A 252500-nucleotide genomic window follows, 5' to 3' on the forward strand; every position below is an offset into this window, starting at 1 on the left:
GAGAAGAAGAGAAAGAGGGGGAGAGAGAGAGCACTAGAAAAGAAGAGAAAGAGGGGGAGAGAGAGAGCACTCGAGAAGAAGAGAAAGGGGGAGTGAGGGGGAGACACAGCAGGGGAAAAAAGAGCAGGGGCGACCAAAAACATGTTGTTGAGTTTCGACTCGCTGTTGGAAAGGCATGAGCTAAGGTGGGAGGGAAGAACTGAGGGGAGGAATGGGGAACAGGAGGGAACAGAGAGAGACAAAAAGAAAGAGAGAGAGGAGACAGAGAGAGAAAGAGAGAGGAAAGAGAATAGGAGGTATTCGCTATCCTGTTAGAAACAAGCTTTTGTGTCGAGCTCACAGTGTAGATGAGAGGAGGTGAGGTGAGGTCTGGATCCTCACAAGACAACACCAATCAAAACACCTCAGTGGCGGAGAGAAAGAGAGAGAGAGAGAGAGAGAGAGAGAGAGAGAGAGAGATGAATCCCATCTAATGCCAGTCACTAGAGCACTTGGAAGGCTATGCTAGATGAGGACATAGACCCCCTAATGCCCGGGGAGTTGAGATGGATTACATGCAGAAGATTTCCAGGAAAGGTTTAAAAACACTGAACAGAAGTTTTCTTTTCAGGTTATTTACTACACGTGCTCTCTCACACATAGAGATTTGTAAAGCAATCCTCTCACTAAAAGCACACACACGCTCACACAGACAGATCTATACAAGCATATTGAAAAACACACAGACAGTCATGACACACAAACATATCTTCATGTTTGTCCTTCTGAGCATGGTGTGTGTGTGTGTGTGAGTCCGTCCGTGTGTGTGTGTGTGTGTGTGTGTGTGTGTGTGTGTGTGTGTGTATGTGTGTGTGTGCGTGTGTGTGCATGTGCGTGTGTACACATGTGTGCGTGTGCCTGTGTGTGTATTTGTGCTTGTGTAGCTGTGCTCCGATCAATGGGCCAGAGGATAGATAACCCCGGTCTTTGATCTCTCCGGTCTGGTTTTTTTCCGGAATCTCATCCTCCATTTCCGCTCCATGTTTTGCGGGCTGGGCAAACGTGGCCCCTTTAACCCCACGCTACCTGGGCTCTCTGGGACACAAACAAGCGATATAAATGGCTGAACTTTGCCCTAGAGTCATGTAAACCAATCGATAAGGCTTCTGGTAAAACCTGTACGATTACTAGAAGCATGCCCCCCCCCCCCCTCCCCTCTCTCTGTGAGGGGGGGAATAGGTACTGTTGACAAAAGACGCTTTTCAATGTTGGAACCGCCCCTGTAGGACCTCTTTCAGGGCCATATTTGGGGGTGAAATAAGTACGTACTCCGGGGAGATACTTCTGTGCGTCCCTGAGACTGCTGGGTGACGCTTGCAGTGATGATTGATGCTTATTGGTTAAATGTGCTGTGAGTGGAAGATAACAACAAACAGCATTTTTAAAACCGGCAAGATTAACCAGAAGTCATACGATGAATACAGCAAAATAAACTATGGTTTACACAGTTAGCTTGTAGAGGTCACTGAATGAACACAAGCAAAATGTCAGCTAAAATATAGGCCTTAATTAGTCAAAGTGGTGCTGCTATGTTCCAGTAGTTGTAGCTGTCATGAAGCAATTAAATGTGTTTGCAACTTTATAGCAAAATTCAACTGTCGACTCCGTTAATTCTTAACGTTACCTAGAAAATATGTGCTTTAACAGTCTAATGTTGAAATATATCAATATTTTGTCGTGCTCAGAATTGAGGTTGCAATCAAAGATCAAAATATTAGGCTATGTAACTTGTAGGTTCATAGTTCCTGCATCGCAATGAAAACAGAGAGTCTGAGGGGCCGATTAGGGGTCTGCTCCTGTTAATGTTAGCGCTGTCTGGGAAGTGCCCTGAGTTCCTGTAGTGGAAAAGCACCTAAAGTTAACCCTGGAAGAGATAGAGAGAGAGAGGGGGGGGGGATAGAAAGAGAGAGAGAGAGAGAGAGAGAGAGAGATAGAGAGAGAAAGGGACAGAGAGCATTTCTCACATGACATATGCTGACACACCCACTCATCCACCCTTTCCATGTGCACACAATTTCCTTTCTTCTTTGTACTCTGTACTCTGCCCATCTCCACACGCGGTGTTTTTTCGACTCCAGACAGAAGCAGTTCACCTTTTCTCTTTCAGTCCTCACAAGGTCTTGTTTATGGCAAGTTGTCTAGTAAACATGTGACGGATCATTATTATTGAGGTTTTCTGCTGATTCATTCTTTCAGGTGCAGATGTTACCAAACCCATGCTTACACAATCACACACAATGTATTGTAATGCTCCCTTTTGCTTTTAAAGGGATAGACAGAGATGATTTCATTGATGACGACGAGTGAAAGAATGAACGAATGGAAAAGAAAACAAAGAAGGAGACGAAGAGGAAATTGTGTCCTTGCTAGATAGTCCTTACTCAGTCAAGTGTCTCTTAAAGAAAAGTTGACGAAGGGAAAGAAAAAGAAAAAAATGAATAAAAAAAAAGGAGTCCAAGCGCCCAACAAAAGCAACATCATGCTGACAAGGTTGCATGTCGGGATGAAGAAATACAGATGTTTTTCTGAGGCAAAGAGCGGAATGGTCAACATCATGTAAACACATGCTCAGCCCAAGGTCACCACACCACCACTGACTAAAGGGCTCAACAATGCCTTTTAACTGTAACTGACTTGTATGAATGGATATGTTAGTTTGCGATGACCTGTGTCAGGGTTGTTAGCATTTTTTTCATCCAGGGAGTCAGGTGTCTTTTTATTGGCCGAAGGGCCTGGATTATTTTTTCTGAATTTTCTCTGATTGATGTGTGTATATGGATGTGTGTGTGTGTGTGTGTGTATATGTGTGTTTGTGTGAGTGTGTGTGTGCGTGTGCGTGTGCGTGTGCGTGTGCGTGTGCGTGTGCGTATATGTGTATGTGTGTTTTTGTGTCTATTTATGCATGTGTTTTAGTTTGCATCTTATGTTTTCAATGCATTAACTGTACTGCTGGAATCTACTCTCCAGCCTTAAGTCAAGAGCCTGCAGCTCTCACTGCAAGCTCCCACACTGACTGCCTGAATCCCATTCATGTCAACCCCTTCCGATGCCCACCTGTATAACCCTCTGAAAAATCTGTAAAATCCATAGAAAAGCCATTACTAGCGTTTGACAATCGTTGAGGCCCAGGGGGTGGGTGTGTGTGGGTGTGTGTGTGTGGGCTGGGGTGGGGGGGTAGGGCGGGATGGGTGCAGAAACAAGCATCCGGCTGTTGTTCTTTATTTACTGTAGTGTGTGTTCATGTGTGATTTTCTCATAGCAACGAATGGCAGGTTTTAAAAAAAAAAATTATGTCATTGTATGTATATGTCCGAAAGCAACTTAAAAGGGGGGAAATATGTGTAATCTATGGGCAATCAATATAAGTTGACATCTATGTATATCCTGTGTTCTACATTAAAGTCACTGGACTGTGGTATGGTACTGCACAGTATAGGACTGTGAGCTTGTGTATAGTAGCACATACACATATAAGGTATAATACAGTTTTGTATGGGATGGTACAGTACTCTATGGTAAATGACTGTAACATAGTCAGTGGTGCAACACATCCCAGAATAGTTTAATATGTCATGGAATGCTGTGGTATAGTAAAGCAATCAGACATATATTATCATATAGTATAGCATAGTATATCATGTGAATTTTGGTATACGCCACTGACCACAGGCCACTGACATCATGCGTGCTGGGGTGTTTTGTGTATTAGGTTAACATCTCTGGCCACCGTTAATGTGTCCGTCAGGGTGAACGATGTCCTTTTCCTCACTACCTTGTCTGTATATGGGAACTGTTGAGGTTGCTTTATAATATAAAGTTTGCCGCCTAAAATAGCTACATCTGTGTCATCACTCTGAGAGGAATCCAGGACACTATTGTAGTTTTCTAAATGCATTTATATTTCAATTGTAAAGTATTGGTAAGTGATATATGAAATGCACTTCTGATACATTCATGTGTGTTGCTTTATAAGTGTAATAAGCTATAAAAAGACAACAAATCCTATACATTTGAGGATAATTTAGTTTCTTAACAAATGTTCCATATCCAGTTTTATAGTTTGTTAGAGGGATGGCTTGATATGCAGGTATGACATTTGAATCATGGGAATACATCTTCAAAACACACTTCATGATCCAATGCGCAGCCCGCTTTCAGAAAGCCAAGTCTGCCCTCTAGTGGTCATGTGCAAGACACTGGATTACACAGTGAGTAGAACAGTCGCCCAGCCAGGACGCACAGGATGTTACCTTTACATGTCTTGGTAGACCATAAGAACATAGACGAAACATAGCCCATTTATACAAATCATTTTATTTATTGACTTACTGACAATATGGAAATGGGAAGTGATAAGAGTGGGAGGGGAAAAAACTGTTTTGGTGTGGTTAGTCAAGGCACTTAAGGGACCAACGTCTGAGAATTGTAATGATCTCTCAAGTGGCTCATCAGAGAGTTCAGCCTGTCATACGATAACAAGCAGGCCAAACGCGCGGACACAGAAATAGTGGCAGTAGCAAAAAACCCTAAATGAGGTCAGCGAGACGTTACGTGACAGAGGGGAAAATACTACAACACAGCCTGGTCATTAGGTTACCACTGACTTCAATATTCTATACTTTTGAAGTGGAATGGATGGGAGGGCAGAGTCAGTGTGTGTGTCAGTGTGTGTGTGTGTCTGTGTCTGTGTGTGTGTGTGTTTGTGTGTGTGTGTGTCTACAGGAGGGTGTCTGTCCACCAGCACATACAGTGGTGCAAATCCTGAGAAAGCTGGAACATACACTGGATGTAAAATGTGCTGCTCTTTCTATTGTATGGCTTTTTTTGTCTTGAATGAGCAGGTTAAGTGAGAGGTGATACAATGCAAATCCGCCTAGGCAGCTATGTGTCTACCTGCACTTACTAGCTAACGAGCTGCAATTACAATTATAAACAAAGGTTTTGTAATTATGTGTTGAGAGCTATAGACTTCCATTAGGCATTCTTCGCATAGTCAAGTATTATCAGTGTAACAACCGGGCGTAGGTTTACATACATGAGTGTGTATCTCTCTTTGGCAGAGTACTTTGGATGACTTCAGAGTCCAACACTGGAAAAACAGGGAGAGTAGGAAGCAATGGGCTGTGGCTATAAACATTTAGCAAGTGACAGTTACTGTTGCAACATTAAACACAGCTGAGACCCTCTGGAGCCGTGTGAGTAACACACACCTATGGCTACCAGCTACACACACAAACACACACTCAGACACACACACACAAGGCCACAGGAGACCAGCAACATGCCCTATCACCCTGCCAAACACGAGCGTGTGTACATTTTGCACAAACAAAAACATGTTTTGTTGGCACCCCTACTCTCTGTTCCCAGCATGGCCCAGCACCAACAGGTGAGGCTGTAGACATGATGGCCGGCAAGCACCGCGCATGCACCCAACAGCACACAGAGCCGAACGCTAGCTGCTGATTCACCACCACCACCAACCAGTCTGTAGACAGTCAGTGAGGGAACGGGGATGGGGACGGGGACGGGGAGGGGGAGGGGGAGGGGGAGGGGGAGGGGAAGTGGGGGACCACAACAAAAAGGGGTAGAAGGGGGACACATTCGGTCCACCATTCACCTATTGCTTATCAATCCCACTTGGTCTCAATATAAGTTCAAGATGTTTTATAAATAAAAATACACACAAATTATTGCAATTACCTGAATAGAATACAGTGGCATGGTGTTAAGTACTAAAGAAGCAGTATATTTACAACAAAGCGTAGACGTTCACTCTGTACTAGTGCTGGCGACCAACAAACTATATCTTATGGTGAAAATGGAAAGAAATTGCTCAACTTCTGTTACCAAAACCGGCTACATATGTTAAAAAATATGACAAAAAAACAGACAATACAAAAGATTGAGAAAAAAGCAACACAATACCTGTTGGTGAAATTTTAAGTGGCATGAGTTTTTTTTTCTTATTTTTATAACAAAAACAAAACTAAAGAATGCACTAGTGAGATAAAGGCTAATTATGCTCATCATCGATTGCACCTGACTCGACTCCGGACTCCTCTGAGTGGCCCGTTTAACATTGGGGGGTGGACTCAGTGCAGACGTAAAGGGGCTCCACTCTAAAGGATGCGACTGTCGTGGGCGGCAATGTTAGTTAGAATGTTCTGTATTGAGCAGAGGAGGCGGGGGGGGGAGAAGGAGACCAGCTGGTTATATATATCTTATCGTTTTTTCTTCTTGTCCTGACGAGGAGAGGAGATGCACTGTGCCGTGCCTCCGTTTCTCTTGTTCTCTTTCCTTTTGATCTGTCCATCCCCCTTGTGAAGGAAGAAAAATAGCACCATCCTGTCTGTGAGTGTACTTGTGTGTGTGTGTCTGTGTGTGTGATGACTCTTATCTTGTAAGAACTAAAATCATATGTCGACCAAAAGGAAATAAAAGCCCAGGGGACGGAGGTGACGGTGGACAGCGTTGTTCACGTCGACGCCAGGAGTTTATGTTCTCTTCATGCACACCTGACACCTGCTGACGTGCGTGCGCAGCTCTCCTGCCTTCAGGGTCGCAGGGTTGGGTTTCCTACAATGACAAACACACACACAAACACACACATCAAAAACACATCATGCCATCTCATTCTACCCATTCAGCATTGATTAATTCTGTAATATTATGTCTGATGATAATTCTGGTTTCTGCCGTGGACAAAGAAATAACAAAGCACATCATTATTGAAGCTAAATGACACGCTATCAATTTTACACCACAACCACACATACAGTACATATACAATATTTTTAATGTAAACTAAGAAAACACGACTACGTTATCATCTAAACCATAGAAAAGCACACCCAATCCCCCATGAGTATTAATGTTCTTCACAGTGGAGTTAATACAGTTTGAACCACTTATGTCGTTTCTGATTCTGATTTCAGGTTCTGATACTATTTGGCTGCAGGCCATGGAAACGGTCACATTTAGAAAGAAAAGTGGAGTTGGTAAAGAGCACCTCCTTGAGATCAGAGCTGGTACTGCATGCAGTGTGGTCGCATAAGCATCTTCATTTGTATGAATGTTGTTCAAAGCAATAGGGTCTAACGTGCAGCTTTCATGCCTAATGCATGCCTAGCAGACCAGTAATTAAAATTGGGACAGTTTAAAAAAGAACACATGTATATATTGGAACAGGTTCAAGCTGGTAACCAATTTCTTTCCCATTTTTGTTTTGGTAAGCTTAGGCTATGTATCATATTTGATAGGGATGCACCCGAATAAGTTATTCAGGAAAGCATGAATTATGCAACGTAAATCAATTTTTCTTCCACCCAAAAATGCTTGTTATTATTTGGAGAAAATAAACTCTGACTGACATCAACCAGCTGTTGAGAACATGCTTAATGCATGCATGCTTAATTCAGTTCAGACTTGTTATTTAGTGTCCGCTATGTGTGAGAGTTGTGAGAGAGGGCGCGAGCGCAGCCCCTTGCATCAACAGATACACGCTGGCAGCAGCGGGTGGGTTGTGTGTGAACTGGTAGAATACAATTAAGTAAGACAAAGCAGTGGTCATTATGTCATTATCTGTAAGAAATGTTCAAAACAGTAACCTGGTAAAGCGTCTGAAGTGAAGGCAATTTTACAAAACATGTTAAAGATGCATACTCTGGCCACGATGAAGGCTAGGATATTTCTCTCATATTAGTAGGCATAGATGATGAATTTGTGGGGGGTTGGATGGACAGAAAGAGTGATAACTCTGAATGTCATATAGAACCCACACAAGGGAAAAACAAGTAACACAAAAACGCAATTGGTGGTAGTAATTAAGTTTACAGTAAGAAAGAAACAATATTGAAACAGATAGAGAGAGAAACAAAGAAAGAAAGAGAGAGAGAGAGGGAGATAGAGAGAGATTATGATTGAGGGAGAGAGAGAGAGAGAGAGAGAGAGAGAAATGTAAAGGGAGCTAGAGCGAGCTGCACAGAGTGAAGAGAATGGGCCTAGACTTACTCAAACATCTCCTCGTCCTCGATGGTGGCGAGCCAGAAGCTGTAGGAGTTGCTGTAGTAGTTGCAGGAGCCGCGGCCGTGGCACTCCATGAAGGTGGCGGAGCGGAACTCCTCTAAACACGAACCAGGAGAGGCCAGAGCCTGACCCGATCCCTCAGCTCCTGAGCTGGTGTGCTGCAGAGAGAAAGAGAGAGAGAGAGAAGGAGAGATGGAGGAAAAGGGAGAGAGAGAGAGAGAGAGAGAGATTTACAATAGCAAAGTGAGTGGGAAGCAGAATAGACAAGCGTATGTGTGTGTGGGTGGAAATGTGTGTATGAGAGAGAGAGGTACACAAATAGATAGAAAAAGAGAAGACAATAGAGAGAGATATTAAGGGAATTATGAACACTACATCACCATGACTACATCACCATGACTATCACAGCAGTGCTCTTTGAAAACACTCTTTTTCAGATTAAAAACACAAACACTCTTTTTCAAAGTTGTTTTTGTCCTTGTTGATCCAGTCTTAGATATGGGTTGTGTGTATCGCGCTTGAGAAGTTTTCCATGTGTGTCATAATTGAGGAGTCTAGCACACATCCTAGCTTGTCCTGCTGTAGTACTTTACCACGCAGTGATAAGACTGAAGCTGACCCCAGGTCAGGACAGGAGATGAGGTGTCTTACCATGACAAAGGAGTAGCCAATCCACAGCGAGTCCCAGCCTGACGGGCAGGAAGGAATCATGATGGTCTGACTGTGCACAGCGATTACCATGGCAGGAGCTTCACACACCGCACATCTGTTAACACACACACACACACACACACACACACACACACAAAGTTATCAAAGAGACTTCACTTCATCCCATAATCAAACAAAATGAAATACAATCTGATTGGAAAGCAGCCAGCAGATCTCCTTTATTTGTATCTAATGGCAAACACTAAAACTACATCTGGTCAAAACTTCCATCGCTGTAAATCCGTTTTTTGCCCCGACCTTGCCCATTCTCTTTGTGTACTAGGACACCTGATGTTCATGAGGCAGACACAGTAAGTGGTCAGACACACACTCAGTCACTCTCTCTCTTACTCTCCCTCTCACACACACACACACACACACACACACACACACACACACACACACACACACACCCACCCACGCACACACACCTGCTAATGAAGGGCTTGATGTTCTGTCCGGTGACCGGGGCCATACTCATGGGCATGGGCTCCGGAGAGGTCAGCCAGAAGGAGTAGTCGTTCCGAGAGGCAAAGTTGCAGACGTTGTTGATGTTGCAAAAGAGGAAAGGCATGGGGCTGAACTTCCTCAGGCAACTCCCAGCAGTACCTGTGGGGGGCAGCATAGAGACCTCAGTCACCAGGAAGAGGCTTGACCTTCAAATACAGTAATGAGACGCTACAAACACACACAGACACACTGGTAGGTGCTAAAGATCAAATGGACTTTTCGGATGAATGTCTGTCTGAAAGAAAAAGTCCTTCTGAAGCTGCAGAGGGCATATACACTAGTACTTTTATCAGACTATTTTATTTTAACTGTTTGAATTTCTAAATGTCTTAAAATCCTAAATTTCACATCCATACTCATATCCTCCTATATCCTATATCACACATCTACAGTCACTTCTTTTGTTCAGTCGCACTCTCCTTCTCCTCTGTTCACATCTGCAGTCAGGTAGACCTACCCAAGTCCTGTCCATGGGATCTCTCATTGCCTTGGATGTAGAGCAGAGAGTAGCCGTCGAAGATCATAGTTGTGCCGTACGGACACTGGGGGATCTCCACCGATTGGCTGTGACGCGTCACCAGGAAGCCGTGGTTCATAGAAGAGGGGCCAGGGGGGCCTACCTGACCAGGTACGCCATCGGGACCAGGGGGTCCGGGTAATCCTCTGGGTCCTAGTGGAAAGAGAGTAAAAATGCAGTCGTCAGAGCTAAAAAAATGTCCCTGTATCAACTCAGTGTATCTGATAGTTCATCTAATTTTTGTGTGGGCAGTGGCTTGGCTTCATAGTCCATCTTAAACCGTTATTCCTTCCCTTTCGCTCTCTCCCTCTCCTCCATTTCTATCCCTCACATCATCTCTCTTCTTCTGTTCTCTTCCTCTTTGTTTACTGGTACTTGGTAATGGTCATTCATTATGCGTCATTATTATACGGCTCCTCAGAATGTTGTAAAAAGTTCCACTGAATTGATTGGGCCATCTCAATGTTCGGAGGTCTGAAATTTCTTTATAATGACCGCAGCAAAAACTGAATGACCGCCGCCATTGGCAGTGGGTTTTGTGCTTCTAATTCACATCTTTCATATCATTCCGCAAGTAGTCCGATCACTTTTCTTGAAGTCAGCAAGTAATATGTTGCTACGCAACAACTGAAACTTTAAAAGTTCTATTTGCATGAAGAACAATTATTTTCTCAGCAGAAGTCACATAACGGCAACTAAATCTTGAAACTTAAAAATATAGATTTTGGGGGAATGTCTTTGACGTTTTGGCAAGTAACCGTATCATAAGCAGGATAATGTAAAGTCCGCTGCAGTGTCCTGTTTGTCCTGTCGGGATTTATTTTCCGATACTGACCTGCGGATTATACATAATGTCTTAGTTATGCTCTGCAGGAGCCATTAAAGGTTGTGCTCTGTGTGCTAACTTACATGAGAGATTCTGTGTGTGTGTGTGTGTGTGTGTGTGTGTGTGTGTGTGTGTGTGTGTGTGTGTGTGTGTGTGTGTGTGTGTGTGTGTGTGTGTGTGTGTGTGTGTGTGTGTGTGTGTGTGTGTGTGTGCGCGTGCGCGTGTGCGTGTGTGTGTGTGCCTCACCTGTGAGTCCATTTTGACCACGCTCTCCTTTGGCTCCTGCATGGCCATTATACCCAGGTGTGCCCTCATCACCTTTAAGACCCTGTTGTCCAGTAACACCTTATGAACACATAAGAATATGGATTTAAAGAGAGCACAGTAGGAAGACAGAAAATCAGATGTAGAACATGAATTATACAGAAATGGACATTTTCACAATTTTTTTTTGTATTCCAGTGACATCCCACTGGGGTTGAGATTAGGATTTTGTTTTTGCTGGCTGAGGCCAGAAGGCAACCTCAAGTTCCACAGTGTATTGTTGTGACTGCTATGAGACCTGGCATAGTGTTGTATTCTGAGTGCGATAATACCCCCAACCCCTTCCCTTACCCTAACGTCTACCCCTGTTTTTAGATTTAAGATATTTTCCTGTGTATGACTGAATAATAATCTGTGTTAATCTTTATGAATGACTCACCGTGTAGTCCCTTTGGTCCTGGGTACCCTTGAGGTCCAGCAGGTCCTTGGGGTCCTGGTTGGCCTATGAGTCCAATGTCTCCTTTAATGAATGTGTGACCGCCAGAAGGTCCCGGGGGTCCATCATTACCTGGAAACAAAGTTGGTAGTGTATTATATGAAATAAAATGCAGAGGATATAAGAGCCTAAAGAGCTTGGTGTTAGTGTGTAGTGTGTAGTGTGTGTGTGTGTGTGTGTGTGTGTGTGTGTGTGTGTGTGTGTGTAGCATGAAGCAAATGTGTGGATATGGTTCCTTGTCCTCTACCTTTAAGACCAGGGAATCCTCTGTCTCCAGTCTCTCCTGACAGACCACCACCACCAGGCTCGCCCTTGAGGCCTGTGGGAAAAGCCAAATGAAAGTCAATCAAACTGTTTGTCCTAACAACCATCTGACCCCCGTTATAAGAAACAGAAGGATGACCCATTCATCCAGTTTCTGGACTGAGGGTGAGCAACTAGGGTATAATCTATGTAAGATGAACTATACACGTGTCTTTTTTGTATTTAAACAATACTACTGGTGAACATATTTGGGAGAGCACCTGCTGGTATGCTTCAAGACTCACCTGAGAAGCCAGGGAAGCCCTGAATGCCCATCTCTCCTTTAATTCCACCGTAACCTGGAAGACCAGGCTCACCCTAAAACACAGCGATTCAAATGAGTAATAAGAATATTCTGAACATGGACATATGTTTCAAAAAATGACAAGGAAAATGTTTAAATCAATTTCAGAGTTCATATGGTGATAACAAGTGGGCTGTCATATAATATCACACACCTGCTATCAAACAGTTTCAGGTTGTATGGTAAAACGTAGTGTTGACAAGATAATTAGGCTGCATTTCAACTACCGGTAAACAGTAGTGAAGTTAGTGCCATTAGTTGCCCATAGGCTCAATTCATTCAAATCAGTTGTATTTATATAGCGCCAAAACAATACAATTTGCTCAGAGTTCAAGTCAAACGTACGGGAATTCCTGGTGGACCTTTGTCTCCCTTGTAGCCCTGGGTTCCTTGTGGTCCTGTGAATCCCTGATCTCCCTTATCTCCCCTGGAACCAACGGTGCCAGGAACACCAGGCAGACCTGGGGCACCAACAGAACCTGCGAGCAAAACAATTTATTAAGTGCAAATAAAACGCTTCTCTTTTCTCTCTGGGGCTTGTGAGGTTTAAATATCCAAGGGAAAACGTTTTTGCCAACAACCAAAAACAAATAGGTATTCCATCTAAAGCACCTTTAGAATCATGATAGCTGTAGCAGTAGAGATCATCAAAGCAGATCATTTTTTTTTTATTCAGCTTGGTTCAGCTCCTAACAATACTACACGTCAAATCCAATTAAATGAGCAGTATTGTTTTAAACAAGGTCAAGGACACCTAAGTCCTGTCATCGAAACATAGAAACAAGGCACCAGAAAGCAACATACATAACAACATAGGAACCGTGACTTTTGACATTCAGCTACTCACCTGATTCTCCTGTCACCCCAGGGGTTCCTTGGTTTCCTTTGGGCCCTTCCATAGAGGATCCAGGTAGGCCCCTGTCTCCTGGCTGTCCTGGTTTCCCTAGGTCACCTGCAAGTCCTTTGTCACCTTTGATACCTGGGACTCCAGACATGCCAGGTGTTCCTGGAAGTCCGGGAATGCCGATGTCACCTGTGGAAAGAGAAAGAGAGAAAGAATGAGGAATGGGGTTAGGATGCAAAGCAGGAACACTAAGGCACATATATAAGACAGGGCTCAACATTAACTTTAGAAAGTGGTTGCCAAGAACCAGCCATTGGCTTTTGGTGGCCAAATCCACCTAAATGGTAATGGTAACCATAATTGCCTTTATTCTGAGTATGCTGGGCTATACCATCCTTTAGTGTATGTCTGTAATCATAGCCCTTGTCATCATCAAGCATGTGTCTTGCGGTTATGGAAATAAGATTTAGCCTTTTACATAAATAGAACTGTAAGTTTTTTGCATTTATATCATGTTTCTATCTTGCAAAATGTAATTGAATTGTGTTTATTTGTGAGTCAAACCATTAATCTTAATTAATGTTAATGACAAAGGGAAAAATGTTCAGGCCTACCTAGTCTGATATGCATGCAGTGTTCATAATCAATTACTTATGAGAACACTACATAGTATTTTAGGTTCATCATTTATTATTGTTTACTATGTGTACCATACGAACTTAAACATTTGATTTAGTTCTATCTGTTGACAGTAACATGGGTATTATTGAGTGTTGCTGCAGTTGGTCATTGGGTAGGCCTACACTGGTGTCACGGCAGTCTCACCTTTGGGGCCAAATTCCCCGGGATGTCCTGGCTGGCCTTTGCCTGCAATACCTGTGAAAAGATTTCAGATTTGATTGTCTCACCAAACCTCACTGGCAGCATTCTCAGAAAGCGTTTCTCAAGACCAGTATTCATTCATGCATTTCAGAGTGATGAAAGTGATTTCAGAGGTTCAAATAATACAAGACGGCACGGGCAATTTCAAGCCATCTGAAGACCATACACATAATACTACTTACCCGGGTCTCCTCTCTCTCCTGATGATCCTGGAAATCCATCCGTACCAGGTTGACCTTTGTCCCCTTTGCCCCCTGGGGGACCTTCCAAACCTGGGTCACCTAGGAGACAAAAGATATGACATTGTTTTGGCACTTCATATTGGAAAGCACTCTAAGGATGCTTTGTTCAGGTTTCTAGTTAATTAAATTCATATTCACATGCATTCAAAAGGCCTATACATTTGTGCAGTTAGGAAAGTTTTTAGGTATGTTTTTTAAGGTACTCCATGATCTTGTTTTTTTTGTTTCCACGTAGCAAAAATGTGTTCCCCATAGAACCACACATGGTTTGACAAGGAAAGCTATTGATAGATAAGGGTTCTTAAAAACAACAATCCTTTCTCAGTAGTGGAATAACATCTGTTGTCTGTGTGAATGACCGTTGTCCTACAGGAAATTAAATGGCAATAAACTGACACTTTATTCACAAAGTCTTGAGAAATGTCATATAAGAATCTTTCTGCAAGAGACAAAACCATGAGCTGAGTCCAGGTACCTGGTCGTCCTGAAAGGCCAGGTTCTCCAGGTGTCCCTGGCAACCCTCCAATACCCTTCTCTCCAGGTCGCCCGGGACTGCCTGCTCAAAGAAAAGGGGAAATCTTCGATTGAAAGGCTAGTCCCTAAAAGTTATTCCAGAGATTACATGATTTGATTAATACTGTAACTAAATGTATAACTAAAGGTGTTACGGTATGAATGGTATATCTGTGAAATCACAGTGAGAGCTTGATATAGAAAGCAAATACAAAAGATAAGGAAGTTGGGGTGAATGACCTGGATAGCCAATTCGTCCTAGGTCTCCCTTTTCTCCAGGTATTCCCGGCATTCCTGGTTGTCCCTCACCACCCTTCTGTCCTTTGCCACCAGAAGGGCCTTCGTGTCCTGGCAAGCCACTTGCACCCTTGAAGAAATGGCATTGGTTGGTTTTCAGTTTGGCAATGAATAGCTAATATCACAGTTGGAATTTTACCAGAAACTTAAAGACTCTGACTACTGAATACATAGGGAAATAGAGGCCGGCAGACTCCTACCTTTTCTCCAGGTTGTCCAGGAATGCCTATGCCTGGCAACCCGGGTTCACCCGAATCACCTTTCACTCCCTCTGTTCCTTTAAAGCCATGGTGCCCAGGGGTACCAGTCACACCTTTGGCACCCTTTGGCCCAGACGAACCTGCACAGTGACACATATGTGCACGCACACACGCACACAGAAACACACACACACACACACACAAACACACACAGACATACACATACACACACACACAAACACACACACACATACACACACCAACAACAACATGTTTAGCTGAAACAAATGGATAGAGGACCCCACAGGTACCTGGCACAATGCAAAGTGAAGCTGATCTTTGTATGAGAGAGGAAATATGAATGGCAAATACCCATACCTGGCAATCCCATAGCTCCCATACCACCCTGTGGTCCAGGTTCTCCAGTTGATCCTGGTTCTCCAGGTACGCCAGAATCACCTTTCTCACCTGGAGTGCGAGAAAGAGTTGAGTCATTGACTGAAAACTCAGAAATGCATGCTATGTGAATGAATAGGCTTGGCTTCAAGGCTACCTTGGTTTCCAGGTAAACCAGGCTCTCCATCCTTTCCTGCAAGTCCAGGGTCCCCGTGCACTCCTCGGTAGCCTTTATCTCCAGATACACCAGGTCTACCTGTATGATACAGGACATGAACACTTGTTACTTAAATGAACTCAGTTCATGAGTCATGAGATACGTGTGTACAGGAGGGAGTGATGTGATGGATGTGTTCTGTGACACATCCAGACAGTGGAGGTACTGATGGAACATATGGTTTAACATAAATTGCCAGTGTGGTTACTTGCTAATGTGTAATGTGGTTCTTTCCTAATCTTTTATTCCCAATTACCTTGGTCTCCGAGATCACCCTTCTCTCCCTTCATATGCTCCATTTCGTTCATGGTAATGTTGCCTGGCGGACCCTCAAGACCTGGTTCTCCTGTCTGTCCCTGAGGCCCAGGCACACCAAATTCTCCCCTGGGCCCAGAGCTCCCAGACTCACCTAACAGGAGAGGAAGACATGGCAATTCTCAGAGAGCACAAGTACTAGTAAAATCTATAACATACCTTCAGTGTTGCTTTGAAGCACATATAAAATGGAGAAATTGAATGCAATGCTATTGCAGTTGTCACACTAACCTCTTGGACCAGGTGTGCCTGGACCGCCAGGTGTTCCCGGCTTCCCAGGTATCCCCGGTGTCCCAATCATTCCCATATCTCCTTTAATACCTGGAGATGACAATCGTTTATTTCAGTATTTTCATTTATGTAGTGGACAATTGAATATGTAAACCATGGTCATTGCCGGCAGAAAGCCACTGAACTATTGCTGAAAAAACATTATAAAATTTTAATCTTGATCTACTCTGCTATGAAAAGATATCTTGTGTGTATCATTCTCCCCGGTCATAAAACGTACCTTGCTGCCCAGGGAAGCCATCTCGTCCAGAGAGACCAGGTCGCCCCGGTAACCCTTTTTGACCTGGCACTCCTGGGAAGCCAGGAGTCCCCTTCTCTCCCTGAGGCCCTGGCATGTCCAGACCAGGGCCACCTGGGTAACCTTTCTCTCCTTTCTCACCGGCTGAGCCTGTTTTAAAAACAAACACATGACTAAGGGCGTCATGACACTTTAAGGGCTTTGCATCTCTGAGAATGTGTTGACAGGTAAAACAGTGGTGTGGTGTGCAGCATGTTGCTCACCATATGTTCCGGGATCCCCAGGAGGTCCCATAGGGCCAGGTGCACCTGATTCTCCGAATCCTGGAGGTCCGGGTGGTCCCTCAGTACCTTGTTGACCTTGGGGTCCAGCATCACCTAAAAATAAAAAATTTAGAACATCAATTATTTTTCAGAGAGGGCGCTGAAATAATCCATGTTAATTGCTGAATTCAATTCATAGTTATCCTTATGTACCTTTGATTCCTTGTGTCCCGGGTAGCCCAGTTCGCCCTTCAGTGCCTGGGATACCTGGTTGGCCCATGCTTCCCTTTAGCCCTGGAAACCCTGCAATTCCTGTTTGACCCATGGATCCTTTAGGCCCTGGAAGACCCCGTCCTGGCTCACCCTGAATTGCAAAGATTCAAGTATTTTTTTTTTCATTATTTAATGTTACAGCCCTGTACAGTGATTTATTTTCTTAATATAATGACTGTTAAGTACGTGTTCTGATTTGAAAGCAGAGCTGGACAGATCTCCACATAGTAACGAAACCTTACATTATTGAAGGGACATACATATACACAAATACATATTAACAGATTTTCATACCTTTGGCCCACCAAACCCTGGTAATCCTGGGTTACCATCCCGTCCTGGACGACCAGATTCTCCTGGAATTCCTGGTGCTCCTGGTGTTCCAGAATATCCTAGGAAAAATGAAATCCAATATATTTGGAATAACATGCAGAAAATAACCTTAACATAAAAGTCTTGAAATCCCCCTGCAAACCCACCACTACTGCCATGTAAGTAAGGTATTACAATTCTAAGGTTTTTAAATTGTATTCTCTGAATTTGAACAGATTTGCTTGATTGCTCTGATGGAATACATTTATCAGTTAGATGATTGATTCAGTTTGATCAGTTAATCTCAATCTACCTTCTAATGGTGTCCCCCATCAATTTGTATAGTATAAGTCTCTTTGAAGTGTAACCTTGGTCCAACATGTAACTGACCTCACTGAAACTCAATTTTGTTAAGAACAAGCTAGTGTCCAACAAGACCAGACTGCTGGAACAAACATAACCTTTGACCTACCTTTAGGTCCAGGTGGACCAGGAAGTCCAATGCCAGGCATGCCTGGTTCACCCTTCAGTCCTTGATATCCTGGTATTCCAGGGGTACCTTGAGCTCCTCTGTCACCTTTTTGAGCACAAATAAAGTAATACATGCATATATTAATACAAAATACTGTATGTATTTCAATCTATTTTAGAATACTTTCCAACCAGTAAATGAGGATCAAATGAACATAATGAATTTAAATCAATTGATTCATTTGCAAAGACACTAAAAGATGAACAACGACACTCAATGCCAGGCTAAATGCCAGGCTGATCTACAAAGATAACTTGAACTTACCTTGAATGCCAGGTCTACCGTCTTCACCTCGTGGTCCAGGTGTACCATGTGGTCCAGGTGAGCTCACACCTTTTCCAGCATCACCTTTAGGTCCTAAATTCGTCCCACATCATTTTACCTTCATTATCTATGCATTTAAAGTCCAATAGTGAAATACGTATAGGTGTGTTGTGTTTCACTCACCTGGTACTCCAGGATTTCCTGGCACACCTGGTGTCCCAGAGCTACCCTTCTCTCCCGCTAAACCTGGACGGCCATACCCTGGGATACCGGGAGGTCCTCGCTCTCCGGGGGGTCCAGACAGACCTTGATCACCATCTCGACCACGATCACCTTTAATTCCCACTTTGGCCTAGACATGGGGGATGGGCGGAAGGAACGTCAGACCTGAGTACTAAATGCATTGCATCATATTATATTTAAAGGGATACTTTGGTATTTGGCCCTTTGCCCTATTTTCAGATATTTTTGGGTCCAATCTTTTACCACGGACAGTTAACGATCAAAATTGGTCCAGTATTCAGTTAGAATGATATAACCGACACCCGCAAAACGGCTATACGATGTAATCCCAAGGTGCAAGCATCTGCGTCAAAGTAAACCCCTTGTTTTTGCTACTGGCTCAGGCTGTTTTTAGAAGTGTCTGACAACATCCATACAGAAAAAGACCTGTGTCCGTTTACCTCAGTAAATGTAAAGAAACTGTAGAAAATCGTTTCTGTTGCTGTTTCTCTACAGTTATTGAGTTAAATAGACACAGATCTATCTCTATAGGGATCATTTCCGTGGAGTCAGACTGCCAGTCATGTAGCCAGGCTGTCTGCAGTCCTATCCCTCATAGGATTAAATTTTATAGCCATTTTGCGGTTGCCATTTATAGCATTCAACACTGCACTGAACACATTCCATTGTTAATTTAAGTAAAATTAAGTAAATGTCTGGCCCCAAAAAGATCTAAGAAATAGGGCCCAAGTTGAAAAATCCTAAAGTTTCCCTTTAGCAAGAAAGAGACTATGAAATATGTCCTCCAGCTGTGGTATAATGCTGTACTCATTTTGTAATTTATTTCATGTAATGTCAGTGCATGCTTTTAATCAAGAACAAATGTTTACTCTTATCTTATACATGCCTTTGTATGAATAAAATTAGTATTCCTGCCATCGCTTACCGGCTCTCCTTTGGGCCCAGGTAAACCTGATATTCCATCTCTTCCTGGATGCCCATCCAGGCCAGGCAAACCTGTGCTGCCCTCATGGCCAGATAAGCCCTTATCTCCCTTCAGCCCAGGGGCCACGTAAATGTCCCCTGGAGAACCGACGGCACCTGGAGAACCCATCAAACCTGGGGAGCCCTCTCGACCCTGCGGAGGAGAAGTCACCGTAGAGCATCAGTGACTTAATCAAACTGACTCAAATATGGCTGGTTAGGGGTAAACATCCAAATATCTCACGTACTGGGTCTCCCTGGCCACCAGGAGTTCCAGATAGACCTTTCTCTCCTTTAGAACCAGCAGGACCAGGATATCCTAAAAGGAACACACTGAGTAAGTCCTGTAGAAACTCAAACTCTTACATCTGTCCTGTTACTGGAGGAAGATATCTGAGCCACCACAACCTGAGCCACTCTGGTGTTCTTTGCTTTAGATTCTTTGAGGGTGACCCTTACTCAGAAATCAGAAATAACCATGGGAAACGTCAATTTTTTAGTACATCAGTCTACCTTGGTTTCCTTTTGGTCCAGCAGGACCCGGCAATCCAGGTCGTTCAATAGCAGAGCACTCAAAACAGGTGTCTCCTTTGTCACCTGATTAACAAAGAGTATATCAGTCAGCATTGGAAGACTAGGAAGAGGCCACAGAACAATAAACAATATTGTTAACAATAAACTAGGGCAGTTTATTATGCTGTATGCAGATCGCACCTTTCTGTCCCACTTCTCCCTGAAGTCCTAGTTTCCCGGGAGGGCCAGGGTTACCACGTGGCACATTACAGGGGCCACCTACAACATCACAAAAGTAAAAATCAATGTCCACACCTTTTAACAAAAAAAAAAGAATGTCTCAGAAGATTAAGAAAGCTCTAATCAACGCTCTAAACTTTATGTACAGATGGGTTTCTGTGTTATAACCTATGTTATTACTTGCTTATTACTTAGAGTCAGAGAGCTGCATGCTGTCACCTAAGGAAAGTCAAGGAAGTTCAACAAAAGGCTGCTCTTACTTAAAGGTCCAGGTGGACCGGGTGGGCCATTAACGCCATCTTGACCCTGTAGCCCAGGAAGTGACAATCCATCAGCGCCTCTATCTCCCTTCTGTCCAATCTCTCCTGGGAGACCCCTCTCCCCTTGAGGGCCCTCGACAGCCCGGCCTGGAATGGGACAAGAGGCAGGGGCATAAAGTATGTTATAATTTCAATATACAGTGAGATTCTGAAGGTTCTTATAATTTCATATTTCAATTGTGACTGACTAGAATTACATACACAATGTTACATATGCACTTTAGTAAATCACAACCTTCATAAATATTTTGTTAAAGCATGTGGTATATGGTATATGTGATCAGTTCATTTTGATCATATGACGAATGGTCATTGTAACAGTGCTCAGTGACTGCTTAGGATAGCTTGCATGCCAGTGGTAATATTTACGTGCTCTCATTTCTTCATGGAATGAATCAAAGCATCATCCTTACCAGGTGGTCCAGCATCTCCTTGTAGACCAGGGAATCCTGTGAGTGGAGCAGAAGAGCAATTCAGGACACCACTAAGCTACTACCATTAAAACAGTTTGCAAACCAGGTTCTATGAGAACTAACAGCCAAGCTTTGTTCTGGAGTTGAAACAAAACAAACAACAAAAAAAACAGTGTTGTTGTGTGTGAGAAGGTGAATTCTCCCCCTCCTCACCGTGGCCAAAAAAAACATGGTGCCCTTTAAGACTTTTGGACTCCACCCCATAATGGTTGGGGCTGGGCTCACCTGATGCCAATGTGGGAGTTAATTAAGCCAACGTGGCTGTGCCCTATTTAAGAGGTGCCTCATTTGCAAGAGGGAGGCAGGCTGAGAGACACACAACAGAGAGGCAGTGGAGAGGAATGATGAGAGGTAGTAGGGTAAAACACTTCCCTGTTTTTAGAAGGTGTATGTGTTTTCTGTCTAGATGTGTGGACAGCGTTGGCCCTGTTTTATGCCTGTTCCTTTGTGCTTGTTCTGTGTGCCTTGTTTCTGTGCCTTGTCTGTGTGCCTTGTGATATGTTAAGTTCATGTGTTTATTTTGGTGGCTAGCTAGGTACTTAGCTTCGGACTTAGTGCCTGGGCCTAGTTTGGGGACCTGGCTTGGGCCTTGAGCAGGTGCCGGTACTTGGGCCTAATCGGCCAAGCAGATGCCCAGGGTGCCACGCACTTGAGTTCCGGGCGGTACGGCCTGAATGGTTTTGTTTGTTTATTTTGAGGGCACTGTTGGGGTTAGTCCCTGTGTAAATAAATATATATATATATATATATATATATATATATTTTTATATGAAAACCATCATCTCCTGCCCTGTTCTTCCGCACTGCACCACCCAGTCCAGTCGCCACATCCCCAAACAACGTGGGGTGACCGTCCGGTCCCTCACATTGTGTAAACAAACACAAACCCACCTCTCTCTCCTTCCGGTCCAGGAATTCCAGGCGGGCCAGTGGGACCAGGTGGGCCATCACCCTTTCCAAAACAAGAACAATCTCATAGTTGAATCATGTGACAACTACACTTACCATTTAGAACTATGATCATGAACTACACATGATTTTGGTCACATTTTATTCTGAGTAGGTTTATAATATATAATCCTAAACCTTACATGAGATAAACTGGAAATACTTCTTACACAGCACCTAACATCACAACATAGATAGCCATGCACCGTGCTAACTAATAAATAATAACTAATATGTGTAATATGTATAGTACCTAAGCTGATGAAGTGTGACACTTTGGTTTCAAGAGCACATTTATTGTGAGGATACTCTTTTTTTCAAACTAACTTTCTAGATTATTTTGTGTGCTAATGGCAGTGAAATGACAAGTTGTGAGAAATTCACAACAGGGTATTCCACAGAGCTAAATGAACAAACTGGAAACCTCAACTCAACAATCAACAGATCATGGTATTCCATTCCATTCCATTCTATTCCAGTATCGATTCCGAAATGGAATGGGTTCAATCAGCACGGGGAAAGGTTCTGTTCAGTGTTAAAGGTAAATTAGTAAGAACAGGACTTGAGTTTACGTCAAGTAAAGCTGTCACCAAGTAGGTAAGCTTCAGAGAGTGTGTTCACATGAAATCTAACAAATACTTATTCTGACAGAGGACCTATCTAAAACTATAATGTTTGTATAATGTATGATGTAAAACTATAATGTTGTATAATATAAAATGTAAATCGTTAATACCCCTGTCTGGAATGCCTGACAGTTCTGATCACCTAGAAGTATTATGTACGGCACCAGGTTTAAGTGACACAGGTGTATCAAACTGTTTGCTAGTTATCAGTGATAAATCAACAGGTCTTACAAATCCTGGGGGTCCTCTCTCTCCTTTCTCGCCCTGTAAACAAAAACACACAGAACGTCATGACAACAGTACAAGAAATAACCAGATAAGCTAAAGTACATACCTCAGTAAACCTCAGTAAACAAGTGTTAACAAAGGTCAAAGGTCAATTACCGTTATGCCATTTGATCCAGGGTTGCCAGAGAAGCCTGACTCTCCCTAAAGAAATCAGATTAAAATAAACAAGAGCACATTTATGTGTTGAAACATTTTTTACAAAACACTGAATTAGAAAATATTAGCAATTAGTGTTTACTAGCATTTATAGTATTTCCTTTAAGGTCATCCCAACTACAACATGTATTGTACCTTCAGTCCAGGGAAACCGTCTTTTCCTGGTTTACCCTAAAAGGGACAAGAGAGAAAAATAAATGTAATCAAAACAAACTAGAAAAAATATATGTTTTAGGCTATCGACTAACCTTCTTTAATCTATTAAAGATTACTTTAACTCTAGCTTACTGCAACATATCTAAATCACAGGAGGAGGATGGAACAAGTCCAAGAATTCACCATCGAAGTTATGGCAATGCTTTGTCAGACCTCAAAGGATAACAGGCAAACAAAGCTGAATGCTATATATACTTCTATGCCGCTTTCAAGGTTTTACTACAATGTCTATGCTAGTACACATAATTATTCATGTAACCCTCACCTTAAACCTAACCTCTAAGTATAATTACATCAGGGCGCAACATATTCTAAAGAGTATTTTAAGTATCCAGCACATGAGGCAAATTTCAGGCAAAATAAAATGGTGAGCAAATGCGGTTTTACTTCTATCCATTTCAATTGGTTTGCATTTTGATATCCCTTGAATTTATGATTTCAAGTGCAACTATTTTAAAAGCTGTGGACAACCAACCATACCACTAAGTACGGTATTTTCGCCATGGCAGCATTACTTCACTGGGTGTGACATTTTGTTGAAGTTTAATTTGGATGTAGTTAATTATGCCACAGGTAATACAGAGTTGCATGGTTATGGCTGTCGAAAACTAAAATCGAAGGAGGGACTTACTATGGGTCCAGGAGGACCTTGTGCTCCTTTAACATCATTGGCATATGGGATACAAAAACCCTGCAGTGGAGAAGAGTTACAGGGTACACCTTTAAAACAGACACAACAAGGCAGAATGCAGGTACAGACCAATGCAGAATGCAGGTACAGACCAATCATCTATCTGTTGTTGTTATGTTAAAATTGACTGCACAATGCTGCCATCTGCTGGCAGGTTAAAAAAGCTAACAGATTGACACCCAACGTGACTCCTTTCCGCACAAAACAAAGAAGACTGCTTACTTTCTCGCCTTTTTCTCCCAGAGCACCTCTGCCTCCCTAAACAAGTACAACACACACATACACACACCAAGAGTGAGAAGATAGAGAGAGCAAAGATATTCCATAACAACTTAACATGAATTACTACCATGAAATGTACTCATCACACTTAGATGTTCATTTTATACCCTTATGAAAGGCTGTGTAGAGTGTAGGTAAATGAGTATGTGTAGCTGTAGTTGATGAACAACACTGGCCGTGAGAGATGTTTGCTCTGATTCACAAACGAGGGACAGATAATTACCGGAGGTCCAGGGATGGTGATGGTAGTGGTGGACGTTTGCTCCTGTCCCGGCCCTGGTGGCCCAGGAGGGCCTCTAAGCCCCTGGTCACCCTGGGGAGAGAGGAAGGACATGAGTATGTGTTCACCAGTCTTTTGTTCTTATAGTGTTCTGTACTGTGCTGTTCTTCTCACTGTACAGTGCACTCTCACTGTAAAGCATCTCCTTTGTAACAAGAGAATAAGCACGAGCTGATATATAAATCCTATTTTAGCAGAGCTCTAAAGTACAGGGCGCATTCATAACTACTAACTAACCGAGAGTGCGGTTAGTTAGTTAGTGATATTTCCCGGCATGACCGAACGATGAGGTTAGTGAGTTGTTTATTATATGACATTTTTCATAAATGAAAAGAAATGGTAATTGCAAATAGAAAAAAGTTTTGTTGAGCTCTCTAGTCTTCTCACGAAACAAATTCGTCGGAGGGCAATACTGAGGCCCCTGAGCGGGCGATACGCGGGAGGCATAACCAGGCATTAGCCAATCAGAACGCTCATACTATCGTTGCAATATAATAATTGCATTTACGGCACACTGTGACTGATTAGTGGACCATGCACCCAGCCCATACACAGGGTATCTTATATGAATACGGAGAACATAATTACCTTCTGTCCCTTCTCACTCTGGAAAGACAGCCTGTCACCCTGCAGCAAGAGCAAAAAGACACAAACATCCCTGTAACAACATTCAGTTTTTTGCAGACACGTGGCAGTGAAAAGTGGACAAGTGGTCCTATTCTGTGTACTTTCATCAATCCCTACCTGATCTCCCTTCGGGCCAGGTAGACCTGGGTTACCCTGCAATAGGATTTGGAAATTGGAGATATTACAGAGGAGAAAAGAGCAATGATTTGAGTTGAACTACCAATTAATGGATATTCTGGAGATAATTCCTTCAAAACGCTCTACACAACATGACTTACTCTCTGTCCTGATGGCCCTTGGGGCCCCTGTTGTCCTGGTATGCCTGGAATTCCTTTGAATCCCTTTTGGAAAAACAATTCAACAAGTTATGTCATTCAGCACTGCCCCGCTATAGAGTACACTTTTAGGTAATCAATATCGCTAATTGACAATGATGCAGTATGATGAATCTAAATGTGATGATGAATCATGATGGTGATGATGACCAAAGCTACCAAATGTTCCCATGAAAGGATACTCACAGGCTGTCCTGAGGGTCCATGTCTTCCTGGTTCACCTTTCTGAGGGATGATCCCACCAATGATACCGCCTGGGTCGCCCTGAGACAGAGAGGGAAATATTGTGTGTAGTTGCCCAACAGATTACAAACAAATGTGTATGTCGTCAGTCTCCCTGTGAAAAACCTGGAATAGGTAAGAGTTCTTACCTTCATGCCGAGTAGTCCTGGTATACCCTATGGAAGGAAAAGGTGCTGGATTATGTATTGTCACACACACACTATAGCAACTCTATGGCTGTGATGTAAATGGATTGTTATATGATCTGAGATCTTACAGGGGGACCTTGGAGGCCTGGAACACCCGGGATTCCATGCAAACCGGGATCTCCCTGAAACCCAAAGTCACAAAAAAGATGTTGTTGTGAAGCCACTAAAAAGATCTATGATCTACAGAGGGTACGGAAAGTATTCAGACCCCTTTACATTTTTCACTCTTTATTTTATTGCAGCCATTTGCTATAATCAAACAAGTTAAAAAATTTTTCGCATTAATGTACACTCAGCAACCCATCTTGACAGAAAAAAACAGAAATGTAGACATTTTTACAAATTTACTAAAAAATAAAAACTGAAATATCACAGTATTCAGACCCTTTGCTGTGACACTCATATTTAAAGGGGTCTGAATACTTTCCGTACCCACTGTATGATACAGAAATGCATGTTTTGGAAAGTACAGCAAAGATGAGTATCTAGAATATCACAGGAAATTATGAAAATTTGTACCTTTGTTCCGTTGCATCCTGGGATACCATGAGGCCCGGGGGGGCCATCCTGCCCTGGAATACCCTGCAGAGAACGAGGAAAACATCAGATAATTTCACCAATATGTACATAAATTAAAACGGCTTACAATTGCTTCACTATCATTATTAAGCAATCTTCAGCGAAATTACAATTTCATACAGTATTCAAAACATTCAATCACTAATACACTATCATACACTATAATATTAAAATATAATATATAATACACTCACACAGTATTATATGAATAATACTTACAGGTAATCCTGGGTTTCCGGGAAAACCTGGCAGCCCTGGAGGTCCCTGTAAGGCCGAACGAATTAAAAAAGATGTCACTCCTCCTAAACTGAATGTGTATGAATATAGGTGCTCCACTCAACCAGATGGTGAAACCAGGTGTGAAAGACTTACACGTGTTCCTTTCGTTCCAGGAGCTCCAGTCCCGCCATTATCGCCCTGTGAATCAAGAGAAGAAGACGCAGGACTGTAAAGAACTGTTCTGTGTGAAAACAGGGTAGAAATCCAATGAGTACTGGACAGGTCAAATGTGTGACTAAGTTGATCTTACATGAGGTCCCATGGGACCAGGAGGGCCTTCATGTCCTTGCATCCCAGGAAATCCCATGTTGCCTTGCAAGCCAGGAAATCCCCTCTCACCCTAGTGAGTAAAGGACAGTGTATGAGGACAGTGAGCTATACTTCAGACTGTGCATTAGGCAATTCAAATGGCCTTGAAACTCATCATTTTAATCACACTAAATTGTTAAATCAAATGGTCTTTCAAAATTGAGTACAATTCTAAATGTTTAAAACTCTCACAAAAATATTTGATCAAATAAATGTAGTTAAAGTAACACAATGCTGCTTTTCTGCATCTATTTAAGGCTACCACTAGGTGGAGTCACTGAACTGTTATATGTAATGCCTCTATCAACTACACGCAAGTCACCACTTGGCAAATATTATAAAGGAAAAAAATCTGCGGTCACATCGACACATTTAACTCTATATATTTAGAATAAAAGAACATACTATGGAGCTAAAACAGAGACTTTAAGTCTGGCATTGAAAAAATAAATAAATCGGCATTGATTTAAATAAAAGAAAGAAAAACCTAAACTGCAAAATAGAACATTGGCATTGAAACACTTATTCACTTACACAAATTAACTTTGGCCACTGAAAAGATGGTTTCATGGTTTTCTGTTTACTCTGATGTGCCTTTTCAATGACAATCTTTTCTTTGTTTCTTCATGTCAGCCTTTTTCAGTGCAAGTCTTTTTTCCATGTCTGTACTTTTCAATGTCAACTTACTGTCTCTATTTTGGTGCGGAAGGGGTAGGGTTAGATGGGAGGGGCAAGAAATATATGTTTTGCAGATGCTGTGGGCGTTGGTGAACAACATACTAAATCATCGAACCATTCTGTTGAACCGTGCTGTATGTATTAACATATTTATATATATAAACGTTGTGTATAAATGTATATATATATAACATGCGTTCCACCACCTGTTTGCCTGTTTACACATAATATAAATCATCCTTTGAAGTACTAATTGTGGTAAATGGTTCAGATGAATGAGCTGTGGGTCCTTTGACAGATGGCATGACAGGATGTTATCACAGGATGGGTGAGGAGAGAGAGCTGTTGGTTGTGGCCCAGAGACACAGGCTTTATGGTCTTTGTGATTGGATGCTCTCACGCCCAAAGCATGTATGTGTTTGTGCTCCTGTGCTTGGCTTGGCACGGCTAAAAGCACCAGCGGGCTGGTCAGCAGGGGTGCTTCTCTTCCTTCCCAGGCCTGCTCTATTGTTTTATCTCTCTTATTCTTTCCCCTTGCATTTCTCAGCTTGTGACTCACCTCCGCCTAAATAATTGCACTACTCAATCAATATCCGTCCTTTCTTATCTCTCTCATCCTTTTGTTCTCTCTCTCACTCTTTCCCTCTCTCTCTCTCTCTCTCTCTCTCTCTGTTTCTGTCTCCGTCGTAAAATTCTCATGACATTCTCGTCTCATCTGAGCTAATCTCTCAAGTCTGATAGAGTCACCTAGAGACATGAATGTCCTATCTAGTGACATGTGTATCAATATGGCAGTGGTATAAAAGCTTAGTGAATAACCCTGAAAACAGAGGAAAGGTAACATAACTTTATATTTAAAAGGAGAAAAAAGACACCATCAAATACACATTCGGCTGAGTGACTCACCTTAAGCCCTTTGACACCATTGCAGTCACACTTTCCACATGATGACCCTGAGCAACCACCCCCCTGCAGAGAGACAGACAGAGAAACAGACAGACAGAGAGAGAGAGAGAACACATGGTGTCAGTTGAACCAGCTTGAAGCTTCATACAACACCACTAGATGACAGCAGCATATCTACACAGACTCACTTGCAGCTGTTAGTTTGCCAAGTGACCTCTCTTTCTTAATGTGACATAAAAAGAGACTAATGGTAGAGGTTAGTCTGGTGACACAATATTGTAATTTCGGTCAAAATGGGAACAACATGAAACAAATGGTTTGTGTTTATGATGGCATTTGGCAATTACAGACAACCATTGAATCTGTCAAGACAACAGTTCAGACAATGTTTTTCTATGTGGTCCTTCATTTTTACATGCAATTTGGTGATTTGGTATAGATGTCTACCACATGATCAGTCTGACAGTGCATGATAATGTGTGGTACAAATAGCCAGACATGCAGAGAGACTTTCAGCTGTTAAACGTATTACTGGTCTGAAGATGTTGAGAGACTGGAGCAAGCCTGTGGGCTGAACCTCAGTCTCTGTTCCCAGCGCACACACACACACACACACACAGAGAACTCCAGTGGGCAGCAGAGCTCCAGCTGTATGCTGGTGTCACCCTCTCCGGCCCACCCAACTCTTACTCACATGGCCTGGGGCTCACTCACTCACTCACTCACACACTCACTCACACACACACACACACACACACACACACACACACACACACACACACACACACACACACACACACACACACACACACACACTCACTCACATGGCCTGGGGCTCACTCACTCACTCACACACTCTCACACACACACACACACACACACACACTCACTCACTCACACACTCACTCAACCGTTCCCCACAGTCAACCACCACCCCAGGAAAAGAGCCTGGGAACCACAAACAAGCCCTCCACCCCACCCTGACATCGTTCCCTTTCCATCTCCTCTCCTCTCATCTCTCTCTCTCTCTCCCTCTCCTGGACCACCTGTTCTCTCGCTCACGTGTGGGGCGTCGTGCCAGACAGACTGTGGCCAGACCCCGCTCTCTCTCTCTCTCTGGAGCCCTTTAGTACTGGGAACATGATGGTCTGGCTACAGAACCGAGCGTAGGAGAGGAGTAGATACTACCCACACACATACAGCACACACACAAACACACATGCACACACACACACACACACACATACACACACTCATGCACACACACAAACACACATGCACACATGCACACACACACACACACACACACACTCATGCACACATACACACACTCATGCACACACACACACACACACACACATACACACACTCATGCACATATACACACAAATATAAACATGCTCACAAGCACACATGCATCAACCACCGACACTACCATCAATGTCTTTCTCAGCCTCCTTTATAAAAGTGTCAGTGTGTGTACATATGTGTGGGTCCATTGGTGTGTGTGTGTGTGTGTGTGTGTGTGTGTGTGTGTGTGTGTGTGTGTGTGTGTGTGTGTGTGTGTGTGTGTGTGTGTGTGTGTGTGTGTGTGTGTGTGTGTATTACGGTGGGGGTAATTGAATCAGTGTGTGGCCTTGCTGAGATGGACCATGGGAAACGAGATTGCTTGGAGTCATTGCAGTTTTATATCCCTCTTCCCCCCTTATACCGCCAGCACTGTTCTGGGACCAGCTTTATGGAGACCCACTCTCGACCCTTAACCATTATAAGCCAAAAGCTGAAACGGATCCCGACCACAACAGCCTTGTGTTATGTCAAGTGAGCACAATTTGTGCTTGTCAAGTGTCTGCTGTTCCATGATCAACAGCGCAGGCGCCAGTCAGCTGTCTCACAGATTGCTCCCGAAACCAGGGTTTTACTCAAAGGGTAGAAGGAGGAGAGCAGAAGTCGAGACATTCAACAAACCAGCTGATCCCATTCATCAGTTTGGATTCCCGGTTCGACTGCTGAACCAGAGTAGCAAGTCCAGGTAGCAAATCCAGGTTCTAGATAGAAAGCCAGACCATTCCCCTCCAAAGGTGAGGGTTCATGGACTACCTGATTTCTCTCCCACCTGTGGGCTACATCCGTGTAGGCCTGACCAGAGCATAAGATAGAACTGAAACCTGTGAGTTGGTGACACATGGTAGTGTTACCCACCTCCATGTGTTTCCATACAGTATTACTAGTGGTGAAAATTTACAATTGTACAAAATCAGCTCTGCACGAGACAGACACCAAAGTGTTGTAGTGCACCACAGCAAAATGCGTTAACGGAAAAGCCTGCATGGCCTGTATCTCTTGTGTTGGGTTCACACTGCTAAGTGTGAATGTGTGCCGAGTGAAACCATCATGATCTGCAACAGACTATATAAACTGTTTATTCCAGAGCCAGCCTGAGGCATAACTCTGGTCTGTGTTGGTGTTCTCTGGCAAGCAAGAGCTCCAACCAACCACACATCATCCTCAGTCAAACACAGAACCGCTGCAACTGGGTAAGTCCACACACATAGCTATGGGATAACACAGCCCGGTGGTGTGTAATGCTATACCGTGAATGCTTGGGTTACAGGAGATCAGATGTGTCATTCATAGTAGCTGATAAGGGCGCAATGAGCACTAAGAAATACACACTGGACAACTTGCCCCGGTCAAAATGGGCAAAATTTTCTGGTGTATAAGGACACGGGGTGTTGGGATGTTTGTCCTGAGAGCAACGCATTCCAGCCATTGCACTGCTTTACAGAGGTCAAAGTGGCTGGTGTGCCACGGTCTTGTCAAGAAACCTCATACAAACACCCGACAGACACACACAGTCCTCTCTCAGGGACATGCAAAAAAATGAGTTAGCACACATGAGTGCCAGCTCCCTAACTGTGTGTGTGTGTGTGTGTGTATGTGTGTGTGTGTGTGTGTGTGTGTGTGTGTGTGTGTGTGTGTGTGTGTGTGTGTGCAACAGTGTGTGTCTCTGTAATCCCTATGATGTCTATCACAGGCCTTATCAAAACCACACCACCCTTATCACGCTCAACACATCAAAGCTGTAGTGGGTATACAGGAGGTTGGGGTGGGGGGGTCATCTTCAGAACATTCCCTCCTCTCCCACCCCTCCCCACTCTGCCGTGCGTGTCTGCAAAATCTAAACACGAGCTGGCACAGGAAAAGACACTGCACAAAAAGCATAGAGTCAAAACCACAGATCAACACATGACTTCTATAGCGCGATAGCTCCTATAGATGGACTATGTCGTGATCCTGAAAACCGGTGTATATAGAGCCGTTATCTCCAGACATGTCGTGCATGCAGGCCAATAATGCGGGCTATCGTGCGTATCCGTGGTAAAGTGTTGAGAGCATAAACTGTGTTGTTCAGCGTCTGACTGGGAACTCCCCAGTGCTGTTCTTTCCTTTAACTCACAGCAAACAAAGCACCAAAAATGGAAAAAGAGAAGAATGAGGAATGAGGACAGAGGGAAGAGGATGAGAGCAGTGGAGGCTTTGTGTATTCTTTGCTCCTTGTGTGTGTGTGTGTGTGTGTGTGTGTGTGTGTGTGTGTGTGTGTGTGTGTGTGTGTGTGTGTGTGTGTGTGTGTGTTTGTGTGTGTGTATGTGAAGGAAAAATCTTTCCCAGAAAAGTGAAGTCTAAACATGGCCTGCAGTGAGGCAGGGGAGCTGCAGGTCTAATGCCAGCTAGTTTGAACTGAGCCACGCTGAGCTGAAGTTGATCATTAAGTTCGTTTTCTCAGCTTTGGGGTTTGACGGGAGAGCCGTCACGTTCTGCATGTCCCGCAAGGTTCTGTTTTTGTTTTCTAAAGGCATGCTGAAAGGGAAAATAAATATCTGTGGCTTGGAGCTTCCCGACTACTTGTGTGCACATATGTGTTTTAGCGGAAGCACGTGTTTGCACAAGGCCAGATTATTATTGGGCGTGTTTCAGCTGTGAAGCCTTTGTTGTGATTGTGCAGTGTATGTGTGATAGTGTGTGTTTGTGCATAATTATAGGCAGTGTTTGTATGTGTGTGTGTGTGTGTGTGTGTGTGTGTGTGTGTGTGTGTGTGTGTGTGTGTGTGTGTGTGTATGTGTGTGTGGGCAAAGCACTGTGCCCTGCACCTCCATGTGCAGATGAGTCATTTGTATGTGTGTATTTGTCTGCCTGTCTGTTTGTTTGGTTATGTCCAAATATTTGGTTGCGGACCTACACTGGACATGCCCTTGGGCTTAAATATGTTTGATTACAAATGAGAAAAGATTTAAACAGAAAAAGAAAGAGAGAGGGAGAGACAGAAACAAAAAGGAGAGGTAGAGAGAAGGAGAGAGAGAGAGAACGGACCAATCATTGATGTTTACCTTGGCTGAAAGAGACAGAAGGCTCGTGCTGGACTGGCTGGGAATGTTTACAGAGATTAAGAGATGTGGAGAGGGAGATCATTAAGAGGTGAACAGAGGATGAGAAACAAAGTGGCGGCCCCTTAAAAAGAAGTTATAGAGATAACAAACGAAACGAAGGGCTGGAGGCAACAGGTCATATGATTTAGAAGAGAAAAAGAGACTCATCGAAATATTGAGAAAGTGCTAGAGAGAGATATTGAAGTCAGCCCACCCAAATCCCCAAAACACCGCAATAGTCCCTTGGTATTTCTGAAGCACGCAGAGAACCAGTGGTACACACCCTCTCTATCTCAGTTCCAGAGTCATTACATAGATTGCTGAATGTCTCTGCCAACTCAAAGAGGTTAGAAAACAAAAACAAAAGTTATATAAGCTGAGTGAAATTGCCCCCCTGTTATGCAAGAGGAAAAGTATCGGTTCAAACTCAATATGGTCTCAACAGGTATTTTGTATTGAACAGGCTGCCTGGGATGAGGAAGAATTGGAGTCAGTATAACAACGTCATAATGTGGAAGGTCAGTCGTCTGTTCGGTTTTCTCTATCTACTCGTGGCTGGAGGAGGATGTTCGCAAACATGGCGCAGAACTTTTAAGAAAGCCACAAGTTGTAAATCAAGAACAAGTAAACATGAGGTACCCAATTAGGTGAGTCATAGTGAACACTTGAATAGAGACAGATTTGGCTCAGAGACAGCGAGTAACCATGTTCACAGAAGCACATGCCGAACTTGATTTAGGGATCTAAAAATGTAAAGGTCCAAATACCTAATGAAGTCAAAATCCTAAAATAGGGAACAGCCTTTCCCCAGAAGGGCCAAATATACTGAGCCCATGAAGACATCCTTTCCTCTCGTCTAACAGGCTACCATGGCAATGGGAGTTCCCCACACACACTGCTCTGTTTGTTTGGGAGCTCAGGGCTTTTGGTGTTGTTGTTGTTGCTGTTTACATTTCCCTGAGTGTCATCTGCAGACGCAGCTGTCTGTTCTAAATGTGGCCAACAAAATGGCCTCCAACTGCTGGTGAGGAACACAAAGATTCCTTTTTTCTGGCCAAGTGGGTGCTTCTGCAAAAGAATCAGTACTTTCTGATGTTACCATTTCATGGCTTGTGCTAGTTCCTAGTGATATATCCTCCATACAACAGGACACAAAGTCCTTATAATAAACACTAGAATCACACAACACTTCTTGCTAATATATGTGGTAAGAAGCCATTAATGTGGATACAGGCTTCTTTCTTACTCCTTGATCAGTTAATTTGCAATAGCTAACCCCTCCCATGCACATATCCACTTGATTTCCCCTTGATATCCCCAGAAATGGGATGAAAAATTAAAACTAAGGGTTTCTGTGTGGCAATAAATCAAACTTACAATAGAGTGCTTACTCAAAAGGGTATAAAGTCATTATACATTCGTGCACAGGCTAGTCAGCTAAAACAGGCTTGTGTTACTTGTTTAATGGTGCAAATTTTGGCCTGTGTTATGTGCGTCTGGCTGACCCTAAGGTCAGAGGTCAAGTACCTGCACATCATGTTAATGTGTGTTCACAACACACCCCTGTTTCCACAGTTGGGTCTGGTTAGCCTCCAACAAGCTAAGCTGGCATTAGCCTAACAGGCCTACTTCTACACTTTCTGACATTTCCTAGAAAACCATGATGTATCACCTGTCTGTGTTTGTGTGTGTGTGCGTGTGTGCGTGTGAATGTATATGGAGAGGTGTACAAGTGCTTGTCTGTGTGCATGAGTATGTTCATGCATGCGGATGTGATCTGTGTATATGCATGTGTGTGCCGTTCTTACTGCTGAGTGTGTTCCCAGAGTGATGTTTGTTATTAAGAGGTATGCACACTTGCTTACTGAGCAGTGCACGAGAGCCATGAATCTTGCCCACGTGTGGAGAGACATTGTTCTGATTGTTTTCCCAGAACCCCGAGGGGCAGTTGTGTCCTCAGAACAGTGCAGGAGGAGAGGCAGCGGCCTCCAGCCAGTCTGTGAGATGACGCAGGCGGTGTGTGCAGCTCTGCTGTCAGCATTGCTATACAGATTTACAGCATAACTTTTCCTGGACCCGAGGAGATGCTACTGTTACTGGTCTCCACCGAGCCAGACGTTGATCGTCATAAGGACACGCCTTTATTTCACAGACACTTTTCCTTGAACAATGTGAAAGGAACCTGATTTCAGTAGATTAAAAATGGTCAGGGTAGTTCTGTAGGTTATCGCGATTATTGATCTCTTATCGTGTCAAGCTGCCGGCTTGTGTTTATGTTTTTCTTTTGGAAAGCTAAAACAAAAACATTCCTGGCTTTGATATCTGCTGCTTTGCTCCCTCTTTATCCTCTCTCTCTCTCTCTCCCTTTTTTCTCTCTCTCCCTCTTTCTCTCTCGCTCTCTCTCTTTCTCATACTCTCCTCTATCTCTGAGGGATGCATACCTGACCTTCCTCCCAGAACAGATAGATACACAGGAAGCGAAAGAAGAACATAATTACATTAACTCTACTCTCAATCTTCCCGTAACTAAGAAAAAACGAATGTTCTTCAATGACGACTTCCCCAAACTATGGTGTGTCCAATAAAATGATCTACTCACGGGAAACATGATACGTTATCATCAATTCCTTTAATAGTGGTGGGATTGGAGACGGCTTAACCTCTCAGCAAATCGTATCTACCGTCCGGAAACGATTAAGGACGTGCAAACAATACGTTTGGCTCTTTAAAGTTAATGGGAAAGTTCACACTCGATCCCATTACATTGTTATAAATTGGTTTCCCACAGAAAGGTTGTCTCACTGGAGACCAGTAGCTGATCCTTCATAATGGGTCTCATGTCGCAACTCAGGGACTTACGGCTTCCATGTGGGGATAATTAAGTCTTATTTTGGAGCTGTAGAAATGGCAGTGCACTAAAAGAGAGTTGACTGACTTAGCCTGCCTGACTGACTGGGGCCCATTAGGTTGCTGATGAGTGTGTGTACAAAGACATGGACTCACTCTGTGAAACACACAGCTGGTCGTTTCCAGGCTGGTGTAAGGACTAAGGGGAAGAGAATGTGAACACTATTATTAAACAGTATTATTAGACTGTGTGCCCTCCTTTCATTGGCGGGCAAGTGGCACAGAGCAAAGCGACATGCAATGAGCAAAGTCTGCCACGCATGAACTAAAGCTAATTCAATAACTTGGCAAAATAATTTTTCTAATGTAGTACCATGAGCAAGATCTTAAGTGCAAACGGACTTTGCTTGTTGCTCGTTGCCGTTAATGAAATTAGGGCCCTGTTTGTGTGTGTGTGTGTGTGTGTGTATGCTCTGGACAGCACAATATGCATTCAAATACCTGTATGCCTGTGGACAAAAAAAATCTGTGAAGTCATTCTTCGGTTCTTTAAACAACTCAGAAAAATTGCACCAAAGTTATTCCTTCCTTTTTCAAGGTGTCCCTTTCTTCTCTGCAGACATATATCCGCTAGGCAGGAAACACAAGCTTCCTATTACAAACTAGACTGGTTTATTGGTATGGTGTTAAGATTGGGTGCCAATGAACAGCCTTTATTCTAAGCACTAAGGTTGAGAGAATTGAGGAAAGCCACTCTTGATTTGGTAGAGAATAGAAGGAAACCCAAAAAGGAACTACCCTGCCTTACATGGTGTGAATCATGACTTTCTCTCTCTCTCTCTCTCTCTCTCTCTCTCTCGCTCTTTCTCTCTTCCTCTCACTCCACTTCACTTTCTCTCTTTCTCTGTTAAGTACCCTGTAACCATCCATTGTGGTGAGTCAGCAGCTGTTGCAAAATTACACGCAACATCTGCACACATCTGCATGCTAATCTGCTTACTGCCGGTATTGGAAGAGGAGGCTTTAGTGATTAGCTCAAATGGCTGACAATGCACTCATTGAGGCTCAGACAAGAGAGAGAGCGAGAGAGAGAGAGAGAGAGAGAGAGAGAGATAGAGAGAGGGAGAGAGAGAGAGAGAGAGAGGGCATCTCAGGCCATCAGGCACCTCTGAGGAGCATGCCCATCCCACACCACATATGGGCCCTAAGAATCCGAAAGCCTCCTACACTATATGGAACACTGCACAGCGTGACTTAGTTCACTCCGAGATGAATGATTTTTATTTCAAAACAGAGACCTTAATTCAGTTCACACACCCACTGTAATACAATTTCATCCATCAAATTGAGACCCTCTTCAAACCCACTCTGAGCTGTTTAAACTGGTCCTGTTGTGCAGTGTGCTCTGTGCAGACCCAAGCCACATGCTGAGATGAGACAGCGGCCTTTTGTCACATCCAGTGTTCGCGATGTGTTTACATTTTTGAGCAGTAATATATAGTGAAAGATTGCCTGGGTGAATATTTAGTGGAACCTGCATCGGTGGTCAGCTGGGTTCAGTGTTTTGCCTGTGGTGTGGTTTGTGGTGCGGTTGCAGAAACAGAAACACTGCGATCTTTCCTGCTCGCGTAGACCAAAAGCCGTGACCACAACCACAACTCTGGTTCCCAATCCCGTCTGAGTCCAACCACGCTCCATCGCCAACCCCACCAACATCTGCGGGTGACTCAGCGACCGAGGAGAGCAACGGGGCTGGCATTAGCGTTAGCATTAGCTTCTTCCCCCTTCGGCTCACAGATGTGCCCGCTCTCCACTCTCGGGGCAGCAGCGGTGGTGGAATTCCTTTGCCTTGTCTGGTGTCGACGGAGCAAGAACTGCGCTCTGCCGTTACTGCCATACTTGGAAGATGCCAGCGTCTCGTTCCCTAAACAATGCTGACAGGCCTTGGCACGGCGCGGCGTAATGGCAGGGCCGACTTGTCTGCCCCGCTAATGATACGCAGAAAAGCGGCGGGGAGTCGCAGTCATGCTTCCTCTGCTTAGATCCCATTCAAATCAACAAACGTGACTCGCTGGGGTTCAGACGTGGGAAAGAACAAATTTACTGGCAGTAACTATAACAGCATTAACGGTCTGATGTGGACACAGGGCTTTGTTGGATAGCAGCTGTCAGTGAGTATGGAGGCTGCAGAGACTCCTGGAAATACCTCCAGGAAGTGAGCTTTGCTATGATGGGTTGATCCATCCCATTACAAGGCATTCTTAATCTTTCAGAATATCTCCTCTTAGAAAACAGAGTGAAACAGCACTGTCTGGTACATATTGCTCATTGAGTCCAACACCATCTCACAGGAAGTATATAATGGCAGTCACAGTGGTGTACATGTACTTCTATGAGACGCTTAAAATGTTGAGTCAAATCACAACAGTAGCTAGGATACTGGACATAAGACATAATCTCTGATATTTCACTTTAGAGTAAATGTCATGTAGTGGTTGGTCACTTTGCCTGATGATCAGCAGGCCCCTTCCGCTCAGTGCAGGCGGTCCTTGGCCAAGTTAAGATACAACCAAATTTATGTACATGCTCAAAATTCTGGCTTGAGACCCTGTGGACTTCACATTGTTTCAGTGGGTTGATGTATTTTCAAGACATTTGGTTTAGTGTGCCTTTGTCCAGGATGTTAGTGTCTAATGTGGGACTCTGTTCTGCAGAAGCTGCTCTGGATTGACGTTTTCCTTCGCAGAGCCACTGTTAACCACGCTACATGTCAAGGTCCATCGCCTCAGAGGACTGTCGGCAGAAGGAATCCATTGGCCAAGGCGAAAATATTTATCATTTTCATAACCTGCTCCAGATGCCCGCCCAGCCGGCCTGTACTACATGCTGAAAACCACTCACGCCCCCATCCAGGGACAAATCAAAACCATACTGCTCCGGTGTAAGAGAAGTGGGGCCGAAGGAAAAAAAAAAGAAGAAAAAAGGGGAAAGTGTTCTTTGTTTTCATTTGCTCAACCTTTGATAAGTCTTTTCCTTTTTCCCACAGTGCGAAGGTGATTGCTTGGCACTCGTGACATTCCTAAGTGCAGAGACACTGAGGGTGGTCAGTAGGGTAATTGTCGGCGAGCGCGTTGGAGAGGCGGAATCCTGTGGGCCGAAGGGTTTAATGAGCCACAGAATAAGAGGCAACAGGCTCTCCTCAAGCGTGACTGCACCTCACTTCCTTCTGCAGGTAGAAGAGAGGCATTGTGGGAGCTCAGGGCTTAAGGTTCGGTGGTGGCTTAAAGGCTCTTTCTGGTTGCTGATCAGATGTCAATTAAGATAAAGCAGAGTTGCCCAGCGTGTACGGCAATTTTCGAGTCTGGAAATCTTAAACATGCACAAATGAATTATGCACATTCCACACAATGGCATTTTTTTTTTTTGAGAAAAAGAGATGGGAAGCTTGAGCTACAGAAATTCCCAGGCTTTTTATTGTGTGTGCATTTGTGTAAATGTGTGTTGGAGAGGATTTGCCTATGTATTTTCCTGTGTGAGTGTGTGTCGGAGGGGTGGTGGATATGCATGCATGTGTATGTCTGCATATCCATTCATGTACCTCTGTGTGTGTGTGTTTGTGTGTGTGTGTGAGAGAGAGAGAGAGAGAGAGAGTGTGTGTGTGTGTATGTGTGTGTGTGTGTCAGTGTGTGTCAGTGTGTGTGTGTGTGTGTCAGTGTGTGTCTGTGATCCTCTTTTGTTAGCCAGACCACCAGGCTGAGCTTAGACACAAACACTTGAGAGTGGGGAGTGGCCCTCCAAGTGGGGCAAATCCCCCCATCAGTGGACCACGTAATAACCCCATTAAGACAGCAACCTGAGACCAAGAGCCTGTCAACGGCATCACCACCACCATCACCAGCGGAAAACAGATGCCATGATACACAAGAGGCCCAGTCCCCTATCAGGGTCCTGATGCTACTTGTTTAAACACTACTGGGCTAAGGGTAACACTACTGGGCTAAGGGAAAGAGCCAAGCCTTGTGCTATCTACACAGGAAGATGGAGAACAATGGAGGCAAAACAAAGCCAAGCTGCCGCTGCCTCCGTTCAGCATTCCAACAGCGCTCATCCTGTAAGAAGATTTGAAGTTTCGTTTCTCTGAAAGGGAGAAAGAACGAGAACCATTATGGCAAGAATCCAGAACTTTCCAGATTTTAGTTTGGTGGGGAGTGGGAGTGGGAGGGGGCTGCAGGTCGAGCAGTCTGCTGTCTGTGCGGCATACCTCGCCGTCTCAGCTGGCTTTAATCTGACTCTTCATCGACCCTTACCAAAGGTCACTCTGGCCTGGAGAGCTTGCAGGAGGCGTAACTTTTCATGACCTTTTCCCCCTGCCTGTGGGTCACTGGTGGGTGTGCGTGAGCATCATATTGGGGGCCTCTCATGCCTGCTGGGGTCCTCGCTGTTTAAGCCATCCTCTCCCAATAACTACCTGACACTCTTGTATATCCCAGACACGCAGGTCGAAGGTCAAACTGATAGTAAATGTGTGGCTGAGAGGTACAAACATATCAACTAATCCTTCCACTCAAGAGGGGCTTTCCCTGTACCCTGACTGACAAACGACACACACACACACACACACACACACACACACACACACACACACACACACACACCCACACACAGACACACACACACACACACACACACACAATACATATATATACAGACAAGCTACACACAGATAGTAGAGACTGTTGTGATTGTCTGCATATGTGGAATGAGCTAAAGGCCAGAGCCAAGACATTCCACTGACATCCTCACCTTACCTCCCAACCATCAGCGTATCACTTTGGCTGGGCACTCCTACAACACAGCTCGTCCTTCATATCATGCAGAGCTGTGTGTGAGTGTTTGTGTGTGTGTGTGTTTGTGTGTGTGTGTGTGTGTGTGTGTGTGTGTGTCTGTGTGTGTGTTTGTGTGTGTGTGTGTTTGTGTGTGTGTGTGTGTGTGTGTGTGTGTGTGTGTGTGTGTGTGTGTGTGTGATGGAAGGGACTGTGTGTGTGTGTGTGTGTGTGAGAGTGTTTGTGTGTTGTGTGAAAGAGTTAGAGACTGCTGCAGACTATAATGACATCTGAGTGTCAGCTGTCACATCCAATGACACACACACTCACACACAGGCTGCCAGAGCCCCACTGTAAAAGATCCCACCCAGTGTGTGGTCAGAGACAGAGGAATTCCACTGTTCTTTGTCAGTGGAGCCCTAAGGCTGTGCCCCACAGGCCCACTGCGCTCTCCTCGCCTGGCCCTAGATTAGGAGCACAAAACATTCATCTCTTTCTCCACCACTCTCTTTCTGTTTGCTTTGAAGCACCTTCCATTCATCCATACTTGTCCAGTCTGTCTATTTTCTTTCTTTCTTTTGTTGTTTGTTTCTTTGTTTTTTTCTGACAGTTTGTCTGCCTGTGTCTTTTCTCCTTTCCTCCACATATTTAATTACATTGTCTATAGTATTATTACTTGGTCATGGGCGATTTTCTTCAGATTCCACAGGATAGCACATAATCCATCAGGGCTTGCTTTACCATGTTCATGTCAACCGGAATCTTCCCACAGGCTTATTTCTGTCCCGTGGTATATACAGTATATATACGTGACATAGACATGAGAATTACATTTTTCCCTATGGACTCCCATTCTTCTAGCCTGGCCTGTATCACATTAAAAACGCATGTGCATTCGATGAGAACATTCTGACAGACTAAATAGGCTAAGCCAGGGCTGGATGAGAACTTCTGCTGTTTGTGTGTGTGTGTGTGTGTGTGTGTGTGTGTGTGTGTGTGTGTGTGTGTGTGTGTGTGTGTGTGCATGTGTACGCCTGTGTGTGTGTGTGCGTGTGTGTGTGTGTGTGTGTGTGTGTGTGCGTGGGTGTGTGTGTGTGTGTGTGTATGTGTGTGTGTTGTGCTGTGGCGTACGCTTGTTACATGCCTCAGTGTCAGCACTTTGGGCGGTCATTTTTGTTAACACTGTAAAAGAAAATAATCAATGACAAGCCCACAGGGACCATACATACAATACACATGCCTGTACAATCTGCTTTGTCTCTCTCTCTCTCTCTCTTTCTGTCTGTCTCTCTCTCTCTCTCACACACACACACACACACACACAAACACACAATTGGGCATTAGTTTTGGCTCTGCATGGTAGTGGGTCATTCTCTGGTACATTTTCAAAGTGCATTTTAATGGATACTCACTGGTGTCGGTGACATATAATAACACCAATTTGTCAGAGCATTGGCAGACATGACATGGCCGCACTACTGGAGATGAATAATGAGGCCAGAAAAAGAAGAAGAATGCATCCATAAAAGAAACTCAGACACTCTCTCCCTCATGCTGGCTTCTCTGCAGGTCCGAAAGTAACTTTTTCATGCAGTAGTATTTTAGCTGGCAATGCACTGTGTGAAGGGCTTCTCAGCACCCTAAAAAGCATCCAAGTTCAGGTGCCTTTTTTGTGTGTGTTGCTGTTGTAGGTCAAAGGTCAAGGCAAGAGGGCAACATCTGCATGTAGGTCACCACTTGAGATCAGGGCACTCGGCGAGGCTCCTGCTGCGGATGTGAGGAGGGACTTAACAAAGGTGAAGCTGGTCCAACACACTCCTTTAAAAGGTCTGTCTGGGGAGCAGAGGCCTGGAGAACCACAGCAGCAAAGTGGATTCACAAAGAAGCGTAGGACTCCTGGCTTTGATGAAGGGGGATAGTGGGAATAAAAAATCAAAAAAAGATAGAACAGAACAGCGGGGGAAGGAGATGAGAAAAGCACATAAAAAGAGTAACAAGCATCTGAGTGTTTGGGCCCACTCAAGTGTGTTCTGTTATCCAGTCTGCCTGTAGGAGCCTGGATTGTGACAGGACTTCGCTTCCCTGCACCCTCCCGTTTTTTTTTTTTCTCACATCAGCCATTTTCTCTCTGAACAAATAGGGTATTGAAAGATTGAGGGAGGGAAATCAGAGCAGTGTGCATTGTTGGTCCCGCAAGGATGCCAAATTTCAAACGTCAACTGTGATTCGGGGGGTGGGGGGGGTGGATGGTGGAGAGAAAGACAGTGAGTTTGAAAAGTGACAGCAATTGTTTGAAACAGTGTGAGTGTGTGTTAGACAGACAGAGAGTGTGTGTGTGTTTTCCTGCTATTCTAGGATGAGAGAGGTGGATGAGGGATTCAGGGGTCTAGCTTTCCTTTGCTTTTATGGTCACAAAGGCGAGAAGGGGCAAGGCCTAGCAGAACTTCCTCGTCTACAACAGGCTAAGGAGAACAGGCTGTGCACGTGAGGGTGCTGCACGCACACTCACAAACACACACACACACACACACATTGCCGGTGCACTTCAAACCCTAACACGAATATCTTCTCAATACAGACAGACCACTCTCACACCATAAGTACCCAAAGGGCGGCTGGTTTCTCTCATGGCCTGGAAAATGTCTGTCAAACTCGAAAACACCCACTGGAAAAATCTCTCTGTTTCTCACTCCCACTCACCAGTGACTGTTTGGAGGCCTCTCATCCTCCACTGAGCTGCCCGCCTGAATGCACCTGCTTCCTATCTCACGAGAATAGCTCTGAGTAGCATTGGAGGTCTCAGAGGTAAATGATTCTGTACGTAAAATGCAGTGGATGATAAGAGTGCAACCCAGCACCCTGACTTTCAGCATCCTGGCAAAGTGTGGTGCAAGCACAGACACATATTCTCCGAACAACTAGATTTGTTCCAGGCATTCATTTTGTTTTATATTCACATTCTAACTAGTGTATCAATGTATCAATGGTGTATGAAATTTGCATCCCATCAGTTCTCTAATGTGAAACATGATTGGTTAAAATAAGACTTCAAAGCATCACCCAGCAGCTCTGGAATGCGTCCCAGGCTCTTCCCATCAGACGCCAGCGAACACTCCATCGCATTAAATGCCCCGCCCCAACCTCTCGACCTGACAAAAAAACTGACACTGGATTGTTTTATCACAGACAGGAAGGAATTTTTTTCCACAGCCCATCCAGACCAGGAAGGACCTGCGCACAGGACGTCAGGTCTCTGGACTTCAGGGAGATTGACGTAAAAGGGCAGCTATAATTAGGGCTTGTTTATCAGTGCAAAGGTTGAACTGAGTGAAAAAGCATCTGTGTCTGGGTTTTTTTAGGCGACAGGGCTTTCCTGATACCAGCTCCTGGCCATAAACAGTGAAAACTGAAGTTGAAGTTGAACTTGACTGAGGGACTTTGGCATAGAAGATACAAGATAACAGTTTATAAATGAAAGATATTAGATGGCATGCTTCATAGAGTTAGGAAATATTAACAATATTATTACTAGTACAGTGCTTGTGCAACACTACACTACAAATATACTGCTTGACTTGTGACCGAGTCATCATCAATCAAGTAGCTCAAACCAATGCCATAGCCTAATTTTTTAGAAATGAGGTTTTGGATTTAGGATGCCAAATAATATATTTCAATGGCCCCAAATGAAGACCTAGAGATGAGGCAGCGACGGGCGAGGGAGTGAATCAGCTGGCTGGGGTGAGTTAGACCGAGCAGCCACCCGTCTAGGACATGCCGTTCTCACGCAGGGCCCCGGATGGTGAGGCCTGACCCGTCTGCTCTGATGATGTGTAGTTTCATTGGCAGGCCGCACCCCAGCAATAATGAATTATGTGTTTACTCCTCCTGCTGCCCCTCCCCCCTTGCATCGCTATGGAAACCACGTGCAAGGCGGGTGTTGGTTCATTATTTCCCTCCACCACCTAACCCCGAGTGACCTAGCGGTCTGGTGAGGCTTTTAAGTGTGCCCCGCGGAGTGAGAAAGTCTGCTTTCCCAAAGTCTTTAACATATCAATATGATCAGCTCTGGCGCTGGGGCTGGAGCTGGCATTTGGCCCCTGCTAAGGAATGACTGCCATCAGGGACAGTTTCAGCGAGGGAAAATGGACCCACTGAGGAGGAAAACAGAAAGACCTGATGATGGAGATGGAGTGTGAGAATGTGAGGCAAACACACACATGCACGCACCGGGCACGGACACACGCACACACACACACACACACACACACTCACACACACACACACACACACACACGTACACCCCCACCCCCACCCCCAGGTCCAGCATCTTTGACTCATTACAACTCTTACAGGGTCTCTTTCTCTCTCTCACACACACACACACACACACAGACACATTGCCGGTGCACTCCAGGACCATTAGCATGCCCCACACTTACGCTGATTGCCCTTGATGCTAATCGGTTGTGGGGCTGAGGCTGTCTGTGCTTTGCATGTTATCTGTTTTTATCTGCAACACCCCTCTCCTCCAGCACATTAGCTTTGATTAGTGTTGACAGGGCTCTGGCCTCGAGCTGCTGCCCGTGAGGAGATGAGAGGTCTGCGGCCCAGAGATGAAGATCTGCCTCTGATCCCAAAGCTCGGTTCCCAATGACAGTGGCAAAGGTTGGATTATGGGCAGAATGACGTCGGAGAAAGACGAATCAGACAGCACAATCATATTACACAGATTAGACCAATGCCCTTTCCTTCTGGGATATAATGAATAGGGCTTTGTTGCATGAAGGAGCAGGCATAAAACCAGACAAAGTCGAACATTGCTTATTACCTGGAATGGAGGTCTTGTGTGGGACCATTGTTGTTGCAATTTAGAGGGGAAAAAAATCTGGATTTGCAAGAAATCTCGGAAGGACAAGAGTGAGATGTTAGAGGCTTTGAAGCTTTGAGGAGGGCCTGTTTTTAGAGGCTGCCTGCCTGGCATGTATCCACATACTCAAAGACAAAAACATACACACTAACCATGTGAGAGGAATCTTCAACAGACTCCCTTTTGATCACTACAGGGACACTTAACATGGTGTAACATTTAAGAGGGATTTAGGCATTTGATCCTTGACATGGCAAGATTCTACAATTCTGCCTATTTAAACATACAAAGCCTTGCTTGTGTGTGTGTGTGTGTGTGTATGAGTGTGTGTGTGTGTGTGTGTGTGTGTGTGTGTGTGTGTGTGTGTGTGTGTGTGTGTGTGTGTGTGTGTGTGTGTGTGTGTGTGTGTGTGTGTGTGTGTGTGTGTGTTTCCACGAGAGTATATTTGTGGGAGAGGACGTGCACTGTAACGGCATACATGAAGAAGTTCAAAAGCTCTGACTAGATTCTGGTATCAACACTACAGCATTCTATGACGCCAATGCTAAATCTGTCGTGGTAAGTTAAAAGTGTGGACCTCAAGTGTATAGCTGTGGAGAAGGCACAAGAGGAGAATTCAAAGCCATAGATCACTGCCACAGACAACAAACTGAATAACGTCCCCTACCTATCAGTCCTGGGTAAGCTTCATAAACATGGTTCTGTAGGCTTGTAGGAGGAAGGAAGACCAATTGGCAGACACATCTGGCCTACGATTGATTGCTAAAGCCATTACTTAGTACTATTAAATATCAGACCGTGCAGGACAAGTTTTCAGAAAAAAATTATCTTCCCAAAATTTGTTATGGGTAAAAGGAAACCATGTATCACCACTGGTGTCGAAAGGGTGTCTAACCCCTTGAACCAGTCATTTTATGACCTATGAGGCCCAGACCGGCCACACCCCTTATTTACAGCATGTTTCGGGTATCATCCGGGCCAGCTGCAAAAACAACAGCACACAAAAGAACACAAACTCCCAGAATACAGCTGTTCAGCGCATGCTGATTTACTGTCTAGATAGCCTGAGGATTCTGGCAAGGCTGAGAGGGAAAATTGGGACGAGGCTTGAGATTTTAGAGAGGGAATTTCCGTTGCCTACCAACAACATGGCTTATCAGGCTACTTTCCAATCCACCTTAACTAATTTTTCTTGCACAAGCCAATACCAAGGGTTTCAAATCATTAGAACAAATGGACAAATGCAAAATGGTTACTCTGCTGGTTATGAAAACAAAAGAGCCTTGAGTGAGTTTCACAAAGTTCATGTCTATTGCATCTGTGCACTGTTCCCAGTGCCTCTGTTTAGTGTTATGCTGAAGGTGTCTGTCACATGAGTAGTAACCATGGGAACCCCAGCAACACTACTGCTAACAGACAACACTAAAGTGCATTTAAACAGAATTTAAACGCTTGAAACCTGATTGGATGGATTATGGACTTTTTAACTGATAGGTCACAGTGTGCAAGTTAACGGTACTCTCCCAAACCGGCTCTACTCGTGTAGCAGTTCCCCTCGAGGTTGCTGTCTCTCCACCTTGTACACTAATGAGTGTCGAAGCAACCATAATAACAGAGACATCTTAAAGGTGATGATTCTGTTATTGTTAGCCTTCTTGAAGGGGAGGATCAGGATCATGGGCCAGGTGATGACTGACTTTGTGGCTTGGTGTGATGGAGTCTTTCCTCCATCTAAATGTGCCAAAAACGAAAGACATGTTCAGTGATTTCAGAACATCACAACCAAGCCCATTGCCTAAAAGGTGTTGCATTGTCGACCTAGTGGATAGTTACAAATATTTGGGTATTGTTATTGATAACAAACTGTGTTTTGAAACCCATGTTGAAGCTACCTCTAAAAAGGTAGAGAAAAAGAGAAAAAGAAAAAAAAACTCTTTTAAAGTTTTTACTGAGACAATGACTCTCTTTTACAGAGTCTCTATCATTGAGTCTGTTGTAACCTTTTGTTTTACTGCTGGGTTCGGAAACCTAAAGCTGTCCCATAAGACTCGGAAGCCTCGCTAATATGGCCAGAAAAGATCTCAAAAGGGAGTCATGCCAAGCTTTTGGACATTTATAACACAGGTCTTTCAGCAGGTCCTTAGAAAGGCTAACACTGTATTGCAGAGCTGCCAACTCACACGGTTTCGCCATGTGACACACGGTTTCGCCATGTGACACACGCTTTTGCATGTTTTCACACGCACTCACGCCACACATCCAATTTCTCACGGCAAAATTTGTTTTGATTTTGGGCCGAGACGCGTTCGTTCCTTTTCAAACTCCCCGAGGGTAGCTGGCGCTAAGGAGCGCATCTGTAACCCTATTCGCTGCATAGACATCTTATTTACCCCAAGAAGTCCCGAAGTTAGCGACAGAAAAAGAGTTACAAAGAGAGACAAACGTGGTAGAAACTCGGGAAGAGAATACATCGCTGAAGAAAATCTTCATCTCCAAACGTCTTAGCTTTCTGTCAAACCCTTCGCCTGTAGTCCTGGCATCTGCATTTAGCAGATAACATTAATGTTGAGTTAATGTTCACCGTGAGGCAGGTTGACCCAAGAACGGTTTAGACTCAAACTGAATTTGTAAGGGCGACTACATTGCATGATCTGATTACATGACAGGGCCATTCGTGAGAAAAAGCAACTGTTGTGCCCATGATAAAAGAAAAAACAACAGGGTTGCCAACTCTCACATTTTTTTGTGTGAGACACAAGCTTTGATTCTGTCTCATGCTAGCATTGACTTTAATTCATGTCACACCCAAAATATAACTTCAAACTTTGTCAACCTCACAGATTCACTTGTCAAGTCAGCCTTGACAGTTGGCAACTCTGAGATGAGTGGCAGGCAAACCCTGCCCAGGCCACACCTAGCTGGTATGCATCAGGCCCATGCAGAGCTGCCAACTCACACGGTTTCGGCGTGTGACACGCGCTTTTGCATGTTTTTACACGCACTCACGCCACACATCCAATGGGCCGAGAAGCGTTCGTTCCTTTTCAAACTCCCCGAGGGTAGCTGGCGCTAAGGAGTGCATCTGTAACCCTATTCGCTGCATAGACATCTTATTTACTCCAAGAAGTCCCGAAGTTAGCGACAGAAGATTACCAGGGCCATCCAATCCAGAGGGAGTTTGAGCTACTGCCCCCAGGTCTGCGTTTCACGGCTACTGCTAATTGTGGTTTCTTGGGTGTTAAAATATAATAATGTTTTGCTTTGCGGGGAACACTGCAATGGTGACACTGATATGCAATGATGCCGACTCACACCGAAGGGGAAACCTAAGATGGACTCTCAGCCAGCACAGACATCCGCCCGTCTGGTCTAAACTCAAACACGAACGCATACACGCTCCAATGCTTGCCACCGTATTTGTCTTTTCGAGACAATTACATTTGTTTCTGTACACCCACATATTCGACTACCATATTGTATACATCTGAGTGCTATCAAAATAAACTTCTCCAAATCCATTATGACTGGATGTTTGGGCTTATCTCAGCTTTCCACTAGAGTCTGTATGAAAACAAAAAAAAAAAATTGAAAGAAACTAGGCCAGCTCTACTCCTTTTGAACTAACTGTATTGTGTGTGTTATAAATAAGGGATGAATCAGACCTCGCCATCCCTCAAGTAGTGATGCCTTCCTCTTGAGTTGAGTAGCCAGCCGAATTCAGAGACCCAAGAAGTGAGACCGAAGGATCAGCGCTTGGGTATCTCTCGGGCACGAGTCTACATTCCACCTCAAGCTGGCTAAGATCCTTCGAGGGCTAGGGATCAGTCCAAAAACCCAAGCATAGACCTCCAGAGAGACTCATAATGATAAACCAGGAAAGGGCATTACACCACTCACCTGTGGCATTACAAGTGGAGGTCTAAGGAGACACAACGCTACACTTAATATGGGACACGTATAATCATTGTGCTGACATGAATTTTAGGTGCCAGGTCCAGTTAACCCTCAAATTTTTCTCAGCGTTCTACTGCATTTCACCCCACGACTCCACATGCAAAACTACCGAGTGTATCCAGTCTGAACAAATTTTTTTACAGTTTCCGTCTTTCATCATGACTTGAGATAGAGTTTGTAATAAGTACCACCCTTCGGGGTAAATCTAATTCCACCTCAGCCCTGCCTTTGTCAGGCCAAGGGCAATGACTCAGGTCTTCAGGGAAAGGAGAATGGGTTATAGCCTAACTAGCGTGAGAGTGACCTTAATGAACTGAATAATCCCCTTCCTTGCTAAGTCTTGCTGATCATCTAGGGTGAGATATATGTGCTCAGTGGGCCAGTGGGCCACAGGCACTGAGCTCAGAGAGCAAGACCTCCTGCAGACCACCCACTACGCCACAGACTTTCACACCTACTCACACACACACACACACACACACACACACACACACACACATGCTTGCGCACACACAAACACACACACATTCACTCACACACGGGCACATTAACACACACACACACACACACACCTTCTCGGGTGCTGGTTTGCTCAGAGATGTATATTTCCAGGGCTAACTTATAACTGATAACCTGAGGCCATTTTGCAGGGATCATTAACACACTGGACAGTTTCTGCTTTTTCCATTCACTAACCAACTCCACTCATCCTTGGAATAGAAAGGCAAAGAAGAGAAGCTAAAGCAAATCTGTCACCTGTCCATACATTGAAAAGCAGAAACTAGGTTTCCCAGACACTCTTTCAATCAGGTTTAAGATGATGTGAGGCATGTGTGTCTGTACATGAGAAAGAAAGACAGTGTGTGTTTGTGTTTGTGTGTGTGTGTGTGTGTGTGTGTGTGTGTGTGTGTGTGTGTGTGTGTGTGTGTGTGTGTGTGTGTGTGTGATTGTGTGTGTGTGGGAGAGAGAGAGAGAGAGACAGAGAGAGAGAGAGAGAGAGAAATACAGAGAGAGGGGGGCTGTTAAAGAATGTTAATGTTAAAGATGTTCGCCCTACAGGCCAAGGTACATCATAAGTGAAATGTACATGCAAGGACAGTTCTTAAATAGCTGTCTATGGGGGATAGTCAATGGCTGTGCTAAAGAATCTTTATGAGGAACAGAACATTTTAGAAGGTTCTGATAAATATCTATGGGTGTCTGTTGACTGACAACGCCAGACCCAACTGCAGTATGCTGAGACACAGCAGTATAACATTGTTTTTTCTAAAAGAGACAGATCGTTGGCAGACAGCTCTTATTGCAGCTGGCCTCTTCTCAACCATCCAGAAATGCAGTCAAAATGTCTATCTCATTTTCACTGATGACTTTTTCATGTTCTCATCTAAATATTGACTGCATTCCACAGGTCAACACCCATGACCCATTGGTCCAGCCCTGCAAAGGAATCGAGTAGCCTTAAGACTATTTTATTCTTTTGGCGCTATAAAAATAAAATGATCATACTATAACAAGTCATACTATTACAAGTACATCATAACAACATTGATGTGACAGACTTGTTTTAGCATGTTTTATAATTAGACCCCCTTCTGATATGCAGGTTAAAGCAAAACAATATCATTGATCACCAGCTCATGCATGAGTGATGGTTTTTGAGTAGGTCAGGCATTTTGGGATGGTGTCTCAAAGTCTGACCACTGGGGTGGCGGTAATGGTAGGCATGACACTGGGATGACCCCCTGATGAGTTAGGTAACAAAAGTTATGGCCCCTCATCCAGCTTAAGTGTCCCATCCCAACTGAGCGAAAATGCCAGGGATTCCACTGATCTGAGAGTTTTCACTAAAAGATGTCTAGTCGGTCATAAAGCTGCTCATAGTAACTATGCCAATTTTCAGGTACATGTAATCCAAAGCCCTCCTGTCTAAGACCATGACCAAATAGAGTTGACAGAGGAGGGGTGCAATCAATGTCTGCCCGGCCTCTGGACTGAAAACCTTCAATTACTTCTGACAATGCTTCTGTAAAGAACCAGCTGAAACCAATGTCTATAAATTAACTACAGACAGATCTTGTGACTGAAAGTAATCCTACATACATTACAGATCAGAGTTAAACATTTTGCAAGCTTGGACTAACTTCACTCTCCATCTTCATCCCACTACAGATGTACACTACCTTGTTTAAAATGTCAAAGGTCAAAGTTCACTTCTGGAACACGTCCAACCCTTCTAAGTCCCGCTCCAGTCATTATGGTTATCCATTGTCAGGGGAGGTTAGGGTCCTGAGCACGTCAGTGTTTTCCCATGACTCCTCCCATTGCTTCTCTGTTAGGACTCTGGATTTTTTGCTCGCTGAGTGCAGACGGTGTTTGGGCCAAGGGTGAATCTAATTTGACCCCCACCTTAACGAGGGGGTAATTAATTGCAGGAAGCAACCACTGAGGACGATCTGATAATCTGATGAATATCAAACTTGAAGCACGTGTTGGGTCATTTATGCCTGTTTCAGGCCACAGTCCTGACCAAGAGGGAGAAAAGAAAAACACTCCTCTCCTCTACTGGACTTTGGCCAGAGATCTGATCAGTATCACCGGATTCCTATTTACTCCCAGGCTGCAATGCTGATATGTCCAAATGCATATACATATATGGGTGAAATTGGCGAAGATGTATTGCACTCTGTCGTGTTTTGGCCCTAGGTCAAGTTATTTCTTGCCAGCTGCAAGATATCTCTGTAAGCTATGGAGACAAGAAGTTGTTTATCTCCCTTTTATTCAGATGTTTTGTTTTTTTCAGCAGCTTGGACATCCGGAGAGAACATCTGCTCTTGCAAACTTCCTTCGATTAAATGTAAATAATGACCCCCCAGAGAGTGAACAAAAAAAATTGCAATTCGCACAGTCCATCCAGATGAGCCATGTTCATGACACTGTGGCTCCCATCACGTCCCCATAGGGGTATTCCAAACAGGAAGAGAACCGATTACTCTGTTTGGGAAATTGATCAGACAACAATCTTATGGCCTTCAATCAAAGCTGTGCAGTCAAAAGTTGCATGTCTCAGTCCCCGCATGATAATACAGTCATGGCTGTCCTTGAGAAGGAACACGTTTCTATATTTCCATGCACATGTGTAGAGGAAATCGAAGTAATGACAAAAGCAGCTTTGCTTTACAGGTTTACACCATATTAGTGATTGACCTTGACCTATCCGTCACTGCAGGCCAGGCCTTAGTCTGTAGGGAGTCAAGCACTGTGCTAAGCTAAGCCTGGCAACCCAAGGTTTCAAACTCATTCTGTATGAAGATAAAATGCATTTTCTTTATGACATGCTGTCCAAAAAACTAAAGTGAGTCAACCAAATCCAGCAAGTCCACCAACACTTTCCAACTAGGAGAAATATGAGGGGAGTGTCTGTGGACATGAGACTGCATTAAGGGATTGGCTGCCACAGGCATTGAAGACAAATTATCCTAGCGGACAGACACTGGTTGAATTTGAAGATAAAGTCAATGAGACATTCCCTGATGATGCCAATTGTTGTCCTTTTAGAGCTAAAACATTTCAAAGTCTATGTCTAAGTCTCTGAGATCCATGTCCATGGAGCATTTCTCTAGGCTATTTACACAAGTTAATGAAAATGGATCAGATGCTGGATGTCAGATATTGTAATGACCTGTGTGCATATTTTGAATTCTGAAGGATCAGTGAATAATCTTGAGATATCACTAAATTCTACATTAGGGATTTGGGCTATAAACTTAGCTTAGTCATGATGGCAGTCATCAAACCACACTAAGTAAACCAGACATAAAGTCAAAACAGAGTATGTTGTTACAAGCTTTATGCAGACAACACAAATAATCTCTCTCCCTCTTACACACGCTCACATATGGAGAAGTACTTCATACAGTATAACTAACCAACCAGTATTGTGAGGCTAGGGGTTGAAGCTCTCCACCTTACAAGTCTAGCTATGGCCACGCCCTGCTAAAAGTGGGAGTGGTTATAGCAGACCCCAGCTGCTTATACACTCCCACCTGTACCGTTATGTCTATTTTACAGCGTCCATGTCTAGCAGTCTCGACTACCTCTGTGTTCTGTGAACGTATGCAAAGCTAACACAAAGTATCAGTACAATACATCTTCCATTTGAACTGACAATCTGTGTCAATTTTAAAGTATTATGGCAAACTAAATGTCCCATCAACAAATTACAGCATTTATTACTATTTTGTAAATTTCTCAACGACCACATAATCTGTGAATAATTTATATCCATTAACTACATTGTAACTAAACTAAATTTAAGGAGAAATCAAGAAACGTGTAATCCATTGATGGCGGCACACATGAAATGTGACCTCCAACATGCAACTGTGGAATTTATAAGATATCTATGTAACGTTACCTATTTAAAAAGTCGTTATGAAGGCTATGTATTGCCTTGATGTTCACACAGACTGAATTATTCCACATTAGGCTGCTTTGCAGAATGCCATTCAGGTGTCACTTTCCTAATTCCTAATTTCCTAATTCTAAGCAAGTTGATTTTGCGCAAACGTTCACATATAGATATATACATACGCTACATTTCCTGAAAATAATATGAAAAGTGTACAAATTAAACCGAACATCCCTTACCTCAGATTTTGCCTCTATACTGAAGGAGAAAACCGCCAGAAGAAACAGAGTGCTGCTGAACAACAGCATCGCGGCAGTGCGCGTGGGACACTGAGGTACTCTGCAGAATTTCCAAAACTGACCAACCGGTTGACCAAAACTTCTTCACTGCCTATAGTGATAACTCTTTACCCGAGACTATTCTCCACGTTAGTCTGCATCTTTCCTCTCACGACGATATGTGCTCTGTTCAAAGTAACTTCTTCAACTTGTTGCCACCACACCCACCCACCTACTTCCACTGCGACCACCCTCGTACCAGGTTCGAACACAAACCCATGTATGAAACCAACAGTTCCTCTTTTAACATTGTTGGGAGAAAGTTTCACCAACGATTTCTAGTTCAGAGATCAGTCAGTTTAACTTTTTAACTCATCAAGTAGGTCATAACGCGCAACTTTTGGAGTAACTGTTATCCTCGCGTGAGTGTCCGGAACCTTCTCTTGGATGCAGTATTCAGCTTGCAAGGCGCAAAGTTAAATCCACCTCGTAAGTTTTTATGTCCTTCAGTTCAAAAACGAATAATATCTGTGTGGTGTTTCCCCATAGTCTATATGCATAACCTCTATACGTTTGTGGATAAATATATTTTAAGTGTTATGTGCGGTTATGATGGCTGTAAGAAGGCTAGGCGATGGTAGTCTACTGTAACGTAGCCTACCTGTTAAACTTTTGTGGTGAACTCTCTTTGAAGTTGATACGATAATGTAATTTTTTGCTCAGTGAATGGAAATGCCCAATAGATGTTTGACAAATAAGTTAATGTTGTCATTGAACTAATGTTGCACTATAGCCACCAACAGGTGCTTTCCGACACTATAACTTTAGTAAATCGTTCTCTTATTTTACACTGAGCTTGGCTTTACGTTAAAACTGGCGTGCTTTGTCTTGTCAGCCAAACAAGAACTTCAACATGGATTTCTGTGCTACCATAAACTTGTCATAGCAGTTGTCGGCAATTATTGTATCTGTGCCTTATGTGTCTTAATGTGTCAGACAAACATGCAGTAGTGCCAAACCAAAACGGTTTAAAAAGGGATGAAATTTGAAGTACGAATGGAGGGGATGATGGTCCACCACCACATCGGGAAACAGAAACTTTTAAGGCAAGTTTATTAGTCTTGGATCAGTAGATATTTTCAAGGCCATGATGACAGAACTCCTCATGATTGTATTTTATTTTGCAGGTTTCTCATATTGTGCCTGACGTTCCTCATCTTAATATCTGAAACGAACGCAGTAAGTTGGAATTTTTTCATCTTGACGTATGTGTATTTTGCTTCTGCAGAGCAACGTTGTCATAACTGGAAAGTGTATTCAAAAATCTTTGAAATTATATTCAATATATACTCAAACGCAGCCTCTCAGCCCAGTAAACATGCGTTGGAAAATCGTGTGTGCAGTCAAGGAGGTGTGTCTTTGTAAAAGTGGGAGTGTAGCTTTACCGGGCCAGGCCCAAGGCAGGGTATTGATGGACCTTAGATTTTAAAGATTTTCACAATGACACTACTGATTCATAAACTGAATATTTTTGACACAAGTACATTTATATTCCTTTTAATGCTTTAAACCACCAACCACAACTCTACAACCATCTCTACCCCTAAGCCTAACCAGTGACCGAGGTCATGACACATATGACAGGCGGGTTAAGCTCTGAGGTGTAGTGTCGTAAACCCTCATTGATTAGCCACGGCTATTTGCAGCTAATAGAATTGGGGCCCCTCCAGCTGAGGGAAACCTGCTCAGATGTTCCAGATAGGTCTTCAGGCTAATGAGAAAAACATGTGGTCAAAGTAGAGACAAAGTTTGGTTGTAGTACTCACTCTGGGCGTCTGAGTATTTGTGTGTGTGTGGGGGGGGGGGAGGGGAGGCTGAGGCTTTCTTTGTGTCAATTACAGCTAAATGTTTTTCAGATACCTTTGAATCACTTAATATTCTTGTGATTATTACCTTCATAGTTTGATAATTGATCATGCAGTTGGAGTTAATGTGGCAACACTGACACTATGTAGCTGCATAATAAAAGGCCATTGTGTCAACTCATCAACCAGGCTAGTTGTTCTTTCCTATATGCCTCAGTTTGCATTAGTTAACAATTATGTGTAGGTTTTTCGAGTTATAAGGTAAGTAACTTCTCCAAAAAGGTTATGAAGAATCTACCCAGGAGCTATCTTCTTTGTAATCAGAATGATCTGTACACCTGTAATAATGCCTCAGATCACCATAGTTAACTGTAACTCTGTTAAGACCATAGATTATTATGGTCCCATATCAGCATGAGTGTGTATGGTCAGGACAGATTCACAGGGGACTAAGTCAGCTGTCTTGTTTTTACTTAAACAGCAGTGGTTTGACCCACATGTGGATCTAGAAGCATTAGGAACAAATATTCAGCCATCAGTTCCCAATTCAGAGAATTTGACTGGGCATTGAATGAACAAAAAACTACTAGACAAACCTCAGGTTGTTGGTTACATTTTGTACTTTTACTAACATTCCAGTATTACCATTGAGAGGTAATCTTTATGAAAAAATCTCACTGGTAGACTGTTTCCAGTCAAGGCTTAAGAGAGGCCTTCCTTTCTTTCTTTCTTTCTTTCTTTCTTTCTCTTTCTTTCTTTTCATCCCTCACTCCCTCCTGCCTTTCTTCCTTCAGCAGTCACATTTGTTTAGTGTACCTTGTTTTGTCTCCTCCAAGCCCCTCACACACGGAGGATCAGTACTGCCCTTGAGCAATTAATATCATACTTTGGCTTTTTAAAGCTAAAGTGATTTGGCTGAGGAGAAGAAGAGAGCTCCTTGTCTTAGGCCTTATCTGATTTTGTGCTGCCCTGATGAAAAGCTTGTGACATGGCTGAAGAGCTCCTCTGTGCATTGTGCTGGGACAAACTCAGCAGTGATTTCAGGTCGCAGGAGAGGCTATTTTTAGTCAGGCACCGCTCTGGTCTACTGGGTGTGCTCTCAGTATGGGTGACTTCATAGGGACAGAAAAGGCTGCAGCCAGACGCAAAAAGACAGCGAGAAGATAACGCCAGGGTGAAAGTCAAAATCCAGCTGGCATGAAGGGAACACATTAAGCATTCAGATTGAACATAGTTTTTTTAATTGAAGATGGAAAGAAGGAAGGATATCCATAGAGGATACGGCCGTCTGTGAGAGAGTGGAAAAGATTGTCAATGGCGACATTTGGTCTCACAGTCCTAAGAGATCCATAACTGTCTTCCATGTCTTGACCCTGTTCCTCAGATAATTGCAGGGTCGTCAAATAATTCCACTTGTGCCTTGTCCATTCCCAGGTCATGAAGTAAAAAGATGCCCCAAAATACCCCCAAACTGTACTGTACTCACAAAGGCTTGATTTAATGACCTCAGCATGCACCCATGATAGCGATCCCCCATGATGCTGTTCTACTGCTGTGTGCCAGAATCTCTGACGATCATTGCTTAATGGAATAATACGGTCTTGTGTGGGCGAATTTGAAAGGTTGTGGGATTGCAATGCCCTAGTTTCTTTTTCTGTCCCATAAAACAGTTTGCATGTTGAAAGAACGAAGAATTTTGTCAAAAAAGAGAGAGGAAGGGACTTTGGGAGGGGGTAGTATCAACAGGAAACTGACCTTCGGTCACTTGAATTGCATTCTGCTGTTGTTTGTGTATGCGAGGGGGTGGAGAGAGAGAGAGAAAGAGAGAGCACATTTCAAGATGTTCCTCTACAGCACAGGACAGATTGGCAGCAGGCGCAGGCCTTTTGTGGGAAAGCAGAGTGAGTGCTTCAGAGAAGAGGGTGGGCGTTGGCCTGCGGGGGACGAAGGCTGGGGATCCTGGCATGAAAACTCTGACATGTTTTTATATCATTATTCCCCCTCACCTGATAAAATATGATATACTGCTATTACCCTCATATAGAGATTTTTTGGACTTTACATCCAAAACAGAAGGCGGTTTCAAAGAAAAAGGAAAAAGTACATGAACATAAAACTGTTCCCCCTCAAACAGGAAAGAAACGATTCATGTCTTCACTGTACAAGTTGTAACTACCTGCAACACACCTGTAAAAATGTTACCTCAAACACTGGCATCTGTATAGGTCATTGCTATCTGCATAGCTGAACGCATGTGATGGTAGCTGAAAGCCTCGTCTCGTGTCAGAGGGGTCAGGCTGCTCCTGGACCTCACCCAGGAGAGCCCTCTGTAAAATAATGGCATCAGAACAGGGAAACCCCCATTCAATGTGGCAGGAAGTTTATGTGTGTGTGTTTATGTGTGCGTGTGGGTTACTTTGTATTGTCTTGGAGGGGAGGAACGGGTGGGGGCTGAGGGATCAGGTGATCTTAGTAGCTGGGGTTGCACATGAGGGAGCCCTCTCCCACACCCACCTGTGCTGGAGGAGTGAGGAGGAGGAAAGGCGGTGACCTATAAAGGAGAAGATGTCTGGCCATGATAAGAATAGGGACAGGAAAGTGGCCGCCACATCCCTTGCCAAAATAATCCCTCTGCGTGAAGAAAAAAAACGATCTCGGAGGAACAATCGGTGGAAGGTTCCATTGGTCTTGATTTGAGGAAGGAGTTTGATGAGGTCAGGAACTGGAAATGTTCAAATGGTGGCCAGTGAGCCATGCTGTGGTATTTGTCACCAGATGCAGCTATTCCCCTCAGTGAGGTGTGTGTGTATTTGTATGTGTGTGTTGCAAATGAGCTTGTGTGCATGGAATATGGGCACACAACAGTATGGATATTGATATGGGCAGTGCAGTAGTAGTGAGGGGTATCCAAGAAAAACCTGCATTCTCACGTCTGAAAAACCTGAAGCATTGGCCCTTGTGACCAGTTGGGTCTTTTAGTATATGAAGCTACAATTTGTGTGTGTGTGTGTGTGTGTGTGTGTGTGTGTGTGTGTGTGTGTGTGTGTGTGTGTGTGTGTGTGTGTGTGTGTGTGTGTGTGTGAACGAGAGGGCGAGAGAGAGAGAGAGAACACATGTTCATGGGTTTGTGTATTGAATGACATTGCGGCCAAGACATGATTAATGCACCTCTCTAGATAGATATATTTTCATTCGCTTATTATTAGTGCTTCATCTTTATTTTTAGCCATTTAAAAATACACATAAAATATTGTTTTGTCTATTAACAGGGACCTTCATGTATTTTAAGCATATGAAGACATAGATGACGAGTTTAGGATGATGTTGACAGAGCTGGAGAAGATATCCACAGCTGTCTGGAAGCCTCAGGGCATGCTCTGATAGCCAAACATAATTTAATCTTACTCTGAATTCACGAGTGACTCATACATGAACATAACCTAAGTCATTGTGTCATCTATCTTCATCTAGGCTAGTTTCTGTAATGCATTCTGGCTGGTCCTTCTAGTTGCAGCTCGTAATCTGGCCTCCAGTCTCCAAGATTTGAGACAGTTTTCTTTACTTCCTGCACACAGTCATGGTGACCCTCTATCTGGGTCAGACATAGTAAACGACACTACAGCGAATCGGACCAGGGTCATCTTCAGAGTTATCCCACTCCCTCGGTCAGAGGCAGGACATTTCTGGAATTTTTTGTGCCAAGGTTGAATATCTCTGGTCTGATCCTCGTGAGAATTCGAAGGGAAACATGTGGTGAATGGATGGGAAAGACTGTGCACTGGCCCCATTTCCAGCTCATTGATCAGGAAGTCTGCAGTGGGCTACGGTGCCTCAGTCTGAGGTCAGGAAGATGAAAAGAGATCTGAGATCTGATGTGACTGAAGTGATAGAGTCAGAGTGGGGAAGAAGCATGATTCATTGTACACAATTGGCTTGTGGGTTCCAGCTACCTTCCGAGCAGCAACATGTCTTGTGTGTGTGTGTGTGTGTGTGTGTGTGTGTGTGTGTGTGTGCGCGTGCGCACGTGTGTGTGTGTGTGTGTGTGTGTGTGTGTGTGTGTGTGTATGTGTGCATGTGTGTGTGTGCATGTGTGCGTGCGGGAATAAATGCATGACTAACGATGGCAAGACATCCACCATATGTTGTGCAAAACACCTGTTTATTGTCACGAACAGATGCAAAAACCAGACACATATTTCGCAACACAGGAACAGGACAGTTAGGCAAACTGTGTCATTGCTCTCTCTCAACCCCCTACACCACCTCTTTGGAATGGCTTTGCTGATGAGTACACATAGCTGATTATACCATGAAATGAAATGTTTGTGGGAAAAGGTTAACAATGATGCAATATCCTTTTAATATAGCCTGATATACTATTGTGGGGAGGTACAGTATTTACACCATTGAAGAACTTTTAGGAAAGGGAGTTGTTAGTACAAATCTAATTTTGTAAGGGGATATAGCACTGAAGGTGCTCTGTAAACCACTGATAGTTGTACTATTTTGTTTTAGGAGAGTAAAGAATAATGCACAGTATTTAATTTCAGTTTTATTCTGGTATGTAATTGTTTGGAGTTTGTCAGGTAACATTTTAAGAATGTTCTATGCAGAACCATTCAAGTGACATCTGTGTCCAGTAATCCATTTTGGTATGAGAGACACATGAAAAGGTTTCCTGCGATTGCATTCAAGGATGTCTCTCAGTGATCTTTTCTGCCCAATCGACCTCTGACCTTAACAGTAAACACATGGAATGCTGGTTATAATGTAGTTCCATGCCCTGAAAGTCCTTGAGGAAGACTGCAGTAGGTGTGTAGGTCTCTTCCATTACTGATACTGATACTGACTCTTACATCATTGCTCTGCTAATTTATTTTAGTCACTCAACATCAGGCTTGAAGTCATGGCTTGGATGAGATTTTCTAAATAAACACAGACCCTCGTGCTTTGGTAAAGTGAGTTTAGATCCCTGTGCATTTGATTCAAGGCAATACATCAGGTGGAGAGGCCCAGTAATATACGTATATGTGGTCTTTGGATGGATATAGTTCAAGAAGTTTTCTCATGTCTCGTTGTATCCTCATGTTACCCCCAGCTTGTCAAACGGGACAGTATCTTCTCTGACAGTGCATCTTGGACAGCGAAGCGAACTCTTTCTGTAAAAGGAATTTAGTTTAATACTCATCAAAGAACATGAAAGGGCAGTCCATCTCTGTTCAGGTGTATCTCCATCTTTCCTTCCCTGTCTCAAACTGATTCTCTTTCATCCTCTGCCCTGCTGTGTTGTCCTACCTTCATCTTTACAAGTCCGTGTCTGCCACTGGAGTCTGAAGTTTTAATCCCCACAGGTATAACAGCGTTGAAAAAGCATGTGTTCAAACCATTACTTCTCTTCATGCCTTTGAGTGTTCTTCAAGGGGACACTGGGGAATACCTGCAACCCCTAAGCTCTGAGAAGACCAGAGATGACGTTATCTCATCATCTCCTGAGTGCAGCCCGCCTTTGGCTGTGAATTTTCTCTTTTGACCTAGCTTAAATCCTAAACCAAAATATTCCCTCCTGATCACACCCAGGAGGAGAGAGGAAGCGAGGGGGAGAGAGGCAGAGAGAGAATGATGCATGTCTCCTCTCTGGGGGATGAGCCACTGGAATTTCAGGATTGTGCTCATGGAAATCCACTGGGTTTTTGAAAGAGAGAAAAAAAAAAAAAAACACTCTCATTCCCTCTTTCCTTTTATAGGCCGATCGGTGCGGTTGTCCCTTCCGTCTGCTTTTATTTCCCTTTCCCTCTGTCCCCCCGAGTCCTTCTGCATCTTGTGAGAGGCTCTTAAGGAAAAGTGCTGGGTCACGGTCCTGGCAGCGGATGCTTTGCCCCTCTTTCCCTCATCCTTTGACACGTGCGGCCCAGATCACGCTGGCCTCTCCGCTTGTTCCTTTGGTGACAGGAGACCACGGCAGTGAGCTAAGGGGGAAAGATTGCTTCAGCTGTGTTTATGCGTCTCGTTCATACTCTATTTGGCATTAGGAGCTCTAATGGATGTCCTCTGTGTGAGTGTGTGTGTGTGTGTGTGTGTGTGTGTGTGTGTGTGTGTGTGCTCGCAGGTGTCTTGCAGCTCACAGGGGGCTGTTGGATCATTTGTTTGTCTCCATGTGAACAGAGTGTGAGACATTTCGGTTTGGACGGTTAGCAGGACAGCCAGATGCAGACTCCCACGTTTGTGAATCACGCCAGACCTCTTTGTTATTTTTATATTTTATCACTTTCTTAACAAGGGTGGCAGCTCAGCATCTTACATCTTTGATGTGAAGGATATGTCTGAGGGGAATAGCTCTCTAAGATTTGATTTCTCTCTTTTCTGGCGGACCAGCTTCTCACTTGTAAGGGTGTGTGTAGTGTGACAACAATCACAGTCATTTATCTTGATATGAGAGTAGGCTATCAAAATCACTCTCTTCAGGCTGGAAAACTGCAAAAATGTATAACTTCCAACTTCTTAACTAATGACCCAAATTCCTGTACGCTGTTTTTTTCAGAAGTTCAGAATATCACACGTTCGCATACATTGACGCCCCTTTTACAATGTACCGTGGTCTTCAGCAGATGTTTGTGATGTGATTGACATGATCACAATAATTTTTTCCATATTGATCAATATCTATATTTATCACAATACATAATTTGATAATGCTGCCAGCTTGAAGAGTATCCTGATAATAGTTAAACTTTAGAATAAAGTTTATTAACGAAAATACAATAACATAACATTAAACTGTGTTAATTTTATCTGCCTTAACAAAACAATACAAGTTAGCTTGCCTTGTAACTTTTCAAAATAACTAAACTAAAAGCTGTGACTGTGCTAAGGAACATAATGCCTTTTCTATAAAGTAAGAAACTGTGCCTTTTATATACTTGCTCAATTTTCATATGGGGCAATGGCCTCAGAAGGCGACACAATTGATTGTTGTTTTGGTACAGCCCTGCTAGGACAGTCTAACATGGGCCTGCATTTTCATACTCTCTGTGTGGTCACTGGGATGGTGCCTTTTCAGGTGACGGAAAAGATATGTTGTGTTTCCCGTCTTGATTGGCACCGACCAACGACATATTTTGCAGAGTGTCTTAATCCGTGCTTCGTTGGGCAAGCCAAAAACTCTGCAAGGTGGAGTAAGGCTGAAAAAGCCAAAGAGAGGGAGAGACCCTCCCTTTTGAAGAAGGTGGCCCCCTCTAATATCCCACACTCATTTAAGCCCTGTCAAGAGCAGGAAGTGCTGATTAGAGGCACATGCCCCTGGGAAATGAAGTGAAGTTTTTCTCCACCTAGAGCTGCTTTTTGTGAGGAAAGGTCCAGCTGTGCGAGACTTGACTGAGGTTTCAGGCCAGAAACCAGATCTGTGTTGATACAGGAACACAGCCAGAGTGACATGCTGGGAGAGTATGTATGCTTTCTGCAGTCTCTCTCTCTCTCTCTCTCTCTCTCTCTCTCTCTCTCTCTCTGTCTCTGTCTGTCTTTCCTTCAGGGCTAGGACTTTTCTCATGCTCTGAGCTAAGGGGGTGGTGGTGTGGGGTTGTAGGGTAACTTTCCAGGGACTTCCCATTGGGAGATGAGAGTGGAAATAGGCACTTCCTGAATCAGACCTACAGCTGCTCACATGTTGAAGCTGAGGAGATGTTTTGCGTCTTGTCCCAGTAATGGATTTAAGTCATTTTAACTTAACATTTTGCAACAGCACCCTTTAGTGCATTTGTATTCAGGTTGAATCTTGTGAATGATGATCAACATTGAAAACACCTCACCTGTTTTACTCATGAACACACACACACACGCACACAGACATGAAGAACAATGCAGACATGTAAACACACTCGCATACACGATCACATAATATTCTGTATCAAAATCAATAGACGTAGATGGTGCACGAGCAGGTGCTTGCACTTTTACAGCTTGAATTTTGTGCTGGCTGTGGCAGCTCAAGGCTCCTTAGCGCTGGAACTTCCTTCTTTCCTCGGAGATATCCATTCCCAAGGAGGCCTAACAGGAAATGAAACGTGATGGGACAGGAAACTGGGCCTGTGGAACAGGAGCAATTGTGAAGACAGATGGTTAAAACAGCAAGAGCTAAATCAAAATGGCTGTCCTAAGATGTGGACTGATAAGATATTTAAGGAATTTGCCTTATCTTTTTAATAGAGTAGTTTAATAGGAGAGTTTTTTTTTGTAAGATATGCTGCCACAACAATTCTCTGAGCCAAGACAAATAATATTATGTTTCTTCACATGTTTTGTCTAACTGTTTTTTAACGGATAACAGTGCATTGGATGTGAGATTGTGTTGGTACATGGTGTTTATGTGCTAGCATCTGGTAATTGTTTTGTTGCTTTTGTGTGCTCAGGGACTGAGAATGTGGAGCCTCTGTAACGGAGCTCAACTCCATTCCTCTCGTCCATTCTGCTAAGCCCTTTCTAACTGCTATGGGAACTGTGATATTTTGGTGGTGGTCTATGAAAGGGGAAAGGAGGTAATTTAAAAACTGAGTAAAAAAAGGACTTGATCAACACAGGTGTCAACATTTTAGATCAGCTTCCTTTGTGGATTAAACGTTTGAGCCTCTCATGTAAAGAACAAGAAGGGATTCCCACTGTCCTACTTAGACACACAGACTTGCTTGTATGACTTGCTACTGTATGTTCTATAGTTATGTAGTGTGTGTGTGTGTGTGTGTGTGTGTGTGTGTGTGTGTGTGTGTGTGTGTGTGTGTGTGTGTGCGTGTGTGTGTGCGTGTGTGTGTGTGCGTGTGTGTGTAACATACAAAAACAACAACAAAAAAAAACTAATTCATTACATTTGCTGTGAAGCTTGGGGACAAAGTATACAATTTTAAAGAAAATCAGAATTATTAATTTATATTCACTATTGGGAATAAGTATTTAAACATACCCACACATATGCCCAAATTCAAACCCACTCACACGGCACACGCACATGTACACAGCCAACCCCATTGTTGCGTGGCTGTTTAAGCCCTTCACCCATTTTTTACAGCCTTATAACTGAGCTCACATAGGGGTTTTTCAGTCATGCGATGCCCTGTCATGCAACCCTCAAACAGATTCCATTCATGGTCTTGCTCTTATTGTGTCTTTGCTTGGAGAGGATGCTGGTGGTGTCACTCCAATTGCTGTCATCCTTCATGATAAGGGTAGATTCCAGATTACAATCTTAGAGATGAGGTCTTTGAAAGAATGGTGCAGGAGTTGTATGGCTTGTGATCTACAGAATGGTATGACTGTGTGTGAGTGATATGTGTATGCACATGTGTGTGTGTACACATATATACCTTTACACGATAGGCAGAAGGCCAATTTGCCAGACACGACACACAACTCAAGGTCATCTTTCTGTAGTCTTTCTTATATGGGGCAAACCAAAAGGAACTATGAAAGGAACATACAGAGTGAATGCATCAACACCACTCCTCAAAATCAGTGCTGCACTTGTAGACAGAACAAGGTCTGTTTTCAGGTCCGTTATCAATGGTAATTGTGTTGTGTTGGATACTATTGGGTACCATGGAACACCTAGAAGTAATGCCCCATTCTTTGGGCGGACTTAGTTTGTGGACTTGAGGCCCGCTGTGCAAATCCCACACATACATGCCTGGGATAGCTGTTGGCTGCTGCAGGGCGCGACCTCCACCCACGCAGGGGAACCCCAAAGAGAGGAGCCCCCGACGCAAGATTAATGACCTGTTAATGAAGACTCTCAGTTACTTTTACTCTCTCTACCTCTGTCTTTTTTCTCCTTCTTCCTCTCTTTCTTTCTCTCTCTCTCTCTCTCTCCCGTCTTGCTCTCACTCTATCTGTTTCTCTCATTCCCTCTTCTCAGTCTTGCTCGCTCACCCTCTTTCTGTCATGTAGACATACAGCCACATACATCCCGGCATTGTATATCAGTGTAAAATATTACCCAACACGGTTGTTACATAGACATAGCTGTACACTCATGCTTGTTCGGTGCAGAGAGCATGGGAGTGCGTTGGTATGAGGTGTCATCCTGTGAGAGGATCCAGCGCTGCTGGTTTCACACCCGGCAGCAGATGGAACATATCCAGTCCCCGTCAGGCATGAAAGTCAGAGTTAATGCTTTTGCTCCTCTGCCTCCCGAGTCCACCCACTTACTCTTCCTCTCCTCCAGATAATGACGCAGCCATGAGGCGTCACCTCCCCCTCATCTACTATAACGCGTAATGTGTATGGATGCAGCTCAGCACATTATAAATGAATAGAACACAGCAGGTGTCATCACTTCCTTTCATTATAGTCCCCAATAACAGCTTGGGTAAAAGATTTCCTTTTGTTGTGGGTGGTGGTTGAGGGTTGTGGAGGAAGGTGTATAGACAATCTTTAACTCAAGTTTTGAATCATTAAGGCAGATGACATTCACCCCGGGATCTGTGGTCAGCTGCTTTGTAACAGTTAACCAGAATGGGTTAGTATAAAAATGCCTTTGTCAAAAGGAAGGTTAAAGGAAAGCTTCCCCGTCAGCAGAGGGAGTCTATTATGGCCTGAATGATTTTTTTGTTTTTCTGAGTTTGGGGCACATTCAACCTTCAGACCTCAAGCTGTGAGACAAAGCTTGACCACATTATGAGAACAAACCATATCTGGCTCCACAAACAGCAGTAAGCCACCAAGGTCACACTACCTCCCCTGGCGTGGGTCATCTTCCGTGGCCTGAGATTGTAGTGAGATTGGGGTCAGGAGGGGTGAGGGTAAACATCTAAGTCCACAGAGTGCGATCGCCACACATGACACCTCTGACCACTGATCTGCCAGCATCACCAGTTAACCTGAGCAGCCCTTTGGTTTTTTTTAAGGGAAGATCCTATTTCCCTTTCATCCTCAGGCCAAAGGTGCCATAAAGCGTGGAGTAGAGTTGACGAACTGCCATGTTTCTTGTGAAAGTCGACCTGATGGTGGATGCGCTGATGTGGCCGGTCGGCCCCCAGGGACTTCAAACACGGTTCCCTGGTGGCTGCTGTCAATGTAAGAGTGCTGATGTGAGTGAAAGGGACCCTGGGAACACAGCAGGCAGTTAGGAAGAACTGATGTTTGTGTTTGATATTACTGTCTCATGCATGTAAACTGAGTAGCGTCTCTGTCGGTGTCGCTTTGCACACCTCATGAGTGATGTGCAGCAAGCCTTGTTATTTCTGTCTGAAACTCAGAGTCGGATATCTGTGAAGGCGAGGAGTCAAGGATAGTATGTGCACAGAAAAGTGTTTGCCAGATGAACAAATAAGTGACCATTTTTGTAAGACTCTTTTTCATATGAAGTTCCTTTTTCTAGAGAAAATTCAAGCTTCAGATGGCATAGGTAATGCTTTCAGTAGTGTTTCACTCTTCTTCTTGGCTCAGGCGTGTACACAAATTACATTTTCTTACCATCAAGAATTCTCTGCCTTTACAAATGACAGACAGGCTCTGACAGGGACCTCTCCTGGGAGGTAATAAACTCCCAAAAGCACTGACCACCGTGGTATGGAGCGCACAGTATCAGGAACCTTCAGCTGATAGGGGCCTTTTCCACCCCATAATGAAATTGCATCTGTCATCTACCATTGATAGGAGGCCTTCCAGCCATTTCCTCAGTCACATTCCTTACATATATATTTCCCCTAAAAGTAAATGGCGGCAGAGTTATGATCTGTGAGGACAATTCAATGCCAGAGAATGGCTGGGAGTTTCTTTGGGTGTGCAGAAACTGCCTGGATTTCCCAGAGGGCTGCAGCTGACCCTGGTGCTTGATGCTGAGGTCAATATTAGGAGACAGTTGGGAGGCAGTCTTGCCAAACTGTAACAAGTTTACACATAAGGACCTTTAACATGTATCCTGACTCATAAAAATCATGACGCAGGTTGCTCTTTCCCATGAGGGTTGTATTAACCCCTCAGCATTCTTATTCCTGAAAAACCCCATTACTGGATTCCTTAGATTTTTCCATGTTACACCATGTTGCAATGTGTACTCCAACTGTTGAAATCCCTCATTACTTTCTCATGTTCATTTCTGATCAAAGACCAGCTTTCCCAGACCATCTGCCTAATCCTGCTCCGGGAAAAAAATGTGGGAACTGACCTCAAACCAGCATTTAAGGGTATAATTTGCCTGTTGGACCCGTTCCACTTGCGGCTACAGGCTGCTACTTTGTGCTTCTGGCTCCCATTGCTCTGTGGCACCAAACATCTGTTCCATTCCATACTGTAGCAATCCTCAAGTTATTCCCTCCGAAATATGGATGGGGGGGGGGGGGTTACGGGTTGTTCTCCTCCAGGCTTTGGCTTGTTCTAGCAGTGTAGGACTTTCAGGGCCTCTAAAGACAGAGCCCAGCCAGACACCTGTTGGCTTGTCTCAGCTGAACAGACCAGAAAATTCAGCCCCAATTGTTTTGGCTCTGTAGTAAACCACAAAATGTGTGGGCTGTGACTCACGCAAGGAGCTGACCACAGGAGCACACACTGAGGTCTTATGCTCAGGGAAGTTTTTCAGTTCCTAACAACCTCTTGTACAATTATGACCTTCGGTAAGTAAGGGAGTTGTACCCACCATCCCACTTATTGTCATCCCAAATCTCCCAACATCCAGGGCCAGGTTTCCCAACAGCATCATAAGTAGTTTGTAGAATCCCTCTTATGAATCACCTTACAATTTCAGAGTGTATTTCCCAAAAGCTACGTAGTTTGACGTAGAGAAGGTTTATTCATAGGTTAGTTTATTTGCAATTCGCATGTAGGTCCCATTAAGTTCAAAAGGCAACAGTGATGTCACCTAATATCACCAAATTAAGGGATATTTCAACACTGTTTACATGTACAGTGTCTGTTAAGTACTACTTAACAGTAGAGCGCGCCGTTGGCATTACGTGCTTGTTTGGGACACTTGTAGCCTCTAAGACTTTATAGTTATCAGGAAACCAGACCGTACACAGTATATGTACTGTAGGAAGATATGACAAATGACAGAACTGGACAGAACTGACCACCCAGTAAGATCAGTTTGGATTTAGTTCAAACTGATATCAGAATGAAAGACCAGCCACGTGCTATTGGAGTCATCAGTGCTTTCATCAGCACACTTCATAACTTGGATTTACTTCTTTGGCTGGAAATAGCAGCTAGACACATTGGGCCGTTATAGTGAGGAGAGAAGACCTTTCACATTTATCCATGATGTGGAAACTATTATCCAAACTGATCTACAGCACAAGTAATGTAGATATTTTATCAGTTTGTGTGTGTGTGTGGGGGGGGGGGGGGGGGGGGGGGGGACAGCTCCCCAGCAATCAATCAAACGTGCTGTTGTTAATATCTCACTCTACCAGCTGATCTATATAGAAAACCTCTTCACCACCCGTTTTCATAAATCATTGCATCGTATTAGATTAATTGATCAATTGATTAATTGATGTAAGTCGAGATCTAGCCTGTAGTTCACTTCACTTATTATGAATCGAGTGAAGAAAACACCTTTGATGAGCAACTGATGATAGACCGCTGGTTCAGTTGATCCTCTTCACTCTTGTGTTTAGTCTGCCATAAGGCATCGCGAAGCACAATCAGTCAGTCCTTTCTTTTTGGGTGGGTGCCTGCAACTCAGGCAGCTTCTTGCAGTCTCCAGTAAAGCATGTCTGTAAAGGGAGAAATAATGCTAGCAGTGTGTCAGTGTTATCAGCGCCAGCGACATGGCTGGCTTTGGGGCCGACTGAGATGGATTTAGTACTCATGAAGCACAGGCACAGAGAGCGCGAGGGCGCCAGTCCTTATGGGATGAGAGGGGAGTTGGCCACAGATGACTGATCGTATTGCGTGTTTGTCTTTAGCAATGACATCAATCTGGCTAACACCGTCTCTCAACAGACAGTGATCGCAAAGCCCACCAAGGAGGATAACATCCAAATGGCAAATATCCAAAACATATAAAAAGCTTTGTAGTGCAATCACATTATGGCTTCCTTTGAAATTAGGCCTGTTTCAAACATAGACAGAGTGTATTATTAACATTCCTCCAGCCAAAAATGATATACTTATACTTAATTGTTGACATCTAATCATTGAATGATGTCAAGGGAAATATTTCACAAATTGTGCAAGACACACATCTTTTCCTCTCATCAAGCTGTAGAGATGGAGACTTAATTGCAGAGGCACTGTAATCATTCTGCAATCTACATTCTCAAGGGATTACGTCTCACTCACACCTATACTGGTCACTAGTCTGGTACATGTACGTAGATATAAAATCATCTGTAGCTCTCTCGTTGAATATAGGCTATTGCAGAAGTGCGTGAAGCCCGTGTAGTAAAGGATGGCAGATGCCCACCATTATCAATTTCCAAGAGATACATTTGAGTAACTTTGAAAGCTTTGCATAGAGGTAGTACAGACTTTTATCCATACAGGTTAATTACCAGTTATTGTAAAACAGATGTTATGCCCAAGAAGCACATCTTTGTTTGTATCATTTGCAGTAGGCTCTTTTTTACAAATACCAATCCAGCCATATACTTATGTATCAACTTATCAACTTTAGCTAATTATACAAGCATTATATATTTATATCATTACACATCATTATCAGCATCACTTGAAACCAAAGTTGAAAAGTTGAAAGTTGAATAGAACCTGTACTTCATATCACGAGAACTTCCTCTCTAATGTTCCTAATGGCTCAAAACAAGGCCCAAGTAAAACATGACGGCTGTTGTTTTACAGTGTTTATGTCTGCGTACATGTGTAGGTGGTGGAGTTATTGGTCGATGTCATGCTCCATGTGTTAACAGGGTGTACTTTTTTAACATTTGTTTGGGAAAACATTGGCAGACTTTTGCTCACTCTCTTCAAAGGGTCTTTGTGTTGATTGTTGTGGTCGACTGTGTCTGGGCCGCTTTGGATCCGGAGCAACTGAAACAGCATGCACGTCGATAGCGGTTAGCTTTTGGCTACTTCTAATGTTTATGGACCTCTGCGTTCAAGTGCTCGATGTAACAAAGCTTCTCTCATTACTTTTTCTCCTACCTCTGTTTACAAAGGCCTTGCTATGGTCCGGTCATGCGTTTAACAGGTTTCACAGACAACGTGAATGAAAGACCGCTCAACATTCCATGGAGTGGTCCTATTCACTACGTGTCCCTCACAGTGGTGAGAGTTTTTACGATGTGTCTTAGCAAAGGAGAGAGATGCGTAGATCCCCAAAGAATGTTGGGATGTAAGGGCGTATTTGTATATGAGTAAGTATATGCGTTGTTCTGTGAATAGAACCCTTAGCTTGTATTTGTTCAGCTTGAGTGTATGTCAGCCTCTCTTGTGTCCTGCAAAGCAATGAAGTAGTGGGAACCTCCATCCTCTCCACATAAGTCATGACAGAGATTGACAGAGTTGTGGATGACGGTGCTAAAGGTGTAACATAAAACCTCAGCTGTGATGTCTCAATATGTCTTCTGACGAATCTCCTTCCACAACACAAAAGGTGAAGCAAAAATAACTTGGGAGAAGTTATAATTCGCTACTTTGTTATTTACCAATATCTTACCCCCGCAACGGCAACCTTTACACCCTGACACTTATTTACACGCACACATATTCAGAGGTTCAGAAATCTTAATTTTTTTAGTTTGCCTGCTGGGCAAGTGAATGCTTCATCAGCTGACCTTCACCCCTCCCCTCCTTTTTTTATTCAATATTGAAGTTACTAAAAGGATTTCCAGAAGGAACTAGAACAGAGCGTCTGATTGTGTGGGACTGAATTTCCGATCGTATTGCAATTTACAAAATCACCTGCTTGTCCACCAAGCAATTAGAAATATGAAATAACAAGCCCCAGACTTGGAATTTGCTTGTTCCAGGTGGCCGAGCAAATTATTTGTCCACCCCTGCATAAAAGGACGTTTTGGTGAAGTCTGAGGAAGCCTTAGTCTTTGGACTTAAGCAAACTCACGGGACGGGGTGTAACACAATAACACACTTCCCACCTGAAAGGACCATCAGCTATCGGTAGATTAATCAGACTTGGCATTTATGTTACACATTGTTGGATCCCTTCTTATTTTAGGGCTGGCAGTATGCCTTAGGCCTCTTGTTTTCAGCCCAGACAATACAGAGGTGTCCCACCTGGAAAAAAGCTATTCATTATTTTTGCTCCTAATTGCTTAAACGTGCAGTTTAAAATGCTAGAATTTGGCTTTTTGCCTGTTGGGATGTCTTTCCTCTATTTGTCCTCTGCAGTCATTATTTCCATTGGCTGAACAATGGGGCTCATGTTCATGTTCTCGTGTGAGAGCGTTTGCATGTCAGTGCCATGTTCTCCATATATAGCCCCATGTTTGAGCGTTTGGAGTAGCGTAGAGTGGGACCACTGAATCATGTGAATGGAAATGGAGCCGTGCACATTCCTCCAAATGGGAAAAGGATGAGAAGACGTCTTTTTGTCTGACAGATACGGGATCGCGAAAAGATTGTGTCGCCTGCATAAAAAGACGCCTTTGTGGAGGCTGCCTTTTGGGGGCTCAATGTGTTCTTTGTGTGTGCTGAGCCGAGTATCTCGAGCAAGCGTGTGTTGGTGGGGGGGTTGATGCTGGTGGGGAGAAGAAAAGAGGAAGAATTCTTCTGATTCTTCCCCCCCAGCTACTTGATCGCATCTCAGGCTGGAAATCCTCCGCTTGTTCAGTCAGTGTGTCCCCTCAGCCTGGAGACAACATGGGGACCTTGTCTACGGCATGGCTCTGAGCTGAATAAGCAGTCTCTGGAATCACTGCGTAGGTGTGAGCTTTGGGGCCAGTTGCGCGTCATTGACTTTCAGTCTTGAGAGCCTCCAACAGAATAACAACCCTCAGAAAAGTTATCTATTCACAGAGGCCTTATGGACTGTCAGGGGTTGCATGAAATGGCTAACATTTCATATTCATTTATTCACATGTTGACCTTACTTACTGAAAAAACCATTATGACTAAACATGTGCATTTCTTAGTGGCGCTGTCCAAAGGCCTTATATAGCAATGCAGGCTATAAGGACTGCAGGCTTGTCACCGCTGACACCACACATCATGTCAGCTTTTTAAATCTGCTCTGTCATTTCCAGGTGCTGAGTGTTGTCCAGATCATTAGGGTCTTATTCTTTGCAGGATAAAAAACGAGACATCATCAAGAGACAAAGAGATGCAGAAGCTGTAGAGGGAATGTATTATTGCGTGCATTTGTCAGTAGTCCAGCTCTGTAAAATTCAGAACTTCACATTGATATCATGTCCTTTCTTTAGTGTATTTATTTGTGTATTTGCACCACCACCATGCTCAGTCAGTGTTTTGTTCATCATTGGATGTGCAAGTGGCCACAAACTCTTAAGTAGTTCTGTTACTGTGCCCAGCCAACCATGCTTCTCAATATTCTGTCATGTATAATACGTTTATTAAATGTAACCTAGTCAGGCTTCTTACAGATGAAGAGTTCATAGTTTTTTTTAAGAAATGTTCTAAGGTTAATGATGACACAGGTGTTCTAGAACAGTTGAAATGTTAGAAAGATTGGGATGTTTTAGGAATGTTTATGGTACAAGAGAAATGTTCAGTGCAAGCCTCCTTCAAGTCTCCAGTCAAATTAAGTTGACCTAGCTTCAATTTGTCAATTTTTTCCTCTCAGGGTGTTAAGAAGTCCAACGAAGGTTGCGGAGGAAGAGACTGCAGTGGAGGCTGCAAATGCTACCCAGAGAAAGGATCCAGGGTAAGTGTCTGCATTCTCAATCAATTCACTCCTCCATCCTTCATCTTCATGCCTCCCACCATTTAGGCATTAGCGTATCCATCAAGAGAAAGTCATCATCACAGCAGCAAAACAATGCAGCAGACAGAACCATCCTTTTTAAAGCCACCCACACCTGTTCACTCAAGTTTCCATGTTTTTGTCTATTGCATTTGTCATCTCTTAAGGACTTCATGATAAAGCACCATTAGTAAAGGATTGAGGAGAGGGGAGAGGTATTTTTGAATACCAGAGCCAATGTTATGAAAATAAGCCCAGAGGAGTAGACTAAACATCAGGGCCTCTTAATGAGATAAAGGTTGCCAAGGGAAGAGACAACCACTGTGAGCCAACCAGTGTGTGTGGAGTACCTCCACAATTATATCCCTTCTTAAGAGACGTCCGTTGCGACAGAGACCATCTGGTCTAGTTCCATTGACTAGGGTGTCAAATGTTAGCTAGGTGCTTCATAATATTTCACATTTGTGCAGACACAATTGTGGTGAAAATTACTTATTTCCTTTTCCTATTTCTGTGACAATTTGGTTTTTAATTTGTTTTGATCTGATCTTGCCAAAGAAATGAGACTTTGTCTAATTTTTTGTAAAATGTGCTCTAGGTTCAGGTGTCAGATTGAACCGGATCATACCAACAACATACTCTAGGGACATTTAACATAGGAACATGCAAGATTGCCAGGGCAGTTACCAAGGCAGCCATGTCCAACATATTTGTAGTGTCCATGATTGCAACACGGACAGGAAATCCCTTAAGAGGGAGTGGGAGTTGAAGAGGAAGCACATTCCTTAGGATGCGATTGGGCCTCAATGGCCTGGGTCAACTTGTCAGCTGTCTTTTTGTCTCTTACTGTACCGGAAAAGGGGAAAGGGGGCCTTGATTGTCTTAAAATGAGATAGCGTCGAGTGCCAAGGCTGCTGAGGGGCCACGGACACGGCCCACTGGCACTTTGGCACATTTCCTCCCCTCATCATTTGTTTTAAATCAACAACAAAAAGGGGTAAAGGGTGAAAAACAACTCCTCAGTCATCAGACACCACGCCCATTTCACCACTGTGCATGAATCTGTATGGCATGAAGTGCTGAACATTTATTGTTCTTAGATCAGCTTGGTTCAGACTGTGCCAGCCACTGGGGCAAGTCAAGGTTGGAAATGAAAAAAAAAGTCTTGAACACAAAGCTATATATTTCAAACATTCAGTTCCACAGTCTGATGTATTTTGTGCACCAGAACCTGCCCTTAGTAGTAACCTGTAGTAGGCTGATGGCTTCCCTCATTAATGGATAGGGCATAAGGATGGAGATTAGATCAAGTTTAAAAGGCCTAGAGTGTTCTTCAGGTCTCCTAACCACTGCCACAGATGTGCAATGAGAAGCTTGACAGAAAGGGAAGAATGGTTTAGTTGTCTGTGAACAACCAGTAATGACAAAGCAGAGATTTAGCATCAACATATTTCACCCACTCACCAGCAGCAAGTCTTTCACCGTGCTGCAACCTCGTGGCTTTTTCTTCACTCGTTTTCATTCACTATTCCCATCATGTCGCAACAGTCCCAGAGAACACTTACCCAATCAGTTTTTGCTGGGAAGCTCCATATGTGCTCCTCATAGTTGGATGATATCACCCCTAGTCCTCTGAGAGCTAAATTTGATGCAGCTGTTTTGTTTCTATCACATCTGCTCCTTTAGCAGTCATTGGTCGAGCTGTAAGAATCAACAGCCTACCCAAGAGCCAATGTCAGTCATATTGTAATCTGTTTATTGCATTTTGACACAGATTAACTGTACACTTAAAGGGGTGTTGTAAAACCCCAGAGACGTTAGTCAATTCATCAATTTGACATCTGATTGTATAATGTCTTTCAGTACATTCAACTAATGGGTTTCTCATCAATGGCAAAAAAGTGTGTCCTCGATGTCACAATTTCAGGCTTTGAGGGCGAGACCATGATAATATTCCCATTATTTTAAATAGGCTGACAGTTTTTCTCCATCTTTGATGCAAGCAATATGCCCTAACATCAACGCCTCCTGAAATAAAGAAATTACAGATTTCCCAATCCCCTCACTCCATCCCTTACACATTGTCTATGAAACTCTGAACAGAAACAGCTGGGAAACTAGCAGAAAGTCTCGAAACTTCTGGTCTTCTGTAGCAAAATAAAACTCTCAACGCTTCCAGCCACCAGGCCAGTAGGCCCCCTAACTCATTGCTGCAGGATTGCAGTGTTACAGATCGTCATGGGTGCAGTTCAGAAACACGAGGCAGTTGGGAATCCTATGGCACATTCCACCCATATTGTAGACTTCTTTGTTTGTGCCGACTTCCTCAGATGGAAATATCTAAATCCGGATCAATGGTGGTCTTTGTGAAGAGCCGCCCGTCCTCTTGTTTCTCAGAAACGGAGGGGGGGGGCTGAAATGTCGCACATAGATGTTCCTTAAAGATGAGCTCATCCAGCCCCCGGAGAAAGAGTAAATTGGAAACTAAGTGGAACAACAACCGAGAAAAAAACAGAAACAGGAAAAGGTTCTGGAAAAGTAGAAGCCTTGAGTGTATGTGGCTCCATGGGAAAAAATGGGTGTTTGTTGTTTGGCAGGAAGTGACATGTTACAGGAAGTTTTTCACAATGAATGTTTTTTCTATTTGTCTCACCAATGGGAAAGAGAAGACTCTTCTGGTACTTCTGACGCAAACATTCCTGGAGTCCTATACTGAAATGAATGCTACTGCAGTAGACTCTCGAGATTTTTCTTCGGCTTCAAGCTTAGTGGAAAACATGTAAAGTTCTTCCTCTCATTATATACAGTGACCGGTTTCTTATGTGATGGATTTCACATCCAGTCCAGTACAATCAACTGGTCACAGACTGTCACAGATAAGCTGAAGACTCGTGAACTCATCCAGCCTGCCAACTTAACAGAGGACCCAAATTCTGTCCAGCAGTTGAAATTAAATTTAGTCATTCCGTCAGTGGGGCATTAGAATGTCCATGATACTTACTGGCAGTGACAGAAGAGCCTAGGCATGAAGAAGGCCCAAAGCGCTGCTCACTTCATACCTTCACTCTGGCCCAAAATGGGACATTTGACATTTTCACAATAAAATCTGTCATCTAGCTCTGCAGCAAATTGAGATTATCTCAGACTAGGGTTACAGTCTTCAAAGACATTCCCACTAAAATGTTCAGCATTCAAGAGTAGTCCAAGTGGGTTACATGATCTTCTTGTTCTTAAGCTCCATAGTACAGTGCTGCTTCAAACAGGAATATCAATTAAACTTAGTTTTTCCAGTTGACCAGCAAAATGGGCTCACAAATTCGAAATCAAATAATGTCTTGTATGATGTAAGAATATGAGGAGACATGAGAATATACATGCAGATATGAGGAAACATGCATATTGTCATGCTGAAAAACCGTTTGGCACATCCGTTTCCTGCTGTTTTCTACAAATCTCCAGCAGAGAAGTCAAGTCCAGTGCTCAGCGAACCTTTGGGAAATGTGAGATGTTTGACAGCTATTGCACACAGTAAGTAATACCTCCAAGCTGGAAATGTAATTTGTAGTATATATTAGCCAACCTCTTTGCTGTTCCCGCAAACAGGCATTCCCTGTGGCATCATGTGTTCTTGTGTGTTTGTGCCCTCAGTCCACGTGAGGCACAGGCTATGAACAGAAGGAATCCCTGCTCACATAATTAGCAGCACAAGATTTCATATTTCATATTTCCCTAATGGCATCTTTGTCTGTACTTCTAAATAGAGGCCTTCTTCTTCCCCTACTCCTCCGTCTCCTACACAGAGGCGTAAAGAAGACATCTTGAAACCCATCAGTCCTCCTCCCTTCCCCTGCCCTAATTCCTTCTTCGCCCAGCTGCTCCGTAAAGCTTTCCAGCCCGTTATTTAAAGATGGTGTGTTTTGAGTGGACAACAGGCATATTGTGTGGGGGAGTGAGGCTCTGGATTTGGCGGGCCTCTGTGCTCACACAGAGCTTGCCCTTAATGGAGTGTGGCTGTCTGACTCCATGTAGATAAGCCTGTAAGGATAGTAAAAGCCTTTTGGTGTTTTCCAGCAAAGCTCAAAATGACAGGCCGTGCTGTACACACAGAGAGCAGGGCAACATGGGGGTCAAAGATCACTGGCCTGCCTCAACTGAGGCTGGGGATCAGTATATAATTGTCTTCAGAGATGCCTCACCTTGGGCCAGAGGAGTGTCGGGAGCTTACAGAGGCAGTGGCACAGGGGTCAAATCCTGTAGAAGAAAACAATTTTGAGGATTATGGATCACAACTGGGTTCTTTAAGTTGTTTTGGCTTCAGCAGGAAGCTTTGCTATTTCTCATAGTGCCAACCTAGTGAAATGTGCGAATCAACAAATCTGTTGATAAAATATTTGGTGGATGTAGCATTGCTTGTGAACCACTTGTGCGTTCCTTCTATTTAGGCTAGTACCTTCAAATAACTTCTTGAAACCCTCACCCAAATGTTGAGGATTTGTATGTTCTTTACAGACACTACTAGTGTAGAGATACTGTTGCAATGTGTTATCAATACAAAAACAATGTCAGCAGATTCAAGGGCAATGGACGAAGGCAAAACTACCATTGTTCTATGGTTTTGTGAATTACAGTTTGCTGACAGTTCACCATCTTATCTTGAAAGCATTGTGTAACTAACAGAATTTGTATTCTCCATAGTTGCACAGGTTTATCTCATTAAAATGATACTTTAAGGCGTGTGATTCTAACCCCTTTGTCTCAAAAGTACTTGTAACAAGTCAGACTGATGGTCAATTACTTTTACCCATATGTCAAATGAGTTTGCTAATGCACTGTTCCTCTAAGGTAGTTTTGACAGGTGTAGGACATAGGCTGACGTATGTCCATGTTATATAATGCCTGTGGAGTAAAGGTCACGTTTAGAGGTCACAGGAAGAGGGAATGGAAAACGACACCTGATGCTCGCAGCAGAAGACATGAATTAGCCTTGTCTGGGGCTCGTCCTCCTGGACCGCAGCAGGCCTCCCTAGGGCTATTTTCTCAGCCTGCCTAGCCCATGTCCCAGAGGAGAGTGATCGGCTCTGAAGTACAGCGGAAAAGGGTGGATGGTGCTCCCAGTTGCCCTCTCGCTTTCCTACACTCACGCACGTGTGATGATCATATAAACAGATAGGCTCACATGGGTCTGTTGCTGTTCCCAATCACACAGAACAAGCCTACACCACTGGTGTTAATAGCTGTTTGCTCTGAGGACTGGGGGGATTCTCGACCATACTGAGGTGGACTAGTTTGTGTGTCTGCTTAGAGTGATTAGAGGCCAGTTAAATGTACACCCAGATAGACAGGGCCTGGAGGAACACATGAGGAATATGACTAGAAGTGGCATTGCATGTGTTCCCTATCAAAACCACACGGTTTCACAACAGTACACAGCCCTATGGGGTCAGGTTTAAGTCATCCACTGACAGCCATAATCACTCTGGTCAGGAGATTTGATTGACAGACCCGGCTGAACTGGTGGCAAAAGGCAAGAAGGTTGCCTTTGTTTTATTTTTCAACAAAAGGGGGGAAGCTCTAACTAGCTGGGCTTGGTTCTCTTAGTTCTTGGTTCTGCCATTTGCATGCCGAACTATTGATCCACAATATTGATTCCTCGCCAACTGCCCTGTTAGTGTGCAATCGTCCTGGAATGCCATGCGCAGCTGGGGTGAGAGAGAGGGGGGGTTGATGTCTTTTTCTCCTGCCGTGAGAAAGAGGGATGGCTCCAAGAGTCCAGTGACCCACACGAGTGACCCAGCTGGACACGTAGGCGAGACCCGTTCCCCCCCAGCGCTCATCAGTATCGATGACCCCTTATGTGGCTGGATCCCATCACTGACCCAAATTGGATGCGTCTTCAAATACAGAATCACATCCACATCCAACACTGTCTCAGCCAGATCCACTGTCCTCAGAACATCGAGAGCCCGATCCCTGGAAAGAACACAGTCCCGTCCCCCAGGGGTCCCATCCATAATGCAGTGTTAAAATAACAGAGCTTTAAAAGCATTCCCACGTCCCAGGCCCAGTGCTCACTGGCTGCAATCTCACAGATGGTTCTGGTGGTTTTGGTCAGAATGGAGCATTAATGGAGTAATTACCATTTCAACAGTCAGAAAAACACACACTAATCACCCAAATGGACCCCAGATCCATCTCTCACACACACACACACACATAGACACGCACATACACGCACACACACACACACATAGACACGCACATACACGCACACACACACACACACACACACATACACACGCACTCAAACATTCTCACACACATATGCATGGACATTCATAGAATTCCTCATCACACATACATGCTCTCACAGCTGGGTTGTGTTTCCGCACATGTACAGAGCCGCTGGTATTCCGTTCCCAGAGTGTGAGGCAACAGTGCAGGTGCCTGGCTCCACTGACCATGTGAGAGACTCCAGGTCCCCAACCAGACCTGCTCTCACCATTCGACTCACACTCTTCCCTTCAGACACACTCTCTCTCTCTCTCTCTCTCTCACACACACACACACACACACACACACACACACACACACACACACACACACACACACACACACACACACACATATGCACACATATATATTTACGTGTGGGTTTATATTTTCTTCCAATATCTCTCTCTCTCTCTCTCTCTCTCTCGCTCTTTATCTATATTGGTGTATACAAATGTTTCTCTTTCTTTTGTCTCTTTTTATCTCTCTGTTTCGCTCCCTCACTTTTTCCCTCACATACTCTTGTTCTCTCAAACACACATACATGTACACACACACACACACACACACACACACACACACACACACACACACACACTGTAACTGCGCCAAATTGTCTCTTTGACACAGTCCAGACTATACACAGTGGCTCTCTCTCTCACACACACACACTGCTTCACTGTCTAGGGTCATATCACCTAAGCACGTGTTCCTGCACGTGGGAGCAGGGGCATAACTGATGACATGTCTGCGGTAATTACGCCGAGCCTAAACATATTATGCACAAGTGTAAACACAGGCAGGCCGTGTGGCTCATCTGTGTACCAAAAAGACAGCAGAAGGAATTCAACCCTCGTCAGACAAAGAGAAAGCAGAGAGGGTGCTGACAAGCACTGACCGGCTGTGCTGCCTCCGACCGGTACCTCGGGCTCCCCCTCGTCCAGCCAGCTTTTACAATGAGAGGATATGGAAGTATGACATGGTGTGTATGTGTCTGTGTCTCTGTGTGTGTGTGTGTGTGTGTGTGTGCGTGCGTGTGTGTGTGTGTGTGTGTGTGTGTGTGTGTGTGTGTGTGTGTGTGTGTGTGCGTCTGTCAAAGTGTGTGTGTCAACATCGACCTTACCGTATCTATAAAATCTACAGTATGACTGGTACTGCAAACTTTACAGTATCAAGCGAAACAGCCAAAACTACCCCCATGCCCTTTCACACAGTTTGGTTGTTTTCTGTTTTTTCTTTCAATCCATTTCTCATGCCTCAACAGTCCAGTCAGTTCTTCCCATGAAATTTATTTCAGGCCATAAATCGGTGTGACTTGCACAGAGCTGTTAATCAGGCATTCTCAGACTCTGTCTGTTCTCAGTCTGTGTTTCTATAGTAAATAGTAAATAAAGGCTGGTAAGTCACGGAGACCGACAAAACGATCCGATTCTGAAAATGGCACACACCCCAAAATATTTATATCTTTGAATGTGTGTGTGACAGAGAGGCAATGTGTGTATGTATATCTGTGTGCGTGTGCGTGCGTGCATGTGTGTGGGTGCGTGTGCTTGTGTGTGCATATCTGTGTATGTGTCTATGTATCCATGTGTGTGTGTGTGTGTGTTTGCCTGTGTGTATCCGTTTATGTCCCTGTGTGTGTGTTTGTGTGTGCGCTTGCACGCATGCATCTACGCCATTCCATATATGATGGCCTCAGCCCACTGAACATGTGGAGGAGGGAGGCTGTGTGGTCACCGATGGAGAGACAGGGGGAGGTTGCTGGCCAGAAATGCCAGTCAGCAGCACCTCCTTAATGCCAAAGGGGCACCATGTTTACCCATCGCATCCTCTAGCTGAGTCAAGAACTCACTCACCATCAGTTTCAGTAATCACATTAGCATGTGGGCTTCATTTCTCTCCAAGCCACATAAGAGATGCCTCTCTTTTGTTGTAGACACGAGCGGTCGGAGACTGCAGACGAGGACACGAGTGTACATCAGTGTGACCGAGTCACCATCTGTCCCCCTGTGTTATCCCAGCTTCCTGTTTAGAGTCTGATGTCACTATTCAAGAGTTCCTTTTTTTCTCCCTGAATCAACAGTCATCCACGAACGTGCCTCCGCTCTCTTTCCCATCCTCCTACAGTGTAAATATGCAGAGGAAGTAGCCCCGAGTTAGTCAGAGAAGGGTCTGAGAAGTGTGTGTGTGTGTGTGTGTGTGAGTGTGTGTGTGTTTGTGTGTGTGTGTGTGTGTGTGTGTGTGTGTGTGTGTGTGTGTGTGTGTGTGTGTGTGTGTGTGTGTGTGTGTGTGTGTGTGTGAGTGTGTGTTGCGAATTTGTCTGTGGGTGGTTGCGTGAATAATCGTCCCCAGAACGTATTTTGAATGTAGGCCATTGCGATTCCCAAGAACTGGAGATATTTTAAAGTGAGGCTCAGTCATAGACTAAATAAAATCACTTCCTCTGGGAGAGAGGTTAAACCAACTTACAAATCCCAACATGGACAATATCCAAATATAATAACCACTCGGGGGTAGGAATCCCTTATCGACTCCCATTGCACTGCATACACTTTTACACGTTATCACTTCACCCCGCAGTCACAGATCGTTCAGAAAATGAAGTACATTTCTGCCAAAGTGAATATGTTGTTTTGCATGACAGGTTTATACATCCTCATGGATGAAGCTTTACTCATAAACCTGCTATGAAGGAGTACAGTTATGGAGTACTATATATTCTGAATTTGGGACCCCATAAGGAATATGATTCATAGCGTTTTTTGGTTGTCAGGAATCTTTTCTGTCAGCAACCCAAAGCTATAGTGTAGAAGAAGCCTTTATTCAGCAGCACCATTATGGCTTCTTCGGGGGGAAAAAAAAGATTCTGTGAGGACCTTTAGAAGTTAATCTATTGGGACAAGCTGCCAGTTCCACTACAGTCACTACATTATACACTTCAAAACAGTGCAATACAGTGCACTCACTGATGCCTCTCTTCTTGATAATTGAAATGTGGAACATTCCCATGTTTCATATTAAATGTTCACATTTCTCTTTCTTGTGACCTTAAGTGGACACTCATTCCTTTAGCCCTCCTTTGCCCTCTCAATGTCAGTCAGTCCTCAGGCCTTCAGTTTTCCCATCATCTGGACAGACTCACAGAACCACATTGCACAGATTCTGGATGTGTTTATTTGTTTATTTTTTTATTTATGTGTTTTCTTTTTTTCCAATTTGGACCTCGGGGCGAGGTTACTGGCGTAGGACACTTTCCCATAGTTTAGTCTGGCGGCTCGAGGCAAAGTTTTCCCCGTAGACTTTTCGTCCTGCAGGACTGAATTTCTAACTTTGTAACAGAAGGGGCAGATTACTGACCCTTTTTCAATTGAAAAAAAAATATTAAAAATGAGAAATGTACCCCTGCGGTAACCGCCCTGGCTAATGTACCCCTGCGGTAACCGAGGGCTCCCCAGAAAGAGCTATTTTACTTCCAAAAGGTTTTCATTTGGGAATCTGAATCACCAATCGCCAACGGCACCCCAGAGTGACCAAATCAGACTCTAACTCTACACTGACATGTGACTGTAGATGACTGGTGATGAGGCACTTGGCATTAACAGACTCCCAGCACATACTTGAATACAAACCATCGACATATTCGAGCGTTGGACAGCGTTTGGAGGAATGGCCGCCATGCCATTAAATCACTAAAGCATTCTTTTATTTGGACACACTTGCTCAGAAACACTTAAACACAGAATACCTGCATGGACAGATGTGTAATTCTTCTGATGGAGTAAGTCGGTGAAGAGGTAGAGTTGGCAGATATTTTTGGCCTGTTACTGTATATGGGCTTGTCTGTATCAACTCAGTGTATCTGATAGTACATCTAATGTTTGTGTGGGCAGTGGCTTTGCTCTGTAGTCCGTCTTTCGTCAGTTATCCCCATCCCCCCTCTCTCTCTCCATCTCTATCCCTCACACCACCTCTCTCTATCAGAAGCATGTCCTCCTTGTTTATTGGTACCCAGGAACAGGAGCCGGTTTTACCTTTTAAAGTCATTATGCTCTGCCGGGGTTGGTGTTGCCCTATGTGCTAGTTCCGACGGGAGAAAGACTCTTCGTTTGAGTGTGAAGCCGTGTAGAAGTGGTTCACCTACGGTGCCACGGCTCTGGCATTTCTCAAACAAGCTCAGGTTGAGTGTGAGTGTGTGTGTGTGTGTGTGTGTGTGTGTGTGTGTGTGTGTGTGTGTGTGTGTGTGTGTGTGTGTGTGTGTGTGTGTGTGTGTGTTCTTGAAAAAGATTGACATGACATCACTAAGGTGCGTCATTGCACCCTGGCTTGACCTCATCATTGTTTACATAGGGTGTGTAAGTGACTGTTTATCTCTGCACACAGAGATCATCCATAATTGGTCTGTGTCAGTGTGCTGGGGTGCAAGCCACAGGTCAAACACATCAGACAGACAGTATTAACAGCATATTTTATTAAACAGCTGTGTCCAATAATTCTTGTAAATTACCGTTCTGCAATCAGTGTTTGTGTGTGTTCGCACTCGCGGGATTAACAATCAATTAATTAGCACACCTATTTAAACAATGTACCGTCCTGCCCTCAGATTGCATGCCATTGCAGTCCTACTCTACTCGATCCTCTTTCTCAAAGTCGTGTCAGTGCAAACTGAGGTTGTGCATGGGCTTGCTCCAGTCAGATGATTAGCTGGCTAAATTGGACCTGATTACTCTGGCTTGAGCACATGTCCTTCAGACTCAGTCCCAGTGTGTCCCAGTGCACCTGTGTGTGTGGATCCCATCAAACTGTCATACTGAGTTGTCACATGGAACACAAAAACATGACTTCACTTCCCGCCAGTTCTTCTCTGTGTGTGATGCGTTGCATTGGGGAATTATGTTCGTGAATCTGCGGAGCTAGTTTAAGACTGGATGTTCCTCCGAGGCATCTGTGGAAAGACAGCTACCCAACCTCCTCTTTCAGCAGCTGCTTTGTGGAAGCGAAAGCAGTGGCTATTGGACCAGATGCAACCTCCTCACAAAATAATGAGATTTCATTGTCATGCTAAAATGGATTTGGTCAAATGGTCACTATTATTTGCCAATGCTCTTTGTTTGTCAGTGATTGGCTCACAGTCAGTGAAACAATGAACCTCTGTTTGCTAATGTGCCATCTACCATCATGCCAACCCATGTTGGTAGGCGCTGCATGACAGACAAATCAAAACAGGAAGATCTACTTCAGAAAGCATTTCCCACATTAATTTCAGGAGCACATCAGTGGTGCTCGAGTTGGCCGGTTATATTCACATAGTTGGCGTGGAGGTCAGGCTCATATTCACTGAAAGCCAACATCAGATTTGCTAAAATCCCACATGAGTGTTTCAGGCAGATGTGAGATATTTGGAAAGTTCTGCGCGCTGAAAACCCAATCTGTGTCTGGGAAACCACCCCCTGCAGCATGCTCTGGTCCCTCGGCACCGTCGCTGTTTGGCACCAGCGGTACAGTCACAGTAAACAGATTTCTCTACTTCGATAAACGCAGCAGAAAACAGCTCTATGAGACATTTTTCTTGAGGGGCGTGCCGTGGCACAGGCGCTGAGCAGCCATCGTGTCAAGTCTTATGTTTTGGTGCGCAGAGCACACCTCGGAGAGTCAGCTTTGGGCCATCAGGAAGTCATGAACACGGTCCCTCTGGCTTTCAGCACGAGAAAAACCAGACCACAGCTGCGAGAGCAAGTCCAGGAGAGGAAGGAATCTCTCGTTTTCTCTCCCTCTCCCCCTCTCCCCCTCCATCTCTCCCTCCCTCCATCTTTCTTTCCCACAGCAGTGCTCTGGCCCTGTGTGTGTGGGAAGGTGGTGGTGGAGGAGGGGGGTGGGGGGGGTTGTGTGTGGGTGGAGTACAGCATGTGTCACAGCCCCCGGGGGTTGGGCTGTGGGGGCTGGTGGGGTTTTGAGTAGCTCATGTGACTAATGGAGTCCAGCTCTGGAACTCCAGCCACTAGCGCTCTGGAGAGGAGCCCTGGGAGTGCTCACTCCAACCAGCAGCAGAGGAGATCAGACCAGGAAGTGCCCGTTAGCAGCATGGGGCTCTGCGCTAACCTCTGTTGGGCTGACTGCACTGATGCAATACTCACACTGGGCCTGCCTGTGCTGGATTAGCATGGGTGTGACCAGCTGAGCTCTCCTGATGTTAACTGTGTTGAGGAGGATCCTGAGGAGTTTCAGTAAAGCTGGTGTTCTCCATTTATAAAACTTGGCATGCAAGTTTATTTAAAAGGTGTTTTTAACCAAAGTGACTAACAGTTAATTTAAGGCACACATCAGTATGTTGGTTCCCTGATCCCTGACATTTTGTGTACCTTGCTGTACGAGTTGAGCTACAGTGACTGTCTATGTGAACAGCTGTACTGGAGCCATTGTTCATTATTCTTTTTATAAGTCTATTTTTATAAGTCTCCAGACACCTTGAATCAATCCCTGACCTCAACTGACTTGGAAGATGGAAAAGTGTTGTAAGCCCTGTGAATACTGTCAAACAGTAGTGGGTTTAGAAGTGTGGAATGGTGTGGGATTCCACCATTGGGCAGGATCGGCATGCTATGTTCCAGGATGTCCACCGGGGCACAGGCGTGGCCGCCCCTGTAGAATTTCCTGTCCCCCCTCTCACCGTTGCTCCTAGTTCCCATAACAGCTTTGATCACATCAAAGGGTCACACTTGGGCCAGAAATGCCATCTCAGTTTCAAGACACGTGCTCCTTAGTGTGTGTGTGTATGTGTGTGTTTGTGTGTGTGTGTGTGTGTGTGTGTGTGTGTGTGTGTGTGTGTGTCTCCACTGTGTGCAGTGAGATCTGTACTCTCAAAACTGACCAAAGCTCAGCAGAGGGAGTTGTCAAGTGTCCGTCAGGTGAGCCTCTGCACCTCGTGACTCGGATGAAGTCATTGCCGTAATGTTATACATTTTATCTACTTCCGACGGGCTTTTTATCAGTGTCATGCTACATTTGAGGTCAAGTCTGAGGTCATTGCTCTCCTTGCTGAGACCAGATGTAAATTTGTCTGAATGGTTGCGTACGTGTGAGTGTGTGCGTGTGTATGGATTAGAGTATGTGTGAGAATTTGTGTGTGTGAGAGTGTTCATGCCTGTGTGCATGTGTGTATGTGTGTGTGTGTGTGTGTGTGTGTGTGTGTGTGTGGGAGAGTGAGAGAGATCTCTCCCCCTGCATCCTGAACCCCTTGGCCTGTCAGCAGCAGCGCAGCTGCACGGCTATGCTTTGATACAGTGTGTAATTGTCATGAGGTCCAGATCCTCTCCCTCTGGCTCAGTCTCACACACAGACTGGAGATGCAGCACAAGTCTGCCTCTGACTCCATGATACAGATCAGGGGACTCTGCCCACTGATGAGAGGATGATGGAGAGCTTAGCGTATTTCCATATCACCATGGCTCTGTTTTGACTTTCACTCTCTGCCACACCATCCCAACCCCTCCTACTCATGGCTTAAGCCATTTTCATACTCGTCATGGGGATGAAGTGAAAACAGTGCCCCTCTCTCTCTCTCTTTTTCTCCTTTTCTCTGTCTCCCTCTATCTCTCTGTCTCTCTCTCCAAAATTCCTAAATGGTGAGCTAACGGCACCATCTGAGCTGGTGCATATAGCTGACATGATAAGTGTGCAGCATTCCAGTTTGTCAGTAAACAGGTCGACATGGGGCTTGACCCAGAACCTTTCAGAGACTGAGGGGAAAGAGGAAATAAGGAAGGGTGGCAAGAGAGAGGAGACAGACGCCAAGGCAGGAAGAGAGAAGGTAGCCGACAAGGCGCGAGAAGACGACTGAGAGGAAGAAAAACAGGGAGAAGGAGGAGAGGATGACCAAACAGACAGCAGGGGGGGGAAGAGGGAGACAGGAAGTCTGCCCTGATCCCTGAGGTCACTGTGGAGAAGCAGCGAGCTTGGCTCGTCGCCTAGTGATTTACGCCGGCCGGTAACGGAGCCTCGTCACCTGGTGATTTACAACGGTGGGTATAACAGAGGGAGGGCGCTGAGAACGAGAAGTGACTGATCGCCCGTTTCCTCCAGCCACACGTCCACAGACACCAGTTTGTTTTACTCTGGCTTCCCGTGTGTCCACGTGTCCTCATTCATTCCCCTGCTCCAACCTCCTTGCGCCACACTCCAAGGTGATGTCCTTGTGACAGGGGAGGTTAGTCTGTACTTCCCCCTCAATTTCTCCATTTCCCTCTATTTCTTTTTCTCGCTCGTGCTCTCTCTTTCTCTCTCTCTCTCTGTCTCTCTTTCTCGCTCTCATTCCCCTGTTTTCTCTCCCTCCCTCATTTTCGTTTTGGATTCGTTTCGTTTTGATTTTGTTTGGATTGACAGTTGAGTGGCAGGCCTGTGCTCTCAGGAGCTGGAAGTTCATGTTTCGTCAGCCAGGGAAGAGAAGGAGAAAAGAGAAAGGCCAATCAGTGGGGTCAAAGGTGACGCCAATCTTTCTCTGTAATCCATTTTATAGGGGAGAACACATCTGCAAGTCATGCGTGACGGCGGTCAAAGACTGAGAAGTTAAATAAATAAATAACCGGAGGCCATTTCCCCTGTGTTTGAGAGAAAATGCTTTCTTTCTCTCTACCTCTCTTTCTTTCTCTCGCTCTCTTTCTCTCTCCCCATATCAGTGTCACCCTGGATGGTGTTGATTTGTGCAGGTGCAACTTCACAGTGCAGAATCACGTTTCACACAGTTTTAAAGATAGCGGAGAGTACAGAGAGATTCCAGACTAGACGATAGCACAGAGGCCAAGGAGGTTCTCACCTGTTCGTGTGTAACCTATACAACAGGACTGGAAAATGGTAAATGCTGTGAAGAAAACAGACTTGTATTCCTAGAATGCCAGGAGATTTTTGTAGCATGTAAGATTTCCCACATGATGGAACACCTCAAGCTTTTTTTTTCAACACATGCCAGTTGTTCCATCTGTTTGACACCCATATGTGCACCCTCACTCTTTCACACACATACACACATAAATACACACACACACACACACATAAACTCACACACACATAAATACACACATACACATAAAAACTCACATATACACACATAAACACACACATACACACATAAACTGACATATGCACACATAAAATCACACTTAAACTGACATATGCACACATAATCTCACACACACACACACACACACACACACACACACACACACACACACACACACACACACACATAACCTCACACACACATACATAAACTCTCACACACACACACACACACACACACATAAACTCACATATGTACAAACAGTAAGAGATGACGAGAGGTACTTGCGGGGCAACACTACCCGATCTTCTGTTAGAATAAAATCTGTTTGAGGTACAATGCATCACTGCTGAACTCAGGACACCGGTACCAAAAGGCATCTGGTCATTGTTCCCTTTGTTCTGCATTCTCCGAGAACACCATGCTTAAACTCAGGGATCTATCATAAATCTCGCCTTGTTTTTAGTGGCCAGTTACTGCCGGAGCAGAAAAGATGGCAAGCATGTCAAAGAAAGTAGGTCAAGCGGCTTGACCGGCACTTCTGTGTTTATGTCCATCTGAGGAGGGATAGACTGAGAGGAGAGGATGGGGTGGTAGGGGGCGGGGGGGGGGTGGGCTTAGGTAGAGAGCGTGCCCAGGAAGGAGACGGAATGAAGTGCGAGATGAAAATATCACCAGGAGAGGTGGCAGAAATTGGACGGCAGCCCGCGAAACACTGCAATGCCTGTAAAAGGAGGGCTAAGCTAAACTGAACCAGGCCCAGCTGCTGGAGTGGAGCACCTTGCCTGAAACCAACAGTGCTGGAAGGTCTCATAACTTCTGCCCGCCCGTGAGTTCCATAACTTTGCTTCAACCTTCGATAAGATCGTTTAGATTGTTTTTATTCACCCAGAGGCTTGAATCTAACAAAAATGCCCTTGGCACAAGGACAAGAAGAGCAAAACATCTTTTTTTAAATCCATCAGACCATCTAGATATTCTCTTATCTCCTCTGCTGCTTCTCTGTGGCTTTAGTCAAACGTTTGGCCTCAAAACCTTCAGAGGAATCTAAACATGTGGCCTAGTTTTGTGACCAGTGGTATTCAGACCCGAAAAAAAGTATACTCTACATCCATACGTCACGAAACCTGTTTATGTGCAGAGGGGTATGTATACGTATAACGTCTCCTGTGTCTCATCGCCGTGGCATAAGTCAGTGGTTGTGCTCGACCGAGGTGATACCACACCTCCCACAGGCAGCACAGCAGAAGATTGAGAGCTTGCTGAGTGGACCCACATGCTGCTTTGAGCAGAGTTAAAGGTGATTTCTTTTTTTTCTTTTTTTTTAAAAACCCCATTGATTTGCTGTGCGCGCTGGTGGCCCACTGACCTTGCCCTCACCCCCCATCTGTCTCCAATATCATAGCAGACGTCAGTGAGCAGTCATGCCCAGTTAATATATAGAACGCAGAATGGAGTAAAAAGTGATGAGCAAGCAGTTGTGTTTGTGGAAATGTAAGCCAACAGAGGTCTGGCCACTCACAAGCATATGTACATTATCTAAACTCACACATACACAAGAGATACATGATACTTAAACAAAAAGGCCTCATGTGGAAACACAGAAAACACTGAAGCTAGGGCCACACACACACACGCACACACAAACACACAAACGCACACATATATAGACGCCATATGAAATCACACAGACTCGCACATAGGCACTAGCCAACTCCACTCATGCATTACAGCATGAAGCCATGTGCTCCACAGCGGCACTTGAGCACTGCAGCACATGGCGGGACATCCTCTAGATTCTAGAACATTCTGTGGGTGGGATAAGGGGCCCATGACGGCAGCCAACCCATTGACAGATTACACCCATGCATGCGTTCGTATTGACTAGTGACGCACATTGGTGGAAAGAAGTCCACTGTGTAGCGTGGTGCTGGAGCAGGCTCCAAAGATACATCTGCATAGGGAGCGCCTGTATGTAGGGTCTCTGCTGTGGGAGTGCCAGAGATGGGGCCAGATAGTGTCTACGTCTGTGTGGGTCTCTGGAGTTCGGCTCACTGCTGTCTGCCAAAGAGGTATGCGAGCTGTATCTCCCCTCTGCGCCTGGGCTGGCCCCTGTCTGATACACAGACAGATAAATGCCATCCTTCATATGGAGCTCGATAGCCCTGACGGATGGCTCAGAGAAAACATGAAAGGCACGTCAAAGAAGGGGCAAAAAAAAACATTTTGAAGTTGATGAGTGCAGTAATAAAATAGCTTGACATAATAATATAGTGATATTTAAACAGCCATGGATAGAGTTGGATCATATGCAGTTTGATAGCCTTATTGTGTGGCAGACAGAGAAGGTTTTGCAAGCATAGCCTGAAAGTCTTTCCACCTCTCTGTGATGTAGTGCAGCACTACATAAACTATGAGTTTAAAGCTACAAGCTAGCTAGTTCTTGCCAGAGATTTGATAGCAACACTCAATATCAGCTGAAATCTGAGTTTCTCGCAGCTTTTAGAATTTGCCTTAGGATAGTGTGCATAGAGACAATGGCCCTCATTCTCGAACATTTTCTGAAGTTTCTTCTGAAATGTTTCTTACGGGCTTCGGAAAAACAACGTAAGCAAAAGACATCCGCCAAATTCATGCACGCTTGAAAATGTGGTCCTACGCAGCAGAAGTTTTCTGGGCTGTGCTCCCCCGGAAGAGTTTTCTTAAATTGAAAGCGCGTTCTCGTGCTCCTGAATTTGCATACATACACGCCCTGCCAGCTCCTTATAAGGGCACGCAACCGTAGTGACGTGTGCAGTCGGAATCGACCGAATCTACACGAAAGCAACTCGTAAACGAGTCATGTCAAAGCGGAAAGCGATCACCGTCGCGTAAACGCAGATCTAACTTCAACTATATATGTCTATGACTTGAACGGTGCAGAGATGGACTGTTGCAGGATGTAGATATGTCCATTCTATTCCACTATAGCTATATCAACGTGATTGAGTTTAGTGCTTATTTATTTATTCACTTACATTTGCAGTGTTCGTGTACATTACATTTAGTCATTTAGCAGACACTTTTGTCCAAAGCGACGTACAAGGGATAGAACAGTCAAGCTACGAGCAATAGAGACCTAGTGTAACAATAAATACTACTTTACATAAGAAATAGAAAAACGAAATAGGAAATAAAAACGAAGTGCAGGAATGTAACTGCTATAAGTGCAAGTTAAGCACTAGTCGAAGTGCCAGTTAGGAAGGGAGGTGCTCTCTGAAGAGTTGGGTCTTCAAAAGCTTCTTAAAGGTAGAGAGGGACGCGCCTGCTCTGGTAGTGCTAGGCAGTTCGTTCCACCAACGTGGAACTACTTGAAAATTCTGGATTGCCGTACTTGCACAGACGGCAGTGCCAAACGATGCTCACTAGACGAGCGCAGCATTCCGGTGTAGTCCTTTTATTTATTTTATGACATCACGGTGCCTCGTAGAATCATGACTATAGGCCTACATGTGAAACGTAATTGTTAATGATACTTTAATCCGAGGATCTGTAGAGTTGATGTGAACGCAATCACCAACGATTTCTCACAAATTCATTAACACAGAGAGTTTTCTTAAATGCGATTCCTCAAAAAACCACAAGATGGCCCACGGGGTCATCTTGTGGTTTTTTAAGGAATCGCATTTGAGAAAACTCTGGCCGAGTTACGACTGCTATTTCGAGTTCGGAAAGTCTTCTGAAATTCAGAGCAAATCCCAGATGAGAAAACTTTCATGAATGCCAAATGTTGTCCTCAATCCAATTCAGAAGAAATTCCTCTTAAATTCCTCTTAAATTCTTCTTAACTGCGTTCGAGAATGAGGCCCAATGTGTGATCTGCAATTAATTTCTTGCAGTTTTGACATGGCCGTGGGTGTTTTGACTGGGGTAGGGGTATGGAGGGCTCCACCCTGAACATGGTTTCTAAACCCCTATGACAGCAGGGGCACGCACTTACAGCAAAAGGGCCGCGGGTTGAGGTTGGAAAAAACGAACGAGTCCTAAACAACCTAAACAAGTACAGGTCCAATGTTGCATGGCAGTGCTCTTACAGCATAGTAACCTAAAACCAATCTATTCAGCCATGAGTTTATAGCTTACCTTTTACTTCTATAACATGGTCAGGCCCTACCGTTTAGCCGGGATAGCTAACCAAATTATTAAAATAACAGATATGTGCCTAACATGAACCGATCCAAAGAATGGAACAATGCATAGACCATCATAAAACTGTTTTTGATTAGGCCAGATTTGATCCGTTTGAAAATGTTAGCTGTTCAAATGTAGAAACAATGTTTAAGAAGAGCCATGCAACAACTGGGTTTTTTTGCGGGGGGGGGGGGGGGGGGGGGGGGTAAAAGTGGTAATAGGCTATATTTTCATCCCAATCTTTGCATTGTATTGTTTTTTCTTGTCAAAGGGGGCCTGCCATAAAACTTTTGGGAACCACTGTCCTTTTATCCCAGAGATGCTCCTGTCTGATAATGCTCAGTGGAGAGCTGAGAGACGGGGCCGCACCTCAAGGCTTTGACCCCAACAGGCAGTCCATCAAATCTGTTTGACCACCAGAAAGATAACGCCAAAGAATTTCGGCCTGTCATGGATCACTGTCTGTGCCAAAATGTTGATGCAATTGTGACAGACAGAACGAATAGGTGTTTGTGTCTGTGTGTAACACAATATGTATCAGGGAGGAAGAGAGCTTTCCAGGACTCTTCACCCCCTCCAAAAAATCCGGTTGGCAGACTCAAAGAGAAGAGTGTGGGAAAGGTGACAGGTGTTGGGGTCGCAGAGAAAGGCCTGCACCTGTCCCAGGCTTCAGCTCACAAGAGCCTGACAATGGATACCTGTCAAAACAAGCCTATCAAGGTTCCCCGCTCGTAACACAGGAGTTAAGCTTTTACTAGAGACATGCACACCAGAATGGGTGTCGGAGCAGAGCAGGGGGAGAGAGAGAGAAAGAGAAAGAGATGCTTAGTTGGCAGAAGACATTGAAAAGATATGTTAGCTACAGTAGGTGTGTGTGTGTGTGTGTGTGTGTGTGTGTGTGTGTGTGTGTGTGTTTCCAGCATTCAAGTCAACAGCAGGATCAATTCAATGTTGCATTCACTGTTTTGGTTTGGTTGCTATGAGGCCTGTGTGTATCACATGTAGTAGTTTGCACTGGAACTTCCAAGAAAGAAGAGTGCTCTCTTCAAAGTTAGTTCCATTCCGCTTGAGTTCACTAAACAGCACTACTAAATATAGGTTACTATAACAGTCCTGAGAACCAGACTTCTTTTCAAGTGGTCATGGTTGACTCAGTGACATCTGCCTACGCTCTTATCTGCCAAACACTGATCTTTTATGGGGGCCCTCATTTTGTTTGCTTACATTTTTCTCATGTCTGTTTTTTTTAATTATTTTAAAGTTTTAATATTGTCGGCCCCCCTAGTTTTTCAGGGACGAATCACCAGGCTCATTTCATTTTTCTTTGCCCTTCTCAGAATCGGCCAGTTGATTGTTTGGACAGTCCAGTTTTTTTGTGTCTTCTGACCTCACGTGTAACAGTTGGGGTCTGAGCTTAGACCAGTGTGGTCTTGGAAATAACCGAATGCAACAAAAGGGAAATATTTGCTTCAAGTGACCCCGCCCCCCTCCATCCCCCATCTCCAAACTAGTTTCCCAACCTCATTAGAATGTTATTACCCATAATTCTTTTCCTGGATCATTATCCAGAGTTCTCGTCCAGGCCCTGACCATTTGTTTTGAAACACAAGTCGTTCCTTACCACATTGCATGCGAGTGTGCCAGGGCTCACATGTGAATGTAGACACTTTCTAACGTAAACACACACACACACAGAGACACTGACACACTAACAGGCACACACACTTTCGCTCATACAATAACCACACACTATAGAAAACACAGCTCTGGTACCTACGAACACAGATGCAAGAATCAGACCGAAGACACACCGAAGTATTCTCAGCTGGACCTGCTGAACTTCAGAGCCTGTTTATGAGCTCCACAAGTCTTATATAACTTCTGTTTGTTGCTGTCTAAGCTAGGCACCGATCTTCTGATTAGCCCCTGTGCTTGCAGCTATCCGCTCATGAACACACAATCACTCATTTCTACACACTTCTAAATACTTTTGTCTCATCCAGTTAACCCAAGCAGTCAACTGTGGTCAGGACACCCACACTCCTTACCCACTCTTGCTATTCTGTTTCCCTGAATTCCTTAGCAACCACCCCCATAGACCACCCCCCCCCACACACACACACACACTTTCCCTTTGCTCTAGCTGGACGTGCCACAGTCCCTCCATGCCCTGACACAGAACGAGACGTAAAGCTAGAATGAGATTCAGGCGTGAAGGAGAGGACATCGATACCTTCCATACTGGGCTGCTCCCGGCGTGATGCCAACAAACATCAGGTCAAGTGTCAAACTTGGAGTTCAGAGGTCAGAACACTTGACCCCTAGTGCTGGGCAGCCGCAGCCCCTAGTCTATGTGTTATTCATCACAGTGATGAACGAGTCCTCTCTGATCTCCCCTTTGGTATTCCAATATTCACTGGTAATTAAGGGAACCCTCCCTAACAGATAGCATAGCATTATCCTCTTCATCTGTCTTACTCTGTCCTCCTTTCCCCCCCCTCCCCCCCTCTCTCCAGCCAGCTAACTATGTCTTATGGTCGCTTCTGTTGCCTCTCATACACACTCTCCAGCTCTTTATCAACCCAAACTCTACCTTCCTTTATATGACTTTCTGTCAGTGTATATAATCAGATCCCTACACAGTTTGTAAGCACATGGCATTGAGAAGACTGTGAAGTCTGAAGGCATCATGGTTAAACACCATCAAATGCCCCTGAACTCATGTGCTCTTCTTCACTAGTCTTTACCTCAGCAGGCATTGTACAGCTCTCCTGTCTCCTTTTCTCTGTTCTGTCATCAGTCTTTCTCTCCTCCTTGACGTGTATCACACTGAAATACCCCCACTTGTACCCTTCTTTTTTTTCATTTTCCACTGTTTGACTGTTCAATCTCACATCAGATAAGGCTTATGTGTGTCTGTATCTGTATGTGTGTGTGTGTGTGTGTGTGTGTGTGTGTGTGTCTATTCACATGTGTTTGTATATATATGTGTGTGTGTGTATGTGTAGCAGAGGGAATGAACTGAGCGTTTGAAGTGTGCCCCAGATAACAGAGAGGGAGGGTATGTGTATGTCGTGCCATCCGTCCTGCGGAGTGGGTTTCACTCCAATGCTCCAGTGCTTGACACTCCAAACACAGCCCGATCACTGCGATAAAGCCAGCTGCTGCCCAGCAGGTTCTTGTTGGATATCTGTGCAGAAACAACAAAAAAATACACAAGCAGAAGAAGCACAGATGTAACCATGGCAGTGAGGTGCCGTAACCATGGCAGCGGTGTTGGCGCTCATCTTGTAAACCTTGTTTCTGAGCGCCAGTAGCACCTGCTCATAAACATCACACAATGAACACTCTTTTAAAGTTCTCTCACTCCTATAAAAAGAAAACTCATTTTGGGGGAAGAAATAAACCTACTGTTTTTTTTGCTGTTCTCTCTCAAAAAGGCAGTGGATATATTGTATTACAGAGGTACATGTTTTGGCAGGGTAATGTAAGCAATGTAAGACGAAAGGTCATATTTTCTGCACCTTTGGTCCTATCATGTGTAAATGTGATTGACAACTGACCTGGAGTCAGTGATCTCTCTTCACAAGCAATCCAGCCAGGTGTTTCCGCTCATGGCATGGCAGATAAGCCAAACATGTATGACTTAGTGCTTATAGCAGTTCATATATGATGATGTGTTGCTCTTCTGCGTAGGCAGAGGGGGGCTTGTAGCAATTTAAAGTGCAGAGTGAGACTTGTTCTTACTGCTGTGTTAGATAGATATGTGTCACCATCTAGTGGTCAAAAGAAGAGTTGCTACGTAAGAAGATTAAATGTTGGTGTTGACCAAATTAGGACATACAAACGTACAACTTTGCCAGTCTGTATATTATTTTCAAGATGTGCAGTACACGGTTTTAGTGCAAACTGCTGCATTGTTATGGTGCTGTGATGACTTTAATTCACCAATACTAGCTTTTCATCTTCAGCCCTTACACTGGTGCTAATGTGTGTTGCACAAACAGGTGAGTCTGCATGCATGCTGATCACAGTTATTTTATCAGATCACATTGATGAAGCTCATGAATTATTATTATTATTAAAAAACATATACTATTATGATTTCAATTATTGACAGCACTTGATGTATGTATTTCACTAATGTTATTTGTTTTCTGGATAAATATCGCCACCAAGTGTTCATTTAAATGCTGCAAGAGAGATGTCCAGCATTGCTCTGTAGTCTAGGTGATACCTTTCAGCTGTGATTGGTAACTTTCTTTATTTTAACTTTCATGAAAATGTACTTTAAATTGATCAATAAAAGGAAGAGATGAAAGGTATGCTTGAAAGATTATTGCTCTAACCTTCATTGTGAGTTGTTATAGTGGTTTCATGATTTTGTGCCTGTCTAAATCACAGGGCATCCCAGGACCTCTGGGCTCACAGGGGCCCAATGGCCCACCTGGACGTGAGGGGGACCCTGGCATTGAGGGGGCGAAAGGACAGAAAGGGGACTATGGAAGAACAGGCGTCACTGGCCTTAAAGGATCTGTGGTAAGGGGATACTCTTGTGCGACTTGTTGATTCAAAGCAAGTCTATTCTAAGTCATTTTAACTTTTCCTAAAGACTTGCTGAAGTTATCATATATTGAGAATTGAGAATGTTGAAATGATATGAAATACAAATTGTATCAAGTATTTTAATACAAAATGCTCATGTTAATAATTATGGTAACTTTTATAAGTAATGTCAAAATTTGTGACTCTCTTCAGGGAATGACAGGAATTCCAGGTTTTTCAGGAGGCAATGGCATTCCAGTAAGTACTGCCCCCTTGTGTCTTGGAGTATTTTATTTCACTGCACTACTAGTTCGCCCAGTGGGCTTTGCTTTTAGATGTTTTCATACCAGCACTCCTCAGTGGGAAACGAGACCTGGAACTTGTTCATTTCTAACCTCTGATGTCCTCTCTGACGTCCAGGGACACCCAGGACAAGGCGGTCCGCGGGGGAAACCGGGTGCAGACGGCTGCAACGGGACGAGGGGAGACGGGGGGTTGCCAGGGACATCAGGCACCTCGGGCAGATCAGGATATCCGGTATGTGCCAGTCTGCCTCAGCCAGGCCTGTAGCGGAGAGGCTGTGGGAGGACATGCTGTAGAGGACAAATTCTAGACAGATTCAACATTGCAGCTCTTTTCCAATTGTCTTAATCTTCTATTTTTCTTTTCTCCTCCCCTCCTTACCTCTCTCTGCCTTCATTACTTCTTTTTCTAGGGACAACCAGGTTTGAAAGGAGAGAAAGGTGACGATTTGGATCTCCATATCTTCATGCGAAGGTTCCAGGTGTGTGTGTGTGTGTGTGTGTGTGTGTGTGTGTGTGTGTGTGTGTGTGTGTGTGTGTGTGTGTGTGATAGACAGATGACAGGCGTATGCTCTGCAGACCTTCTCAATTTACTCTGTCCTGTGTGTGTTTTAGGGAGAGCCTGGCCCGGCAGGACCCGCCGGATATAATGTAAGTTTGATCTGATTCATTATTCTCACCCCCGCTCTCTCCAACACGCACCAAGGGTCTAAGCTCTCATCTCTTTATTTAAAAGCATAAAATAAATTTTAAATTTAAGTATAATATAATAATATAAATATAATGTATTATATACATTTTTTATATATTATATACATTTTGACATTTGTTATTCACAAGTTGCTGGATTTCCTCCAACTCCACCTTTCTCTATCTCTCTTTCTCACCACAAGGGGGCGCCGGGTGACCCAGGATGGGTGGGGCCTAGAGGTACTCCAGGGCCACAGGTAAATCTGTTTCTCCAAACACACACAGACACAGACACACACACACACACACGTACAGATAGAAACGTAGCAACAGATGATCATTGATAAACTTTCAAAGAAGACATCTTTCAAGGAAGGTGAAGGCCACTTTCTGCAATGTTTCCCTTAATTTCTCACCCAATGTTGCACCTTCATAACTCACCCAATGAGGCCATCTTGTGGCCATCCTGTGATTGTTTGAGGTGAGGTTATGATATTGAGCATGGCTAATTGATCAGGAAAGGCTACATTTTAAAATATAAAATGAAATGAGTCATTTACACACACACACACACACACACACACACACACACACACACACACACACACACACACACACACACACACACGAACATACTGCCACAAATGTGTGCATCTGAACTGCCCAAAGCAATGTTGTAACCACTTGTTGATCTTAACTGTCGTTGTTTTGTTATTTATCTTAGGGGCCAACTGGTTTCCAGGGACCCAAAGGCGAAAAGGTAAACTAGCTAATCCCCGTGCTAGCAAACATTACCAAGTGAATCAAGTGCACTGTATTCACACTGAACACAGAGGTTCAGGTTGAGAAAAAACTCTGCTGGGTTTATGTATACTTTTTCTGTGCCCCTGTTATATGCTCTTATTCGGATGTCTAATGATGTCCTTCTGTTTTCTGTTCTCTTTCATCAGGGGACAATGACCCAAGTGATCAGGGGAGAGAAAGGAGAACTGGTGAGTGATACATAGCTGTTTTAACATCACAGAGAAGCAGAAAAGGTATGATACTTTTTAACAGTTTAGCAGATAAGACAATTTCCACCTTTGGGACCTTTGGCTATTTATGTACTACCCAGTGTGAATGTACCGAAAGTGCCACGCTAATGTAATTTGATTCGTATGACTGAGTGAACATGGGGCATCAGGCAGTGCTGTAATGACCTCCTTTCTCCACAGGGGGACATTGGCGAGCCAGGGATTCCAGGGAACCTCACCTACCCGCACAGCCAGCTCCCCTCTCCATTGCTCCCAGTGAGTCTAGAAAACACACTGAAGAGTTTCTGTGAAATTCGATATTGATATAGATTTTGAAATTGAAATAGGATTTTTTTAATTATGAGAAAAACACTGTGGGTTGTCCTCTGGGGATTAAAGATTGGGCCAGGTACACTGTGTATATTATTTCTGTGTGTGTGTGTGTGTGTGTGTGTGTGTGTGTGTGTGTGTGTGTGTGTGTGTGTGTGTTGGGGTGTGTGCGTGCGTGTGTGTGTGTGTGTGTGTGTGTGTGTGTGTGTGTGTGTGTGTGTGTGTGTGTGTGTGTGTGTGTGTGTGTTTGTTTATGTGAATCAGTTCTACAAGTGAGAATTTCAATTATAATCTTCAGCACCACTTAGTGAAAGCATTTAGGTGAAATCTCTGCTTGACTAAGCCTTCCAAAAACTCTTAACCGTCCCCAGGGTCCCGATGGTGCAAGAGGGTTGAAAGGTCAACGTGGAGACAACGTAAGCACACCATGACCAAAAGCTGATTTTTTAGCAGATTTCAATTTCAGGGTATTTTTTAACTAGTAGAGATTATAACAGTGCACAGTTGCTTGAGACATGACTCGATGCGAGGCTTACACTCTCGTCTCTAATTGTATTCTAGGCTGACAACAAAGGAGAAGACGGTATCATGGGGATGCCAGGACCACGGGTAAACTTTGGACATATGTTGTTGTATAGGGTGGGGCAGTGGAGTGTCCTTGTTTGTGCACTTGAGAGTAATAACATGCATTGTAGTGCACGCCCTGAGAGATGGGGACGCACACCAAAGACTGACTGATTAATGAATGTCAGACCAGACAGAGAGGCTTGACTGCAGAGTGAGATTTGAAGATTTGAAATTAACTCTGGGTCATATCTTGCTTTCTTTCAGGGCCTGCCTGGTTTGAATGGACAGCCAGGACTAAGGGTATGATCTGTTTCTCTGGTGTGTGTGTTTGTCTGTGGGGGGGGGGGGGGGGGGGTCCGATGTCTAACCTTTCTCATTTGTGGTCATTGCCTAGTATCAATAAGGGAAGTTAAGAAGTTGGGAAGTTAGTATAAGTTAGGAAATGTTGATGAACTTGGCTTTTTAGCTAGATCATATGTGGAATTGTTTGTCATGTGGTACATGGGATTGGTTAATCAGTGAAGCAGTGAGTCACTAAGTCACCATTTCTTCTCTGTGTAGTGCCAATGCTGAAGTACCGTGTCTTTTCATATACAGCTATATCAGAATATGCGCTGGCCATTTTAATGACTCATGCATCACGGAGTAAACCTCCTGTTGATTTAATTGCAGGCTTTTTTTTGTCCTCAAAGAAAATGAGTACAAATTAAATGGAACCGCTAAATCTGTAGGATCGAAATCTTGCACTGATTTCCAAATGCCTTGATTGCCAAAGACATTGTGAAAGATAATGACAAGGTATGTCTTCCCTGCTTTCACCATCTAGGGTGAACCCGGATATCCTGGCTTTTCTGGAAGACGAGGACAGAAGGTTTGTTTGATCACATCTACTGTCCAATCTCTCATGCACTGATGACAGAGAAATGTGTGTAGTAAAGACCTTGTTATCTATTTGCGAAGGCCTTTAGGATTAATCAGTGCAAATACTCGTACTATCATACTCATATTCATACTTACAATTCTCATACTTTAAATGTACAGTTCATACTGATGTCACATGACGTGTCCAGGCATCAGATACCAGCATATAGTAAATGCTACCGCTAACGATCAGATACCAGCACATAGTAAATGCTACCGCTAACGCACTGAATTAGCACATAGTAAAATGCTACCGCTAACGCACTGAATTAGCTCAAATAAAAATATCTGCATCAAATTTTTTTATTGTGACTTAAGAGGTGAGGAGATTCCTTGTTTGGTCATTCTAAACTTAACATGTTATAACTGTATGTGTGTGTGTATGTTTGTGTGTGTGTGTGTGTGTGTGTGTGTGTGTGTGTGTGTGTGTGTGTGTGTGTGTGTGTGTGCATGGTCATAGGGTGCGATAGGAGAAGCTGGCGAGCTCATCTACAGTGATTCCTTTGGTGGGCAGCGAGGAGGTGAGACAGATGACTAGATCTAATCAGAGACAGTTCTATAACCTTTTTCTATTGGATCTCTGAGTGTGAATGGTCTCAGTCAACATCTAATAATGCTGTTGAAATGTTGCCTATATGTGTCAGCCCCTTTCCTACTACGGACATGTTTATATCTTCAGACCCATCTATTTTCCTGGGCTTACGGGTCTATGGTACCTGTTTATCCATGCATGTAGTCTTTAATGATGTATTTTGCATTCACATGATCATTTTATTTTCACATGATTTATTGACCATTATTAGTCTGGATTGATTTCTCTGATTTCACTTCACTGTACAGGACTGTAACTGTGTCTGTCCCTCCTTCCTCAATATATGTACTCCCTTGTACGTCGCTTTGGACAAAAGCGTCTGCTAAATGACTAAATGTAAATCTAATGTGTCCTTTCCTTGGTCATGTTTCCATCTGATGTCCATCTCTTCTTTCACCCTGTCTTTTTCTTGTGCTCTCCGTCTCTGGTGTCTGTAGTTGGGCTGCCGGGCCCCCCAGGACAGCTAGGCCCCCAGGGAGAGAGGGGACCCCAGGGGGAGAAAGGCCTGCCTGGTCGCCCCGGACCTCCCTCCTCGGAACAACAAACATGTCAGTAACACAGCCTATGGGCCTCTACGAAACAGACAGAACCTCCAGAACCTTTTCATATGGAAAAGAAAATAGTGTAACATGCTTTCATAAGAGTTCCACTAAATGTCGTGATTAAATCACCTTTCTTTCACCAAAACACAGGGGACTTTTTTGGCCCATTTGGTGAGAAGGGCTTCAAAGGCCAGAAGGGTTCTGAGGGGGAGGCAGGAACCCCCGCCACACAGCCAGGACCCCCCGGAGACGATGGCTCGGCGGGCCACACGGGACCGCCTGGACCTCGAGGATCATGTGAGTTTATGGCGTACAGGAATGAACAGCTCTGTCCATCACTCAGACAACATCCTCATCTCTCTAACCATCCTCTATCTGTTATTTCGGAGTGTCATAGATGTGTGGCATGTCAATCTGTCCATCAAAGCGCTAAATCTGTGTGTCCGTTTCAGGGGGAGAGCATCTGAAAGGAGCGGCAGGCCCGGGGGGACGGCCAGGTTCAGCTGGGAGGAGAGGAGGGAAAGGTATGTCCCATCTCTACAGTCTGATGTCCTTTTTGGCCTTTATCAGACCTTGTCTGTGCTAACCCACTCTGAGCCATTTATATCACTGAAGGAGAAAGTAAAACTCAGCACCTCAGTTGTGTGTACTACTTAAAACAGGCACAGAGTAGTGATATTAGTATGTTGTTGAACACTGCTTTTTGCATCTGGTTCACTGGTTTACTTGTGTCTGTGTGTATGTGTGTGTGTGTGTGTGTGTGTGTGTGTGTGTGTGTGTGTGTGTGTGTGTGTGTGGTGTGTGTGTGTGTGTGTGTGTGTGTGTGTGTGTGTGTGTGTGTGTGTGTATTGCCTGAGTTCAGGAGATCATGGTGACTGTGAGTGCAACTCTGTAAGTGAGCTTCCCGGCCTCCCTGGTCCTGCTGGTAGCATAGGCGACCTTGGCATGTCGGGAGAGTGGGGTCAGCAAGGTGACCAAGGGGACCAAGGTCGCCCTGGTACATCTGGCGTAACTGTGAGTAGCTCTTCCTATTCTTGTTCCTGACTCTCCCACATTACTGCAATACATCAGTATATCACAGTGTTTTTCTGTTTTACAATGTTTCTCTCTCTCACACACACACATTTTCTCATCAATTAGGGTTTTCCGGGACCTGATGGCTCTTCTGGGCCCAAGGGAAGAAAAGGAGAACCCACAGTGGCAACTCAAAAAGGTTTGACACACCACATTCGTCTTTGTCACAAAACAAATCTCAAAACTGCTCATTTCTCTTGCTTGGTTGGTAAGTGTTAGAAGAGGTAGTTGGCTCATCTTTGCCACACAGTGAATCTGGTCTCAGATCTGTAGTAACTAGCATAATCATCTGTCAACGTCTATGAGCGACTGTAGATTGAGAGATGCCACGGCTGTTTTCAACTGTGTTGGTGAATGCATGGGCTTTAGCCCTCCATATCTAACATGGACATCCCACAATGGCATTGTTTGGACAATCAGATAAAAATCATCCATTGAAATGAATGCATACTGTGTCTTCCACAGGATCACCAGGGGACCCAGGAGACCCAGGATCGTCAGGAGGCCCAGGGCCCCAAGGCCGCAACGGCTTCAGCGGGGCTCCAGGTATCCCTGGAATCCAGGGCTCCCAAGTGAGTACCACTCCAAAGCCATCAATTCCCATCAGCGAGTCTTGATGCGATTTCACTTCCAGAATCGCACACCCAAACACCATGCCATCTCCCTCCGTGAGGATGTGTTTGGATAGAGTATCATAAGTTGCAAATGCACAAGTATGACGATTTGGGGCAGGTATTGTCTGCTACCTATGCCATAAGTTTTGATTCAGGCCATTTGGACATTTCAACTGACTACACACTCATACTGCTTGAAGACATCTTTATTTTATTGTAACATTTCTGGGGACTTCTGGAAATTGTAGTGGATTGGCCCTCTGTTTCACATTCTTCTCAAACCATTGTTAGTCTAAGCCAGTATCACAGCCTTGCACTTTAGAAGTAGTACCTCCCTAACCTTACCTCTTAACGACTGCCGTCTAGTTCTTCAGATGGAGATATAGTATCGCTATATATTTGTGTTCTTACCCAGGGCGATGGGCCGGTTGGACAGTCTGGAGAACCTGGCAATGGAGGCCGACCAGGTCTGCCTGGATTCCCTGGAGCACCAGGGGAGCCTGGCGAGGCATTAGGTGCCGCCAAAGGGGAGACGGGTCCGTCCGGTGACCCCGGAATCCAAGGCTATGATGGCATGCCCGGTCCCGCGGGAACCCCAGGTATGTGTTTTTTTACTATCCGCTTCTTCCATTTTCTCCTTTGTTCTTCCTCATGGATTCACTCACACGGGTTCATTTTTCCAGGTCGACTCTGTCCCTTCTCATCTCCTGTCTTCATCGTTCCTCAGTCCGTCTCTCTCACTCTCTCTGTGCTTTATTCAGTGGCCCAGTTGCTTCCCTCAAACCACACTGTTAAAAGACAAATAACCCCTTATGAGAGAGTTGCAATAGTATCAAATCATGAATAGAACTGCCCTGAGGATGTACTATTTAGACAGCTTACCTTTTTCTATTAGACATTCTCTGGTTTACTGAATATGCCCGTCCTGTTTTTTTGGCAAATGGTACGAGGATTTTAAAAGATTTAATAGCTCTCCAAATGTTGTTGTTAAGGGTGGAGGAGAAATCTGAGGGGTGCCATAGTTGACCATGTCATATCTTTGTCAAAGGATAGGCACCAGCAATGAGCACACATCACAGATGAAAGACAAAGCTCTAGGAAATACATTTACATTTCAAAATGTCTTTAAGGAATAATATAGGCTACTTATTCTGCCAAATCCCATCAAACCTCAGTATTAGATTGATATAAATGTGAAGAAACCTTTGGCCCATGTTGGTTAAATGAGCTCTTCTGTTGGCCTCACAGATTGTAAAAAAAGACTGACAAAGTTAGTTTGTTAGAACAAAAAGTATCATTGGTTCAATCCATACCAGTTTTAAGTATATATTGTAATCGTATGTTTCATACTATTCTGTAGATGAGAGCCATGTTTTAGCATTACTTTACTGTAGGAGTGTACTATTTGCAACTGTACTCCCTTTTAACAGTGCCTTCACAAAGGTGTGTTTGAGATCAAACCCTTGCTTCTCCCTCTCATATGTGATGAATCCATCTATCTATCTATCTTGTGTGCTTTTGAAAGGAGGCTGTATTCAAGTTGGAGAACGAGGCCTGGTGTATAAAGAAGGTAGCTGAAAAAAATCAGCAACTTTATTTTTAAAAAAGCCTTCCTGCATTGATCATTCTCCTCATTCACAGTTTTCTATGGCAAGGGCAACTTCACTTCAAACTAGCTTTATTGATTTGGAGCTTAAAAACTCACCCATCCTTTACGTTTCAGTGCTACTCTCACTCGCTTTTTGTATTCACAGATACAATTGACTTTAATGGCAGTGATGTCATGTTTTATTTTGCATTGACTTCACTCTTGTCTATGCTGTGTAAGTTGAGGGACTGTTCAGGCTCTCACCGTTTTTGTTTTTCCATAGTGGACAGTCAGCCAATCCGGCATGGCCGAGGCATGGTTTTATCAGTGGGAATGGGTGAATATTTTGCAAGTAAATAGTTGTGTTCTATTAACAGGGGAGTGTGATGCAGTCCCTGGACCTCCAGGTAAGCCAGGAAGCCCTGGCCTTCCGGGGCTGGATGGTTTCCCAGGTAAGGAAATTATATAAGACAGGTGCATGCAAAATCATTGTGTAATGTTTTCTGTTTGGTTAAGTTTGTGATATAAAATATAACATTGCATTGTAAAGATGCCATTTGGATTTTTTATTTATTTTTATTTTTTTCGCATCTGTGTACTGCACACTTTCTTCTTTTCTTTCTTTCTTCTTTTCTTTCTTCTAATGTATATCAAACTTAAATGAGTGTCTTTGTCTTGTCTGCTCCAGGGCTTCCAGGGATCAAAGGTTTTGCGGGCCTCTCTGGGGAGGAGGGGGTCAAAGGAGAGAGAGGAGAGCTAGGCCGGGGAGGACTCCCTGGTCCAAATGGTGTGTAACACGTACATTTCCATACAGCACAGGCAACATGGCAATTTCCACCCATATAGATACCACTATTACATTTAAAGCTACATTCATTATCTAATAACATATTAGGACTTCCAATGACAAATTTAATTCAATTATCTTTCATACAGAAAAATGTGGTCTATCGTTGTTTTTTTTGGTTGTTGTTTAGTGTAGGTGTTTCTTGAAAGATACATACTGCCAAAGATTTTGAATCTTCTAGATATAATCTACCAAAATGATCTATGGAGCATGTCTGATTATCATATGGGGCAGTATCTACGTCTATCTACATATACATGGATATATATATATACTGTATACTTTCTGAGATTGCTTTAGGTTTGGCACTGAAATGTTCTCTTCCTCTAGGCTTTACTGGTCCCCGTGGAGAGTTGGGTATACCTGGTTTCAAAGGTTCTGATGGAAACCATGGCCAAACTGGTCGCGATGGTCGAAATGGTGAACCAGGTCAGAAGGGTGCCCATGGTGAGGTGTTATACGCTTCCACTGGGTCCCCTGGCGAACCTGGACCTCCTGGACAACTTGGAGAGCCCGGACTCCAAGGAGCACCTGGACCTCGGGGATACCCAGGTGGGAGTTTTAGTCACTGAATCATTTTAATGCCCTCGAGACTCTGAATATCAGAGTGGTTGATCTCAGCCACAGTATGAGTGCGTCATTGGTTGAGAGTTAGCAGGGAGCAGCACAACCACAAAAAAAACAATTAATCTCATAAATAATTTCTTCAATGTACACATACTGAATTTTCATTATTTCATTTCATGTTCAAAATTCCTAAATGGGCATATAAAGACCCTCTCCTGCATTAATTAAATCCCTAAAAAGTCATCCCTCTTCCTCAATTGTTTTTAATGAAAAACCCTTAAAATGTCTTCGATGTAGCTCTACTCACTCGCCTCATGTGGTATTCATGGGTCTATGAATATGCTAACTAGTTCCACCTCTATTCACCTGCCTTCGGCCTGGCTACATTAGCACACAGCTAATAATGTGTTGCTAATGTGCTAAATAAGCGTTGGCCCTAATCGCCAGCTCTGACCAAGCTAGATTGAAATGATACACATCCAGATATGCCGTTAGGGTGAAACATTTTGAACACCATAGAAAGTCTCTGAAGAAAACCATCTTGTTCATCAGAAGTACTATGTACAATATATGTATACTGACGGTACCCCTCCCTCCTGAGAGACAAGAACGGGATTGGTTTGTGACATATGAAACCCAGGCTGTCAGATTCCGTGTTTTTGAGTCGTTACACTGCAGTTCCAAGCCCTGACATCGACTGCTTATTCTGCTCATGATATGTTCATTATATAAAAAACACTATATGGACATATTAACAAGGTTACATTTTCACTGGAGGGGGTCTTTAAATAACAAAAAAATACATATTATTATATATATTATTTTTTATTATATATATATATATATATATATAAATGTATTTTCATTGTGAAATAGTCCTATCAGGAATACTTATTCGGTTTTTTTACATGCCTCATGTTTCCCTTTTGTTCTGAAATAGATTGTGAAATAAAAACTGATTGTGTTTGCCATTGTATTTTGCCCGCATAGGAATGGATGGCATGCCTGGCATGATAGGCTTCAAGGGTGAATTTGGTCCTGCTGGCCTGTCAGGAGAATTAGGTCGACCAGGCCCGAAAGGAAAGCACGGTTTCCCTGGGCTGCCAGGGACAGCTGGTATTCCAGGACCTCAAGGAACCAACGGACTTCCAGGTTAATACATGCAAAATGCTTAAGAATAAAGTATGCATCAGGATGCACATGTGTTCTAGAGATTGTTTACAATGTTTGACCAGTTTACCCTAGATGAGAATCTATTATTATTTTTGATTTGGTGGTCCACCAAACAGATTGCATAACCTACATATTAAAAATGTAATTAAAAAAAGAAATGCTACACTTTCAGAGTTACGGAGTGTTTGGGCACATTACAGTAGCATGCACTTAAACTACAAATAACATTGCCCCCGAAAAGGACCCTACTGACAACAAAATATAAAAAATCAAAGCCCCCAGTCATGTGTTATTTTCATGTAATTATGCAACTGTACTGCCCATGGCAGGTTTCCCTGGAGATCGGGGGACTGATGGAGACCCTGGCCCCCCAGGGCCCGTCGGCCTTAAAGGGTCTTCTGGTGCACCTGGCGGTGAGGGGGCCCCTGGAAACACAGGGCCACTGGGAGATTCCGGAAATCCAGGATCAGCTGGATACATTGGTGTTGAAGGTTTGAAAGGTTGGTCAGCTTCCCTTCCAGGCTTCACCTGCATGATGAATTTCATATCTGGACACTGTGTTTTATATTTGAAAACATTTGAATGCCGTGGTTGTGAGCATTTCTGTATTCAGTAGCAGTTGTGCTGATCTGTTGTGCCATGTAATAGCTTCTTCTTGGTTCTTTTGCTCAGGTTACCAAGGTTATCAAGGTATGCCAGGGTTTACTGGTATGCGAGGGGTGAGTGGATTGAAGGGCTATTCTGGAGTGAAAGGACAGCCTGGACTTCCAGGAGGAACAGGGCTGAAGGGTGGCATGGGAAGTCCTGGCCTAAAGGGTGAGTCTTACTTCACTATGACGCACATAGTGTAGGTGGAAGAACTAGGCCACGTCACTACGACTGGATCCAAGGAGCACTCAGTAGTTATAAGTCACAGGCAACAAACATCCCAATGCCACAAGCATCTACACTTGAGTCCAATTATTGAAAAGTGATGAAAACGCAGGCGGTTAAAGTTAGTTGCCCGCACATAATAAATACTTCAAGCACTTCCTTGGGTCCAGTCTTAGAGTTACTGACCTAGTTCTACTTCCTACACTCTGTAGTTGTTATCAGATCAGAAAGGGAAAAGGAAGTTCCTCCAGTGAGCCTTTTCATGTGAGCACAAACATTGAGATCTTGGCTTGGACATATAAGACACAATTGTTCTTTATAGGATACAGTATCTGAACTTCTCCATTAGGTCCAGTATCCCTAAATCTCGTTGTGTTCCTCTCAAAGGGGCCAGAGGCATGCCAGGCCCACCAGGACAGAAGCCTGTCATGATGCTAAAGGTGAAGGAGGAGATGAAGGGTGCAAAGGGGGACCACGGCACTCTAGGCTTGCATGGCTTCACCGGCCCCAGAGGTGAGTCCATCCATGCTGGGAGAAAGCACTCTCTCTGTTTCAGAGCCAGGTCTATGTCTTTATTCTGTTTTCATTGATCTTCAACCAGATCAATCAGTCTGATCAGTTTGAATGAACTGATAAATTGTGTAGTTGAAGGCTGACTTGTGATACACCGAGGTCCACTTTGTTGTAATAAACATGTTCTTTTTTATTTGCCAACAAGTTATCTTGGGCACATAAGTGGCTGTGCCTGCCCTACACAGCACATTAATTGATATACTATGGTTTCCTTGTGTATGACTCAGGGCCTAAAGGCCTCCCGGGGGTTCCTGGTGCTGAGGGCTACGATGGCTACCCAGGAGAGCCCAGTAGTGTGAAGGGTGTGCACGGAGAATGCGGAGTTGAGGGGTTTACTGGCCAGAAAGGTTTGCCAGGTCCCACCGGTCCAGAAGGAATTGGAGGATTTCCTGGAATGCCAGGATACAGGGTAAGAATGTTGATTACACTCCTTTGTCCTGTTCTATCCTTTTGTTAATGTGTAGAAGTAAATGATGTGGTGGTTATTTCATGAACTGACAGGGGGAGAAGGGTGGAACTGGTGCCTTTGGGCGAACAGGAGAGACCGGGTTCAAGGGTGTCAAAGGTAGAAATCCAAAGAAATGGCTATAGTGGCAATTGAACAAAAAATTACAAGGTGAACTTGGGTTCTTGGGCATCACTTCAGTGCATGTGTGTGTGTCTCTGTGTGTGTGTGCACGCTTGTGCGTGTTTTAGGTGAGCATGGTCCTACTATTGATCTCCCTGGAGCTACCGGGCACCGGGGTGAACCAGGGCTACCAGGTTTTTCAGGTAAGACACTCAAAGGTCATTCCTATCTTTGCCTTATATGGTCCTTATCACTTTGATAGAAATTCACATTTTAGCACCAGTTAAAACTATGGGTTCTCTCCTCATATCAGACCATAGACAAGAGGGCATTAATTCAATTATTTTTAATATGATATTTCAGTGCCACTTGCATCTTCATCACAGTTTAATCATTCAAAAGTGATGAAAACACAGACGGTTAAAGTTAGTTGCCCGCACATAATAAATACTTCAAGCACTTCCTTGGGTCCAGTCTTAGCGTTACTGACCTAGTTCTACTTTCTACACTCTGTAGTTGTTATCAGATTAGAAAGGAAAAGGAAGTTCCTCCAGTGAGCCATTTTATGTAAAAAGAAAATGCGCAAGAGTACAAAATATCTGTGTTCAGGGACCCATAGTAGTGTAATCTAATGGACCAAAGCTACACAGGACTCCTTTCAGTTTGAACTGTACTGAAGATGTATCGCAACTGGTCTGCCCTGCAGGTGGCCTGGGGCTCATCGGTGTCCCGGGAGACAGAGGCAACACTGGCTTCTTTGGTATGAATGGCAGGAAAGGAGGACCAGGTGAACCTGGTGGTTTTGGAGGCCTAGGTATGTTGTTAAGCAGATAGACAACAGCTGTCCTACTGGCCTTCTTTAACTGCTTACGCGTTAGCTTCTAATAGAACACGTAACATTTACATCAGACAATTATCATACGTTTACTCCTCTGAGTAGTCAGACTTTCCATGCATGTGATTTATATATTCCACTTAAGCATTCACAGACTATGAGTAGATGTGACACTTGCCTAACCAGCTGGGAACAGTATCTACAGTGACATTCACAGATCCACACAATAGCAGGCTCTCACTCTGTTCACTCACACAAGTTTCTCCCTCTGCCTGCTTTTGATCATCTCATCTTTCCACACTGTGCCATTAGGGTCTGACGGACAGCAGGGGTCCCCTGGCACCCAGGGCCATAAGGGCTGGCCTGGAGTCCCGGGTACCTCCGGAAACAAAGGAACTGATGGCCATGGTGGACAACCAGGTACAGTAATCAACCACCTAACTAATAGAGCATGTGGCAAGAAATGGAGACGTGGAACCAGCAGATACAAAAGTCTTGAGTAGGATTTATTGCGCATTTATAGAGTAACAAAGAGAAGTCTTTCCGGAAAGTTCTAACAAGATTATCGCGCGCCCAGACATTTAAACCTCATCTCACACTCCCACTCCAGCCCTGACTGGCTGACCCTTTAACCAATGAATCCCCTGACCTCCTATCCAACTCCACCCAATCAGAAAGCTTACAATGTATATAATGACCCACCTCTTTATCCCGTGGGCCAACCCCTTATCTGAACTTATTTGGTAAGACTCTGTGTGAATAACCCTCTATCTAATTTAATTAATTATCTGACAAATTCTTCCTGAATCATATTAAAATATCCTACAAGCATGGTGCAGTGAAGGGTGTTTTTGACCTGAAACACTTAACAACTGTTAAATGCTGGGTTTATCTAGGGTCCGCTGTGTTTTGAGCTCAGCCAAGATTGCAAGTCAGTTAGCTTTAAGCTAACTTCAAGCTAGCTTCAGCTTCAAGCTGCTTTAATTAATAACCAATTGATTATTCAAAAAGAAAAAGAATGCTTTCTGGGCTCAGTGACCTACCACTGAGGTTTCACTTTCGTCCAGGCTCCAAACAAGTCAGGAAAGCTCAGAGATGTAACATTGCATCTTTCCCTGCCAGCTGTTTTTTTGTGCACAGTACATTGACATGTGGGTGTAGGCCTTGCTTTAATTTGATAGGAAATAATGAAAGTGCAAGGCAAACATCTTCAGAATCTACTCATGGATGTCGTGCTTCTCTCTCCAGGTTTCCCTGGCCAGAAAGGAATTGTTGGACTCGATGGCCTCAAAGGACACAAGGGAGTGCCTGGCATTCCAGGTACCTTTTTTGTACCATCACACAGAATCATGAATTTGCAAATATAAGGGAACCCAAGGCCCACCTCTTAAATTCAGACGGCAAACACGGAGAACTTGTCTCTTTGGTCAGGTTTTAGAATGAAGCTCAATATCTGACCACGTCTTAGTCAGCGAGCTTACTTATACGTGTTTGTGGTTTCAGGTGGTGACACAGTCGGGCCCCCAGGTCACCCTGGTACTAAAGGGCAGAAGGGAGAGTCCGGTGTCCCCAGCACAGAGGTCGGCAACCGAGGGGGAGATGGCCTGCAAGGATTCCCAGGAGATCAAGGTAGGGGAATCATGGGAAATGGAGTTCACAGTTTCTCTGCTAAAGTGTTCCTTGCTCTGTGTCCCTCATGTCGAGTGATGGTTAATGTGTGCTCTTCAGGTGATCAAGGATGGCCTGGCCCTCAAGGCCCACAGGGTTCCCCAGGGTTTGGAGGCACTCCTGACAGACCTGGACGGCCTGGAGATCCTGGTTTTCCTGGACAGAGAGGATTCCCAGGTGGAGTAGAACAAGTTATTGCAATACTTATTGAACAATAGTAAAGACGTCAACAGCAACAGCATTTGTAATTTTTAAGATAGTTAGTTAATCAGTGTGTGTGTGTGTGTGTTTGTGTGTGTTTGTGTGTGTGTGTGTGTGTGTGTGTGTGTGTGTGTAAGAGAGAGGGTGTAAAACGATTATCCTTCGTAAACTATAGTGGTATGATGGTTGCATGGATGGCTCTCTGCTTCTGCTTACCATGACATGTTCCGTTCTCTAGGTTTTCCTGGACCCAGAGGCACTCCGGGCATCCCATCCCCATTTGGAGCAAAGGGAGAGAAGGGCATAGCAGGCCTGTTTGGCTTACCTGGCCTGAGGGGCCTCCACGGAGACAGAGGACAGCGAGGATACTCTGGACCAGAAGGGGTGTCAGGACAGAAAGGTAAGAATGGATGCAATTTAACTCACACTCTTTCATACAGACTCCAGGAGTGTGATGCTTTGTCTTGCTCAGGGGTTCATGCATTCTGAAGTGAAAGATGAAAATGAATCTTGATGGGTCATGATTGGAGATGTGCCTGCAGCACTTCTTCACCAAAGTTTACGAATCCGAATCCCTCATAGTTTTCGTAACGTATGTCTGGGTCTGTGCGACCAGAAGAAATTAAACCCAGCTGTCTTAAAACGGTGTTGTTTGTTACCTGCAGGGGTTAAAGGTGAAACAGGAATGATGGGACCTCCTGGTAAGGCGGGTCTAAAAGGAGACCGTGGCTTCACGGGTCCAAAAGGACAGACTGGACCAACAGGTAATGACACTTTGATCAAGATTGTTCTGTAAAATAGATGTGTAAGAAACATAACATAGGTTATTATGCAGTACACCAGTCCTTAATTTATCGCAGAGTCTCACCCATCATTGAAATCTAAGCTTGCTCTTTTGTTTTGCACTAGGTTTCCCTGGGACTACAGGATCCCCAGGACTTCCTCCTAGCCCAGTCCAAGTCCCTGGAGAGAGAGGGCCACAGGGGCCACCTGGATCATGGGGACCTGCTGGGTCTACAGGACAATCAGGCTACCCAGGAACACCAGGAGATCAAGGTAGAACAACCCTTTTTAATGAGAGTGTACGCATATAGTTGTGTGTATTTTTTGTTTGTCTGTGTGTGTGTGTGAGAGAGAGAGAGAGAGAGAGAAAGAGAGAGATAATAGATAGGTACACTCTCTTTGAAACCTAAACATATGTGGCATTGGTAGTGAATAATAACTCTCTCTCTCTCTCTCTCTCTCTCTCTCTCTCTCTCTCTCTCTATCCCATTCAAGGCCTACTGGGGCCTAAAGGACACAAAGGAATGCCAGGAATCAGTGGCCATTCGGGAACACCTGGTTTCCGTGGAGATCCAGGACACGGGGGACACTCTGGTCTTCAAGGCCTGGAAGGTACAATTGAGAACGTTGGTTGTTTTGTTTGGGTGAGATTCTAGGCTAGATCAGTGGATTATGGATAGGATTTGGACAGCCAGTTAACCATAGCTTCTGGGTGACTAACAGTGATTAAGCAGACTCAAAATATTCAGAACTCCACTTGCATACACCGTCTTTTATGTTATTATGTGATTTATATTCATAATCAAGGAAGTTATGTGAAACAAGGGATTTCTGGATCAAACAATCCAGCATTTATATCATAGGACCATAGGACATAAGTTGTCATATACGTATTCATATACTCATAGGAGTCACACATATAAACACACAGATACTCATACTTCACATCAGTGTTGTGGAAAAAATATATAGATCTTATTTCATCATGAAGTTCCTGCACTTTATTCCATGTTTTAAAAGTTCACCTGCCATTCTTTTTCCTAGTTCGTTCATTCTTTCTTAAAATGTGTCTTGCTTTCTTTCTGTCTGGATTTATTTCCCACCCATCTCACCCCTCCATCCAGGTTCTCGGGGCCACCCTGGCGTCGCTGGTCTGCCTGGCATGCCTGGGCGCAGCGTGAGCGTGGGCTACCTGCTGGTCAAGCACAGCCAGTCCGAGCAGTCGCCCATGTGTCCAGTGGGCATGTCCAAGCTGTGGGACGGCTACAGCCTGCTCTACTTCGAGGGCCAAGAGAAAGCCCACAACCAAGACCTAGGTGATTCTTCTCATCCACTCTCAAATCTTCACTTACAAATCCCATTATGAGCCCATATTTAAAGTATCAGCGTATCACTGAACTGTGTTCACAAGTGGCATTATGTTTTTGTTGTTAACTCCATGAACTCTCAGGTCTGGCGGGCTCTTGCCTCCCTCGCTTCAGCACCATGCCCTTCCTCTACTGTAACCCTGGGGATCTGTGCTACTATGCCAACCGCAACGACAAGTCCTACTGGCTGTCCACCACGGCAGCCATTCCCATGATGGCGGTGGAGAGGCACGACATCAAGCAGTACATCAGCCGCTGCTCTGTGTGCGAGGCACCCTCGGTGGCCATCGCCGTGCACAGCCAGGACACCACCATCCCGCAGTGCCCCCAGGGCTGGCGCAGTATGTGGATCGGATACTCCTTCCTCATGGTGAGATACAGAGCCTGTAGCTAGGACATTGCGGGACCCATACAAATTAAAAAAAAAATTAAAAACAAAAAACATTTTTATATATATATATATATATATATATGGCCTGGCTTGTTTCAGGGACCCTGTCAAGGCATCGGCCCCCTGAATCATTTAGGGTCCCCCCCATCATTGCTATGGCTATTGTGAGATTTAACGGCCAACTGCCGCATGCCCTGTCTGCAGATTAGAGGAGAATTAGGAAGCCTCAGATTTAGATTCCTGCGCTAATGTGAAAGTCTTGCTTCTTGTTAGGACCTTTGTGGCATCAAACTCTCTTGTTTTGTCTTTAATTAAGCTATTTTATCACATAGCATTACTAATTTGGGTTCCTCATGATTTTAATGTCTGGTAATTCCAGGGAGGTGTTGACTGCTCTTTGAAGTAAGCAATATGGTGTTGATGCAATGCAACCCAATCAGCAGTCTATTCTCTCTTTTTTATAGTTGTATGTCTGTTATTTTATATGGATTTTGCCGTCTGAAATAAAGATTTATATTCGTGTTATATCTGTTTGCAATTTGTAAGGAAGGTCAACAGCAATTTGAACATCTCTGTGTTGAAACTGTAACCAGTCGTGTGGATGACATTATGACTCTCTCTCCTCTCTCAACCCCACACACAGCACACTGCATCGGGAGGCGAGGGCGGTGGCCAATCGCTGGTGTCGCCGGGCTCGTGCCTGGAGGACTTCCGCACCGCGCCTTTCATCGAGTGCAACGGCGCCAAGGGCTCGTGCAACTACTTCGCCAATGAGTACAGCTTCTGGCTCTCGTCCACCGAGCAGAACTTCCACAGCTCGCCCAGAAGTGAGACGCTCAAGGCCGGCCAGCTGCTCTCGCGCATCAGCCGCTGCCAGGTCTGCATGAAGAACTTGTGAGCCAATCTGACGCCCTGAGCTCACATCCGGTTCCCACCGTCACTCCAAAGCATCACACACACACACACACACACACACACACACACAGACACACACACACACCAGAAACCTGTGCTCTACCACCAACCCTACGTCCCACACCAAGTGCAGACCACACCATTAGCAGAACTTACGCAAGTGTATAAACCACTGTCCCCCACATCTGGCGTAGCACTCCATCCCTTAAGAAAAACAAATGTAAAAAAAAAAATCACATTTTTGTACTTTCTTATTATATATGAACCTGGTGCTTCCTGTCTAACTTATTACCTCAGCTATGTATTAAAATGATCATTTTTAATAACAACAAAGTACAGCTGAACCAAAGATGCCCGTATGTATGCACTGCTTCCCTTGTTGGCTTCATGTTCTTGTTTTCTGTCAAAGATTCTTAAGATCTCTTTCACATTCATTTTGTTCATGCATTTATTCTAACACTGATCCTCACATGTGTGAGTGACCTTTAAGTGAGTCATCCACTGGTGGAATGGAATTTGAAATGGCCTGTCTGAATTAGTGAAGGGATTGCGGTGACTGGTTCATTCCAGTTCACTTACAAGCGCAGGTTATTGAATAAGACTTCCAAAATGAATCTCCTAACCTCACTCACACTAGTTCAAAATCTAGCGTAGTCTCAGATTCAGGTTTAAGTGATACGCCAAATGTCTAAAAAATCAAAAAGATTTGATTCAGTGCACAGAATGGTTTCAGATATTTTGGAGTTTTTTTGTTGTCGTTTTGCAAATGCTTGGTTTTACTTACTTGCTCTTACTCTGAAACCAGAAATTAAAAAATATATATAAATATAAATATATATTCATTTTCTGTTTTAGCATTGGAATATCCCTTTAAAGTGTCTGCACCGACACTCTCTGGCTCTTCCGTCTGTGTTATGTGTATTACTAATCTGTTCTTATCTTCCAAGCCCGCTACTCACTATGAGCCTGAAACTATACAGTGCTAAGCTGCAGTTCCAACATTGAATCTATCCTTGCATATGAATAATACTGTGCTTTTTTATCATTTCCAGTGTAGTCCACTAGACTGTAGAGCTGAAAGTGTATAGGCCCTTAAACAGTTTCATGATATATTTACACAAATTGCACTGATTTTCTTGTTATTATATGAGTTCACACCAAGAATACATGAGGTGTGTCTTCAACAGGTAAGCCCAAAGTAGACCTTTGACCAGAAACATGTTGTATATGTCTGACAACCGTGTTGTCCTTGACATGAATGCATGCCAGCAGAATGAAAGCAGATACTGCAGTAAATGTACCTACACTTATAAAGAAAGGCTTTCTTGTCAGCTTCACTGCAATCTGTAAACTCCACAGAGGAGTGTGTTCAGAGGACATGTGAGGTCTGATAGACATACAAGTGTGCATTTGAGGTCTGATATTTAAAAAGAAAGACAGACACCAAACCCACTCTTCCAAGACAACCATAATGAGTAGCCATCAGGCCTTGCATTGATACACATATTCTGGTCCAGTGTGCAGGTTAGACCTTGCTGAACAGTCTCCTCAGCACAACTCATTTGGTTGCGTACTTTGATCAGCTTCAATAAAGTGCCCATAAGAATGATGCCAATTTGTGTTTTTTTTATTTGTTTCTATTTGTAAATTTCCATTGTTTTAATGGCACATATCTGTAAGCTGTTCCTGTGGCTGTTGTAATGTAATTATGTTGGATATATTTGAGTGCTACCTTATGAATATGTCTAATGTTAGTGTACTTGAATAACAACAAAATACATGCTTTTGATTGTTAGACTTTGTGTCCCCGTGTTTTTTTTTTTTTAAGCTGACCAGTCCGAGGTTGAACTTGTTTTTGTGCCATTAAATGTTTTATGCCATAAATCTCATACAAGTAGACCAAACACGTGGTGTCTTTGAGTCAAGTGAAAACAATTAACACTTGTAATGCGAAATTAGCAAGCAATTGCTTGTCAGCTTTGTAGCATAGTGAGAGAGTTGGAACTTCATCCCTGAAATTCGCACCACCACAGCTCACCACCTTCAGGTCCACCCTTCACCCTCATCAACTGAAAGACAAAACAAACCCTCATTAAGTCATGCACCCATGGTCTTTAAAGTTTCCCACACCAGTTAGCAAAGTATTTGTAGTCTGAGGCCACAACTGCTTTCCTGTGCCTGCATTTCAACAAGCCATTTGATCTGTACAAGGAACACGCAAGGAGTGCTTTCTGACCTTGCATACAGTGCATTTAAAAGGAAAAACTACACTACCATTTCACCATTAGGCCATTTTAGGGGTTTCTTTGGGAGTAAAATATATTATCTTCAGAAGATATGCAACCAGTGCAAGAACAGACATCATAAGACTATAATGCAATGAGCTTTAATACATGGTCAGTTGGAATGTTGGTTCCAACTTGCTTATGCAGGAGGCTAGGAATTTACTCATAATTGTTATGAATAATAACAAACAGAGACATATTTATTTTGTATACAATTTGTGGGAAAATATAGTGGTGTCTTTCTTTAAAATTATACGCAATTTATTGTGATTCATTACATAGATTGATAAAAATTATATGTTTAAAAAATTACATTTTTTATTTTTACATTTCAAGCATAGATCACTCAACACTGACTGTTTATTATCTTTTTTTAAATGTTTCCTTGAAAAAGGAGTCATTCAGTGTCATCTCAGGCGCAGGGTAAAGATTACTGCCACTGCCCTTTAAGTGCTTCCCAGTCCCTTAACATTCAACAAGAAAAGTACTTCAGTGACTGATTTGCAACACATGTCAATGAAGAACACTGCTGCAATGTTTTGTTTTTCTCTCGCACAATTCTGTTTTTAAAGGCAAAAATCCACCTTACTAATGTGCACTTTTTACTCCATCTCCGCTATTCACACAGAAATAAAGACAGTGTTTGTTTTAAACTTGTCCTGTTGATTGTTTGAACAGCCTTTGAATTGACATCAGCATGAAAGAGAGGGCGCTGGCCAGTTTTGTTTTCGCGGGGGAAAATACCTCAAGCCCCAGTCTGAATTTGATTTATTCAGACATTCACATGTTATCACAGCCCCCAAAACAAGCTGATCTTTGGACCAAGAGTAAACTGGAGGCTTCAGCAACCTCTCCATATTACACCCAACAACTTTTCTCACATGGGTTTTAATTGGTAGCCTGGCCTGGCCTGGCCCTGCAAGACCATCCCTCCCCCTTCCCATCATGCACAGCAGCCTCCCTTAATGCTCTTGGGGACCCGGCAGTCCTCCAGGTCAACGGTGGAGGGCTCGCCCTCGCGCCGCTTCTTCAGGATGGAGGGCAGCACCATGTCAAAGATGGTCTCAAACAACACATCCACATTGTAGCCCGTCTTGGCGCTGGTCTCGAAGCACAAGCTTTCGCCAGGTGGGCAGGCCATGCCATCCAGCCCCTTGTAGCGGAGCACCCGGGCATACAGCGCCAGCGCGTCATCCTGGTTCACCTGCTTCTGGTGCAGGGCATCCCCACCGCCGCCACCACCACCACTACTACTACCACCACCAGTGGGCCGGAGCTCAGTCCCCACGCTCTCCTGCTCCCCCTGCCCGTCCTCAGGCACTGGCCCCTGGGCGCTCGACTCCGTTAGGTCAGCCTTGTTGCCCACGATGGCGTAGATGCAGTCAGCATTTGCCGTGTCGGTGAGTGACAGGAAGCGGTCCTCGAGCTCGGTCAGGCTCTGCCAGTTGGTGACGTCGTAGGTGAGGATGACCGCAGAGGCACCGCGGCAGTACATAGAGCCCAGGCCGTGAAACTGCTCCCGGCCTGTAGGGGGAGACAGAGAGGGGAGTTATACTTCTGTAAAAGTGCTATTCAATTTGTTTTAAACCATGCCAAATTCTGTAATCCAAACCAGTATAGGAAGGGCAGGTTAAAGGCTAAATAACACCATGAGATAATGATGATGAGTCAAGTAATAACACAAAGGCTAAAACAGATGGGTGCGACATGGACACACACACAGGGATCCTTCAGTCCCCTCCCTCACACAGAACCCATGGCTGCATGATGGAAATCTGAATTAGACACTTATGACATCAGATAAACACACAGATAAACACACTCAATCAAAACATGAAAAAGCTCCTTAGTATGTTTCAGGTCAGGCCTACCACACCCACACACACACACACACACACACACACACACACACACACACACACACACACACACACACACACACACACACACACACACACACACACACACACACACACACACACACACACACACACACACACACACACACACACACACACACACACACAGCGAACAGATCCACAGGTGGACACAGCGAAAGCTGCTGACTGTTTTTGAACACAGGAGGTCATTGTTAAGGGAAAGTATGTGAGCCGTGGGTTTGGCCCGAGCAGTGCCCACTGAGAGCTTTTGTGCCTGCAGTGGACTTGTGAGGAGAGCGCTCTGTTCCTCCGATGCCCCACCACTACAGTCAGAGCATGGAAGACGCACAGCACTCGATTCAACCTCAAACAGCATGAACAACAACAACAACAACAACAGGATTGTCTGTAGGAATGAAGGACTTTCTAAACTAGAGCACTTTAAATTCTATGATATACGTAAGCGAGGAAAATCAAAAGGAGCAGGGGATTCTGAGCCTCAGGGTGAAACAGGCTCTTTGTTTGAGGACCCACCCACCCATTTCAAAGTTTTGTATGGTAAAAGGTGAATCTTTGGAAGCCGATAAAGACAAGTGGTAGTTAGCAAACACAGAAATCTGCTGTGCTGGCCCTTTTCTGCACACAGACACACAAAACAGGATGTGAAATAGGACAAAGAGCAATCTCACTCCACCTTCCCCCCCACACCACCCCACAAACACCCCCTCATCTAGGTAGCAACTGCTGACCCTCGTGTCCCACACGTACATGCTGCCTCTCAGCCTCTCTAAAATAGCACGTGACGAAATAATGGTATTGCTTCACCCTCTGGACATCACACACTTCCACAGGAAGTCATCCAGCCAAGTTTCAGTCATGGGTCTTATGCGTAGAGATAAGATGTGCTTGCTGACTTCAGTTAGGCTCATGCCGTCACAGTAGTGCAAGTCACTGTGAATAAGGGGGCTCGAGAAGAAGCCATGCCATCCTCCATTATCTATTTACAGGTGATGAGCCTTTTTTGGACCAAAAGGAACTTTTTTTGCAAACCAATGTTTTGGGTAGAACCTTCAGGTTTTCAAAGTGCCGACCGATGGTGTAAACTTTTCTCCTAAAGGACCAGGCCATGATAACTCCCATGATCAAATAGCAATAAACTGAGGACACAATTAAAACCACTAGACTCCAGGGTGACAATTACACGAGCACACTCACACCACTGTTCAAACCAGTGTCTTTATATTCTGAAGAACAGAAACCAAACTACTCTGTGGGGTTTTGCTGGTTGCAGCTAGCATGTTGCAACATGTGGACTAAGCACCAGCGATAACGGGAATGACAGCGAAGAACGAAACTTCATGTAGCAACTTTCCCCGTGGGAGCTCACCCTCACACGTCACACTGACCCAACTTGGCTTCACCTTATGGCCTTTCGGTCTTGCTGAGATCCCTACATCTCCATTCACCAGCATGAGAAACTGCATGTCATCTGGCCCAGTCAAACCTCAAGCTTTATCAATTTCACTTACGTGAAGCAGACAGAGCCCGATCCTTACTTGAAGAAAAAGAAACAGAACTGTGTGTGCCACCACATATTCGTTATGCTAACTGATACGGTCAACTAAGCTTGGGCGGTAACTGTTTTTTCATATCTTACTGATATTTCACCAGGGTGTACAGAATGTGATACCAATATATTTATTTATCAGTTATGTCAACAGCACTCCACTTCCTAGTTGCAGAACACACAAGGTAGGCTAATCACCCCGTCAACGTCAATGTAAACACACAAGAATAGGCGAGATCGCCGTAAGTTATATGAAATATTAGTTCTGCGTGCGAGTAGTCACCACAACCCAATTATTTATTTTCGGCTCCATAACAGTTTAACAGGAAAAGGAGCATCTGTATTTGAGGCATTCCAAATCATACCTTCAGGAATTCTAAATACCCCTGTATCCAATACCCATGTATTTCTAAATACCCCTGTATATAATACCGCCTAATCCCAAAATTAGAAATATGCAGTTAAGCAGACATAGACCTGTTTGTGTTGCCAACGTAAGGGATGTGCTATCTTAGCACTCGTTCTTTGGGCCTTACTACTGTTACAGATCAAAGCACAGCCTTAAACCAATGAACAAATAGAAACAGAGGAATTTTATCTGGGAAAAACGCCCCAAAGTGCAAGGTCTCCTCTCTCTTGGCTGTAGGGGTCTGCCTGGGACTAAAGCGACCTAACTTCTCTTGCATCATGTTGGCCAACACGCCATACCACACCCAGCCCAAATGTAACCAGTGACCCCTTAGATACCTGCCAGGACCAGAGAGGTGAGAGAGAACTAGGTGACTCAGGTTTTTCTGTTTCACTTCCCATCACCCAGTTTCAACAACACTGACGTTGTGCACAGTCACATCATTCCTCTTCCTTGTCTTGCGTTCGCAATGCATGTTACCATGCCTCAAAGAAGCAGCAGAAATGACCAGGGCCCCGTTCGTCGTAGGGCTGAAGCTAAGTTAATCAATTGTCCTTTTAGCCCGTTAACATTAGCGAGCTGATTGAGAACAGCAAATATCGGTTCGTCAACGGCTGATCCGCATCCAAATCATGTGGTTCATTTCAACCAGGCTAAACTTATCAGGGCAATTGCGCGTGCATGTTCTACTTCAAAAGGCAGGAAAGGTCGATCACCAAAACAATGATTTTCTAACGGTATAATGGTTCTAAACTCAAAGAAAAGGGCTCTTTTTTTTTCTCCGCTGGCGAGCAGGAGATGAACATGAACGCTTATAAAGAATACAAGACCATAATCATGGCAAAATTCAACACCGCCACCGCTGTGAGAGCAATACAAGAAGCGGTGTGTGAGGATGTCTGTGTGCTGATATCTGTATGAATAAGCTATGGCAAGTGTGACCTGGTACGGAGGATACTGCTGCCGGTTAGTAACTGCAAGTTAGTTAGTTCGTCTCCCCTCACCTCCAAACACAGTGTAGTTTTACATTTCCTTGTAAATCGCTTTGAATAAAAGTGTCTGTTAAATTACTAAATGTAAATGTATTAGTAACAAATGCAATAAATTGAAGCAGTGAAAATAAATTGTGTGTATTTCTCTATTCTTTCATTTTCTACAATAATGATATGCTATGGTGTACTAATAACACTGTCATATAATTATGAGTGCTTTGTTCTCCGCATCAACGACACTACAAAAATGTACCACTCGCAAAAAAGCAGAAGACAGTCAATGTCCGACTGTGGTGTTTGCAATAAATGACTCGAGAAGGTCTTAATTAATTATTCCTTGTCGGCTGAATCAGTAGCATTCATACAAGAACTCATCATGATGGAATAATGGATCTTGGCGATCGCAAAGAACTCTCTCCCTACACTAATCTAACTATCTAATATGGCTCCTTGGTCAATGGGATCCCTCCTTTTTCCGGGGGTGTGGCAAGCTTATCCAGCTACACTTAAGTTAGCCTGCGCTGGAGTAGGTTAGTGCTAATTGATATGTTACTATGGTGATTTATCGAAAGTTGCTTCCACAAACCAAAAAGAGGGGCGTTTTTTATCTTAGCCTGAAAATTAGCTTGCTAAACCGCTTAGCGAGCTACCCCGAATACCCCCCAGAACTGTACACAACAACAACAACAGTTTTCACGCAACTGATTGACCTACATCACTGCCCTCTGGTGAACAAATAAATAACACTCCTGTTAATGTTTGCCAAGTTCAATGCCCTGCCTCTGGTTTTCATGCCCACAGCAGAATGAGGTCAGCTGGCTGAGAAACTGGCCCTGGGGGGGTAGTCTGGATCAGGCTTGTGATTGCTGACGATCACACAGCACTTAGGAAAATAAAACCATACTGACTTCCAAACGGTTAGGCCGCTGTTGGAGAATAGACTGGCTTGAAGTTTGTTGTCAACAAACAAGGGTGAGCCCAGGTTTCAGAAGTTTGAGAAATGTCTGCCTTAATGCAGAGACTACTATGGTAATGTCAATATGACCTCATCACCACCACCACCACCACCACCACATTTTCCAAACAGTCCATCACTGTGGTATTTCACATTGACAAAAAGGGGGAACTATTGTGTCATAAAGTGTTCTTCGTCTTGAGGCATGATGGTTTGTCACACTGACAAGAACAGAAATGAGGATTAGCTCATCTTAGAAATTGAGGAATTTCTAAGGTTACGAACAGACGGCACTTATGACAGTTCAGCTGACCTACATCTATGATGCCTGGACTTTTGAAAACCTAATCCCTACATTTTAACCCCCAATTTTACTATACACTGGCAATCTTTTCCAACACCATCACTCCCCCAGACTTACTCTGCTTCTTGCAGTCAGTGTAAGACTCTGATGAACGTCAGCTAAATAACTTTACACTGTATGCAAAAACAATGGGACGAGAATAAGGTGACTGGCATACTGATAAAAAAAAGCAGTGAGCTGGTGGTTATCATGTAAGTAGTCTGAGTACGCATGAAATGTTTTCTTCTAAAGCCATTCAAGGATGGCCTAGGCCTATATTTGTATAGCTGACCCAATACAATTTGTGGTGGAACCCAACACTGACCAAAAGACACATCCAAGTTCTTGACAGTCCATTAGTGAATGTTTAGGGTAACGTTAGTTAAAACTCTGTCCTCAGATGTTGAGTAGTCACGAGGTGCGTGTGAAATCTACTCAACAGGTAGGCTGATTCCCTCACCAAAATACAACAGTACAGCCCGAACACTATTGCCTTTAACAAAGAATGTTGATAACTCATGTTAAATATCACAGGCCCGTTTAACTAACACTACTTCTTGCTACTCCAAAAGTGAATATTAAAGTGAGCAAGTTTACCAGCGGTATCCCAGATAGAGATATTATAAGGTCCCCATTGTTTCAAGAAGAAGGCTCCGCCAACGGTGCTGACAGTGTCTTTGAATTTTTTCTCCGTGTACCGATGAAGCAGCGAAGTTTTCCCAACGTTCATGTCACCCAGTATCACAACTTTCACGTCGGGCTTCCTCATCTTCGCTCGCTCAGGCATGATCTTTGGTACTACACGCTGTTTAGCGGCGAGAGGTCAACAAGCTGAAGACTATTCGTAACTCTCATTTAAAAACAGCGTGATCTACGGACGAGAACTGAGCTTTAAGAAACACATGACCGTAAGATCTCTGTTCTAGCATACCCGACAACAGTATAGTTTACAACAGCAGCAGAGGTGACTTTTTAGCCTCGAAACAAAATGTCTTGACTAATTAGTCATCATCACAAGCACGCACGGTCGTGGTCACTCTTCTACATATCGCTACTCTGGAGCTTCCAAAGTGTGACGACACAGGAACTTGTTGTCGAAGGAGGGGCCAAAACAAATCACCTGTAAACTACTCCAAACACTAGAATAGCATGGTAATGTTTAATATTGGCAATTTTTTTTCGCAATAACACTTGAAACACATTATTTTGTGTCCCACAGTTTCGTAGTTTAAAGTTATAGAAGTAGGCTGGGATATGGGCTCAGCCCAGGCCTACTGTACGGAGTAATTACCTCTGGGTTGCTGTGGATATAAGAAGGTGGTTGGACATTTTCATCGTTGTCCACTATAAAGTTTGATCTGTTTATGGTTGTTTATCTAAGTTTAGTTTAGTGAGTAGTGACTGGACAACACTTACAAGTCACGGGCCCCGTCCCGCTTTCTTATTGGTTAATTCACGCTCATCGCATTAGATGACTTTCTGTGTTGACAAGATAGCTTCCTGCCTTAAGATCACCCATGACACAGTTACGTGTATTCGCTATCCTAGCTGGTGTTGTAAACTACCCTCGTTCTCTAGGTAAGAATATACGGCCACGACTGTTGTGACTTTCTTTAATCCTCCCGCGAGGTCTGGACAGGCGTCAAGAGATGCAGTATGGAGTGTCACTGATCTGCATCATTACTGTAGCCATTGCAATGGCGTTAAAATGGGTCTATCGGGGCGATGAAGGTATGACAGTCGACAAATCGCAACCTTAAACGAACAGTGAACATTGACATGTATTCGTTGCTCTTGTATTATACTTGGCAGGCAAATAAAGCACAACTCTAATGTTGTGGTAACGTTATAGATTTCAGTTTCAGATAGCAATAATGATCAAGTATTCCCACGTAGGCTTAGTGTGTGCATTTGTCTGTTAACGCTGTACAGTTTATTTATATCAACATTGCATATGTTATCTACTATAAGAAGTCTAATTTCAGATTAGTGTTATCACCCAGCGGACATGTTCCGTGTCGTACCGTAAACGAATGACGAAGTGCACCATGTTGGTGACGTTTCTGAGGACCCCGTAGTGGAGTTTAGAGAAGCGTTGCTAGCGAGCTGCCTTCTGCAAATGTTGAGTGTCTCAATGCCAAAATATACGTAAACATAAGCCTATCACGACAACATTTGGAATGTGGGCTTCGTAAGTGAGCAGCTATGGGCAGTGCATATTTCGAGAATGGCCAGATTAGGGTGTTTTGTTCGTAACGGGATTTTTCTTTAGCTAGCCAGTTAGCAAGTGTTTGCCTGCTAGTGTTGATGCAATGAATTGCAAGAATCAGTAGTGGGGATTTGTTCTACTTGGTCGCTTTAGTCGTGGAATAACAATTGCAGATTCAAGAGAATTGTGGAACCGTGTGAAATATCATGCTGGTGAATCCAACGCGGGGATTTCTGTGGTCGGATGCGGAGACAAGAGCATTGCTAACTATTTGGGGGGAGCAGGACGTGCAGACTGCATTGGATGGCAACTTCAGAAACAGTCATGTTTACCGAGATGTAGCCAGCCGCCTGGGAGACATGGGCTACGACAGGACACCTGATCAGTGCAGGATACGCGTGAAGAGCCTGAAAAGGCAATATTATCAGGCGAAAGATGCTTTCACGAAAAACAACGGACAGTATCGTAAACTCTGCAAGTTCTTCGAGGAGATGGAGCGGATATTAAGTAATCGTCCAACAGTGGACCCACAGGAAATGATTGACAGTGTTGCCGTTGGAGACGAGATGATGGATGGCACAGAGGAGGAGGGTGAGGGGACGGAACAGTCGTCGGATTCCTACATGCCAAGCGCTACTGATTATGCAGAGCATCCCGTGAAAATTGAGTACCCGTCCTACACCATACCTGTGACAGTGGGAAGTAAGTTTAACACTACACTCTGTTGTTAAACATTCACTACTCTTAAGGTATTTTTGACCGTGTCAGTGACTGACAAGTAGTCTACAAAGAGGTGCCTAAAGAAAACCAACAGTACTGACAGCTGTAGTGGAGACTGTATACTGTGCTGTACTGTCCCCCCTTGTGCAGGAACCTTTACTCAAATTGCCTTGCCAGCACCATTCCCACTGATGAGGCTTGCAGTTTTGGAAAATATCCTATTTAAATTTTGCATTCGACAGATAAAAGTAGCTGTCGGATTGATGTGTGGATTATGTCATGCTGATTATATTTAACAAAAAGCACCTGTGTGATTAGTGACCCTTTGGTAAACCAAAATGTCTTACCACCACCTTGCAAATCCAACTGTGCTGTAGGTGTTCCAGTTAAACCCATCAACGCACAGACCAGAACCACCCCGTCCACGTCCTCATGTCGGCCCTCTCGGCGGGGCAGGAAGCGCGTGGCCAGCCTGCCCCTGGACAAGCTGCTGGAACGCTTCCTGGAGCAGAGCGCCGATGCTGAGGAGAACTTCTACAAGATGGAGGAGCAGCGGCTGCACCAGGACGAGCGCCGGCGCGAGGCCGAACATGCCCGCGAGCTGCACATGCTCCACGTGCTCGGGCAGATATTTGGTGGTATCGCCGACAGCAGCGGAGGCAGCAGAGGTGGTACGGCAGCGGCGGCGGCCAACGTCTCTGCCACACCCATGCAGTCTGCACCCTCCCCTACGCCCATGTCTGTTCACGTCGCCCCCGCCTCGTCCTCGTGGTCCCGAATTCGCTCCCAGCACTCACGGCAGCAGCGCCAGCACGGCACGGTGTCCCCACTCAGGCACCACCTCCCAGACCACGGCCTGGAGACTGTCCCAGGTCTGCCGTTAGAGCTCTGAGCTTCCGTTAACCTCTCTCTCCGCCTGGGGTGGGGGTGGGATGGGCCGACCCAGCCTGTTGATCATGAGGATGGGAGCTCAGTGAGGAGCAGGGGATTGCATCCTGCATAAATGTGTCTTTGTTCTGCTGTTTTGATGGACGTAAGGCTTGCAGTGTAGCTGACTGAATTGTACGCAGTGGTGGATTTACAAATGTTTTACAGAGTGGTCAGAAGTGAGGTAGATTCTTGCTGTGTGTTTTAAAGACACTTAATAAGTGTAATAACCACTAGAGCTGCTTTCTAAATTTAGCCATACTTGGGCATTGTGCCATGTAAGATGAGCTTTTACAGCATAACTATTGCTGTAGACAACTGTGGTATATGAACATATTAATAGCCATTTTAGGCCATTTTATCTATTCTCTCAAGTAATTAAACAATTCTTTGAGTCAGTGTGTGATACCAACTGTTCTTGTGTTCTGTTCTCAGTCATAGAACGTTCCTTTTCCCTGGGAAGTTCTGCGCACAGCATGGAGAACACCCTTCAGTTGGTGAAGAACATAATCCCTCCTCTGACATCCAAAAAGCACAAGGGCCAAGATGGACGCATTGGCATCATAGGAGGCTGTCAGGAGTGAGTTTGGCCTGAGGGTCCAAGCACTCATTTAGACACACTGAACCACACTTAAGCACCAGCCATGGTTACAATGATAATCAGCTTTTAATATATAAAGGGATACTAGACAAGGACAAGGAAACGGCAATAGTGTCTTTTGAATCAGTTCCAAGTGGCTGCTGTGAGAGAAGTGCATGAGAAACGTGAGAAAACACGGACACTGGAAATGGAGACATAGTATGGACATGTTCTTTTCTGAAATTTCATCTACGGTGGAGGTATAACATGTATCGTAATATCACATGCCATACGACTGTCCAAGACATGATCAAAAGAGAAAGCCCAAATGATTCAGAATTAAAGCAGAAATTAAAACATATTGTTTGTGGAGAAATTATCACATTGGGTCCAGCATGAAGCAGGGTACTAAAGAAACGGGGACACACCTTTCACAAAAATTGGCTCTGTTGTGGACTTATTTACGGTTTGTCGTGGAGTCTTACAATAACGTAAGCTCCCTGATGACTATTAGGTTACATGATGGTCAAACAGGCTCTTCGTTCCTTCCCTTTCTTCTTCACTATTGCTCACGCGTACATAGTGCATACGATTCAGAGAGTTAGCGCTTGTGTGGTTCTTATCTCCTTCTGAAAGCAGAAGTGTTTGCAAGACAAACATGAAATGTTTCCATCAAGACTAGACCATGTATAAATCATCCTCTCCTTTATATTCAAACAGGGCAACATTTTATTAACAGTCTTTTGTTCTTCTGTTTTTGTAGGTACACGGGCGCACCTTACTTTGCAGCCATCGCCGCATTAAAAGTAGTAAGTATTCCTGCAGTATACAGATAACACAGTCATGTTTGGGGAGACTTTGTGAGGCTTTTTGAGATGTCTCAAACGCTCACATGTCCCCTCTGTCATCCTTCTTTCTCCTCAGGGAGCCGACCTTTCTCATGTGTTCTGCACCAAAGACGCTGCCACCGTCATCAAGTCCTATAGCCCCGAGCTCATAGTCCACCCAGTGCTGTGAGTCTGTCTGTCTGTCTGTCTGTCTTTCTTTCTTTCTTTCTTTTTTTCTTTCTTTCCATTTGGTAAATAATCCCTGGTCTGTTTGTTCTGTGCCGTTTCAAGCATTACACTGAAGTTGTCAAACTAATCTATAACCCTCATTGGCACATATACTTAGTCTAGAAAAACTGATTGATACAGAGGGCAGGCCTGGCTTCATGGATTAACTCTCTGGGGAAAAACAATGTCAAAATCAGTTAATCCTCTTGTGTTGCCAGTGTTTGGGTGGGGGAGATGCTGGAATCGTTTTTGTGGAGTAAGGATGGATGTAGGTTGTGAACACTGCAGCTGTGTGTGTGTGTGTGTGTGTGTGTGTGTGTGGTGTGTAGGGATAGCCCAAACGCAGTGGAGGAGATTGAGAAGTGGCTGCCACGGCTACACGCCCTAGTGGTGGGGCCAGGGCTTGGCAGAGAGGACCTCTTGCTGAAGACGGCAAAGGTAAGGATGGAAACATGCTCTCTTACTTACACATTAACATACACATACATTTGCAATAAAGTTTTATACAGAACAGAATAGGCTAATAAAATAGATTTCTTTATGAGACAACTTACAGGAAATGTATACTTAGCATCAGAACAAGTTTTCTATGTTTCTGGCCTCCTACTTCATGTAGAATAATTATTATAGGCTACCTATACGATGATGGCCATTCTTGCGTAACTCTCTATCACTATTGCAACAACACAGCTTTTTGTGGTGAATGCTACTTCAAGCAACATTACTGAACTCGGACAGATTCACTGTGAAATGTCAACCCATATGTTCGTTTCAAGCTACATGCAGCTATGAAGGGGCCACACAGCCCAGCCCAGTTGCCATGGGAACTTGATGTGATTATGTCAAGTGCAGAGCTTTAAGCACTCACAGCAAAGATTGACCTTGATATGATTGCATTTTTTCTGTAATGGCCAAAGGATTTTTGTGTTTTCTCTGAGGGTTTTCTGTAGCACATTTGGTGAAAATTGGGGGGGGGCAAACACATCAACAGTTATTAGCTAAAACACATTTTTGATTATTGCAGCGGCTCCTAGTGTTGAAATGACCTACATGTTTTGTGCCCCCTAAAAATGGGGTCCAAAGTCTGGTTTTGATACATCAAGGTGTTGCTGAGATATGACCTCACTTCCTGTTTGGCAGCTTTGCTGCTGATTTCAATTGGCGGGGATTGGTGAATGCTTTCAAAAGTCAATAAGCCATATAAAGGACTTTTGTGAGGCCTGGTTTCATCTGTCAAAAGATTGGACAAAATCTGTGGCCTGTGAATTTTTTTTTTTATCCTTTTCAAAAAAATCCATTATGCCAGGAATTTACGTCATATGATGAACTCTGCTTGATCCAAGGAATCCAACGGTAGGCATGAACCTTGGTGAAAAGAATCAGGGCACTGTCCCCAATCAGTCCCCAATCAGGCCCCAAATCAAAACCTTTTACCACACAGTTCTATTGAGCCAGAAGATGATTAAGATGAATAAGGAAAGGTAGAAACACTATGGACAGTGAAAACAAAACAAATATTTGACAAGAGTGCCCCATCTATAGACAGAGGTATTGCACTCCTTCTCGATGATCAGTGGTGTAAACTGAGTGAGTACTATGCTGTAAAATGCAAAACAAAATACTACTACTTACTTCCTACTTATTCTGTTGCGCATTACCAAAGGCCGCCGTGAATGATACTGGATTATTAACTGCATTGCCCACATAGCCACTTGGTAACACACTTTGTTGAGTTAATTGATCAGTGAATTTAGTAACTCAGTGGTCAATGTTATTTTATAAAACTGTGTAGAGGTTAGATTAGATGTGTCTGCTGTCAAAGAAGGAAGTGGCAGAATGCCTTCTTCAAAACAAATGACATGAGACGCCTACGTTTTTGATCAAAGAAACCGTAATGAGGCAAGGGTCCGCCCCCGAAGACACTTAGGTCTGTGCGCATGTTAGGAACTTACCAAATAAATGTGCTCTAGTAATCAAAATACCTTTACGCAATGCCCTTCTTTGTTGTGCATAAGAACCCGTGGTGCTCAGCTGTTAAATTGGAGCCGTAAGTGACTATGTAATGTGCTACTGTCATTCACCCACAGGATGTCATTGAGAAGTCCAAGGCCAGGGACATTCCCATAATCATCGACGCAGTGAGTACTGAATGCTCTTTAACTAAGTACATTAAATGCTTTGAGTGGCTTCTGGGAGATCATTTAGCTGATTGTGTGTGTGTGTGTGTGTGTGTGTGTGTGTGTGTGTGTGTGTGTGTGTGTGTGTGTGTGTGTGTGTGTGTGTGTGTGTGTGTGTGTGTGTGTGTGTGTGTGTGTGTGTGTGTGTGTGTGTGTGTGTGTGTGTGTGTCAGGATGGACTTTGGTTGGTGGCCAAGCAGCCGTCTGTCATCCAAGGCTATAAGAAAGGAATCCTCACTCCCAACTTCATGGAATTTAGCCGACTCTACGAGGCCTTGGTGAGACCAATAGCTAAACAACAGTAGAAAGATGCAAATCATTCAGTCAAGTCAGTCAAATGTATGAGGGACACATTTATGAGTGTGTGTGTGTGTTTGCTGTCAGCACCAGGAGCCTCTGGACAGCACCGACCATCACCGGAATGCCCAGCAGCTCAGCATCGCCATGGGCAACCTCACTGTGGTGCTGAAGGGGGAGGAGGACCTCATCACCGACGGCAACATGGGTGAGCGACGGCATCCACAGGAACATGCACAGTCTCACCCAAACCCACAGAGATATTCAGCCTAGTCAGCATGACACTCTACAATGCATTTGACACACTGGGAACAGTGCAGTCTCGCAGACGTCAAACAGTCTCAGAGCTCTAACCCGTGTCATCTCCATCCCGTGTCATCTCCATCCCTGGTCTCCAGTGCTGACGTGCACACAGGAGGGGAGCGGCCGGCGCTGTGGGGGGCAGGGGGACCTCCTCTCGGGCTCCCTGGGGGCCTTCGCCCACTGGGCCTTCAGCGCCTCAGACGCCACTAAGAAGTGTTCAAGGTGAGGTAACTCACCCCTGACTGCCTGTTATGTTGTGCGTGTGCGTGTGTGTGTCTGTGTGTTAATATGACAGATTGTGTTTCCTGTGAGCTGCCGTGTGCTTCACTGAAGAGGCATCGGCAAACTGAAGGAAGGCAAAGTATACGGAACTGAATGGCAAGTGTGTGCTCAGAGAGAGGCAACGGTGTGTGAAATTCAAACATCCTGCTTTGGGCACAGCTCAGCCTTGTTTGTGCTGTTAAGAGCCACCGTGTCGAGATAATGTGTCACTTACAGTGTTTAGTGCAGCTTTTACAGAAGCTGAGTCCAGGGCACATGGTTCTGCTCTATGCTCAAGTCAATCCATCAAGTGAAGCTCACACCCAGTGCTTTTTCAGTGCTTTCATGTAACAGTGACCTGTACCACCAATTGGGTCACATGCATAGATAGATAAAGTGCATACTAATCGTTTATAGGATATTAATCCTCTTTTGTGTCACTGTTGGAAATGTTCTAAATGAATGCTTAATAATAGCTTGGTTACACAGTCTGGAAATACAGCAAACATATTATACGTATTTATTTAGCCTAGTTCCAGTCTAGCGTCTTATATTTTGCCTAGAGCTTTTCTCAGAACTGACTCACAGCACCTGGAAAGTATGCATGTTATGAGTACGTGGCACTCACTCTACCATTTGAGTTGCAGAACCACCTTCAAAATCTAGTCAGATTACTTTCTTAGGTAACTACTGTAGCGTTTGACCCTCGTCTTCCTCTGCACTCTTCCTCAGTGTGAACCCGTCTCTGGTGGCCGCGTTTGGCGCCGCCTCCCTGACCAGGCAGTGCAACCGGCAGGCTTTCCACAAACACGGGCGCTCCACCACCACAACCGACATGATCCAGGAGATCAGCACCGCCTTCAAGAAGCTGTTTGAGAGCTGAGACACGCACGCTAGGGTTCACGGCCCCTTGTCAACAAATAAATAAACAAACAAACAAACAAACATTGTGGAGTACCAGCCCACTGTTTGCTAAGTATTTGACTCTAAGCAAAGAAACCTGATGTTCTGCATTCACAAGACAACTGGTTTTGTCCCAAGCACACTCTTGTCTATGTGCACTACTTTTTATCCGTCTCTTCGTCAACTGTGAAGGGACAAAGATAATTTGTGCCACTTGGTGGTACGTTTCTGTAAACTGTCAAGTAGTTTGTACCTTCACCGACAGTGGAATATTTTACATCTGAGGTAAAGGTAGGACTGTCTTAGTTCTCCATTGTGGCAGCTGTGGAAAGCAGTTTTCTGTTGTGATCCTTTTGTCATTTTGACATACACTGGGCTGAATGACACACTGGGTTAGTTTGTTCTTTTGAACTCAAAAGTGCCTCTTATCTTCAGACCATTGTGTATCAGCAGTCCGTGTGTTTGCACTTTTAGTTTGAATAAGCTTGTAGTCCTTCAAGGGACCTCTGAACGGTTGTGTTAAGTTTTCATCTCCATTTTCCGACCACTTAAGAACAACTGCTGTCTGACAGCTGCCTCAGACCAGAAAATGGAGATAAATCCACACCCTTGTAATTCACATCACTAAAGCTCCTGTCAAGAACACTTCTCTTGGAGTTCTTGAGGACAAGATGGATGTAGTAGTTAGAAATGTAGTGTTTTAAAGATGTAGATGGGTGATGTAAGGAATCATTAGTGTTTGCAGTGTTCAGGGACTTGGCTGTGTACCAGTTCCCCTGGGACTGATCTGTCTTCCATGTAATTGAATAGTAGCACACTAGCCACAAGTCAACATAGCCCATTCCTTTCTCTAGTCCTCTCTTGTCTCTTTGACAATCACTTTCTCAAACCGAAATCCAGCATATATGTGCTTGGTGTTCCCCCGCCTAAAAGACAATAAAATGAAAACTGCAGACCTTTTTAAATGAATGTTATGTTTGTGTCTAATTTGAATGTGGTGGCATGGAGACGTCAGAAGGAGGTCCTGCTGCTCCTTTTGACAGAGAAAAAAAACACACACACACACTGATTCTATCCAAAGGTGATATCGTGAAAAAAAGACCACAAAATAACACATTGCCTCTTACCTGAAGAAGACCAAGGGAGTGAATCAGATGTCAGTAGAATGAAATGCTGAGGTTTGGCCACTAGAGGGCCCTACAGAGCAGTGAGAGATTCTGACACGGAGCCATTCTGTTCTTGGGTTATGCAATGTTTACTGATAGTCCTCTTTGCACATCAACTGACAAGTAGCATTATCCCAAGTTTGTGCTCAAATGTTAGCATTTGACCACACAACATCCTTAGGCACAGAGGGTTAAGCCAGTAAACAAGGTTATCATGATTGTCAGTCATGTGTGGCATTTGTGTTTTTAAGCTTTACCCTACAGTTCTAGACAGGCATGCCTTAGATGTGAGACCACTAGCACCCAGGCCTTGTTGAATTTGTTTACCGCTGTCTGCTTTGGTTTTCAGTTGTCAGTGTCTTATGACCAAACCTGAGGATAATGAAGAGAGACTCAATGAAAAGCAGACTCATACAACAAGCAGCAACCAAGGGTGAGGTGAACCGATAAGCAGGCTGACCGTTTCAGTCTTCTTCTCTTGTGTCAGCTGTACAAGGTAGTGACGGGAATACTACATACATGCTAGTTTTCTGTCTTATGCAACAATGAGTAAATATCATAAGGAAATAAATGCAATAAAATAAAACAGCAATACAAATTTGGACCATTAAGATTTAGTACATCAAGTTGCACCACCAAGTGACATTTATGGCATGAATTACATCAAGAGATGGGAAGATTTCTCTTGTCTCTCAGTCTGTCTCCTTCTCTCCCTCCTCTCTCTCACACACTCACACTTCTCTCATGTTCACAAACTGTATACGCACGCAGAATTAATACGTATACTGACATGGTAATTACATTACATTATTGTGCAACATTAATTTAATGGATCAATAAACTACCGGATGATTTAACCCATCTATAAATGAGAATAAGCATGAGTAAACAGTTGTTACAAAAATGTAAGACACGATACACATAATAAAGCAGTGGTAGTGTACTGCACTTTTGAAATAATGTAGTTTATGTTATAATGACACTTTCAAAACAACATTGGAAGTTATTACAACTATTTATGGTCACTATAATCTGGTCAGATTGCCAATGATGCCTTAAAGAGAATCAGGTAGTTCTAACCACATGCATCTTTTAACCATAAGAAATTGTCAGCTTTTTCTCAAGTGTAAAGGTGCCGTCATTCTTCTACAACTACGTTAATCCGTGGTCACGCATTTGCCTCGACCGACTCGTTTTCATTTATGGTTCTCCGACGGTTGTGGGTGTTGGAAAGCAATAATAATTTTTTTAAAAGATGGCAGCAGACCAAACTCTGTAGATGGTGGTATTTGTACATTAAAGTTGTTTGTTTGACTTTTTTTTGCTTAGATTTTTTTTTAAGTTACCGAGAAATAGACACTGCAATGTAAAACCCCCGTTATTGTACGTCTGAGGGAATTTGCGAGGTGTCCGAGCCAGCTATCTAATGTTGGCATACTACTACCCACAAGGTAAACAGCAATGTATTGACGGATTGACGGAGTCGGATAGTTACAAAATTTGGGAGGTGCACGTCAAGCCACGGAGAGGTGCTCGGAGAGGGTTTGCAATGTCGGAGAGGGCTCTCCGTGTCTGTGTCTCCGTAGACGGAAGACCATAAATTGTGCTTTAGTCAATATGTTGAATGTTCTCATCCTTAACAGTTAATATGCTGAAATCCTAACCCATCATAGTACCTGTACTCAGGGGACACATCACACTCACAGCCATGTCTGCCAAAAATTTAGGATGACATGAAAAAGTAGTGTAAATCCAAAGCCTGGTGACCAACTAGATCAGTATACTGTATCTAACAGAACCATGTGTGTGCAAGGCTGAAGTCTTCTGATCAGACATTTGTACAGGTTCCACCTTGAATGGAATCGTTTTGGATAACTGAGTATTTGGGAAACCCATAGCAAAATCCTAACATTTAGAAATGAAATTTCTCTAGAATATGGCAATCTGGCTGGCAATTTAGCTTTTGGCAAGTTAAGGTGGCCTTTTGCCAAAATGCTTCAGATCCAGAATGATTACCGGATATGGCATGACATTTGGTCTCTTCTAATCGTTTAAAACTTTTACTTGCAGCAAGACTAACACTTTAACAGGCTGTGGATTGTCTTTCCATGAAAACCGTAAACATATAAATCATTAAAGCCCAGGCCTTCAGAAAATACTTTATTGTAATGGAATTGCTGGCTATCTTTGTCCAAGTCAGGGTCCAAACAGTAAAAGTAGGTGGTGCAGTTTGCAGGGAGTCCTTCCTGTCTGTGGCTGGGATGCCAACACTCCCACTGCATATCAAGTCTGAACTCACTTTAATACCATCTGATATTTTAAAGTCAGGTTCAGTCCTTGATACTCCTTTAAAACATGTTCTATGTCGTTATCTTGATCTTGGTCCTTCAAGTGTGTAGTGTTGAACTGGTGATCTAGTCGCTGAGGAGCGTAGAGAAACCAGTCCAGTTAAGCCCTAATTTGGAGTGGTCCAATGTTACATTGTGATACATTGAAACGTGGGCCCCACAAATGTTTTTCTTTCCTTTTCTCAAATGAAAAGAAAAATTGTTTTGGAAAGAACTTTGTAAACGTGTGGATGGAGTAACATAGTTATGAAGCACCACACATATATTTTTACCTTAACACAGAGAGCACTTTACAGACCAAAGCCTTGGGCATTCGAAAAGGAATCCATGTGTAGTAGTATAGGAAAGTTTTGCATATGTGTAAAAAGCTCAAAATATCAGTTTAACTGAAGTGTGCCTTTAATGGCTGAGGTAGAATTTTGGATAGTAAAATGTAATGCAAATGACACTGTCACTGAGTCTACAAATGTCCGTCAATGACTGTCTAACTGACCAGTGATCAGCTTTTACTTCAAACAATGTTAGTTCTTGCATCATAAAATATGTTTGACATTTACTTGTATTTAATTTAGTGATTTACAGTCACACAGTAGTTGGCATGTGGGTGCCCATGGAATCAAATCAATGATCTTGGTGTTGTTGACACCTAACTGTATCACTTGAGCTACAGGAATTCAGAAATGTTGGACAGTGTCATGGAGTGGAAAGAGCTCATCGGCAACATGAGACATTTACTTACTGCTTGACTCAGTGAATTTAAACCAGATGACATTGCAGTCAGTGTATATAAATATATTTGAGGGGTTCACCGTACAAACATACAAACTCCAGTCAGAGGAAGAAGTTTGTTTTGACTCCAGGGAAGCCACAACAAAGAGAGGGGGGCGACTAGTTAGGTTGAAACCAAAAGTTATTTTATTAAATTAAAAACAGAGAGGTGCAGGTCAGTAGTGAGGAGGCTACTGTCAGGATGTTGTCATGAGTGAGATGTGCTGCATGCGTGTGGAGGGTTCAAAGGTCAAGCAGCCCTTATGACTCTAGAGTGACTCTAACACCTGTGCGCCACTGTATTACAATTTAGCCCCGCCTCCAAATGCACCTGTACATAGTCATGAGGGAGAACCACAAGAGGAAAACAGACAAAGGCCTAGCAGGCCATCACACCTCCCCCCACAAGAGGAACCCACAGGGCTTTAGCAGGGCATCAGCTTAATCTTCGTACCTAAATTATTTAAAGACACCAGCACACCAGTCTTGGTTTGGGTTCGGTAAAGAATGGAGAAAAGTTAGTGGGTTGTGGTCACAAGGCCCAAACCAAATGCGGGTGTCCAATCACATTTCCCAATTTGTTTCAGCAGGTTACTGAGTGGTGCTAGTACAAAGTTCCTATCATACCTCAGAACCTCAATGGTTCATTCTCATTAGTAGAGGATAGTTACAGTATCTATGGCTTGGACCTTTGTGCGCACGGGACACTCAAGCTCCTGACCGACCACTTCGCCCTTAGAAACCATCGCCCTGACAAACTAATTTGGCCATGTTGATGGTGAGATCTACCTGGGACAAGCCGAAGAACAGCTTTTGTGGAGAAGAGCCTTAGTTCCATTCATGTTCATACGTGGCAAGGGTGTGGTTACGTTGCCCTGCGCTACTTTGATAATTTCCTCAGTGCATCAACTGACATGACCCAACCCATGACAGGATAAAATCATTATCCCAGATTATGCATTAAGTATTGTTTAACTGGAATCTGTTAAATAAGTGGGGTGGGTTTTCCTGAGAAGGACGTTGACATTGACAATGAGTGATATATTGCTGGATGGAAGGCCAGTGTGGGCAACATGAAAAGATAATTGAAAAATCTTGAGTCTTGAGTGTCATTTCATTGTATAAAGATTTAATCTTTTAAAGTCCGCTTCCTCCCAATAACGGCTGCAATTTTAGCATAGAGGTCTAGACAAAACAATTGAATAAATATGAAAATAAAACTAGCGTAAGCCTAGTCACTCTTCACAGACACCGGGCAACAGTCTGGCCCGTCTGATCAGCTAGAACCTCCCCCACCCCTCTTTCTCCGAGTGTTATCCAAACAGTTGGAGCGCAGTGGCTGGCTCATTGAACCAAACATTTCCCGTGCTGGGCCATGAGGTCCATACCAAACAAACGGCCCTCTGTGCATCACAAAAGAGCAGCCTGGCCACACCTCCATGTGCGAGACCTAGAGGATGTGGGCTCTTACATTCCCGTGAGTGACAGAAAAGTGCATGACAACGACCCAAAACTACGCGAAGTCATCCATTCGCGGAATGGGAGTAGAACATTAACCACGGTGGTGGTTAAATGCTATAACAGCTGCGTTTTGCTACTTGGTTGCGCCACATTAGGGAGGGACGGACTTGGACGTTTGTCAGTTCAAACGACGGACAACGAGAAGGGAGTGTGTGTGTGTTTGTCTAATACACACTCAAGACGTTACTGACCAGATGGAGAAAAAGAAGGGTAACGCTGGTATTTGGAAACTTTCCCCTGCAATACAAGTTTGGGATAATTAACCTACACGCGTGCTTCTAACGGACTTCTCCAATGGAAGTTGTTCGCGTAGAAATAACTATAGCAAGAAGACGTGGCTGCAGGCGTGCACTGTACAGCCGATGGATTTAATTTTAGTCTTTAATCTCCTTATCAGTAAATGTCGTGTAAAGTTATCTAGTTTTGGAACAACGGACTTTTAAGAACAAGTATTTTACTTAAGTTATTCAGGCAAGATTTCATTATTATGCTTGATTTGACATTTTTCCTTCTTATTTTTTCTTTTCTTTTTTTCCTTTTTTTCATTTCATACCTTGTTACAGTTACAAACGTTTGTCTGTAGAAGCTTGATTCATAAATACAGATCACGGGACTGGTTGGAGGAAAAGGAACTGTGGCCTATCGTTTCGCATGCTTCGCGGTTGTGGCAAAGTGTAATTTAGAGTGCACTGTTTTTTAATTATGCGAAGGCCTATGAAGCTGTTCTTGTAAGCAGTGTTTCAGACAGTTACAGAATGAAAAGACAGTGACAGATTATGTTGTAACATTATTGTTATGATTTTGTAAATGCGTTTAAATTTAAAAGTTAAAATTTCTCACCATAATCTGTTATGACCCACACCCTTGATCAGAGTTAGACTTTAACTGGTGGTTTAATGTTTGAGGTGCCTTTTCAAAATTGACTCTGTGATAGTAGGTGATTGTGGAGGTGACATTCTCAGAATGGCATGTAGAAGTTACAGTTTGAAAACAAAAGTGTGACACTTCCTGCCCAAAGCCCCCTACAATGGAGCCTGCTTATCATTTCAGTGTGTTCAGGTGGATCAATATTGACAGTTATTTTTCATGCCTTTATTCTGACAATATATATATATATATATATATATATATATCTGTGCAGCAGTTCAACTCTGCCATAGTTAAGTGTTTTTATCTTTCTTTTCTTATCTTTTTTGTTTGATTTTGCAAAATGCATACTTTATCAAGAATGTATAGTGTGCTTGACCCCTGAATCACAATTTACATTGTCTCTAGATAATGTCATGCTGTGTTGGAAATATGTGTCTTCTCTGGTCACCATTAACTTCTGATTCTGAATCTTTGTCTATTAGATTACTCATCAGAGGAACAGGGAGGGGACAGGAAAAGAAAATCACCGGTAAGGTGGCGCTCTTTTAGAATACTATTTTTACAATATACTACAATAACATGACTGTGTACAATTAAATAGATATGCTGACCAATGTGACAGCTCATGCCACCGTAGATAGCTCATATACAGATCACGCTCAGTATGCTTACCGTAGCATACACAAAATGCATGAGAATTAATTAATTGCAGCACACAATGGTGTTTTAGTGAGATTCATTGTTTTCAGTAGGAACAGCGCCAGATATTTGACTACAAGCCTGTATTTTCAATTCTCACTACTTCTAGAATATCATAGTGGAAACATGTGTGAAAGATGGACTTCCTGCTCCTCGGGACTTGCATCTCTCCCCTTTTGCTCCTTTTTCATTGGGGGTTGAAGCGCAGCATCCTGTGGTGTACAAGGCCCGTCTGTTGTCACATGACTACCATTAGTTTTTAGAGGCAATTAAACCAGTAGAGAAAGGGGGTGTAGGAACTCAAACTCCACTGAAGTGCTGGCCATTTGGGGTAGTAAAAACAAATCATGCACGCTCTTAAACACTCATATAGGATATGTATGCAGATCATTATGTAAGAGGTTTTGGATTTATGCCAAATCATGGCTAGTCTGTGTTGTTTGGGTCTGTCGGCAGTGCAGAATCATTCACTGTCTGTCTCCTGACTGCCTTTTTCTGTTTCATTCAGACAATATGCGGGACCAACTACCCAGTCAGCATCGGTTTTATTGTGGTCAACGAGTTCTGCGAGCGCTTCTCCTACTATGGAATGAAAGGTAATGGGCTGGAGACACGGCTTTAAGTCGTCACTAGATTCCACTGAGTGCAGTCAAACATCTTCACTGACTAATGTGAGGAGGTGCGAGCCAGTGAGTTCCTTAACGCACTGAGGCTTCTGTCTGGGAGACAGTCTGCTCTGTCGGAGGCTCCTTTTAAAAGGACTTGTGACAATGTCGCAATGCGATGCCTCCGCCATATCACCAATACACTGCCTCGCTGTTTTCGCATGTAAACCTGAGAACATTTTCAATGTCAAGTTTCCATCACAGGCCATTAAAACTTTCTGTCTTGTCTCATCTTGCCTCCTGTTGTCTTCACTCGTGTTGTGCCTCTTTCTGTGTGTTTGTCCTGCCCGTCCCTACGTGTAGCGGTGTTGACCCTATATTTCATACACTACCTCAAATGGGACAAGGATCTCTCCACAGCCGTGTACCATGCCTTCAGCAGCCTGTGCTACTTCACCCCGGTCCTGGGTGCCCTCATCGCTGACTCATGGCTGGGGAAGTTCAAGTAAGAGACATTACCACCCTTCCTCTCAGGCTTTCACAACACTGTCTTCATGTTCGAGACAAGAGTTCATGTTTTTGTGTGTGTGTGTGTGTGTGTGTGTGTGTGTGTGTGTGTGTGTGTGTGTGTGTGTGTGTGTGTGTGTGTGTGTGTGTGTGTGTGTGTCATTCACAGGACTATCATCTACCTCTCCATAGTGTATGTCATTGGCCATGTGGTCAAGTCTGTAGGGGCCATTCCAGATGTTGGGGACAACACTGTGCACATGTAAGTGAAATGATATCGAGATAAATGTGTGTGTGTCTGTGTGTGTGTGTGTGTGTGTGTGTGTGTGTGTGTGTGTGTGTGTGTGTGTGTGTGTGTGTGTGTGTGTGTGTGTGTGTGTGTGTGTGTGTGTGTTTGTGTGTGAGTGTGTGTGTGTTTGTTTCATAGAGGTCTTGGAAAAAGAAAAGCTGGTGCAGCTGAGCTGAATTGATGTGGTGTGAACTGAAGCTGAATTCTGTTCACTATATCCATGACTCACTCCTGTGTGAGATGTGTTAGTATCAGGCTGGTAATACTGTTGTCGTTTGTTTGTCCTTGGCTTGTCCTCGCGTTCTAGCGTGCTGTCCATGGCTGGACTGATCCTCATCGCCTTTGGCACAGGAGGAATCAAGCCCTGTGTGGCTGCCTTTGGAGGAGACCAGTTTGAAGAGGAGCATGTAAGACATGGATGAAAATATTGTCTCCCCATGCAGCCTACAAGAGCATTCTCTTGTTATTTTAACTCACACCAGGCTCATTCTCTTCTTATTTTAACTCACATCAGGCTCATTCTCATCTCAATTTAAGTCCCATCAGGCTCATTCTCTTCTCATTTTAACTCCCATCAGGCTGATTCTGATGCATGGCCCCCTCCCCAGCACAGAAATCATTAGTCACTTCTCTAGCGTCGATGCAATAGCCCACACGTCATGCAGTTAACTGGATCAGGCTATTCTTTGGAAGGCTCTATTTTAGTTGTGAGTGTGGCAGCTTTGACTGTATCAGTGGGTGGTACTTACTGTTACTCCTCTTTCCCTCAGACAGACGAGAGGAGGAAGTTCTTCTCCATCTTCTACATGTCCATCAACGCCGGGAGTGTCCTGTCGACCGTCATCACCCCCATACTGAGAAGTCAGTCTGCTGCACACAGCCCAACTTTCTGTCATCATTTCATCAGATTATCCACAGACTGTATTTAGGAGTCTTCATGTCAGCCAGGAGCAATGCACCATTACAGCATGTCAGATATTCCTGCAACAGGCCATTCTTGCTGTCTCTTTAGTTACTTCCTGGATTGTCATCACATCAGTTTTAGTAACTGGTTACCTCTCTGGTCTCTGGTTGTCTTGGTGATGGTAAAGCTTGATGTTAGCGTGCTCTCTGCTCTTCTGCCTTGCAGGTGATGTTCAGTGTTTTGGTAGTGACTGCTATGCCCTTGCCTTTGGAGTTCCTGCGGTTTTAATGATCATTGCTCTGGGTGAGTATCACACACACACACACACACACACACACACACACACACACACACACACACACACACACACACACACACACACACAGACACACAATCAGTCAAGTGTAGAGAAAAAGGAGAGTGTGTCTGGATTTAGATTCTTATTGCAGATCGCCCTGTTCCTTTGATGCATTAGACAGCACTGGCTGTGCATGTATGATTGTCTCGTTCAGTGAGCTGGGGGGAAAACATGGTGTGTTTGGATAGTGCATGCTTGGGCTGAGCAAGGCCAGTGAGCCATGAAGCCCCTATGGATGAAGGGACCCCATCAGCATAAAACACAGCGCGGTCAGGACTTAGAGCTGCCTTAGAGCTGCCAGTCAAAACAGCCCAGCCACAAAAGATTTGCTCTGACTTTATAAAAACATGATGCCTATCAGCGCGTCTGATAGGCTGTTGCGTAATAAATTAGGACGTCTGGAAACGTAAACTATGTGGCGTCATTTTTTTTATCTTCCTGTCTATTCGACTTCTCCCAAGTTGATGTCTGTTTTTTTAAGCAGTCCGAGAGCAGTCCTCGCTGAGTGTCTGAGTACATTACAGAGTGTTAAGCTAAAGTGTTATGAAGTTACATCATTTCTCCAATTGCAGTTGTGTTCATCGCCGGCAGTGGGCTTTACAAGAACAGTCCGCCAGAAGGGAACGTTCTGCTCCAAGTGTGCAAATGCATTGGCGTGAGTATCCTCATCAAGACCATGCTCCTCACTTACTTTTTAAAAATGATTATTCCTGTCATTATTGCAAGTTGGATTTGCAATACAACTATACCAGGTCTCCACCAACATGATGTTTGAATTCAACACGTGGCTTGTGAACATGCAGCTGACTGAGTCCTCTGTTGTAGTGTGCCATTCGTAACTGGGGGAGAAGCTCCAAACATCAACCCAAGAGGGAACACTGGCTGGACTGGGCAGAGGAAAAGTACCCGGTAATTCCAACAGATCCTTTCACCCTAATGACCTTAACGAATGCTGGTTCTCATTATGTGTGCCAATTCACAGGGAAGTACGAAAGCACATCTACAACATTAGCCAGTAATTACAGAGTGCATTAAGGACCCAGAATGTTCTGTAGTGTCAGTAGTTGAAGCTACTACACGATCCAGATATAATATAAATACTCTACTGGAGGTCTCAATTCATAATTTCTGTGTTTGAACAGAAACGCCTCATCTCAGAGATCAAGATGGTGCTGAGGGTGTTGGTGCTCTACATCCCCCTGCCCATGTTCTGGGCTCTGTTTGACCAGCAGGTAAGATACTAGCAATCTTCTTCTGTTTTTAGAATAGGCCTGTCAATAGCGTTGTGGAGAAACATGAACAAAAGTGTGCACCTCAGTTAAATTAAGGATGTCAATGAAATATAATTAAGATATACACAAGGTCTGCAACAGATGAAGTGACAGTAATGAAGTGATGACCTGTATACGCAAGTAAAAGTTGCTGTTGAATAGAATGGCCAGAAGGACAAAATGCACCGTGAGAAAGACCAACCAATTGGAAAGGCAAAGTGCAGAGACCCTTTGTTTGACTCCAGATCTGCAAACTAAAAGGCAAAACCATATGCGTGTAGGGGAAAGGAGAAGTGTTTTATTAGGCATCTAATCAAGTGTGTGATGAGCTAAGGGCCAGCGCCAGCCTAATGGAGGCTGTTGACTGGAAATGACTGGTAATGGCCATAGAGAGGCCTGGTTCCTGAGCACAGCAGGCGAGGAATAACATTCCCTCTCCCTCTCCCTCTTCCTCTTCCTCTCCCTCTCCCTCTCCCTCTCCCTCTCCCTCTCCCTCTCCCTCTCCCTCTCCTCCAGGGATCCCGCTGGACACTACAATCCACTCGCATGAACATGGACTTTGTGAGTTATGTTTGTTTGTTTGTTTGTTTTTCAGGATTATGTAAACATTTTGTTTTTTAGCAATGGTTGCCCAACTGTACATGAGTGGACCAGTGTTCTGTGTTGAGGGCAGATTTATGGTATTGTTTGTGAGTGTCGTGTACTCCTGTTGTGGTCATGTGTGATTTACACAGTACTGTGACTGCTTGTGGGGCGCCTTACTGTGAGGTTTTTATTGTTTCCTTGAAAAACATGTCTAAATGTAATAGATTAACATCAACCGTGACTGGCTGTGACCCATCCCTAAGCCTGTGATTGCAATTACAATGGAATAGGATGAATTCGTTGTTGGTGTCTGATACTAATGTAACCTGATAAGATTATGTGTAGCTATAGAGATAAATGTCAAGATTAAATCTTTTATCGCAAGCAATTTAACAGTACTTTGCTGATCGTGAAATTTTATATTTTGTGTTTTATTACAGGGTGCATTTGTCTTGAAACCTGATCAAATGCAGGTAGAGATATTTTGCAATCTCTTTATCTCCTCATCTTTTTATCTCTTCCTCTCCCTTTTGTAATGCGCACAAACGTGCACACACACATATGCACACGCACACACAAACACACACTAACCCTCACTCATTGTCACTCACTCACTCATTTACACACTTATATACTTATTTACTCAGATTTATTGCACATTCAAATTTCACTGACCTCAGCTAACCCATAAAATATGTTCAAAAACATTTGCTCTCACTGTGACTGGCCCTCATTTTACAACCTCTCCCTCGTCTCATTTTTGCAGTTCAAGCAATTTCATATGTGATTGTGTTCCCTCTCTTCTTGTAAAGATGCTGAATGCACTGCTGATTCTGATATTCATCCCTATCTTCGACATGGGTGTGTACCCACTCATCGGCATGTGCAAGATCAAAGTCACGTGAGTCGTCCTCTAACCTTGGATGTCAAGTTAAATCCTAAAGCTTAAACAGTGAAAGTTTTATAGTCATGAAGCCCCCATGGGAAAGGGCCATGAGACATGAGTGACATGCTCAGCTATGTTTCCTTCTTTTCTACAGAAATTACACTGAATAATGTATGCAATTTCATGTATTTAGAAGAAAACAATAACTGGGCTGTGAATTAACAGGCATCTCTTCTCATTCTCTCTCTCTCTCTCTCTCTGTCTGTCTCTCTCCCTCTCTCTCAGTCCTCTGAGGAAGATGGCCACTGGCATGATTTTTGCCGCCCTGGCCTTCGGAGCCGCCACTATTGTAGAGCGCAGTGTCATTGTAAGCTGTTCTGCTGACGTTTTCAGATTACATCTGGCCTCTAAGTGCGGTTAGACTTCTAGATGCTCATTATTGATGGATGACAATGGTTTAATCAGTGTCCCTGCTTTAGGAAACTGTGGTGGATCCGCCGCCTGCAAGCACAAGTCTCCTTCAGGTCTTGAACTTGGCAGAGGGAAACATAAGTTTGGATGTCCAGGGGCACACAGGCCTCTTTCCTCAGCCAATCAAATCCTATGAGGTAGGAATTGCATGGCCAATATTGACAGACATTTTTCTGCATTATGATGAGATATTTAGAGGTACAAAATATGTCTTTAAGACTTACTACACAAAGTTTATTATTTATTTGGTTGATTCTGTTGAATTTGACGTGTGATAAATGATCAAGGTATGTTTGAAATAGTTCTTGAGGATAAACAATGCTGTATTAATAAATAGTCTTTGATTAAATAAATCATGAATAGTGGTTTCACACCCATGGAACTTTTTGCTTCCCCCTTTAGGACCCTGTGGAGTACCAGAGACTTCAGCTGAATGGCTTTAAACAGGCTCTGACTGTCACGCTGACTGTCAATGGGGAAAATCACCATTGCGTTAAAACCTTCACTGAAGAAGAGGCCTATACTCTTATCATAAACGATGATGCCTTAGGTGTCCACTGCACCCTGGTAAGACAACGAACACAGTAAACTACCAAATAACTGCACTGCTATGTTTATCTTACAAAACTATAATGTTTTACTCTTGAAAAGTATATATTGGCATGAGCCAATACTATTTGTCAAATATTCCTTGGAAAAGTTGTGCTAATGTGAAATTTGAGGCTGATCAGAAAGTTGGTTAGCAGAGCTTTTCATGGTTAGGCGTTACATTTAAGACAGATGGTTCCTGGAGACACCTGGTAAAGAGCAGACAGGGTACACACTGGCTATTAGATCATGTGGTTGTGTGGGTGTCAGTTTCTACTGAAGGTCTTCTCACTCACACGTCTTCACTTGTGTTCACTGGTGCACAGGTAAAGGACAACATCCAGAAGTCTGAAAATGGTGAAGCACATCTGAGGTATACGTACTGTACAGACTGCTTGCATATGTTTAGGAATAAGATAAGTGATTCACTAGCATAAGGGATTTCAGCAAACAGTTTCACCCCTGACTTTTTTTTTTTTATACCTGTATTTACTTTAACTTTGACACAGAATTGTCCAGTTCATCTCCAAGACTGTTATTCACTGGCCACATTGGTGCATGATTATTTCAGGTTTATCAACACCCTCCAGGAAGATTTCAACATAACTGTTGGAGCTAAACGGTTCCACGTTCCGGTTGGGGTTGGGGTCTCAAATGGTGAATTTGTGGATAGAGAACTGTGAGTACAATTATGGACGGATTTCTCAACTTCCAAAATGTTTTGTGTGTGTGTGTGTGTGTGTGTGTGTAGAAGATGAGAGCAGATATGAATGTTCCTCACCTCAATATATAAACATGTTTGCCATCTTTTCTCATATCACATTACAGTCACACCCAATGGTAGTTGCTGTTGCTAGTTCTTGATGTTCTTGACTTTTTGGCTCCCAAGCATTGTGACCAATATATTTGCAGAGTTTACAGACCACAAACATACTGTTCAGTGTATGATTGGTTTTTGATATGTTTTATACTTGTAATAATACATATAAATGGAAATAGGCTAACAAAGCCTTTAAAGGTTGTTCATCTGTTGATAAAAGATTTTCAAGGTAAATGTGATAATGAGAATTGTACATGGACATCTGGAACTAAAAAAACATACAGGTCAATGTTTTACAAATGACTATGCTACTGCAATATATGGACCAGCCAATAAGAGACTTTGTTTAAAATGTACAACTTTTAGTTCATGCTATTCATTAAATACTTGAAGAATCAGCTGAACTTTATAGTAATTTGTGATCATCTATACCATGTGTCTGCTATTTTAGACTCTCTGTCTTTCTCCTCTGTGCTTGACAGGTACTCAAATGTAAAATGTGAAGGCAGCTCAAGGAACCTTTCTCTAGACATTGGGCTTCTAGATTTTGGTGCCTCATACTCCATCATTCTGAAAGGGGTAAGTAGCCAAAGTAGATGTGGGTATAAATACATTTCTGCCCTTACTTCAGAACCTCAGCAGAGGAATTACACAATTACACAGCCATTTGCATTCCAGACAGGAAAATATAACTGAGCACAGCGCACTCACAATAACAGCTTACAGATTAACAGGTAGTCATTTGGCCGCTGTGTACCTTGATTGCAGACACTTAAGTCTCTTGTGGGTACTTCTGACCACGGCGTTGGTAGCAATCGAGCAACTGAGCTGCAGAGGTTAAAAGCAGTCTCACAAATGCTGCCGGAATAAGGCGTTCCTGTAATGTGTTTTTCCCTTGGAGGAGGCAGTTGAAAATAGATGCCTGTTCACCTCCACTCTGAGTAGCTGTAATGTTAAAGCTGTTTTTTTTTTGTAGGACATATGATGTTTTTGAGTGTGTACATCTATTTAGATGATTTCAGGCATTAACAGATCATTTTAGGAGCACTATGCTGGGAACATTTTAGTCACCTTTGGGTTACTGACTGGCAGAACAGCCCTTTTAGATCTTTGTTGTCGTATCTTACGTCAGAAATGTCAGATGTGTTGGCAGCGCAGTCTCTGCTCTCCATCACGGATGTCAAAGTTTAGGTAGGTCCCTAGATACATCAAAACGAATGCACACACATTGTCCTGAAGGAGCGCTTAGTCGGTTTGGTTGCTCGGCAGCTGTTAGTGCTAATGGACCTCAGAAGTCACTTTCAGCATTTCCAGATCTCCTTTGCCGACCACACAACATGGTGTCACCGCACCACCGTGTTTGGTGCTCGACTGCTGGAGCTTGAGCACGTCTCTTTAGGAAAACAAGAGAGTCAGACAGGAAGCAAGCATGTTTGCTGCTAATACTCTTAGGGAGGAAACCAAGGGAGTGTGAGACAGGTCGCAGATGAAACAAAAATCTGACAAGAGGTCTGATTAGGTAGTCGTAATGTCCCCTGAACGGAGGCAAAACATAACTAATAACTAGTGGGGAACTAGCTTTGTTTGAGTTAATCTAACACCGCTGCTCTTGCTAATTTAAGAATGTTGACGTCACAAAGCTGGAGGATGTGCGTGCCAACAACGTCCACATCGCATGGCAGGTCCCTCAGTATGTTCTTCTTACAGCAGGAGAGGTCATGTTCTCCATCACAGGCCTGGAGTTCTCCTATTCACAGGTGAGGAGCACCTTCAAATGCTCTCTGCTTTTGGATGTTCTCTTACAAAGGTTGTTTTTTTTGCCTTCAGAACCAGCACTCTAGAATTAGATATTGATCACTCTAGAATTAGATATAGATCAATTGATATTGAACACAAAAACATGGTGGCCTGTGTTCTCTTTCTTGATCTCTTTTCATCCACTTTGAATTTGTGGCACTCAAAATCAGACTGGTAATGAGCAAAGCAACGAGCAACAAGCAAAGTCCGCCATGCATGAAATAAAGCTAATTTATTTACATGGCAAAATCATTTAGCTAATTTAATACTATGAGCAAGATCCTAAGCTCAAACATGGGAGAGTCAGCGCAATGCTCCACACAACACACAATAGCTTTAGTTCATGTGCAACAGACTTGCTTTGCTCATTGCCTGTCAATGAAATTAGGACCTGTGATCTGACTCCTGCTACTTTCCTGTCTTACCTATAGGCTCCAGCTAACATGAAGTCAGTACTTCAAGCTGGCTGGCTGATGACCGTGGCCTTTGGTAATGTGATTGTGCTTATCGTGGCAGAAGGAGCCGGCATGGAACAGGTACGATAATGTTCTTTATAGGAAAGGAATTCACCCCACAACACTGTAAGAGTGTCATGTACACACACCATTAGAGGGTTTATGAGTATAGTTAACTTTATCATGTCTATCATGACCCTTTTCTTACGCTTGATATTTATAGTTTCATAATTTATGGCAAGGCTCAACAGGACTGTGAGGTTAAGCAGAAAACTATAACTACTTTTTACTGGCTCAGATATTTGAAAGGGAATGTATTATAAGGCCATCTGCCAGCATTTTATCCTAGTCACACACTGATTGCCTGTATTTGTGCGTTGCACAGTGGATGGAGTTCCTTCTCTTTGCTGGCCTGCTGGTTGCTGTCTGCATCATCTTCTCCATCATGGCCTACTTCTACACCTACGTGGACCCAGACCACCTAGACAAGATGTACAAGGACGACGCAGGGGAGGAAACCGAAGACGACCTCCAAAAGAGCCACACGGATGGCGTGAACATGCGCACCATTGGAGAAAGTGATGGAAAAAGTACCAAAATGTAGCACAGAAATCCTCTACAGTATTTTTTGTTTGTTTGTTTTTCCTGTACAGTTAACATATGTTAAGCAAGGTTTGATTTGCTTCAGCAGTTCAGGTGACAGTTTGACAATACTACTTAAAAGCAGCTTCAGGTAACAATCTGACAATACTATTTAAAAGCAGCTTCATTGTGATTCTCTGGCCTGTTTTGAGGCTTAATATGGAACACTATGAAAGGACACTTATGTACCTTATAATTCCTGACAATTTCTGACATACATGATTATAACATATATGTTAGTCTATATACATGTAAAATAGATATTATAAAATATATGTTAGTCTATATACATGTAAAATAGAAAGTAGAATAGATGAAAACGTATTGGTGCCTTGATTTTAAGTGACAGAATTTCACTTTCTTAAATTTTGTATAAGATCTGTGATATTTATGGTAAATATGGTATGACCATGCAGCTGAAAACAAGACAAAAAAAAAAAGAGAAATGATGAACCTCTACACTGAGTATCTGTGAGGCAAGTAGGCGTAATGTAGCAACTAAATGTGAATGAGAAGTCTTGTACACATACCTACAATATTTCAAATCTCAGGACCTCTGCAGACACATATGGCCAACTCTGATGCTCTAGTCTATACTGTGCTGGAGAATGGACACATTCCGGTTTCAATGATGTAAATATTAAAAGGATTAAAGTGCTTGGCATATAGGTATATGTTGTTTGAGTCTGTGATACAGGAACAGGCTATTTTCTTGTCAGTAGATGTTAGAGTGACACCTGTCTATTTTGTTAAATGTTACTCTACAGACTGATATCAACGTGTATGTCTCATTAATCCTGCCTAATACGTAGGAATGTGAAATATTAGTTAACAGCTGCATACCACATCAAACTGTACTCAAAATGGACACCATTCTTACATGAACATGCATGTTGAGGACTACAAAGTGTAATATCCGCCACTAAAGAGGAGAATCTCCTCAGAGGCATGTATGTGTTACTAATTGTTCTCGTCACTAGGGGGCAGTGTGCTCATTTCTGGTGAAAGACATGATGCCAGTGAAGAGGGATGGGGCAAAACGCACTGTAGTGGTTAATGAAAGGCACTTTCCAAATACTTACATAAAAACGCTTACTTTGATTGTAAATTGTGGAATGATTGTCCAAGAGGTTATTTGGAAAAGGCCTGAATCTAAGCTCCAGGTACAAATACTGAAGTGGTAGTATCAAGAGAGTATTCAAAATACTCACTTACCACAGGGTTGTCGAATTAAATGATCACAGTCAACTGATCTTAATAACCAAAATTACTGGGATTCTTCATGAATGTTTTTGCACATGGGGGACACATTCCGGTAAAGTTCCAATTAATCTCTTTAAATGTTCGTTTATTTCTTTAATTTGTCAATCTGAATCATAACAAACACACAGAAACTACAGTTACATTTACATCTTCTGCACCAGAACAAGATAGGTGGTATAAAAACATAAAAAAAACCTGGTGCTGCAGAACTCAGGCAGCTACATCTCTCCTACAATCAGAAGCCCAGAGAACAAATGGAGCTAGAGAGAGCAGCTCCACACACACTGTCAACACTGTCAAAAAAGTGTAGAGCTAGAGTCAGTCAGAAGGAAACTGAAAGAGCATTTGACCGCTTAGGGACTGTTGGGCAGTTTAACCGCTGGCGAGTTCTCGCTGCCTGTCCAGCAGTAGCCGGCTCACGAGAGCGATGACGTCCGGGTGCACCAGGCACTCCAGCAGGTCACTGGTGCAGAGAGAGGCCTGAGGGAGGCCCTGTTCATTGGAGTCTTCTGAGAACATGGGGGTCTCCTCACTCCCGTGGGGGTGTCGTCCTGCACCGTGACCAGCTTCCCCGGCCCTTCCTGACTGTGGGTCAGAGACTAGGGCACGTTGGGGATTGTGCTCTAGGGTCAAATCGCTGTCCTCGGGACACGAGTTCTTCCGCACAGGACTATGCACCACACAGGGCACTGGGAGGAGATGAGGTCCAAAAGGAGGAGAGAAAGAAGCGATTTTTCTTTCTTTTTCGTTTCCAGAGTTCGCCTTGACACAGCCGCTTGAGTCACGCTTTAAGGTGTGGCGGCCATCTTGGCCTGCTTGTTCCGAGCCCCCCGTCTGACTCCTCTTCTCGGCACAAGCCTGCATGGCGAGGCTCAGGTACTGCATGTTCTCATCATGAGATGCCACTCCATCCTGGAACACAAACAAACACACAGGTGTTGGCAATGTAATAGGCTGCCAAATGCTTGGCAGGCCTGCACAGCAAGGTTGAGAAGCAACACACTGTTATATGTTAAAGGATAAACACACACACACAAAGATTTTGATACACACATAGATTTACACACATACAACCCCCTCCCCCTCCCTCTCTCCTACCTACACTCTCTATCTCTATTTCTCTGTTGATTGCAAGCTCTTTGGCAGGAAGTTGCACATCCCTTAACATACACAATTTGAACACATTTCTGCAGGTCTTTATCTGATCTCAGATCTGTGTGGCTTTATCAGGACAGCATCTCTGAAAGGCCTGGTTGTTGGCAATAGGTTACATTCGTGGAGGGAGACAGAAAAGGTTACACAGGTTACACAAAGGCTGTTCTTTTGTTCACCTGGAATTCTGCCCATCAACTTTATCTTCACAACATGTTCACAACAATGCTTGGCAAACCGCATCTTAACAAACCTTTCATATATACTGATTCAACTACTGGAAGGCACCCTTAGAAAATGAGGTTTGTCTCTATGAAATGCCACAGAAATATCCCAGGTAATGCAGTGTAGCAACAATAAGGTTGAAAGCTGGGAGTGAAAGAGTGATCATTCATCCATTGAGTAGTGGTGCTCTTGGCCAAATTGCTAACATACGGTTGCTAATGTGAAAGCCTCATCACTATTCCTGTGCAGGTGCCGACATGAGTGCTTCTCCTGACACACGGGTCTAACCGCTGAAAGCCTTCCCCTAGCCCCAGACACCTGGCGTACCTCAGTGGGGTTGAGCCAGTCATCATGGTTGCCATGGCTGGGGGTCGTCTTCAGCGCGCACACCAGCGTCCTGGTAAGAGCCTCCCCCACTCTCGCCTCATCATCTTCCTCCTGTCAGCGGAACATAGGAGAGAAAGGAACATTGCAGACAGCAGCACTCTGGATGCCCGGCACCCTTTTGACAAAAGCTCTTTCCCACCGCATGCTCCCTGAGCACAAGAGCGGAATAACAATGGCAATATTCAGTGACTTCTCTCATCACCCCCCCACCCCCAGAGAGGATAAAAAAAAGGTTTCCACCTAGAACAGACTTCCATTTTTCTTCACAGAGATGTCAGTCTGACATAGGTTATCTAAGCTCTGATGGTACAATGTCAGTCAGTCAGTCAATAAAAAAAAAAAGAAGAAACCTGCATCTGTTGTTGCCGTGGAGTACCGCATCCAGCTTTGTGATGCTGCTAGGTGCTACATCGTGGGGGTGATGGCCTTATCTGAGCCGAGCTGAATCTGTGTGCAGGTTCAGAGAAGCAGATACACACAGATAGTGACTCACCAGCTCGATCCAGGAGTTGATGCTGACTGTGACGGGGTCCACTGACTCCACGTAGTGCCACCAGTGACGGGGGACAAACAGCACCTGGGCAACACAGCAGGGTCAAAGTTCATGACTACAGGCAAATATAGATATCAACTGGTTCAAATTAGGAATAAAAGGGTATATTGTCAGATGTTTTCAGCTAGGACACATGTTGAAAAATGCATCTCCGCAGATTCCAGCACAATCATCACCATTGCTATTCTAACTGATGGAAAATAACTGAAGAATCCACAGGATAAATAGTATCAAGATAGGTGACATTGCATTTGTCCAAATAAGCACAAAACTAGAGACAACCAATGGCAAGGTTGGAACAGAGTCCTGCTAGTGTTTCTCCAGTAGAGGGCAGTGTTGTCCACCTCACAGGGCTGACAAACCCAATCACCTGCTAACCCTGATCAAACGGAGAAGACGGCATCGATCCGCTGGCTGTATGGCCGCTTCCATCCATTCCAAGCGCACTTGCTGGCAACCGTGGGGCAGGACCTGTCCGCACAGCTCTTTAGATTGCTTCAGGCACATCTATCAATACCTGAGAGCTCCAATTCTCAAGTTGGAATGCCTCAAGGTAGTCAGACAAGTAAAGATAAGATATGATCTACCTAGCTGAACAATCTAAACCTGAATTTTTATATCTATTCACCATGGTCATGTATTCATCAAGTCAAATATGACATTGATTTCTATTAGGGTTCCTTTCAAGTCTCCCAAGGGCCAGCAGCTTCTAAGACAGTCTAGACATTGCATAAACTATGAACACATCGAAAAAATGTGTCCTCCAATTGACGTCTTCATCTTTCTGCCAGGAAGGCCAGAACATTTAGTGCTAATTGGCACACAGACAGTCAGTAAACATCAACGCACAGGCGCTGGGACAACTGTTTGTGGAATGAGGCCTCAAAAGCAAACACACCTCTTTGATAAACTGGTTCAGAGAAGTGCGGTTTGGTGCGCGTATATGTGTGTGCGTGTGTGTGTGTGTGTGTGTGCACGTGTATGTGTGTGCACGTGTGTATGTGTGTGTGTGTGTGTGTGTGTGTGTGTGTGTGTGTTGGCAGTCCTTTACGAGAAACGTCAAAGCTGCCTTTTGAGGACAGACCTGGGTCTCATCTGTATGCAGAGAAACAAGCTCCTGGAGAGAGAGAGAGAGAGAGAGAGAGAGAGAGAGAGAGAGAGAGAGAGAGAGAGGTAGAGAGAGAAATTACTGGATAGGACAGCCACTAATTGCCTTGCCACTACCACCTCCAAACTCAAAGAGTGCAAACAGGAGAAGGACAGCACACTGCCTCAGCTCCAAGTCCCTGACAGGCAAGACAAGGGCCGCTGGTCACCCGGGGCTTCAACCACATTGGGATCAAACAGGCAACAAAGCCCAGCACAGCTCTTTCACCGCGCCGCGCCCGAGTCATTCCGTTTAGAGACACCAGTTCTAAATACAGAAAAGCCTTGTGCGGATATATTTATTTGAGGACAGGTACTCAAAACAAGCTGTGCACAACAGGACAATACACAAGATTGAAACACAACAAGTAAGGAGTCCTCCATAAACAGACCTCTATCCTTCCACTAAGCACAGGCCAAGACCGGTATACAGCCAAGGCCTTGGGCTGTGTTTTGGGTGGGCCGTGTTTTGCTCAATATGGCTGGGCAACCTAACAAAGAAACATGATCTGAGCATATTTCATGTCATTACTGATTATCTGTCATTGTCACACATCCATTACGGTTACTGGATGTCCATTACATTATTTGGGTTGGACTGTTAGAAGGGATATTGTCCAAGAATGCCTAACAAATTGCAGTGTATCACCATCTGTTATTCTTTTGTAATGCATATCAAAGAGCCTCTCACATGGGACTTCATCTCATCATTCAAGTCAAATTAGTCAATCTTGTCAAAGAATCTCAGTGAAGTTCTCTGCAGAATTCAATCGGAGCCCGTCATTACTGCTGTGATCTTCATGATTGTACATGATTACAGCACTGTTATAGAGTTCAGTGATGTGAAATAATACCAGTCCAAACAAGGGTGACACAAATTGCAGTGACTTTACTTAAAGTCCAAATACAAAAGTAAACATTGTTAACTGTAATTGCTTAGTAATCCAATCAAGCCCTAAGACAAAACTTGGCCCAAATGCTGCAGACCTATCTGTGATTGGTTTGCACAGTGTATACAAGCTACTTGAATTTTTCACTTAATATTTGCCTTGAATTTTTATTTTTTATTTCTAACCTATATTCTTACAAAGCCCTTGAGACTAAAGACTATATTCTGTGCTAATGAGAAGGCAAACTTGAACTTCAACTACTTCAAGTTTTTAGTTTTTCTCAAGTTGCCAGGATCTGTAACCAAGCAAAATAGAAATTCAAAACATTCAGCTAAAGATTTGAGAGGGTTAAAGCTTAAATAATGAACTACTCTTTAACAGCATAGTTCATACATATGTATTTTTCTGAATACAGAACTATAAAAAGCACAGCTTCACTGCAGAAAATGAACATGGAAATAATGAGGGGAGGGGGGGCATATAGGCCATCCAACTTAAAAAATCCAAGCCAAATTCACACCACAGCAACACCATCTTCAAAAAGGAAGAACTCAGACAAGGGCTCTGATTAGCACACTTGTACATACAAACGATCTGATGACTGGAATGGAACCCAACATCTGCTATCAAAGTCTGGCCCGCTGACAGGTAAAAGCCCACTAAGTGCACTGCCATTCAAAGGCTCAGTCGAGCTGAATGGCACCGCGCAGTAGAGGGCCGGGCCACTGCAGAGCCCAAATGGCACTACCTTGATTCCCCCGCTTACCCTAATATCTCCCCAGACTTGTCTGTGCCTATGTGATGACACAATGAACTTTAATGCATGCCCCGCCGCCTCATCCATAATGTATCAATGCTGTCAAACTATTTTAAGATACTGTATGTTATACATTATTGAGAGTGCTAGCTCTTGATTGAAGCGGATGCATTGTTCCACCAGTGGTGAATACTAATAGTGTTTTGGAAAACCAAAGCACTGCAGTTTCATTTAAATCAGCAGTCTGGGGGTTTGACTCTTCGTTGGCACTTGGAACGGATCCTGTTTGTAGATGCGGGGGGAAAAAAAAGTAAATTTGACTGTGTTTGCATTTTATGTTTATTTCTCAAATAGGGCCTGGTGGATGACATTATACTGATCTGCCAACCTCACTAGCAAATAGGACAGGAACATACTGATCTGTGAATACTGCCTTTCTTCCTAAAGCATGAACAAAATAACAACTTGCATTATGTTAGGATAGGTTAGGCCACATGGTAGGGATAGCACTGACTTACAGGTGGGGCTTAATTGATGTCACTACATGTGGCTGATTGGGTAAAATAACACTTGTCCCTACATTTGGGGCTACCAATCAGTTTGGCAGGCTTTTGGTTTGCCACGCGGGTCCTTGCAGCTGCCACATTTGGATACCACATTTATGTTTCATTTGGGATAACCACCAGAAATACGAAGACAAGAAAACTGAACGAACTAGACAGAAACCAACGCTTGAGCTGGCATTAGTGTTCGGTGAAAATTCACTCAAGTTACCTCAGGACTCCGGAGTTGCATATAAGTATATTTATTTAACAAAAACAAGCTTGTCAGGCTCAACCACGTCCTGGCAGGCCAGAGAGAGGCACGGGCCCACTCTCAGAGAGAGAGAGAGAGAGAGAGAGCCCGGGCACACTCCCAGACTGCAGCAGATGAGAGAGAAGCAAAATTAAACACATCACACAAGGTTTATATAGAAAGAAGTTAGCGTTCTCTGACGCCAAAACACTTTGTCAGCTGACGTCTGAGGTCATCTTAATATGCTTTTTGCAACGTAATGCATCAGCAAGGAAGAAAAGAAGGTTCTTCTTTTCAGCCCTTGCTCACACACACACACACACAGAATGTACACTTTTAAGCACATACACAGTCAGTACTTAAAAACAGAGACAGAAAAGTCATGTTTCAGCTCACAAAGGCATATGAGTAACACACATACATACTTGATTAAAGTCAGAGTTTCATATTTCCCTATCAATTGGTACACAGAGCCACCAGGCAGTGGGAGCCTCAGGTACGTGTCCTCTCCCTGGGCTCCGCCAAGCTGACACAAGCACACATTGCACTCACACAATGTTATTTTAAGTTATGAACTGGGTGAGGTCTCAGCTAACAGCCCACATTCGCTAGAAGACAGCGTAGCTTGTGCATCTAGCTGCGATAGCTGGCCCCTTCTTGTTATATAACAATTAGTTTACAAATCCATGTCTGAACCACTCACACTGCAACATACAAAGTTTTATTTCAAAAGGAACAAGTCAAGCAACCTCATAGCCTCACCTGTCCAGGTTGCAGAGTGACGACATGGGCTCTGGCTCTTCGGAAGGCAGGGAACCTCTCCAGGTCTGGCTGAGGTACGTTGACCTGGCTGAAGATGCTGGACTCCTCGTAGGGAATGCGAGTAGGGTACATGCAGCTGGTGTCTTCGGGGGGAAAGAGGTGCCAACGCTTCCTGGGTCACAAAACATTCACATTTATTCAAGTAAGCACAAAACAATGATGCCACATGTATAGATTTAATATGTATGAACACTGGCTGTGTATCTAACTGACAATACAAATATATATATAAATACTTTTTTATCAATTAAAAAAATCCAGTCTAGTGGTAAGGTACACGTGAAAATTATGTTTCAAATCAGTTGGAGTGGAAAGTCTAAAATTAGAAACAACTCCATCCCAAGTCTGAATTGAATCTAAATTTAATAACTTGGTGCCAGAGGAAACAATGTAGGACCGCTCCTTTCTAAACTGGACATTTTTGCATGCGAGTACAGAGTTACTTGTTTTGAAAACCTGGCCAATCACATCCGTACCAAACATGAACTCCTCAGTATCTCCTCAGCGACCCTGTCTATTCAAGATCCATCAGCTCTCAATTTGGAAATTCCAGACCAAATTGAATTCCCCACATCCGGCCTGCATTGTATCCTGGTCAGCGCGACATGAAATGTTTCAGCACCCCATTACGGAAACAAGCAGCGAAGCGCATTCTTATGAGAAGGGCTGGCCCTGATGACAAGATCGGGTTTGAGATACCTCGCTTTTGTCATGCTCTCTTTGCCCCGACAATGGAGACTCAGTCACTCTGCTCAAAGAACCCATTCCCTCCTATCTCCCCAGTCCCCGCTCAGCCGTACACGGCTAGCGAGAAATTACTTTCACCACAAAAGGCTTAAAAATGGTTCTGTGCTACTCATCTCGCACCCTTTCTATAGAGAAAGAGCAGAAAAACAGACAGGATGATTTTTCTCCATCTTTTCAATGGCTTCCCTGAGCCCCACTTCATCAAAGCCTTTTTTCTGTTAGCAGGCAGCTTGTTATCCTCGTCACAAGCCATTCTCATGTCCTGCCCTCTTCTTTATCTGCTGTCGCTTAATGCATTCTGACAAAGCACTCCAAGCTAATACAGGGCTGACTTTACGTCACAAAATGAATGGACAAAGCTACAAAATATTGAACATTTCGGACGGGGCAAGTCAACTGAAATAATCTTTCCACTTTTTCTTTAACTCTGATTTATAAATATGAATTATTGTGTGAACTGGCTAAAGTGGAAGCATTACTGTAGTAATGTAATATGACAAATGATAATGGTGATAATTAAAAAGAAAAGAATACGATTTATATCTATGAGAACCATTTTGTTTTACTTACATATAGATATTAAATGGGAAAAAAGACATTTACTAATACCACTGCAAGGTCATGTATTAAAAAAATAACGATTTGAGGTTCATTATAGACCTGTGGAAACCATTAGCCGATGCATTACCCTTGAAATGAGATAGTGTGTTCTGGATTAATGTTTGAGAAGAAGCGTGTGAGTGGTGAGACAGATCTCTTACCTGCCCTGCACTTGGAACACCAGATTAAACCCATAAGTGTCTAGGTGGCAGGGTGTGTTGGCACCCTCTGTGCCAACCCAAAGCGTGCTGGCTGTCCCATTACGACCTGGGTACCCGAAATCAGACCACACCACCTCCTGTCAAAACACAAACCCAGTTTAAGTGGTGCACCAAATTGCATCATTCATTTGCTTTTATTGATTTATCACAGATTGTCTTTTTCGGTGCACGGTGGAAAGTCATTGGAGCATACACTGACTAAAGGCCTTTTGGATGCCACTGAGCTTGTGGAGTCCTGTAGCCACAATTATGACACCACACCACACAGAGTTGTTGATTTTCTGTCAAACCTGTAGCATTTCACAGCGTAACAGTCGACAATAGAAGTGACAACTGCTACAATATACTGAATTCTGTCTACTGACCCTCCCTCTTAAACTAGCACCTCAATATAGCCCCAAACTGACCAGCTAACACAATGCTTTGATGACTTGAACTCGAAGTATTTCATCTTCGTCTTTCCAGCTCTATAACTGTTTGGCTGTGGACTCAAAAAGAACGACCACTTTCTCTGCACTGTTTCAAAGCCATTTGTGCTGTCAATCACTCCCCTGTCACAATTACAAATGAGGAGCCTAAGAGAAAAAAAGGTATAAGATGCTACCCCATAACCTTTGTAATGAGACCATTACCATTTCCAGGCAGCTGTGAATGACAGACTGCTCACTTCTTGGCTTTAACCAACTTTAAATGGCCTCCATTCATCTTTTTAAAAACGACCCTATGTCTGACTATCTGAAATGCCCCAAGGTTTGGCAGAACATTCTAAAGGAATCAAAGAGAATGAAACAAAAAAGATGGGCCCACACAAAGCCCACAAAAATGTGTTGGAAAAAATTATGGAGAAATCATTTTAGCAGACCTTTCAGGGGAAAATTCCCTAAGGCAGACATACTTTAACAGCATCTAGCTGCTACATCAAAATGCATTGACAGTAAAATGTCTCCATAGTTGTAATAATGATCAATACGGGTACTGTGTAATATACGGTTTCAGTCGTGTAGTCTGGAGACCGTTTGCAATGTTCATTTGGACAGTTCTGTTCTGCCATGTTCAGTTTACCATAGCAGATTGGAATTTTGCCATAGGCAAAGACTATGTTTATAAAAAATCATTAGTAAAAAATGTAGACAACTCAAAAGAGGAAATATTCATACATCAAGATATATACTTCTCCGTTGTCTTGGGCCATTTTATGCAGCATTAAACAGGTCAAAAGTAGATTTTGGTCAGTGAAAATACACAGAATCACATTCTGGATGTATGATGGAGGATACTGGAAGAATGACTGTTTGAATGTGTGACTGCATCTGAATGTGAATAAATGGCTATGCTTCATATAACCCCCATGGGCTAGGTGTAGGATCCTATGTAGTGGGTCTTGTCTAATGAGAAACAGGTCCAAGGGATCCCATGTAGTGGGTCTTGTCTAATGAAAAAACAGGTCTAAGGGGATATCTGCCAGGGAGATGAGATGCTTTTAGGAAAGCAGTCACACAAAAATAGCTACGGGTGCTTTCATGGCCTGAATCGCCCGCCATAACATAGAGTCAAACCCAGACAAGAGAGAAATGGTCACCTCAAACATGGTTGCTTTATGCTGGAACAGACTGGCGATATACTTGTAGTCAGCATAGGCCCAAAAGTCAGAGCGGGAATAGTCACAGAATGGTCCAATCGCAGGGCCAGTCTCACCACCAGTCCAGGCAAGGAACTCCCCGAGGGTTGCCTCCACATATGCACACTGGGTTTCAAAAAGAGGTGCTACAGAAATCATGGAAAAGTCATGAAAAAAAGAGGGGGCAGAGAGAAAAGGAACAACACATAACTTAACTTAAATAAGTTAATACATTCATAAATGAATCCCACAGCAATTCAGACACTCAGAACCCAGTATGAAATGAATAAAGATTATTAGTAGTTGGTTGAATTCCCTCAATGCAACTAAACCCATCACACAAGGTACTCATTTCAAATGTCCTTATACATGATGTCTATCCTGAGTGCAGATTTAATTCTCTCTCAGAATGTTTGGACATTCTCTTTAGCTGAGGATGGAGCTACTTTATAATTTGACAAATAAATGTATAATTGATTCATTTGAATCACATCTCCTGAGCAGTAAGTATCATTTTAAAGGCAGAAGAGTGAAGGCACACAAAATTCTGAGCCCTTCAGTTCAGTCTAATATCTCCAATCTACAGAAACGGTATATTCTACACCCTTAGGCTTGTCCACACTTTTCCCAACTAAAAAAAGTGCTGTACTCTGAACTATTTCCAGTTCCTCAGTCATTCCCTGCCATGAGCTGCCAGCCAAACAGGCCCAACTAGGATCCTACATAGAAGCATGTATCAAGTATCCGAGGAGAATATTTGAGAAGCTGAAGAACCATGAAAAGGTGTATTTTAAAGTTTCACAGAGACGGTTTGACTGATGAGTATGCCACATATGCAGACACCTACCTGAAGGAGTCTGCAATGCCCAAGTCTACATCCCACAGGAGATGGGTTGCTATTTTTCACCGAAACACTCACATTATAGCACTCACATATATAGCACTATATAGGGATATAGCACTCACATTTTCTGCCATAAAAATGACAGATTCTGTGGTGGTGATTTATAATTTTTGCTATTTTTATTTCTCTTTAAACTCCACTTAAATTAGAAAACCTGGCCTTACTTCACCGATATTCTTCTCACTGAAATTACCCTTCAATAGGCATGTGCATGAATTTAGGAACAAGCTTTTATTTTTAAACCTCATCTCTGTGCAAGACGAATGGCTAAATAAACTGTTGGACACAACAACATGCCTTAAGTTTATTATCATGTTCAAACAGCGAACACTATTAACAATTTCACAACTGAATACAAGACAGAATAACATAATGTGTCAGTAGTTCATTTAACTTTTAATGAGATAACAGTAATAGATCTGGCCAGTGGGTATTGACTTGGGTCCTGATTTTCAGGATTCCTGACTCGACTCGGACTCAAGCCCTGACTGCAGTTGGAAACGAGGACTCTGATACACATGCTTGCATGTTTGAGTGCATTTGTTGGCTATTACATCACACACAGTAAATAAACTCCCTTTGAAATGGTGACAGGTTTAGTGCAGACCTTTTTTATTTTTGTATGTCAGCACTTTGACTGTGCCAGAGTGGAGCCCTGGTGCCCATCTTGGAACATGACTCTGACTCAACCTTGATGACTCTGACTCAGGTAATGGGGACTCGACTTAAACTCTTCTTCGGTGACTCAGACTTAAGACTCGACCTCGAGTCGAGGTTTAGTGACTTGACTACAACTTCACTGTGGTCAATCCATCACACACATGACACTAAAGGAGTGGGACATTAAACAGTGGCAGTGGTAGAGACAGACTGTGCATAACCGTATAGCCTACCATCATCAGGAGGCCAGAAGAAGAAAATAAGTAGTTTAACATCAAGGCTTATCTTCAGCAGTTTTTTGGGCAATGTATGCGGCAAATGAGAAAATATGCTGCGTCGCGAAAAGATGGTGTAAATAGCTGATCTTGAGTCTTTAATCACACTACAACATGGAGCAAACTCACTTCAGTGGCATAATGAATGACTGCTAAACTCCCTTTTTTAATCGAAAAGTTCAGTGCCAATTGTAGTGCTGCGTTCAAGACGACAGTAAACTTGGGAACGTTTGCCTTCTGAAAAAAGCTTCCACCTGATCAACTCAGATAACAGTAGAATCCCGAAGCAACATCTCTTCGTTTCACCTGCATGGCGTGAATTTCCGCACGCGTTTCCTAGCCAGAAATCCAACCCCACCAGGCGTTCAAGTGATTTCGACTGAGTCGAAGGTTGTATTTTCCCAATTTCCGACGTGAACATGAACGCAGCATATAACCAAATGTCACCTGCCATCACTAGGCCTACCGGGTCTTGTGAACTGTGCCTCCACAATTTGTTTAAATAGCCTATATCGCTTCACTATATAGTGTCAGGCTTACTTTTGTCTGTCTTCTTGTTTCCGACACGAAACCTTACGGCTTTCTTGTCCAGACAGACAGAAAGGTGCTGTGCTGTCCAGTGTAATGCTGGCCAGTCAGTGGTCATATTGTGGAACACAGCAGGGTCCTTGAGGTACTCTACTATCCTACGCACCTCCTCAGGGGTAAAGGGTTTCCTGGCCATGTCATATACAAACCTGTGCAAAGAGATAATCTGATGAGACAATTTTCGAAATCAGATAGGTATAGGCTACTGCATTCACTAAAAGTGTTTTCCTTCTTCCTCAAATAACCTATGAATTGCAACAGTGATTGTATATCTTGCGGATAGCCTTCATAATGTTTATGGATATTATGTTACTCCCGTAGGCCTACGCATTTAACCTGAACCATTTTGAAACTAAAGTTACTCTCAAACTTGGAAATGGTGGTCCACTTTATAGGAAGCAGCACACTTCAATAACTCAAACCTTAACAGTTTCAGCATGTATCTGAAAGAAATCAGTTGGAGGAGGTAGGCAGAGCAATGTCCTCATGCTCGCATCGAGCAAGCGCTGTAACTGTAATTCCACTAACTATATCTGAAACGACCCACGGCTCACATTACTCAGCACGTGTAGAAATACGTTCGAACTCTCGGAACTAAAATGAACACGGCGTTCCATCGCCTAGTAAACAAAACTCACGTGAGCGTCACTTATTTTGAAGAGGAAATGAATTGGAGGTCATTTTGGCTCTCAGCAGTGTCAAACCCCACTCTCGTTTGAACGAAAGATAAATCCAAGATGGAGAATAACGCGTTCCAGTTTCACCACTGTTTGGTCACTTCCGTTTTGAGGAGACATGCGCAGTTAAGTTTCAATTGTGGCTTATGGAAGCGGTTGTTTTTGTTTTCTCGGGTCAACTGAAAGGCTTTCAAAATCGTGGTTACTTTTTCACCTGACGTCGGATATCTATACGAACTGCATTAAAGACACAATTGGAGTGTTATCGAAGCTAATTCAATGGGTGCCATTGAGAGCACAGAGGGGGAAAGGGATCCATTGATCGTTCCAACTCAAACTGAGACTAGCATACAGCCAGTATACAGCAGAGTCTATGGACGAAGATGGCTGGTCCTGACCCTGTTTTCGTTGTTGGGGTTTATGCAAGGAATGGTATGGAACACTTGGGGCCCGATACAGATCTCTGCGAAGCAGGCGTTCAGTTTCTCATCCACGGACATTGCCGTTCTGGTATTGTGGGGTCCCGTGGGCTTCTTTCCTTGGCTGTTATTTGTGTGGCTAATGGATAAAAAGGGTAAGTTGTTTGTTTACATCAGTATAGGGCGACAGCACGAACAATGCTTCAATTTTCTCATGCATATTGTCATTTGCATGAACACACCTAGTGTTATGCTATCGTGACCGATGTGCCAGGGTGATAATCAGAAAGTTAGCAGTTGATCTGTCTTGTCTGTCTAGACTGGAAGACTGGAACGTTAGATCTATTACAGTTTATCAAATGATCAACAGGTTGGCTCTCCAAGTATCTGAATAGATAAAATTGAATCAAAAACACTAAGCCTACAATACAAAAACATCAATAAAAGTACTAGACTGAGTAGGCTTATAAAGAGCCTATATCCCTCCTTCATCATTGTAACTGGTGTCAAGTCTTTTTAAACAGCAGACAAAGGCTTTGTTAGACATACCAAACTTCTGCCTTTGTTAGTGAACATAGGTACTTACTTACTGAACAGTAATGTGTTTAACCTGCATTGTTTGCTTTGTGCATTCCAGTCAGGGGATCCTGTGTAATCATAGTATGGAACATGAAACCAAACCCTGACAAAAGAAGACAATGTGCTCAAGAATAGGTGTGTTTTGTAACAAGGTAATCAGGTTCAGATCAATAACAGCTTTATGTCTCAAAGTAGTTATGTTCTGTAGAGTAACTCAAAATAACATTTGAAGCAAGTGAAACACACGATTTAGGGATCAGACAGATCAGACAGAAGGATCGCATTCTTAATGTTATCGAAATAAAACTGGCTGAAGTTCAGTCATTTTCTTTCACACCTTTGTCTGAGAAGGTGAAGACTTGTACGATGAATGAAACTTGTCCAAATGAAGAAACGTACATTCGGTAATTGCAGTCATTTTGACATGAATCTGTGACTGACACACATGTTGACAGACAGGTTGAGCATTGGGAAATATCAGGGCAAGACTGGACAAGGCAGTGGTGTTCCATTCCTTACAGTTAGGGAGGGTTCCTTTTTGACAGTACTGTTTGCCAAACAACAAATTGTTCTCATCACTTGACAGTCAGCTGACATCTGTCATGTGGCATCTTCAATTTGATTTCATCCGCAATAACTATAATGAACATTGTCCAGCCAGACTTTGCCATGAGGGTTTTCTTAACATTTTCATAAACATTTCTTAGTTTTTTTTACAAAGCTTTATTTAGGTATAATTGCATTTTCTGGAAAAAAGAAGAAAAGAAAGAAATTGTTATATGACGCATAGCCTACATTTCTAGACACAACAGCTTGCGTTCTTCTTCAACTGCCTACATTTTGTATTAACATCACATAGCCTCTAAAGGCTATTACACTACGGAATGTGAATAATGTTCATTGATGTGTACCTTTTACACAACTGTTTCTCCATAAGTAAAATGTAAGGTTTATGGGGCGATCACAATTACAATCACAATATCCCAACCATAGTGGCCTTGATGTCAGGGTCCTGTGGGGGTGTGGAAAGAGGTTTGGGAGTGCTTGAAAGATGTTTCTAATGTTGTGAGCTCAGTGCTTGGTTACATAGTAGCACATTTCATAACATGGGTATGTGGTTGCTAAGCATTGCTCTCCCTTTTTTTTCTTTTCTATATATCATAATTCTTTCATTTACCAAAAGCTACACTGTTTCTTCAATGTTTTGATTAGCTTCAGTATCACATATTTAGATGTCTTGCATGTCTTGGCAAACATGCCACCTGCCATTGCAAATGAATGGGATATTCCAATTTGATTTTTTGTAACAATTAGGAAGGAGGTGGACAGTCAGTCTCGAAAACAAAATATGGCCAAATGTAATCACAGAAGCTTTTGTACTTCTGCCTCCAGTTTCCACAAAATCGAAAAAAGTCCTTGGCATGTTCCAGGCAAACCAAATTGCTCAAGATGGTTGACACATTTGTAATATATCTCTATGGGCTTTTAGATAGTTCAAAAAGAACATATTTTTTGTGTTGGTGTGTGAATGAGTACACACTTCTGCTTACGCAGAGGACATCGGTTGCACATTTGTGCACACACTGCTAAAAGAATGTGGCCGGATGGGGCCCAGACCTCCTCCGAATGTCCAATCTCTTTGAAAACCCAGCCTAGAGCTAACTTTACTACTTAAGTCACACAGTTCTCCTTTTTTTCTGTCAGAGTTTTTCCACTACTGCCTCGCACACAAGAGCATTCACAACTTTCAATCCTTGTTTAGGCTGAAGCAGGCCTTTGGCTCAGCTCAAGCACAGACTTCAAGCTTCATACGGCACTGTCTTTGCTGTCACTTTGCTTACAGCTCAGAGAAAAGAGGTGCCACTACAGAAACAATTTGAAACCGTTTTGAAACAGTTTGGACTTCAAAGGGATAAACACGTTTGATGGTGAATCCCATGATGATGAGATGTCAACAAAACTAAACCATGAAATTCTCTAGAAGGAATGGAAATATTGCAAAATTTGAAATTGGGCTATTTCTTTGTTCTCTCTGTTTGCCTCGTGAATGCTTTATAATCCATATGTTCCCATTAGTCCCAAGCCATACATCCAGCCCCTCAGTACCAGACAGTCTCTAGAAAAAGGGTTAGAATCTCTTCCTTTTTCTTCCATTACATCACATACCAGGAACTTCCCTCTGGTTTTTCCGAGTTTTCTCAAGTTTAGACTAGTCAGTGATCTTATGAAGTTCAAAAGTCAGTGAGAGTCTCTGACCTTCATACTCGTCCTCTGTTCAGTGCTTGACAGTGGTGTCCGCTCATTATTGATATGTTATGAAATGCAGCTTCACCCTTACCTTCCTTTCAGTGCTGTCATATGTCCATGCAGATTAAGAACACGTTGTCCTCAGGGCTAACTCCTCCATGTTGTGTTGTGTTGCAGGACTGCGGGCATCCCTGCTGCTCTCTGCGTTCTTCATGGTGCTGGGCTCAGCCATGCGCTCCGTCCCCATCGTAGACCTGCACCTCAGGCGTTGGTAAGCCAAACCCCCCCCCCCACACACACACACACACACACACACACACACACACACACACACACACACACACACACACACACACACACACACACACACACACACACACACACACAAACACCACTAACATTCACTCCTCCACTCTTACCCGAACCATGCTGAAAACTGAAAGAGCTTTTTTGTGCTTCTTTGTTGTTATTTCACATTCTTTCCATTAAAACCTCAAATAGTCTTATCAGCTGAACTGATGCATTGTGTGAAAAAGTACAATCATTTCCTGGTACCGCTCCAAAAATACAGTCATTCTCAGGACTCCAGGGGGTCTGTTTTTGTTGTGGTGCTCAGAGACCTGAATCAAGTAACAGCCCTGCCAACAGAACTAGGTTTTTTTACCGAACGGTAAACATTTAAGATTTAAAGGTTTAGACAGATTTAAGTTAAGACGCTGAAAATGGCTTTGTGCCGAAACACGTGGGTCTCTCAATATGCTCCTAGTAAATTAGTAAGAAAGAGTATACGCTTGAGAGTGCGGTTTTCTGTATTATCAAAGTCGTTCTTAATGTGCACCTACAGATTGAATTGGAGTTGATTGTGCCTGCCTCCATGCCAGGTAAACATTTAAGAACAGCATTTCTGTTCTGAAGGCCATTGTTATTGTTCTGCATTGAACAGCTCAGCCGTGGTAGTGGTCCACATTCACGCTGGCATTACCACAATGGCAGGCCGACTCAAAGGGACAGAAGGACAATGTTTGCATCCTGAGATTAGGGCTCTATTTAAACAATTCAGACCACTTTAGTGCCCGCTTCTCATTTCTGCGCTGTTTTTCTTTCTTTTTTTTCCTATATTCAGTCTTATCACAGAAACGGTTTGTGTTCACAAGCTGTCATCTGTTATTCTTGTATTTTTCTTCCATTCGTCACTTCTCACGAAAGAAAAATGGAACAAAAAAGAAAAAAAACACAAAACAAAGGTAACCTTCACATGAAAGAACCGCTGTTTTTTTCTCTGTCACAAAGCACAGAACCTCTCAATTCATCGCAAATATTACCTGCATTTTCGCTAAAAGGCCTGGGCAAGGTTATCTCCATGACTTTGGGCTATAAAAAAAGTAATTTCATTAAGCCATCCATTGCTAATCTGCCATATATTTCATTTTTGCCGTCACAAAGAACTCTATTCCGATGATGTGAAACTGCATTAGGAGATACCAATTGAGAAGGAAAATCATATTCCCTTAAATGAGCTGGATAGGGTTTTTTTCCCAGCTGCTGAATTTATTACATTTTTTTTACTGGACTTAATGGCCAGACTGAAAACTCTTTGGCATGCCCTCCCCAATCTCTGTGATTGAACCCCGAAGCGCTTCACCTAATGTTATGGTAGTTTCATTGTAAGACAAAAGCATCGAGTTAAACCATTGAGAGTTCTCTGATGGTATTATTATCACGCAAGGTGTAATGAAATGTATTCATTTCAAAGTCACATTCAACAAGGAGTAGAGGTCATTGTATGAACTTCAGTTTGTAAAATAAAATGAAACGGTGGTATGTCACAATTTTGCAGACCTTGCTCCAATCTCACATCACATGCGCTACCTTTTTACAGTCACCAGACTAGAGTGTGACAGGAAAGGGTTTGGTGGGGGCCATTTGAAAACTAGAATGTGATACACTAAAAATTGATGGCATTGACAGAGTTCAGCGTTGACAGTTGACTGAACCAAATAAGACTGGACTCAAAGAAAGAATCATACACAGGAGGTCAGGTCAGCTTCAGTCTTTCTCCTGATAGCACCGTAAGTAAGTCCATTTAGTAGGTTTATGCGAGAAACATCACAGTGTATACACCTAAAATATGTTTAAATATGTCTAAAATATGTCTGTTTAGAAGTTTATATGCATTTTAACATGAACATGAATCATAGAAGTTACCTCACCAGAGATATCATTTGTGTGAAGGGCCATTTTGGGTAACACGATACCACACTCTGCATGCATCTCAGTACCTTCTCTTCTACAGGGTTGTCACCTAAATGCTATATAATCGCACTGGAAAACTCTGAAATGTTACCGGTATATTCAGGATTGGAATATATGGGCCACATATTTTACAAGGCAGCAACTTTGTAGTGTTTTACAGTGCCTGAGTCATCAGAACGGTTGCGTTTTAATCCATAAAGGGTGTGGATTTATGCACTCCCAACTGCAGCCTTAGACATTTAACCCTGCCAGCAGGAGCTCAGAGCACTTAAACACAGGTCACACACACACACACACACTCACACACACATACACACACACACACACACACACACAGGTCTTCATGCAACACATCCCAGCCAATAAATCTGGTATGGCCCACTTCAAATTAATGCCCCAAAATATCCCAGCACGCTCAAAACCTACACATGCACATAAACACAGACCGTGAAGTACGGTAAAAAGTGTAAGAACTATCCATATTAAAAACCAAAATACCCATTTCAAGATCCCTCCAGAAAATACTCACACACACTCACACACACACTCACACACACACACACACACTTCCTCTCTCTCTCTCTCTCACATACACACACACACACACACATGCATCTCATTTCCTCCAGCAGATGGCAGTGTCTTCTTTGGGAGGGCGCCTGTGGCTTGAGTAGTCTTAAGTAGACGGCGGTGGTGAGGGTATTGTTTCTGCCTTGCACGTGTTAGTGTCTGAAGATGTCAAACATCAATTGAGTTGGTGCGCGTGGCAGCTCAACGGGGATTTGGATAGGCAAGACTGGGGAACGGTGGAGATGGGGGTTTGTTAAGTCAAACTCCAAAGAGTTCAAGGGCATCACTGAAACGATCAAACGACAGCGTTTGATATCAGAAAACCGCCGGCGTGCGCTCGGGGAAAAAAAGAATAGCTGCCGCGGCTCGCCTGATTTAGAAACACGCAAGGATTCCCTTGACAGCGCGTGCTGCAACATTCTTTTCCCCCCATTTATATAAAAAATGAATTGCAATCGTTTGATGGGCTTCTGTTGTTTTCCGTTTTTTTTTTTCTTCTCTCTCCCTCTGCTCTTCTCTCTGGAGAGCGAACTTTTTTGTGTGATTATACTTGATCAAAAGTAAAGAATCGGGGGCAACAAACCTGGTCCGGTTATTTGAACGGCCCCCAGAGTTTATGGTTTCCATCTGACACCTGTCGGAGTGGATCAGCCAGAGAGCTGCTCCACCTGGAGGGAAAACAGAGAACAGAGGTTTGCCCTCACAATGGCGGCTGATTAGGAATGCCAGTGATTGGCCTCTTGAATCAGCCTGGGCTGTGCTCTTCGGGCCGCTGATGAATGCAAATACAGGGCCGGGGGCTGTTGATTAGCGAGCGTCGCTAGGTGAGGTGGCCCGCGATCCCCCCCCGGTGATTGCCATTGTTGGCCACAACACACGTCCCTACTTAATTGCGCAGCCATGCCAACCAGATTGCCATGGCACCCTGGTCTCGAGAGGAGGTGGGGAGGGTTGGGGGAAGCTTGGTTGGAGACGGGGTTCAGTCAATGAGGTGAATCAGCAGGAGGATCTGTCAGGATGGTAACGGGAAGCAATCTGCCTGGACACAAATGATCTAAGAACTCTGCTCTCTGCTTCACAGTGATACTAAAAACACGTCAGTCACTGATATCTGATGGAAACCAGACGCCCAGAAAGCCTTTCTCTCTCTCGCTCGCTCTCTCTCTCTCTCTCTCTCTCTCTCTCTCTCTCTCGCTCACTCTCTCTGTCTTTCTGTCCATCTTTCTTTCCTCTTGGTTTTCTGCCTTCACCGTGTCTCTTTCTTTCTCTTTCATTCTTTCTTTCTGTTCTTCTTACTTTCTTTCCCTTTATCTTTCTTTATTTCTGTCCTCTCCTTTGTCTTTCTGTCCTTCTTTGTCTCTCTCTTCCTTTTGTTATCTCTCTCTCTCTCTCTCTCTTTGTGTCTCTGTCAGTCTCTGTCTGTCAGTATTTTTCTCCTTCCCTCTTTTTTTGCTTTCTTCCTTTCTCTGACATTTTCAGCTCTACCTGTGTCCTTCAGCTCCCTGACTCCATTTGACAGTGATCATCAATACTTATTACCTTAATCATCTCCAGAATTGCCTCACTTCTCTGTCTCTTTCCATTTTTCCTCAGTCAGTACTTGTCCTTCTGTCTCCCTCCTCCTCCTCCTCTCTTGCTCTCTCTCTCTCCCTCCCCCCACAGTGTCTCTGGCTCTCTTTCTCCATTCATCGACCAGCGTTCCCCCCCTCCAACTTATGCAGTCCTCCGTGCGTCAGACAGATAAATCGCTATGGGTGTCACCCCACAGACCAGAGGTGGTGGTGAAAGACAAAAAGGTCACATTTGAGACACATTACACAGAGTCCTTCATGTAATTAAAATGGAAGTGAATTATCCTCAAGAAATCAATCAGGAAAATCCTGTCAGATCAGGCAGGTGTAGTCTAGTCTGTAGTAGCGTAGACGTCAGAGGCTGGAGATTGGCAAAGGGAGGTTTCAATCTCTTGTCCCAGCTAAGACATGCGTGACTTGGGGGCTTTAGGGATACCTGCTCCAAAGCCTCCCTCCATATTGCTTTTTTCCTTTTTAGCATTTAAATAACCTGTGGTTTCCGAACGCACACCAGTAGAAAGCTGGGAACCAAATCTGCTCAGCTTTGTGGGGGCCAGTGTCCAATTTGAGCAGCACGTCCTTTGACCATTTCCCATTCTGTGAAAAGCCCACCGGAGCTTCGAACTGAAGGACTGCGGTCACTCATGACAAGTCAAGCATAGAAGCAATCGTGAGACAGGATGCTCATGGTTACATGGAAATGTGTCATCTGGACCGGGAATGCACCAGCGAGGGAGAGGGCTGAATTGGAATGGTGCTCCTCCACCTGTAGAGGATGTGATTGTCTTTTCCGAGACAGATGGTAGAGTTAGTATGTCTGGGGGCTGTCTATTATTCCAGGAAGTGTCAGCGTTCGGAACAGTGTTTTGCTGCCTATTACGCACTATAATGATGGGCTGTGAAATCTGGGGCACGGCGCACTTCAGCTCACTATTTTTGGTCCCGCTCTGAAAAACCCCATACGTTTCGGTTTCCGTTGTTTTTCCTCTTTTGAAAGGCCCTCCCACCGCCTTCCTCCTCCTCCTCCTCCTCCCTGTAAAGTATAACTTCGCTCTTTGCCACTCAAAATGTAGTGATGTAATCTTTCCAAGGACGCCAAACAACCCCCTAATTGGCCAGAACAGGATGTTGAAAGTGTTGATGGGAAGAAGCCCATTCATGCCCGTGTCTGAGCTTTCAAAAGCCAAGCATAGCTGTTGTGTTTGTCTGATGGGAGATTACTGTGTTCCTCTATCCTGGTTAGTCACAAACCTGGGTAGGTTAAGTCAGAGTAAATGGTAAACCTCCTAATAGACGAGCTCTATGGCTTTGTTTTGCTAGGAGAATGACAGCCAACGGGCTCTTGTATTAGGAGGTTTACCACTTACTCACCAGGGTTTGTCACTAAACCACATACTTGTAGTGCCGCCCAGAAGTCATTATCTGAGACTAGCTCTCAGGGCACAGTGCCTCCAGCGAGCTGACAGACAATCAATCAGCACTGCACTACACATCTTTCCTTAGGCACAGGGGATGTTAAGAGGTACTAAAGCACACACACACACACACACACACACACACACACACACACACACACACACACACACACACACACACACATAATGGTTTCACCATACAGTTTCTGAAATGTGACTTACTGACGTGTCTTCTAATCCTGAAGGTTGATTCACGGGGGGCAGCTGCTCAATGGTTTAGCCGGCCCCACCATCATGAGTGCCGGCCCTCTGCTCTCCACCACATGGTTCGCTCCAGACCAGCGGGCCACTGCCACTGCTGTGGCCTCCCTGGTTTCCTACCTGGGCTCAGCCTGCTCCTTCATAATGGGCCCTCTCCTCGTGCCAGCACCCAACGGAACCATAAACGCCATGGGGTTTGTGTACAGCGGCACCATCTCCACGGTAACGGACAGCTACATCAGAGACAGGATACAACTGGTGCTTTACGCAGGTATGTAGGCCACATGTTTATGTTATGGACCAACATTCCAAACCAATCCAGATTAAGAACCAACATTCAAAAGTTAAATAATTTTTTATGGGACTCCACACCATCCACTTCTGCTTGTACAAGTCCTGATCATGTAGTGGAGAGCATTATGTAGAAGCCAATGTTGACATTGAGGAGTGGGTGACTAATATCATCATAATAAAAAACAGGACTTGGCTTAATAAACCATTAGAGAACTCTACTTACCTCAGGCTAGTGATGAGCCGCCAGACTCCAACAGTGGACCAGGGTTCTTGGTCTGTCTCTGTAGATCAGGTTGACCGTGCCTCTATATTATACCAGGGCCCTCGTTGAGAGAAAGTCATCCTCATTTTGCTTTTTCCCCCCCGAAACACAGAAATCAATTGTCCAAGCAACATTAATTGTTTCCTGCCCTTAAAGCAATGATTCGGTTCCTGTTAACTGACTCAGAAAATTGAATCATTTAAAGAAATTAAATCAAAGAAAAACAATCTGTAGCAGACAGAGGTTCTGACACTGTGTAACCGAAAAGAGGCTTTCAGAAATGAATTCCAGAGTGACAAAAACAACACTATATGCCACAGAGCCGCAGAAGTCAAGGGGACATGATTGGCTTTGCCACCTCAAGGAAGTTAGACAGGCTGAGGTCCTGGGCAGCCTCCTCTGAGGAAGACAAAAAATCCCCCAACATCTCACCAATTCAAAAAGCATTTTTTTGTTTAGTTTTTTTTTTGTCCTCCATGTGGTTTGAGAAATCTCTGACAGAGTATGCCTGGGTGTTTGCCAAATCCCAAGCACAGCAAAAGCTGTGGCTCGATAAATCTGTGAGATGTGACTGAAAAGAAGCGATTTATGGCACCCGAGGTCCACTGGTGTTTTTGGAAATGCTCTCCAATACTGAAAGAAAGACAAAAAATCTGAAGCTCTTCCAGGAGGACCTACGTGGGTGGGGTGGATTGGGGGGTGGGGGTCAGGGGTGAGGGGGGGGGGGGGGTGCAGGCAGATGCCAAGCAAGAGGACACGAGCAGTGGACTGACCGCAGGGAGTGGGCTGGATTTAAGAACTGCCCAAAAGAAAGGCTGATTTCTGCACAGCACCAGGTCTGAACTGATGGATTCACACCTGGCTGTCATATCTGATGTAGGTTTCTATGTATATGAGCTAGCCATAAAGCACTGCTTTCTGCTGTAGGACTAGTCAGTTTTACTTTTTTTTGTCTTTTTAGTTTTTGGGGTATTTGTCCAGGGGATGGGTTTGTCCTTTGTTGAACCTGAGAGTGGAATCAAATGATGACCTCTCCAGAGAAATGAAAAACACACTCAGTGACATTTGTCCCCCACAGCACCTCCGATCAATGATTTGGCCTCAGAGCCGGTAGATAAGATGTGATTAATGACGACTAGCTAATTAGGGCTAATGTGTTAGTGCTTTGTGTGTGGCTCCCAATGACTCCCAGACGAAAGGAAGTTAAGTTCTTTGATAAAGAAAATAGTGCCGTCTGTAGTCATCAAGTGATGCAGATAAACGTCCCGGGCCTCTTTGAACTCTCCCACAAGCAGTATGCTTATTATTCACCTCTGCCTTTTGCACAATGGCTTTGATAATGACCACTTAGATTCATCAAATGAGATGATGCTTTGTGTGTGTGTGTGTTTCTGTGTGTGTGTGTGTGTGTGTGTGTGGTTGTGTGTGTGTGTCTGTGTGTGTCTGTGTGTGTCTGTGTGTGTCTGTGTGTGTGTGTTGCCCCTGTAGAGTTTGGGATGATCGCTGTGCTGTTTGCCGTGGTGCTGTTGTACTTCCCCTCACGCCCTCCCATGCCCCCCAGCGTGGCAGCTGCCAGTCAGAGACTCAGCTACCGGAGCAGCATCTGCAAACTGCTAAGGTACACACACACACACACACACACACACACACACACACACACACACACAGATTCACACACACATTCACGCACACACTCTTGCTCTCTCACTCACACACACACTCGAACACACAGATGCACACACTCTTGCTCTCTCACTCACACATGCACACACACACACACACACACACATTCACGCACACTCATGTACACACTCTTGCACTCTCAATCACACACACACACAAACACACATTCACGCACACACATGTACTAACTCTTGCTCTCTCACTCACACCCACACTTGCACCTTCGGTTTCTTTATATTTAACAAAAACATTAAAATCACCCTGAAAGCAATAAACTATTTATTTTGCCACAAATTTTCTATTTAGAAAAATGGCAGCCTCACTGCCTAGGCCTGGTGTCTGTCTCTACTCTTTCGCTTACTCTGAAAGTCCAACTATCAGTGGCGAGAGCTAGATAGGGTGCCTGAGTCAATTTGTTTTCAATTTCTCTCTATGATGTTTCATAAAGCTTAACTGCTGAAATGTGTGCAGCAAGGGACATTGTAACCTGGTTCATTTTTCCATCAGGTGACATAATCCCCCGTCAGTAACAACCAAATAGGGTATAAAATCTTTGGCTATAAATGCTACTGCTTTCGTTATTACCTCTGCCAAGGTTTTCGGTGCTGTTTATTTGTTTGTTAGTTTGTCTGTTTGTAAGCAGGATTAAACAAAAACTACCGGCTCGATTTCCATTATAGGTGCAGCGCGGGCCAAGGAATGTCCCATTAAATTTAGGAGCGAATCCGACTCACGGGGTGGCTCCACAAATTTATTTAGTGTCACTTTTGCTTGTTGTGAGAGGTTGGCATTTGGCCTTGGCTGGCGGAGGTCGGCACTCTTTGAGTGCCCTTCTAGTTTTTTTTTTCTATTCTTTTTTTTAATTCGGCACAAATTTGTATTGGAACAGTAAGAGATGTGTTGTGTTTTCACTAACGAGAGAACATCATGTAAACAAGACATCATGCTAGAACTGTTTCCACTCGAGTAGACACCAACGCAATGCATGTGGACTCTACTTTGTTTACAGTTTTCTTATCCTCGTCATCGCCTCTCAGTTTTTTGTTTCCCCTCTCTTCTCCCGCTCCTATTTGCATACAGAGCACTGATAGGCTCCGGGGAAATTCTAACAGGCTCCAGAGCTGTTCTATGGATATGAATGTACAACGTGCGTGTAGTCGGCAGCGCAGTAAGCAAGTTTTGAAAATGATAGGAGATTGTACGTAATACACATACCGTTCACATTTGAGTATTGAGCCATAGGGGGCGTACCAAACGGTTCGACAATATACCGTGTACCGCTGCATCCCTAATATGTACACACTCTTGCTCTCTCAATCACACATACACACGCACACACTTATATACTCACCATACAGAAACACACACACATACACATGCTCTGTCTCACTCACTCTCTCTCTAACTCTCTCTCTTTCTCTTGCTCACTCTCTCTCTCTCTCTTGCTCTCTCTCTCTCTCTATCTTTCTCTCACTCTCTCTCTCTCAACACTGACAGCATCCTTCTCTAATTAGCCCATCCGTTGCTATCACTACATGTTATTTCTAAATGTGAAAATAGTCAGAACTTCTGTGTGATGAATTGGTATGGCAGTGAAAGCAGATTCCAACCGCTGATCCACATTTAGGTAGATGGTACATTATTATTAGCCACACGGCTGACTAAGGAACATGTCAAGTGACCATGTTCTACTGATAAGTAGGGATGTCCCTTACATATAATGAATAGCTATTTTACACTCACTTTTTTACATAATGTCCTCGTCACATTGGCAGTGAATGTGAAGAAAAAAAAACACAGAAATCCAAGATTGGCTATTCTATTCCTGTGGTACATCATTCTGCAGTTAGAACTTGGGGACTTTTTCTCCGTCTAAACGTAATATACGAATATGAATGGTAACAACCTGGTCAATCTGGTGTCATTACCAAGTATTGTATTTAATGTATTAGCTGGGTCTTACTTTGCACAGCCAGCAATGCGTCCGCTGTCACTTCTGCACGGGGGGGGGGGGGGGGGGGGGGGATGAAAAATGTCTCGACTTTGAAGGCTAGGGCGTGATGGAATGGATGACTATACTTAATGAAAAAGGGTCTTGAGGCTTTGCCACTCGCCATCTGCTCGGGGTCTTACTTAATGCACTTCAAAGGCATGGCACTTTCCCCCGTGATTAATTATCAAGGCCCCGAAAGATGCCAGCCCGAATGCCCGCGCTCTGATTAAGACGGCCAGCTCCTCTCTGCCTCGCCGCCCGATCGCTGTGAGAGTTTTTGTCCGAGTACGCTCGTCTAAATTTGTGCCGAATTCCCACTCTTCTTCCGAGAGCCAGAGGCAAAGGCAACACTTTTTCCGGGATGCAAGCCGGATTGGCATTCCATTGGAGGATGCCCTGTAGGCTGTGGCCTAGAATGAAACGGCTGTGTGTGTGTGTGGTGTGTGTGTTTGTGTGGTGTGTGTGTGTGTGGTGTGTGTGTGTGTGTGGTGTGTGGTGTGTGTATGTGTGTGTGCTGTGTGTGTTTGTGTGGTGTGTATGTGTGTGGTGTGTGTGTGTATGACAGAGCAAGAAAGAGAGAGAGAGAGGGAAAGATGGAAGAAGAGGAAGAAACAATCACTTTGATACGAACAACAGTTGGGCCCCACGGTGCAGCGGGACTTTCTCCCAGAGTTTTCTCTTTCACACACACACACAGATAGAGAAACTTTCCTCTGAGGGAGACCCCCACCACCTGCACACCCACACCCCCCAAAGCAAGCTCAAAGGAGTGGACAGAAAAAGTCCACAGCATGGCCACGAAGCTTTGGCATGCCAGCCAGGCCAACAGCTGCCCAGTCCAGTGATATGCTATCAGTGCTCCCGCTGATAGGCTGGCTTCCAGTGACTGCTTCACACTGTATCAAAGCCCAACAGCAGAGTTTGCAGAAGGCTTTTTGAAGTGGGGGGAGCAATGTGCAATGAGTGAGTGAGTGAGCGAGGGAGGGAGAAGAAAAAGAGACAGGGAGAGTGAGAGATGGTGCTCTGAGCTCTAGCCTGTAGTTGACAGACTGGCGGACAGGAGCCAAGGCGATGCCCGGGGAACGCTCTCTAAACTCTCATCAAACTCCAAAACTCTGTGAAGTTGTGAGCCCACAGCAGGCCTCTCCTCTCTGGTCCAAATTCTCTCTCTCTCTTCTCTGTCTCGCTCTGATCCAGAGCCTTTTTCCAGAGCTCAGATCACAGCGAGGCTAAAGGGGGTTTGTTTCCTATGCAGTGCATCTCTTGAGGTGTTGGAATAGCTTGAGAGATAATCCAATGCTCGTGGACTGCGCTAGGAATACTGTAGTATAGCGGCCTCCATAGCCACAGTGACGTCCCCCTTGGTAAAGAGAACCACCTCGACGGGGCTGGGGGCCGGATGCGCTGATGAGCGAGAAGGGGACGGGGCAAGGACAGCTGCCACTTAGCTGATGATGTGGCTGGCTTCGCAAGTTTGCTCCCCAAAATATTTCACTTAGGAGGAGCATGAAAGAACTCCACGATCAGCTTACGTACGGGATTCTAAATAAGCTTCGGTCGGAGGGGTACAAAACGGTGCATGGCTATTGATTTCCCCATCGCTGCAAGGTTAAAGCATAAGGAGCAGGTGGATGGGAGGGTGAGAGGATACTCCATCAACCTGGTTTCTTTTTTAAAATCTTGTCTTCCATTTGAAGTCTTTTGGGGAGCGCTCCAAGGATCCTTCCAAGGCTGAACAAGACTCTTGCTGGTGCTACACGCTTCCGCACTGCAGTGTTGTAAGGCCAAGCAGCGAAGTGCTTCTGTGCTGCCACAGTGAAGGATGGTGCAGATGACAGGAAACCCTGACCCAAACAAATCTTGCTTTGAGGCAGTAGATGTAAAATGTTCCAATAAACGCTCCAATTATTAGTTATTTTAACAATGCCGTTAGTTTTCCTCCGTGTTCATGAACTTTCCGCACACGTCCCTCTGCGAGGCACAATAACTTTGGGATGGTAATAGCATTAACAATAAACAATTGCTAAAATGCACCAAGAACTCCATCAACTTCTCGGTGTGACTGAATAACACACCAGTCCTCTTCAGATGAACCATTTTCTTTCTAAACTAATTACCACTATCCTCTCCTTTCCTTTCCAGCAATGGGCGATTCTTGATGATCGCGCTGGCCTACTCTGTTCCCACCGGGGTGTTAGCAGGCTGGTCAGGGGTTCTCGATATGATTCTCACCCCAGTCAACATGAGCCAGGTAAGCTATGGAGGAACCAGGATGTTTGTCTTGTGGTTGCTGAGCAATCAGTCTTTATCCCAGTAAAGTGCAGTAACGAAGCACGTGGAACATACTCCAGATTCAGCGGTGCATCCAGTGCTGATCTCCAACTCTAGCCATGTATACTGTTTAAGACACCTTCTAGGCTTTTAATGTAAAGGAGCTAGGCTTCTAATGCAAATAGGTCTGGAAACCTTTTGTTGTTCTGTATGCTATTCAGGTTTGTCTGACCCTGAGATGGTTCTCAATGGCTTACCCGCATTCCCATACTATAATTGGTTGCAGTCACTCACACCTCAGTTTGCTTCCTGAACCTAGGTGTTTGAGCAATACCAGTATGGGGACCTTTCCTTTGTTACCATGATAAGATTACCTTTATGGAGATTATGCTGACCAACGTTGTTTTGGTCACAGCAGATGCTTTACCATGAATCTCATGTTTTCAAACAGGATATACTGTAATCTCTTACAGACACTCTGGTTGCAACTATAAGGTTTTTCAAAAAGCTGTATTGACTAAATGTTTCAAGTGTGGATATTTCACTCTAAGTCATTTCCAATTCACCCAAACCTGTTGTTCACATAATTTCAAGGTTCAATGAGTCCAAAAGATGCTATATTAAGACAGTATTTTTTCATCATCAAATTTTTATTTTGTATTTTGTCAAACTGAATGGTAGCGTTCGGAAAAAAACATTAGTATTCACCAGCCACACTTGCCCTGTCTATATTTTACATTAAGCAGTGCTAAAGCACGTTTGATGTGCAATTACCTGAGAATCGGCCCAAATCGAAAACTTCCCTTTTATTTTTCCAGCGTGTATGATTGCTTTAATCACCATCAAGCACGACACACAAAATGTTATTTCCTCTGCTAAAATGGATGTTGACTCCTAATTAACCCCAAGACACAGACTCTCTCACACCCCACACCACTACCATTCCCACATGTACACACACAAATAAGCACACACACACACACACACACACACAAACACTTGCCAGAGCTTCCGCAAAGCTTCAGGGCGAAATCATCGATGACTACCCATGTTCCCCTCTCATTAAAAACTTGATGAGCCAGGCGCCAATTCTTTGAACTTCAAGCCCACATGAGAAGGGCTTAATTACGTCGCTTTTTTTTCGGGAGCTCCAGGAGCCGGCCACCAGGGCCTGCTCTTCTTCTGCGCTCATCCTCTTTCACGAGCAGCAGCGAACACGTGAGGAATCTGGAGGGGCTCCGTTTGCATGCGTGACCACAAGCACTCTTAATGAGATCTCAAAAGTCATGTGTTTTCTTTTCCTCCTCTTTTTTCTTGAACAACTCCTCTTGAAACAACTGTGTGGTTGAGGGTTGAGGGAGAGGAGAGAAGGGGAGTAAGTGCCCAGCTGAGTGGTGTGTCGAAAGGAGGAGGAGGAGGAGGAGGAAGGGAGGGGGGGGTGAAGATGAAAAATCTGGTCTCGCGCTGTGCTGAGAGAGATTCTGTCTCAAGGTTATCATCAGACTGGCTTACCGGTGTGGAGGGAATCGCAGAGTGAGAGATGGAGAGACAGAGAAAGACAGAGAGGGGCGCGCACAAAGAGTGAGACAGAGAGGTAAAGAAAGAGAGACAGAGAGAGACAGAGAAAGCAAAAGAGACAGAGAAAGCACAGACGAATGCCCTCATCGTATTCGCGCCATCATCCTTCCCCAGCTGTCACAGTCACCTCGGGTGGCTTCATAAATTCTTTATATTCTCACTCAAGTTTCATTTCCCATGAAAAGCCACTCCTCTAGCATTTCTGTGCTCTGCGCTGCGAGTTTATTCTTCCGCCTTCAAAAGTTCATCTCCTCAAAGACATTCTCAGCCTAAGCTCTCCCAGCAGCATTCACAGACTTTGATGGGGATCCATCTCTGTGCCATAAGGTGCCTTTTGTAATCTTATGAAGGGGGCTAGGTTTGTATTATTGATGATGAAGGTTTCGAAGGGGTTTACGTTTTCAGATCTTATATTAAGTTTTCACCTCTCTCTCTCTCTCTCTGTGACCGTGAATCGGCCCAAGAATAGCTATGGAAAATCACGGTGACCCCCCAAACTGATATGTGAGGCACATAGGATTTTGGGGTGTATGAAACCTCATCCTTTGAAAGTGTTTCAATCAGAAATTGTCCATACAAACAATCCATACATAACATCAGCTATGCACACGTATTCACCTTACGGTTTAGATGTGTCACATTTCTGCTGAAGACTGTGTGGACAACCTCTAGTTGCACTTCTAGGTGCTTCAGTCCACGGGGAGCTCTTTTCATTGCAACTTGACAGTGGCTCTTGCACACACAGTAAGCTCAAACACCCTGTCCTCTGTGTGGGTGGTAGAGACATCAGTGGTCTGTTATTACTGCTTGAGTCTCTCTCTCTCTCTCTCTTTCTCTTTCTCTCTCTCTCTCTCTCTCTCTCTCTCTCTCCCTCCTCCCTCTTTCACAGGCAATCAATACAGCGCCAGTTTTGCTGCAGCTCTGTTCGCCCTTCGCTGTACTGCGCTAACTCCTTGTCAACTCGCAGATGAAATGTCAGTTGCCAGTCTCAGTCTCTTTGCCGCAGGATGACCTGGAGTGTGAAAAGAGGTTGCTCCTGCCTGCCCATTATCGGGCTTCACGGAGCGATTGGGAAAACACTGTTTGGGCTTGCTGTCAGGGGTCCTGGCCTACTCAGGGCCGATGTCTTTCTGTCAGCACAGACTCGACACGTCCACCCCCGCCCCCCGCGCCGCTGTCCCCTTCTATGGCTCGAGGTGGTCAATTTGGGGGAGGAAATGGAAAGGGCTACATGGCGCTGGGGCTGTTTTCTTTTTACGTCCGTCCACTCCCGAAGCCCACAGGTCACAAAGCCACCCCAAACGACATTAACAAGAAGACCAGGCTCTCTTGATGGGGCGAGAGGTGAGACAGCGAATCACAGAGGTGTCCCATTGTGCCATGGCCCAACCCTTTTTGTTATTGTCGTTATTGTCCCCAAACCGTGGACACATCCATCAGAGAGGAGTCGGCAGACGGGGCCCTGTGGCGTCTGCCGGCCCTGGCAAGCCTCTCCATCTCTGAGTCTGGCTGGAAGGACAGCAAAGGGGAGACATCCGCAAGGCATACCCAGTCACTGCAGTGCAACATCACGCCGCACGCTGTGGTACCAATTAGCATCCGCTAAGAACGCGTTTCCCCTCGCTGCGCTAATCAGTCACGTCTAATTGCACCGTTAATGGAGGACGGCCATTAAGTGCCTGGCGCAAAGCGGCAAGCTAAGGGCCTTGTGCCCTCGGGAAAGTCACTCCCAAACTCAAGGTGCTTTCAGTACAGAAAAAAAGTCTCTATAGCGAGGAAGGGTAAATGACTGCGAAGAGGATGTCATTGTGATGCAACCCCCAGAAAATGGCTTTTGGACTTCTGGTGAAAATGTTTCTATTACTACCTCCGTACGTTGTGTGAGCATATCTCTGTTTTTTTTCCCAAAGGTATTTCATTTTTATTGGATGTGGGATTTTATAGAATTATAGGATATAAACACACTCATTTGTGCCAAGAGTTCCTAGCTTTGGCATTCGGCTTGCACTACTCGCATTGATTTTGCTGGTTATAGACTCATATCAGAACATGGCTGAGATGGAACACATTCTGCCTTTTCTAGCCAAGCTCACCTTATTGTTGCTAATTAACGTCATCGTGTGGGGATTGTTTTGGATTCTTTCTTTCTTTTTCTTTGCAGTAGTCAGACCGCATTAAAAATGTACGTTCTTCTGTCAGTCAATCTCAAAACTAAGAAGTAGAGAGATAATGAATGGGTTTCCTTAGAACAGTAATCAGTGAGGGGTTAATTAAACCAGGTTTGGGGAAATGTGTGGCTTTCCTGTTCTCATCTCATAACCCAAATAAGCACACAAAAGCAATCAATGAAGAAATTGTGCACCGTTAGTATTTCTCTGTAATTAACACAGGGCATTAATATGGCCACAGCTTTGCTTTAGTTGATTTTACAGGGAGTAATTAATTGTCTAATTACGCCTGGAAGAGAACTCCACCGGTGACTGTTTGGTGTCACATAGTTTTTAATAAAGCTGCCAAGCCATCCATCTGTGTTTCATTCATCTGCGTTGACCCACAGACAGTCATGCTGGGCTTTTTTATTTTATCATCCGCATTTGGCATCATTCAGAACCAGTGGTCGAATATCGTCTGGCAATTTATCATCTGTAGGAGCAAGCCGAGGTGCCCGCCGGCAGGCAGTCGGCGTCGGGCTCCGGAGCTGTGAGCCGTGTCTGGCGCTGTGCTCTGCATGTGGAACAGTGAATCACCCTCTCCTGTCTGTCCACAGGTGGATGCGGGCTGGGTTGGGTTCTGGTCCACAGTGGGAGGCTGCATGTTTGGAGTGGCGATGGCCAGGTAAGCAGAATCATGATGTAAATCTTCACACAGTGTCTCACACAGAAGTTTGTGTCCGTATGATTCCTACCAAGTAGTATTTGTATTCAAAGGGAGTTTTTTTTTTTTTGTGATCAGGACTGTTTGTGTTTTTCCATTGTTATTGTAGTTTTGATTTTTCTTCACCAAATCAAGTTAGTGCTGGAGTCGTGCTGTTGCTGGTGGTTTTTTTGTGTGTTTTGTTGTTTTTGTTGTTGTTGATGATGATGATGATGATGATGATGATGATGATTGCACTGTGCATCTCCTGATTTCCCTTAATCACAGTCTCTAGTTTTTATGTCGCAGCTGCGTAGATGATGAAGCCTGTTGATTCATCAGCTGCTCAGTTTTGTGGAGACTTTTTTGTTTTGAAACTTGTCTGTATGGGTGGTGGTAAAGTGTGTGTGTGTGTGTGTGTGTGTGGCTGTGTGTGTGTGTGTGTGTGTGTGTGTCTGTGTCTGTAAAGGAAGGGCTTTTGGGGTGCTCTGACCACACCGGTTCATCCTCCATCAATGTATTAAACGGTGCTTTGCAATTAAATGAGTGGGCCGGGGTGATGCTAATGAAATGGCCTCTCCGTGATGGATAGATGGTGGCTCCATGGACTCGAAGCCTGCAGTCGGCAGAAGGGCCTCATTTGTGTTCAGCTGATGGATAAACTCTTGTTATTGGGCCCAATCAGCAGTTCTTTTCTGGGGTGGACCAGGGGAGAAGCAATGTTTTTGTACATGTCATAGCTAATCGATGGGGGGTGGCGGGTGATACAGAGGATTCTAGAACGTTAAGTAGAGGTGAAAGTAAGCTGTGAGGTCAGTATGGCTTCATCATCTCATTGACTGGAGGTGAGGCCTGAGCTACGAAGTCTCAAGGCCTAGTTTCCGGGAAATATTGATATAAGCAGTATAGATACTGATTGATATTGGCAGTATTGCTAAGAAACATTGACTAAACTGTATGTAGATGATGACCTAAATACTTTGTTATGGTTATGGTTAAGGTATTTAGCAGACGCATTTGTCCAAAACGACTTACAAAACATAAGAAAAAGAAACATTTACACACAAGTATCAATTGAAAATACAAATTTAAATTGAACACAATCAATGAATGATAATAAGAATAAGATTAAGAATAACAATTCAAAAAAATCAAATCACTTCATTTTATAAAATATACTTATACTTAAAAAAAGTATGCCTTATTGTCCTTCCTATTATGCTGTTCAAACCCCAGGTGTCCTATGATTCACCTTGTTGGGTTGGGATGGCAGCATACTCAAAATTAAAATACTGCTCAGTGTGTCTGTAGCCCAAGAAAGTATCTGTAGGCTGTAGCCTATAACCTGCCTGGCTCGATAGCTGGGGCTATGCTAAGTGGAAGTTAGTGCTCCAGCTGCTGAGAGCCGGAAGAAAATAATTGAAGACTGTAGGTGCACAGCTGATTGGCATCTCACCACACTCAAGCAGGGGGAATTGGGAGCGCTCCAAAGACACGAGAGGGAGTCGTGGAGAGGAGGAAAGTGGGCTGGGGGGGGGGCGGGGGGGGGGGGGCACAAGAGGGAGATGGAGAGGGTGGTGAGGAAACCCACAACAGATGCCCCTGTTGCCGTTGGTGGGTAGAGCAGGCCCTGTGCGACGGTGCCGTGTGCGACGGTGCCGTGTGCGACCGCAGTCGTTTGAGTTGTTAGAACCACCAAGGGGCCAGGGCCAGGAGGAACACCACGCAGAGAACCACCTGCAATATGAGTTCAAAGCTGTCACTGCTTTCTTTTGCATTCTTTTTAGTTTAGATGACGCACTTTTGTTTTACTCTCAAAACCAGACACATGATAATCGTCAGAGAATTAATGTAGCGGATACGGTCACGGTGTCAACTTGCACAGTGTGCAACTTCAGAAGGAAAAAGCCTATTCTGGCCAGACTAAAAGGTTAGCATGACGACTTTGTATGTTTTTTTCTTGAGCATAGGTGAGCCACTTTTATATTTTCACAATTTCTTTACAAACCAATCAGTTGAAATAGTATCACATATTTCTCAACTGAGGCTACCATTTTGTTACACTTTAAAAAAAACTGCCACCTCCTTTTTTCTTTTTTTTTCTCCCTTTTTTTTACCATGAATGAGTCATGCCGTCACTGCTGGCCAATTAGATCTCATTTCCTGGAAGGCATTGCAGCTGTCATGAACACCTGACAAACAGTCCTGCGGCCCTTCCCTGTCCCACGACAGCTTGTGCCCGCGGTGACACCAGGGACCAGCAACCGGCAACCGCTATCTCACATTAGCCCTCCGTCTCCAGGACCCCAGGATTAATCGCAAACTCAAACACAGACGCCCATCTCCCTAATTACCATTAGAGACCAAATAAATGATATCTCCCTCTCTTTCTCTCTGATCAGCCCTGGCTAAAGGAATGGCCTGGTGCCTAATTGTTTTGGCAACACTGACTGTAGCTTGTGGGGGAATAATAAATTTGCTGTTCCCTCGATCGTTAGCTTCTAAATATCCACACAGTAGCAGATGCACAGATATGTTTTGACTCATAAGTTAAGCTGACATCAAAAGCAATCGACTACTTTGGATGTTGCTTTATGATTTGCAAAGAAAAATTATCTCTGACACGGGACAATTAAGAGACTTTTATTCATTGTGAATTAATAGAAAGGCACAGATAATTAATACATATGCTGTGGATGGAGAGTTAATTATCTAGCAGACTGTCGTCTTTCTAAGGATGTTTATTAATTCTTGTCAGAGCAGGTCAAAGCACAGAGACAATATATTATAACAGTGGAGGCCTCAAGTTTTTTGCGAGAAGAGAGAGATTTAACTGATTTAAGCAACTTTGCGGGTGTCTTTATGTGTGTGTGTGTGTGAGAGTGTGTATCTGTGTGTGTGTCTCTCTCTCTCTGTGTGTGTGTGTGTGTGTCTGTGTGTAACAGAGACAGACACACTGGCTTGCCATGTTTGAATGTCTATGAACAGAAAGACTGCAAGAGAGAAACTGAGTCCTAGATAGACAGTCTACAGATATAGAGAGAGTGTTAGAGAGATATTCTATAGAGACCTTAGATATGAAGGTTCCGAAGGTTCCCTCTGGAAATGGCGCAATGAGTTCAATTTGAAAGTTCTAACAACGATTGTATGATATGAAATCCAGTTACACCAAACCAGAATAACCCAATTACAAATCAAAACAAGGCTATTCCCAATTCTCAGACCTCTAAAATGATTATTGGACAGGGAAGTTTGATAATGAAAGCTTTGAGAAAGGAAGAGTACATCTAATATGCCATTCCGACTTGCACTGAAAGCCATTTATTTATCGCTGTTTTACTGTTCTGTTTTACTGTGGGAATGGAGGCTAAACGACAAAGTCAAATCATTAATCTATCCCCTGGCGACCTTGTAACATTAACGGTAATCTTCTGACATGGCTCCAGTGGGACTTGGAACGACTGGATTAAGTTGTTTAAGAAGGGCAGGGGGGAGGGGCACTACTCCCCCTTGATTCACTACATTGATATCAGAGTAAGCCCTGGCCCCATTGATGTTCCATTATTTCTCTTGTTTTAATGCCTTTGAGAAGCCATTTAACATAATCAGCAAGTGGTTGTGATCACTCTGAACCCAAGACTGCCTTTTATTGGTGAGCTGATATTGAGAAATTACACTTTGCTTTAGGCTGTGCAGCAAACTGTGTTTCCTGGTTGCTATGCTGTGTAGTTGCTATGCCAGCTAACTAACTAGCTAGCTAGCTGAGGAGACTTTTGGATAACCTTAAACAGTTTGAAATGGCAGTTTCATTTAGCATGAAATGATGGTTTGTTATCAAGCTGACGCTACAGTCTCTTCAGTCTCTTTAACTTCATAAGTTATAATAGGAAAAGGTAGAAACCCTTAGGGTGCTTCGCCCCCACTTAAGTTTAACTTAGCAGCTAATCAGTTCATATTAATACACACTAGCAACTGCAAACTATTAAGATGGTTCATTAAGCTAGAGATAGCTCGGATAGTTCATAGCCAGGTTAACTGGAATGAGACCTTGCATGATTTACACATCTCTCAGAGGTTTGCGCTCCATAGCATCCCATTTAATACAGTCTGGTGGAAATAAAATAGACTGAGTGGGAATGAAAATCTATCCCATGTTGTTTTTACCTGATACGTGAATGGGATTTTGTATATAAAAGAGGCTTAAACAGTCTGGATGAATATGAACTACATGCTTAAAGGTACCTTTTTCTGCCTGAACAGATGTATTCATACTCAATCTTTAGCCTGGACTTCAATACAATTTTGTTTCTGACTGGAGGGCAATTTGAGGAAAAAAAGAACATCAGCCTTTACAGATTAATTCCTTATTAAACCATCTGTTATTTGAGACGTGGGGATGTGGCAGTTTATTTGGCCCTTAAAAACTAGAAACTCAATTGTAGCATAACTGGAGTTGTTTGGATGTGTTTCAGCGGTATCCTATTGGGAGGGGTTGTGTAGTTTTTTTTTTCATGTGCCAATTCTGAGAGCGGTAAAGCTGTTTAAGCTGTTCGAATCCCCTCGTAATTGGCCGAAACTGATCCCAGGTCAGGAAGCGCTAAGGAGGCTGTTTGCTCTGCGCAGGTTTGCTGACTCCATCCGGGGGATGCTTAAGCTGATCCTGGTGCTGATGCTGGCCGGTGCCTCACTCGCCGCCACCTGGTTCACCCTCACCTGCCTGACCAGGCTCACCCACCTGCCCTCCACCAAAGGTAGGTCCACACAGGAACGAATCCAGGGAGCTGAGCCTGAGCTGGGTCTGTTTCTTAGCAACCGCAAGACGAAAGAGATGATTTGTTTTTTAGCTTACACCTGCCCTCAAATTTTTTAGGCTCTCAGAAGCCAGTTACTTCATCATATCTCCTCAGGAAATTGTGTAGACTCCTGCAAGATAGATCTATCGAGCTTGAAGTGAGAGTTGGGGTGGGAAGTTGGGGGGTGGTTGCCACCGAGGCTTAGTCACACATCTCTCATTAAAAGCCTGTTAGTGCAGCTGTGTTTATCTGGCTCCGTCGCGGAAGCCGTAACGGTGGGGGGGTGCATAAAAAGACGCTCAAGCTGGAAGCAGAGGAGATCATTAGGTCCAGATCAGTGACGGGAAACGAGGCGTCCTGGGCGCACCCCGGGCACAAGCAAGCCCCGAAAACCAACATATGCCCAGCTTTGCTTTGCCAGCTCCTACGTGGCCATCCATTATCATCATACTCATGCTGCGGCACCTGCCTTTTGTCTCAGCCCACATGGCGACAGTGGTAGATTGATGCCAGGGAAAGCGCAGGGTGTGCCCGTCCACCTGGCATTGCCAACCGGCGCCCAGCGGGTCCCACAGAGATCACATGTACATTTTGTACCAGGACGTGTTGTGATACGAGCTGTTCGGATCATTGATCAAATGTGTTTTCTCTGTGTGGTGACTTGGCTGGTGCAGGTTTTGAGGCAAGGTCACAAACATGATGCTGTTGAATGTTGTTCCCATGTTGGTAAATGTTTTTTTTTTGGTGTATGTGTGTGTGTGTGTGTGTGTGTGTGTGTGCGCGCTCTCTCTCTCTCTCTCTCTCTCTGTCTTTCTCTCTGTAGCCACGCTCTACACGTCCTGTATCCTGCTTGGTGTCTTCATCAACAGCAGCATACCCATCTTCTTCGAGCTCTTCATCGAGACGGTCTACCCAGTGCCCGAGGGCATCACCTGCGGAGTGGTCACCTTCCTCAGCAACCTCTTCACGGGCCTCCTCCTCTTCTTCCTCACCTTCTACTTCACAGGTATCCACATCCGTTGTTTTCCTCTTCGCTCGCCGCATCTCTTCCTCTACACCTCCTCCTGTTCTCCCCAAAACTAGAACACTACCTTAGGCTGAAACTTTTTTCTTTTTTAACCATACAGTTCCAGGCATCTCCGTTTGAGTAAACCCAGGCTGTGCAGTATATTACCACTGTCCCTGTTGGCTACCAGATGTGAAGGGAAACTCAAACCTTTTATTTATTTAGTTTTTATGTTCAGCGCTGAACTTGACAGTGCTTCTTCTCATTGTATTATTTTTGCTCCTAACCCCCTACCCACACACACATACACACAAACACACAGGTAGAATCCACTCTCTTTGCTCACCCACGCTCCTGAGCAAAAGAAGGATGGAATTTTCTGCTGTTTTTGTTTGGGGGGGGGGGGGGGGGGGTGTTATTGGGTCGAACAGAAATAGAGGGTCTGATAGGAAACCCAAGCAAGTTGAAACTGCAGATGCAGACTGCCGTGCCTGATGCCTTTTTAGAGGCAGAGCCTGCTGCGTTTGCCTGAGCTGATTAACCTCCCAGCATAAGGTTATGCGCATCACAGAACCAATTAAGACCAATGGTGAATAATGTGCTCTGGGAGCACAGACAGAACCCCCATCCTCATCCCCACCCTCCCAAACCCTTCCTCACTTCCTCTCTGTGCAGTCAGCCAAACATGCCCTCTCTAAATCTGCATCTCGCTCTACTGCTCTAGTGTCTCTTGATTCAATTGGGGGGGGGGGGGCTGCAGGTGATGCTCTGTGTAAGCGACCGCTAACCCAACAGCATGATGGTGTGTTGTTATCCACGCCCAGATGGTTTGGGTCTGTGCTGGAGTCTTTACAGCCACTGGTGCTCTGCTCCTGCCCCAGGAAACAAGCCCAGGCCAGCAGCCCCTCTGTGCCCCTGTGCTGTGGTGTTGGTGGGAGGGGGTGGGGGGTGGGGGGGTGTTGACAGAGGACAGGTGCTCATTCATATGCATTAGCTGGGGGAGAAGGTGTGCGGCGCTGGTTGTAATCGTAGGGAAGCAGTCATGAGTCATGATGAATTACACTGCAGCGGAGACTGAGCCAGACTCCATCAGCGCTCCTCCTCAGATGAAGATATCTGCTCCGTGGGAAAAAACTCAGGGTTCTATTAATGCTATTCTCTCTTTCACTCCCTCTCTCTTTCTCTTTCTTTCTCTCTCCCTATACCTCATTCTTTCTGTCTCCTCTCCTTGTCTCCTGTCTTTTTCTTGCCTTCCTTTTCTCTATCTCAGTCACAGACAGCTCTCTCTCTCTCTCTCTCTCTCTCTCTCTCTCTCTCTTCTTGCCATCTTTCTACTATAACGTTTGAGCTGACAGCCCTGGTATATTCTCTATGCCAGCAGAATGGTAGGTTTTAACGGGGGGTGCTGGAGGCAGTCCTGATATTAAGGCTGACTGGCACCAGCCCCCCTCACACCACCCCCCACCTTCCCCTTCCGCACCCCCAAGGAGGTGATTGGGGCAGGATGAGATAAGCCTGGCTCAGCTCTCTAAGCATCTCATCTCCTTATCAGCAGCAGATCAGTGCCAGCACGCCCCCTCCCTGTCTGTGGGGGTGAGTGGACTGCTGGAACACGGGGGCAGAGGTGGTGAGTTGGGATTGCAGTCGTCCTGTGTTGAGTCATTCATAGATTTGTGTGTGTGATGCCTCCTTGACGTTGGCTGGAAGTAAGACAATGTTAGGGTTTTTGGGGGGGAGTGGATTCACCCAGGGGCAAAATGCCCATTTCCTCAGACCACTTTGTTTTCAGTGTAGTAAATCGGTGTGTGTGTGTGTGTGTGTGTCTGTGTGTGTCTGTGTGTGTCTGTGTGTCTGTGTCTGTCTGTGTCTGTGTGTCTGTGTGTGAGAGAGAAAGAGAGAGACAGAGAGGTACGTAAAGAGATTGTGTGGCGTGTGTGTGTGTGTGTGTGTGTGTGTGTGTGTGTGTTTCTGCCGGTCCACCTCTGAGTTCACCTGCGTTGGCAGACAGTTGAATCTGATCGAGATGATTTGGATTTCTGCTTGTTTCATCAGATCTCCCTCTTAGCTGCGCCTAGCAACAACAACCCCCCACACACACTCACTCACTCACTCACACACACAGACACACTCACACACATCCCCATGTCCTTAGCAATACAAACAACCTACTCCACTAAGAAAACAAAAGGAACTTTCTCTGCAGGTTGCAGGAAATTGTTAGCATTTTATTGGGGATTTCCTGAAAGAGGATTAATTGCATTTCGTACGAGTCCACACTCTGAGACTCACATTTCTTTGATCACTCCTTGCCATTTCAAAGGCACAGATTGCATGGACAAATCCGTGCTTCTCCATTACCACATGCCTGATCTCTTTTTTTTAAAAGAGTAATGTAGTCCATTACCGTCCTGTTTCTGTGGGGTCTCAGGGCACTATTGACTTGACTGAGTTCTGCTTTGCAGTTTGTTTTCAAATTGCCCTCTCCTGCCCTAACCAAAAGGTTTTCTGTTCTCTTTGCCTTTTAAGAACTGACATGTTTGTAAATGATGCTTTGATCATGGCTGGATTGGCTTAGAAAGACATTAGAAAGACATCATGTCTCGGTGTGTCCCTCGCTCCTTTACGGCCTCCCCTGTTCCCGAGTCGTGAGACTGCTGATGAAATTCCCTTTGGTCACTGATGCTCCCCCCCCCCCCAACCACCCCCCTCTCCCTCACCCCCTATCCCCCAGTGCCGACAACACACACCGTCTGAATGAGAACTGCCCTGGCGTTGTCTTTACTGCCGCTTGCCGCCAGTGCTGATGTGCACTTGTGCAGCGTGCTGCTGTGATTTAGCACGGGTAAGCGGGCGCCGGGCGGAATGCAAAGCAGGCCTCCACCAGCGCCACCACCACAGCCTAACTGAGCCCCAGCCTCTTTGTGTCTCCATCAAAGAGCTGTCGCTCCGCAGGTCCACTCCGCCGGCACGTCTTCCTGTTGTTTTTATGTGCCACTGACAGGTCAAAAAGCTTTACTGAAGTAATTTTCTTCTTCTTTCCCATCTTTTTTCTTCAGAGACGTCGTCGGTTTTCTTACTCACTGAGCTGCTTTCCTTGTTGTGTGTTTTATGGCTCCACAGGAGGCCTAGTTATATCCATGCACATAGCTACTTTCAGAAATGCCAATTAAAATCAATTTAACTCTAAAAACGATTTCCCCCCACCATGTGTTCAATGGTAGAATAATTGATATTTGGAGTAAAAGTGTAATTTGCATGTAATGGTTGTATATGGTGGTCTATATTTTTGGTCTATATTTATTTTTTTCATTCTTTAAAAGCTACCAAAAAAAAACGCCCTCTGTGACGGATGTTGTATTTGTGTGCCATCATGTCCTTGCATGCAGAGATAATTGGACCTGCTAACATTCAGCCCTCCACCAGTCACTCTGGTGAAAGGCAGAGAGCACACAGACATTAAACTACCCCCCTCCCAACACACACACACACACGCACATAAACACACGCACACACACACACACACACACACACACACACAGCAAAAGCACTGTCACTCTGCGCGATGAAACGGCAACAATTAAGAGTAATTACAGCAATAAAAGACGCCATGTCTGAGATGCCTTGGCCTTCCCCACACACTCTCTCCACCCCCAGCTGACAGTGACGCAAGGAGCTAGTGTTAAAGTGATGGGAAACGTTTCGTGTCCACAGCCGTCATGTCCGGGCTCAGCATGCAAAAGGCAGACCATCACAGCGGCGAGTCTCCTCTTTTTCTATAGCATCAGTCTCGCTGACATCCCTTTTAGGAGAGGGGCGGGGTATTGGTTGAGGGAGAGAGGCAAGTGGGAGCAGAGAGAGACCAGAGCTTTAAGAGCAAAAACAGACAGAAGAGAGAGGCAGGAGAAGAGCACTAAACTAATGTCTGGAAGAAATCTGAAGAAAAAAAGTAGCAGAACAAGAGAGGAAGACTTTGAGAAGTAGTCAACCCTTAACCACTTCTGTTTGTGCGGGTCATTCCAAATGGCCCGTTATCCCCAAACCCCACCACCCCGCCTGTTACAAATAACGCAGCGCTAGAGATCACCAGCTGTGCCCTCGGCCGCTCTGACCCCGACAGAAGCGTTTGATTGGATTACCTGCGTGTGAGCAGGCAGCGCCCCGCTCTCATTAGCATTCATTGGGCTGCCGCTAACCCAGACCGCTAGCACCTTTAGCTCATCTCGGCTCCGCTACCTGCTCCTGCATCTCCTGCTAAATTGATGAGACCAGTTGGTCGGCGTGAGCCGCAGACACGCCGGGCCAGATAAACACAACTCTATTAACCTGATGGAGCTGCCGCCTTCACCCGGCCGAGAGCCGGAGAGGGCCTGATTAATGAGACCGATCTGTGTGTGTTTGTGTCTGAGAACCGGTGGTGTACGACACGTCCCTACTGGTTGCTCCGCTCCCAGTCACCGCACCTATACCTCTCGCCTTCTTTTCACTCTCCGTTCCCCTTCATTATGTTCGTTTTGTCTTTGTTTTTGTTTTCTGTTTGGGTCTTCATTCAGAGGCACCTTGAGTGCTCCTTAGAGGAACTGGAGTGTCACTCTGGACAGATGAGCAGTAATGCGCTTGGTTTTGAGATGAGCATACAAAAGCCGCTTACATTTGTGAAGTTCTTTCAAAAGATCCAGGTGAGAAAACTTGTGAAAAAAATCTTTCGAAAGTTACAACAAATTGAGGCTCACAGTTCTTTGTCTCCACCACCGTTTCCGTTCATACAGCATGTTCTCTTTTTTATATTTTCTTTTTATTTCTTTTTTGGACCCGCCATGCTACATGTTTTGTTCTGGGCACCGGTCCTCCCAGAACAAGGTGATGACCCAGCATGCTTTGCTTCCAGCTCGCCATCGATCCAGCGCACTGCATGGTGCTCGCTGGGCCATTGATCAAGCCTGCTGCCTCAGACCAGACATCACTAGACCTGCAAACCAGACCTATTTTGAATTAAGATGAACAGGCTTGCAGAGTTCCGGGGGGTCTTGTTGTTTGACCTGCTTATTTCCGTCTATATTTGGAGTAGTCCCCTACTGGGCCACAGCTGCTTTGGAGGGGTGTCTGCTGTTGGCCATAACCTACTCTCTTTCAATTGGCAATTATGTGCCTTCCACAGGGGCGCTGGCAGTGGTGTTCCTTCTATAGGGGCGCTGGCAGTGGTGTTCCTTCTATAGGGGCGCTGGCAGTGGTGTTCCTTCTATAGGGGCGCTGGCAGTGAGGTGCCTTCCACAGGGGCGCTGGCAGTGGTGTTCCTTCTATAGGGGCGCTGGCAGTGAGGTGCCTTCTATAGGGGCGCTGGCAGTGGTGTTCCTTCTATAGGGGCGCTGGCAGTGATGCTCCTTCCATAGGGGCACTGGGTTCTGTTTGCTCTAGTCTAACACACTCAGTGTTTGACTCCCATCACACTTTTCATGAATGCCATATTTGTTTTGTTCGTGTTCCTGGTGTACTATCTTTCTATTGGCAATTAGATACATACATACATACATACATACATACATACATACATACATACATACATACATACATACATACATACTTCTTTAGTTACTTACTTTCTTTCTCTCTCTTTCTCTCTCTCACTCAAAGGGAATTCTGAAAGGATCTATCTAATTGCCAATAGATGGAAAAAATAGTGTATGGAAGTGCAGAGAAAAAATGTGCAGAGACACTGTCAGCATTGGTCTTGGCTTTGCACCCCAGCCTGTAGGAAGCAGTGCTATAAATTCATTGTATTGTCAAGGAACTGTGATGTTACGTGTTCTCAGACCTGAGGGTGAAGACGCTTCTTAATACTTAACCGCAGCAGAACAAGTTGCAGTCGCTGGTGCAATACAAATAGAATGTGTGATAAATGTGGTTGCTCTCTCATTCGGAGTCAGTGGCAGCTGTAACTGGGTGGATTATGTTGAATTGTTTTGGAAGTCTAGGAAGGTTTTCGCTGACTACAGAGGCAAACACTGAGCAGTTATAATGTCAGAAAATGTCCTGGTTTTACTCAGTAGAAGAGTTTTGTCTGCCAAAATGTGGCTTCTTGGCACTTGCAAAAGAGATTTATTCTCAATGTGACTGCCCTGCTTAAAGAAAAATGACAATACAAAACAACTAAATTTGATTTATTTATAAAACAAATTTAAACAACAGCTGTTAAAACATTTGTCAGTTATTATGGTTGCTCACATCTCTTCCCACACATCGGACCCCTGCGCTCTTCAGAGATGTCTTTTTTTAGCAGAGCACTCCAAGCCTAATCATCCTTTCAGTTCACCCAGGCCACAGAAATTGTTACATGAACACTCCGCCTCAACATGCTCTTAGCATTGTGTGCTGCTATTATGCCTGAACCTCAACTGAGCCTTGAGTTGTGTTGTGTTTTTTTTCTCTCTTCTCCACTTACAGATACATCCTGGTTGAACTGGTGTCTGACGGGGTCCTGTGTCTTCAGTCTCATCCTCATTCTCATGTTTCGAGAGTCCTACGACCGCCTCTACCTGGATGTCTTTGTGTCTGTCTGAACTCAACATCACCCTTTTTCAAAAAAGGAGAAGTTACAGCCCTTTTTTAAAAAAAAAAAGAGAGAGTGAATGAGAAAGGAATGAAATTGCAGTTTTTGCGCCGAATTGCACACAGAAGAGGAAACTGAAACGGTTAGAGCAGCAAGACAGACGTGTCGCTGTGTCTGTCCTCCAGTTTTATTGACTTCGATACTCTAAGAGGACCTGCTGTATGCTGTTTGTTGTTAATGTTGTAAAAGTATGTGACGACAGTTGCTTTCAAGATATCGATCGGGATCACAAGGGAGAAAGAAAAGGACCTGAAGTCCTAATGTCACTTAGCGTAGTTAATGTTTCTTACCAACACTGAGTTTTTTCTCTCTTGGTCTTGATAATTCTTGGTCTTGGTTTTATAATTATTAATGTTGTTTTTATATATATATATATATATATATATATATATATATATATATATATATTGTCTGAAGGTGATATCAATGTCACCCCAGTTTTGGGCATGAGGGACCTCTTTTGTTTACAATGTTCAAATAGGTGGAGTGGTTGTTTCTTTAGCCATAGATGTAGAAGCTCTCAGTAGTGCCCACTAGTCCCATGTAGCTTAGCTTGTTAGCTCTGCTGATAAACCAGACACACTCTTAATAAGAGACTAGACAGAGGCTGTGGCGTCACTGCAACAAGGGAGCACTCAGTGGTTCAAAGTCTTAACATCCACTTCTGAAGAACAACATAGAGGGCGGAGGTGTGTCCATTTGGAAAATGTTGGCGCTTTCAATGACCTGTGCCCATTATGAAATTACATATGGCCTACCCCCCAGACCTATTATGCAAATGGTGATTAGTAATCCATTTCTCTCTTCTTTATTGGATAGAAGTTCATTGGGAATGTAATTTTTTTTTAGTAATGCAGGTTATGATTGGACATGGGTTACCATGCCTTGTTAGTGTAACTAAATGGGCACCCAATCAGCAACCTGCTTTACTGTATAAACCTCTTTTTTGGTGAAGGGTTCGCTTACTGAGGAAGTGATGTGCTTCGTGGTCAACGTATAGCGGTTTTGCCATTTCCACAGGACCTGTGGGCCCAGTGATTGGAACCACACAATGCACAGGGATGGGGTTGTCATGTTATGTCAGATGGTAGTCATGGAACTTTTGTAACCTTTCCAGTTCTCAAGGAAGCCTAACCTCACTTGTGCCGAGCATGTTTTAAACGTTTTGTTTTTTAACTCCATTTTGATACAGTTGCTGTACTTGTTCAAACCGATGTTTATTTATTCAAAGGATCAGAACACTAATTCTGTCAAAATAACGCTGTGGATAACAAAGACTGTTAAAACACATCATGGAAACTCTAGCCAGCAAACTGACAAAAAATGGAGAGAGTCTGCACAAGTGGCACTGGTGCCCTGCTGTAACTGCAGTGCACAGAGTTCACCAGCAGGGAGCGCTGTGCCCAACAGACCCACTCTCGGCAGCAACTGCACCATCCCTACCCATGCCACGTCAGACAACTGATTAAACATGAATCCCTGTTGGGTTTTTTTTTTTTTTTTTTTTTCAGTGGGGAACTCTAAAGAGATCTCCCCAGCAAGCTGTGACCTGGATTCAATAGTAAAGACTTGTGCAAAGACTTTCACAGACTGGACCCACAGCTGTGTCGGTGGGTTTGTGTAGGCTTTTGGAAATAGACTCCCCTGTCTTCTCAAGCCACTACTCAGTTGTGCAGACCCCCTACCATACACACACACACACACACACACACACACGCATACATCTCTGCCTAACTCCACAGGCTCCCGGCATTTGGGATTTCTGCTCCTTAGAGGCTTGAGAGGATGTGTTTGGGGCGGATGAGGCGAGGCCAAAGCCTAATGAAATGTGTAATTCAGCGAGGGTCTCCCCTGGCTCTGGCCCAGGCACACAGCTTCAAAGAGAGAGAGCGAGTCCCCCCCCACTCCGGCTGCCCAGCAGTGGGGACCTGAGCTGACCATGGCCTCCCAACCACTGGATGTCTGAGGATCTTCTGGGAGATCGACCGCTCCACATGGGACTCTATGGCCTGTTTTTAACCCATTTTAGATGGGTTGAGTGTAGCGGTGTGATTATTATTAACACGGTTCAATGTTGGTAGGAGGCTCTGTGTGTGTGTTGCCCCTTCCTCTGCTGTGTTGTGCTGTGCATAGGACAGAGCGAAGGGAATAGTCTCACAGTGCCCATACGGAGCGATTCCACTTTGTAAAAAAAAAAGATGGTGTCTTTTACCTGGTGAAAATGTTGCCTTAATTAACAGTGACTGTGCATTTTGCATTTTCTTCCTCCCTCCTACCCACTCTCTCTCTTTCTCCTGCCCTCTTTTCCTCCTGCTCTCTTTTCCTCCTACCTCTCTTCTCTCTATCTCTCTCTCTCTCTCTCTCTCTCACTGTGACAATGCCGTCATCTCAATGCAGTTTCAGGGTCATGGGACGATACCAGTTCTCACTGTTGTGTGCTCTCTTGTAATATAAAACAGGGGGTCATGCTGTACTGGGGTTGTCCTTGTCCTTGCCCTTTCTGTGAGATGTACGTCAACGATTTTCTGCACCTTATTAAACGACTTTCTTTTTTTCAGATATAAAGTCTGCCTCACCTTGTTGTTCTGAAGAGAAACACCTTACCAAATACCTTAAGACATTCAGCATGTGCAGTGGTTCAGTGTAATAAAACTTTTACATCAACACACTCCTCAGGCAAACGGGAGACATTCGTGCAAGCCTCCATTCCTTCAGTTAGCATGCAACATATAAATACCCCACTCCCAAGTCCCAACACACAGTCTTACAAACACACTCATCACACACTTACACACAAATAGGTACACCCACACACGCACCTCCCATGATGGAAACAAATCACGACCTTCCACTCGAGTGAGCTCATGTGTTTGAGCTAGCAAGCACGCCATGTCCCCCTCATCGCAAACACATACACGCACAGACACCCAGCCCCCTCCCTTAGCTTAGAATGAGGTCACAGATAGCTGTAGAGTTGAGTAGAAGGGCCCCGATTCTTCTCTCTGTGTGTGTGTGTAATGTGGTCCTATAATCCTGCTTCAGCCCATACTGTTCAGTCTTCCTCACTCCTCGTTCACAAAGGGGACCACTGGCTTAGCCAGACAGCTTGTCTCTTCCTGCCTGGAAATGTATAACATGTGCCCGGGGTGTCAACTCAGAGCAGCTGCAGGTCTAAATGTTAACCTGGTGCCACTTCCGGAGGATGGCCACACTTTCAAGGATATCCTCATTATTCAGGTTGCGCTGAGACAGCCATGAACTATCCACTCTGCGTGTGAGAAGTGGACTGGTCCTCATTGTACTATACACTTCAAACTCACTTTTATAGGATTTGTCCGAGAATGTACTGCAAAAAGATATGGAGAGAAAGAATGACGTGGAGAACCCAAATAATTGACTGGAGTGCTTCTTAGAAGGAGAAAACTCTACAGAGAGAGGGCTAGATAAAATGAGAGCTCTAGAAGGAGAGATGGACAGAAAAAAGGAGAGATACGAGTCGATATTCTGTGGTGCAGCCTTCCCTCTTTGTTCCTCATCCAGTCTGAGTGTAAAGTTTGAAGGGCAGCCTTATTGAGGCCCAGGTGCAGTCTGGGTAAACATTTAAAAAGGCTGCTGTTCAGGTGAGATGCAAGGGGTGTAGAGCTACCGGTAAGTACACTCTGGTGTGGAAGCAATCCATTCTGGTCCTTTTCTGTAAAACAAAATGTTCTGTTCAGGCGACGCGAGGCTTACCTCCATTCTTGAATTGCAAATGTGTCTGAATGCATCACAGCTCAGTCAGTGGTTTGGCTTGCACCGCTTGGAGGGAGGGAGCAAGCTTTTTAAAAACAAAAGCAAAACAAGAACTTGTCTGAGGTCGACTAGTCAAAAAAAAACTTTTCCTAACAACATTTCCTTGACATCATTGGAAAACGAAGGAGGACTTCATAAGGACATAAAAGACAACCGTAGTGCTAAGAGAATGGTTGGTTTCTCCGACTTGTACTGGAACGCAGTCAACTCAGGTATGGTAGGCTACTCAGATCATGCCTAGCTAGAGGTAAATGGAACGGCCACTGGTGATGCATTAGTTAGGTGACTGCTTTGTAGTCTGTTATTTTTTACTATCAGCAGAGGGACAGCAACAGATATATTTTAGAGATATAATGGGTCTAAAGTCTATATGGCCAGATCGCAAAAGGCCAGTGGACCACTGTCGGCCCATTGGGGATTGAGCTGGCAGTCCGCTGGCCTTTTAGGCCTACTCATCGGTTTTAAGGCGGTCCACTGGTGAGTGGGCCGCCGTTTTGATGCTTGATTTTGAAAAAATTTCAAATGCATTTCACATGCATTTTACTAAACAGAATCAAATGTGGGGCCTCTCAATCCGTTATTTAACTACCCACAGGCATTATTTTGATGATTTTTTAAAAACCCGTTCATTTTCTCACAAGGATTGCAAAAACGCAGCATACAAAATGACGACGGTAACTCCCATTCTCTATTCAACCGCAGCTCTTGTGTGTGTTTTGTGTGACAACAACCCATCAGGTGCTTATGTCCTCCTGCTACTACTCCTGTCACGCACTGAGAGAAATAACCGTTTCGAACTGGTCAGCCTGTGTGCCTGCGGAACATTCCCATAGTTTGATGGTGCTCAAGTCGTCACCCGCGTGAACATGCCACTCTCCCGCCAATGCCCTCGTGTCCTCCCTCTCGTGTTCAGCAACGTTCCCTCCTGACAGGATGTGACAAGACGACTCGTCTGTTAAACAGCAACCTGTACCGAAGACAAATGGCCTCACTCGCCTCATTAGGTTCAGATGCTTTAGCTCTGTCTGTCACTCATTTCCCAAATATTAGAGGAGATGGGAGTCGCAAGCGTTCGACAGCTGTTCGTTCATTAGGAGGCGCATCAGTGTTTGACTTTGAGGAATGCACTGACACGCGTCGTCGTCCCTTGAGAATCCTTCACAACAAATGCGTTTACCATCGCGCTCTGACAAATTGTAAATAAAAGCGCAAGATGGACTGCAACAGACAGACTGTCTTGTATGTGGCAGCCTGGCAGGGGTAAACAATCCTTATTTAAATAGTAGCAAGTGTCGTCTTGCTTGTAGCCATTTCCAAATGATACAGCAGGGGCTGGATTGAGCTGCACAATAGCAAGTATGCACAATAACTTCAAACTTGCTCACCAGGAAAAACGGCAAATGATGTTTATTTTTATGGACAGGTGATGCTACTGCAGTGTAGCAGGACCATCCATCACTGGCCTCACCTGGAGCTCTGCAGCCATAACCTTCTTTGCTGCTGTCTAGGCGCATTACTGTGCACTTATATAGTCTGCCCTTAACAGATGGGATGAGGTCAGCTCTGTTTTTATATTTTGCTTAGTTAAGGATTTGTGAAAAACCTGGGGGAAATGTCTGGACACAAGGAAAACAGGAGGGTGATTATGGCTGAGGAAAAGTGAAGCAGAATCAAGCTCAGATTCAGTTGTGCCTCTCTAACGTAGGGAGATGTGGCCACTAACCAAAGCATCGTGTCTTGCCAGACTTCAAGCAATTATGAGGGCCAGGCAAGTGGAAATACTTCAGCAGCTGACAGAGGGGGTTGGAGGTCTTTTGATCGTGCAGGCATCTCTTTTAAATCACTGCACACCTCTGCCTACAGCACCGCCTCTCTCGCGCTCGCTCTCTCTCTCCCTATTAATGCAGAGGGCAGAGAGCCTGTTGAAGGCAGCTGACTTTAAACCAACAGCCGGGGCCTCACAGGATGTGGGCCTGGGGAGAGAGAGGCAGAACAGCACAGGTCTCCTGGTTTTATCATCCCAGGAATTTTTTTTTGCAGTTTGTGTGAACAATGACCTCAGCTCAAAAGAAAATCTCCCTTTGATGCAGCCCGTTTGGATTCAACAGCTCATCATTGTGAGCTTCAAGGTGTTTTGGAGAGAAAGAGAGAAATGTGTGTGTGTGTGTGTGCGTGCATCTATTGCCCTCAGTGTGGTGTGTGTCTTTGTTAATTTGTTTGTGTGTGTGTGTGTGTGTATGTGTGTGTGATTGGCAAAAGCAGTGGGTGAAAATGTACCATTTAGCTTCCACATTTAGATAGAGCGAGAGAGAGATTGCAAAAGTGAGAGATGGAGACAAAAAAGGAGAGCGAGAAGAGGCAAAGGTTGCCAGGGGCAGCCAGCTCGGGTCATTGGCTTCATTAACCTGTCGCCGCGGCAGTGGAGCAGTCACGCTGTGACGGGCCGCTGTTCCAGCAGCTGCTGCCGCGGCCATCACCGCAGCAACGCTGACGTCAAGGACACCCCCTCCTCCTCCATCTCCAACCCCCTGCACCCTCTCCTCCGGTCCACCTAACATGGCCGGCATCCAGGAGAGGGCAGTGGAACTGACGGTGACTGGGGTGGAGGGGGTCACACCCACACAGAGACAAGCTAATTCAGGGGCTTCCACTTCTTTAGCTCTCCTCTATGGAAGAAATGAAGGGTAAATAATGTCTAATCAGCTCATGAACTGCAATGCCAGTCAGTGGCCCCAGCATTGATTGGCAGGTATTTATTTTAAAACTCACCATTTGAAAAGACCTCATACTTTTTTTTTGTGGAAAAGAAAAAAAAAAGACATAAATCAATGCCAGTTGAAGTGGAAATGGTGACCTCAGACAGTACACACACACATACACATTTGTCTCTGTCTTACGTACCCACACACACACACACACACACACACACAGACTGCAGCCTTGCTTTGAGAGCACCGAGAGGAAGAACATGAGCAGGGGGGTTGACTGACAGGCCAGGCTGTACAGGTGGCAGTTTATCATGGGCAGGGGGTGGCCATTGTCCTCCCCATCCCCGTCCCCTAGGATCAAGATAGATTTACTGAAGCATCCATAAATCCTTCCTTATCACGCCTCTACCCCCAGAGTCATACTGACTTAATGTACAGTTTCTGTGTGAGTCTCCTGTGTTGGTTGGTCAATGCCTCTCTGTCCTGTTCAGTCTCTATATGCTGCCATTGGGCCAATTCTACAGAATAGCAACATTGACTACTATAGTTGATACGCAGATGATACACAGATATCTGGCTCTCTCTCCAGATGGCTATAGCCCAATAGACTGTCAATGTTCAGAGCAAATGAATAATTGGATGAGCCAAAATGTTCTTAAAATAAAAAGGACAAAATAGAGATTATTGTATTTGGCAAGAAAGAGAGGAGGATTTGTATTAGTAAACACCTCAATTCTTGGACCAAGAACGGATACCGAAATCTTGGCATTCTAATAGACTCAGATGTGAGACCAGACATTGACCAGACATATCAAAGCACTCACCAAAACAGCCTTCTGTCATCATAGAAAATAAAGTCCGAATCCAGGGTTTGATGTCCCAAAATGAACAAGAGAAGCTAATCCATGCTTTTATCTCCAGTAGGGTGGACTACTGTAATGGTTTCTTAACTGGTTCTCCTAAAAACACTATTGAAAACCTGCAGCTCACTCAGAATGCTACTGCTGATTAAAACGAAAAAATGAGGTGGACACGGAACATGTAAGACGTGTGCTTCAGTGCTCCGAGGCTAAGTGACTATATGTAATTCATTTCAGCATAATATACCATTTTATACTTATTTTATCGTATCAGCAACAGTTTATTGAATGCTCGGTTGAGAAATGGCTTCTGGACGGAATAAACCGGACTCGGGGAAAGGCAAAAAACTATTTTCATCTGCTGGAGATGCTAATACTATGGATGCTAGCTCGCTACAGGAGATGGTTAACAGTCTCAGGGATGACATATGCGGTAAAATCGACTCGCTCTCCACTGACTTGAGGTCTGAAATTGCAACAGTTCGAGCTGAGCTGAAAAGTGTTATAGCACCATTGCAACATAAAGTTGAAAAACATGATAGCACCATCAGAGATTTGGAGCATGCTGCATCCAACCAGAGTGACCACTTGAGTGAGTTAAACAACATCGTACAGACTCTAAGAACTCAGGTGGATCAGCTGAATGCTAAGTGCGAGGATCTAGAGGGGCGTTCAAGAAGGAACAATATTCGTCTGATTGGGATACTGGAAGACGTGGAGGGCCCTAATCCGACCGAATTTGTCTCTGGGCTTTTGCAGGATATCCTGAGTCTTGATAAAAAACCTATCCTGGATAGAGCCCACCGTAGTTTGCGCGAGAAGCCCGGCAAAGACAAACCACCCAGACCGTTCATCATTCGCCTACACTACTACCAGGATCGCGACCGGATTCTACGCAGGGCTGGAGAGGCTTTCCCCCTAAGCTACCAAGAGAAAAGAGTCTCGATCTTCCCCGACTACACAACTGCTGTGGCCAAGAAACGGGCACAGTTTGGGGATGCAAAGCGTCTCCTTCGTCATATCAAAGGAGTGAAGTTCAGGTTGTTGTTCCCTGCCCTGCTGAAAATTACGTTGCCTGATGGAGCACTACACAAATTCGAAGACCCTTCTGCAGCAGTGGATTTCATCAAGAACATTACACCTGCCTAACTCCAGGATACAGATCACGGTGAGCTAACGGTGACCAATAAGCTAAAAAGACTTGACTAGCTTGACTGCTAAGCTTGAACGTCCTTGCTATTTTCCCTTCTCTTTTTCATCTCCAAGTAGCTTAGCAACAGTCTAATTTGCTTCGTTTTCTGGTCATTATTTGACTGTCTCTGGTTTCTGAAATAACTTAATCTACATTTTGAGCTGATGTTATATTATTTGTATTTGCCACTCTTATATTGTTCATTTAAGTCACTAGTCTCTGGTAGCACGTCGGCGGCTCTCTTGAATGAGCAACGGTGCTATTTCAGATTGTTCGTCAATGTTAAAATGGGATATGCGCGCGTCCTGTTCAGCGGACGCTTTAGCAAGGGATACATGTGTTTTGTCTTGTAATTTTCTTTTGTGTTTTGTTTTTTCTATTTTTATTTTGTATGTATTTGTCGATTATTATGCCTGCCTAAATAGATTTTCATTCGTGGTTGCCATTTATAGTAGCCTACTTAACGTGACTCAGTTTTTCAAGCCCTGTTTATCAAACAGTGATTCATGCCACAGTCTCATAGGAATAAGTTGAATTTTGTCAGCTGGAATTGTAGGGGACTAAATGCACCAGTTAAACGTAGCAAAGTCCTGAGTCATCTTCGTAAATTAGAGGCACACATAATTTATTTACAGGAGACACATCTAAAAGTGGTTGACCACACTAGGTTGAGAAAGAACTGGATAGGTCAAATATATCACTCAACATTTCAGGCCAAGGCCAGGGGTACAGCTATTCTCATACATAAATCAGTCCCCTTCATTTGTTCCAATGTCCTAGCAGATCCAAATGGGAGATATATTGTTGTTACTGGGAAAATTCATAGTATCCCCCTCATTCTCGCGAATATTTATGCACCTAATTGGGACGACTATAATTTTTTTAGAACTTTTTTCTCCAAGCTTACAGATACCGGAACACATTCTCTCATACTTGGAGGAGACTTTAATTGCTGGATTAAACCAACCCTTGATCGATCATTAACCAGAGCACACTCTCCATCTAAATCAGCAAAAACAATTCAATCCTTCATGGAGGAATTTAACATGTCTGATCCATGGTGTTTTCTATATCCAAACAGTAAACAATACTCTTTTTTCTCTAATGTCCATAAAACATTCACACGTATTGATTATTTTTTAATTAATAACAATTTATTACCTTCTGTTCAGTCTGTAACATATAATCCCATAGTAATATCCGACCATGCGCCGATCTCTCTGACAATAGGTTTTGATGGACCTAATTCAACGCGCCCTCCTTGGCGCTTCAACACTTGCCTGCTATCTAGTGATGTCTTTGTCCAATCCATCTCCAATCAGATCAACACCTTTATAGAGATTAATAAAACTCCTGATATATCTGCATCAACCCTATGGGACACATTGAAAGCATACCTCAGAGGGAGCATTATTTCATACACTGCGTTTGAAAGGACAAGGGAGGCAGAATTGTCTGGGTTAATGCAGAAAATTGGTCAACTTGACACAATATATGCAGCCAACCCCTCCCCTGATTTATATAAAGAACGCCTTGCCCTTCAAGCTAACTTTAATATTTGTTCTACGCATAAAGAGGAAGAACTGTTACTTAGATCTAGATACAAGTATTATGAACAGGGAGATAAGGCAGGCCGTCTGCTTGCACACCAACTCAAACAGGAATCCTCCTCTCACCAGATTCTTCGAATTAGGACCCCTCTAGGCATGACAACAGATCCAAAACAAATCAATGACCACTTTAAGGACTACTACAGCTCGTTATATGCGTCTGAGCACCCTCCCGACTCTACCGCTTTTGATCTTTTTTTTGATTCATTGGATATCCCAAAGGTGGATGAGGAGGCTGCTAGCAGACTGGATCAGCCTCTGTCTGTAGAAGAACTTGGGACTGCTATGGCCTCAATGCAGTGTGCACGGTGCCCTGGATCGGACGGCTACCCGATTGAGTTTTACAGAACATTTTTTCCACTATTGGCCCCCCTACTGGTCGATATGTATAATGAATCATATACAAAGCATACTCTTCCATCAACTCTCACTCAAGCCACCATATCTTTGATTCTTAAAAAGAACAAAGATCCTTTGGACTGTACCTCTTATCGGCCTATTAGCTTGTTGAATGTGGATTTAAAGTTACTTTCTAAATTATTAGCACTTCGCTTAGACTCTATACTGCCGACCATCATATCCCCAGATCAGACAGGATTTATTAAAAATAGGTATTCATTCTACAACCTAAGACGTCTTTATAATATAATCTATAACCAACCCTCATCTAATACCCCTGAAGCCTTGATCTCCCTTGATGCGGAGAAAGCATTTGATCGGGTGGAATGGGCATACCTCTTCTATACAATGCAGAAATTTGGCCTTGGACACAAATTTATCACATGGGCTCAACTATTATACTCTGCTCCAAAGGCCTCAGTCAGGACTAATAACAACTTTTCTGAATATTTCTGCTTACACCGCTCCACTCGACAAGGATGCCCATTGAGCCCTCTTCTATTTGCTATAGCAATTGAACCACTGGCTGTTTTCCTTAGATCCAATCAGGAAATTACAGGCGTATTTAGATCAGGCATAGAACATAAGGTGTCGCTTTACGCGGACGATCTTTTACTCTGTGACGGACCAAGCCTTGGGTAACCGTCTATCCATGGGTATGGCCAAAAGCTCAGAGTCAGAGTAAAGTTTTTCAGTTTTTTTTTGGTTTATTATTTTTCAAAGTTCAGGAATCCATAAGTCATTCACAAACTTCATCACTTCAAATCCATAAGACATTCACAAAATTCCTAAAAAGAACAGAATTCTGCTAAGCCTCTAAATGACTAGAGGACAGCCATCAGCAGTTCCCAGAGATGCACATACCTTACCAACCCTCCCTCAAGACAGAACAAATCCACATATATAGAAAGGTGGTCAGCACCATATAAAAAGGAGGGGTATACAAAAAAATCAATTAGTGTTTCAGTGCACAATATAAACCCTAAAACACCCACACAGTGTTCACAATGTGCTAAATATATAATTAGAATAATATCTATTTAATACATCCTAATCGCTGGCCTGTAAAAAAAGACATTGTACTAAAGTGGTTTGGCCAAACCATTTCTCTTGTCCCAACCGCCACAACAGGGAATCACCACCCTGATTAAGGTAGGAACCGTATATAAGTTCCCACTGGTTCCGGTGGCGCTTCTTAGCCGTTGCACCGACAATCAAACACGAGCACCCAAACAGCTGGCAATCCACTCCACGAGTATCTCGGTCTACTCAATAAATGTAGGAAACCACGATTGTTGTCCTAGCCTCCTTTCCGTATGTATCTTCCATGTATGTGTGTGTGTGAGAGGAAGAAAGAGAATGGGAGAAATAGTTGCGTCTGTATATCCGTGTGCGTGTGTGTGCGTGTGTGTGTGCGCGATTGTATGCAAGTGCAATGTGTGTTAGCGGTTGTGGATCCAGGTAGATGTGCGGTCGCATTGGGACCGTCACATACTCTATGTATCAAACCTGTCCACATCTATACCTGCAGCACTTAAATCTCTTGCAACATTTGGCTCTATATCAGGCTACAAATTAAACTTGAGCAAAAGTGAGTTGTTCCCACTAAATGCTGCAGCTAGAGCATACCCTACCCATTCTTTCCCATTTAAGATAGCAAACCACAGATTTACCTACCTAGGAGTACAGATCACAGAAAAGTTCCATGATTTATACAAATTCAATTTTGCTACTCTGCTGTCCCGTGTACAGAAAGACTTTGAACGGTGGTCTTTACTGCCCCTATCACTGCCAGCTAGAATTAATTCTGTTAAAATGAACACCCTTCCTAAGTTCTCCTACCTTTTTCAGAGTATCCCTATTTTCCTTCCACAAACATTTTTTCGCAAGATTGAGAGTCGGGTCACAGAGTTCATCTGGAATAGGAAGCCACCTAGAATTCGCAAATCATTTCTCCAAAGGCCCAAAAAACTTGGGGGCATGGCATTACCAAATTTTCAATATTATTATTGGGCAGCCAATATTAGAGCTTTACATTACTGGCTGCATTCAGACACACTCAGTCCCCCCCCCTACTTGGTTGCAGATGGAATCCTTGTCGTGTAAACCCACATCTTTGAAGGCCTTAATGTACTCTCCCCTCGGATTCCCTCTGTCCCCATATACTAAAAATGTATGCGTTAAAACATCATTGAGAATATGGAACCAGTTTAGAAAACATTTCAACCTAAAAGCTCTTTCCACCCTTTCTCCTCTTACTACAAACCCTGTCTTTCCACCCTCCTTGATTGACGGAGCCTAGTCGGTATGGTCTATGTTGGGTATCAGGACAATTAATGACTTGTATATAGATGGCTTATTTGCATCATTCCAACAACTGTCTGAGAAATACTCACTGCCCAAACCGCAGTTCTTTAGATACCTACAGATACGTAGCCTTGCTAGATCCTTGTATCCCAATTTTCCTAACGCACCACCTGCCAGCCTTACTGACTCCCTCTTTATGCCCCTCCCAAATATTAAAGGAATGATATCTTATATTTATAATAGTATGTATACCTTACGACCAGTAAGTCTCAACTTAATCAAAACTCAATGGGAGGAGGACCTGGGGGATGAGATCTCAGACGAACTATGGGAATCAATCTTACACCGCGTGCACTCCTCATCAATATGCGCTAAACATGGCCTGATTCAGTGCAAGATTGTCCACCGTATTCATTGGACAAGGGTCAAATTAAGCCAGATTTTCCCAGATGTTGACCCCACATGTGAGCGGTGTCACTCATCACCTGCATCCTTGGCACATACACTCTGGTCTTGTCCAAGTCTACATGAATACTGGTCCAAGGTCTTTGATATCCTATCGGATGTCTTGGAACTGACAATTTCTCCCTCTCCTTTTACTGCTTTGTTTGGTGTTCTCCCTCCTACAGTACCCCTCTCTTCATATAAGGCTGACTTTGTTGCATTTATCACACTTGTGGCAAGACGTCTAATTTTGCTGAGGTGGAAGTCTTCAAATGCCCCTTCAATCAGTTCCCTGATTAAAGATATTCTTTCTTTTATGAAGATAGAAAAAATAAGAAACACCATTAAGGGCTCTACCCGCAGGTTCTATAGAACATGGGGATGTCTTTCTAATTACATAGACAATTTGAACCTTCCCTATGTGGCAGACTAGAGCTGGGTACACACTGTTTAATTAAATAGACTACAGGCAAACCACTGTAGTTACATTTCTCTGTAGAATGCAGGCTTTGTGTGTTTTGTTTTGTTTTTGTTTTGATTATTTGTATCACTATTTTGATTGTTGTTTCTTTTCTTTATATAGTGTATATGTCATGCACACTATATGTATGGGTGGGTGGGTGGGGTGTTCTGTGCGCTGTTGTTTTCATATAGCAATGCGTGGTATAACTTCTTATAATAATTATAATAATCTTATAATAATTTGTATAATTATTCATTATAATAATCTCATAATAATTCGTTTCTCGAATTATTTTTTCCAGTTGTGCCCTAGACATATACCACATATCAGTATCTTGTGTGTTTGTATTTGTACTTGGAAAAACAATAAACAAACTAAAAAAAAAAAAAAAAAAAAAGAATGCTACTGCTGAGTTTTATCCAGGACCAAGAGAACAGAGCACATTACTCTAGTTCTAAAATCTTTACACTGGCTTTCAGTTACTTACTTACAGAATATATTTTAAAGCGCTGCTACTAGTCTATAAATAACTGACTGGTTTAGGGCCAGAATACATCTCTTGATATGTTTAAAGAATGTAAACCTAGTAGGGCTCTTAGATCCAGAGACTCCTGTCAGCTAGAGCCCAGAGTCCAAACTTAACATTATGAAGCAGCATTTACCCTTCTCTCTGAGCTCTTCTATTAAGTTGATCACGTACTCTGAGTGAACTTACCCAGGTTTGCCACTAAACCACATACTTGGTATATGCCCCTGGTGTTCACAGAACAAAACTAATTTCCGTGCTGTATCAGGGCATGCTCCAGATGCCAAGTGAGCCTTGTTTTAAAATAAATATGTCATAGACAGTAGAGTTGCAGTCACGCACGTTCTAAAAACAAATACATGCTGGTCGTCATCATCAATCAGCACACTAAAAGACATTTTACTCGCAGAGACAAGATTTCATGAGGAATTTTGCAATTTCTTGCTGAAGACAGACCCATAAAAGGCCAGTCAGGGTAAGATATTGACACCATATGGCAGCAGGGCTTTTTCCAAAAGCCTCGTGGAGCCAGGTCCCCTGACAGCTAATGCACAACATCTGTGTGGATATGGATTGTTTCCTCTTGTTTAAGTGGAAAAGCCACGCTGCAATCCATCCATGGCTTATGCAGAAACACTGATGTTTTCCCTCAGCAGGGCAAAGGAAATCAAAGTCGAGGCGCCATGGCGACACATCAGAATGAGGAGTAGTGTAGGACTCCGTGAGAGGAGAGGTAGGAACATAAAAAAACACAGTGGGTAGCACATGCTGAGAAACTGCAATGTATATGTTTTGTCTCCAATCCAGTTTAAGCAATATGAAAGCAATATGTTTACCTGTTAGATTCTGTTCTGTTGTGCACAATATATTACAGTTTATTGCAGCAAGCTGTTGCACACTGAAAGAGAGCTGAAAGTGCATTTATTTTTATTATGTGTCCATAAGTCTATACATTGCGACAAAGTGACATGTGAATTGTTTTTTCAGGTGCCAAAACCAGTGTCAATGGATTGATTATATTGCTTTTTCGTTGTACCAATGTTTGCAATCTCGAGAAGCATTTTAAAGCGTCTTCCAAACAGCAAGAAGACAAGAAAATTACTTGAGAGTGAATCTGAAGCAGGAACGTAATAGGATAATCTTTCCACTCTTAGCACTCAGACTGTGGCTCTTCTCCTTGTGTACCTTTTCTCCCCCCTCACATTAAATGCACTGAAAAGTGTCTTTCTGGTTATTCCAGCAATTTCTGTTTACAAGGAGACCTGAAGAAAGTCAGTGAATGTGGCGGTGTGTTTATGAAGGACCGCAGGTCTTAATATGTGTGATTCAGCTCAGGGCACTCGTTTCACCAAAGAACAGGGAGGCTGATGTCGTGGCAACAAAAAAAGCTTCAGTGAGGTTGCATTACATCTCCCAAGGGAGTGTGGTTCCCTTTAAACCGCCCGCCGTGGCACAAAACCCTAAACACAAATTGGTCAAGGAAAAGTACGAGACAAAACGCCCTTTCCACTGCAGGAACACACAAGCTGTTTTTTATGGTTTTTTTGGGGGGTGGTAATACCTTTATGTGGCTTTCCACTGCAGGATCCGCTCCTGTAAATAAGTACATACTCCGGGGTAGGTACTTCTGTGCCGCCCTCAAACTGCTGGGTGGAGATTTTACATGATGAATACAGCAAAAATAAATGATAGCTTAGTTAGCTTGTTGAGGTTACAGTCTCTGAATGAACACAAGCAAATTGTTAGCTGAAACATAGGCTTTAATTAATCATTATGTAATTATGCTGGTATATTAATTTGTCAAGTAATTACAGCTGCTATGAAGCCATTTAATTGAGTTTTAGCAACTTTATAGCAACATTTAACTTTGAACTTGACCTTGAAGTAATCCTAATATTATCTACAAAATCTTTAGTTTAACAGTCTAATGTTGGTGCTGCCACTGGCAAAAGTGTCATGCTTGGAATTGATATCGCGATCAAACAGCAAAATATTAGGCTACACCACTTGTAGGTCCGTAGTTCCCGCACCGCAATGGAAAAAGAAGAAGAAAGGTGAAAGGGCTAATTATGGGAAGTGCCCTGAGTTGCTGTAGTGGAAAAGCATCTAAAAAAAAACTCGGGGGGACAACAAGAGAGGGGTGACAACAAGACAGGGGGGACAACAAGAGAGGGGGTGACAACAAGAGAGGGGGTGACAACAAGAGGGGGGGACAACAAGAGAGGGGGTGACAACAAGACAGGGGTGACAACAAGAGAGGGGGTGACAACAAGACAGGGGTGACAACAAGAGAGGGGGTGACAACAAGACAGGGGTGACAACAAGAGAGGGGGTGACAACAAGACAGGGGTGACAACAAGAGAGGGGGTGACAACAAGAGATGGGGGACAACAAGAGAGGTCAAAACAGGTTGGGTTGACCTTGGAGAGGGTTAGGGTGGTTACAGGTGGAAGGTGATTCCTCTTCTTGGAATGTGCAGATTTCATCTCCTCTTACTGGCTCTCTCAATTTTAAAATGGATATCAAGTTCATCCAAAGCTGCTTAAAATTACAGAGTGTGAAATCACGTGGAGTGTGATTTTTATTGGAGTGTTGTTATAATAAAAATTGCTTTGATGACTTTGATTTTGAAAGACCTTGATGCTGATCAGGGGCCTCATGCATCTTTGCGTATGGACAAAAACATTGCGTACTCCATCTGGATACCCAGTTAAAAACGTGACTGCTAATCCCCCTCGCCAACTCTCAGACTGAGGATTATATTGTGCAGTTATCTGACCCCACCGCATTTATAGCCGCTGCCACACTCTGCCACTCTAACTGATTTTTTGTTGCCAAATAAATGTGGTTTTCTTGCCTTTACAACAGATAAGTACTTCCATTTTGCATTCACTAAAAGTTTTGGTTGATTTGCTGCAATCAACTGATTTTGTTTCAATTTGAACATGGTGGTAGTCTAGGCCTATTTATATTCATTAGCATGTTAGAATGAGTGAAATTGAGGGAGAAGAGAGGTTGGAGTGTGGAGTGTGGTGCTCATGCATGTGTGCTCAATTTCTTGTTAATTGGGAACAAAGAAAAGGCGCGTGGAATCTTGCAGAGTTTCATACGTGGGAATTATTTTGTTGCGAAACAGCTTTCCAGCTTTGTGCATACAATACGTTTTAGTATTAATTCTACTAAAAAGAGCTTTGTACATGTGGCCCCTGGTCATGACTTGCACTCTGCATCCACCTCATTCATGTTTATTTACGACTGCCTTTTTCGGATGTGTAGGCCATCAACCCAAGTGGGAAATCAATCAAGCCTGTATTAACTCTGTTGAGAAACGGCGCTTACAGCAAGGTTCTACAAATCAGCTGAAATCCACAGACACAATAACACATAAAAAGAGCGAGAACAGGATATTGCATTGCCAAGGTCATGCAGAGTGTTACTGAGAAAGGGAGTCTCTGTAGAAATGTAACATGTCATCAAGGTTTAAGGATTGGAGAGTGAAGGCTATTTCATTTTTGGACTACTTATTGGTGAAAAAAAGCTTGCGCTGTCAGACATAAGGCGCCCTTCGACAAGACTGCACAACCACTGGTATTACGCTAGCTAGTATTGCTCTGGCCTTCATATTCCCTAATTGTCAATCATGGAACGTCACAAAAGTCTAACTCAACCACAAATCTGATCAGCATGTACAAAAACAGACATGAAGGATCTGTACACCAAGGCCATTATGGTATTTATACATTTCTATAATGTTGCACCCTATGATTCAGAGAGTTATGGCACGGTTATGTTTATGTCATGAATAGGTCAATCAACTGGTTATGTCTGAAATTATGAGGTCAAAAAAGTGCCACCATTCTTCTGGCCATGTAGGTGAATGTCATGATGTCCCCTACACTCGCCATGCTGCATATGTTAGACATTCTGTCATATGGGCTCACCCGAACGCATACTTACAGTGATTCACTGAAACCGAGACCGTTTACCAATGTACCAATTCTCAAGAAACACATTTTAGTTGGCAGGTTGTATTTTTCATTTTTTTTTTTTTTTTACAGTTTTGTTGTTTCTCTAACAATATAATGTACTGCTGACATCAGATTCAAGTGTGCGTCACCAGGTCATGTAGGCTTCTACAACTTTTATTTTGTGAAAAACTCTGCTTCCACATTACAAAGCTCCACACTTGGCCATCGTCAACAAACAAATCATTTGATGAAATGCATGCCTATGGCAGTGTGCAGCTCCGACAAAGAACATCCGTACTGTGTGAATAAACACTAACGACTTCTGACTGTTCTCGCCCAAGGTTAAAAGACAATCTTGGCAAATTTTAACTGATATACATAGCCTGTCTCTGTAATAAATATCATACGGCGGGTAATATGCTGAGGAAATGGAAGTGTAAATGTCACTGCACAAAGCACAAACTGTGAAATGTGCCGTACGTACTCTGGGGACGTGACAGCAATAGGTTTATAATAGCCCGGATCTATGGACAGGTTGGGGAAACAAATTGGTCCTTTTTTCTAACCGAGTGATTGCATTGCGTTTCCATTTCTATGTACTGAGCCAACAAGGCTCTAGTTCATTCTACAGGCAAGTTTTTTTTTCTGTCCCTCTTTTTGCCTCATCAGCAAATTTGTTTATGGCCCTGTCGTCGGTGCTGCTGCTGCCAGTCAGGGGGGCATGCATTGCATTTACGACAGCCATCAGGTAGTTAAGTAGATTAAATAAAACCCAAATGGCTTGTTAAATCAATGGTTCACCCAGCAAACACCATCCAGAGCTGTCTAAATGAGTCTTTCCGGTGCCTTCCATTACAAGAGTTTTACCCCATTTATATTTATTATGAAACGGGAAGCAAATACCGAACGGGGAGCTCTAGTTTGCTCAGAAAAAGCCCTCCCCACCTTAGCTCAGGGTGATTTAACATCATTAGTCTCCTCCCCTCGGTTTCATTAAGGGGAATGCCTCTCAGAGAGAGGCTGTATATCACTGCCCCACGCCCGCCTCCCACCCATCTCTCACTGTCACGGGACATTAGCCATGAGGAGCTCCGACCCAGACCCCCCTCTCACACTGCTGGGGCCAGATGGGCAGGACAGAGGACGCTTCCACTGGAGGTGTGACGTGGTTCAGGAATCTTGTCTAGGGAAAGGAGGACTTCGTCATCTGACAGGGTTTTGTCATTGAAGGTTAATGAGTTCAGTAAGAACAAGAGTTAATGATGAGAAAATAAAATATGAAACTATAATAAAATAAGTTATAAAGAAGAAAAATCTGGTGTATTAGTATATGGTTGATGTTCTGGGACACACACAGCAAATACATGTTTGGAAGGTAGCACGACTGAGTCATGTCCACTGTCTGGCATATTCTTGTGTATTGTGTGTTTGGCTATGAATAGCACAGGGCGCTTTGGTGGTGGTCTTTTGAGAGAGACAGAGAGACAGAGAGAGAGAGAGAGAGAGAGAGAGAGAGAGAGAGAGAGGAGACACCAGTGTTGTAAATGAGACCTGTTTCTGGCACATAGATCTAAAGCTCTTGTGATCTTTCCGTCTTGTAAACATGCAAGCCCAATCTCCCTCGGTCTCCCGCCCCCAGGATACTGACATCAAAACAATCCGAGCCCTCTTCAAACAACATCACAAGAGAGTCCCCCAACCCCCGCTACCGCCACCTCCAAATGAAGAGCGAAAGCACACTTAGCATCCCAGCGCCTCCGCTGGCCGTGGCAGGGGCAAATTGAGATCTGCCATCTCCATTTCGTCGCGGGCACAGCGGGTCCGCTCAGTGGCAGCCATCATGAGAGTGGCGTCGAGAGTCGTAGAGAGGAGCTTTAACCAGGCTTCAACCAGCCGCTTTAACATGGTCCAGCTGCACACAGCCACTCCACAGCAGAGAAGCTGCTCTTTGAAGGGGCTAATCTGGATTTAGTTTCCCCCAGTTGCAACTCAATTTGGAGCCCATTTGGTGGCTCTGGTCAGCAGCATTAGCATGGCTGGGCTGAGGCCATGTCAGAACTGGATCCTTATGATCACCCCAGCAGGTTCATGTTTCAGTGGTGTTTCATTAAGGAAAAGTACAGTTGCTGCAGAAACTCCCAACCACAAAGGTAAGCATATAAACAGGAAGCTTTTAACTTGAATTCCTCCTTTTTGGGTAGACCCTGTTCAGATACCATGAGTGAAGGGGAAATTCACAGAGCCTTAGATCATACTCAAAGTACTCCAACAATGCGATCAGGAGTCAAGACCATACAACATAAGTCCAGATGGTATGTCATCTTTCTTATACAACTGTTTCATATACATGTCTTTGAATCTCATGTATTTTTTTATCAATTCTTTGTACATACAGTGTTCTCTAAAACACTGATGGGTATCAATGAAAGTGCTGTAGTCTTTGTGAGTCCATAAAAAAATGAATCATCCATATTGAGCGCATTCATCCACCTTATGTCATTGATTAGGGTTCAGCAGAAAGATGGTTTTGGCCGGCAGGCTGGACGATCTCCTTCCTCCCACCCGCTCTCCTCCTCGCCTCCCTGCTGCTCCATCGCCTCCATGTCCCGCCAGCAAAGTTCGTCTCCCTTGGCGACACTCCATTCACAGGGCACGGGTGAAGTGGGGCGTGGTGGCGGCGGCGGCGCCAATGATCCGTCAGTGCCAGTCTGTCAGGAGATAGCGGGTGATTGATGCCACCTGGCGCTCATCAATAATTCCTGCTCAGGGTATCTGACTGATTGCTGGCCACAGCCTCACGCTAAGCCAAGGTAATAAACTGGCACGACCTCTTAGGTCTCCACACAAATGCACATGCATACTCAGGACAAGGTTTCTTGTCCAGTCTTTCTCTCCCGCTCACTTAGTTCCAGGAACTGTCAGACTTGCTCTTAAATATTGATGAATAGATTTAGAACAAGATAGCCTAAGGTGTGGGTCACAAAGTCGTGTTTTCAGAGTCTGTCAAGATGGGAATGAGTTTTTTGGGCAAGCCTTTTCTTATAACATCAGGTGACAAAAGTAACTGTGTAATGAGAGCTTTATTCTGTGACCTAGCCCTAAAATGATAACAAACAGCTTGATTTATCACTCCACTCCTAATTTGATTTGTACTGAGGATTGCTGAATTTGTTTATCCTTGAGGAGGAAACGCAATGCCTGGATCTGTCTGCATCACACTAGATTCACTGGATTGCACTCAGAATATGTAATATATATATGCAAGTCAAGACAACAGTCATGTGAGTCAATGTACCTTTAGGAAATGATTTAGTATGATTCACAGTGCCAATCCCAAGTTGTTAAGACAAAGGAATGATTGTGTAAGAACACTGCAATCGTTTTAATAACTTTCAAGAACTTCTGCAGCCAGCTGGAGGATATTCAAGGGACTGAGACAGTCTTGCTGCTTCCCTTGTTGAATGGGATGAGACAGAACAAAATAACATTAATATTCCTACAGCCATGATTCTGTCAGCCTTGCCGAGCAAAACATACTCCTGCTGCATCTTCTCAAGGCCTTGTTAAGAAATCATCAGTGTTTCTGTTCCGCTCATCTACCTGTCAGTTCACCAGCCTAAATGGATTTATATCCCTTATACCTGTGCACTATACGGCAGTCTGATCTTATTCCACTTATTCATGCTTTTATTCTCAGATAAATTAGTCGGGAAGAAATTATTGAAGAATTGTTTCTCGAAATGTCGTCGTAAATCATTCGTAACGTTGTACAGCTCTCCTTATCCTTGAGTACATATATGATTACAGTTATTGAACGCTTGATCACGGAAGCTCAGGCTTCTGCAACCAAAAGTGTCTCCAAACGATCCTGACTTAGGATTCTGAATCATCTATTTCTATGCAACATTTAATTAATCTCCTACTACAACATATTTTAATAAGTTGTACATTCCGAAATGCACAACGGCAGGGTTAATAACCAGCAGTCTGTGAGTTCTGTCACGCTGTATCGCCTGCGGCTTATCAGGCGTCAGTTTCAACTTGCATAACACATCCCAACAAAACAGGGGTGTGACAAGCATACATTTCTCAATGTAGCCTCGCGCCGTCATGGTGGAATGGCGCCAAATAGCAGAAGGTGCAACTCCACTGTACTGGATGTGTCACGTCAGCACAGTGGGGTTCCTATCGCTCAAGCCCAATTGGAACCAGCCGAGCAAGACTGCACAAACAAATGGGGACGGGTGATGGCGAACCTGACAGAGGATTCAGAGGGACGGCTCCCGTCCCCAGCCAATTCCACAGAGCTTACGTTTCGTCAACAACAGCGACGGAGAGTAAGACACCCAACATTGGAGGCACATGGGATAAAATGAGGAAAGGGGGGGGGGGGAAGGTAAACAGAAAGGGCGAACAGTTGTTTTTCGGTTGGCATCGAGGTTTTATTATCCTTTACAATGTACAATGTACAAAAATATAGAGTACCAAAAATTCACAGTGTCTAAAAGGCAGTGATTACAGTCTACATCACATCTAACAGTACCACCAGGTCAGTTGCATAGAAGGTTACCACGCCTTGTGGGGATGGAGGTCCTCAATGCCAGATCCAGAGCTATATCCAATGCCAGTCACAGGAAGCCTTAAGAAGAGGTGGAAGTGGGTAACATGAAAACTGTACCTAATTGTATCCCCAGATGAAGACATAGGCCTACGGGTTCGGGTATGGACATGATCTGAAACAGCTGTTTACTATGTTTATTTAGAGTTTTTAAAAGGGCACATGAATTAGCCTGACACTGCCAGCCTTAGAAGCTTAGTGTTTACAGGGAAATAGTCTGAAACGCTTCAGATGAGAATCAGTGGGCACAGTGAGAAATCTACTGATCAAATCAGCTAGGTTTTAGCAGTGCTTCAGAAGCTAACAAAAAGGCAGTATCAAAAAAAGGCTGCATCACATCAATACTGAAATCTGGGTCAGTCTCATCATTAATTACAATGATAAACTCACTGAAATAGCTGTAGCCTACTGACTGTATTCCTGGAAGGGAAAAAAAGATGTCTCTCTCTCTCTTCTGGCTGTCAAGCTTAGGTTTCAGTATATTATGCCCTGAAGCGGTCCAATCACTCTAAATAGTGTAGCGTTGGTCCCTAACCCAAATGGATCCAGACCACAATGACCACAGTGAACATTTCTGGGATGGCGACGCCAAGCTCTCTCGGGGAAGCATCATTTACTGATACTTCCACCATAAATCACACATTTGATACAGACAGTTATGTTGACTCAGGAGTCCTGTCATTTTGAACACCACAGGTCCTGGGCCAATATTATTTATCATAATGGATAGCAGAGTTCTCACTTTATAGAATGAGGTGCCCAAGGAACCACAGGTGACATATGGACATAAACACCGATACAGGATTACCTTACAGTGAGTTATCATTCAGACACGTAGTCCAGATACCTTCGTTTTTATTATTCAAGATGAAAATCTGCACTGCTGTCGGTCATATGCTGCTGGACTTCACGGACAGGTTCTATCCCCACACGTTCATATGGTTGGTATATACTGTGTACACATACGCTGTTCGCTTCGCTTAAACAACTATAAGGCCTTTTTTCTTTCTTTTTTTTTTTTTTTTTTAAGAAAAAAAGAAAACAGAAACAGTGTTAGCTATACAATATACATTTATATTACACTACCCCTTAGATGTCATTTCTTTTGTAGGCGCAGAAGGGCGTCTCCTATGTACAGATAAGAGCTCTCGTGCGTAGCTGAACTGATAGCACTGCTGGTTTGCATTCATTGGACAAGCTTAATAAAAATAGTTCTCCAGTGCCCCATTTTCCTTAACCAATATAAATATCACATATTGATGCTGATGATAATGATATCTCTCTCGGTTGTCGTACATGATGAAACACAGGGAAATACAGAAACGAACAGCCAGTATGAGTGTTTGGACACAATGCAGTCTGGCTTATGCTTTGAAAGATACACAGTCCACACACAGTGACAAAAATGACGGTATAACTTATAAACAACGTACAGATCGGACCATACAGTACTCATGCACACAAGTGCATGCTCATACACACAAACACATACATATATACGTGCACAGACACACACACGCACACACACACACACAGAGAAACAAACAAACAAACAAATGTAGAATGTAAATTAGCTCACTCACATTCCAATCACTTTTGGGAAAGCATGGTTTAGCTGTTAAGGAGGGCGCCAGTGATTCTTGCTACAGTTATAAATTATGAATATCTTCCATTACATATAATAATCTATGTTTTTTTTTCCTATATGCAAAAAAGTGATTAATAATATATTGCCTCTACAGAGCTGAAAAGAATATGTGTATCCTAAAGTGGGAGAGACATCCTTAACCATTCTTAATCCATCCATGGTCTGACATACTGCGCTTTAAATAGACATTACTATCCATCTAATCTATAAAGAACAAATATTTCCATCTTAAAAATAACCATTAAAAAACAAGTGCCACACTATCAGTATATTCTACCGTATTAAAACTCAGTCCACCCTGGTACATTTGGCATATCTCATATGACCACCAAGGCATACAGTACTCAGTAGGATGCATCCATTCAAAGACACAAGCAGATTCCCCCTTCCCGCAAAAAGAGGAAAAAAACAAAACAAACAAACTGTTATTCTCTGATAGTTTCTCATTTCACCAGCAGGCACCGGTGGTGCTCCCAACCCCTAACACTTACGAGAACCCCTGTTCTGAGATAGCCATCATCTCCATGGAAGCAGGTGCCATAGCGATTGTGCACCCGACTCAGACTGGCTGTTGTGAAGCCCCCCACCCCCACCCAAACCCCCAACTCTGGGTTCTTCCGCTCCAAATAGCGAATCCATTGCGATGACTCCTGGACAGAGGATGCAGGTGAAAAGTGTGGCACACACTAAAAGCTCCTGAGACCAGCACTGGCGGCGTGTCATCCTTTTGGAAATCTTTTTTTGATGCTGGGTTTCTGTGCGCGTACACACTCACACACTCACACACACACACACACACACACACACACACACACACACACACACACACACACACACACGACGTCCTTTATCCTACACGCTCTCCTCCAGACAGGCGACAGTGCTCTCAGGGGGGGGGGGGACACCTACTGTTCTAGAGTCCAAGTGATGCTCAGGGTGGTTCGGGGTCTTTGCCTGTGGGAGATGTGAGGGTGCTGTGTGACGGTAGGCTCCATATTGAGCTCTTGAAGTCTCCTTTTCTTTTCTCCTCCTCTCCACGTCCTCCTGCAGCACCTCAGAGAGCGTCATTGTGAGTCAGCGGAGGATTCCAGTAACTGCCTCTGTTTGATTTCCTATTTATGAGATGAAGGATCTCGGAGAGACAGCATTGAGACTTACTCAGTTCAGCTGACAGCTTCCTTACAGTGAGTTACTCAGGGCCATCGATATCAGTATTGCCTTGCCAACGATCCTCAGAAACAAAAGTTGCAACGCCCTCCAGCCCGTCCAACAGGGAGAGACTGGGGTTGAGTGACAGGCTTCTCTCCCCCAATGAGAGAGAGAGGGATGAGGTAAGGACAGTTGGGTGGAATGTTCCAGAAGGGCATCCCCTCAGATGCAGAGGGTTCAGGGGTTTTGGGGCGAGACAGGAGCATAGGAGAGAGGGGGGGGGGGGGGACAAAGGGAAGTCCAGTGCTTAAAGCCAGTCCTGTCACCATGGCAATGGCCTCATGGGAGACAGAGAACAAGTCTCAGCTGTTGTAGGTTCTACACGGAGAAGGGGAGGAGTCGGGCCGGTAGTCGTATTTGCCCAGAGCCGCGGGGTAGTAGGTGGTGGTGTAGACGTTCGTCTGCTGGAGGGGGGTAGGGAAGAAGTTGGTCCTCTCATCCGGTAGCAAGTTATTCTTATTCAAAGTCTGTAGAAAGAAGAACAAAGGCACCATGAAAGGGATAATGATAAGTATTCTCTTTCTCTCTCTTGCTCTTTCTTTGTCTCTTTCTCACTCACTCACACACACACACACACACACACACACACACACACACACACACACACACACACACACACACACACACACACACACACACAAAATCAGATAACGGCAAGAGGAGAGAAAAGGGCAAAGGTGTGAGCCATTCGGTGTTATTCATTAGTAATATCTAATGCATCTGAGGGGGGAAAAGCAATCAATAATTAAAATGCGCAGAGACCTATGGGTCATGGATGAACGAGTCATGGAAGGGCCATTTCATAGTTCTTGTGAGGAAAGTAATTTATATCAAAGACTCCAGAGTAACAGCAGAGGCAGCTCTGTAATTGCATTAGAAAATGTGTGAAATGCACAGCGATGACGGTAATGGATCACTCAGGGTGAGGTTTTTATTTGCAAAGCAGCTGTGTAATGGAAGAGATTCAACACACTGTCTTACTTTACAGTTGGTTGTGGTATGCCTGAAAGAATCAAGATGCTCGTCACATACATATGCCTATAAAACAATTTTGTTTTTAGATGATTGCTATACTTGAGTGACTGTCAATACTACATTGATGAAAAGTTTCCTTTGATCTCATAATGTTGTAGTTCACCAGGGGTCTGTCCTCAGTTCAATGATAAATCAGAGTTTATGTCTCCATCAAGACCTTTACTGCAGTGAGCGCCTCTCGTCACTTGAGTTCTTTCAAACTAATGTCAGGTTCTTTTCTGCAGTCACTCATCCATATTCTCTCCAAACAAAAAACCAACACTTTGCCTCTTTACCTCCAATTCTGTGGTAGTGTTGGTTGTTCAGCTGGCATTACTTAACTCGGACACTGGTACCCAAAGTGTGAAAAAGATAGGAATGAGATCAGAGGAAACCATGGAAAGACAGCGGAGGAGATCAATACTATCCGTGGCACAAGACTCACACAAGTGGCAGAACAGAAGGTAGTGGGAGAGACTGGGGGGCGGGGGGGGGGGGGGTAATTGGATGGGCAAGACAATCAGTCACATCCAGCTGTGGCAGTCCATTGCCCGAGCGCTGCTTAAACAGCCTAATGGAACCCATTAATAAAGACTGAGTGTGTACGAGGACCCGCAGTGGGGCCAGGAGAGGTGGCTAAACAACTCGCCTGGAGGAAAATGAACCAAGTCTCGCCTGTCCTTATGATCTGTAATCTCAGGCTTCTCATTTCTCTCATGAGAAACGAGGCCCCAGGGTCTACAGATCAATGACTGAGTTGGAATGAACTACCTTTTTGTTTTTTAAATGTAGTGTGTGCACGCATGTAGGGTGTGGTGTGTGTGTGTTTCTGTTTGCGTGTGTGTTTGTGTGTTGCGTATGTGTGTGTGTGTGTGTTCGTATATGTGGCGTGTAGTCTGTGTGTGTGTGTGTGTGTGTGTGTGTACGTCTGTGTGGTGTGGTGTGTGTGTGTGTGTGTGTGTGTGTGTACGTATATGTGTGGTGTGGTGTGTGCACGTTTATGTGTGGTGTGGTGTGTGTGTGTGTGTGTACGTATATGTGTGGTGTGTGTATGCTTATGTGTGCATGCTTATGTGTGCATGTGTGCACATTTACATGTATGCATGATTGTTTTGTATCCACTTTCACATGTTAAATATCATAATTTCAAATAATGTTAATATGACTGTGGAATCCTGATCAACAGAAGTAAATTATTTAGCTGACTTTCTTCCTGAGCTCATCTGCTATTGGTATATAGGTTCATCATCATGTATAATAATCCCTGATTAAATATGATTATAATAATGATTGTAATAATGGTGGAACTGATGACACCGTGGGAAATCCTGCAGAGTTGAGGCGTGCCTACCTTGAATTCCATGGGCGTGTATTTCTCGTTCTTTGGCGTGGTGTTGCCCTTGTAATTGAGGTGGTTGGGCGTGGTGGGGTGGATAACTGCAGACTCCTGCGACTGCTTATGGAAGCGCTGGCAGTAAACATACACAAGGAACGACAGCAGGCCTGCTCCCAAGAAACAGGACACGCCTGTGGCTATCAGGTGAAGCAGTGTGAACCCTGTAGGTGGGGGGAAAAAAAAAAATGTTGAGGTTGTGAGTTTGCCAGATTCGTACATAGAATTGAGACTCTTCCAAAGTTTCTTCCCTTCAAACCTTCTTCCCTGTGGCTGTCTAACATAACCAGCAATTACTTGGAAAGACTCCATGGGACGTCTTCAGACCTGCTATAGTCAATCTAACAACCCTGTAACAAGTGCAAGGAAGGAAGGACGCAACAGGTGTTGCTGTCAGGAAGTGAGGCCAGACAGTGCGAGAGCTGTGTGTGGACGTGCTGATAGGCCAGGACTCTGATTGGCCTACAGGTTGGTTGCGACGGACCAGTCCTGAGCTGAGCTGTAATGAGACTGGAGGACATGGAAGGCTGGAAGGCCTACAGGGGCGAGGGAGGGGGTCTAGTCTACATCAAGCCATCATCTTCACCACTCAGGACCAACTGCTCTAATTAAACCTTTTTGCAGACTGTGGGGAGGCAAGGCGTCGTGGAGGCGGCTCCACTGAGAGGGGGATGATGGGTAATGAGGTCCTCGTCGGTAGCCTGGGCAGCCCCCTGATGAGCTTGGGGTGGTGGAGGTGGGGAGAGGGGGGGTGTTGACGTATGAGGACAGACGAAGAGGGACGGGTGACAGAGTGTCTAAACAGCCTGCCCTTCTGCAGTAGGGCTTTAAGCATCCCACAAAGGCCATCTCATGTATATTTCATCTGAGGGCTGAATGTGTGTGTGTGTGTGTGTGTGTGAATTCATGTGTGAGTGTGTTTGTATCAGCGACTGTTTTTTTCCAGTGCATGTGTATGCATGTGCAATGCTGGTTGGGTGAAGTGTGTGTGTGTGTGTGTGTGTGTGTGTGTGTGTGTGTGTGTGTGTGTGTGTGTGTGTGTGCGGCCCCTGTAGGCCTCAGTGGGGAGCTCTGAGAGAGAGAGGGGTGTGGAGAATGGCAGGGGCTCAGAGCGCAGCAGAGCGGCAGGGTGTGAAGAATGGAGTTGAGCCCACTAGAGCCGACTCCACCACCACCTCTACCTCAGCCACCCGCTCTCCCATCACTCCTGCCAGCACAGCCCTCTCACACTCATTTACATTACAGAGAGAGAGAGAGAGAGAGAGAGAGAATAAATATATTAATAAGAAGAGGAATAAAGAATGAAAAATGGGGGTGTTTGAAGGGGAGCACACACCTGGCGTGTGTCTGTTACCTCCTATGGTCTGGATGAAAAGCAGGTCACACACACACACACACACACACACACACACACACACACATTTGTATGCACGCATACACACACACAGAGCTATAACTCATGCACAAAGAGAAAGCTCACACATAGACACATGCCCGCGGTGCCCTCGGCAAATTGTATGCATGCATCCAGACATGCACAATGTCACTCACACGCTCGCACACATGCCACAGGAGTCTGCAGAGACCAAGGTGAGAGGAGAGGTGCAGAGATTTATCTACTTACTTCCACACAGCTGCTCTTTTTCATAGCCGGACGCTGGAAGAATCACTACAGAGAGGTAGAGAAAAAACAGGGCACAGACGGTTACAATCCAGTTTTTGTATTGGCCTGCAGCTAAAGTGACCATCAATCCGCTCTCCTGCCCTCCCGAATCTGATGGTGGATTTAAGGAAATTCGGGGAAAGGCTGTCGGGGTGACTCGACAGACGTGAGCCGGAGAGGATCAGCCCGCATTAGAGGAATCATTCCTAAATCCCCAAAGAACTGGAGACTTCCCACTTCTCACACACTGCCACCTCCATGGCACTTCAGAAGTGTGTGTGTGTCTGTCTAGATGTGTGTGTGTGTGTGTGTGTGTGTGTGTGTGTGTGTGTGTGTGTGTCTGTTGGGGAGTGTGTTTGCCCATATTTTAAAATGTGCATGGGTGCTTGAAGGCGTTATAATTGAGATGCGCACACATCCTGATTAATCTCAAGACAAATCTGCCCCCCTCGCCTCGCTGCTCACCCGTCTCTCCCTCCCAAAAAAAAAAGAAAAAAATTGGAGCGAGATTGGATGTGAGGCTGGTGTAGTGAGTGACATCACATTAATATGAATTATGCCACTCCGTTCACTTGGTATTCTACACTGGTGCCCCCCCCCCCCCCCCCCCCCAAAGCTGAGCCCCATGGTTGTTCAATCTACTGGCAGTGAAACACTAGCTTCAGCTGAGGTGTACGCTCATTTTCCAGGGGTAGTATTGTTACAATTTCATAAACCTTTCTGAAAGCCTAAAGGAAACTTTGTTTCAAAATCTCCTGCACAATAAATAGCTATGTGTGTAAACGTACGCATTGACATGTACAACATGGAGGCAAAAACTGGACTAATTATTGAACTGCTGTTCAAGCTGTTGTTGTTGTTTTTTTCCCCCATTTGGAGTCGTGACGGAGACTGCTTCCCAGGAGCGGCAGCGTGAGATGGTGTAGTGTGTGTGTGTGTGGGGGGGGGGGGGGGGGGGAGTAACCTGGGATCTCGTTGCAGTCCCTGTGCTGGGAGCTGTTCCCCACACACGGCGTGGAGCCCTGGGCCCCGCAGGCCCGACTGCGCAGCTGCAGTCCTGTGTCGTCGCAGGCGGACCACACTGACCACGCCATCCAGCCGCCTGCCAAAGAGAAGTGACACGCTAAATCTCTCACAGACAAAACAAAAACAAACAAACACACCCACCCACACGCTGTCGCTCTCTACTCGCAGAGAGTACCGAGGAGCTGTGAAAGCAGACATTTTGGGGAGATGTGTTTCATGTCAACATGAGAGCCCACCCAGACATGGGAAACAAACAAATGGCCCAGCAGCTACATACAGCCCATGGCAGCCACATTAGCAGACACATACAGAGAAGAAAAAAACAAAACATTGTTTTTCTCCTCGAGACATACAGTAAACATAAAAGTACAAACACCATGACACAGTTTATTTGTTTTACTGCACAACTCACTTAAATCAGTCTTTTCCTTTCATTTTCTAAATAAACGAAACCAAGATGTCTTCTTTGTGGTTTGCCTTTTTAACTTCCAATTGGATGTGTGAAGACTTTCCTGTCAGTCAAACCTTCGTATGCACCATTTCGCAGCTGCACTCGAGTTCAGAAGTTTGCCTTGATCCACAAAAAAATGACTTCAATAATGACGCTAAGCGGCCAAGATAATTGCTTTATCCATCTCCATTTCTTGGCGCCAATCACACTAAGTGTTTGCTCAGAAAGTAAAAAAAGAAAAAAACAATTAAACTGGGGGCCTGCTGGCATTGATGGACGAAGGCAGCACTTCACTTAATACACTCCCTGCAGCTAAAACTACCAGACCTGTCCCCCATCCCCACTAACCCCTCCACATTTACATTCCCCCACCATCTTAAATCATCCGTCTCGCCAAAGACAGGGGGGGGGGGGGGCTCCTTGCAGGGCCATCAGATTGGGCTCTGACTGACAGCCAGTGGGAATCTCTACGGCTCTTGGGTCAAGGTGGGCACCTGCTGGTACCACCCTATGTTTGCTTTGGGAGATTAATTGCAGTGGCGGGCAGTAGCCATTTGGCGCTGTCTGTGTAAGCAACAGGTTTTTGAAAAAAGAGAAAAGAAAAGAAAAAAGATCTGGTCAAATGATGAGCATTAATCTCCTACTGAAGCTCACGCTCAATAGTAAGAGGGGGGTTATCCGTTATTGTCTGCGGTTCATAAACGTGGTGGTATTAAAATTGCACCGCAGCACAATAGGGACTTAAGACGGCTCGACCACTGCCAAAGTGATGTGGTTTTGGTCTATGTTTTCTGAACACCACCCCCATAACCGCCTGGAAAGAATACACACAGCACGGCACGGCACTTGAGGAAATTAAGCATGGATTGGGGCTCGAAAGAAAAAAAATGGGGTGCTGTTGCTCAAAGTCCGCAGGGGCTTTTCTATGGCGAGGCAGACTCTCTCACACATGGGTCCAAGATTAGTTCGCTTCATAAATATTTGAGTTGCCTTTTGGGAGCAGATGTGAGGATTTAGAGTAAGGGAGCAGAGAGGGCCCCTTGACATACATGCATGAATAGCGTAGACTGTAACAGTCCTGTACCGAAAATACGACGCACACTCCAAGCCCCACTATGATCCCTTGGCAGATAGTTTTCGCTGGAGTAGACAACTGATGTAAACCAGGCTCAGCTTGATTGGCAGTCAAGACAATCTGTGGATCTATCTACAGGGAATGAACCATCTACATCTCCTGAACGTGCAGTCGATCCTCTCCACCCACAGAAGCCCCAGGATCTGCAACATTTGGAATTTGAATCTATAATGGGAAAGATGACCTCCAAATGAAAATAAAGTTGCTTTCTAACCGCCTGTTTTAAATTCAGAGAGGTAGTCGTGACTGGCTGGGCAACTTGCAGACATCTTTAACGATCAACTTTATATGAATAAGGCACATTTAGGGGTGCACACACACCATTCCTTATCCAAAGCTGTGCTCCATCAGGGTACATACACATTTTCACCAATCAATTTCCATGACTTTGAAGGAAATGTTCATTACCATACATTTTCTGAAATGTCTGTGTATACATTAAAAATGAAGTTGGCCACTAGAACTGGGTTCCAAAATGTGTTTTCAAAAGTTACTGTTATCATTCAGGAGAGCAGTCACGACGAGTAATCCTTTCCTATTATTTAAAGAAAACGAAACATAAAATCTAAATATTAAAAACTGGTTGACCATACTTCACCAATATTCTTCTTGCAGCACAAAAATTATCCTTCAGTATGCATGAACCTTCGAGGGACTTATTTTGAAACGCCATCTCCAGGCAAGACTATAATTTCACAACTGAATACAAGGCAGGATAACATAATGTATATGTAGTTCATTTAACTTTTAATGGGGATAGAGATCCAGCTATGTGGTGAAGGGCAGTCGAATGTCTACTTTCATACTACCTTCACTGCAGTCAAGTGATGTGACTAATCTGCCGGATCATTAAAGTATTATTTAACCAATACAGATTTCTCCCAGTTGATCTTAACTGAACCACATATACTCTAATATACAGTTCATTGTGAAGCAGATTTCCATGAGTTTACCAAAACTTTCTGGCTTCATTTATTTTTCCAAAACTTTCTGGCTTTATTTATTTTTCCATTTTCAAATCCCAGGTTTTCCATGACTATGAACACTATCTGTTGAGCTGACCTGTCTTGTGATGGAGGAGACTCTGGCGTAAGTAAGTGGAGGGGGTCGGGGGGGTGGCGGTGTCTTACCATCACAGGGGTGTGTGTTACAGAAGGCCTCCTCCGTGTGCAGGCCGATGCAGATGTTCCCTCCGCGGGCGGGCGCAGGGCTGGAGCAGGTGCGCGTGCGCTGGTAGTGCCCCCTCCCACACGCCACCGAGCACTCAGACCAGCGCGACCAGCAAGACCAGGCGCCATTCACTGAGGTCGGCCAGACAGCACACAAACAAACATAGAAGCGTACACAAACACACACACGCGTACAAGTGGACGGAACGCACAGCAAGCAACCAGACACAAACACAACAAGACATCAGGCAGGCCGAGGGGAGACGCAAACAACGTGGCGGCACGAGACGTAAACACAAAACGCACACACACACAAACGCACACACACAAAAACACAGTTCGACAGCAAGCACGGAGGTCGGTAGACGCCACATACCAAACAAACAACAAGGAGAAAGCAGGCAAGCAAGACGTACACAAAAAAAACACAAACACACAAAACAGACAAATAATTAAAAATCAAAGGCCAAAGCAAAACCAAAGCAAAAGCACACATGACAGATTTCAGACTTGCATCGCTGACAAGATGGAAACGGAAGTGTCGGTGAGGTGAGGTGATGAATGGTGTTTTATCCGTTTTTTCCGCCTGGAGAAGCGAAAGGCGATTGCCGTAGCTCTGGCTTTTTTTTAGCTTGGCACAGCACGTCTTGATTAACCTCCCCTAATAAGCGCTTTTCACACCTGAGAGTCATCATTAGAGCAACACACCAGCAGCCCGGCCTCCCTCTCCCCACGGTGCAGCACTCTCACCTCTTCCAGAAATGAGAGAGAGAGAGAGAGAGAGAGAGAGAGCAGGCGAGCTTCATTCAGCGCTTCCATCTGAGTTAGAGAGCCTCCGTCTCCTCCTCCCCCCTCTCTGCTCCCCTCATCCTCCCCTCCGCGCATTTCATCAGTAAAGAGTAAAGAGAGAGAGTGAGAAAAAGATGGATAGAGGGAGTGAGAGATGGATGGAGAGAGATTGGTTCAAGTTCTCCTCTCCCCCCCCCCCCACCTCAAAAAAATAAAAACCTTAAAAAAGTCCATTTACTCCAGGGGATTACTGGGATGAACTGGGGCATGACGACAGTGAGGTGAGGAAGATGGCCGCTGTCGAGAGGTAGTTGGTGTGAGTGAGAGTGAGTGCTCATGGATGTCAGGGGAAAGGACAGAGCCGTTTGTCTGAAGTGGCAGCAGCGCACGCTAGACACGTGTACATAAGGCCAGAACGTGAGTGCCATAATGAAGGAGCTGAGTAAATTACAAGCAGCCATTTCTCTCTCTCTCTCTCTCTCTCCTTTATTCCTTCTCTCTCTCTTTTCTCTCTCTCTCCCTCCCTGGCTGGCTGTCTCAGAAGACGAGCTGTGTAAATCAGTTTGCCGATGTTAATTAAGAGCGCTGCTCTGCTCGGTTTGAGGCTGAAGAGGAAGCACTGGCATGAGGAGTCCATTGGCATTCGCCTGATGAGGTGGCTGGGGATAAAGGCAGTAGCGTCTCTCTCTCTCTCCTTTTCTCTGTCTCCCTCTCTTCTCCACTCTCTCTCTCTCTCTCTGTCACTCTCTTTCTGAGATGAAAGTCGCCTCTAATTCGTTTAATTCCTCCACAAACACTTCAGCATTACGTGGGAGACAGGGGACCTGGAGGAAAGATCTGGAACGGCACCGCCGCTTTAGGGACTGATCACCAGATCCACATCTAATCATGGCTGCTTATTTGAGTTAGTCTCCGAGATGAGGCCTCTGTTTGTCCACAGCTACCCGTCAACACAGCCAAAGATTAAGGGGTCTGATATATCTGACTTCAGATATCCCAGAGTGCTTGGCTTGTCAGAGCGCCGGCAGGTATGGTCTCCCCTGAGGAGAGACGTGGAGTGGCCAGGGGCACTATGGGAATTCTTAGCTGTCCATTAGCTAATGGAAACTAGTAATCCACTTAGCACATCTTAATGGAACGGACCAAATTTTCTCCTCCCAAGCTACGCATTTATGATGGTGTTTGCAAAAGGACTCTTTGTGTGTGTGTATATATGTGTGTGTGTGTGTGTGTGTGTGTGTGTGTGTGTGTGTGTGTGTGTGTGTGTGTGTTCTACCTGGGCAAGGCTGGGGGTTACAGTCCTGGTACTCCACTGGTGACCCGCGGCATGCAGAGGGGTTGCCCTTGCCCTCGGCTGTAGAGCAGGAGCGCCTGCGGGTGCGGTAGCCTTTGGCACAGTCCTGGGTGCACGACGACCACGTCTCCCACGACGACCAGGCCGAGCCCGTCAGTCGCACCACGGGGGTCTTCAGTAGCTCGTCCACCAAGGCTGGAATTAAGCAAACATATCCAGATTAAAAGAGTATTCACTATGAAGTAGTTCACTTTCTAGAGGGATACTTTGTATATACATGGTGTAAGTGAAGACTTCAATGCTCAACAGGTTGTTATTTAATTGAGCCACCTTCATTTTGACTGGATTCTTCCTCCTGTCTGCCAAGGTTAGCTGTAATTCTATCGGTTAGTTTTATGGCACCAGTGACAGAACAATCTGACAGTGGAGCACGCTGTGGCTACCTGTGCAGAAATCCTCTATCTCGTATCTCCTCTCGAGTTTAGTTTTTTTTACGATGGCACTGAATCGTCCGGCTCCCAGGGCTGGCTGGAGGGCTGAGGTGCCTATCAGCCGTATCTCCTCGACACGAGCCCATGACAGCAGGTTATGGCTAATCGATGCCAAGGCCGACAAGCATAAACTGGCTAAGCGCTGAACTGTGGCCCTGGGCTGTCTGGTCGGATGGGGGGTGGACGGGGGTGGGGGTGGACGGTGGTTTGAGGTACACAAGGCACTTGCAGGCTGAATGACCCATTGACCCAACACACGCAGAAAGACACACCAACAAATACACAAACACACAGACTAATACGTACACCAGTATGTAAAGTAAGCCAAAAGAAAATCAACAGGGAAACAGTATTTCCAAGGGGAAAAGCAAACAGCGGCACTGGACTGTAAAATGTTCTCGGCGGTGTTGAATGCAATTCTGAAACAGTCACTAGAGACAACAACAATAACAAAAATAACATCACGATGGACCACGTCCTGTCTAAAGCAATAGTACTTCAAAGTGGCTGTGTGTGAAGCGTTCTTGATTTTCCATTCATCACATCATTTGAAATGTTGTTCAGGTCTGTGGTTTTGATCTTTTTATGAGTCTATAAACAAGATAGAATGTGCTTGTTGACTATATTATACATTTTCACTATGCTTTGAAGCTTCCTTTAATATGCCCTCTATATCATTTCCCTCAAATAACAAATAACAAGAGTGAAGTCATCTCTATCTCTCTCTCTCTCCCTCTCTCTCTCTCTTACTCTCACCGTCTGTCTCGCAGGCGGCCGAGCCGTCGTTGGGGCAGAAGCGTGTCTCCAGCTTGCGCTTGCCCAGCTGCAGCTCGTGCGGGTCGGCCAGCTGTGCACGGCACGTGTAGCGCAGCCGCTGCTCCTGCCGCGCGCCGCCCTGCGTCACGTTCACCGGCATCCACGGCGTCCACGGCGTGTTCCGCCGCACCTCTGGGCACGCATCCAGGTTACAGGCTTTATACTCCTGCAGGAGGGGAGAGGGGAGGGGAGGGGTGAGGTGAGGTGAGGCGCTGAATCGGATTAAAGCTTCTGGGTCGACTTGGTCTGCATACATTTTATTTTCGTCATTTTGTTTGCTCCGTCCGTTTCGTTTCGGATTTCAATTCACCTTCAATTCAATCCCCCTCACTCTGCCCCATCCGTCATCCATTTAGAGCCGTCATGTCGTTGCACCTGCTTGGCTCTACGTAAGCTTTTTTTTTGGTTTCGTTTTTTTCCCTCACCCGCCTGCATGACTGAGGGTACAGCAGCGTTTGCACACTGCAGTGTTTTTTGCCTCCTCTCCTTCAGCAGCCCAATGGGGCTGGAAAGGAGCAGCCAAATGAGAGACACTTCATTTGGAGTTTTAATAACGTTAATTAAAATCCACCGAGTGAGTCTGGGTCATTAAGTGCAATGGAGTGGCTGCTAAAAAGCCCCATGTGGAGGGATGGAGGGGTGGAGGGATGGAGGTGGGGACGGATGCGATGGTTGAGGTGAGTGGCTCTCGGCTGAGTTGAGGGAACCCTCGCCGCACCGGGAGTGGGGTCAGGAATAGTCAACCGCTCCACTTTGCTGAGCACAGAAATGTCACCTCTGGACTTCACCAGAGCCGCGGCCTTCCAAAAACAGGAACAGGTTCAGAAAAACCCAGCTCTGTGCACTACCAGTCAGCGCTTTTACATCCAGGCAGCCACAGAATATATTTTTCTACTGCATGATGAATGTTTTCACTTTTCTCCCTACTTATGTTAATCATGGTTTCATCCCATCCCAACCCCCCTTATTTCTCTGGTATCTCCTTTACATTGTTATCCTCTTAAGCTTGTTTTTCCATTACTGGTTATCCGGCTTAAAACATGGTGACACTTGTTTTTTTTTTCATTGATGGATTCTTCTATGTACGCCTTTCATTCATGTTTCCTTGTTATCATTCTGTGGCGTATTCCCTGCTTTCGTATCCACATTAGCATCATAACCACATTAGCATCGCCGTCATCCTTACCAGGGCACAGCCGGGGCAGCTGTTTCCGTTCTCACAGGTGCGCACACGAGAGTGGACCCCCCCTCCACACTCCGCACTGCACTTGGTCCAGGATCCCCACGATGACCAGAAGACGGGCTGAGGACACGTCACCTTCTCATTGCAGAACCTGCAAAGGAGGATTCCCCATTGAGGACCACCCACATCAGACTCAACGCATTCCAGTGGATGCATAAAAAATTCAGAAGTGTAAATGATAAATTGCAGCTTTACGAACAGTGCAATAACATCAGCATCTACAGAACCACACTAGGCCTCACCTCTGTTCTCTGGCCTGTCCCACACACACTCGGCCCCCGTGTCGGGGTGCGGGGTTGTTGCACGACCTCTGGCGCACCTCAAAGCCGATCTCACACGTGGTGCTGCACTGGCCCCACGATGACCACGGAGTCCAGCCTCCGTTTCTGCAGCAGAGGATCAAAAAGATTTTACATTCGGTGACCACAGTGACTGCGAGTGACCCTGCCAGTAGCCCTGAATTTATTTTCCAATTGAGGGGCAGTGCTGTCGTTAGGTGATAACAGCAACTGTGATCGGCCCTGTCACTAGCGCGGAATTTATTCGCCAGTCCAGATGCGGAGAGTTGTCGTTGGGTGACCCCATATTTAAAAGTCCAAGCTAATTTGTCACTGGCCTGCCGCAAAAGCTGAGGCAGTGACGACAAGTGTTTGATGTGGCAACATATTCCCTCAATTTGCTTGAGTGCTTTTCCTCCTGTAGAGCACCTCTCATGATTTAATTGCCACTTCGTCCGACAACACAATCCAATTTCGACACATTGGATTTAATCTCGCATGCGCTCACAGCAAAGCTGCGTTTTTTGTGCTGTTTGGACACAAAGTCAACTAAGTCATTATAAATGGGCTGTTTGTGCTCTGCTCCTAACAAACAGAGAAAAAAGAGAAACCTTTAATGATTAAGCACTCTGGTTTGACCAAGCTCCAATCCAATGAATAATAAGGAACCGCACACTGTTTTTCCACTCTTTGATGGACAATATCTGGTCTATTTGAAGATAATATCATGGCGTGTTTGATTTGTCTGACAGGCGGATCTGGGAGTGTGTGTCTCTGGTGAAACAGCAGGTCTCTTGGGCTCTGTGGTAACGATGCTTGTGAAAGTACTCTCTTATGATGTGGGCACTGTACCTGGAACAGTTGGACACCTCGATGGTGGGGCCTTCACAGTTCTTGCCCCCGCAACGGGGAAGTGGGCTGTCGCACGTTCTGGAGCGGCACAGGCAGGCGCTGGAGCCGTCGCCGTCGGTATGGCTACAAGGTTGCCATGGCACCCAGGGCCCAAAGACACCATTAGTGGTCTGGTTCTGCAGCTGCGATACATGGAATGACACGTCTGAGAACAACTCAAGAAACAAGTACGGATCATGAAGCAAAAGCACACCAGTCACACGCACACCAGCAACGGTCTTCTGACATGGTACATGACAAGTTTCCCACATGACAGATCGTTAAACTGCAGAGGAAAATCCCTTGAGGGTGGAAGAAGTGAGCATGCTTCAGGATAGCAGTCATCTGTATTGCACTCGGGGGCCACTGGGAAAACACAGGAGGAAGAAGGCTGTTGGTGCTGTTGGTGCTGTTGGTGCTTACAGGGCAAGCTGTGATGTTTTGAGTCCACTTGCTCATGTCGGAGCTGTCTTCGAAGGTAGTGCAACGCCTCTGCTTCTGATCCCAACCGCAGTAGGGGTCCCTTGCATCCAGGCACACCCTGCAGTGGGGAAAATAGGGAGAGGCCAAAAACAGGAACAAGATTCAGAAAAATACCACTTCTAGCCCCCCCAATCCTTTTTCTGTTTGTTTAAACCAAATGAACACTCACACACTCGCTCCTGCCTCAGGCTTCCCCAACCCTTGTGATCCGAAACTACAAAGCCGATGGGGAGGAGAGGTAAACAAATCTCCATGTAACCCCCCCACCCTCCCATCCTCCCCATGCCACCCACAACGCAGCATGACGAAACGGCGATTAAATATTTGTAAGCTGCCAAAAAAAAAAAAGGCCCAGCAGCTTAATGAGCAGTAATTAAATCTAAACCCGCTAATGAAGCTAAGCCACGGGGGCTGATCTGGGGAGGGCCTGAGAAAGTGGGGCGGTTTGGTACTACCATGTGCCACCAGTAAGGCCACCCCCCCCTACCCACCCCTCTGTTAGCTCGAGAGACTTGCATTTTTGGCACCGGGTGGTAGCTGGTTTATTTGTGTGGGACTGCTGGCCGTCCAACCCCGAGGTTGAGGAAACACAAGCGGTGTTGATACAGCACCCCGTGCCAAGACTAAATCTTGTTAGCAGGGAAAGGAGAGCTGATCAGGGGAAGCCAAATGGAACACAGTTATAAGGGGGAAATGGGTTATTGGTTAATGTTTAAACTTCTGTCAAGGCCAGGAAGATTTTGATGAGAGGTTTAGCATATTTCACCACTTTTGGTAGGTCTACTGGAAGTCTGCTTACTTTTTAGATGTGACACAGTTAGCATTGTGACAGAAATGCAACTTTGGAGTACATCTGTAGACTTGACACCTTCTGACATATGATTGGCAAGTCATCACGATAACTGTCAAATCACAAGTCAAGCTTGGCAGTTGAGGCAGATTGCGACAACGGCAAAGTTTAACTTTTTCTGTCACGCCAACTAAGGGTCAAAATGTTTTTGTTACTAGGAGCCTGTTACCTTATACTTGGGGCTTAAACCGCTCCATGTTGTTCACAACAAGTCTCCTTCAAATCATTTACCTTTCAGGAGCACTCCCAAGCTCCCCACACACATTATGCCTGCCAACACCACCCCCAGCTGAGCGCCTCATTCTGTCATACTTGTAGCGGAGTACAGGATATCCTGCTTAGACACGCCACCTTGGTGTCGTTAGCCTCCCGCAGTTCATAGCAAGAGACGAACACCACTGCTGATGCAGTTATCCCTGTTCATCCCGCTAGTAATTGTGTCTGCCTAGTCAGCTAGCGGGGAGCGGAAAAGACCTGCAAAACCCAATGATGGGGCAATCAAAATCTGGGCTCAGCTCCACGTCCTACCTGGGGGTGTGTGTGTGTGTGTGTGTGCGTGTGGGACCTAATAAAAACCTTGCAGCCCTTGGCATGCCGGAGGCAGAGGGAGGAGGGACATAAATCAGTTGCTGGACCTGTCGCTTTCAGGGCAGATTTTGGAGCACAAATAAAACAAAAACTAAAAAAATCAAAGCCAGGTTCACACCTGCTACAATGTTAAACTTCCTGTTTAAGAGCCACTTTTGTGACCCATGTCTCAATGCCACGTCTCTTCTAGAATGCTGCAGAATTCTGTTTTCCACACAGATGCACCTCCCGCTCCGGTTTACACACTCACAGCGTGTCACAGCAGTTATTTCTCCACAACGCCTGTTCTTTCCCCAGCATGTGTACCAGTATGTGTACGAGATAATTAGCGCTGGTCAGGGCTGGGTCTAATTGGCGACTCGAGGCACAGGAGAGACAATGCTACTGGTCTGGAGGAGATCAAGGAGCCAATTACCTCAGGTCATCCCCGAGGCCAGCGCCCGGAGCCTTCTGACCCATAAGCCGAATCCATTTACACCAAAAACATTCCCTGTTCCTCCCCACCATTAATTAAACCTGAAAAAGAAAATTCTCCCCCATATAAAACCACTAGCAATGAAAGCCAGCCACCCGTGCAAGCCCTTAAGACTGCGAAAAAATGGGGGGGACTAGGCGAGAATCGCTGACGTGACGGTTTGACGAGCGCACAGCAGCACGGAAGGTAGTTTTTCTTTATTTCACTGACGAGCGCTCGCCACATAAACACACTATGGGGCACTGCCAAGCCTGAGCCAATCTCATGCCAGCCTCCAGCGCCCACTCTGTGATGGAGACGGCTTCAGCGGCAGGCCGGGGATGCTGACGTCTTGCCTGTTTCTGCCCGCTGTCTATCGAGCGGCCATTAGTAGGGAGATTTACAGCCAAGCCCTGGGGCAAAAGAAGGAGAATTACCTCCTCCTTGACCTGACAGAGGCACAGAAGACTCCAATCACATAACCCACCCCCGCCACCACCACCTTCTCCTCTTCCTCCTCCTCAGTGCAACAATGTGGATACCTGTGAAATGTTGAAGCGTGTGTAAAGAACTAGGATAAATAAAACAGGTGCCTCCCTGTGCAGAGTTACAGCTCTTTCTCCAAAGACCAATGAGGGTGAAACTGGGTGAGGTCAGGATGGAGAGGAAGACAGGGAAGAATGTGTGTGGGTTTGTGAGTGAGTGTGTGTGGGTCTATGAGTGAGTGATTTGTGTGTGTGTGTGTGTGTGCGTGCGTGTTTGCTTGCGGGCCTCTCCTGGGTTGCGGCAATGTGTGGCCACATTGTTGTATAATTCAACAGCCCTCTCCTTCCTGATAGCCCACTATATCAAAAGCCGCGGAGCCACAAAGAACGGCCTATTACATTTTTAAAGAGCGCACGTGATAAAAATAAACCAACACATAAACCAAGCGGCTCACGACGGACAGCGCGTGATAAATCTCGCCCTGCTCTCCCCGGCTGTCGGGGGGGACGAGGGGGGGGGGGACGATTGTAAAACCAGTGTCCCCCCTTTTATAGGCTTGTTAAAAGTAAGATATGAAAGCAAACAGTTATTAGTATGCCTTCAACTGCAAATCATGACCTCATCAGTGTAAATAGAAGCGAGTGGCCACGGGGGTGGGGGCTGGAGGGGGGGTGGGTGGGGGTATTAGAGTGGGCCCGAGAGAGAAGGAAAGGGCGGTAAATTAGGACCAGTCTAGTATGCGCTGGATGTTCCCCCCCCCCGGAGGCATTCAACAGTTAGACAGGAGCAGCTCCTGAGAGTGGGAGTTTTCAGCACCATACATATAAGACTGACTGACTGATGGCCTTAATATATCCAGAGAAGATTCATTCATTGATTATGTTCTGTGAGGCTTTCTATTCAGAATACAAATGACGGAGGGCCGAGTGCTGGCTGGCGGAGTGCAGCTCTGTGGGAGGCTTCTGGGAGCAGCCACAGAATATGCCGTCTGCCGTCTCCATTCTGATTTGGAAAACGTACTACGCTTCCCGTGCCATATTGATTTGTACACAATTTTGTGTCCTTATGTATGTATTTGTATGTATGTAATCTGACCATTATGAGCAGGAAAACATCAATATCATCATGTGGGGCTCAACAAAGGAAGCTCACACACACACACACACACACACCACACACACACACACACACACACACACACAGGTGAACTCTCAATGTAAAACAATGTTCTAAGTCACAGCGTTCCCTTGAGTGGACAGAGTATGGTGCTCTGTGTGTGTGTGTGTGTGTGTGTGTGTGTTTGTGGGTGTGTGAGAGAGAGAGAGAGTTTGAGTGAGTGCGAGCACACGCAATCTCAATTTCTTCTTCCTCAGACACCAAAGAAAATCTGCAATGATCAAAGGAGAGGTAGAGCCAGTCTGTCCTGTCATGCTTAAACCACTATGGGAATAAAAATTGGAGTTTGTCAGAAGTTCAGGCTGGAGGGCAGTTGAGATGTTATTACCTACTTGGAAGGGAGAGAGAGAGAGAGAGAGAGATGGAGGGAGGGAGAGAGAGTGTAAGAAATGGAAGGATGGAGGGAGAGAGAGAAATGCTTCCAAAATTGGAAGCCAGCCAGGAGAGAGCTGTTAAAACCCAAACATGCTGCACCAGTAATAAATACTTTCACTTTCTGATTACTTTTTTCTTCCTTCCCTCGCTCTCTCATCTTTACTAAGGCTCCCCATCCCTCCCTCTCTCTTTCTCTCGCTCCCTCACTCCCTCATGTGTTCGACGGAGCACTCAGACAGAGCTGCAGGCTCTTAACTGCTGTGTGTTTTAGCGCCCCGCTGACAGGCTGGCGGCAGCAACAAGCCATAAATTGTGTCTGCGGAAGGACTGCTTCCCTGGGGCCGAGGACCGCTCCAGGCAGGGCAACAAGGCATGACCCTCCCCATCCTCCCCTTTCCAAAAAGGCATCCCAGGGCGGCAGCTCGACCAGAGTACCAGCGGCCGACTTACATTTACGCCCAATTCTGGCCGGCTGTGCTTTTCCAGCTGGTTTGGGGGGCAGATTATTCCCGATGACTGTGGTTGCCCCCACAGTTGACCACGGAGGCCGGCATGCTGAGAACTTCTTCCAACCCTCTTCTTATCTTTTCCTTCCCACACTTGAGACGTCTTACACCTGCAGTGTGTTGACACAACTCAAATGTTGCATCACAAATGAAAACACTTCTAAGGGTGGCTGGGGACAGGGGGGGACCGGGGGGGTGCTGACATGAGGGTTTGTTTTTCCTCAGATGGGACTGAGGGCTCAGAGGACTCCAACCCCCAACCTCGTAGGGACCTCAGCTGTGAAAACCATCTGCGGTTTCCTGGCAGCGCTGCTCGGGGGTCCTTCTCACGTCCCAGCCTCTGTGGTCAAACCCTCACCTAGGCTTTCAACAGCTAATCCCCCCCACTCCTGTGGAAGAGCTGCGACCCTTTCCAGTGCGACGACATAAGTAACCAAACTCTACTGGCCCAAGCTCCCCAGCATTTTCACTTCAGAAAGTGAGCTGAAACCGAGCTTTCATCGCTTGCAGTGTAAACAGAAACCAAACTAACAAACCAAAAAACAAACCCCAGCTATCAACCAAATGGCTACAGAGTTATTACTATGTCCACTCATGAGGTAAACTCAGAGGTAAAGTTATTAGTCATTAGTCTATTTAAATTGGGCCCCATAAAACTGGAAGATCCAGTCGGTTGAAGTGTCAACTTAGGTTCATAGGAAACTCACCAGCTTTAGGGAAGAACTGAGAGCTAAGACTGCAACAACAGGTTCATGCCTACATTTGTCAGTCTGAATGATTCCTCTCTAGATCTCTTCGTCTGTCTGTCTGTGTCTCTCTCTCTGCCCCCCCTTTACCAGCAACCCCTCCCCCTTCCCTCACCTATGCTGGTCTATCATGAGGTAAAGTTAACTGAAGTTGATGGAGTAAATTAGTTTCTTCACAGAGAGGGAGAAGAGGAGTGCAGGCAGGGGTTGGAGCGAGTTGGCAGCAAATGGTGGTTTGGGGGAGGTCAAATGGAATTACCTACTGCGACTCGGAGGAGAGACGCCGCAACACACGGGCCACTTTGCATGAGGCCATTAATAAGTGCCTCGCTGGGGGAGGCTGAGGCGCTGAGATCGACAGAAGGCGCCGTCTGAGGCTGGCTATTTATCTGTGAGGCAAAATGGAGGCGGACGCGCACGGATTGGAATGGGGCTCCCGGTCGCTGGCACAGCCAATTCTGTTTATGCTATGAGCAATGGAGGTTTGGGTTAGGCTCAGTTTTTCCCCAGTGAGCCTGACGAATTTGATCAATTAAGACAGTGTGAAATGAGCGTGTGAGTTCTTTGCTTATTTGAGAAAATAACAATTGTAGACCTAGGGGGTCTTCTTTCCAATGAGACACATAATGAAGTGCTGAAATTTAGGTTGGTTGTTTCTGGTTGGTTTGAGATGGAAAATTCTTAAGAACAAGCTGCAAAACACACAGACACAAACACACAAACAAGACTTCCAACTCGTCAGGGGGAATCAACATATCCCCCATAATTTATGTGGCAGAGAGAAAAACTATTTGTGTCAGGGGCAAGCCACACATGTAGAACATATACAGTGACTGCCTCCTCATTCATGCAGCCAAGTGATATACATTACTAATGCAGACGGCTACACAATGTCCCGTCTGTATGCTCAACCAATGGAATGATTCTCCTCAACCTCGGTGCTAGCACGTTCCGCTCCATACTCAATGGGCTACATTCTACCATACTTTCTCCGAGAAAAATCCACACCATCGGTCACATGTACAGAACCACCATAAAAGCTCTATAGGCTGCCCCCAAGCCCCCCCCCCCCCCCCCTGCCCTCCCATTGTTCCCCCAATGCGGGTTCTGAAATACCCCTGAAAGCTATTACCCCATCTCATCATGGGGTCCGCTGGAATCTGAGAGGTGATTAGTGGGGCCACAATGACCGAGCTGGGAGCAGCCTCCGCTTCCGGTGGTCTCAGACCGCCCGCCTGTCCCCAGAGATGATTAGTTGGACATAGTCCCCTTAGCCCCGCTAGCCAGTGTGTATTCATAGAAACATGGGCTCCTTTATCAAAAGTGGACTGAATAGAACAGAATGGGGGATAAGAGCCAGCAACAAGATTTATACAACCTGAAGGAATTATGGCTGCGGTAATAAAAGAAACCTGAATGAAATAAGGGTGATATAAAAGCGATAATTACCTTAGAGACTGTGCCTGACGTGGTTTATAAGCAATAACACAATACATAACCCTTATGTATACAACCACACAATGCATTACACAATACACAAATAATGAGCTTTGGCAGACACATATTCATCAACGGCACAGAGCTGACAGTTATGATTCAGATTTAACGACAATGCTTGTGTAAGTAGGGCCCAGTGAGGTACCTTTCTCTTCGGAAAGAGCGTTGGCTGTGAGTTTCATAATCACAAAGTTACAGAAGGACAGAAAGCCACTTGAGTCACTGTGCTTGCTTGCTTGTGTGTGTGTGTGTGTGTGTGTGTGTGTGTGTGTGTGTGTGTGTGTGTGTTCTATGGTTTTCACGCAGAGTACGGGGTGGCTGAGCGGCGGTGCAGTGGTGGAAATCAAAGGCGGGGATTAAGAGTGCTCTTTCTCTTTCGGCTGGCCTACCCTTAGAGGCCGCATGATTATTCCACCATGCTGGGTTTTAAATAGGGCTGACTGCAGCCGCTTCCGCTCTTTCTCTCCCCCCTTCTCCCTCTCATGCTCTCTCTCTCTCTCTCTCCTTATCTCTCTCTCTCTTTCCCTCTCTCTCTCGCTCTCTCTCTCTCTCACTCTTGTTCCATGCTGCTTGCATCTCACCCACACACCTTGTTTGGTATGCAAGCACTTTCACCGTTTTGCCTCTTTCATTCTTTGTGTGTGTGTGTGTGTGTGTGTGTGTGTGTGTGTGTGTGTGTGTGTGCGCGCATGCGTGCGTGCGTGCGTGCATGCATGCTCTGTATAGTGTTTTTAAAATAAAGGTTGAAATCAAAGAGCTGACTCATCACACACTAGGACTCATGTATACAATTGCCTGCCAGCGAATAAATGCATTTAAGTTGCATGCAAGCACACACACACACACACACACACACACACACACACACACACACACACACACACACACAGGCCCCAAATAGTCATTCACCCTTCATGCACGCACACACACAGCTGACAAAGCATCCTTCAGCGACCCCACAGCCAAATTGAGCCTGACTTTTGTCATTGCCTCACCCCTGGAGAGGACACGCTGTGATTGAATACACTGATAAAAACACACTAGGTCTGTCACGCTGGCACAGGTAGAGCTCTCCCTCTCTCTTCCTCTCCCCTTCTCTCTTCTTCCTCCTCCCCACCCCTCTCTCTCTTTCTTTCTCCCCCTCTCTCCCTCCCTCACTGTCTTGCCATGCCATCATTCTCTCTGACTCTGTTTGTTTCCAGAGGAGCGGATTCTCAGACAAGCAACTGCCCCAGCGAAATCATTCCACTGATGCCGGTGATACAGAGCTCATAGCACACAATGACGGCAGCCGGTGAGCAATTCATACACTTCAAATTGAATCTGTGTCAAGGAGAGAGCGCTTACAAGGCTGAGAACTCAGCGGCTTGCGGATTCTTCAGCACACCCAGGTCAGCTGCTCATTCCGCATGTCAATGTCACCATTACTGTCTTGAGTCTCTGAATTTATTGTTGACCCCTAAGACCGCAGGGGCTGCTGGAATGCATTTCGATCACAGCACTGGCAATGTTCACACACACACACACACACACACACACACACACACACACACACACACACAGATGTTTAGAGGAGCATGTTAATTCAGGTGGTCCACTGAGTAACTCACTGCTGGGTCTGGTAGGAGGAGCATCTGGCCAGAGGGATCTTCAGCACTTTGTTCCTCAGCCCTATATACAGCATCCGGTCGCCGTGGAGAATCTGCAGGCTCAGGATTGGCTCAAGGAGCCCCCTGGGCAGCAGCTGCATCTCCTCCAGGTAACAGCCCTGCAGGCTCTTGTTGGTGGTGGCCAGAGCCTTTAATATGGTCCCATATTCTGTGGACAAGAGTTATAAAACAGGAAGATTCAGGATAAGAGATGGTAAACATGAGCCAGTACACTTTTGAAGCACATGAAATCACTGACATGATAACAGAAAACACTGTAAAAGCTATACTTCATCATAGAATACCATTGCCAAATTCCCAACATGTATAAAATTAAATAACGTTCACTTTCGACCATTTATAAAGTGTTAATAACACATTCATAAGCAACACTTGTGCAAAATATGGGCTTCGCCGACGTTTGCCGCGTTTGACCCCCCGCGTACCCGTGCCGATGTACATGACATGGTGCAGGGTGTCCTGGCCCTGCACGATGTCCACCACCAGCTTGGAGAAGCGCACGTCGTCCTGCCAGACCAGCGGGTCCACGGAGATGGGCTGCACCACGTCGTTCATGAGGAAGAGGCGCTGGGCGTCCTGTAGGCTGCGCTCCGTCAGCCCCTCATTGGGACCATCATCCTCTATGGTGCCACACTGCCACACACACACACACACGATACATGCTATGGCACACATACCCCTTTCAAGTAGTTCACCAGAGGACTATCAGTTGAAACAATAGACCTTCCTTTTACAAAATGTTTTTTTTTGCCTGAAATATAGGTGCTGACATGTTCAAAACAGAGATTACACTGTAGGATGATTCACGTCCATAGTCACTCAGCAGCTTGGTGGCTTTGTGTCTTATTTTCTTCTCTTTTACAGTTTCTCTATGCCTCTGTGGGTGCCATTTATTGTTATTTTTTATACGCTGCCTTCCAACGAAATAGTCTTTATTGTTTGAGACCTCTACTGCCAAACCAACCCGTATTTTCCAGTGAGGCAAAACATATCGGTCTCTGTTGTGTGGCTTATGGCTTTGGGTACAGGGAATAGCAAAGATAGATACCAAACCTAATTTCACACCCATACTGTGAAGCAAATGACACATTCCTACTGTGTTATCAGCGCCGACTCAAAGCTAATTCCTTTGTGCTCTAATCCTTGAATAATAGTTTCTATACTTAATCATTCTGTTCAAATCATCTTAAGATGTGACGAATCGACTAGAGAGGGAGTGTGCTATTCATTTCAATATTTTCCACCCTTCTGCGAACATTGCTTCAGTGAATGCAAAACTGATGTTGAAAAAAAAAACTGTAAAGTTTAAAAAAAGAGAGGGCAAGCAAGCGGATCCCCGGTGAGCACTCTCTCACCTGGAAGTTGGGATTGGGGTTGGGCGTGGGAAGCCAGGTGGAACGGGGGTTCTCCTGGGACCGGAATGGCCCGTTGAAGGCCCGGGTGATGGCGCTGAGGTTGAACGCACAAACCGCAGATGCAGCAATGCTATTCCTGTACACACACACACACACACACACACACACACACACACACACACACACACACACACACACACACACACACAGGCAAAGAGAGAAAGACAAAGACAGTTGGTTTGATATCAAACAATGTGACAAGAAAGTGAGCAAGAGATATATGGAAGATGGTTTCTGCTCTTGTAAATACACGGAAGAACAACAACAACTCTCTTTGAGAGGGTGTGGAGAAATCAACCCAGAGGCTAAATGAAGCGTACTACTGGAAGAGTCTCACTAGGCCTCTAATTTAGCATTGCTAGGTGGGTCGCCCTCACTACCGGGCCTAATGATGCAGCAATCCAGCTACTGCTAGAGCCTTGAGACGGCAGCCGGGAGGCAGAGATACCCGTGCAGTAGAAAGCAGTTTACTAGATACATATACATACCCACATTATTCACACACACGCTCACACATATATGGACACACAGATTGTACACACCCATATTTCACTAGAGAGGGCATACACACACACACACACACACACACACTCATACACCTATGGACAAACAGATTGTACACTCATACCTGCTAGAGAGGGCACACACACAAACACACACACACACACACACACACACACACACACACACACAAACACACACACAGATTGTACACACTCATACCAACTAGAGAGGGCATACACACACACACACACACACGGACACAAAGATTGTACACACTCATGCACACACATACCCACTAGAGAGGTGCATACACACACACATACACATACACATACACACAGTGTACTCACACAGCCACACACAGAATCATTCTGAATCCAAGTAAGTCAGGAGGCCAGAGCCTGCACATGCTGCTTGTTGTAAGCAGTGTTACCCCAACAATCTCGAGGCTCCCAGGGCATACAGCCTTCGCTTGGCTGTGATGAGGTTTTAAACTGCAGGCCAACACCGGCTCTTTTCAACGCTTTAGGGCACACAGAATTGCACACACATTACGCCCAAAAATGGTCCCTGATGCAGCTCTGAGCAATGCTAGTCACCCAATGGCAATCCACAAATCAGTAAAAAATGAGTACAAAGCACAGCAAGAGCATACCGAAAGCACGTCCCAAACACCCGATAGCATAATCAAGATTAAAGCTATGCAGGTATTAAAGTGTGTATAATATATTTATGTGTATAACCAAAATAAAGTGCGATAACCATGTTTGTAAATGAAAAAAGTACAATTTAATGAACACATCGGCTTACGATGTTCACCACACTGCCTGTGGCCTGTTTGTATTATGCATCTGCACCCTTAAATAACTAAATTAATTGATGATATTTACATAGCTGGGAAGAATTCTAGAGGCTTGTTCTGATTGACCACCCATCCAATGTCAATTATACCCCCTGCTGCCATAGCTCAGAATCAATGGGAAACCAATGGCCTTCATCACAGAGAACTGAGACATCCACATTTCATCCAATACTGCAAAGCGACCACAGAAATGACCAAGAGGCAACAAACAAATGACTGTCACTAATAACTTCAAACCGCAAATCATAATCATTGCCTCTTCACTGAATGATACATTTCTAATCAGATATTACACCTGGTTTATTGACTGCTAATTATATTAATTAGTTATGCACAAAATGAAAAATGTCCACTTATTTCCCAGGAAAAAAAGTGCAGTCCAATGAAGGCAGTCTCCGGAGCCTTGAGGTATTGTTCAATGATTTGCCCACGAAGACGCCAGCAGGCTCTGTGGAATACAGGTCTGTTTGATGTCGTCATTCGCGCTCTTTGTCTTGCCATTGAATTTGCTTTGTCTTGCGCGCGGGGAGTGCTAATTAGCGACACAAAGAGGTGTTCCCATTAGTGGCGCTGCACCTCTACGGTTCCATTCCTTACCGCCAACATGCATGTCACACCGAGGTGAACGGAAGCAGGTGGGCCCAGCGGAGAACAAATGCACCTTAGATTCGTTTCCAACCAACAAAACGCTCTGCACAATAGAAAACGACTCTTCAACGTCACACAGCTGTTTCGAGGCCAGCTTGCTTTGTTTTTTTCGGTGTACAAGCTCAGACGAGTTGATTTAAGGTTCGGGCAGCTCTAACGGCATGCTTTGTTTCACTTTGAGAGTGACCCCGACATCTGCGACGCCAAACAGAGACATCCTCTGGCGCTAACGCTACAAAGTGCTAACGGCTAAAAGCAATCTCACCTCCCATATGGAACACATATGGCTGAACAGAAGACGCCGAAACTCATGCGCGCTGCTAGCGATGACAAATTACCCCATGCCACTCGCAATCAGATTCACAAGACGTGTGCTTACGGGACAAAAGCCAGTCGTGCATAAGTAAATCTCCCGTGTCACCCGATGCGTGAACAAAGACATTTCAACAGGCGTAACCACGTCACCGCTGACCAAAGCCGATTAGAAGAGCAGCTTGAAACTGAAAACTGTTATGGGAAACAATTATAATTTAAACAGGTGGTTTGTGTTCTGATCCGAGCCAAAGACTGCGGGCGCTAACAGAACGGAGAGGTCCCAGCGAAGCAGTGGGTGAAGTGCAGCAGGAACTGGCGTGTGGCTACCAGTCGTGAGCGTGGCACTGAGCCAGACACGGGAGCTCAGGGCTGACCACAGACAAATGAGCTCCAATAACCTCAGCCACCAGTGCCTAACCGCAGCCCCAGACAGATGGGGCCTGCGGCAGGGAGCAAGAGAGCCCGAGGAAGGGGGGAGAGGGAGAGGTGGAGGAGGACGAGCCAGCAATAGCAGACGCCGCAGCCGAGGGCACGGGCTCAGTGGTTCCAAAATGCACTCTATCACAGGGCTGGAGGCTGGCAGGGGAAGGTCCGCTGTGGGATCGCAGTATGTGGACGTTAGCGGGGAGTTTGGCCAGCACTGAGAGAAGGGATTAGAGTGGAAGCAAAGGCTGCTCTGTTTGAGGCATGCCTGTGTGTGCCTGGCTATTTGTATGGAGAGCAAGGGAGATACAGAATGTGATAAGGCTTGCAGGGCTCTATGATGTTCCAGAGTGTGACTGCACGCACACACACACAGACAGACACAGACACACTACAGACCCGCACACACACACACTCACACTCTAGAGAGACACACACACACACACACACACACACACACACACACACACTACAGACACACTACAGCCACACAAACACACACACACACACACAGTTAAAACTTGGCTTTCAGTCTTCCATTCTTTCATCTATAATGTGCTCCCACTGTGCAAAGAAAGTCTGCGCTGTCTCTTGTGCAGATTTACTCAGGCTGCCCTTTGCATGGTCTCCACAATCGGCCCTAAAAGGCCTCCATCAAACAGAAAGAGCAGCTTTGCTTGTGAGTTCCGGAGGGATTCTTATGCACAGGGTTGTGAAGGGAGCCATCTTTCAGGACCACAAGCACAACGGGTCCCACAGCGCGCAGGGATGGACTTGTGTTTGAGCATGTGTTTGCTGTATCCGGGATAAACTCTGTGTGCGTGTGTGTGTGTGCGTGTGTGCGTGTGTGCGTGTGAGTGTGAGTGTGAGTAAGAAATGTACATAAAATGTGTGTGTGTGAGAGAGAAAAAAACAAGAGAGAGAAGGGGAGAGAAAAGAGAAAGACATAGGAAGTGCATGTGAGAGAAAATTGCATGTG

At 44.5% G+C, this 252500-nt stretch overlaps 8 protein-coding genes across 14 annotated transcripts in view; 4 read left to right on the forward strand and 4 right to left on the reverse strand.

Annotated features, from left to right (window-relative positions):
* Nucleotides 1-4334: 4334 nt before the first annotated feature.
* On the reverse strand, nucleotides 4335-54197 carry col4a1 (collagen, type IV, alpha 1). Its single transcript, XM_031584948.2, has 52 exons — nucleotides 54029-54197; nucleotides 28461-28523; nucleotides 26818-26907; nucleotides 26661-26705; nucleotides 26508-26552; nucleotides 26229-26291; nucleotides 25778-25831; nucleotides 25650-25676; nucleotides 25465-25542; nucleotides 25222-25284; nucleotides 25061-25096; nucleotides 24905-24943; nucleotides 24260-24349; nucleotides 23977-24012; nucleotides 23695-23754; nucleotides 22983-23018; nucleotides 22788-22832; nucleotides 22635-22667; nucleotides 21721-21781; nucleotides 20770-20805; nucleotides 20297-20443; nucleotides 19998-20075; nucleotides 19797-19880; nucleotides 19532-19602; nucleotides 19246-19437; nucleotides 18261-18429; nucleotides 18078-18170; nucleotides 17754-17858; nucleotides 17264-17361; nucleotides 16910-17060; nucleotides 16697-16810; nucleotides 16416-16583; nucleotides 16136-16225; nucleotides 15846-15998; nucleotides 15530-15628; nucleotides 15355-15444; nucleotides 14977-15116; nucleotides 14720-14846; nucleotides 14442-14522; nucleotides 13907-14005; nucleotides 13668-13718; nucleotides 12846-13031; nucleotides 12344-12477; nucleotides 11940-12012; nucleotides 11639-11710; nucleotides 11335-11463; nucleotides 10878-10976; nucleotides 9746-9958; nucleotides 9210-9387; nucleotides 8719-8833; nucleotides 8053-8225; nucleotides 4335-6618 (listed from the first exon to the last, which is right to left on the reverse strand). The coding sequence occupies exons 1-52, from the start codon at nucleotides 54095-54097 to the stop codon at nucleotides 6537-6539; spliced, it is 4923 nt and encodes a 1640-aa protein (XP_031440808.1). The 5' UTR covers nucleotides 54098-54197; the 3' UTR covers nucleotides 4335-6536.
* A 173-nt stretch (nucleotides 54198-54370) lies between these two features.
* On the forward strand, nucleotides 54371-118685 carry col4a2 (collagen, type IV, alpha 2). Of its 2 annotated transcripts, XM_031584939.2 has the most exons (48): nucleotides 54371-54556; nucleotides 55064-55173; nucleotides 55255-55306; nucleotides 73634-73714; nucleotides 97647-97781; nucleotides 98001-98045; nucleotides 98208-98324; nucleotides 98503-98571; nucleotides 98705-98740; nucleotides 98983-99036; nucleotides 99504-99539; nucleotides 99730-99771; nucleotides 99994-100068; nucleotides 100494-100538; nucleotides 100684-100731; nucleotides 100954-100989; nucleotides 101516-101560; nucleotides 102071-102131; nucleotides 102640-102750; nucleotides 102895-103041; nucleotides 103197-103268; nucleotides 103607-103758; nucleotides 103885-103957; nucleotides 104284-104390; nucleotides 104848-105031; nucleotides 105958-106002; nucleotides 106398-106472; nucleotides 106709-106807; nucleotides 107198-107419; nucleotides 108425-108586; nucleotides 108937-109107; nucleotides 109280-109423; nucleotides 109868-109993; nucleotides 110281-110462; nucleotides 110555-110618; nucleotides 110750-110824; nucleotides 111328-111435; nucleotides 111769-111876; nucleotides 112705-112776; nucleotides 112960-113085; nucleotides 113185-113301; nucleotides 113564-113725; nucleotides 113991-114089; nucleotides 114235-114381; nucleotides 114604-114720; nucleotides 115233-115424; nucleotides 115559-115845; nucleotides 116510-118685. In XM_031584939.2, the coding sequence occupies exons 2-48, from the start codon at nucleotides 55106-55108 to the stop codon at nucleotides 116762-116764; spliced, it is 5046 nt and encodes a 1681-aa protein (XP_031440799.1). In that variant the 5' UTR covers nucleotides 54371-54556; nucleotides 55064-55105; the 3' UTR covers nucleotides 116765-118685. The 2 variants fall into 2 exon arrangements, with proteins under 2 accessions (XP_031440799.1, XP_012675145.2); XM_012819691.3 differs by lacking the exon at nucleotides 105958-106002.
* A 466-nt stretch (nucleotides 118686-119151) lies between these two features.
* On the reverse strand, nucleotides 119152-126287 carry rab20 (RAB20, member RAS oncogene family). Its single transcript, XM_012819703.3, has 2 exons — nucleotides 125810-126287; nucleotides 119152-120590 (listed from the first exon to the last, which is right to left on the reverse strand). The coding sequence occupies exons 1-2, from the start codon at nucleotides 125997-125999 to the stop codon at nucleotides 120010-120012; spliced, it is 771 nt and encodes a 256-aa protein (XP_012675157.2). The 5' UTR covers nucleotides 126000-126287; the 3' UTR covers nucleotides 119152-120009.
* A 210-nt stretch (nucleotides 126288-126497) lies between these two features.
* On the forward strand, nucleotides 126498-135613 carry naxd (NAD(P)HX dehydratase). The gene is made up of 11 exons (XM_012819612.3): nucleotides 126498-128123; nucleotides 128519-129013; nucleotides 129504-129648; nucleotides 130412-130457; nucleotides 130573-130661; nucleotides 131033-131141; nucleotides 132791-132841; nucleotides 133054-133158; nucleotides 133265-133385; nucleotides 133576-133702; nucleotides 134474-135613. Exons 1-11 carry the CDS (start codon nucleotides 127628-127630, stop codon nucleotides 134622-134624), a joined length of 1935 nt encoding a protein of 644 aa, XP_012675066.1. The 5' UTR covers nucleotides 126498-127627; the 3' UTR covers nucleotides 134625-135613.
* Nucleotides 135614-140420: 4807 nt separating this feature from the next.
* On the forward strand, nucleotides 140421-152866 carry slc15a2 (solute carrier family 15 member 2). 2 transcript variants are annotated; one of them, XM_031584970.2, is made up of 23 exons: nucleotides 140421-140666; nucleotides 141800-141846; nucleotides 142525-142612; nucleotides 142985-143126; nucleotides 143298-143390; nucleotides 143725-143824; nucleotides 144188-144278; nucleotides 144547-144624; nucleotides 145252-145334; nucleotides 145505-145588; nucleotides 145822-145911; nucleotides 146467-146511; nucleotides 146976-147008; nucleotides 147348-147436; nucleotides 147707-147788; nucleotides 147901-148029; nucleotides 148295-148459; nucleotides 148807-148853; nucleotides 149052-149159; nucleotides 149783-149879; nucleotides 150923-151057; nucleotides 151529-151633; nucleotides 151938-152866. In XM_031584970.2, exons 1-23 carry the CDS (start codon nucleotides 140642-140644, stop codon nucleotides 152154-152156), a joined length of 2175 nt encoding a protein of 724 aa, XP_031440830.1. In that variant the 5' UTR covers nucleotides 140421-140641; the 3' UTR covers nucleotides 152157-152866. The 2 variants fall into 2 exon arrangements, with proteins under 2 accessions (XP_031440830.1, XP_031440835.1); XM_031584975.2 differs by having other exon boundaries at nucleotides 140423-140657.
* Nucleotides 152867-153525: 659 nt separating this feature from the next.
* On the reverse strand, nucleotides 153526-166521 carry hspbap1 (hspb associated protein 1). 2 transcript variants are annotated; one of them, XM_031584984.1, is made up of 8 exons: nucleotides 166436-166521; nucleotides 165750-165946; nucleotides 163332-163516; nucleotides 161693-161829; nucleotides 160125-160296; nucleotides 155715-155798; nucleotides 155162-155272; nucleotides 153526-154369 (listed from the first exon to the last, which is right to left on the reverse strand). In XM_031584984.1, the coding sequence occupies exons 2-8, from the start codon at nucleotides 165931-165933 to the stop codon at nucleotides 153830-153832; spliced, it is 1413 nt and encodes a 470-aa protein (XP_031440844.1). In that variant the 5' UTR covers nucleotides 165934-165946; nucleotides 166436-166521; the 3' UTR covers nucleotides 153526-153829. The 2 variants fall into 2 exon arrangements, with proteins under 2 accessions (XP_031440844.1, XP_012675085.1); XM_012819631.3 differs by lacking the exon at nucleotides 166436-166521 and adding an exon at nucleotides 166220-166411.
* Nucleotides 166522-166602: 81 nt separating this feature from the next.
* On the forward strand, nucleotides 166603-201685 carry slc49a4 (solute carrier family 49 member 4). The gene is made up of 9 exons (XM_012819542.3): nucleotides 166603-167048; nucleotides 169897-169990; nucleotides 175774-176060; nucleotides 177834-177963; nucleotides 182164-182272; nucleotides 186638-186705; nucleotides 191347-191474; nucleotides 192340-192522; nucleotides 198961-201685. Exons 1-9 carry the CDS (start codon nucleotides 166754-166756, stop codon nucleotides 199074-199076), a joined length of 1410 nt encoding a protein of 469 aa, XP_012674996.1. The 5' UTR covers nucleotides 166603-166753; the 3' UTR covers nucleotides 199077-201685.
* Nucleotides 201686-221815: 20130 nt separating this feature from the next.
* Nucleotides 221816-252500, reverse strand: part of sema5ba (sema domain, seven thrombospondin repeats (type 1 and type 1-like), transmembrane domain (TM) and short cytoplasmic domain, (semaphorin) 5Ba) — a 107265-nt gene continuing 76580 nt past the window's right edge. For 2 of the 4 annotated variants that reach the window (XM_031585021.2, XM_031585016.2), the window contains 14 exons: nucleotides 248710-248845; nucleotides 247780-247987; nucleotides 247295-247502; nucleotides 238947-239064; nucleotides 238485-238666; nucleotides 237597-237740; nucleotides 237298-237445; nucleotides 236052-236277; nucleotides 234787-234999; nucleotides 232683-232853; nucleotides 229905-230042; nucleotides 228902-228946; nucleotides 227236-227441; nucleotides 221816-225337 (listed from right to left, as the gene is read on the reverse strand). In XM_031585021.2, coding sequence (XP_031440881.1) covers nucleotides 225173-225337; nucleotides 227236-227441; nucleotides 228902-228946; nucleotides 229905-230042; nucleotides 232683-232853; nucleotides 234787-234999; nucleotides 236052-236277; nucleotides 237298-237445; nucleotides 237597-237740; nucleotides 238485-238666; nucleotides 238947-239064; nucleotides 247295-247502; nucleotides 247780-247987; nucleotides 248710-248845 — 2308 coding nt within the window. In that variant the 3' untranslated portion in view covers nucleotides 221816-225172. Of the gene's footprint in view, nucleotides 225338-225851; nucleotides 225874-227235; nucleotides 227442-228901; nucleotides 228947-229904; nucleotides 230043-232682; nucleotides 232854-234786; nucleotides 235000-236051; nucleotides 236278-237297; nucleotides 237446-237596; nucleotides 237741-238484; nucleotides 238667-238946; nucleotides 239065-247294; nucleotides 247503-247779; nucleotides 247988-248709; nucleotides 248846-252500 lie in introns of all 4 variants that reach the window. The other 2 variants (XM_031585024.2, XM_031585028.1) reach the window with 2 other exon arrangements.

The sequence above is a fragment of the Clupea harengus genome, chromosome 2 (assembly GCF_900700415.2).
Source record: "Clupea harengus chromosome 2, Ch_v2.0.2, whole genome shotgun sequence".
NCBI lineage: Eukaryota > Metazoa > Chordata > Actinopteri > Clupeiformes > Clupeidae > Clupea > Clupea harengus.

Bases quoted from the DNA above. Each gene is read 5' to 3' on its own strand.
- naxd (XM_012819612.3), top strand. From the start codon at position 127,628: ATGCTGGTGAATCCAACGCGGGGATTTCTGTGGTCGGATGCGGAGACA. The intron at 130,458-130,572 runs GTAAGTATTCCT...CTTTCTCCTCAG, and splicing joins CCATCGCCGCATTAAAAGTA to GGAGCCGACCTTTCTCATGT. The intron at 133,159-133,264 runs GTGAGACCAATA...GTTTGCTGTCAG, and splicing joins GCCGACTCTACGAGGCCTTG to CACCAGGAGCCTCTGGACAG.
- rab20 (XM_012819703.3), bottom strand. From the start codon at position 125,999: ATGCCTGAGCGAGCGAAGATGAGGAAGCCCGACGTGAAAGTTGTGATA. The intron at 120,591-125,809 runs GTAAACTTGCTC...CTCCCCCTACAG, and splicing joins CTCTATCTGGGATACCGCTG to GCCGGGAGCAGTTTCACGGC.
- hspbap1 (XM_012819631.3), bottom strand. The intron at 161,830-163,331 runs GTGACCATTTCT...GTGTTTTGACAG, and splicing joins ATAAAGCAACCATGTTTGAG to GAGGTGGTGTGGTCTGATTT. The intron at 155,273-155,714 runs GTGAGTCACTAT...TTCCGCTGACAG, and splicing joins TCAACTCCTGGATCGAGCTG to GAGGAAGATGATGAGGCGAG.
- slc49a4 (XM_012819542.3), top strand. From the start codon at position 166,754: ATGGGTGCCATTGAGAGCACAGAGGGGGAAAGGGATCCATTGATCGTT. The intron at 169,991-175,773 runs GTAAGCCAAACC...CTAATCCTGAAG, and splicing joins GACCTGCACCTCAGGCGTTG to GTTGATTCACGGGGGGCAGC. The intron at 191,475-192,339 runs GTAGGTCCACAC...TTCTCTCTGTAG, and splicing joins CCACCTGCCCTCCACCAAAG to CCACGCTCTACACGTCCTGT.
- slc15a2 (XM_031584970.2), top strand. From the start codon at position 140,642: ATGGAGAAAAAGAAGGGTAACGCTG. The intron at 147,009-147,347 runs GTAGAGATATTT...CTTCTTGTAAAG, and splicing joins TGAAACCTGATCAAATGCAG to ATGCTGAATGCACTGCTGAT. The intron at 148,030-148,294 runs GTAGGAATTGCA...TTCCCCCTTTAG, and splicing joins AGCCAATCAAATCCTATGAG to GACCCTGTGGAGTACCAGAG.
- col4a1 (XM_031584948.2), bottom strand. From the start codon at position 54,097: ATGCTGTTGTTCAGCAGCACTCTGTTTCTTCTGGCGGTTTTCTCCTTC. The intron at 15,999-16,135 runs GTTAGTGTGACA...CTCTCCTGTTAG, and splicing joins AGGCACACCTGGTCCAAGAG to GTGAGTCTGGGAGCTCTGGG. The intron at 6,619-8,052 runs GTAAGTCTAGGC...TTGTCATTGTAG, and splicing joins GAGGACGAGGAGATGTTTGA to GAAACCCAACCCTGCGACCC.
- col4a2 (XM_031584939.2), top strand. From the start codon at position 55,106: ATGAAATTTGAAGTACGAATGGAGGGGATGATGGTCCACCACCACATC. The intron at 112,777-112,959 runs GTACCTTTTTTG...TTGTGGTTTCAG, and splicing joins GGGAGTGCCTGGCATTCCAG to GTGGTGACACAGTCGGGCCC. The intron at 114,090-114,234 runs GTAATGACACTT...GTTTTGCACTAG, and splicing joins AGGACAGACTGGACCAACAG to GTTTCCCTGGGACTACAGGA.